The 210849-nt window shown below is 32.2% G+C and overlaps 2 protein-coding genes and 4 long non-coding RNA genes across 7 annotated transcripts; 1 reads left to right on the top strand and 5 right to left on the bottom strand.

Annotated features, from left to right (window-relative positions):
• Positions 1-28361: 28361 nt before the first annotated feature.
• Positions 28362-58470, bottom strand: LOC127719455 (uncharacterized). Its single transcript, XR_007990314.1, has 3 exons — positions 57835-58470; positions 45110-45487; positions 28362-33009 (listed from the first exon to the last, which is right to left on the bottom strand). It is a non-coding gene; the product is annotated as an uncharacterized LOC127719455 (long non-coding RNA).
• A 7626-nt stretch (positions 58471-66096) lies between these two features.
• On the top strand, positions 66097-108466 carry LOC127719453 (DIS3-like exonuclease 2). The gene is made up of 25 exons (XM_052225560.1): positions 66097-66214; positions 68343-68437; positions 70434-71184; positions 72155-72222; positions 72598-72666; positions 75700-75753; positions 78202-78303; positions 78809-79489; positions 80200-80347; positions 81492-81579; positions 82155-82254; positions 83300-83456; positions 86233-86345; positions 86948-87055; positions 88325-88393; positions 96031-96138; positions 97204-97340; positions 97630-97753; positions 99158-99217; positions 100134-100220; positions 101896-102043; positions 103307-103437; positions 103716-103820; positions 105494-105661; positions 107173-108466. The coding sequence occupies exons 2-25, from the start codon at positions 68408-68410 to the stop codon at positions 107197-107199; spliced, it is 3633 nt and encodes a 1210-aa protein (XP_052081520.1). The 5' UTR covers positions 66097-66214; positions 68343-68407; the 3' UTR covers positions 107200-108466.
• On the bottom strand, positions 76220-77294 carry LOC127719454 (uncharacterized). Its single transcript, XR_007990313.1, has 2 exons — positions 77033-77294; positions 76220-76706 (listed from the first exon to the last, which is right to left on the bottom strand). It is a non-coding gene; the product is annotated as an uncharacterized LOC127719454 (long non-coding RNA).
• A 22684-nt stretch (positions 108467-131150) lies between the features above and the next one.
• On the bottom strand, positions 131151-152241 carry LOC127719452 (uncharacterized). Of its 2 annotated transcripts, none has more exons than XM_052225558.1 (12): positions 152146-152241; positions 150132-150216; positions 147614-147785; positions 145277-145414; positions 144710-144856; positions 143404-143523; positions 143007-143082; positions 139521-139631; positions 137470-138670; positions 136533-137083; positions 135089-135303; positions 131151-131513 (listed from the first exon to the last, which is right to left on the bottom strand). In XM_052225558.1, the coding sequence occupies exons 2-12, from the start codon at positions 150199-150201 to the stop codon at positions 131426-131428; spliced, it is 2889 nt and encodes a 962-aa protein (XP_052081518.1). In that variant the 5' UTR covers positions 150202-150216; positions 152146-152241; the 3' UTR covers positions 131151-131425. The 2 variants fall into 2 exon arrangements, with proteins under 2 accessions (XP_052081518.1, XP_052081519.1); XM_052225559.1 differs by lacking the exon at positions 152146-152241 and adding an exon at positions 151979-152019.
• Positions 152242-162845: 10604 nt separating this feature from the next.
• Positions 162846-171925, bottom strand: LOC127719451 (uncharacterized). The gene is made up of 4 exons (XR_007990312.1): positions 171641-171925; positions 169314-169425; positions 167268-167369; positions 162846-163237 (listed from the first exon to the last, which is right to left on the bottom strand). It is a non-coding gene; the product is annotated as an uncharacterized LOC127719451 (long non-coding RNA).
• Positions 171926-183011: 11086 nt separating this feature from the next.
• On the bottom strand, positions 183012-185406 carry LOC127720942 (uncharacterized). The gene is made up of 3 exons (XR_007990995.1): positions 185330-185406; positions 184257-184446; positions 183012-183315 (listed from the first exon to the last, which is right to left on the bottom strand). It is a non-coding gene; the product is annotated as an uncharacterized LOC127720942 (long non-coding RNA).
• Positions 185407-210849: the final 25443 nt, after the last annotated feature.

The raw sequence follows: 210849 nt of genomic DNA, 5'->3' as shown, positions 1-210849 counted from the left end.
ACAACCAAAACTGCAACAAAAACAGTAAATATCAACATTTTAGGGCCATTTACTTCAAAATAGGTTATCAGATTTTCATAGATAACACTCTTGTCGTGTTGATGCCCGTATCTGAAGTCGCGTTTTAGATTTAAATCAACGTAATTTATTCATAACTTGTAAATTATTATGTAAAGGATTTCTTTATTATAAATTGATTTAAATACTTAATAAATTCGTTCACATATAAAAATATTTGCTTGGAAGTTTGAAACATTGGTTTTATCGGTACTACCACTAGATTTTGATTTTTTTTTAAATTGATACATCAATAGATATAATTGCTGTATATATACATTTATGAGTATTCATGATCGTACATCCCGTCGATACTGTTTACTTATATGTTTGCGTTTCGTTGACTTTTTATGACGTCTGTACACTAAATCTGTTGGATGTGTACTGATTGATACTTTAGTCTGCGAGAACATGATTTAATTATTAGTTGTTATTACCTTTAAAATGGCTTTCAGTACTTGCGAGTACTCTGACATCGGTGCTTTGTGTAATTGTTTTTTGTTAGTTGCTTTTTGTGCTTTGTGCCGTTTTATTGGATAGCCTTTTGCAACCGATTATTACAGTTTGTTCTTATGCTCTGCTGTTACACCAATGTCCTAGGTAAGGGAGAGAGTTTATTGCTCACAAACATTGTCCAAGTCATGAGCCTTTAATTCAGTGGTTATCGGTGGTTCATGTCTGTCAGAATTATTTTCGTATTGTTATAAATTAGGCTGTTAGTTTTCTCGTTTGAATTATTTCACATTGCATGTCGATGCCTTTTATCGCTGTCTATACGTGATGGGTTTTACTCATTATTGAAGGTTGTACGGTAACCTATAATTGCTAATATCCTTATTATTTGAACCTAAGTGGATAGTTGTCTAATTGGCAATCATATCACATCTCCTTTTTATATTGATAACTCAAAATGTATTGTTTATAATCTGATATTACGTGCTTCTGTTGCTTTGTAAACAACAGCGTGATAAATCTGCACTTAGCGCAGGCTCAGAGATCTACATATTAATGGCTATTACAATTTACCTCCCACGTAAATCCACATGTATCGTAACATATGTGCAAACACTCTGTCTTGCTGCCTTAACAGTGGAATTAAAAAAAAAACACTAAATAATCGTTATTCTTATCTTAATGCATAACAAAAAGAATGAATGCATTAAAGCTTGGAATAGTTTAAAATATTAAAACAAAATAACATTCAGAGATATTCCGTGAATGCTTTTGCCGCATGAACGTCATTTCAAAACATGACGTCATACGAATTAAAACTCTCAAGCTGAAGGTTATTCCGTATTACGTATATGCTCTCAATTCAGATAATATTGCATAGAAATGGAGTTTTGAGGTAGGTGTTATTTTATTTTATATTCTATTGCATTATTCGCACATTTATTATGGATTTCAGCATGCCAACATGGCCGCTCACTCCTTAGTTTCGACAAGTCAACTTGGGAGTTGACGGCAAATAGAAGACAACGAAAACATATATTGTTTTCCCTTATTATGAATACAAACAAAATGTTTTTTTCGGTTTCCTTCTGAATCAAATATGTGTTTATCAGAATCAAACAATTTATAAAAAAAAACACGGTTCCCCCACCTGAACGGACACAAAAAGTTTGGGGCTCTAGAGTAAACACATTTTTGCTTTTTGTTCAAAACACTAAACCGGCATTAAAAACAAATCTGTAGTTTTGTAATTTTATAGGAACTATAAACTAATGTCATACAAGTGGCAGGCTTATCATTTATAGTTTACCCTTTTGTTGTACAAAAATAAACAACAACTTTAATAGTTTTTCCTGTTTAAAATGTCAACTAGAATTTATACTACAAATGCAGTACGAAATAAATGTTGACGAAAAGAAACACATATGAGTAATAAAACTTTTAATCATCTTACAATTTGTTTTAAAATATTCTCTAACCGCTTTTACAGATCACCATAAGCAAGATTTGAGAGTAAAAAAGATTAGGATGATCACGCTGATAATTACCATACATATAAAAGTGACGCAATTTAAACTTTTGAGCTTTGCATTGTTATTCTTTATATCTAAATTACACCATATGTTTAATTACGTATCTCACTGCTTGGAACTTTTTAACATAAAAGAAAATTACAAAAAAAAATTAACATAACATCGTACGGCTTTCAACAACGAGAGAAACCCATACCGTATAGGAACCGTATAGGAACCAATAAAATACCCTTGCATGATAAAATGTGACGTAATTCAAAAGGGAAACCCAATTAACGGCTTGGTTTATGCTAAACACAATAAACAAGAAATTTGGTAAATTCTACGTCAGTTGGTTTCTGGTGGAGAGTTTTCTCATTGGCAATCATACCATATCTTCTTATTTTCATATGGCAGACTAAAGCCTCTGAAAACAACTTAATCACAGACTCCTATCTAAGATGATACCTTTTGTTCAAACTCTCTTTAGCAAAGTTGTCCTAGACGAATTTTTGCTTCGCTCCTTTTGGCCTTAATTCTCGAAAACAATTTATATTATTGTGCATTGTCTTTTATCGCTCGGTAAACTGTTGGACTTAAGGATATGGATACCAACTTACAACTTACAACTGTATTTGATCACACAGATATATTACATACGCGTAGCAAGAGGAATACAATAAAATACCCGATGGAGGTTATTAAAGATTTAGCTTATCTTTTATGATTTAAGTCAAAACACTATTCACATTTCAGCAAAATTTTAATCATTGTATTATAATTTCTCCCAAGCCTCTATATATATGATATAGTATTTCATTGGAAAATCAGAACTAATATTAATGTTCTACCATAGTTAACGTCTTTTTGATTTCCGTTTATCTTATGTCACATAACATAGAGCATCACTGTAATAAAATGACCTTCACAACCGAAGAAATTATTTGTTGCACTTTTAATCTGGTTTGCTGCAAATGTTGTAAATGGTGTGTCATATGACTGTTCTTTACTTATTAATGATGCTGATTCATGTGGGGTTTTTTGTTTATTTGTCTGGAATAATACAATTACAAGCATGTTATCTTTGGTGAGTTATACATGGAAAATCAAGTTAACTACAACGGCTTCCTCGACTACTTTTCTTATTTATTTTCACAGAGCTGCTCTATTTTACGTCATGTAGAACTGTTTTAATCCTAGAACGGATTCTGACAGTTCTACTCTAAACAAATTTGGACAGTTGGGTATAAAAAGATTTGAACAGTTTTACTATAAAAAGATTTGGACAGTTTTCATATAAAACGAATCGGACAATTTTACTATAACAATATTTGTACATTTTTACTATAATAAATTTGGACAGCTATATCTTAGAACAGTTGTTTAGACAATTCTTCCCTCAAATTACTAAGGTAAAACTTCAGCAGTTATATGACAACTATTCTGACAGTTCTGTAGAAAGGTTAAAGTCAACTGCATGTAAACGTCCTTTGGCTTCTTATGAAAGATGACAATCCAATCATCAATTGTTTTATCTACTGTTTCTATTATTTCTAGCGCAACTGGAAAACCCGCTGCATTTGTATGCTCCTGTCCTAAGTCAGGAGCCTGTTAGGTGGTTGTCGTTTGTTGATGTGGTTCATAAGTGTTTCTCGTTTTTTATATAGATTAGACCGTTGGTTTTCCTGTTTGAATTGTTTTACACTAGTCGTAGACCATACTTTGACCTATAATTAATCACGTTTTACACATTGTGACTTGGATGGAGAGTTGTTTCATTGGCACTCATACCCCATCTTCTTATTTCTAGATACAATGATTCAGACTATGTTCTAGTGACAGTTTCTCTAATTTCTAACTCAGTTGGATTGATACAATAATTAAGACTATGTTTTTTGACAGTTTTCCTAATTTATGCTCAGTTGGATCAATACAATGATTCAGATAGGTTCTATCAACAGTTTCTCTAATATATGATCAGTTGGACAGATACACTGATTCAGATCGGTTCTATCGACAGTTTCTCTTATTTCTAGCTCAGTTTGATAGATACAATGCAGAGACATTTAGTAATTTATTTTCCTTTAATGAAGGAACATCTGCCTAAATTGTAAACCTTGGCATTTGTCGATTTTTCACCTCTTTACATAAATATAAATCAAAAGTGTGATTTTTCACGATACAAACAACTTTATGGCGTGTGAAATAGTAAACAACAAGTTTAATATTCTAAAGGTTGTTCGTCTATAAGTTTAATCCCTCTAACGCTTACACCATATCTGTATTTGCTTATATCAAAGAAAAACAAAAGCATCTTGCCTAGTACTTTAATTTCACTTTCAAATATATTAGTGATGTTTTGTCAAACAATAACCCATGGATACCATTACGGGTCATCAACTACAATTTTCCTCACGTTACCACAAAAGAAAGGCGAAAGATACCAAAGGAACATTCAAACGCATAAGTCGAAATAAACTGACACCGCCATGGCTAAAAAAACAAAAAAGACCAACAGACAAACAACAGTACACAAAACACAACATAGAAAAATAAAGAAGGAGCAACAGGATCCCCACTAAAAACTTGGGGTGATCTAAGGTACTCCGGAAGATCCTGCTCCACTTGTGGCACCCGTCGTGTAAGTCATGTTATTACAAACCCGGTTATAATTCTAATTTGGTAGGTCACATTCTAGAAAAGGGGACGGGATTGTAGTTACGACAATTGGAATATATCCGCTATCATCAGTGAAACGGATATTCCATAACGGTCAACCAACTCGTGATGGCGTCCGTAAAATTTACGAAGGGATGATTTCAACTTCACACTTGGAGCTTTTGGTTTAATAGCTTCCTTGTGAGCACCATGTCCTCTCGTAAAATGACTTGACAGATTATGAAGTTCTGACATATCAAATAAGATTTAAACATATGAAGGTGAATGAACCAAGTCGTGATGGAGACCCCATATTTGTTAAATTTTAACAGTGGGTTTTAAAGTAAATGATCACCATCGCTAGTCAATGCCTTTCCCCCGGGTTGTTACAGTTATGCTTGGCGTTAAGCAGCATACATTTTTCCTTAAGTCCATCTTACTAGCAGATTTTTATTGGCAGTTTGTATGTCAATAGCGCCTTCAGTTAAAAGCATCAACTTTTCCAATTTTACTCCTTCGAAATACATAACAATACATGCAATATGAGGAGGAGGAGGATTACGACGCGGACGACGACGATGATGATGATAATGATAATAATTTGGTAAAGTCGTAGGATTAGATAATTCATTCTATGATGAGTTTATGTAACGATGGTTTGTTTAATTGGTGATGTTTTAGGTTTAAACAAAAGACCTTTATCAATCATTTATGGTAAAAGGTCTTATCAATGAATTTGACTTATTAAAGCTTATTAAAGAGTAATTAGATGGGTGTCATATGTGTATCAGGATCTGACGATCCTTCCAGAGCTTCTGTGACCATCCTCGGTTTTTCGGGTTTGTGACGAACAGTTTTTATTTTGTTATGTAGTGTTTTTAGACTTTTGTTTGTTTCATGTTGTTGATTGTTAATTTTTTTCAATGCTTGGTTGTCTTCCGTCGTGTGTGAATCTCCCGATGGTATATTCCTCTTCTTTCAAATAAACAATTTTGTTTTGTTTTATAATTGAACAGATTACATTAACAGTTTTGCTTCGAAAACCGGATTAAACAACCTGATTAAAGTATAATATGAAATTTGCGATCTCTCTTTACATCCTATAGATGACGAAGACTTCAAAATATTCGCATTGGTGAAAGGGAAGGAAAGTAATGAAATACAAGTGATTATATTGCCTCATACCTGAAAGCTTATTTTGTTTATAAAAATATAACTAGAATTTTTTATAATATTGTTATAAAAATTATAAATCTCTTAAAACCTTGAAATTCGCACTAATTAGTTCCATTCCGTAAATACAATTGCAGTTTCTTCACGTTATACGTATTGCGGACATTCGTTACTTTTATTCATGTCTATGATCTCAAGCATTTATATGAAAATGTATGCACACACTGATGACCTGCTATCATCTGCATTACTCTATCAGGTTTTGTATGATTAGTGGGTTTCGTAGTATTAGTTTATCTTGGTCATATTATAGTAGGTTTCGTAGAAGTAGTATATTTGGTTCCTTCTTCATGATGATGCTTTTTGCTACTAACTCTTAATCTTCCTCAAAAATAGTTTCTAATTCATGTGGAAACTGTTCTAAAAAATAGAAAAATAAATAAAATTAAAAAAAGCATAACGACTAACAGAATATATTTTGGCGCAGAAGTTTTTATATAAATATATGTATTTATGATATAATGTTCGTTTTTATATCGTTTAGGGTTGTGGTTTTCTAGTTCATAAGCCTTTTGTGATAAACTGCATAAAGAAAGTTCTAATATATTTCAATAATCTGTGTCGCCTCTTGATAGGTTCGGGGTATAGTGTTTATTTTGATCAAGGGAACGGTTAAATTATTTTTGTTGACTCTCTATTGACTTCTTCAAACAGATTTCTGATTCACACCAAATATTTTGTCCCACTTTGATCATTATTTTGGTGTTACTTTTTTTTTTATATTTCAAGAATATGAAACCGCGTTGGTTCTTCTAATTTATCTTATCAATCCAATTGTTTTTTTTATTGGTATAATATAAAATAATATGTTATGCATGTTGCATTTGTTATGATGAAGTTGAACTCAAATTTGTTCTCTAACTTCACGTTAAATTATGAACACAAAATACAATAAACAATTTTATTTGCCTCTATTATTCAAAACATTTATTGACCCATGCAAAATATTTTACGGCAAACATTATTAATATTTACCTCTTGTTATTTTTTTCTTCTTAATTTCACAGGTTTCGAGCATTTCAACGATAGATTCATGTCCATTTTCCTCTGCATACAAAACAGCTGTCCAACCATGTATATCATTCCGTTTTACGTCACATCCCAAGTCTATCAAAAATTGAACGAACTCTTTCCTTCGTATTTCTGTTGCAGGTAGATGACGACTTCGACATGTCTCGATCAAAGGTGTTGCTCCAACATAATTTATGCAGTTAATTTCTACCCCTGAGGACATAATTTTCTTTGCAGCTTTGAATTTATTTTGTTGTATAGCTTGAAATACGTTGACTATTTTGTCATATGATTGTTCACTACTAACTGATGATGCTGATCCCATGGTACAAAGTCTTGTTCTGCAGTTTAAATGACTGTTTAGAATATTAAGTTCAAATTTGACCTTCTGTATTTGACAGTTAAAGCTTACATTATTTCCTTCTTGACTTGCCAGCCCTTTTATACGATTTACTTCCCTCATACCAAAGTGTTAACATTATGAATCTTTGTTTAATCGATAAACTGAGAACCGAACGTCATCAAAGAAAAATTGCAAATGCCAAAACTTAGAAAATAAATAGCAAGAACAAATTCCTTGGATTTAGTTTGTGATTATTGGTTTATTCTTTGACATAACAAAAAAGAGGACTTCTTTATTAAATACGAATAAGTGTAAATACTGCTTATAAAAAGATCACACTTCCCTGGGGCTGAAAAAAAAACCTGAATTTAAAAAATCAATACTGTATCAAACAATTTCATTGTTTTTCGTATTTTGCCATGTCGTTGTCAGTTTGTTTTTGGCTTTTGAGTTTGAATATCCCTTTGGTATTTTTCTCCTCTCTGTAACAAAAACACATCATAACAGAGAGCAATTATTTTTAACGGTTTTAGGATAGGAATCTTTTGCCCAAATAATAATAATTTGCCTGTTAAATCCTTGAGTAGATTTGATATATGACATAGATAAAAAATAAAATGACATCTGTAATGCAACATGGTTTATTCGTAAACTAAGTTGACAGATTTTGTAGTTTTTGTCAAGTCGGGATTGAGACCCCACATTCGTGAAAATAAAAATAATTTCTGAATGTTTATTCCATTACAGGCCTGGTGTGTTGTCTACGTTATGGGTACCCCTATGTTTGAAATGTTTGTTACAATTGAGTATGTTAGAAAGATAGTATCAACATCAGATATGGTAACCCAATAGAATCAGATAATAAGTATGTTACTGATCAAAAATGGGTAATTGACGATAGGAAATTGAATTTATTGCACGTGCCATAGATCATATTCTCTAATGTTGAAATTTTACATTTTTTTTATAATTTTAATTTCAATTTCGGACTGTTGGGATTCGTGTTGATTAGTTTTGTAGACTGTTTGTCTTATCTTTGTTTTCCTTTTACACGCATAGTATTTACCATGGTATTGTCAGTTTTGCTGAACTTAAATTTTTTTTTATTTTTGGTATTTGTTTTCTTTTTCAATGAAAAAGAAATTTAAGAAATATCTCTTGATGACAAGTACTTATTTCATCATGTTGTACATTCGGGATTGGTGATTCCAGTTGGACAGTCAAAAGAAGGACACATTAACACACCTTTAATTATTTAAGTGTTATTTGCTTTACAATTTTATATCAATATAAAATTTCTATTAACAGGATGTGATATATATATGTAGCCGTTGACACTTGTCACTATTTTATGAATATATGTGATAATTAATTACATGAATATACATGTGTAATTGCAAACAGTTCTACTCCTATATTTTAATAGTGGGTGTTTAAGTAAGTGAAAATAACACTTTATCACTTTCGTGCGTCCGAAAGCAAGGTGCAAAGTAAAAAGACCTTTCGTTTTGTTTTTGGCTTCCACTCTTTTTTTTTAAATTCCATTTTGTTTTGCAACATATCAATGAGATATTTGGTATATTGTATGGATCAGTTATTGCACTTTTAAACTAACCCTGTTTAGCAAAAATGATCTCCCCTAAGATCGATTTTCTAGTTGTCGAGTCGAAACTCTTCCGTAACCAAAATAGATATCGACAACTAGGTTTTTGAAATGTTCTTTATATCCTAAGCGATCCAAACCAGCGACATTTTATTTTATTTTTCTTTCCTTATTTTACAAAGCAATATGTTCCTATACCCCATTAACAGAAAGGATCCTTTTAATACAAATCCTTGGGTCAGAACGTGGAAACGGAGTTCAATGTCAAAATCATGTTTTCATGGTAGTGAGTGGAAGTGGGATTCATATGAATTTGAAAATATAAAAAAAAATAGGTAGTCGTGTACATGTTATTCCATTTTTACCCCGAAAACAAGTCAGGTGGAGATTGTAGAGATATTGTAAAATCATGGCTACTGAAAGCAGACAGAAGATAAAACAAACATATTTGAATTTCGTCTTTCTTTGCTACCCCAAAACTATTTAGATGTATGATAAATACAAAAGACACTCATGTGCCTTTATCGCTCATCTGGTGAAAAAAATACCAGTTTGCTAAATAGGTCTTTTATAATAACATATTATAGTTACTCTTTGTGGTGCTGATCATTTCTTTAATTTCCATTTTCAACCTATCTTTTATAATTTTGTTATCTAACAACCAAAACTGCAACAAAAACAGTAAATATCAACATTTTAGGGCCATTTACTTCAAAATAGGTTATCAGATTTTCATAGATAACACTCTTGTCGTGTTGATGCCCGTATCTGAAGTCGCGTTTTAGATTTAAATCAACGTAATTTATTCATAACTTGTAAATTATTAAGAATAGGATTTCGTTATTTTAAATTGATTTAAATACTTACTAAATTCGTTCACATATAAAAATATTTGCTTGGAAGTTTGAAACATCGGTTTTATCGGTACTACCACTAGATTTTGATTCTTTTTTTAAATTGAAACATCAATAGATATAATTGCTGTATATGTACATTTATGAGTATTCATGATCGTACATCCCGTCGATACTGTTTACTTATATGTTTGCGTTTCGCTAACTTTTTATGACGTCTGTACACTAAATCTGTTGGATGTGTACTGATTGATACTTTAGTCTGGGAGAACATGATTTAATTATTAGTTGTTATTACCTTTAAAATAGCTTTCAGTACTTGCGAATATTCTGATATCGGTGCTTTGTGTAATTGTTTTTTGTTAGTTGCTTTTTGTGCTTTGTGCCGTTTTATTGGATAGCCTTTTGCAACCGATTGTTACAGTTTGTTTTTATGTTGTGCTGTTACACCAATGTCCTAGGTAAGGGAGAGAGTTTTTCAACCCGCCATAATCTCTATGTGCTTGTCCCAAGTCATGAGCCTGTAATTCAGTGGTTATCGTTGGTTCATGTCTGTCAGAATTGTTTTTCGTATTGTTATAAATTAGGCTGTTAGTTTTCTCGTTTGAATTATTTTACATTGCATGTCGAGGCCTTTTATCGCTGTCTATACGTGATGGGTTTTACTCATTATTGAAGGTTGTACGGTAACCTATAATTGCTAATATCCTTATTATTTGAACCTTAGTGGATAGTTGTCTAATTGGCAATCATATCACATCTCCTTTTTATATTGATAACTCAAAATGTATTGTTTATAATCTGATATTACGTGCTTCTTTTGCTTTGTAAACAACAGCGGGATAAATCTACACTTAGCGTAGGCTCAGAGATCTACATATTAATGGCTATTACAATTTACCTCCTACGTAAATCCACATGTATCGTAACATATGTGCAAACACTCTGTCTGGCTGCGTTAAAAATGGAATTAAAAAAAACACTAAAGAATCGTTATTCTTATCTTAATGCATAACAAAAAGAATGAATGCATTAGAGCTTGGAATAGTTTAAAATATTAAAACAAAATAACATTCAGAGATATTCCGTGAATGCTTTTGCCGCATGAACGTCATTTCAAAACATGACGTCATACGAATTAAAACTCTCAAGCTGAAGGTTATTCCGTATTACGTATATGCTCTCAATTCAGATAATATTGCATAGAAATGGAGTTTTGAGGTAGGTGTTATTTTATTTTATATTCTATTGCATTATTCGCACATTTATGGATTTCAGCATGCCAACATGGCCGCTCACTCCTTAGTTTCGACAAGTCAACTTGGGAGTTGACGGCAAATAGTAGACAACGAAAACAAAATGTTTGGGTTGAAAATTATAAGGATTTAAAAAAAAAGAATTTGAGAGATTATTTAAGTAATTACATCTTATATAAGAATGCCGGATTTTGATTGGTTGTTAGCCAGTGTATTTTTCGCATATTCTAACATTTTTTCCTAATTTCAAACGAATTTGCCTGTTTTTTCACCACTGCCGGTGAATTTGACTCAAAGTCCCCTCTCTGCCGTGGTATTTGCCATTTTGGATATTCCTTTTTTACCCTCGCGAGCCTGTTCAAGCCAAAATTATTCGGAACCTTTCTCACTTTATCCCGACAACATGGTTAAGCACTATTGATTGAGTTAAACCGAAAACTGTCAGAAATATACATATAGGAGAGGGGAAAAACATGTCTATACAAATGAACGATTTATTGATGGAATAACAATGACGACTACACATATAGATACCATGACGTTACAAAAAGACAGCACTAACGCATATAAGTACATGTATAATTCCCGCGGTACTACGATTTCCCTTCACATGTACAGACAGTTTCAATCAAAATCTATTCGGTGTAATTAAACAGATATATCATGTTATGGAGGGGTATTTGCGAAAAATACCAGTCTTGGGACCAAATTTCCCTCGCCTAGCGGCTTGGGAAATTTCATCGTCCCTTGACTGGTATTTTTCGCAAATACTCCTCCATAACATGATATATCTGTTGAAAATAATTCATGCAAGCTATAGATTTATTGGAATGTTTTAGCTTTATCCTACAGGAGTAAAATAGAATATCAACGCACACGGCACACTGATCTTCGCTTTAGTTTTTTAAATTCCCATATTTGTACTAATAGAATCGAAATAATTCATGCAAGCAATAGATTACTTTTATCATTTTCATATGGCCTGGACAGTTATATTCGTTAAGTTTATCCCTCGATAACTTTTGGGATAAAATTCGAATATAACGGGCTAGTCCATATGAAAACTTTCAATAAATCTACGGTTTGCATGAATTATTTCTTGAAATAAATGTCGCACCTACCGGTATCTAATAACTAAAATTTCCTGTCTGATTGAATTAAGATTACCAACATTTTTGTTTTATTCAATATACTGAACTGTCTAAACAATTAGTAGTCTTGATATTTCAATATTGTTTGAAGTACAAAATCGTTTGTTCGCATCAATTCACGCTTTTCATATTTGTCCTTCATTATGAAAATTATATGCTGATATGAAAAACCTGGTAACTAAGGATAGATTGATTACTAAAACTTACAGTTATTGTTTTACAATGATTTAAAATATTCTGTCGGCATTAAAAATGAGTATTTTTGATATCTCAGTATGGTTTTTATTACAAACATGTGAGCCAGCATTAAGAAACACCCATAATATTTGCATTTCATTATAAGAAACAAAAGATAAGACTGTATTAAAATTAAGGATGGCTTTTTTAATAAAAATGACAGCAATATTAGTATTCAATGACTAACAAATTGTGTTTTGAGTTTTATGAAGAGTGGCAACATAAGCAGGCATTAAATCTCAGAAGTCTTGTTGTCGCAGATGGTTTGTATAACAAAACTGTTTGCCCAATTCAATCAACACTGTCCATAACGTAGTTTATAAAGACAACTATGTGCCAAAAGCGTTAATCAGTTAATTGTAAAATATGAGATGGCTTCAGATTTTTTTCTTGGGACACACACGTATTTTTCTCGACTTCAAAAATAAAATATTCCGTTAAAAAACGTAAAGAAACAACACTTTGTTTTAATTATTTTTTTTTTTCCCTTATTATGAATACAAACAAAATTTTTTTTTCGGTTTCCTTCTGAAACAAATATGTGTTTATCAGAATCAAGAAATTTATTTTAAAAAAAACACGGTTCCCCCACCTGAACGGACACAAAAAGTTTGGGGCTCTACAGTAAAAACATTTTGGCTTTTTGTTCAAAATACTAAACCGGCATTAAAAACAAATCTGTAGTTTTGTAATTTTATAGGAACTATAAACTAATGTCATACAAGTGGCAGGCTTATCATTTATAGTTTACCCTTTTGTTGTACAAAAATAAACAACAACTTTAATAGTTTTTCCTGTTTAAAATGTCAACTAGAATTTATACTACAAATGCAGTACGAAATATATGTTGACGAAAAGAAACACATATGAGTAATAAAACTTTTAATCATCTTACAATTTGTTTTAAAATATTCTCTAACCGCTTTTACAGATCACCAAAAGCAAGATTTGAGAGTAAAAAAGATTAGGATGATCACGCTGATAATTACCATACATATAAAAATGACGCAATATAAACCTTTGAGCTTTGCATTGTTATTCTTTATATCTAAATTACACCATATGTTTAATTACGTATCTCACTGCTTGGAACTTTTTAACATAAAAGAAAATTACAAAAAAAAATTAACATAACATCGTACGGCTTTCAACAACGAGAGAAACCCATACCGTATAGGAACCGTATAGGAACCAATAAAATACCCTGATAAAATGTGACGTAATTCAAAAGCGAAATCCAATTAACGGCTTGGTTTATGCTAAACACAATAAACAAGAAATTTGGTAAATTCTACGTCAGTTGGTTTCTGGTGGAGAGTTGTCTCATTGGCAATCATACCATATCTTCTTATTTTCATATGGCAGACTGAAGCCTCTGAAAACAACTTAATCACAGACACCTACCTAAGATGATACCTTTTGTTCAAACTCTCTTTAGCAAAGTTGTCCTAGACGAATTTTTGCTTCGCTCCTTTTGGCTTTAATTCTCGAAAACAATTTATATTATTGTGCATTGTCTTTTATCGCTCGGTAAACTGTTGGACTTAAGGATATGGATACCAACTTACAACTTACAACTGTATTTGATCACACAGATATATTACATACGCGTAGCAAGAGGAATACAATAAAATACCCGATGGAGGTTATTAAAGATTTAGCTGATCTTTTATGATTTAAGTCAAAACACTATTCACATTTCAGCAAAATTTTAATCATTGTATTATAATTTCTCCCAGGCCTCTATATATATGATATAGTATTTCATTGGAAAATCAGAACTAATATTAATGTTCTACCATAGTTAACGTCTTTTTTGATTTCCGTTTATCTTATGTCACATAACATAGAGCATCACTGTAATAAAATGATCCTCACAACCGAAGAAATTATTTGTTGCACTTTTAATCTGGTTTGCTGCAAATGTTGTCAATGGTGTGTCATATGACCGTTCTTTACTTATTAATGGTGCTGATTCATGTGGGGTTTTTGTTTATTTGTCTGGAATAATACAATTACAAGCATGTTATCTTTGGTGAGTTATACATGGAAAATCAAGTTAACTACCACGGCTTCCTCGACTACTGTTCTTATTTATTTTCACAGAGCTGCTCTATTTTACGTCATGTAGAACTGTTTTAATCCTAGAACGGATTCTGACAGTTCTACTCTAAACAAATTTGGACAGTTGGGTATAAAAAGATTTGAACAGTTTTACTATAAAAAGATTTGGACAGTTTTCATATAAAACGAATCGGACAATTTTACTATAACAATATTTGTACATTTTTACTATAATAAATTTGGACAGCTATATCTTAGAACAGTTGTTTAGATAATTCTTCCCTCAAATTACTAAGGTAAAACTTCAGCAGTTATATGACAACTATTCTGACAGTTCTGTAGAAAGGTTAAAGTCAACTGCATGTAAACGTCCTTTGGCTTCTTATGAAAGATGACAATCCAATCATCAATTGTTTTATCTACTGTTTCTATTATTTCTAGCGCAACTGGAAAACCCGCTGCATTTGTATGCTCCTGTCCTAAGTCAGGAGCCTGTTAGGTGGTTGTCGTTTGTTGATATGGTTCATAAGTGTTTCTCGTTTTTTATATAGATTAGACCGATGGTTTTCCTGTTTGAATTGTTTTACACTAGTCGTAGACCATACTTTGACCTATAATTAATCACGTTTTACATATTGTGACTTAGATGGAGAGTTGTCTCATTGGCACTCATACCACATCTTTTTATTTCTAGATACAACGATTCAGACTATGTTCTATTGACAGTTTCTCTAATTTCTAACTCAGTTGGATTGATACAATAATTAAGACTGTTTTTTGACAGTTTTCCTAATTTATGCTCAGTTGGATAGATACAATGATTCAGATCGGTTCTTTCAACAGTTTCTCTAATATATGATCAGATGGACAGATACAATGATTCAGATCGGTTTTATCGACAGTTTCTCTTATTTCTAGCTCAGTTTGATAGATACAATGCAGACAAATTTAGTATTTTTTTTTTTCTTTAATGAAGGAACATCTGCCTAAATTGTAAACCTTGGCATTTGTCGATTTTTCACCTCTTTACATAAATATAAATCAAAAGTGTGATTTTTCACGATACAAACAACTTTATGGCGTGTGAAATAGTAAACAACAAGGTTAATATTCTAACGGTTGTTCGTCTATAAGTTTAATTCCTCTAACGCTTACACCATATCTGTATTTGCTTATATCAAAGAAAAACAAAAGCATCTTGCTTGGTTCTTTAATTTCACTTTCAAATATATTAGTGATGTTCTGTCAAACAATAACCCACATTACAATGAATATCTACATCTAATATATCCTAGTGAACTTGATATAAAGGATACTACCTAAAGAAAAACTGTATGCTTCCAATCTTGATCTTCTCACCGATATTGATAAATATGGACGACTTCAAACTAAAATCTATGACAAACGTTTTGATTTCAACATTCCAACTGTCAACTTACCATTTCTCAGCAGTAGCATACCCTCTGCTCTATCGTATGGTGTATATATATATATATATATATATATATCAGTTACTATGTTACCTTCGTGCATGTTCACACTATACGGACATCATTAAATGGCGTGTGCTCCTTACCAAAACTGTCCAGAGTTATGATGAAGAATGACTAAAATCGAAACAATATAGGTTTTATGGTCACCATTACGAATCGGTCTACCAATACGACGTACCGTGTCTCACTATCGACATGTTGTCAACGTCATAGACCTTGAGATACCAGTAAAGTCGTCTACTCTGCAATTTTTCCGATTGTATTTTGCCATTTGATAAGGGACTTTCCGTTTTGCATTTTCTTTGGAGTTCGGTATTGTTGTTATTTTATTTTGACTCCTGATTGTGGTATTTGATTGAGTTCGTATGGCGGGTGATGCATGCACATCAGCAGACGTTTATCCTGTGGACAGCTCTTTGGAGTTCATGCGATTTCTTCAGCTTTTGTTTGTAACCTTACTTGTTATCTTTTTTTTCGATGAACATGATGTAAACATCGGTAAAAGAGAGGCAAAAGATACCAAAGGCACATTCAAACTAATTAGTCGACACCGTGGCAAAAAAAAAACGAAAAAAACAAAAGACAAACAACAGTAAACAACACATAACATATTAAACCAAAGACTCAGGAACACGAACCCCAACAAACATTTGGAGTGATCCCAGGTGCTTGGAAGGGTAAGCAGACCCTTATGTGGCACCCGTCGAAGGGATGATTTCAATTTCACCACTTGGAACTCTTGGTTTAATAGCTTCCTTGTGAATCTCTGTAAAGGAAATCATTATACGAAATGCAAGCCCTCGAATTTCGTTTCAAATGGGAGATATATATTCCATTTGCAGGTGCTGCTGGAATTTTGCTACATAGAAATAAAAAGTAAACAATTGGGAAGAAGAAATCATCTCTGTTTTGTAAAGTGTTGTTCTCAACCGAGCTTCATTGTCAATTTCTAAATGTAAGTCAAGATATGAAGCAGCCTTAACTGTATCTATTGTATCCTTTATTTCAAGCTCGATGGGATATATGTGTTCAACATAGTCACCAAACTTTGAATCATTTAGTTAGTTGACATCATCTATATAAGTGAAAGAGAAGTTAAAGGATAATGCTAGATTCTTTTCATTCCTCATAAGAAGCCCCTGTATGAATTTAGTCTCATGTGAATAAACGAACAAGTCTACAAGAAGAGGAGCACAGTTGGTTCCAATAGGAGTGCCGATTTTTTTGTTAAAACACAACTCGTCCAAACGTATCGAAAAACTAATGCAGTCTTTTTCTATAATAAAAGTAATCATAACCTCAAAAACTACAATTTTGTTATAATAAAGACTGATTAAAATTATATAAAATTGTAACGGGTCAATGGTACCTATCACAAAATGTTTGATCAACAGTGGTAGAATTTTAAATATTACCTGAAACATGTGTTAGTTTCCATAGATCTGTAAACCAATAATTTTTTCATCGGAATATTTTTTGAGTTTCTTATTGGTAAGTTTGTTAAGTACATACTTTTAGAAAATATTTACTATAATATACCATTTTAGTATTATTAATTATCACTCTGACAAAAAAGGCTGTTAATTGTATTGTTTTTACATGGAAATAATATTTAATGTTTAAGGAAAATTTTAATCTATTTTATTGTAATTCACTACTTCATTCATGCATTCACAAAGGAAATCAAACACCTGTTCTTTTACTAGTTTTAAAATAAACTCTGTGAGAACACACTACATATGCATTCATAACATATCAAAAAAGTTACTTAGTGCACTTATTTTGACTGCTTTCAAGTTTACTGAGCAGACAAGCGAGTTAACTTCTTCTAGGGTAGACAATACCAGTCTTAAGTCTGCTCCAGTCTGTGGAAAGGTTTGCGTTTGATCAGTTATCAGAACAAGTGTATAGTTCCGTTAAATAGACAAAATTGTTTGAGCAACAAGGCAACGGAATTGTTTTCAATGCCGGTTTAGAATTTCGAATAAAAAGAAAATATGTTGTCACTTTAAGGCCCCGACCTAAATTACGTGAAAACAAAAATTAATTGTTTAAAGTCGACAAAAAAAATTGTGTTTCCAAAGAAAAAAAAACGATGTTTTCCTCAAAAAATAATGGTCGGTGCATTAAAATATCTTATCTAAACCCGACATATTGTTTATGTTATGTATACCAATATTTCTGTCATTTATATAACAATCATACTGAGTTAAAGAATTTACTGATTAATGATACCTGCATATACTTTTCAATATACAGAGCAAATATTGCCAGTGTCGAAATTGCGATCAAAACGTTTTCCATACAAACCATTATGGCATACCTATTATATCAAAATATCCATTTTTAATGCCAGTTCTGCATTTTGAATAAATAGCATCAATGTTTGCAATCTTAATTAAATCCGACAGGAGTTTTAAGTAATTATATATTATTATTGGCATTATGTCTATTGTTGTCATTCATATTGTGTTGGGATTCGTATGGCAGGTAAACATGCAAAACAGGAGAGGCTTACCCTGTCAATGCACCCGACCTTGCTCCTTTACTTTTGGAGTTCCCTCGATTTTCAAGTATTACCATGATTTGTTTCTACCTAATAGATTTAACAGATTTGAAGATCAGTAAACTACTGCGGCCTTATTCTTTCTTAAGTACACATTAGCTCTTTATTATCTTAATATATATATTGCAATGTTGCTCTATCAATGAATAATTTGCACACCAAAACAGAAGAAACCAGTTGTTTTTGCTAAGATGATGTATAATGTAAGTTGTTGAGTTTATCGATCAGAGCAACGAGAATATTAAATCGTGTATACAAAAGTTAATCTAAATCATGGAATAATATAAACAAAAACAATTTTACTACACCAGATGAGCATTTTGACATTTTTTGCCTCTTTGGTGATACACAAGGCAGTTATATTTGAAATTCCAAAATCTCTTACAAAAGTTGAAATGATGATAAACCTTTGGAAAGCCTAATTGGGGAAAAAAGTAAACGTTACCACGATTGCAAAATGAGACGGTTCTGTCGAATAAAAAATGATGTGCGTGAAAAGAGTTGTTGGGTATACGACATTCATATAGATGTAACGCATTGAATCTTTGAATGAAGTATTGTTTTAAAAGATACATTTGCTTCATTGAAAGACAAAGCACGTTATATCCTCATATAAGACTTATTACAGAGTTTGCCGTTGTATGAGCAACACGGTGGTGGTCACATGTGGAGCAGAATCTTTTACTCTTCCAGACCACCTGAGATCACCCCGGTTTTATGGGGTTCGTGTTGCACAAATATTTAATATTAATATAAAACGAGATATTTCACTATATATAAAGAACATAAAAGCGTGGAAATGGTAAACATAAATACATTAAAGCCTTTTGCATAAATATGTTGACATTACATTTGTACCACGAGAAATAGAACAATGACGTAGATGAGTCGCTGAAAATGCATAACAATAAGAGCTACAAATAATCTTACACAATATGGACAGGGAACATGCATCAATATAATACGCCGAATTATCGCAATATTGATAAACATTGAGACATTGCTTGAAAACACGATGGAGATTCGTGTCTTTGAACAATCTCATGAACACGTGGATCGTATCAATACATATCCGTATGCCTTCATTGACTAAACCATGAACATGACAAAATGATACTCCTTGATAAAATCAATCATTTAATAATTGTTTTGTTGTTTGATTATGAATTATGTTCTCACATGTCATGAATTGAACATGCACATTAACGGTTTGAAGCAAAATCTATTCAACATCTCGATGCGTTTTGCACAATGCAAAATTAAATCCCAAAAGAATGATGAATGTCTTGAAGCTCTTTATTCACTAAGCTGAAGATAAAAATAATATCAATGCAATTCTCATTTCTCAGTGTGGTTCGTGTTGCTCAATCTTTAGTTTATAGCGTTGTGCTTTGTTGCCTGTGTTTTATCGTTTTTCAGGTAGCCATTGTGTTGTGTGTTTATATTTGAGTAATGGTTTATAATTGCTATCTGTGTATGTCCTTTCATTATTTTTTTTTTGTTTTTTTTTTTTTTTTTGTTCTGCTTTTTGTTAAATTTCATCATCATTATCTGGTACAACCATTGATCCAATAAATAAACACCTTTATTTTAGAAAATTGGATACAACGGTCGCAAGATAAACCAAATTTGACCACTTTATCGGAATAGGTCCAAGCTGTTGTTGTCTCAGCAGGCAACGTCTCAAACGTTATGAAGTGTCATCATGTGTTCTAAATTCTGCCTGAAATGATGAATTGTTGGACAAATCGTCAATAAGAAAGCATCCAAGCGATAGAAAAGACATTTTGAAGTCCGCTTGCATATTTCAATATATACAATTTGTCAAACACTAAATCGCCCCAGATTCCTGAAAAATAGTGAATCAAACACAGACCTCCAAAAATATGCCATAAACACCAAATTGTCCAAGAAAAACGAAGCAAAAAGTAAGTGACAAACAACAACCAATAAATAAATTCCTGATTTAGAAAACACATGAACGAGTGTTATTAAATTTATCAATGAAAAGAAATTTGGATTGGTCTTTGCTGATTTAGGCCATAAACTGTAATTCATACCTATGTAAAAACAAGCGTCTGCAATCAAAGGGACACAATAGGTACCAAGAGGCATGTCTATAACCTGTCCATACATTGTATTTGCGAATATTTGTCAAAGAGAACATTTATAGTGTTAATCATCTCGGCACAGTTCCAGTAAGTATATCTAACATATTTTAATTGTAATATCTAGCTATGTCGTCTTTTAATTACCGAACGTGACTTATTCCCGATTGTGACTGTTTTGCTGAGTGTGAAACCGCATTGCTATAAGACGTGTCACGGTACCTTTCTATCCCAAATTCATGTATTTAATTTTGATGTTGTATGTGTTGTTCTCGTCGGATTTTGTCAAATGTCTTAACGTATTTTCTGTTATATTCGTGTGTTATGGTAAAGATAATTAATCACCCTCTTCATTTATTAGATTTTAGTTTGGTTCAACGAAATTTATACAATATATTTGGTTTACAGTTTGATTCAGAAGAAACACCGACATAGCCAGATAATACAATTAATTATCTAATTACTACCACAATTTGATATTAATAAGTTTTGTAATTTTCATTGTTATTAATAAATGTAATGGCAGTATTACAAATCTAATCTTGAATCAATCCTAATTCTATCTTATTTTTGGGAAATATTTTTACAAATTCAAATGTGATGTCACTGTGTGTGTTTTTTTAGTATTTCAAATGTGACGTCACTTTGTGCGTTGAGGCTTTGGCTAACTCGGCTGTGTATTTTTATATGTTGAATTAAGTTGCTTTATGTAATGTATCCGTTTTTATTCTGTAGTTAGTCCCCACTTCGGTTTTATCATGTATATCTATTATATAGTAATTTTATAAAATTTACTGTTTGCAAAATTATAAATTATTCTGAATAATAAGGATGTTCTTGTCCCAGGCAGAAACCCTGGCCGTGTTAGGGGCAACTTTTTGGAAGTTTTGGTCTTCGGTGCTCTTCAGCTTTGTACTTGATTTGGCTTTCAAACTTTTTTCATCTGAGCGTCACTGGTTGGTCTTGTGTGGACGAGACGCACGTCTGGCGTATTGAATTTTAAGCCTAGTACCTTCTGCTAGCTATTATTCGTGCGTTTCTTTGTCCTATATGTTCTCCCATTTATTTGTATTGTGGTCCTGTCATGTGATGTTATCGTTTTGGTGTTGTGTTTGACGTTGCCATAAAAGCGGGAGGTTTTGGATGCCACAACCCCACCATTTTTTTCTTAAAATGTCCTGTACCAAGTCAGGAAAATGGCCATTGTTATATTATAGTTCGTTTCTGTGTGTGTTACATTTTAATGTTGTGTTTTTGTTGTGTCGTTGTTCTCCTCTTATATTTGATGCGTTTCCCTCAGTTTTAGTTTGTAACCCGGAATTTGTTTTTATCTCTATCGATTTATGAGTTTCGAACAGCGGTATACTACTGTTGCCTTTATTTACCTTTGGCAAATCAGAAGAGAGCTTTATATGAGTTGCAGCAAATGAATCTGCAGTCAGATTTATCAAAGGACCATTTAATTTAATAAGAAAATACTAGTGTATAAGTTTGTACGGAACTGCAGTGGTGAGTGTGGAAAAGTCATAACTGTCAACTTGATTGAAAAGAACATCTAAAGCACGCAATGTATTAAAAAAAATCAAAAAGTGTTTAAACTCCAAATATAATTAATTCCACTATTTTCACACGCCTTATTACAAAAGTTAATAACAAGTTCTTTAGATATAGAATGGAAACTAGTATATGTTTACCATTGTTTTACCATCGGTTAACTACTGTTACCTCTTATAAATAATATTATTCCCTTCTCTGGTTTTATATTCAACGTAACAATATACTTTATCAGGTATATACATGTTAGACTAAAAATGTAAGACTCGATGATTACATAAGCCAGGAGATCTTATGACTACGAATATTGAAGTACGACTAGATCAGACAAATCAGACATTCACCGTCCATCTAAATCCTTTTTTAAATTAATGTCACTTAGCCAATGAAAACCCAGTTCTGAATAAAATGAAATCATGACACTTTTTAAGAATTGTGTATCAAAAAGAGGGGATTTGGAAAATAAGACAATGGATAGCAAACCAAAAAAAAAACGTGCAGAACAATAAACTGGTTTCTACAGTATAGTAAGCTCTAACTCTACCAACGTAGTAATCAATTGTAGCAGAACAGTCAACAAATATGTATGTAAAATTGAGAATGGAAATGGGAAATGTGTCAAAGAGACAACAACCCGACCATAGAACAGACAACAGCAGAAGGTCACCAACAGGTCTTCAATGTAGTGAGAAATTCCCGCACCCGGAGGCGTCCTTCAGCTGGCCCCTAAACAAATATATATACTAGTTCAGTGATAATGAACGCCATACTAAACTCCAAATTGTACACAAGAAACTAAAATTAAAAAATAATACAAGACTAACAAAGGCTAGAGGCTCCTGACTTGGGACAGGCGCAAAAATGCGGCGGGGTTAAACATGTGTCCACATAGGTAAAAATCAAATTAAGCTTGACGCTATTTTGTCCCCTATATTTAACATATATAAGAAACAATGCCACTAGATATCAGCAAATACAAAACAATAATTTCATGAATATAATTTTAAAAGAAAACAATAAGATGTCATATATGTATGAAAAAATAACACTTAATGACAAACAGCAGAAAATCCATCTTAATTTGAGATGAACACAGGTTCTCCGAAGAAGTAAGAGGTTCCTATCCCAATTTAATCCCTAATTGTGTGTTGCGTGTGGCACGTAAACATGCGGTGTTAAGTCACTGTACTCCATCTATACTGCCCCTTAATTCAATGAGATAAATCCGATCAACAAAATCACAATTTTTTTATAATTTAATATCAGGCTCGGATCTTTCTTTTTAAAACTAAAGGTGTTTTACGTCATATGAGTAAATGAACTATTCGGTGAATACGGATCCAAATTTATTAACTATCTTAGAAAATATTCGTCCGCCAGAGGTCAAAATAATTGTTGTTGTCTAAAAATATCAAGAATTGTGAGGAAGATAAGTCATGTTTTTTTTTATATTTTGTGTCATCCTAAAACAAGATGTTTGCTTCACAATAGTCATTATTCTTATAAAACAAACGTTAAAACATGGCATATGCGGAGCATGATCTGTCTACCCTTCGGATGCACTTCAGATCACACCCGGGTTTTGGTATTGTTCGTGTTGCTCAGTCTTAAGTTCTTGTATGTTGTGTTTTGTAGGCTGTTGTTTGTCTTTCAAGTCGTTACCTTTTGGGTTTTCTTTGATGGCATTGGCATTTCGTTTTAGACTTTGTGTGTAATTTTCCCATTTGTATCTTCTGTCTCATGTTCAGTTAATCCTTTCAAAGTGTCCTTAAGTTTAGAATTTGGAATGCAAATATTAAATGTTCCATTATATTGAACGAGAAGATAGATATTTACCTAAAGTATACGTAGTATTATAGATTGTTGCAATTCCATCGTATTCACACCGCCATTAATGTAGTGTCACTGTAACTATGGAACACGAGTTGATTAGTCCCTGAACAGAAGCAAGTACTTTTTGAAATATCTTCATTAAGTATATTGGCAGAATGAGGGATATAACGTTGTTTGTAATGACACATATCTGATATGGCTATCCACAAGAGTGACGGCATCTTCAGTTCTTCCTCTCAGTTGAAATTGCAAGTACATAAGACAGACCTTTGAGTGTAGATGCTATTCTCCTTGTTTTAATGCATGTGGAGTTTCAGGGAGTTTGCAAGTGAACCTACAATACCTAAATCCATAAACTTGTTGTTTATAGAGTATAATTTGTCTGCCGGTTCAACAAAATTGTAAAGGAATACACTCATCATATATACCAGGACTAATATTTTGTACGCCAGACGCGCGTTTTGTCTACAAACGACTCATCAGTGACACTTGAATCAAAAGTTCAAATGGCAAAACAAAGTATGAAGTTGAAAACCATTGAGGACCCAAAATTCTTAACGGTTTTCCAAAATATAGCTAAGGTTTTCAATTCCCGAGGTAGACAATCCTCACTATAACAAAAAAATTCCAAGCTTTTAAACAGTTAAGATAAGTGTTAGCAAAATTTAGGTCTATGAAGACAGATTTACTTGAGTGTATTTAGTATTGTTTAAAAAAGGTACATTTACTTCATTTGAAGACTTAGCATGTGACATTCCCGATTAAGATTCATCATCCTTGAGGAGCAAATGAGATCACCTCCAGTTTTTTGCGGGTTGTATATTGCACAATCTATAGTTTTATATGGTGTGTTTTGTATTGTATACCGTTGTTTGTCTTTTGGTATTTTTTTTTCGTTTTTTGACATTGCGTTATCATTTTGTCATCGACTTTTGAGTTTGAATATTCCTTTGGTATCTTCAGCTTCTCCTTATCTTGGCTGATTTTGTTTTTTTTTTTTTATTAAAATAAAGTGAGATACAATATGACAGTTTGGTCTGATGCACAGTTTTTTTTTTCACTTTTCAATGAAAAACTTGCATGTAGTTTTAGTCTTAATTGGGAACTCAATTAAACTTTAAAGCGTTGGGAATGGCAAATATAAATACACTAAATCTTTTTGAATAAGTATGTTGGCATTACAGTTGTACCATGAGAAATAGAACAATGACGTAGATAGGTCAATGAAAATACACTCAAATGAGAACTACTGGTTACATTTTACGTCAATGAAATAAGAATCTGGAGACAAAAATAAACAAAAATAGTCTAGATGGCAACAAATAGTTTAAAAAATGGACAAATGAAATGTATCTACATGTACAATACCTAAACATTAAATCGCCCAGGGTGACAAAAAGCTGCATGAATCAAACATAAACTACCAACGGATCTGTTATCAACGCCGAATACTCGTTATATATATAACATTAAGATACGCTTAAAACACAAAGGAGGTTCCTGACTTTGAACGATCACATGAACACGTGGATCGTATCAATACATATCAGTATGCTTCCAATGATTAAACAATGGACATGACAAAATGATACTTCTAGATAAAATGAATGATTTAATACTTTCTTTGTTGATTATGGATTATGTACTCAGATGTCATTGATTTGACAATGACGGTTTGAAGCAAGATCTATTCAACATCTCGATGCATTTTGCAAATGCAAAATTAAGTCCCAAATGGATATGATAAGGATATACTTTTCATCATAAGTGTCTGGTACAACCCCAACTTGACGTTTTGTTCTGATATACAGATATCTCTTTACCAGAAAATGGAACAAAACGGGCGCTAGATGAACCAAAATTCAGACACTTTATCAGAATAGGTCAAAGCTGTTTCGTCGTGCATTCAAAAATGCATTTAAACTCGTCGGCGTACAATGACCATACGGGTTTATAATCATTTCAAGAAACCCGAGAATGTTGATGCTTTACTCTCTCCCCACCACACATGTGAGGTGGTTCAAACAAAGCCTGCAAAAATATGGTTTTCATATTGAACAATCATAATTTGGAATATCCAACTCGGAATTCACAGCAAACTGGGAATCCAAATTATACCCCTACATCATTTTAGATTAAAGAAATCACTAATTCGTCGATCTAGCTCTCTATTGATGGTAACATGAAATGGGATAATCAACATCTTAGGTCTTTATACAGGATTCATAGATTTCATAAAGACATTATGAAAGAATGGCAGAAGATACCAAATGGATAATCAAACTCATAAGTCAAAGACAAACTGACAACGCTGTGGCATAAAACAAACAACAAGACGAAAAGACAAACAACATTCCACAAAAAAACACAAAATGGAAGACTAAAGACTGAGCCACACCAAAGTTGTAACCACCATTCTCATCACAGAAAAAAAATCGCCTTCAGATATATTAAGGTGAGGTATATTCAACCATTAGTTTCAATCAGATGTAGATTCTTAAAAAATTCAATCTCAATCACAATCCTTACAATTTTGATGTAATATCAATGTTTGGGGTTTTCTACGCTTTTCACTACAATTGCCCATGCTTAATTGAAACATCGATTACACGTCTCATTACGCAGAGCTCTTTTGTACAAAAATGGGAATCGTAGATACAAGTTTTCAGTTTTCGATCATGAATAATCTTACTTTGTAAAATATTGCACTGAATCCAAAAACAAATGAAACACGGATGATATCATCAAAATGCTGGACTTTTTTTATCGACAACATGTTTGTTGAGTATGGAGAATTGGTATTTTAACAACTATAGGTTTTCAAATTGGTAATAATTCTACACCCCTTCTGGTCGACTTGTTTTGTACTCATTTGAAGCCAAATTCATACAACACTTTCTGAAAGACAAAAAGAAAACACATCTTTAAAGTTCTTTTATTTTACTTTCCGATATATTGAGGATGTTCTGTCATTGAATAATCCGAATTTCAGCGAACTTTTGCATTTCATATATCCCAGGGAATTTGGGATTAAGGAAACTACTAATGAAAGTTATAAAGGTTGACTATTTCATCGAATGTTAACAAACACTCAATTGATACATTTCAACCGAATTGTGTATAATTACATTTTAGCAAACTTAACAGTGATATTTGGTGTAAACTGGTAAAATGAAGACAACTTAATTTGTTAAAATATCATGTAGCCATACTAAATGCCTAGCTTGTTTGAGTACTTATGTCACATACTTACATAATGTTATGAAGTGTCGTTATGTGTTCATACCACCAAATCACAGTACGTCACATCCGGTTTCATATATAAAAAGGTTGAAAACAAATATTCCCTTGAATTTGATAGTTGTAGGAAATCAATCTTCCAATCGTGAGTCATAAACATATATCTTGGGTGTTTCAAAGCACAACTCTTATTTTATTTGGTATTTCTATTAAATATTTTGGAAACCTCAGATGACCTGGTTACTAGAGCTTGTAAACAGGATAAAAAGGAGTGAAAAGTTGATTGGTTTACTCCCAGTGATAGTTATTATCTTAAATGTAACGAAATGTTATCCTTGTACTGGACAGGATAAAACTTTACTTATTCAAAGTATTTCTTTATTTGAAACAAAGATAAATTCTGCACATTTTTTTGGAAAATGCTACTTTAACAAAGACTAATAAGAGAAAAACAATGATAGTGTTACTGCTTCAGAATTCTGGACGATTTTCTCTTAAAATCTCCTTACCAAGACAGGAATATGGCCGTTGTTATTCAATAGTTCGTTTCTATGAATGTTGCATTGTTGTATGTTTTTGTTGCACTTCTGTTGTTGTGTTATTTCGTTGTTTTCCTCTTATAGTTGATGTGTTTCCCTCGGTTTTAGTTTGTAACCCGGATTTGTTTTCTCTCAATCGATTTATGACTTTTGAACAGCGGTATACTACTGTTGCCTTTATTTATGGATTTTTTAACAATATGTCAATAAGAAAGCATCCAAGCGATAGAAAAGACATCTTGAAGTTAGCTTGCAAAATATGTCAACAATAAAAGGTAATATATATAATATGTCAAATACTAAATCGCCCAGATTCTTTTGAAAAATAGTGGAAAATTAGAGAGACTGCAAACAAAATGCCATCAATACCAAATTGTCCAAAAATAACGAAGCAAAACACATGAAACATGAAAAGAACATGAAAAACGACAACAAACATATGCCTGACTTGGAACACACATGAACCATTGTTATCAAATTAGTCAATGAAACGAAATTTAGAGAATTTCTGAGTTTGCCCACAAACTGTTATTCATATAGTATATATACTAGTCTGCAATGGAAAGGGCACAGTTGGCACCAATAGGAATGTCTATGACCTGTCGATCACCTTTATTGCAGAAACATACATAAATGTTAACAAAGTTGCTGCAAACATAACAGGAGACACATACACTATCGATAGATGAATTTTGCACATTTAATGCGATTTCCTTGGGTTTTGTTTCTTTTTAAGATGAATTAACGAGGTTTATACATTGCTTAACTATTGTTGCATCTTATGATTCACATTTACCGAACATTTATTTTTTCACAAAGAAGCATACAATAAAAGAAGCAAACAATATTTACTACAAAAAATAAAGAAATGTATTTCCGTATGTACAATAAAAAACAAACCTCAAACTTATTATAACTCGTTGGAATCCGACTGAAATAGTGAAATCAATTTACCACATGGAAGAACCGACTATTACAATACGTTATATTGCTTGCAGAACGTTATGGATATTCACCAATATTGCACTAGGCGAAAACTGCACTAGTTGAATAGCACATGGAAATGGCCACTTTAATCGCAATTTCAATTTCGAAAATAAGTCATACAATAATAAAGTCAGTTCAGCTAGAAAGGTGAATTTCACTACCCAATACAAGAGTTATTACACAAATATAAATGAATTAAATTCTTCACAGAATATACAATGCATGAGAAATTTTGTTTGATAAAAATGTATCGGAAGAAAAAGAAAGATCACGATGAATTGCACCCGTTTGGCACAAAGACATTTTTTTCATTCCAATACTTCCAATGTACTTCAATTCGAATATTACCTCTTACATTGCTAAAACTGATTTCAGTAGTCTACTTAAAACAAACATAGATACAGAAGTGCGCATAATACGCCATTTCAAAACCTAAAAATTCATTACATAGATTTAAAGGGCATTAGCTGTCAAAATCATGGACACCGGTTTGACCCAAATTCTCATATTTTATTTATAACATACTAAAACGTATATCAAAATTACAAAATTAACAACACATGGGCTCGCTATAATATATTAGCATTTCGAACGTTTTTTAAACCCGATGCCCTCTTATTATCCATCAAGTTGTCCCTCGAAGACTGCCGACGGTCATATAACCCGGTATAAACATAAACATAAATAAAAATAGATAGCGAGCACGAACAATCAAATTTTCTAGGTCTATTTGATTTCATGTTAGGTTAAAAAATATATGTAAATCATCGTTTTACCTGCATAAGAATGAATTTTTATGGGCCGGATCAGTCAACGAAATGGTTATTTCTTGCGTGAAAATGTCAATATGACTTAAAATAGAATTCGACTTCGCTAACATAGATTCTAATAAAGTCATTTTCTCAATTGTGTTACTTTCCCTATACCTTAATGGAATTTTATTTAAGTAATAAATAAATTCAGTAATTATAAGACTTTAATAAAATTCTATCATTTTTTTTATTCACGTTCGGATCATTTTCAACGTCTTGTTACCTGTACATGTTATATGTAATTAGTTTCCCCCACAAAATTTGTGTCCTTGTATTTAATAGACCTTTTTCATATTACCGACTTTTGTCTCCGGAGTTTATATTTTTTCGACAGGTTACCTATTCTGTGGTAGGACATCCTGGTACTTGGTCAAGTAAGAGCAACGTAAAAAAGTAAAATCAAGCTTTTAATCGATACAATGTATGGGGAAAATTAACTGCTTTATATTTTCCTAACACGATAAAATCATCAGAAAACAGAAAACTTTCCCCTCAAATTGCACGGATTATGTGTTTGATTTTTCTTCTTTTGGTTGCTCTTACTTGACCGAGTACCAGGATGTCTAACCACAGAAAAGGTAACCTGTCGAAAAATTATATAATCCGGAGTCAAAAGTCGGTAATATGAAAATAGTCTATTTGAGGTTTATTTCTCATTTTGATTCGAGCCGCACACGGAGCAAAACCAAAGCTAAAGATATACATCCTCCCTCCAAAACTTACTACGAAAATTTTCTGCTGCTTATCATTTAGTTCCAAAACTAGCATCGTGGCATGTATTAGAGAGAGAACTTGAAAGTATGTTGTAAATGGACTGGCCAAGTTTGTTTTATGCTTTTATGGTATACCCGGCAGCTCTTGGTATGATTTTCTTTCTGCTTAATCACCTTTCAGTTAGTGTGACGTTATCAAGTTTTGATTTACAAGTTTTTTTTGTTTTTTCTTTTGTTGCAATTTAATGACAAAATTACAGCCCAAATAATATAACTTATCACTTAAGCCTTTAATTTATTGGTTCATTGTTAAATTTAGTACGTCAATGGGGGTTGAAACAGTAAGATATATACGTATGTATTTATGTAGTACAAAAACATGTGCCGGTTATAGTTCTACCAAATCATATGAATTGTAATACCACTGCAATATCATATGACTTGTCATAGCCCTACAGAATCATATGACGTGTAATAGTCCTATAAATTCAAATGAGGTAAAATAGCCCTACACAATCAAATGACGTGAAATAGCCTTACATATCAAATGACGTGAAATAGCCTTACATATCAAATGACGTGAAATAGCCCTACAAAATCATATGACATGTAATAGCCTTACATATCATATGACGTGAAATAGCCCTACAAAATCATATGATATGTAATAGCCTTACATATCATATGACGTGAAATAGCCCTACAAAATCATAGGACGTGTAATAACTCTACAAAATCACATGACATGTAATAAACTTACAAAATCATATACCGTGTAATACACTACAAAATCATATGACTTGTAATAGCCCTGTAAAATCATGACATGTAATAGCCTTACAAAACCATTAAAGGAGGTGAAATAGCGCTACAAAATCATATGATATAAAATAGCCCTACAAATTCAAATGACGTGAAATAGCCCTACAAAATCATAGGACGTGTAATAACTCTACAAAATCACATGACATGTAATAAACTTACAAAATCATATAACGTGTAATACACTACAAAATCATATGACATGTAATAACCCTACATAATCATATGACTTGTAATAGCCCTGTAAAATCATGACATGTAATAGCCTTACAAAACCATTAAAGGAGGTGAAATAGCGCTACAAAATCATATGATGAGTAATAGCTCTACAAAATCATATGATATGAAATAGCCCTACAAAATCATATGATATGAAATAGCCCTACAAAATCAAATGACGTGAAATAAGCCCTACATTATTAAATGACGTGAATTAGCGGTACAAAATCATATGATGAGTAATAGCTCTACAAAATCATATGATATGAAATAGCCCTACAAATTCAAATGACGTGAAATAGCCTTACAAAATTAAATGACGTGAATTAGCGGTACAAAATCATATGACGAATAATAGCCCTACAAAATCATATGATATGAAATAGTCCTACAAAATTAAATGACGTGAAATAGCCCTACAAAATCATAGGACATGTAATAGTGCTACAAAATCTTATGACGAGTAATAGCCCTACAAAGTCATATGATACGAAATAGCCCTACAAAATCAAATGGCGTGAAATAGCCCTACAAAATACTATGACGAGTAATAGTCCTACACAATCATATGACGTGTAATAGCCATACATATTCATATGACGTGCAATAGCTCTACACCTACATATGTTTAATAGCCCTACAAAAGATAATGACATGTAATAGCCTTACAAAATCTTATGATGTGTTCTAGCCCTACACAATCATATGATGTGTCCTAGCTCTACACAATCATATGACGAGTAATAGCCCTTCAAAATCATATGACATTGTAATAGCCCTACAAAATCATATGACGTGTACTAGCTCTACAAAATCATTTGACGTGTACTAGCCTTACAAATCATATGACGTGTCATAGCCTTACAAATTCATATGAAGTGTAATACCCCTATATATAAACGAAAAACAATTTTCTGTAAAGTCAAAAAGTGTTACATTATAAACAGAAAATAAGTTTGTCAAATCAAAGCTGATATATTATAAACAAAATTCAAGTTTGTCAAATCAATAACTGTTACATTATAAACAGAAAGTCAACAACTGTAACCTTATAAACAAAAATCAAGGTTGTTAAGACAATAGCTGTTATATCATAAACAGAAAGTCAAGAACTGTTATATCATAAAAAGAAAATAAGTGAAACTTTAGACGTATTTCATATCTAAATGTATAATATGTGTGTAACTTTACATATCTAAATGTATAATATGTGTGTAACTTTACATATATGTGTAACTTTACATTAAAATCTTCGTTTTTATGTGGAAGTCTAAAATATATTACTAAGCTGTACATATAAATATAAATATAACTTATTTAACAAACGTTAGGATTTACAAGGTTTTAGTCACCACAGTTTTACTTTCGAAACTAACAAAGATTCTATTTATATTTCCCACGCAGGGCTAAACATTGTTCATATTTCAACCCAAATTGTATTTACCCATTCTCCTGATACAAGCAAAGCGCCTTTGAGAATAGCACAAAAGTTACACTTACACTTGATTTATACATATATTGCTGATATTTTTCAACGAGGATTTCCGCTAGAAATATTTGGATTCTCGTAACAGTATCTTAGCAAACACGAAATCCTGTATCTAGGGTTAACAAGTCTTCTACATAATGGACACAATGATTCCGCTAAAAATCCTGTGAATGTTCCAACGTAGTTACGGTTTGTATCTGTAGCTGCAAAAACAAATATATATATAATTTTATTTCAACAAATGATAAGGCGAATGGTAATTTATTTTAAAGTAACAGCATCATTAAATATTATCTTTATAATTCAGTCCACCTACTTTCATTTCAAAGTTTTGAAAGAATGATGTAATGATTTAACGTCAGGATGGAAAGAAAGACACAACGGGAGTTGTGATTTTGGAGCTTGACGTACGCAAGTCGCCATCAATTTGAATTAACATTACTTCGCCTATTTCGCTGGTCATTCTGTGTCATTTGGTCTCTGAGGAGAGTTGTCTCATTGGCAATCATACCAAATCTTCTTATTTTTATATTAGAGCGTTTTTAGTTCATTCCGAATTTATTTTATTCCCATGGTTTGTCATGTATATACTTAACTAATTGTTTTATATATTTTTTTGTGGGAAAAGGGGGAGGGGGTAAATATAATTTCAGCTGGACCAAGTACAGATCTGTAATGAGTGTTTGCTATATTTGACGTCCCAAGTAACGAGTGTTTGCTATATTTGACGTCCAAAACAAATTAAAAGTTTTGTTGTTTTGCTTGACAGCGATGCAATAACGAAAGTATGTCCTTTCGCGTCGTCGTGAACTACGTCATACTTTGCATAATCTGTATCTTTTTGAAAACGAATTGACAGAAAATATCCAAACTTGCAAATAATCCTTGACAGGTCATAAAGCTTTGCTATTACTATGTATCAGTTTCAGTGTTAATCGGCAGCTCATCAAAAACAACCTGACATAATTCCCCAAAACTTGTTCAGGTTATATTACAGGGCACGAAATTGTACATTTTCTTCTGAATGATTTTGGCTGTTTCCAATACCAAAACATGAATATCGCCATTTCTGCTTTGAAAGACTCGCACTATAAGTTATATGGTTTGCTACTGATCCCCTACGGATCCATAGAGTGTTAGTAAAATTCATAGGGGGTTGAGGCCGAAGGCCGAATCCTCTGTGGATTTTACATACCCTCTATGGATCCGTAGGGGGTCAGCAGTGAACCGTATAACAAATTCATCGCACACGGGACTTTTACTGCCAAGTTTTGTTTATTGATAAATAAGGAAATACAATAACATAATAGATGACGTCACCAGTAATAGTAGACGTGACTTCATGAACCCTATATGAAATTTAGTGACCACCATACAGATCCATAGGGGGTCACCACGTGACTGTGTTAAACCAATCATAACGTCACTGTTTCCCTGAGGTGCGATAAATACAGTGTTGAGTTTACAAATTTTTAATTGTTATTGTCGAAGTTTAATTCCACTTTGTTTTATGATTTTATAAAAGTGGTTTTTCTTTGAGACAGTTTAATTTTGTAAACACAAGCAATTAAAATTGACATATTGTATAGACACTCGTCTTCCGTTTAGGACTGTATGTTGACCTCTAGATGTCTTCCCGTTATTTGTGTCGTTGGAATGCTGACTTATAGATTGAGCATGGCCCAATTGTATAACATGCATATATAAGTTTAACTTTTAATTTTCTAGTTTTAAAGAGCATGTATAACATAAAAATTAATTTGAATGCTGCCACTTCTGAGAATGCACATTTTGGCACATGATTTTAACCCACTTTTTTATGGTGTGGAACAAAAACAGGGATATGTTAACAAAGTCTATCAGGCCACTTTATCATTTATACTGTTTCATACAAATAAATTAGAAACAATTATCAATCATTGCTAGTAAAGTCTTTAATGAAACTTGAATAGCTGCAGAGTGTAAGTTTCCTATCCTTTACCTCTCCCTACTAAATATTTGTATCTTAATACAATTATTAACTACCATACAGATAATATTACCTTGATTGTTATTATTAAGATTTTGTTGTAACCACCATACAGGTAATCTTACCTTGATTGTTATTATTAAGATTTTGTTGTAACCACCATACAGATAATCTTACCTTGATTGTTATTATTAAGATTATGTTGTAACCACCATACAGGTAATCTTACCTTGATTGTTATTATTAAGATTTTGTTGTAACCACCATACAGATAATCTTACCTTGATTGTTATTATTAAGATTTTGTTGTAACCCCCCTACAGATAATCTTACCTTGATTGTTATTATTAAGATTTTGTTGTAACCCCCCTACAGATAATCTTACCTTGATTGTTATTATTAAGATTTTGTTGTAACCCCCCTACAGATAATCTTACCTTGATTGTTATTATTATGTTGTAACCACCATACAGGTAATCTTACCTTGATTGTTATTATTTTGTTGTAACCACCATACAGGTAATCTTACCTTGATTGTTATTATTAAGATTTTGTTGTAACCCCCCTACAGATAATCTTACCTTGATTTTTATTATTAAGATTTTGTTGTAACCCCCCTACAGATAATCTTACCTTGATTGTTATTATTATGTTGTAACCACCATACAGGTAATCTTACCTTGATTGTTATTATTATGTTGTAACCACCATACAGGTAATCTTACCTTGATTGTTATTATTATGTTGTAATCACCATACAGATAATCTTACCTTGATTGTTATTATTAAGATTTTGTTGTAACCACCATACAGGTAATCTTACCTTGATTGTTATTATTAAGATTTTGTTGTAACCACCATACAGATAATCTTACCTTGATTGTTATTATTAAGATTTTGTTTTAACTACCATACAGATAATCTTACCTTGATTGTTATTATTAAGATTTTGTTGTAACTACCATACAGATAATCTTACCTTGATTGTTATTATTAAGATTTGTTGTAACCACCCTACAGATAATCTTACCTTGATTGTTATTATTAAGATTATGTTGTAACCACCATACAGGTAATCTTACCTTGATTGTTATTATTTTGTTGTAACCACCATACAGATAATCTTACCTTGATTGTTATTATTAAGATTTGTTGTAACCACCCTACAGATAATCTTACCTTGATTGTTATTATTAAGATTATGTTGTAACCACCATACAGGTAATCTTACCTTGATTGTTATTATTAAGATTTTGTTGTAACCACCATACGGATAATCTTACCTTGATTGTTATTATTAAGATTTTGTTGTAACCACCATACAGGTAATCTTACCTTGATTGTTATTATTAAGATTTTGTTATAACCACCATACAGATAATCTTACCTTGATTGTTATTACTAAGATTTTGTTGTAACTACCATACAGATAATCTTACCTTGATTGTTATTATTAAGATTTTGTTGTAACCACCATACAGGTAATCTTACCTTGATTGTTATTATTAAGATTTTGTTGTAACCCCCCTACAGATAATATTACCTTGATTGTTATAATTAAGATTTTGTTGTAACCACCATACAGATAATCTTACCTTGATTGTTATTATTAAGATTTTGTTGTAACTACCATACAGATAACATTACCTTGATTGTTATTATTAAGATTTTGTTGTAACCACCCTACAGATAATCTTACCTTGATTGTTATTATTAAGATTTTGTTGTAACCACCATACAGGTAATCTTACCTTGATTGTTATTATTAAGATTTTGTTGTAACCACCATACAGATAATCTTACCTTGATTGTTATTATTAAGATTTTGTTGTAACCACCATACAGGTAATCTTACCTTGATTGTTATTATTATGTTGTAACCACCATACAGATAATCTTACCTTGATTGTTATTATTAAGATTATGTTGTAACCACCATACAGGTAATCTTACCTTGATTGTTATTACTAAGATTTTGTTGTAACCACCATACAGGTAATCTTACCTTGATTGTTATTATTAAGATTTTGTTGTAACTACCATACAGATAATCTTACCTTGATTGTTATTATTAAGATTTTGTTGTAACCACCATACAGGTAATCTTACCTTGATTGTTATTATTAAGATTTTGTTGTAACTACCATACAGATAATCTTACCTTGATTGTTATTATTAAGATTTTGTTGTAACCACCATACAGGTAATCTTACCTTGATTGTTATTATTATGTTGTAACCACCATACAGGTAATCTTACCTTGATTGTTATTATTTTGTTATAAACCCCATACAGGTAATCTTACCTTGATTGTTATTATTTTGTTGTAACCACCATACAGGTAATCTTACCTTGATTGTTATTATTATGTTGTAACCACCATACAGGTAATCTTACCTTGATTGTTATTATTATGTTGTAACCACCATACAGGTAATCTTACCTTGATTGTTATTATTAAGATTTTGTTGTAACCACCCTACAGATAATCTTACCTTGATTGTTATTATTAAGATTTTGTTGTAACCACCATACAGATAATCTTACCTTGATTGTTATTATTAAGATTTTGTTGTAACCCCCCTACAGATAATCTTACCTTGATTGTTATTATTAAGATTTTGTTGTAACCACCATACAGATAATCTTACCTGGATTGTTATTATTAAGATTTTGTTGTAACCCCCCTACAGATAATCTTACCTTGATTGTTATTATTAAGATTTTGTTGTAACTACCATACAGGTAATCTTACCTTGATTGTTATTATTATGTTGTAACCACCATACAGATAATCTTACCTTGATTGTTATTATTATGTTGTAACCACCATACAGGTAATCTTACCTTGATTGTTATTATTAAGATTTTGTTGTAACCACCATACAGATAATCTTACCTTGATTGTTATTATTAAGATTTTGTTGTAACTACCATACAGGTAATCTTACCTTGATTGTTATTATTATGTTGTAACCACCATACAGGTAATCTTACCTTGATTGTTATTATTATGTTGTAACCACCATACAGGTAATCTTACCTTGATTGTTATTATTAAGATTTTGTTGTAACCCCCCTACAGGTAATCTTACCTTGATTGTTATTATTATGTTGTAACCACCATACAGATAATCTTACCTTGATTGTTATTATTAAGATTATGTTGTAACCACCATACAGGTAATCTTACCTTGATTGTTATTATTAAGATTTTGTTGTAACCACCATACAGGTAATCTTACCTTGATTGTTATTATTAAGATTTTGTTGTAACCCCCCTACAGATAATCTTACCTTGATTGTTATTATTAAGATTTTGTTGTAACCACCATACAGATAATCTTACCTTGATTGTTATTATTAAGATTTTGTTGTAACCCCCCTACAGATAATCTTACCTTGATTGTTATTATTAAGATTTTGTTGTAACCACCATACAGGTAATCTTACCTTGATTGTTATTATTAAGATTTTGTTGTAACTACCATACAGATAATCTTACCTTGATTGTTATTATTAAGATTTTGTTGTAACCACCATACAGATAATCTTACCTTGATTGTTATTATTAAGATTTTGTTGTAACCCCCCTACAGATAATCTTACCTTGATTGTTATTATTAAGATTTTGTTGTAACCCCCCTACAGATAATCTTACCTTGATTGTTATTATTATGTTGTAACCACCATACAGATAATCTTACCTTGATTGTTATTATTAAGATTTTGTTGTAACCCCCCTACAGATAATCTTACCTTGATTGTTATTATTAAGATTATGTTGTAACCACCATACAGATAATCTTACCTTGATTGTTATTATTAAGATTTTGTTGTAACCACCATACAGGTAATCTTACCTTGATTGTTATTATTAAGATTTTGTTGTAACTACCATACAGATAATCTTACCTTGATTGTTATTATTGTGTTGTAACCCCCCCTACAGATAATCTTACCTTGATTGTTATTATTATGTTGTAACCACCATACAGATAATCTTACCTTGATTGTTATTATTAAGATTATGTTGTAACCCCCCTACAGATAATCTTACCTTGATTGTTATTATTAAGATTTTGTTGTAACCACCATACAGATAATATTACCTTGATTGTTATTATTAAGATTTTGTTGTAACCACCATACAGATAATCTTACCTTGATTGTTATTATTAAGATTTTGTTGTAACCACCATACAGGTAATCTTACCTTGATTGTTATTATTAAGATTTTGTTGTAACCCCCCTACAGATAATCTTACCTTGATTGTTATTATTAAGATTTTGTTGTAACCCCCCTACAGATTATCTTACCTTGATTGTTATTATTAAGATTTTGTTGTAACCCCCCTACAGGTAATCTTACCTTGATTGTTATTATTAAGATTTTGTTGTAACCACCATACAGATAATATTACCTTGATTGTTATTATTAAGATTTTGTTGTAACCACCATACAGGTAATCTTACCTTGATTGTTATTATTAAGATTTTGTTGTAACCACCATACAGATAATCTTACCTTGATTGTTATTATTTTGTTGTAACCACCATACAGGTAATCTTACCTTGATTGTTATTATTAAGATTTTTTTGTAACTACCATACAGATAATCTTACCTTGATTGTTATTATTTTGTTGTAACCACCCTACAGATAATCTTACCTTGATTGTTATTATTATGTTGTAACCCCCCTACAGGTAATCTTACCTTGATTGTTATTATTAAGATTTTGTTGTAACCACCCTACAGATAATCTTACCTTGATTGTTATTATTTTGTTGTAACCACCATACAGATAATCTTACCTTGATTGTTATTATTGTGTTGTAACCCCCCCTACAGGTAATCTTACCTTGATTGTTATTATTAAGATTTTGTTGTAACCCCCCTACAGATAATCTTACCTTGATTGTTATTATTAAGATTTTGTTGTAACCACCATACAGATAATCTTACCTTGATTGTTATTATTAAGATTTTGTTGTAACCCCCCTACAGATAATCTTACCTTGATTGTTATTATTAAGATTTTGTTGTAACCCCCCTACAGATAATCTTACCTTGATTGTTATTATTAAGATTTTGTTGTAACCCCCCTACAGATAATCTTACCTTGATTGTTATTATTAAGATTTTGTTGTAACCCCCCTACAGATAATCTTACCTTGATTGTTATTATTAAGATTTTGTTGTAACCACCATACAGATAATCTTACCTTGATTGTTATTATTTTGTTGTAACCACCCTACAGATAATCTTACCTTGATTGTTATTATTAAGATTTTGTTGTAACTACCATACAGATAATCTTACCTTGATTGTTATTATTAAGATTTTGTTGTAACCCCCCTACAGATAATCTTACCTTGATTGTTATTATTAAGATTTTGTTGTAACCACCATACAGGTAATCTTACCTTGATTGTTATTATTAAGATTTTGTTGTAACCACCATACAGATAATCTTACCTTGATTGTTATTATTAAGATTTTGTTGTAACCACCATACAGGTAATCTTACCTTGATTGTTATTATTAAGATTTTGTTGTAACCACCATACAGGTAATCTTACCTTGATTGTTATTATTAAGATTTTGTTGTAACCACCATACAGATAATCTTACCTTGATTGTTATTATTAAGATTTTGTTGTAACCACCATACAGGTAATCTTACCTTGATTGTTATTATTAAGATTTTGTTGTAACCACCATACAGGTAATCTTACCTTGATTGTTATTATTAAGATTTTGTTGTAACCACCATACAGATAATCTTACCTTGATTGTTATTATTGTGTTGTAACCCCCCCTACAGGTAATCTTACCTTGATTGTTATTATTAAGATTTTGTTGTAACCCCCCTACAGATAATCTTACCTTGATTGTTATTATTAAGATTTTGTTGTAACCACCATACAGATAATCTTACCTTGATTGTTATTATTAAGATTTTGTTGTAACCCCCCTACAGATAATCTTACCTTGATTGTTATTATTAAGATTTTGTTGTAACCCCCCTACAGATAATCTTACCTTGATTGTTATTATTAAGATTTTGTTGTAACCCCCCTACAGATAATCTTACCTTGATTGTTATTATTAAGATTTTGTTGTAACCACCATACAGATAATCTTACCTTGATTGTTATTATTAAGATTTTGTTGTAACCCCCCTACAGATAATCTTACCTTGATTGTTATTATTAAGATTTTGTTGTAACCCCCCTACAGATAATCTTACCTTGATTGTTATTATTAAGATTTTGTTGTAACCACCATACAGATAATCTTACCTTGATTGTTATTATTAAGATTTTGTTGTAACCCCCCTACAGGTAATCTTACCTTGATTGTTATTATTAAGATTTTGTTGTAACCACCATACAGGTAATCTTACCTTGATTGTTATTTTTAAGATTTTGTTGTAACCACCATACAGGTAATCTTACCTTGATTGTTATTATTAAGATTTTGTTGTAACCACCCTACAGATAATCTTACCTTGATTGTTATTATTAAGATTTTGTTGTAACCACCCTACAGATAATCTTACCTTGATTGTTATTATTAAGATTTTGTTGTAACCACCATACAGATAATCTTACCTTGATTGTTATTATTAAGATTTTGTTGTAACCCCCCTACAGATAATCTTACCTTGATTGTTATTATTAAGATTTTGTTGTAACCCCCCTACAGATAATCTTACCTTGATTGTTATTATTAAGATTTTGTTGTAACCACCATACAGATAATCTTACCTTGATTGTTATTATTAAGATTTTGTTGTAACCCCCCTACAGATAATCTTACCTTGATTGTTATTATTAAGATTTTGTTGTAACCACCCTACAGATAATCTTACCTTGATTGTTATTATTAAGATTATGTTGTAACCACCATACAGATAATCTTACCTTGATTGTTATTATTAAGATTTTGTTGTAACCCCCCTACAGATAATCTTACCTTGATTGTTATTATTAAGATTTTGTTGTAACCACCATACAGATAATATTACCTTGATTGTTATTATTAAGATTTTGTTGTAACCACCATACAGGTAATCTTACCTTGGTTGTTATTATTAAGATTTTGTTGTAACCACCCTACAGATAATCTTACCTTGATTGTTATTATTAAGATTTTGTTGTAACCACCATACAGATAATCTTACCTTGATTGTTATTATTAAGATTTTGTATTAACCACCATACAGATAATCTTACCTTGATTGTTATTATTAAGATTTTGTTGTAACCACCATACAGGTAATCTTACCTTGATTGTTATTATTGTGTTGTAACCACCATACAGATAATCTTACCTTGATTGTTATTATTAAGATTTTGTTGTAACCCCCCTACAGATAATCTTACCTTGATTGTTATTATTAAGATTTTGTTGTAACCCCCATACAGATAATCTTACCTTGATTGTTATTATTAAGATTTTGTTGTAACCCCCCTACAGATAATCTTACCTTGATTGTTATTATTAAGATTTTGTTGTAACCCCCCTACAGATAATCTTACCTTGATTGTTATTATTAAGATTTTGTTGTAACCACCCTACAGATAATATTACCTTGATTGTTATTATTAAGATTTTGTTGTAACCACCCTACAGATAATCTTACCTTGATTGTTATTATTAAGATTTTGTTGTAACCACCCTACAGATAATCTTACCTTGATTGTTATTATTAAGATTTTGTTGTAACCACCCTACAGATAATATTACCTTGATTGTTATTATTAAGATTTTGTTGTAACCACCCTACAGATAATCTTACCTTGATTGTTATTATTAAGATTTTGTTGTAACCACCCTACAGATAATCTTACCTTGATTGTTATTATTAAGATTTTGTTGTAACCCCCCTACAGATAATCTTACCTTGATTGTTATTATTAAGATTTTGTTGTAACCCCCCTACAGATAATCTTACCTTGATTGTTATTATTAAGATTTTGTTGTAACCCCCCTACAGATAATCTTACCTTGATTGTTATTATTAAGATTTTGTATTAACCACCATACAGATAATCTTACCTTGATTGTTATTATTATGTTGTAACCACCATACAGATAATCTTACCTTGATTGTTATTATTAAGATTTTGTTGTAACCCCCCTACAGATAATCTTACCTTGATTGTTATTATTAAGATTTTGTTGTAACTACCATACAGATAACATTACCTTGATTGTTATTATTAAGATTTTGTTGTAACCCCCCTACAGATAATCTTACCTTGATTGTTATTATTAAGATTTTGTTGTAACCACCATACAGATAATCTTACCTTGATTGTTATTATTAAGATTTTGTTGTAACCCCCCTACAGATAATCTTACCTTGATTGTTATTATTAAGATTTTGTTGTAACCCCCCTACAGATAATCTTACCTTGATTGTTATTATTAAGATTTTGTTGTAACCACCATACAGATAATCTTACCTTGATTGTTATTATTAAGATTTTGTTGTAACCACCATACAGGTAATCTTACCTTGATTGTTATTATTAAGATTGTGTTGTAACCACCATACAGATAATCTTACCTTGATTGTTATTATTAAGATTTTGTTGTAACCCCCCTACAGATAATCTTACCTTGATTGTTATTATTAAGATTTTGTTGTAACTACCATACAGATAACATTACCTTGATTGTTATTATTAAGATTTTGTTGTAACCCCCCTACAGATAATCTTACCTTGATTGTTATTATTAAGATTTTGTTGTAACCCCCCTACAGATAATCTTACCTTGATTGTTATTATTAAGATTTTGTTGTAACCCCCCTACAGATAATCTTACCTTGATTGTTATTATTAAGATTTTGTATTAACCACCATACAGATAATCTTACCTTGATTGTTATTATTATGTTGTAACCACCATACAGATAATCTTACCTTGATTGTTATTATTAAGATTTTGTTGTAACCCCCCTACAGATAATCTTACCTTGATTGTTATTATTAAGATTTTGTATTAACCACCATACAGATAATCTTACCTTGATTGTTATTATTAAGATTTTGTTGTAACCCCCCTACAGATAATCTTACCTTGATTGTTATTATTAAGATTTTGTTGTAACCACCATACAGATAATCTTACCTTGATTGTTATTATTAAGATTTTGTTGTAACCCCCCTACAGATAATCTTACCTTGATTGTTATTATTTTGTTGTAACCACCATACAGGTAATCTTACCTTGATTGTTATTATTAAGATTTTGTTGTAACCACCATACAGATAATCTTACCTTGATTGTTATTATTAAGATTTTGTTGTAACCCCCCTACAGATAATCTTACCTTGATTGTTATTATTAAGATTTTGTTGTAACCCCCCTACAGATAATCTTACCTTGATTGTTATTATTAAGATTTTGTATTAACCACCATACAGATAATCTTACCTTGATTGTTATTATTATGTTGTAACCACCATACAGATAATCTTACCTTGATTGTTATTATTAAGATTTTGTTGTAACCCCCCTACAGATAATCTTACCTTGATTGTTATTATTAAGATTTTGTATTAACCACCATACAGATAATCTTACCTTGATTGTTATTATTAAGATTTTGTTGTAACCCCCCTACAGATAATCTTACCTTGATTGTTATTATTAAGATTTTGTATTAACCACCATACAGATAATCTTACCTTGATTGTTATTATTAAGATTTTGTTGTAACCCCCCTACAGATAATCTTACCTTCATTGTTATTATTAAGATTTTGTTGTAACCACCATACAGGTAATCTTACCTTGATTGTTATTATTAAGATTTTGTATTAACCACCATACAGGTAATCTTACCTTGATTGTTATTTTTAAGATTTTGTTGTAACCACCATACAGGTAATCTTACCTTGATTGTTATTATTAAGATTTTGTTGTAACCACCCTACAGATAATCTTACCTTGATTGTTATTATTAAGATTTTGTTGTAACCACCATACAGATAATCTTACCTTGATTGTTATTATTAAGATTTTGTTGTAACTACCATACAGATAACATTACCTTGATTGTTATTATTAAGATTTTGTTGTAACCCCCCTACAGATAATCTTACCTTGATTGTTATTATTAAGATTTTGTTGTAACCACCATACAGATAATCTTACCTTGATTGTTATTATTAAGATTTTGTTGTAACCACCATACAGGTAATCTTACCTTGATTGTTATTATTAAGATTTTGTTGTAACCACCATACAGGTAATCTTACCTTGATTGTTATTATTAAGATTTTGTTGTAACTACCATACAGATAATCTTACCTTGATTGTTATTATTTTGCTGGTTGTTATTAGAACTGTTTTTGTTTATCCTGTTTGAGAATGATTTATTGCCTCTCCTTGTTGTGACGAGAATGCTGGCAGATTTTCCTGGGGATTTTATTATTTGTATTGGTCCTAATGCGGAATCCGGGATCTTCATTATTTTACCGGTTGAACTGCTAAAATCGAATAAGTCATCATCAGATCCACTACTAAGAATGGATAATGGTTGTTTACTTGCACTCTCTCCATGTGTTATTATTTTTAACACTGTCGGCCCTGGACCTCCATTTGGTGTCAATTTAATCATCTTGTTTCTCGATTCGTCCCCAGTTCTTCCTAGTGCACTCTTCCATAAGCTTGAAATATACTTTTCGGCTGTAAATAAACAGCAAACATCATTTAAGTATCCAGACCATAACGAAATATTTAAGTGAATATATTTCTTTTTTTTCTAAAAAATCAAATCAAATCAAAGTAATAAACATTATTTCTGATAGATGTTGATGTATTTTTTTTTTAAGTAGAAAAAAGTGATGTAAATACACTACAATTATTTAAATAAATCCTCCAAAGATATCTAGGCTAGATGATTGGATTTCCCGTAGACTTGCGATATTCATGGATATCAAATAGAACATCCAGGAAATTTTAAATAATCATGTGGTATTATCTGAAAAAAAGAATTCAAAAAATATCTAGAAGGAAAACAAACAACAGAAAACACCACTGCTAAAGAAAAATGAAAAAAAAAAAACAACTCCACAAACCAGCTCAAAAAAACTTGTATTTGCACATACCGACTCTAAATAAATCTTTATGTCTAGACTTATGTCTTATGTCTTAGCCATTATATTGCCAAACTAACTGCAAGTGGTGTTAAACATGAACAAACAAACAGAAGAAAAAAACATTGAATAATTAACACAACACTCCCATCCCAATAACAAAAACATGGATCTGACTCGGATGATCCGGAAAGGGTAGTTGTTCCTGCTTCTCTTTTGACACATGTCGTGTTACCATGCCAATAAGTCAGGTGTTAATGCTTCATACCATTAAGTATTGGCACGTGTCTCTTAACATGACAGCAATTAAGAAAACATCAATTACAACAATGAAAATAATTACTGTCATTACTCCTTAATTATAGGATGACTTCAATGTAAGAAAATTCTAGTAAATCATCTGTTGTGACGGCAAGAACATTTAATGGGCCATTGATATTAGATATTTTAAAAATGTTCGGAAATTTACTAGATTCTAGGTCACTAGGCTAAAGACAGTATATCATTAACATTTACATGATGGAAATCTTGTACTTGATAAATTCTTCAAAATGTGGACCTTTTTCAGATATGGGTGTGTACCGCATATAAATGAAGAACAGCACGTGTGGGAGCAATAAATCACGTGTGTGTGTGTGAAATAAATCACGTCACACGGTAGTCTAGAATAATTTGACCCTTCAAATAAGGAATTAGAAAATAAGCAGTTCTGAAATCGATGTCCTGTTTTTTTTTTCTGTTGTTATTCGGTGTTCATGTCATGCAGATCTCAGATTTCCTCTGTTAAATTAATTTACATTTTGTGTATTCTTGCTATACAGTGTGTGCATTTGCCCATTGTTGAGGTCTATTTGTTTTGTCTCTATACGCTATCTCAGTGTCTAATTTTCGATTACCTCTCGACAGTGTCGAAAGTTATTTAATTGTTCGTTCGCGACGTTTTCTGATATATCTGCCTACTAAATGGAGGAAATGAGTGTTTCTGCCTAAAACCTCTGAGAACATTAAAAGTAGAAGATTGTACTGTAAAAGCCTAATTGGTCATAACACCTGATTATTTAAATATATTTTAACAAACTGTGTGTGTGTGTGTGTGTGGTTGGCGTTTTAATCAACGTGAATGATGACCTTGCCCAGGTCCTATGTTTTGCCTTGAATCATATTTCATTGACACGTGGTTTCGCCCGGGTTAATCCTTCAAAAAAAAATCGCATCGTTCTGAAAGGAAATAACTCCATATGAATGTTAAGAGAAATTGTGTGCACCAAATAATTTGTCTATGAACTATTACACTTTCAGCCTATGTGTTTTATGAAGCACTGCATCGGTGAATTGAGTTTCTCGTCTAATTTTGAATATGAAATAAATGTACCATACTGTTTTAGTAAGCACGACATGCACATACTGCAAAACCCAAACTCTTAGGAAAGTAAAGAGAGTCAGCTTAACTTGATGACTTGAATTAATACTTTGAGGTTTTGTATACTAGAAAAATGAGAAACGTATATAAATAGAAACCTTCATGGCATTAGTCAGAAAAGCAAAATATTTTTTAACATGCACGGTTTAAATATTTCTACAAGAGTTGTTAATTCGACAGTATAATCACTGAAATATTTTATGATGTAGATTAAGATCATGGGTTAAATAATTTATCATTCCCTACACAAATCTGCTTTAGAAGAAAGAATCAAATCATGACACAGGGATGGATTTTTTTAATTAAAACATCTCGTGTGATTCCCAAATTCGTGCGCGGGATATCTTGGTGGAATAACTTACATGTATCATGTATGCGTGAAACCACAATTTTGGAAAGTAAAATCAATGAAAAAAAATGTGTGTGATCGAATATCATATATTATTGATAGTCAGTATTCAAAAAGACAAAAAAATTATGGTATTAAAAAACAAAATAATGTGAAATTGAAAAATAAGAATGGGTTAAAAAATTGTATGAAAATAGAAATGAACCAAATGGTAACAAGTTACGAACTTATAGATTGTATAAAAATGAATTAGTAACAAGTTCATATCTGAAAAATGTAAATGATAGACAACATAGATGTACTTTATCTAATTTTAGAAGTGGGTGTCTACCATTAGCAATAGAGACAGGTCGTTACACGAAGCCAAAAAAACTCTTCTTTATGACCGAAAATGTTAATATTGTGTAGAAGATGAAAAAAAAACTTTTTGTAATGCATTGTGAACTTTATTCAGATCTGCGATATAATTTACAGCCGATTTCATTGAGTGTGTAGGAAAAGGTAATATCCTTTAGTCTACTCATATAGGAGGGTGGTTTAACTAACCTAATACTGACTTCACGGTTGAGCTAGCAAGCAAGCTAACCAAAGATATTACCTTTTCCTACACACTGATTGAAATCGGCTGTAACGATTTTAATAATGATGACATAGTCAAATTCATTTTTCTGAAGTCACATGACCCTATACAATCTTTTTTAGCGAAATCTTTATATTCTATGTTTAATCGCAGACAAAAATGTGTACAGTATGTTCTTTTATTGTAAATGCTTTATTTATTCATTTTTAATGAATGTTAAAATATTAAAAGTATTTAATTGAAAGTGTCTCATAAGTCAGTTTTGGCTGGATACCGATATTTTAACACAGATTAAAATCTTTTTTGTATTTTTAAACTTGTGTTATGATGCATGATATTGTTTTATATTGGTATGTGACACTATAATAAAATATTCTGTCTGTGTGTCATAAAAGGACCGCGAAAGACCAACCAATTCTTCAAATGTCAACTTGATGATTTTTGAATTTTTATACTTAATTTATGAACTGGAAGACCGACAAAAATCCATCATTCAAATCGGTCAATCACGTGATAAAAGAGAACGAAACATGTCAATAATATAAACTACCAAGAAAAGTCCAGAAAAGTACAAGTCAAATCAAAATGTGCTCACGTTGACATAGCCATGGCAAAATACGGAAAACTAAGAAAAAACGAACAACCAGTCTACAAAAATCAACATGTTAGTAAACTAAAGACTGGGCAATACGAACCCTACCTAAAACTGGTGGCGTTGGAAGGGGATCAAGAAAAGTATGCTGATAACTTGGTGAAGGATTTTACGGTAGATTATCAGAATGGGAAAAAGTATGAACCGAGACGAAGTCGAAAGTGTTATGTTTTCTAATTATGGGTATCTACCCTTACTCCATCCACCAAAGGAAGTGTGTTTTATATTATACTGAATGATCAGATGGTGGTATATCACCACGTGGTATATTCTTCATGTAAATACAATATTATCCTTTGTTTTGGTAGGTAGGACTTACAAAGTTTACAGAAAAATACCACACTTGAATCGACCAATTTACCTTATTTTTCTAGAATTTGCATAAAGTATATTTCAAGTTTTACTTTACACTTTACACGAACTGACTTTCAACAAAAACGTGAATGTCTTTACTTATATGATGTAACAAGTGGCACCGGTAAGTAAGTATACTAGTTTCTTTGTTTTATTTATAAATATCAGTGATATTTTGACAAGAAACAATGCGTTGCTAAAATATTTACAAACCGCATTAACGAGGGCTAGACATACAAACCTGGCCATGACATAAAGATGTAATCTTTACAATTTACATAATAAATAAGGTATGCATACCACAAAATTGAAAGTAAGAACTTAAAAAAAAGACATCAACGGGACAATTTAAGGTCATTAGTCAAAGAAAAAACAACAACATCATTACTAAAAACGATAAACCACAAAAAGACACATAATCATCTACAAAACATTGCACAGAAAACTAAGAACTGACCAATATGGTTGACCTCAGGTGCTCCGGAAGGAAAAGCTGCGTTTGCTCCACGTGTGGCACCCGTCATTTTGCCCATGGCAATTACAAATTATGTGATAAGTCTCTTTCGGTGATGTTACAATCGAGGAAATATGTCAGGTGTGTTTCTTTGACAATTGAATCATTTGAATTTTTTGATGGGGATGATATTGCTTTGTGTTCAGCATTGTAGTTTTGTAGGTGTATCAATTATTTATCATTTAATGTTTTATTTATATCACCGTTTTTGTCACGTAGTTGTTATAGTGTATGAGTGCCATGAGGAATATATATCACAATGTTAGAAGTAATATATGTATTAATGCTCACTGGAATCACATGTCAACGTATATTTGTCCCGCCTACCAGACGTTCCCATGGAAACTTTGTTATAAACAATGCCATAATAGCTGTTCCTGTTATAACTAATATGCTATACCCTTTAATCTGTAAGGAACAAATTATGTAAAGTGGAAGTAATATTAGAGATTATTTCTTCCATTGGGAACTTATATTATGAATGAACTTTTCTATACCATGACATCACACATTATTTTAATAGTTTATTCTATTTATGGCGGAACAAAAAAATGAAATTCATTTCAGTCTTTATATAAAAAAAATAACAGGATGTGGTATGATTACAAACGAGACCAGTTTCAATCAGAGTCCAAATGACGTAGACGTTCGCAATTATTGGTCATCGTACTGCCCTCAACAATGAGCAAAACCAATAATATATTTATAGTTCATTCATCTATTCCATTTCAGTGCAAGATGAATATTTATAATTTATGTAACAATGATCTCAGATCATCCTTAAATGGTATTCTGTGATATAAAAATAACACATCCTTAAATAGTAGTCTGTGACATAAAAAGAACACATCCTGAAATGGTAGTCTGTGACATAAAAATCCAACTTCATGGGAAGTCAAAATGGTTAAGCTGGTTAATTTTAAGTGTTCTACTATAATTTTTTTTCAGTAAGTTTGTTTTGTAGGCATTAGTGTGTAATATTAAGTAAGTGCAAAGATACATTGATACATATAATAACGGGAGCCTTAATTATTATCTTTGATATTGTCGTAGAGTACGTCTGAACTTTATATTCCAAACCATTTAGTTTGTTAAATCCATTCACGGACCAAGTTTAAATGAATCAATTATAAAACTCAATACTAAAGTAATATCAAGTGATTGATTTAATTTATGAAAAATTAAAATTGATTACCGAAGATATCTTATCAATCAGAAAAAAAATCTTGTAATTAATTCCTTGCACCTTGTCATGTGGGTGTAACTATAAAAATTCGGTATGCATCTGAATATTATATTTAGAAATATAATGCATTGAATACGATCATATATATCATTTCTTATGTTTTTTATATGCCATATATAGAATGGCGATGGCAAGTGATCTGTAATTAAATAATGCCAGATGCTAACATACTGTATTGAAAATCTTTACCAATGGAGGTTACAAAATTAAGTAGCTGTAGGCAATGCAAAAAATTTAATAACTTCATACATGTAATTAATATTCACAAGCTTTGGATTAATTGCAATTTCTTGGGACATTACTTTGAATTACCTAAAATATTTATCTTGGATTATTTTCGAATATTTGTCAACGTAATCTCTTAACAAGATAATAGGATAATATGAAAAACAGTCGGTTGGTTTCTTTTTTTTTTTTTTTTTTTTTTTTTCACCAATTTTCATACCGATGCCTTTATATATTTTACTACATGGGATGGGTTTTGCTCATTTTTTGAAGGCCGTACAGCTGTGACTTGTGCTTTTCCACATCTTTATCTTTTGGTATTTATGGATACATGTACATGTAGTTGTCCCATTTGCAATCATATACATACCATATCTCCTATTTTGTATCTGCAATTGACACCGACTATTAATACGGGAAACGCGACGTGTCACTAGTAGAACGATTTAACCTGTCGGACCACTGTCTTTACTGTTTTGTATGGTTCAACTCTTATAACTTTTCTGTGTAGTTTTTTGTTGACCGTTGTTTCTCTTTTTATTTTTGTGATTGCATATGTTTTCCGTCTCTCACCTAAAAATGGTTTGACACTCTTGGTATTTTCTTTCAATTTTATGATTGACTTTTAATTTTTCCATAAGGTTATTCAAATCTGTTGACAAAGGATATGTTTTATAATAATTATTGATGTTAAGTATTCACATCTGGTATTTAAAGAGAGTGGCGCCGATTGCAAATTACGAAAAACATCATTTATAAAAATAAGAAGATGTGGTATGTTTGCCAATGAGACAACTCTCCACAAGAGACCAAATGACATTGAAATTAACAACTTTAGGTCACCGTACGGCCATCAACAATGAACAAAGCCCATACCGCATAGTCAGCAATAAAAGGCCCGAAATGACAAATGTAAAATAATTCAACAAGAACAATAACGGCCTGAACTGTGTACAAAATAATGAAAGAAAAACAAATACAATATATAGCAACAAACGAAAACCTACGAATAACAGGCTCCAGACTTGGGACAGGCACATACAGAAAGTGGCGGGGTTAAACTAGTTTGAAGGCGCCATTCCTCCCCCTAACCTGGGCCAATGGTGTAACAGTACAACATAAGAACAAACTATAAAAAAAGGGCTTAACCCATCGATACAAAACAGAACTACATCTAACAAAAACACAGACCCGACGTGGCAGGGTACTTATACATCCCAACAACAAAAAAGACACAGATCTGAGAGTATTCGCAGTTACTGACAGCTAGTTCAAAGACTATAACAACTAATTAACTAATAAAAAAAATGATGATTCTAAGACTATAATATTAATCAGTACACATCCAACACCCAATGGATTTAGTGTAAATTTTTGAACATAATTTACCATTGAATTAACTCTATATTTTTCATTCACTATTTATAACGTTCTTATACTTAACCTGGTTAAAAAATATCTTTTAAACTATTTGTTTTACATATAAAGATAAGTAGATGTGGTATGATTGCCAATGAGACAACCATCCACCAAAGTTCAAATGAGGTGGATGTAAGCAATTATAGGCAACCGTACGGCCTTCAACAATGAGAAAAACCCATACCGCATAGTCGGCTATAAAAGGCCCCGACATGAAAAATATGAAACAATATGAGAAAACTAACGGCCTGATTTATAAAGAAACAATTTACGAAAAACAAATATGACAGACGTCAACCAACGACAACCACTGAACCACAGGCTCCTGATTGCTTCTGAAATATATTTCATTTGAACCTCATATTCTAAAGCTTTCATTTACAAACTACAAAACAAATCATCATCGAAGGCAATTTGTCAACCTGTGGTGTGTATATTTCTGAAAAGTAACGTTGCTCTATTATTGACCTTTCGCAATACGTCCTTTCTTTTATTAGTCAAATTCTATAAAAGCAAATTCCAACAGAGGGAGGTTTTTATCCGCATCGAACTCAATATAGGTGTCAGATTACCAATACGCTCCCTCCAATTTAAAAAGTAGACCTACTCTGACAAAAAAATAGTGCTTTTGATGTCATCGTTTACTTAAACTCACCAACAAATTTGCAGAAATGAAACTTTTGGTGAAAGGGAAATATATTTAGACCATTTTGAGCAAACATTTACTTGTCTATGAGTTTGCATTAAAAATTGAGGATTAATGCACTCCATAGTATACTAATTTAAGATTTCCAGAAAACCAGGGGTTACTTTCAGTAGTACTTGGCTTCCGAAAGGCGGTTCTTTCTTAGAAGACTTCAAACAAGGATTGAAAATTGGAATGTAGAAAGGTGATACATGTACAATTCAGGATATAACTGGTTTCTATGAAGTTAAACTTCAGGTAAAATATTAAGAAAGCTGTGAAAATTGCAAAATTTGGTTGAATAGATAGGGATTTTGAATTAATGGTCTGACACCTTTAAAGCAAACAATCACAATATTTACGGTGCAGTATGATAGAAGAAATATAGAAATAGACTGATCAATTTGAATGACAGGATGGATGGTTACTTAACGTCTAGAGGCATATTAAATGTATATTCAGGACGAGAACATGCTAATGTGCTATAGGTATAAACCCTGCTTTGTGTTAGACCGATACGCTGAACTGGATTTTTAACGTGCTTGTTCAAAATCCACAGGATGACATGTCACCCTACCCGGACACATCATTCTGACTCTTAGGCGACCAGTCTTTAATCTTACTACAAAGTCAGTGGGGAAGCAGCAAAAACCAATTTTCAAGTCTTACGTTTGATTCGGCCGGCGTTCGATAAAAGACCTACCACACTCGTGGCGAACACGCTATCACGAGAATGAAAGGATATTGTGATATACGTCAATGAGACAGCAACCCGACGCTACAAACACCAATAATATAAAGTTGTCAACAGGCGTTTTCCATTTGCGCCAATCAGCATTCAAATTTGATTAAAAAAAATAATAATACATTTTGTAATTCATTTGCACCAATTTATTTTAAAATTTAATTTGCGCCAAAAAAAAAAATTCATTTGCGCCAATTACCATTTTTTTTTTAAATTTGCGCCGAAAGAATGTTTTCATTTGCGCCAAAGTAAACACAAGTCATACCCTGTCCTGATGAAAGGAATTTGGAATTGGGATTTTGACCATGATCAGTTTTTAAAACATCACACGTTAAAAAAACACTTTTTGTTTCGACAAAATAAGAGCACACATTGACTTATTATTTAGAAAGGCGCTTCGGACGCATTCAATTTATAATGTTATTTTTATTTACGTATTTACCAATCCGTTCGGACAGAGTACTTTCTCATCGGCGAAATGTTCATATTTGTATGATACACTTCACAGTAACCGTGTAATATGGTTGTGTAATATCCCCTATACCATGCACACGGAGGCTAGCATATCAAGAGATCTGATTTTGATGTATGATGTTGTTTCAATTCTATTTATAACACCCATTAAAATATAAATGTGAAGATGGTGCGAATCAAACTGTTCAGTGTAGGTCAAGTGATACGATGCTGGGGCCGGTAACAAGAAGCTCTCTTAGCACTAATTATCATCTAAAGACTGTCTTAGTGTGTGACAAGAAACAATCTTATACCAATCTTAGAATGATTGAGAGCCCTTAACACGTTCTAATTTCTTACGGGTTTAAGGGAATTATTTGCACCCCTTATCATAAACTTACATATTCGATTAACTCGAAAACATCTTGATATGTTTGTCCCTTATAAAGAGTTCTTTGCATTAACTTAAGCATTTGTGAGCGTAACACGATTCTTACTTAACGCGTTTTAATGTAAATGTGGTTCTACCCACCCCTAAACTTCTCTTTGAATGAAAATAGCCCTTTTTTTTTTACAAATGATGAACGACAGGCGAAGAAACTAAGATCGCTCTAGAAAACGTTTATTCCGTGACCGCCTAAATCCTCATGATTTTATGACAGATGAACAAATTATCAAGAACTGTCGGTTAGATATGATTTATGTGAAGAAATGCAAAAAAAATAAAATCAACGCATAGATCTAATTCACTGTCCGTGTCACTTCAATTCATGATAGCCCTACGCTACTACGCAAGTGGAAGTTATATGAACGTTATTGGAGATGTCGATGGTGTCAGTAAAATGGGAGTTTCGAATTGTGTCAATGCTGCGTCAAAGAATATCCACGCAGAGAATATTCCGAGGTACATTACATTTCCAGTATCTTTTCAGAACAAACAAGATATCATGTATTACGTTTATGATATAAAAGAGTTTCCATTCGTTCTGTTGACAGAACTTTGATTTGGATGAAGGCACCATCTGTGGAGGGACATGCATTTATATGTATATTTATATATCCATATGCTTCTCCTATCCAAATAAAGACGTTATAAAACTACGCGTATGTTACACATGCTGAGCCCTTTTCAATCTAAGTAGTACTGCAAATATTCATTGATGACAACAAACCATTGACTGAAACTTTTTTATTATATATGGATAGTCGACCTCTCGCACGATCGATCGGTAGAAACAGAGACATATAATACAACTGTATTATATGTCTCTGGTAGAAACAAGTGCCTGTTGTTATTTAATTGGTAATCATACCGGGCCACATCTTCTTATTTTTTATATAGTAATGATTGTTCTGATATCAAAACTTTAATGTTAGCAACCTCTTGCATGTATCAAACATGAAAATTGAATAAATATCAAAAAGAAATAAATCTAGCAAAATGAATGTAACAAGCAGATTGATTGAAATCAAATTTCCCACGATATAAACTTTATCAGGATCAATATATAATAGCCGACTATGTAAGCAAAAAATCCTGTTACTTCAAAACGCACGAGACATTTTTATTTGACAATATCTAAATCAAAGAAAAACAAAAACGTTGACGGACAGGACGGAAAGTAAGTCATTGTGCTAATAATAAGACCGCCTTAAGGTTCTTCTTAACGATGTAAAGAGAAAGAAAAGGGCGAGGAAAAAATGGTTCTGGTTACACTCTTAAAGTTTCTTATTGCCCTCTTTGTGCTATCGTAAACTTTGACTTACGAGAATTTTAAAAGAAGTTTCTTGTTACTGGCGTGGCCTATGGTGTTACAGAATTCAACAGGCGCCGCTGGTGTTCTTGTTGTTTATTTTTTGCACAAATGAAAATTTAAATTCTTTTTGTCAAAATTGCCGCAGTAAAAAAATAATCAGTAAACTTGTTTGTTCCCTCCCACGTTAGTAGTTATAGCAAATAACGCAAGAAGCAAACTAAACTTCATTTTACTATGGACACATTCAAATTTATATATTTTATGTCGTGTTGGGCAATCTATGGTTTTATGTGTTACATGTATGTTATATGTCTGATGGTTTTTTTTATTAGCTCGCTAGACATCATCATCCTTTCTCCGTTTAATCGCTTTTCAGTCTAGACGAGTTATGAATGAATTCAGAAGTGTTTATAAGTGACAATGTGAATTTAATTTTTTTGTTTAAAGTGAATTGTCAATTATCTAGACAATCGACAGAACACGTGGGGCACTGAAAAGATTATGAAAATAGATCCAGCGAAGCAAGTTCTTCAAATATTCAGCGATAATATCAAAACACATCTACATGTACATAAAAGAATAATATGGCAGAAATTAAAAAAGAAAAGAAAAAAGAAATGGGATAAATGTCAATGAGACAGAGTCAAACGACAAAATAAAAACCAACCAAAAACCTTTCGAGCAACGCACAATTTTCAACAATAAACTGTTATCTATTCAATAAGTCAAGCTTTAAAACCTTTTTATGTAAAGTCTACGTTAGTATGATATCTTTATATTCAAGTTCTCACTAAAATATCAAGGTGGTTAAATCAAGTGCAATAATATAGTGATATAAATTAAAAGCTTCTTAAAGCATATTAATGACAGTTGAAAAATAAAAAAATAAATCAGTTTCTTTTTGGGAAAATAACTACGTAGAGGTGTATATGCATTGTATGGAACTATTTAGCCAACTACTAGTATATAAAGACATCCACTGAAATCTGGGAGATTTATAATTATATAAGCAATTCACTTAATATAAACAATATTTAAGTGAAACTGAAAATAATTACTGTAATTTTACACACTCTTTTAAAGCAAATTTATTACCAAAAAAAGATTGTTAAAAGCGAAGCCGTATAAAAGTTTGATATTGTGCTGATCTATCATCTTGATAGACAAGTTAAAATGAAATTTTTTGGGGGGATTTTTTTGGGTTTTTTTTATTTGCGATTGCATTACGTTCCTCTTCGAGTAATTGATGCCTTGATCGAGTGGTCAATGTAATTTCATTCATATCATTGAATCCAATTGAAAAACAAATCATATAAATCTTTGTTTGCTACCAATCCTGTTGGGATTATTGATAGTATTGCCATCAATTTATAGGGTTTGGTTGTAATACAAAAAGTCTCATTGACCATAGTAAATCCTATTTCTATTTTTGGACAAGTTGTTTATATTGTTGAATGTGGTCACGCCCTATAAAACATTTAAAGCTGGACAGTAGTAAATAAACAATAAATCAATGAATATGTCTAGTAACCACTTACCATTATTGGGTTCTTCCTTCCGTCGTACTCCAGAACTGTGATATCTGGAACTTCCACTTGTGTACATTCGACCGTGGGTCAAGTAGCTCATGCATAACAAATAAGCAACAGTTAATTCAAACAAAAAATAAACTTGTATCATGTCCATGTTGAATGGAGAAGAATATTTTGATTTTTTTGTATTAGCTCAATAAGTAAATCCGACATGAAACTTCTACGACATGACACATTGTGTAAGGATAGAGTTAACAGAGTGTGACAGTTTTCAGATTTATGGGACAGTTTTGTAGCGATGATTGACCAGTTTTACACATTAATTATTCACGTACGACAAGAAACTCCATTAGTATAAATTGGTATTATTCCAATCCTTGCTCAAATAAGTATCTGCAAGTTCATCTGCAGGCTACAAGCATCTGTTCTCAATGTACGCACAAAGTAAAGTAGTTCAACAAATCATCCGCTGTTCATTTATAAAGTCTTTTCGTCCTTTGTTTTCTGGACAAGTACATAAACTTAGTACGACCCTTGGTTAGCTTAAATTACTATTCATAACATTGGACACTAAGTGTACTTTGCGTTGTTTCTGTCTAACGTAATCCAACAAGGAAATACTACTTTGCCCTGCTTCTTCCGTGAAATATCAAAGGTTAAATAAACTTAACATTGCTAACGACGTAATTGAATACAATGAACTAAAATGACGTTGGGTTTAAGGAAGTTTCCAAAAGATAAATATCCTGTAAATATGAAAATTATGTATAAAAACAGACACGAGATATATGTGTTAAAATTACAAATTAATATATAATAACTTTTTAGGCTATATGATTTAGATGAATGGTGATAACATGTTAATATGCCAGCGACAAGTGTGCAGCGTATCAATCTAATATTGCCCTAGGTCATCGTATAATATCAATCTAATATTGCCCTAGGTCGTCGAATAATAGTAACCTTTGTTTGGCTTAATGATGTATTACTACAAAAACAATAAGCAATACACATATTGTATTATTTATATGTTATTGATGGGTAGGTATAAAAAAAAGATGTAAAACAAAACCTTAAATATTTGTATCTTTAATATCATATTCTGTAAATGAATGAAAACATTGAACATTGTCATTACATATAACTTGATATTTGAATTATAACAGATGACATGTATTATTTATTATATTTTGGTATTATATAGGCTGTGATATTTCGAAACATTGTAAAAATAAGAAGATGTGGTATAATTGCGAATGGGACAACTCTCCACCAGAGACCAAATGACCAACTATAGGTCACATGACGGCCTACACAATGAGCAAAACCCATACCGCATAGTCCGCTATAAAAGGCCCGAAATGACAAATGTAAAATAATTCAAACGGGAAAATTAACGGCCTGATTATGTACAAAACAATGAACGAAAAACAAATAATGATATACAGCAAAAAACCGACAACCAAGTCAGGAATATTACAGTTGTTTTCCATTCGTTTGATGTGTTTAAGCTTTAAATTTGGTTTTGACATTTGATAAGGGATTTCCATTTTGAATTTTTTTTGGAGTTCGGTATTTTCCCTATTTTACTTTTTACATGTATTTGAACATTAACATGGCAACACAGCTGAGCAATATGGAGTAATAGTGTACAGAAAAGATACTGTACATTATATTGATGATTTGCATAGTCAATTTACAACACTGAGGAGTCTAATTCAAAAAAGGTGAAAAATGTAAAATTTAGATAAAGTCAGGTTAAAGATTCATGAAGAACTTGTCAGTGTGTATGTGCCAGCCTCCATATGACAAAAGAACGCTGTTCGTATGATACAACTCACGGGAAAAGACGATTTGACAAATCGGCCGCAACTTTCTTGAACAGCCTTCCCGCTGTGACCTGTTCAACAAAAAGACGCTTAGAACTTTTCACAAGAATGTGAAAACTTATCTTTTTAGTCTTACTAATTACAAAATGTATTATCTTAATTTTTATTTAATTCTTAATTTTCCCCAAAAAAGGAAGCTTTTAACATTGGTTCATCTAAGCATGTATATTTATCAGTTTAAATGTTGTTTCACCTATGTAATTCTGTGTAGCTTTAATTTTTTGTCTGTTTTTGTACCATATTTTATTGTGGAAGCGTATTGTAGAAAGTTGAAAAATTTTAATTTCAAATCGAAATGAAAGCATGAACGGCACTCACTTTATCTGAAACGGTAAAAAAAGTATTAATTTCATTATTTTTGTATTCTTTATTGCAGCATGTAATAAGTTTGTTAAAAGTTATCAAGTTAAACGGACAGAAAGATTATTAGTTGTGATACATTAAATAGAAGCAGGGATGACACAATATTTGATATTAATTATTAGGCAGTGGCTATTTTGCCGGAGCCTGCAAAATAGAAAATGTGTTATTTAGCCGACTCTATTGAAATTTTGATATCTACATTAAATTTGGCAATGCTTGCTCTATGTAAGAAAACGGTACAAAGCTACATCATGAAAAAACAGGCAAAAAGGTTGTGCTGAAAGATTTGCACAATATAAAAACAGAGTTTTAAAAGAAGAAAAATGAAGATGTTAAAACAGATCTGAAACATGTTCATGACATATTTTCAGCAAGTAGAGAGTCAATCGTTGAGTATGTTACTGAAGAAAATAGATTGCAGGCTGTATTCTTCCAGGACAGAAATACGAGAAATGCGTTTAATATTTACACAGAAGTTATACAGGTAGACTTTACATAAAAAAAAACAATTTGAGAATGCCAGTATATTTCATTGTCAATATTCATGGTAACGGATAAAGTGAAATACTTGCCAAGTTTCTTTTTACTCAGGAAGATGAAAATACACTTTCATCTGTGATAGAGTTGTTCAAATTCAGAAACGAAAAATTGGGAAAATGTAAGGATTATATTAACCGATATAAAGACACGTGTGAGAGAAATGTATAGAAAAGGCTATGCCTCAAGCCGATAGGTTGCAACTGTGTCTGTTTCACGACTTGTGAAACTTCAAATGAGAAATATATATTGAAAAACTTAGGATACCTATTGGTGAGAAAACTTTTGAAGTGCTTCAGAAGATAGCTTACTGCAAAACAGAAGATGAATATCAAATTTGTATAACAGGTTGTGTACAGAATCCCCAAATTAATTTATTTCTACTTCAATAAAAAAAAAAACTGGCACAACATTAGACATGAATGGGTAGATGGACCCCGATTGAACACACCGAAGTCAAAGAACTTGTTTTGTTAAAAATTTCAGTAAATTTTAACTAACTATTCAAAATTTGAAGGTACTTTTGTGGTACATTACATTTTGAATTGTGATACATTTTGGTTAAGTTTTACTGCCAATTTCCATCTTTGAGTGGTGTAAAAGTAGCAACTAGGCTTTTTATATTTTTTCAAGACTAGTTAAAGTGACTTTTACAAAATTAAGTAAAACACACATGTTAAAGTTTATAAATTGCAGTTACATTCCAGTTTTAATTACAATTCATTCTTACAAGATAATTCACCAGTTTTAACGTGAATTCTTTTTACAGTTTCAATATGTTTTTTGCTTGACAATTTTTTTTAAATGTTGTGTGTATTTTATGTATTGTGTATGTTTTATTTTATTGTATTAAACTGAAATACTAATATTTCAATTCTTTTATGTTGATAATGCACACCATTTAACAGTATCCAAAAGGCAAATTTAGGATTCATCATTTTTTTTTATAGAGTAGGCAAAATAGTAATTTAACTATTTTGCCGGTGCCGAAATAATAGCATATTTTCTATCTTGCCGGCGTTAGCAAAATAGCCACTTCCTAATTATTAACGATGTTTAGCTACTGACTCCTTTGCCAGTGGCGTAGCTAAGCCGTTTTTAAGTGTACGCCCGAACCTCGGCGAGGGGTTTGATGGTCCCTAGTGGGTACAGGGCAAGGAACCTTCCAGCAGATGTCCGACGGAAGCTAACGATTTATTGAGTGAGAGATACCATTTCTGTCATTAAAACTCATCAATAGCAACATACTTTAGAGTCAAATTTCTAGATTTTTTCATGTTTAATTTATTCATTGTGTTGATTTGGAATCTAATGGCCAGTAGTTGTTACTATGAAATATGTTTAAAAGGAGATGTGGGGTAAAACACAATCGGTAAAACAATCAATCGACCAAAGATCCAAACCTTTCGAAATATAAAAAAAGCAAGTCTACATTTTCAATGGTGTCGTTCTTTTGATTATTATGACTTAATCTAGTTTTCTCCCCTTTTAAGCGCATATGGACAAGTACATGCAATAATAAATTTCCAAATATGGTCAGGTGTGATATGAACATACTCAAAGGGTTCCGTGGAATCCTGTGTCTCGCCTGGGATTGCTACTGTCGGTTAAACTGTAAAAAGGTGAATCCATTTATCAGTCAGATACAGGATTTAAAAGAAATTAAACTTTTCTTTAAATGTTTTTTCTTGATCTTGGAAGAGAAGCTTCGGTCCAAGTTTCATAACAATCTATGAAAGTTTACAAATGTAGCAGGTGAAAAATATTTAATCCAAGACTGTCTGTTAATTGCCCCAAAACATTGGTAAAATAATGAAAAATGAAAAAAAAAAATATAATGTTAAGACTGAAATTTGCTGACTGTTATAAAAGTCTTGAAATCATTTAAAATAAAGGAATATTTATATATCTCTCCCATGCAAAGCTCTGGTTCTTTGTCCGGAATTGGCTATACTTTATGTACGTTTTATTTTGTTCAGCTCTTCCAATGATTTATTAGGTTTTGGGTTTTCAAATATTTCGGCCTCGAGCATCACTGATGAAACATTAATTGTCGAAATGCGCATCTGGTGCAAAAAAAAAATGGTACAGTTGGTGTTACCATTTTTACATAAAATTCGATGAAGTTTTGACAAAGTAATTGATGCGTAACAAACGGTATCTACTTGTTAACTAATAAAAACAATGTTCTTTTCAGTAAAATGCCGAAAAATAATATTAAAAGTAAATTTTCCTAATTATGCTCTGGATAGTTCTGGATACTCTTTTGATCATAAAAAAGTTTCTGCCTATATTCTGTAAAATTTCATAAAGGTTTGACAAATTTATTGATGTTTTAAAAAAAATTTAACCACAGGCTGAACATAAATATTGACGACGCCAACGCCGATTACGGAATCTAGGATCGCTATGTCTCGCAGGCTCGGCAAAACTGTTTATCGTATCTCAGCAGATAATGAATTGCTTTAAACTATAGGAAAGGTAGGATAATTCACAGTAGATTCAGATTTTGACAGAAAACGAACAAATAAATAATATGATACCATTTGATTAAAAAGTAAATTTCTTCCGACTGTTATCTTCAATTACAAGTCAGTGGAGAAAGAAAACTACAAGGCTCATGTGCTTTTAGCCAGATCTTTTAATTTATTTAAATTAAAATATTTTTTCTCCAAATTTCATGTGTTCGCCCTGGCGTTTTGACGTAAACGTAGCTACGCGCCTGTTTGCTTTAGATACGAGACTGGTTAGTTATTAGAAAGTCTTTATCATTTTCGAGCTAATACATGTTATCTGCAATAGGTCATCGTAACGCGTCCTAATTTTACAGCAACCTACCAAACTGTTAATATTATTATAATTCAACTTATCATTACTAACAACCTTAAGATTCATGACACTTTTAACGCAGGTATTCTTATTGGATCTCCAAATGTTTTATTGTATCTGGTAACGCATTGCCTTTCTTGATCAAAATAATTCGTTGCCTTATCAAAATCGAAATCAAATATTTTATAGGAGAAAAGCACATAATAATTATGACATGGCGTAATCCTGTGTACAACATAAAGGACATATACAACATAACAAATAATGTAAATAAAACATAATGCTAAATAAATGAAAATTAATGATATGCTACAACCACAAGTCTATTATTTTGTATAGTACTTCCATAACTTAGGTAGCCCAACTGACACTAAGTGTTTTATGAACTTCAAAAGCTTGACTCAAGCAATAACATATTTGTTTGGCATTATCCAAATTGTTTGGATTAAGTAAATATATTACTAGTTTGATATCATCATCTTTAATCAAATTCTTAAAATCACTAAACTTCTCTAGGAGGTTTTGTTATATAGGAGACAATATAAAAGTAAGTGCACTTCATCTTCTACTTTGTCTCAGCAAAATTTACATAATCGTTCAGTTGCTAAAGTTTTTGGTTTTCTGTACCTTCCCGTTTCAAAATCAAGTGAATGTGCACTAGTTCTACTTTTTGTGAGAAGTGATCTCAGATATTTTGGTATATCAAAACTCAGGTATGCTTTTAAGTCAAGTGTTGAGCAAATTTTGCTATTAAATCTAAATTTACCTGTGTTTCTTAGTGAATCCTCAAACGCAGTATATGATACTTGAAGTGAATTCAAATTAAGTAACTTTTTTAGTTTATGTAATGATTGCAGCCAGCAAGAGCACTTCTGCGAATACAAATCTTTATCTTCTATGAATGAAGATCTAAATAAATCAATTTTTTTTTGTCATTATCAACTTCAATGTCAGTTAATCTAGCATGATACTTAAACATTAATTTATATGATATAAAATATGATGGACAATAGACAATGCCTAGGTAATCATATTCTGTAGCAGATTCTAATGACCAAAAATAAAAACTATTTCTGTCTTTTAGAGGTCTATTTTTACTATTGGAGAAAATCATAATTTTAGTTTTCTTGGTGGTCACGCTAAGAACCCAATCACTATCAAAGGACTGTAAGGCATCCACACTGTGGTGTAAGCCTATAGGTGTATCTGAGATTAAGACCAAACCATCTACATAAAGAAGATGATTAAAATTTATTTGATTCAGATTAACTGGATCAGTTAAAGCGGGGCTAAAATAGGAATCTAGGCAATCAACAAAAATATCAAAAGGTTAGAACTAAGGCTATCCCACTGTTTGATCCTTAAATTAGCATGGAATGAACATTAATGAAACCATATGTTTTACAACAATATGATATATTACTATGGATATGTTTTATTAAGTCATAAAATTAACCGCCTGTTCCCTTTTTGAGCAATGTATGCAGTAATGCCTTCCTTACAACACTGTCGGATGCCTTGTTGAAGTCCACAAAGCAAATGTAAAGATTTTTCCAACATTTGTTGAAATATTTATTAATTAAAGTTTAAAGAACGAATATGTGGTCACTTGTTCTATATCCTTTCCTAAAACCACCCTGATTGACACTGAGTAAATCTTTTGACTCTATCTGTTTTGCAGTGTAGAAGTAACTAATTTACCTTAGCAACTTGAAACACATATACCTCTATATAGTTATTACAATCGTTAGGATCACCTGATTTAAAGATCGAAGAAATTGATGGACAATTTCATATTTTTGAAAATTTCCCACTTTGTAGTATTTTATTAGATAGTTTTACTATAACAAGAACCATAGAAGAGGCACAATATTTAAAAAAAAATCCTTCAGTGTCAAATCAGGACCACCAGACTTGCCAGATCTCAGTTAAGTGATACTTTTTTAACTTCATTACAAAGAAATCCAGAGAACAATGGTTGTTTTTCGTGTTTTCAAGTTCACTTGTAAAGTTAGGTTTTAAATCTGAGTTCAACAAAGATGTGTAGTGTTCCACCTATTCAGGACTTCTTTAATATAGGACTGGGTGCCTTTTGATTGTTATTTTTAAGACTGTTTATTGATTTCCAAAAGGACTTTAAGTCTTTGTAGTTTAGACTAATAAAAGTCATATAAAACTCTGCTTATTGCTTCTTTTTTATTATAATAATGTTTTACACATTTATACATTAATTATTGTTGTCTTTTTGTAATCATTTTTACCAAGAGACCTAACTTCTTTCCTCAGTAAAACAATCGTTAAAGTTCCTAATGTAAATAGTGTATATAATGTTGTGGTGTTCTGATGTTCATTTTCATTATTTTTTGGTGGTGGAACTGTTCGACATACCAAAGTATGGTTACCCTATAAAGGGTGTAAAGATCCAGAGAAGAAGAAGTTAACCTATGAGAAAGACATAAAAAGAGCTCAAAAACATCCAGATGGGGTACAACCAATACATAAACTCAGTGGGGATAACACTATCAAACATATAAACAAATTATTCAACAATTACTATCCACACAGATCTGCATCCACACTTGTTAGAATAAGATGAATATTTTGCGGAAATTATTCTTTTCTGTCCGCTATTGACTCCCAAGCGTATAATTGATTGAGATGTACTTTGGTCTTTCAAATGTTTTGTTCGTCAAAAGTTGCACAATTTTGTGCAAAAACTAAAAAATTGCAAAGTTGAACATGTGTGTCTGTGAATAGATACAGAGGAGGTAATTTTAACATTTTCTTTTACACATTTGAGGCAGGTATGTTTTGTGAAAGAGTACGAGGTCCATATAGGTACTTATTAATTAAAAACGTGTATACAATGTAGATAATTTTATCTGTTTATTTCAAGATTTATAATTTTAAATCTGATTAAAAAGGCCAGCATTGGCATCAACTATTTACATTCTTTACATGAACATCGTAAGATGATCCATCTACTCATTGATGATGACTACACACTCAAACCAAAACTTAGAAAACATGTACATAAAAGTTATTATTTTTAATCACCATCTGTATATATACAAGGCAGTGTCTGCGCAACCCCTCATGCTTGGACGAGTACTACTGTCAAATTAGCCTTCGTAGGCTAAGTGTACCCTCATCTGACTTTATATTAAAATGTCATAGGATCGGGAATGAAATGTGAAATATACATTGTACATGGAAATTAACGGTAATTTGTGGATTTTGTGAAATCAGTGAAGAGAATGACAACTGCTATTTTTAATTTGTTTTTATTAGTTTAAAATACATAATACACATTGCAAATTAGATGCACACTAAAGGAATAAAACTGTACAGTCCCTGTAAAAGAAAACAAGATAAAAATTAGAAATTTATATGACATGTAAATGCACATATACTGAATTTGAAAAAAAGTCATGTGAAAACTCGAGTGTGAAAATAATTTTTCGAGTAAAATGCAAAACAGAAATCAAAATTTTAAAATATCTGAAACAACTAAAAATAAAGCTTGAGTGTATACATAACATGCATGCATAAATTAGAGAGATCAAATTCCATATGTGTGAAAATACATATAGATGCAGATGATGATAATACATGTTAAACCAATTTCAAAAGATTCATGTAACTAATTAAGATTTGGAACAAATTTTAAATATACAATAGGATTGTTTTGGCACATATTTCAACCCTGCACATTTCAAATGCTGCCAGTCTAAACAGCAATAATTACACACCAAAGAGGTTATTTTTACATGTAAATTTGATCCATATCAATTCACACAATTCTTTTCATTCATTAATCAGAATTTGAAGTTGTTCCCACACCATACCATTGCTAACTTTACTTACTACCCTGTTCACCATACCATACATGTATTGATTGTCCCCAGCACAATGCGTTGCGGGGGATATAGAAATACTGGGGGTCTGTCCGTCCCGTCTTGTTAGCGCTCTCACTCGTACAATTCTTGCCAGATTTTTATGAAACTTATATCATAGGTTTATATCAGCAATGTTTTGGACAAGTTCGAAAATCAGTGCCGATCATTTATTTTTAAAAGAATTATGCCCCTTGGAAACATTAATTATATAGAAAATTGCAACGTTAGCGCTCTCATTTGTACAAGTCTTGCCAGACTTTTATGAAACTTATATCATACATTTTTGTAGGTTTATATCAGCAATGTCTTTGACGAGTTTGAAAATCAGTGCCGATCAATTATTTTTAAAGGAGTAAGGCCCCTTGGAAATATTGATTATGTAGAAAATTACATGTGTTGGTTTAATAGTCATCACCAATGACTAGATAGATCATCTTACGATGTACATATAAAGTTTTTAAATAATTGATGCTCTTCTGGTCTAATTTCTAGGGGTAGTATTGGATTTTGGACACCTATGTTGTCTTGTTTTCTGAATTTAACGGATTTGGAGAAAGGCTTTGGGTTGTGAACTGGTCTGAAAAATATCCTTATTAATCCATAAAAATTTTTTTTTATCCTGCAATTTAATTTTCATGCTCAATGTATCTAGCATCATATCTTATAGAAACAGTCATTACTTGCAAATAAGTTGTGAAGAGGGCTGAAAAATGAGCTGTGAGGGAGACTGGTTGATACTGTACATGTTAGCTCGTTCATAATACTGTACATGTTAGCTCATTCATAAAACTGTACATGTTAGCTCATTCATAATACTGTACATGTTAGCTCATTCATAATACTGTACATGTTAGCTCATTCATAAAACTGTACATGTTTACATGTAGTTCTGAGCAGGTTACCTTGATGTTAATTGTTATAATTGAAGAATTTCTTTAGCAGGTACACAGTCTTTAAATAAATAATATAAGAATAATTGTGTACTCTATTTTACCAGATAACTGATGCACATTGTATTAACAGTTAAAGATACATCATCCAATAAGCAGCCTGATATTTTAGATGTCTACTGATAACTCTGCACCTGGACAGGTACATGTGTTGGTTTTAGTAATTACCTTATATATGAATATGAATAAACATCAATTAGATACTGTGGATTCATTTATTTTCGTGGGTATCAATTTTCGTGGATAGAGAAAAAAAGACGTTTCGTGGTATACGTAAATTCGTGGATCGCTGATTACAACAACAAAAAAAACAACAAAAAAAATCAGATACGTAATTCGTGGATTTCATTTGGATTTAGAAAATCATATAACCTCCTTGGTTTGATCAATAATAAAACAAACAAATAAAAAGGAATTCATTGAAAAAGTTTTGAATTGTCAAAATCCTCGCTTGGTCATTCTAGGTTAAAGTGTTAATTGAAAACTTCTATTACAATAATGGACAGAGACAACTAATTATTTGTTTGTTTTACAATTTATAAATTCTTGTCGGAATTTTATAAGGCATTCAAAACTATATGATTGAAAGCTCATTTCCCTAATCACAATATAATAAACAGTCATATAAGTAAAAGGTGTGAAAATAAATGTTCCTGTCATAAACAATATTACCTAGGGGCAATATCCCCGTACTTAATTCTATTGACTTTTAATCACCAATAAACCAAACTATGACACGGTAATTAACAACTTGCAGTTATTTTCCATGAACAGATTTAATCAATTTTAAAAAGTAAATTATCACTGATATTCGATATATTTATTATTGATTTAGTCAAAATACTTGTATTTTTTTCATTAAAAATATGTGTTATGTTACAATGTATATCGCTAATCAACACTATACTAGAACTGCATAACATGACCCACGAAACCCATGAAAATTGGTAAACCACGAATAAAAATGAATCCACAGTATATAGCATTCAACATTTGACATAATGTCACAAAAAGACATCAAGAGTTCAACATATGGTTTGAAAAATTGAAATTATTATAGTTTTGTCTTGCCTTAAAGATGTGGCAAAGGCCGAAGCTTACTGTGGATTCATTTTTATTCGTGGTATACCAATTTTCGTGGGTTTCGTGGGTCACACCGAACCACGAATTTAAGAGTTCAACGAAGAATAATCCCGAGAAATCTGTATGGAGTCGGATGTTTATTTCCGGTTATGTTATGCAGTTCTAGTATAGTGTTGATTAGCGATAAACATTCTAACATAACACGTGTTTTTATTGAAAGAAGATACAAGTATTTTGATTAAATCAATAATAAACATATCGAATATCAGTGATAATTTACTTTTTAAAATTGATTAAAACTGTTCATGGAAAAAACTGCCAGTTGTTAATTACTGCGTCATAGTTTGGTTTACTGGTGATTAAAAATCAATAGGATTAAGTACGGGGATATATTGCCAATAGGTAATATTGTTTATGACAGGAACATTTATTTTCACACCTTTTACTTATATGACTGTTTATTATATCGTGATTAGAGAAATGAACTTTTAATCATAGAGTTTTGATTACCTTATAAAATTCCGACAAGAATTTATAAATTGTAAAACAAACAAATAATGAGTTGTCTCTGTCCATTATTGTAATAGAAGTTTTCAATGAACACTTTAACCTAGAATAACCAAGCGAGGATTTTGACAATTCAAAACTTTTTCAATGAATTCCTTCTTTTTTGTTTGTTTTATTATTGATCAAACCAAGGAGGTTATATGATCTCCTAAATCAAAAAGAGATCCACGAATTACGTATCTGATTTTTTTTTTTTTTTGTAATCAGCGATCCACGAATTTACGTATACCACGAAACGTCTTTTTTTCTCTATCCACGAAAATTGATACCCACGAAAATAAATGAATCCACAGTATGTGTGCAGTCTCAGGCCACAGCAACACTTTGTTATAAAGTTTTTGATTAGGTCAGTTTAAGGCAAACTACTAATGGTAAGTCATCAGTTTATTATTGTTAACTAGGGAAATTATATGAAGAAATATGCTTTCGTTTGCCTTTATCTTTAAATAAAATCAAAATTCTTAATAAAACACATATTTATTTTCCAGTCTACTGTTTCCCAAGTTGATTCAACAGATGGCAAAATAGAAACAAGTTCTACTGAAGAAACAGGTTCAGAAAAGCTATGCATGCCTACAGGAAACAGTGGACAAGTTGAATTAGATTGCTTGTCAAATAAAAAGAAGAAAAATAGGAAAAGAAAAAGCAAAGAAAGACCAATTGCTCCTGATGCCATTGATGTACTGCAGCCAGGTGTAATTATATCACCTGAGGGCATAGTGGCATCAGGATATGATCGTCAATTGGACATAGCTAGTGAAAAATTAGGAGCAAGACCAATGTTGGGAAGCAAGAAGGAGAAACATAAAGGTGGTCATGGCAAGACAAATCAGAATTCTCCAAGAGACGCACAAAGGTCAAAAGTTCAGACGAATCCTCAAAAGTTAGAAAATCCTAGTTCTCAAAAATCAAATGATAAGTTTGATTTCCATCAAGGTTATAGACCTAATTCTGCATCTAATACCCCTTATAGAAATGAAGGTAAGCCAGGAAGTAGACCAGGGTCTGGGAAATCAAGCAGACTAGAAGGTCAGTCAAGATCAGAAAATAGGCCAGGGTCAGGGTCACCATACAGACAGGAAATAAGAAATACAAACAACCAGTATAGAAACAATGGTAGAGATCATGGTCAACCTTCTCCGGGACAAGGACAGTCTAAAAGAGACAGAACTGGGAACAGACAAAATCAGCAGTACAGAAATACACCTTGTGGAAAGGGAAATAACTCCACATCTAAAGGTAAAGATAATTTAACAGACTGAAAATAACCCTACACATAAATAGGGTAGTAGATTCCCATATTAACAACCACTCTTGTTACTTAGAAATTTATACACCTTATACCCTCACTTGTAGAAATGGCTGTGGTCATGATGGTCAAGATCTTAACATATGCTTACTATAGCAGTTTCCTGTCATGTTAATATTGTGACTCAGTTTTATGGTGGTCAAGATCTTAACATATGCCGTCACCTGTCATGTTAATATTGTGACTCAGTTTTATGGTGGTCAAGATCTTAACATATGCATACTATAGCAGTCACCTGTCATGTTAATGTTGTGACTCAGTTTTATGGTGGTCAAGATCTTAACATATGCATACTATAGCCGTCACCTGTCATGTTAATATTGTGACTCAGTTATATCATTAGACATGATTAACATCATGAACATAAGTGAAGCAAAGATAAACAAATGTTATACACAAAAAGTACCTAATCGTACAGAAAATTTCAGGCATTTATCTCATCTTGTCTTTGTTAAGTTAATGTAAGCTGTAATAACACATAATTACTATGACAAAAATGTCACCTGCAATAGCCATGATAACACATGGACATATGGGTATGTACTCAATTATTTTTAATGGAAAATGATGAATTTCTGCCAAAATTTTGCCATTTCTCATATCTTGATTTAGCTATCTTATTGTTTCAGTGTGCATGGTGTGTGCACACCATTAAATTTTGACATTTAACATTTAACATTTTTTTCAGCAAAATGTATTGTTTCTGAGCAGTTAAAACTTTATCAGACATGTGTATTAACAGTTTGACCAAAAAAAAAGTACATTTCTTCCATAATAACAAATTTCCTGTTATAGCTTTACAGGGTTCTGCATACAATGGCATATGTGCATAGGACTGTTATATACATATTTGATATAAAGACTCAAAAAGACTTCTTGATGTGATTATTTCTTCTGCAGAAAATCAGAAATCTCAAAGACAGGGGGACCGGAATACACCAAGGAACTACCAGAATAAGACAAAACAGGTTAGACTAAACATAATTCAAATTTGTTAGATAAATTTTATGAAGTTAGAATTTAGTCTCTTATTGCTCTTCTATATCTTGACAGTTGCTGGAATTAAATATAAACATTAAATATACATGAAGTTCTAACCAGAGGTCTAAACATATGCCAGAAGTTGTTCACACAAAACATTTTACATGTTTTAGTTATAAACAATTATAATTTACGGAACCTTTACAAAAGTGTTGAAAAGTTCATATTATGGTTGAGGGGACAATAATGGTCCCAAGGCATGTTAATTTTGAAATTATCCTTCAATTAAAACAAACAGACAAGAAAGTCTTAATATTCATCTCATGTAAATGATTTTATATACACCATCTGCTTTTATTTAGCCTCCTTTTGAACCATACATGTCACCTGAAGATTTACAGAGAGGACTAAAGTTAGGACATATTATACAGGTATGTTTACCTTTACAATGAATACTAACCCTTTACCATTGACCCATAGATCCATTTAAAGATCATGCAATGTTATCTATATTACTAACTTTTGCCAATATACACATATCTTCAATATTATAGTAATTTGTGGTGTTTGCTTTCACCTACAAATACATATGTAAAACTGCATAAAAAATGGATTCTTTGATAAAATGTATATTTGTAGTGAATAATAACTGGAAAACGAAAAATAAAAAAATTAAATAAAAGAAATGACAGCCAGTTTTTATATGTCCGTTTGCGGGACGTATTATGGTATAGCGTCTGGGGTTTTATTCATTAAAAAAGGGGGGATTTTCCAGTTTTCGGACAATACCTCAAAAACAATTTCACCAATTTGCATGAAACTTTTTGTGAATTGTTCATATTTATTTACGTGAGCTCCCTTTTGTTTTTTATAAATTTCTGATTTATCGTTTCCGAGTTTTGGGGTTTTATTCATTAAAAAAGGGGGGATTTTCCAGTTTTCAGACAATAACTCAAAAACAATTTCACCAATTTGCGAAAAACTTTGGTGAATTGTTTATTTCTATCGACATGAGCTCCCTTTTAATTTTTATAAATTTAAGACTATACGTTTCCGATTTATGGGGTTTTATTCATTACAAAATGGGGATTTTCCATTTTTCGGACAATAACTCAAAAATGCTTTCAGCATTTTTTATGAAACTTTAGTAAATTGTTTATATCTATTTTTGTAAGCTCCCTTTTGATTTCTATAAATTTTCGATTTTAAGTTCCCAAGTTATAAGATTTTATTTGTTTATAGTCTGACAACAGATTTACTAAGTATTGCACAACAGCACAGTGTATTGCATAACAGCAAGAAATCTTTCATATAACCAATTTCAAGTTCTTTGACTACATTTATTCAGAAACCTATAATATATCAAATATTTAATTACAATCCAAATTCAGACCTGTATCAAGCTTGAATATTGTGTCCATTTTTGCCCGAACTGTTCAGGATTGGACCTCTGCGGGCGTATCCAGCTGCGCTCAGCGAAGCAGTTTATTGAGAACTGTATACCTATTTTATACAGAAATATGTATGCATTCAACTTCTGATTTTAATTGTTTTCTTAAAAAACAAAATTTCTATGTAGATTGACATTTTTTTGGTCATTAAAACAACAAATTTAAGGATTCCTACATTACAAAGATACAGAGACTTGCAAAAAGTATTCAATCACAAGGGCAGTGTTTTTACGTTTGAAAAGGAAAGTTTATGCTTGTGCTGTAAATAAATCAACCAATGAAATACAACAAAAACTTTTAAAATATGTAAAGTCGTTTAGAAAAAAAGTCGGTATAACTGTTATTTTTACGATATTTTCAAAGTCCAAAGCCTGTAATTTTGGCAAAAAACAGCAGAGCTGAAACAAATGTAAACTGGATCTGTAACTCATCGTAGAAGACTCACATACCAAAAATCAGCTCTATATGTTAAAACGTTTAGAAAAAATCTGTATAACTGTTCATTGCAGAATGAAGGAATGACAGACAAGGGTAAAACTATAAGGCCCTGACCACTTTCTGGCGGGACCATAAAAAAACTTACTTTCAATATTTTTTTATTCCCCTGCTATAGCGGAAGGGGCATTACGTTTTACCCTTGTCTGTATATGTCTGTCCGTACGCCCAAAAATTGGTTTCCGTTCTCTAACTTTAGTTTGCCTCAACCAAAGGTTATGAATCTTATACACAATGCTTATTACCTCAAAACACAGATCCATTTTAAATTTTGGTGGCTTCAATTTTACATTTCTAGAGTTATGCCCCTTTACAAATTGAAAAATTGCTGAATTTTTCGTTTCCGTTCTTTAACTTTAGTTTGTTTCAACCAAATATTATTTAACTGATACACAATGCTTATTACCACATTAGACAGATCAAGTTTGAATTTTGGTGGCGTTACTTTTACCGTTTTGGAGTTCTTCCCCTTTACAAATGGAAAAATTGCTGAATTTTTCTTTTCCATTCTCTAACTTTAGTTTGCCTCAACCAAATGTTATGTTACTTATACACAATGCTTATTACCCCAAAACACAGATCAAATTTGAATTTTGGGGGTGTTACTTTTACTGTTCTAGAGTTATGCCCCTTTGCAAATGGAAAAATTGCTGAATTTTTCGTTTCCGTTCTCTAACTTTAGTTTGTTTCAACCAAATATTATGAAACTTATACACAATGCTTATTACCACATGACACAGATCAGCTTAAGTTTGCCTCAACCAAATGTTATGAAACTTGTACACAATGCTTATTACCACAAAACTCAGATCAAGTACAAAGTTGGGTAGCGTCCCTTTATAACGTTATATGCAAGCAGGGGCATCATCTGTGTCCCATGGACACATTCCCCATTTATCTTTGTTAAATTTGTTTGTAATGTCACACAAAGAACTTCTATGACTTGTTTTTACAATGCGTTCTAGCTTACGGTAGTCCTATGGTTTGACAAATAATGGTTGGCCACTTCTTGGTTTATTTTCTATAGAACCTGTGTCTAAAAATTTACGAACAATGTTAATAACTGTTGACTTGGGAAAGTATGTCAACAATTTCACGACGAGATAACCCATTCTGGAACAATTCTATATTCTTGTTTTTGACGTCTGTTGACAGTTCCTGACCTTTTCTACCCATCTTATTATTTTATATGTTCCAACAATACTAAAATGGCAGACAATCACAAATTTCACATGATTGTATACCATGTTTTGCACAACGATTAAGATAAATATAATCATCAGTGATGTGAATGACATAGGCATGGCCATTTAAAACTGATCCAGCTGTTAGAATGTAAACATGACGCCATTGTTACCAAATACTTTTTGCACATCACTGTACAAGTAGTATACTCTGTAAAGGCAGATATTGATTTACTTTCCATAAACATGGTATATGGAAAAGTGCATATTTATGCAAATGAAATATATACAGATTTTTTAATGTTTTGGGTCTTTTTTCAATATTGTATTTCAGGGTCCAATCAGAATCAATCCCAAGAATTATGAAGATGCCTATATACCTCACCCAGTAAGTATGATTATAATAAGATAATTATAAACCAAATTGTGCTTTGTAATTCAATCTTGTATTGAGCAGGTCTAAACTGTTTATTCTTCCATTTAAATGAGTTGTCTCCCATTGTGTATACTTTTTTCTTCTTTTTGTGACTTCAATGGATTTTTATGCCCCCGCCATAGCAGAAGGGGCATTGAGTTTTATTTTTGACTTTGTTATTGCCATTAGAAAGTTCAATATTATTAGTAAATTATTTAATGAAATGTAGTTAGGGTTAACGATAATACAACTGAATTTTAAATATTACAGAGCATACTTGCCAACCTCTGACAATGAGAAATCATGTCATGACATGACATGACATGTCAAAAAGCGTGTGAAAACGCGCGACGAAGATGCAGACTTTTTTATATGAACAATGTTCATAATTTCACAATACATGATTATACAAATTTGTTTATATATAATAAAAACAATATTCTAGAGTAAACTTTTATTGTATTCAACAGTGGTCTGTTTTGCTGCTTTTAAAGCAACACTCTAGGCTTAGGCACATATTCAAAACAACTGCCAGTTTGATTACATTTACTTGATAACAAGGCACACAATATATCATTGTCGAGTTCTGATGAGACAGAATTCAGTGTAGATTTCTTTATAATTGAAAATGTTCTCTCACAGTCAGAATTGATATTTGGCTGTACTTAAATAGCTTGATCAAGCTTTGAAAGGGTGTCATAACGTTTTTTTGCCATCTAAAATGTCATCTGTTATCTTTGTCATTGCTCCCAACGAACTATATAATTATGTTGCTATTCAGCCTATTGTCTCTGAGACTGAGGCTATTGTCTGGTCAAAACTGGGTAGTTCATCAGAAGACAGCTGGTACTATGAGAACTGATCCAACAGTTCCGTGATATTTCCATCCCCTTTGGCCTGTGGGAATCTGTTGGCTAGATTTGAAACTGAAAAAGAAAAGTATTTTATTATTTGATTACCATTAAGCACGTTAAATGCTTAATCAAATCGCTACATTGTAGTTCTCTCACATGTATTGTTATGATTGCAACATAGGGTGCACAATGCGTTACCGTCTCTCGATAAATTAAACTTGAACTCCCAAATATAATTTGTAAATCTTGAAATTTATCTTTGTACGTACACATCGTTTTCGCTCAGCAATCGGCTCGGTACAGGTCCTGAAAGCGAACTATTTCTGTCGACATTTTCCCTAAGTGAATTTGAAAGAAAAAAGTCACAAAATCGAAAAATCTAATCACAAACTACTTACCTTAAGGGCTTTTGCTGTTCGTCCATATAGAAAAATAAACAATGGCGACGATATTACTTCGAAATTTTCGGTATTTTTTGTCTTATAATGAAAAAACCCGAGAATCGCGATATCACTAACGACCAAAAAATCTAAACAACGAAAAAGCGTGTAATTGCGTGTAAAGTGGCAAAACGCGTGTACACGCCATGTGACAAAATCCTCGCGTGTAAACCGTTGAAAAAGCGTGTATTACACGCGAATATCATGTCAGTTGGCAACTATGTTACAGAGTTTGTAGGAAAAAATATACATGAAAAATTGATACACTGCTATATGAAAATACCTACATGTACACGCCTGACAAATACCTACACTAATGAGAAAAACACTGCCAAATGAAAATATCTACATGTACACACCTGACAAATACCTACACTAACTAGAAAAACACTGCTAAATGAAAATACCTACATGTACACACCTGACAAATACCTACACTAATGAGAAAAACACTGCTACATGAAATTCACTACATGTACACACCTGACAAATACATACACTAATGAGAAAACTCAGCTAAGTGAAATTCACTACATGTACACACCTGACAAATACATGCACTAATGAGAAAACACTGCTAAATGAAATTCACTACGTGTGCACACCTGACAAATACATACACTAATGAGAAAACACTGCTAAATGAAAAAACCAGCACGTGCACACCTGACAAATACATACACTAAAGAGAAAAACACTGCTAAATGAAAAAACCAGCACGTGCACACCTGACAAATACCTACTCAAATGAGAAAATTACATTACATAATAAAAATAGGATAATAAAAATTATAGAGGATAAAATATGTAACGAATTAATATGAAAATAAGATATGGTATGATTGCCAATGAGACAACTATTCACCAGAGTTCAAATGATGAAGAAATAAGCAATTATATGCCACCATAAGGCCTTCAATAATGAGAAAAACCAATATCGTGTAGTCAACTTTTAAAGGACACGACATGTTCAAATGACAGAGATAAAAGCAATTCATAATTTATGTTGTAATTATATATAGACTTGTCAAAAGTTAGAAAAAATATGTCGTTGTGATAACATGGTGTGAATGATATTTGATTAACTCTGTTGTATTATGTCAACATTAGAGTTATTTTTTTCTCAGGATGGTGTATCAGACATATTTATTTGTGGTATGAAGGAGAGAAACCGAGCTTTGAATGGTGACATAGTAGCTGTTGTATTACATGACAGGGATAACTGGAAGGTTTGCTCATTTGTAGGATTTAGATAGATAATGCTAATTTTCATGCTGCAAATGATAGACCATTTACTTTTTTTTATGCCCCCGCCGTGTTATGAAAATGTTATGAAACTTATACACAATGCTTATTACCACAAAACACAGATCAAGTTTGAATTATGGTGGCGTCACTTTAACCGTTCTAGAGTTATGTCCCTTTATAAATGAAAAAATTGCTTATTTTCATGTTTAACATATTTTGTTTTTTAAAGGGTATTTTTTGCCATTATTATAAATTTGATTCTAAAAATACTTACAGTGATTATGTTTTTATCATTAGATTATTACAGTTATGTTTTGTAATTAATTTACATCAATTTTCCTAGTTCATTTCAGTTTTATTATTTTATATTATTCACTATATAAATTAATGTTTTTGACAGGAATATTTTCTTTGTTTTTATGAGTACTTCCAAAATTATTGAAAATTTTGGCTTATCAATTTGAAAATAACATATTTTGATTTCAGATACATGTTAAAAATCTTAAAGATCTTGAAGAAAAACATCAGGAAGTTGAATCCAGTAGCAAACCAAATGATGATAGTCAGTCAGAGGTCACCCCAAGGACAGAAGGTCAAGGTGAATCAGACAGTGAACCAGATGTTATTATAGAAAGTGAAGAAATAATAGATTTGACCACTAATAGCATAAGTGAGAGCCAATCAGCAGCAAATTTATCTATATCATCTGAACAGAATATTGACCAATCATGTGACAACAAATCAATAACTGCTGATGAGCTTCCTGTGTCATCATTAGCGACTAAAAGTGTCTCATCTGCATTCTGTACTGACAGTCAGGAAAATGCTTCTACTGAATTGAAAAATGTCCAAGATGTTACAAATCAGTTAGGAGACATTTCTATTGACGCTAAAGACATGAAAACAATTAACTCAGTTCCAAATACACCACAAAATGATAACAACATGAGTGGTACTCCTTTGACAGATACATCAACTGCTCCACACAGTAAGACAGAGGATAAGAAAGATAGACGTTCACAAAGGGGCCGAAATTCTTCTCAGAAAAATTATTCTACGTTACAGGAAGTAATGAAAGAAGGAAGTGACGTGGTTAAAAATCTCTTCACCACTGATGATACAGTCAAATCTAACTCGGCTAACCGAGTTTTACAGAGAACTGGAAAGGTAATTATTAAGTTGTATTATACAAAAATCATTTCTTTACTGTAAATTAAATATGTAGTCATAGTGTGAGCATGACTTTGTATGATACTGTGGATTCATTATTATTCAGAGGATACCAGTTTTCGTCGATTTTGTAGGTAAAGGTTACCCACAAATTTAAATGTTCAAAGAAGTATTTTTCTATTGGCTTGTATGCAGACTTTGGCAAAACCATGAAATTAAATATCCACGAAAATGTAAGTTTTCCTCAATCCCCATGAATATGATGAAAATAAATGAATCTTCAGTAGTTAGAGTTTTCAACAACCAACAAGATATAATGCCAGATTTATTGATGTCTGATAGTGGTTCCATGTAATGCTGAACTAGAATATAACCTGCAATTTAAAATATGTGAGTTTTAGTTATTGTAATGTAAACCTTGTCTTGTTTATTTTATCAATGAAAACACCATAACGTCCGAATGATCAGTCAAAATGAAAGTTGATACAATCAAGGTTGATATTTTATTACTCAATATGCAACATCACAATATTAATTTGTTTGATACATGTACCTTTAAAAAACCATAGTGATAATGATTAAAGTGTTCATTATGAGACAGCAACAAAACTACACAAAAAAATCAAACAGAAGTGCACAGGATGGTCAAAGTGTGTTAATTTAAAAAAATATTTAAATAATAAATTTTGCCATTGATGTTATAACAGGTTGTAGCTATCATTGAACCTAAGCATTCTAGAGCCTGTACTGGACATATTCATTTAATGGCTGACAGAAATCCTGATACAGCTTTGTTCAAACCTCTTGACTACAGGTTACCTAGAATTATGATCCCTATGAACAATTGTCCTAAAGGTAAGAAAAGTTTATATATGGTATAGTTATCATTAGAAAAACTACTAGATCGCAGGTTATTTAGAATTATGAAATCATTGGAAAATTAGCTGTAATCTTAGAATAAACTCCTCATAGATACCAGGATAATTTTTTTTTACGCTAAACACTCATTTTGTCTTTACAAGACTCATCAGTGACGCTTGATATTAAGAGTTAAAAAAGCCAAATAAAGTATGAAGTTGAAGAGTACTGAAGACCCAAACTTCTGAAAAGTTTTGCCAAATACAGTTAAGGTAATCTGAGAAATGACAATTTTGAAACTTCAATAAAAAAATTACAAAATCATGGATTTCTTTGTATTAACATTTCTGGGATTAATTTTCCTAACGAAAAGTTTAAATGAGCAATTGGAAATGTACAACAGCTGGTTATAAAAATATAATCTCCAATGGGTTGGATGGCTGATCTATACTACTCTCAGACAAACCACTGTAACAACATGATCAAAGACTTTTCTCCAATTATAAAATACTCTGCTATTGAAAGGGGTCAGGTCTGAGGATTTGGTCTTTCATTTTGCAGGATTAGGTATCAGGCCTTCATTTTTGCAGGAATTCATGATTTACACTAATCAGGACTCAGGATTTCATGATTAACTTTTCAGAATCGGGGAAAGATATTTAATTTTCCGGGATTCAGGATGACACCCCTTCCTATCGCCTGTCTATTGATGAAACTTCAAATTTTTTGTAACTTTTCCAAGTCAATCTAGAACATTTTACCTTACAGTTTGAAATCTATTGTCAAAAACTGATATTTAAATGATCAAACAAAAATCATTTGTCAACACAAATGGAGTTGCACTTCCTTTTTTTTTACATTGCAAAAATAAACAAAAAAATGCTATTTTCTTGGATGGACTAGTAAAGAGTTGTGACAATCTATTTGCAATTGTACATGTGCTATTGCTAGTGTCTTTAGTAAAGAAAGTATGAAAGAATATTACTATTTATTAGTTACTGAAAATTAATTTTGGCAACTGACAAAAATTTTCAAAGTCCATAATGAAATGACTGTCAATTTGGAAAAGACCTTTATTACTTTGTATAGTCAGGAGAGTTATGATGTTAGATATTGGTATAAATGTTTCTCTTTTACACAGATTTCACCTTTAGGCCAGAAGATCATGTCAACACTCTGTTTATATGTAGAATAACCGAATGGAAGGAAGACTCTATGTTTGCTCACGGGTAAGTTATAACTGAATTCATTCTTTATCATTTAAACTTTCCCTCTCGGTATTGTTTCACACTTGCTGATCACGAATGATGTGTTTGCATCATTTCAGCTCTTTGTTTGTTAAAATTCAACTTTGATGTCAAATTTTCGTGGCATTCTATGATTTTTTGAAGATACAGAAAAAGATGGATAGACAAGTTGCAATTAAATTCAACAAAGACTTCAAACCTGAAATCATCCTGAACATACATGAAATATTTGCCACTGGATGTTAAGCACCCAGCAATCAATCAAAACAAATAAAAACAGCAGTGAATTCCTTATAAGGTAAAATCTTTCAGATATACACTGACAAAATTCCTGACTTGGGACAGGCACATTAACCTATGGCAGGGTTAAACTAATTCTCCAGATACTCAACCCATTTTAACTTGATCATCATATATGAATTATGTTGAACAAGTTAAAAAGGGTTGAGTAAAAAAATAATACTGTTTTCTTGACATATACACATCTTTTGTTTGTTTCTATGATATAATTCAGAATTTTATTTACAGACTTTAGAATTTGATACATATGTTTACAGAGAATTAATGAGGAGTTTAGGAGAAGCAGGGGAAATAGAACCAGAAACAGAAGGAATCCTGATAGAAAATGATGTAGATTACTCAGAATTTACTGAGGAGGTGTGTTGAAATATGCCATTATACACAGGACTTAAACAAGACACAAAATGACCAATTAAGCCATTTTGAAAGGATTTTGGTATTCTATTGTAAAGTGGTTAACATTAGTTAAAAATATTTGTTACATGTAGTAGCATTCCAACTACTGTAAACCAACTTATTTTTACAGATTCCTTTTGGCATTTTGGTTTATCCTTGTCCGTCTGTAAGTCCCAAAATTGGTTTCCATCCTCTCACTTTAGTTTCCCTTGACCAAATGTTATGAAAGTTATACAAAAAACTTATTATCACAAAACACAGATCAAGTTGGAATTTAGGTGGCATCACTTTTATCGTTCCTGAGTTATGCCCCTTTATAAATGGAAAAATTGCTGAATTTTTTCGTTTCTGTTCTTTGACTTTAGTTTGCCTCAACCAAATGTTATGAATCTTATACACAATACTTATTACCATAAAACATTATCAAGTTCAAATTTGGGTGCTGTCACGTTTACAGTTCTCTAGTTATGGTCCTTTGTTATGTTTTATGCAAGCGGGGGCATCACCTGTGTCCCATGGACACATTCTCCATTTAACTGAGTTTATCCAATTCTAGTCGACTTTGCAGCGAATAATTTTTATGAATTTATAACTTGCTGGGTGTATTAAGATAAGGGAAGATTTATATTCATGATGTAGTCTAAAAAAAAATCTCTTGCGCAAATAAGTTGGTTTGCAGTGACAAGTTTAATAAAAAATTGAAATGCTGTAGGTATAAAAATAAAGAGATGTTGTATAATTGCCAATGAGACAATTATCCACCAGAGTTCAAAAGAAGTGGATGTAAGCAATTATAGCCAACTGTACGACCTTCAACAATGAGGTACAATGCAATTTGTAATATTGGACAAGCTACCTCACATCTGAGGTCTTTTATTTGGAAGGAGAAAAGAAAAGAAATCTGCTTAAAATGTTAAATCATTTTGTAAAAACTTATTGTACCATAGTACTGAACAATCTGGAATAAGCCCTGTTAATGTAACAATATCTATTCTTTTAATTGCAGATGTTGAGTACCTTGCCAGTACATTCATTACCATGGCAGATCCCTGATGCTGAGATCACTAAACGGAGAGATTTCCGTCAACAATGTGTGTTTACTATAGACCCTGCGACAGCAAGAGATCTAGATGATGCTCTGTCTTGTGAGAAACTGGATGATGGTAAATAGATTTAAAATGTTATGTCAGGATAGGAAGACAGTAGGAAATATGTGCTGCTAAAACAAGCAACCCTGTAAAATCGAAAGTTTAATTTCAGATGATTATGAAATAGAATTTTTTATACGACGGCAAAAAAATTTTTGTGGTCGTATATTGGTATGACGTTGGCGTCGTCGTCGTCCGGCGTCGTCGTCGTCGTCGTCTGGCGTCGTCCGAAGACACATTGGTTTTCGCACTCTAACTTTAGTTTAAGTGAATGAATCTTTATGAAATTTTACCACAAGGTTCAATACCACAAAAGGAAGGTTGGGATTGATTTTGGGGGTTATGGTAATAACAGTAAAGGAATTAAGGGCCAAAAAGGGGCCAAAAATAAGCATTTTTGTAACTTCCAGACATAACTTGTGTGTTAGTGTATGGATCTCTCTGACATTGTACCACAAGGTTCCATATCACTAAAGGAATGCTGGGATTGATTTTGGGGGTAATTGCCTCAAAATTTTAGGAATTAGGGGCCAAAAAAGGGGCAAAAAACAAGCATTTTTCTAGTTTCATGACAATAACTTGTGTGTAAGTGTATGGATCTTTCTGAAATTGTACTACAAGGTTCCATATCACAAAGGGAAAGCTGGGTTTGAGTTTGGGGGTAATTGCCCTAAACGTTTAGGAATTTGGGGCCAAAAAGGGGCCAAAAAACACATTTTTTTCTAGTTTCCAGACAATAACTTGTGTTCAAGTGTATGGATCAATCTGAAATTGTACTGCAAGGTACCATACCACAAAGGGAAGGCTGGGATTGAGTTTGGGGGTGATGAATCATAATGGGGGTTCAAAAAATTTTGGGGGGGGATTTATTTTTTTTTCCTTTTTTTTCTTTTTTTCCTTTTTTGTTTCTTTTAAAATTTTCCATTTTAAGTTGGTTATTTCTGATTTATATTTAAAATCAAATAATAATGATATGGTAGGAGATACACACCAAACAGGATGTGTAAATTATTATATAATAAGTATTGTGCAATAGCAAGAAATTTTCAATTGCACAGTATTGCACAATAGCAAGAAATCTTCAATTGCACAGTATTGCGCAATAGCAAGAAATCTTCAATTGCACAGTATTGCGCAATAGCAAGAAATATCCAATAGCACAATATTGCGCAATAGCAAGAAATTGTCAATTGTACAGTATTGCGCAATAGCAAGAAATATTTAATAGCACAGGATTGTGCAAAAGAAGATACTTCCTATAAATTGCTTATTTCTTGACCAATTTCAATGGGGTTTTATTCTTGATTTCATGGGGTTCTTTAATATGCTGAATCTAACCGTGTATTTAGTTTTTGGATTTTGGGCCCCGTTTTTAAATTGGTCCACATTGAGGTCCAAAGGGTCCAAAATTAAACTTTGTTTGATTTCATCAAAAATTGAATTATTGGGGTTCTTTGATATGCCGAATCTAACTGTGTATTTAGATTCTTAAATTTTGGTTCCGTTTTCAAATTGGTCTACATTAAGGTCCAAAGGGTCCAAAATTAAACTTAGTTTGATTTTAACAAAAATTGAATTCTTAGGGTTCTTTGATATGCTGAATCTAAACATGTATTTAGATTTTTGATTATGGGCCCAGTTTTCAAGTTGGTCCAAATCGGGGTCCAAAATTAAACTTTGTTTGATTTCAACAAAAATTGAATATATGGGGTTCTTTGATAAGCTGAATCTAACCATGTATTTAGATTTTTGATTTTTGGGCCCCGTTATCAACTTTGTCCACATTGAGGTCAAAAGGGTCCAAAATTAAACTTTGTTTGATTTCATCAAAAATTGAATTATTGGGGTTCTTTGATATGCCGAATCTAACCGTGTATTTAGATTCTTAATTTTTGGTTCTGTTTTCAAATTGGTCTACATTAAGGTCCAAAGGGTCCAAAATTAAACTTAGTTTGAGTTTAACAAAAATTGAATTCTTAGGGTTCTTTGATATGCTGAATCTAAACATGTATTTAGAAATTTTGATTATGGGCCCAGTTTTCAAGTTGGTCCAAATCGGGGTCCAAAATTAAACTTTGTTTGATTTCAACAAAAATTGAATATATGGGGTTCTTTGATATGCTGAATCTAACCATGTATTTAGATTTTTGATTTTTGGGCCCCGTTATCAACTTTGTCCACATTGAGGTCAAAAGGGTCCAAAATTAAACTTTGTTTGATTTCATCAAAAATTGAATTCTTGGGGTTCTTTGATATGCTGAATCTAACCATGTATTTAGATTTTGGATATTGGACCATAATAGGTGAATGTCCAATTTAAAATCTTTAAGTTCTTAGACCACATTCAATCTGTGTTAGAAACCTATGCTGTGTCAAATATTTAATCACAATCCAAATCCAAAGCTGTATCAAGCTTGAATGTTGTGTCCATACTTCCCCCAACTGTTCAGGGTTCGACCTCTGCGGTCGTATCAAGCTGCGCCCTGCGGAGCATTTTATTATGAAATAGAATATTTAAAAAATATTTTGCTTAACTGTGCAATTAATTTCAGGAATTCTAAGTTATAGAGTTAAATGGTAAAATTAATTGTCATATTTAAAATTGTTTGACTGGAGATATGCACAGATTCGAGATGGGTTCAGGGTTTAAAACCAGTAAATTGATATTTGAATACAGATATAGATTTTATCTCCAGTAAAGTGTTAACAATTATTTTATTAGTCTATCATTCAATACATTGACTGAATAAGATTTGTGCATCATAATATTTTTGGATTGTTTTTGTTTTAGGTACTTACAACGTAGGAGTACATATAGCTGATGTCAGTTATTTCCTGAAAGAAGATACATCATTAGATAAGAGAGCCAGATTCAGGGCTACAAGTGTTTATCTAGTTCAGAAGGTTAGGAAAACATAATATATCTTTATACCAAATGTTAAAAGTGATGATTATGGTTCATTATTATACATGGTAAAGGAAGGAATTAAATTATCATCTACAGTGCCAGTCCTAAAATAATTTAATCTATTTTAGTGAAATATTGGAACTGAGTACATACTACACAATCCAATTTCTTTATGTTTAATACAGTTTCATATATTTCTTGAATTTTTGTTTGAATCTAAAGTTACTATTTAAAATGTTAAAACATTTAGATACTGTTGTATACAGATGTGTACACCTATCTTGAGGACTGCTTAATTGTATGATTTTATACAGATGTGTACACCTATCTTGAGGATTACTTAATTGTATGATTTTATACAGATGTGTACACCTATCTTGAGGATTACTTAATTGTATGATTTTATACAGATGTGTACACCTATCTTGAGGATTACTTAATTGTATGATTTTATACAGATGTGTACACCTATCTTGAGGATTACTTAATTGTATGATTTTATACAGATGTGTACACCTATCTTGAGGATTACTTAATTGTATGATTTTATACAGATGTGTACACCTATCTTGAGGATTACTTAATTGTATGATTTTAGGTCATTCCTATGTTACCCAGAATTCTATGTGAAGAGTTGTGTAGTTTGAATCCAAACCAAGATAGACTGACATTCTCTGTTGTATGGAATATGTCAGAGAAAGGGGAGGTAATTAGATTGTTTTTGCTATTTCCTGAAATGCTTTTAATACTATAATCTTCTAAATCTATGAAAAAAAAATTACATGTGGAATATATGTCAGTGAGACATTTACTGAATAGATGTTGTCATATTAAACTTGAAAGTATTTGCTTGGTTCCTTGAAAAAACATCAAAATTTAAGTGAAAAACTAGGCATATATTTTATTTATTCAAAAACATTTTACAAGTAAATGCACCAACAAATGAATATTCTTCAATTTTGAATAAAGTTACTTTCACTTTGAAAAGTTTTGAAAATAAGTGTATTTTAACAGAAAATTTTTATGCCCTTGCCATAGCGGAGGAGGCATTAAGTTTTACCCTTGTCTGTCTGTATGTCCGTACTTCCCGAAATTGGTTTCCGTTCTCTAACTTAAGTTTGCCTCAACCAAATGTTATGAAACTTATACACAATGCTTATTACCACAAAACACAGATCAAGGTTGAATTTTGGTGGTGACACTTTTACCGTTCTAGAGTTATGCCCCTTTACAAATGGAAACATTGCTGAATTTTTTTTGTTTCCATTCTCTAACTTAAATTTGTCTCAACCAAATGTTATGAAACTAATCCACAATGCTTATTACCACAAAACTCGGATCTAATTTGAATTTGGGTAGCATCACTTTACCATTCTAGAGTTATGTCTCTTTATAATGTTATATGCAAGCAGGGGCATCACACATTCCCCATTTATTTGTGTTGTTTCTCACAATATAATTTCTTATACTGAATTAAATGAAATTTTATGTTTCTGAAAGATTTTGTGTAAACACCCCTTACAACCTCATGGTTTTAGGGTTCAAATTATACATGATCTTCCAATGGGTGCTTTTTCCCAGAAAAAATTGATATCACAAAACAAATATCTTCCAGTCCTAATGCCTCGTGACGTTTTTCCCCAAATGAGCCCAGGTCAACTGGGGCAGTTCATTCATAAAATAGAAATTTAAAATTTGATCTATTCACCCAGCATTTATCATTTGCCTGTAGCCTACAGACACAATAGAGCTAAAAGGATTAACACTCTGTTGGATGCTGCTCTTCAAACTTAAAAAACAAAATAGAATATTATTGAAATATTGACAGAGTCAATTAATGTGAATATTAAAGACAAAATATCCTTTAACCTGAAAATAAAAGAACTTAAGGATGCTGTTAATTTTTTTAGTAAAATATTGAATTGAAATTAACTTATTGGTAACCTACATAAATTAGAAATGCATTTTTTCGTAGATATATGGAGAATGGTTTGGCAGAACTGTGATCAGATCTTGTGTAAAACTTAGCTATCAACATGCTCAGGTATTAAACTATAAAAATATTGGCATGCTCAGGTAACAGAAACATGTAAAACCTAAACATCAATATGTTCAGGTATTATAAACATATTGTTATAATATGTTTATAATACATAACATTTATGTATACAAGTCACATTACCTGAAGATCTGTGAAAGCAGTGAAAGTTCTAGTAAAAGTGATGAATTGAAACCGTCATTATCTTATATTATTTTTCTTATATATATATATATATATATATATATATATATATATATATATATATATAAGTCTGAAAATTACACCCAACAGTGTTAGAATTAGACTTTTATGCTGACAAATTTTTGTCCCTCAACGGGATTCGAACTCACACCTTTGATACACTACAGCACCAATCGCTTAGCCTCATGTCCAGCGCTCTATATACATATATATATAGAAGTCTATAAAAAGGACCAACCAGCAAATTTACTATGTACCGGATCGTTGTGCAAATCTCTAGACTTTATATATATATATGTACAAGTCTAAATTGAAAACAATGTTCAAACCTATGATTGCATTGGATAAAAGTTGCAATTTTTATACGTGTGCATGCAAAACAAATTTCTTGGTAGAGGGGTCTAAAAACAGCACACACAACATTTTCTAAAAGACCAAAAAAGTGAAAAAGTATATTTTAACAAAACGCATTTGACTAGCAGGTCGAACAACGGATGTTCTTAAACCCTGCTGACTGCAATTGGCGATTGCCAAATAAATGGATCACCAGATGTAACAAAATGGATCTTAACTATTAATTTAATACCAAACAGAAAACAATAAACTTGCGGAAAGATGGTATACCTCAAACAAAAGGTGCAAAAATTAGTACACCATATCTGGATTTCGACAATTAATGTCTCTTCAGTGATGTTAGGAATCGAAACGGTATTTGGAAGACCATATAACTTACCTCAATTTAGGATAGACTCTTGAATTTATATATATATATATATATATATATATATATATATATATATATATTTTTGGTCTTTTGAAAAATGTTGTTTGTGCTGTATTTAGACCCCTCTAAAAAGGAATTTGTTTTGCATGCACACGTATAAAAATTGCGGTTTTTATCCAACGCAATCATAGGTTTGAACGTTGTTTTCAATCTAGACTTGTTTATATATATATATATAAGTGCCTAAGAATGTAACTTTAACACACTAATGAGTGTTATAATATTAGTTGTTATATTTTATATTATTCACACAATATTTCGCAATAAATTGAGACTCCCAAAGGAGAAAACAGAGAGAAAGGTTCTGGATGCATCAGCTACGTACTCTTGAACCTGATGGACTTAATGAGAGAGATGAAAAACAGTTCTACCCAAAACCAAAGGAATAAATCCTGAACTTCATTCTATTTAACTAAAACAACTACCGTAGAAAGGCTTGTATAGTTCGCAGTGGTACATAGTCCGCACCCCCTTCTCCCCACGAAATTTTAGGTAAAAAAACTTTTTGTAACTGTTAGAAAAGGTCTAATGAAACTCCGGTAATTTCAAATCCTGTGCGGTCGTTTGCGGTATTTTCTTGGAAAAACCTGTTTTCCATCATCAAACAGAAGCTGAAACTGCTTGTTAATGATTCTAGAACGCTTCATGATTGTTAAAATAAGTTTAATTTACTTAAAAAACAATTTAGAAACTTGTGTATGTTTAAACAGGAAGTTTAAAAAGCACGTGTAAAAGAAGAAATTAACCGGTGAGAGTCGAAATCCGTACATAACAGATATCACTATAATACGACTTTGAAAGTAAAACAGTTCCATCCTTTTGTAAAACAGTCTTTAATATATCTATCACATTAATGTTTGAAGGGTCTTAAGCTAATACAAACCATATTAGTCAGTATGAAACACCAAAACGGAACGAACAATAACCGATTTCGTTTTGTAGTTTACAAATTCTAAGCTGGTTTACGGTTGTCTTTTTCACTATGTTTGTATCGTTTCAATCGAGCAGATACCAGTTTATTTCAACCAATGCATTGAAAAGAAACTAGAAATTTGTAATGAAAGGTTTAGTTTTTATATTTATCAGTATTAATTTGATATTGAATAGAAATAACTTATTAATATGGATGAGTTAAAATAATTAGTTTGAAAAATGATAAGAGCGCCCTCTACAATAGAAATAACAAAGATGGCGGAACGTAAACAAACCACCTCGACCGCGAAATTGAAATTTTTCTCTTATTTCTTGCTTATTGTACTCTATAGTCCGCACCCCGTCTGGAAGGTCCAATTTTGGAGAATAAAACCGCGGACTATACAAGCCTTTCTACGGTATTTGTTTTGATTTAAGAATTGCTATGTACAATAAGCAGCAAAAATATTTTTCTAGACATTTAACATTGAGCTGCATAAATTTCTTTACAGCCTCTAACTTCTACCTGGTTGGCTGCACGCGCCTGATGAAGCTAATTTGTTTAGCGAAATATTGTGTGAATAATTATAGAATAACTAATCGAAGAATTCAAATAGAGAAAAATATTCAACGAGTGACCGAACAACACATTAATTCACGAATGCGCGTAGCGCATGAGTTAATTATCAGTGTTGTTCGGTCACGAGTTGAATATTTTTCGATATTTGAATTCTTTGATTAGTTATTCTTTTTATTACATTGGCAAATGGCTTTTTTTAATGAAATTAATGTAGAAAATGTAAGGAACTATATCTTTTTTCTACGCATTCACAATTTGTTTTGATCCGATGTTATCGACGTCTTGACAACGCCTATTGTTGTATGACGTCAGAGAGTGAAATAACCACGTTTATTTCACATGTGAAATTATCGGTTTTTATTTGACTGGGAAATCAATGTAATTCATTGCTACCAATGTAATAATATAAAATATAGCAACTAATTTTATAACACTCATTAGTGTGTTAAAGTTACATTCTTAGGCACTTATATAATTTAATGTAGTAACTGCATCAGTTTATTTACAAACTGATCCACGCCTAGATAGATTGAATGTTGATTGTTGCTATTTTTATACGACCGCAAAAAAATTTTGAGGTCGTATATTGGTATGACGTTGTCGTCGTCGTCGTCGTCCGGCGTCGTCGTCCGAATACACAATGGTTTTCGCACTCTAACTTTAGTTTAAGTGAATGGATCTCTATGAAATTTTACCATAAGGTTCAATACCACAATAGGAAGGTGGGGATTGATTTTGGGGGTTATGGTACCAACAGTTAAGGAATTAGGGGCCAAAAAGGGGCCGAAAATAAGCATTTTTGTAACTTCCAGACATAACTTGTGTGGTAGCATATGGATCTCTTTGACATTTTACCACAAGATTCCATATCACAAAGGGTCAATGCTGGGATTGATTTTGGGGTTAATTGCCTCAAAATTTTAGGAATAAGGGGCCAAAAGGGGGCAAAAAACAAGCATTTTTCTAGTTTCATGACAATAACTTGTGTGTAAGTGTATGGATCTTTCTGAAATTTTACTACAAGGTTCCATTTCACAAAGGGAAAGCTGGAGTTGAGTGTTGTGGTAATTGCCCAAAACTTTTAGTAATAAGGGGCCTAAAAAGGGGTTTAAAATAAGCATTTTTTAGTTTCTAGACAATAACTTGTGTTCAAGTGTATGGATCTCTCTAAAATTGTATTACAAGGTACCATACCACAAAGGCAAGGCTGTTATTGAGCTTGGTTTGGGGGGAAAGGGGGGTGGGGGTGATGAATCATAAGGGGGGCGGGGGTCAAAAAAGGGGTAATTTTTTTTTTTCCTTTTTTTTTTGTTTAAAATTTACATTTTAAGTTAGTTATTTTTTATCACGAAGAGAAAGTAGGAATTGAGTTTTGGGGTTAATTGCTCAAACATTTATGAATAAGGGGCCAAATATTGGTCGAAAATAAGGATTTTTTTTAGTGTGCTCTAATGTTTAAGGAATAAGGGGAAAAAAGGTTAAAAAACAAGGGTTTCCATTTTAATAGACAAATAATTGAGTAAAGAACATTATTTAAAAGCAGTGTAAGGTTGGTAATTCAAACTCATTTAAATATCTCATCTACACTGCTTTTAAATTATGTAAATTGGAAATTTGCCAATAACTTTATTGTTAATAAATGCATTGGAAATTTGCCAACAATTTTAGTGTAATAAACTTCATTGGAAATTTGCCAATATAAAATTTTGCTGATGAAGGTTTTTTGTTTACCTTTAGCCTTGACTATGAAGTCATTTTCTATTTTTATAGCCTTATGATGTAGTTGAATTATTTAATACTTTTATGATGTGTTTAAATGGGGTTTTATCATGTTTATGGTTGCAAATTTATTGTTTTAGTATAATAAACTCCATTTAAAATTTGCCAATAAAAAAAAATTTTGTTTATTTTTAGCTATGATTATGATGTCATTTTCTATTTTACTTTTATGGTTGCAAAGAAATTTTTATTTTTAGATATTACTGTTAAATGATGCTGATTAAGGTTTTTGCTATGTTTAGCCATGACTATGATGTCATTCTCTATTTTAATATCTGTTATGATGTATTTAAATGGGCTTTTATGGTTACAAAGGAATTTTATTTTTAGATATTACTATAAAATGTTGCTGATGCTGATTAAGGATTTTGTTTATTTTTAGCCATGACTATGATGTCATTTTCTATTTTAATACCTTTATGATGTAATTTCCATTTTTAGATATTACTGTTAAATGATGCTGATTAAGGGTTTTTTGCTATGTTTAGCCATGACTATGATGTCATTTTCTATTTTAATATCTTTATGATGTATTTAAATGGGCTTTTATGGTTACAAAGGAATTTCATTTTTATACGACCGCAAAAATTGAAAATTTTTTGGTCGTATATTGGTATGACGTTGGCGTCGTCGTCGTCGTCCGGCGTCGTCCGGCGTCGTCCGAAGACACATTAGTTTTCGCACTCTAACTTTAGTTTAAGTTAATGGATCTCCATGAAATTTTACCATAAGGTTCAATACCACGAAAGGAAGGTTGGGATTGATTTTGGGGGTTATGGTACCAACAGTTAAGGAATTAGGGGCCAAAAAGGGGCCAAAAATAAGCATTTTTGTAACTTCCAGACAATAACTTGTGTGTAAGTGTATGGATCTCTCTGACATTGTACCACAAGGTTCCATATCACAAAGGGAAGGCTGTAATTGATTTTGGGGGTAATTGCCTCAAAATTTTAAGATAAGGGGCCAAAAAAGGGGCAAAAAACAAGCATTTTTCTAGTTTCATGACAATAACTTGTGTGTAAGTGTTTGGATATTTCTTAAATTGTACTACAAGGTTCCATATCACAAAGGGAAAGCTGGAATTGAGTTTGGGGGTAATTGCCCGAAACGTTTAGGAATTGGGGGCCAAAAAGGGGCCAAAAATAAGCATTTTTCTAGTTTCCAGACAATAACTTGTGTTCAATTGTATGGATCTCTCTGAAATTGTATTGCAAGATACCATACCACAAAGGGAAGGCTGGGATTGAGTTTGGGGGTGATGAATCATAAGGGGGTTCAAAAAATTTGGGGGGGGGGTTTCTTTTTTTTTCTTTTTTTTCCTTTTTTTTTTCTTTTAAAATTTTCCATTTTAAGTTGGTTATTTCTGATTTATATTTAAAAGCAAATAATAATGATATGGTAGGAAATACACACCAAACAGGATGTGTAAATTATTATACAATAAGTATTGTGCAATAGCAAGAAATTTTCAATTGCACAGTATTGCACAATAGCAAGAAATCTTCAATTGCACAGTATTGCGCAATAGCAAGAAATCTTCAATTGCACAGTATTGCGCAATAGCAAGAAATATCCAATAGCACAATATTGCGCAATAGCAAGAAATTGTCAATTGTACAGTATTGCGCAATAGCAAGAAATATTCAATTGCACAGTATTGTGCAAAAGAATATACTTTGTATAAATTGCTTATTTCTTGATCAATTTCAATGGGGTTTAATTCTTGAATTCTTGGGGTTCTTTAATATGCTGAATCTAACCATGTATTAAGTTTTTGGATTTTGGGCCCTGTTTTTAAATTGGTCCACATTGAAGTCCAAAGGGTCCAAAATTTAACTTTGTTTGATTTCATCAAAAATTGAATTATTGGGGTTCTGTGGTATGCCGAATCTAACCGTGTATTTAGATTCTTAATTTTTGGTTCCGTTTTCAAATTGGTCTACATAAAGGTCCAAAGGGTCCAAAATTAAACTTAGTTTGATTTCAACAAAAATTGAATATATGGGGTTCTTTGATATGCTGAATCTAACCATGTATTTAGATTTTTGATTATGGGCCCAGTTTTCAAGTTGGTCCAAATCGGGGTCCAAAATTAAACTTTATTTGATTTCAACAAAAATTGAATATATGGGGTTCTTTGATATGCTGAATCTAACCATGTATTTAGATTTTTGATTATGGGCCCAGTTTTCAAGTTGGTCCAAATCGGGGTCCAAAATTTAACTTTGTTTGATTTCAACAAAAATTGAATATATGGGGTTCTTTCATATGCTGAATATAACCGTGTATTAAGTTTTTGGATTTTGGGCCCCGTTTTTAAATTGGTCCACATTGAGGTCCAAAGGGTCCAAAATTTAACTTTGTTTGATTTCATCAAAAATTGAATTATTGGGGTTCTTTGATATGCCGAATCTAACCGTGTATTTAGATTCTTAATTTTTGGTTCCGTTTTCAAATTGGTCTACATAAAGGTCCAAAGGGTCCAAAATTAAACTTAGTTTGATTTTAACAAAAATTGAATTTTTAGGGTTCTTTGATATGCTGAATCTAAACATGTGTTTAGATTTTTGATTATGGGCCCAGTTTTCAAGTTGGTCCAAATCGGGGTCCAAAATTAAACTTTATTTGATTTCAACAAAAATTGAATATATGGGGTTCTTTGATATGCTGAATCTAACCATGTATTTAGATTTTTGATTTTTGGGCCCCGTTATCAACTTTGTCCACATTGAGATCAAAAGGGTCCAAAATTAAACTTTGTTTGATTTCATCAAAAATTGAATTCTTGGGGTTCTTTGATATGCTGAATCTAACCATGTATTTAGATTTTGGATATTGGACCATAATAGGTGAATGTCCAATTTAAAATTTTAAGTTCTTAGACCACATTCATTCTGTGTCAGAAACCTATGCTGTGTCAAATATTTAATCACAATCCAAATTCAGAGCTGTATCAAGCTTGAATGTTGTGTCCATACTTGCCCCAACTGTTCAGGGTTCGACCTCTGCGGTCGTATCAAGCTGCGCCCTGCGGAGCATTTTATTAGACACTATATATATATATAGATTAACACCCAAAATATCTCATTTTATGAAAATTACATTGTTGATTTTGTATTTTTGAAGATCCTATATACTTTTCTAATGTAAATATGATATTGAAAGCAACACATCCTCTTTGTAAGAGTGAAACCAAACTACAAAAACATTACAAAAAAAAACACATCAATAAATTCAAAAGATAAATTCAGTCATTTTGAGTGAAATAGTTAGATCTATCAAAAAAAGATAATTTATTAAAAATTAAAATGAATATGAGTAACAAAAGGTCCTTAGATTTTCCATACATAATTAGTATTTCTTGTTTATGCTAAAACTTTTCAGGGGTTTATAGAGGAACCAGATAGAGTGTGGACAGAGGAAGAATTGCCACCTATATCTGATGGATATCCAATCAGTCAAATCAAAGACACTGTACATAGTTTACAAATGGTAATTATTTCAACTGCTCTAACTAAATATTATATCAGTCTTTCATAATGAATAATTTAAGAAAAAAACTGTGCTTGTAACATATGCAAAAAATAGTCCAATCTGTTCTGTTGCTCTGATGCATTCAAATAAAAATTCATACACATGAAATTTCTTAATCACACAATTTATTATTAAGCTGAATCTTTAAGGCCCAAAACATAAATTATTAGCTTTGAAGGCACTGCCAAGTGTTCATAATGCATGTCCAAAAATGACCAAAAAAATAGATTAAATTGATAAAATCTTGAAATTCTTTGTTACAGATTTTCATATTATTCATATATTACAAATATTGGTCATGGACTTAATTTTATGAATGATTTGATTCTTTTTTCTTTCAATGTCCAATGGGATTAAGCACAATATTGACATTTTTAGGATAAATTGAATAAGACGCCCCAAAAAAAATTATGACTATCAAATGATCAAGATAAAGATAAGAAGCCTTCCTGTATCATTGCAAGTTTTAAAATTTCCTTGAGCAGGAAATAAATATTTATGCATAATATGTTAATATATATGATTAAAGATTTATAAAAAAAAAATATAACAGAATTCACCGCATCAGTACAACCACATCAATCACCAACACCTGACCCCTAAAAACAGACATACATACAAACAAAGATAACAACAACATGTGGTCAAGATAATCTGACTTAGTACAGACACAAAATCTGGTGTAGTTAAACTAGTCAAGTGATCACAAAACCCTCCCTCTGCCAATCTAGAAACAAATGATTTAAAACTAAAACAAACAATGATAATCCGGCAGTTAGGTCTAAGATAAATTTTAATTACCAGATCTTTGGAAAATAAATTCTTAAAAGCACTTATATTATTAACTTTCATGTATACAGTAGCAGGATTTTTACAGCTATTGTTTGAGATTAAGGTAAGAATTGTAAGATGAGATTATTAAAGGTAAGAATTGTTAGAAAATTGTTCATTTCTTTGTTAAAATATTTTATAATAATTCAGACAGTTCAAATCTATCATATTTTCTACAATTGTTAAATTCAGATAGCTAAGAATTTACGGAAGGCCAGATTTGATGAAGGAGCCTTAAGATTGGACCAAGTGAAGTTACAGTTTACATTAGATAAAGATACAGGAATGCCTAATGGATACAGTGTGTATAAACAAAAAGATAGTAATAGGTAATTATATGGCACAATATATCTATGAATGGAAGTTATACATACTAGTAAATAAATTATAGATACAGAAAACATAAAGATTAATGTCCCAAATTAATTTTGTTTTGAGTGCATATTTAGTTTTAATTTTTCAGGAAATTCCGTTTCAGAATCAAAAAGATTGTTGGAATTTTATTGTTTGTACACTAAATTGAAAAAATCAATATGTCATTGGTTGGAAATTCATTGTTTAGGATGCTGTCAACCAATCACAATGGACAAATAGACTGATAAAGCTACTTTATTCCAGGTTGGTAGAGGAATTTATGTTGCTTGCTAATATGGCAGTTGCTCACAAGATAAAGAAAGATTTTCCGGATAAAGCATTCTTAAGACGACATCCCCCACCACAATCCAAAATGGTGGATGATTTGGTAAGAGAAGCTGTAAAAGTTTTACAAAAATTTATAATTTTGAGTATGAGAGATTTTTTTGTGATAAAATGTTGATAAAGCAATGACAAACTATATACATAGGTAGTGTGAAAGTATCTCAAACATGCTCTTTTGAACAGATGATTTAAAATTTGATATATGTTTTTATTTCCTTATTATACGACCGCAAAAAATTTTTTGTGGTTGTATATTGATATGACGTTGGCGACGTCGTCGTCGTCCGAAGACACATTGGTTTGCACTCTAACTTTAGTTTAAGTGAATGGATCTCTATGAAATTTTATCACAAGGTTCAATACCACAAAAGGAAGGTTGGGATTGATTTTGGGGGTTATGGTACCAACAGTTAAGGAATAAGGGGCTAAAAAAGGGCCAAAAACAAGCATTTTTGTAATTTCAAGACACAACTTGTGTGTTAGTGTATGGATCTCTCTGACATTGTACCACAAGGTTCCATATCACAAAGGGAATGCTGGGATTGATTTTGGGGGTAATTGCCTCAAAATTTTAGGAATAAGGGGCAAAAAATAAGCATTTTTCTAGTTTCATGACAATAACTTGTGTGTGAGTGTATGGATCTCTCTGAAATTGTACTACAAGGTTCCATATCACAAAGGGAAAGCTGGAATTGAGTTTGAGGGTAATTGCCCAAATCGTTTAGGAATAAGGGGCCAAAAAGGGGCAAAAAAACAAGCATTTTTCTAGTCTCAGGACAATAACTAGTGTGTAAGTGTATGGATCTTTATGACATTGTACAACAAGGTTCCATATCACAAAGGGAAAGCTGTGTTTGAGTTTGGGGGTAATTGCCCTAAACGTTTAGGAATTTGGGGCCAAAAAGGGGCAAAAAAACAAGCATTTTTCTAGTTTCCAGACAATAACTTGTTTTCAAGTGTAAGGATCTCTCTGAAATTGTACTGCAAGGCACCATACATTGTAACACAAATGGAAGGCTTGGATTGAGTTTGGGGGTGATGAATCATAAGGGGGTTCAAAAAATTTGAGGGGGGATTTTTTCCCCTTATTTTCTTTAAAATTTTCCATTTTAAATTGGTTATTTCTGATTTATATATAAAAGCAAATAATAATGATATGGTTTGAATATGTAAATTAAAATTTTTGAAGTTCTTAGACCACATTCATTCTGTGTCAGAAACCTATGCTGTGTCAAATATTTAATCACAATCCAAATTCAGTGCTGTATCCAGCTTTAATGTTGTGTCCATACTTGCCCCAACTGTTCAGGGTTCGACCTCTGCGGTCGTATCAAGCTGCGCCCAGCGGAGCATTTTATTATTAAATTGAATTGTGTATTATCATATTCATGTGTATTTTGAAAATTATCAAGTATTTTTAATATCTGTATTATGTATTATTTTTTAGGTTGAACTGTGCAATAATTTAGGATTCCCTATTGATCCTTCGTCAGCAGGTACACTACAGGTAATTGTTATATTTATATAGTGATACAGGTTATCAAAGGTAAAGTACTTTTATCAGTCAGATATCAAATGTGAGTTCATGTTTGTTTCTGATCTATAAATGTCAGAAGAGTTATTTCCCAATATGTTGGATCAAAGTATGACCAACAAGTCTATGGAATCATTCAATTGATGAATGTGTGTTTTCTTACACTATTAATAAGCTATCAGTGCATGGAAATTTGCTCATCCTTATAAATGACAGATTGCTAAAGTTTAAAATATATATGTATTTCTTGACAAAGAATGGACATGATCCTTACTGATAGAAACAACCCAGTCATTAAAATATAAAAAAAATTAGATAAAATTCAGCATAGACATCTGAAGCCAAAATAATCGTAAGCTTGGCTAAAAATGAGGAATACACTTGTGCTCCTAAAGGGTAGACTAGATCTTGCTTCAAAAGTGGCATTCAACATTTGAAAAACTACGATATGTTGAATTTAAAGATAATTTATGAATGAGAAAAGGAAAAAGAATCAGTTAATTATTTTTTTGTTGTGCTAGTCAGTGTTGAGTTTCTGTCTCATTGACACGTATCCAAATCTCCTTTTATTCATATATACTTATGTTATTATTTTAGATGTTGTGATTCAGCTATAACAGTTTTGATTGTGGTTTGATTTCTGAATGCAAAACAAACTTTAGAAACCTATCTGTTGAGGAAGACTGTGTGTTACCTCTAAATGTCTCTTTAGAAACCTATCTGTTGAGGAAGACTGTGTTACCTCTAAATGTCTCTTGGTTATTTGTGTTTTGGTTATATTGTCATCAATTTGTACATTGCAACTTTTTTATACGCCCGTTTACATGTATGTATCTTTAATACCAGGAAGAATAGTTATATGTTTTCACAGTATTTCTGATTTTTGTAGAGATCTTTGTGGAGATATGCTGATGATGATAACATGTCTGTTGCCAGGATGCAGGTGCTTGTCAGTATGTGTTCTAAACCAATGCAGGTAATTAAACCTAGTCCTAATCAGATTTTATTTGTATACTTTGTTTTGAAAATGAATAATGCAGGTTTTCATTCTAAAAATACATGTTACATATGCTGGTGGATGTAACGTAAAGCTACCATCAATGGAATAATCATACATGCCTTACATGTAAGTTGCAAAACAAGTACCAGTGATTTTAGTTCCACGTTTTTATTGGTATGACGTCGTCTTCTTCGTCCGAAAACACATTGGTTTTCGCACAATAACTTTAGTTTAAGTGAATGGATCTCTATGAAATTTTATCGTCAGGTTCAATACCACAAAAGGAAGGTTGGGATTGATTTTGGGGGTTATGGTTCCAACAGTTGAGGAATTAGGGGCCAAAAAGGGGCCAAAAATAAGCATTTTTGTAACTTCCAGACAATAACTTGTGTGTTAGTGTATGGATCTCTCTGACATTGTACCACAAGTATCCATATCACAAAGGGAATGCTAGGATTGATTTTGGGGGTAATTGCCTCAAAATTTTAGGAATTAGGAGCCAAAAAAGGGGCAAAAAATAAGCATTTTTCTAGTTTCATGACAATAACTTGTGTGTCAGTGTATGGATCTTTCTGAAATTGTACTACAAGGTTCCATATCACAAAGGGAAAGCTGGAAATGAGTTTGGGTGTAATTGCCCAAAACATTTAGGAAAAAGGGGCCAAAAATAAGCATTTTTTTAGTCCAGACAATAACTTGTGTTCAAGTGTATGGATCTGTCTGAAATTGTACTGCGAGGTAACAAACCACAAAGGGAAGGCATGGATTGATTTTGGGGGTAATTTGCCTCAAAATTTTAGGAGTTAGGGGCCAAAAAGGGGAAAAAAACAAGCATTTTTCTAGTTTCAGGACAATAACTTGTGTGTAAGTGTAAAGATCTTTATGAAATTGTACTACAAGGTTCCATATCACAAAGAGAAAGTTGGGTTTGAGTTTGGGGGTAATTGCCCTAAATGTTTAGGAATTTGGGGCCAAAAATGGGCCAAAAAACAAGCATTTTTCTAGTTTCCAGACAACTTGTGTTCAAGTGTATGGATCTCTCTGAAATTGTACTGCAAGGTACCATACCACAAAGGGAAGGCTGGGATTGAGTTTGGGGGTGATGAATCATAAGGGGGTTCTAAAAAATTGGGGGGGGGGGTCCTTTTTTTTTCTCCCTTTTTCCTTTTTTTTTTCTTTAAAATTTTCTGTTTTTAGTTGGTTATTTCTGATTTATATATAAAAGCAAATAATAATGATATGGTTTGAATAGGTAGATTAAAAATTTCTAAGTTCTTAGACCACAGTCATTCTGTGTCAGAAACCTATGCTGTGTCAAATATTTAATCACAATCCAAATTAAGAGCTGTATCAAGCTTGAATGTTGTGTCCATACTTACCCCAACTGTTCAGGGTTCGACCTCTGTGTTCATATCAAGCTGCGCCCAGCAGAGCATTTTATTGCAGATTAAAATGTGGAATCTTTTGTTTTCTTGTTGATCGCTACATTTTCAGAATGCAAAGTATTTGTGTACAGAGTGTATATAATGAAGAAATGTATTATCACTATGCCTTGATTTATTTCTCTGTTTTCAGAAAGTATTTCTGAACATGATGTACTGATTATGAAAAATAGTATCTTCATAATGCATTGATTCATTTCTTTTTTCAGAATGCTAAGTATTTCTGTACTGGATGTATTGATGATGAAGAACTTTATCGTCACTATGCACTGAATGTCCCCCTATATACACATTTCACTAGTCCAATTAGACGATATGCTGATGTAATGGTCCACAGGAATTTAGCTGCTGCTTTAGGTGAGTTATATAAGTTAGTAAGACATTCAAAAAAAACATCTGCTAAATTGTCCCATCTGTATTCTTTAATCCCATTTAAAAAAATTTTGGTAGATTGGTTTCCATCTGTCCTTAATCTTACAACTCAGGTTCAAAGATTGCTTTGGTGTCTGCTAGAAACTCTTGAAATAACATTTACTACTTTTATTCCTGAACCTCCCTTTGCTATGGAGAAGTTGGGTATGTGCACATACGAACAGGAAGTAAAATGGCCATTTCACTATGAACGAAAATTAGCTTACACATTGCTTTTTTAACCAATTGATACGAAACACAGTGAAAAAAGGAACTTCAGGCCTGAAAACATGTAAAATAAAAATAGCTTACACATTGCACAACAATAACCCTTTAGCACCTGCAGTGAAGCACAGATCGAAAGCCAAACTAAAGGCACTTATCTAAAGTCCAAAGACGTTAATAGTTATATTGAAGGCACTTTATATATTAATTTCAATAATTTATTTGTCAATTAAGGACAGGCAGAATAATGATATATAATTTAAAGTGAACTGTTATTCCTTATATATATATAATTACAGACAATGAACATCTTTAGATACTACATAATTCATATTTTGTTTTAAAATGATACGTTATTGCTGTGTACATTTTCTTTGAAATGTTAAGACAATTGATGGTGGTCACCAGCTTTGTTTTGCTGTCTTAATCATAAATGTAAGAGTGATGAATATAAAAAAAACAAGAACTACAATTTTGCAGAATCTAAAGTGAACACTAAAATCATAACGATAAATGTAAGAAGATTTGGTATGATTGGCCATGAGACAACTCTTCACTAGTTCTACACAAGTTTGAATGATTTGTCATTGTGACATGCCATACCAAAAGTCTACATTCAGCTGCTGTAACTTATTTTAGCAGATACTTATTTTTTGCGTTTCACTTAGTCAATTTTCTTCTTGCTAGTGAAAATTGCGAAAATAAATCACTAGCAAAAATAAGTTGGATTACATTATGAGTTAAGGTTCATTGATACATTTGTTATGAAGGCATATAAAGGATTCTATGGTAAAAATAAGGATAAAGAGATTAATAAACATCAAATTGCAGATCAGTCCTAATACAATCTCTCAACTTAAATTAATTGCTTATGGTATGCCTTTGGCTGAAATGGGATTCCCAAGATTGTATCAAAACTGATGCTGAAAAGGATGTGTAACTATCTATGTCAATTCACATTCTAGCTCATTATTTCCTTTTCAGGTTACTCTGATCTGAGTGAAAAGTCTATGGTTGCCATACAGAGCATTGCTGAGAACTGTAACGACAGAAAGACTAACAGTAAACGAGCATCAGAACTTAGTTCAGAACTGTTCTTTGCTGTCTTCGTCAAAGTGAGTAGACTACAAGAAAGTACTATTAAATCACAAGGAAACTTTGAATACCTTTACTTGGTATTTATTCTTAATCTATTTCTTAATATAAAAATAAGGAGATGTGGTATGATTATTAATGAGACAACTATCCACCAGAGTTCAAATAACAAAGATATAAGGAAACTGATATAATTTTTGGAAGCTAAAATTGGAAGAGGATTTAAGGGGGGGAGGGGGTCCCCATAGACACAAACTCTTGTTGTTAATATCTTCAATAAATATGTATTTTAATGCAGACTGCTGGTCCGTTTGAAGAAACAGGCATGGTGATGGGTGTATTAGACAAGGCCTTTGATGTCTTCATACTGAAGTTTGGTGTGACAAAGAGGGTGTACTGTGATGTTAGTATTTATTAATTATATTTTACTTATTACTTTATACAAAAGTGTCCAGTTGTGCATCATTTGCCAAATGTATGTTGAAAAATGTCTAACACTTATTCAGTATGTTCTATAAGATCCCAGAATATTTGGGATTCTAGATAGTTTTTAATTTGTCCATCTGTCCCTCAACAAGTTTGTCTCAGCACAAATTAGCCTATACTATAAGGTGAATCAGTATTTTAGTATCATAGGAATATATATCACATTTTTAAGAAAATTTTAAAAAATTTTAGGTGTAAAAACATGTCTTAATACCAAACAAATATCTAAATTTTAAGTATAAGGTGTTGATTTGATTTTTTTTTTTTGATTTTTGGTGTTTTAACGCCACTTTTAAGCACCGCTTTTGGGCTATTTCGTGGAGGCCAGTTTTTATTGGTGGAGGAAGCCGGAGCGCCCGGAGAAAACCTTGACCTTCGATAGGAAAACTGACAATCCTAGTCAATTAAGATTGGAGTCGAGTGCACCCGCACGAGCGGGGTTCGAACTCACAACCTCAGTGTTGACTGGCTAGTGATTACAGTAGTAACTACTTAGACCACTCGGCCACCGAGGCCCCTATAAGGTGTTGAAGGTGCAAACTTTCTTGTACTTGATTGATCTGAAGTTAGCTTTGGTGAGTTCTAAAATTCTCCTTCAATATTTATCGCATGCAAGTTTTCTACTGTTTCGATTGACTTGACTAAAGAATGTAATACAAGGGCAGATCATCATATTCGTTTAAGGAATGACTAATATTTTTTCTGTCTATGAAGAAATAACATAAAAAATGTGGTGCACACTGAATAACCCGCTTAGAGCGTTATTTAAAAGTATGCACCACATTTTTGAGGTTATTCTGAATAGACAGAAAGAATATTACAGTCATTCCTTATAATTTAATTCTAAATTCTATTTTTGAGAGTAAATCATGATAAGACATTGATGATGTCATGGTCACATGACAAAATTATGTCTATGAGCTGATAGACAAAAAACTTTCAGCCAATCAGAAGACGTGTTACATCCAAAATTAAATTATATTTATATAAATTCTATGAAATAATTATGTTATCATTTTCATTTCATTATGAATATGAAGGACAGCTGTACTGTTAAAACGAATAAATTTAAATCAATGCTGTGGGGCCTATTTCATAATGATTTTAGTTCACTATATAATTTAATCAACACTTTATAAATACGGTGTGTAGGAAACACTTTTCTGGATTTGCCTGCATTGAATTTGAAAGCCAGGGCTGTATAACATGTAAAAACCTTAGGAGCTATATGATCAAAAGGGCCCTAAAGAGAATGAACAAATTCATCTATTAAAGATAAACTTTTCCTGAGGGAGTTGGAACAATAGTTTCTTAATTTATCAACAGGGGATTATAAATCATGTCTGCACCATAGCACTGACTACTGAACTGATGATACTTTCTGGGACTTATATTACACCACCCAGTGCTAGTAAATGTAAATTACACTTAATAGATTTTATGCGTAATAAAGAGGGCATAAATCTGTTCTCATTGATGTTTTTCATGCACACATTGTCTGTTACCTTGCATGTCTGAGATTGAAATATTTAATGAATTAAAGTTTGGCAATGATTTATTTTAGATGTTATAATGCATATTGTTTTGTAGAAACTAGCTATTAAAGATAAATTGCATACAAAAGAACAGAAAAATCCAATATTAACGTTATACTGGGAACCAACAGAAGAAAATGGTACCGGAGCAGTACAGAAAATATCTATATTTACTATAGTTACCTGTGTATTAAAACCAGGGGAATTACCTCTACAGTGGATGGTAAGTTAAATCAACACATAAAATAAAAATTTCCCATATGTTACAACCAAGAGCATTTTATGTTTGCAATGTACAAGAAGATATATAAGAACCTGTTTATACAGTCTACAAGAGAGAGGTGAAAGATACCAAAGGGAGAGTCAAACTCATAAGTCAAAAATAAACTGACAATGCCATGGCAAAAAACGAAAAAATGACAAAAAGACAAACAACAATACACTAACACAAAACAGAAGACTTAAGACTGAGCAACACAAACCCCACCAAAAACCAGGGGATGATCTCAGGTGCACCAGAAAGGTAAGCTAATCCTGCTTCATATGTGACAACCGTCATTTTGCAATTTATCATTATATTACAACCAGGTAAATTACCTGTACAGTGTATGGTAAGATATATAGCATTCTATATGCACAGTCTACAGTTAACCTTTGTATTGCAACCAGCACATGTACAGTGCTTCAACAGTGTACAGTCAGATATAAATATCTACATGGGAGCTACCTTTACAATGAATTCTTAATGAAAATGAAAATAATACTTCATAATTTATAATTTCTTTGCGTCTGAAGCACTTTTCTGGATTAATCTTCATCAGGAATGTTCTTACCCAAAATGATTAAAAGCCAAGGATGTATAAATTACCTTATCAAGTGAAGAGCTATATGATCAAAAGGTGTTAAAAAGAATCACCAAATCTATCTTGGGTCAGCTTTGCCTTTAACCCTATACTAAAATCCAGATTTACTGTATATAACAACCAAAGAAGCTACCGTCAAAGTGCATGATGAGTTCTCATGGAAGTAAAGAGATATGGTGTAATAATTCATAAAATGAAATCTGTACACAAATGCACCTGACAAACTTAGAATAAAAGAACTGCTTTTATTGTTATTCTTCATCACAAAGTAACAGTGTGCCTTTAAACAGTGAAAGTATGCCAACATCTAAAAACATGTTCAGTCAGATATAAATCCACATATATAAATAGGTTCATGACAACACCCCTTAGACCCACTGAGTAAGGTTCACTCATATTTTACAATTCAATGTGCAGAAGAAACCCAATAATCTATACTTATTTCATTAGTTTCTTTGAAATGCTGTTATATACCAGTAAAAGAAATACCAATATTTCATACAGTGGATTCATTATTATTTGTTGGATCCCAATTTTCGTGGATTTTGTGGTTACCCTGGAACCACAAATTCCAATGTCCCAAAGAATTACAAGTTTTCTATAGGAAATAATGCAGACTTTGGAAAGACCACAACATCAATTATCCACGAAAATGCAAGTTTTCCTCAATCCACGTAAATTGGTACCCACGAAAATAAATGAATCCACAGTATGTGTAATAGATTCTGTTTTTTTCATACCTCTGATGTAATACAAACTAGAGTGTTGCCCAGACATTGTCAGTGAAGTTGCATCACAATTACTGCACATTCTTGTTAACTGTTATTTCATTAGCATAAAAGAATGCATTGTTTTTTTTTTGTATTTTCAGGCCATCATAAAACCACCTGCAGTCTGAAAGTATAAAACTGAAAGTTCAAAAATGGTATAACTGTTGAAGGAATAGCAGAGCATGAGAAAACTGGCAATGGAAGAAATGAAGATGTGTACTAAACATAGAAATATTACATATCCAAAAAAAGAATAGAAATATCATAAACAGTGCTTATTTTATGCTCTTAACTTCATGATAGATTTGAAAAAAATGCTGTTTTACTTTGAAATATCTTTATTTGTGCAAGTTTTCAAGTGACATGTGAAATAAAGTTGGAATAAAAAATGTAATGTAGATTTGGAAAAGATCTTTTCAATGATCAGTATTGAAACAAATACACTATTGACTTTTATAGCTCTGACCTGGTGCTAATTGCTGATTCGTAGTTTTTTTTTATCATTGACCTCAAACTAAAATTCATTTAAGGTATTTAAAACACTTAATTTTTCATAATTTCTTTTTCATTGTAAAGTTAAATGTATATAAATTAAAAATTGAGGAAAATTCTAGTTCATCTTACTCACTTTTTGCAATTTTTGTATAGCTTAGGAAAATCATCATTTGGTGAATTAAAACTTTTATACAGAAAACATAGGGAGGGATACAAGTTATTTTTGTTTATTTGACAAAATTACCTGTATTTTATAATGGTTGATTTTGATCATTATCTCCCCTTAAATTAAACAGTAATATATATAGCAAAGAATAAAATCATCTGGCAAAACTACAGATAATTTGATATTTCTATAAATCTATACATGTATTTCAAATTTTTGAAAAGGATTTGTGTAAGAATATGAAGTGTGATGTTTAAGAAATTATATTTTCAAGATAGTATCAACAAGTTCTAAATTGAACTTTATTGTAAGTGAATTAGAAAAAATGATAAATATATAATTTGAATATCCAAAGCTGAAATATACAATTTGTCAGCTCCCATTGATTCCCATAGGTATCTAGGTCACCATTGTTTATTAACCTAATTATATGGAATTAATTGTACTTTAAAAGTTTTGTGTCTCTTTTCCAAAAATTGTCTTACGATTGAAATTGATCGCAAGTTATATTGAAATGTTCAAGTTTTACAAGTATTTTTATTCAATTTATCTCAGACTTTTTTGTGAAAAGAGTGGCTAAATGAGAAGAATTGATAACATAACTGATAATTTTGTATTGATAGCATTGACAGGTTGAGCTATTGTTAAAGATTGGAATTTGTTTAGATTTTAATGTAACTAAATGAATTAATGTCAAATAGATGATGCAATTAAATTATTAAACCTATACCATATTTCTGTGTTGATATGTGGCCTATAAAAAAGACTGGTTTTGAAAGGTTGATTTTCCTACAAAGAAATACATTTAAAAAATTGGAAAGTGCACAACTAGATTTGATATAAAGACTCCACAAAATTAAAAACATACAAAAAAGTAAAATAACAAAATACTGAACTCTGAGGAAAATTTAAAACAGACAGTCCATAACTAAATAGCAAAATCAAAAGCTCAAACACATCAAAGGAATGGACAACAACTGTCATATTCCTGACTTGGTACAGGCATTTTCTTATTTAGAAAATAGTGGATTAAACCTCTCACTTGTATGACAGTCACATAAATTTTTTTGTTATATTGTGTGAACAAAACAAACAGACATAATAAGAAAAATGTCAAAAATAGTGTATAGTAGTCAACATTGTGTTATAATCTTAATCACTATAAAACATACAAATATATAAACAAAGAAAAACAAAAGGGCATATAGACAAAGCACACCAGCAAAAACGAAAGACAAAAACACAAAAATTTCCAATAGCACAATAACACAATGACTTGATGTATAAGTACGAAACCACATCAAATGGACATCAACAACAAGAGACTAAACAGTAAAAGTAATAATTTACACAGACAAATAAAAGAACTCTATAGCATGTCATTGCGATGATAGACAATGTCAGTACCTAGAATCGATACTTCAAGACCATCGTGTATTATTTGTGAAGTTGATACTGAATATTTATCAAGGAGGTTTTGGTATCTTTGGATGAACTTTTTTTCGAAAAAGGACGAGACATTCTTTGAAATAACCCAGGTTCATCAACTTTCTGCTCAGACTTGGGTGACATAAACCAACTTACATGGGTGAAGTATGTCGTATCTATTGGATGCTGTTTTGCCCCTTTAGTTCCAAAAATAGAAATGAATGGACATTCAATTGAAATGACCCAATAACACCCCTCAGATGTTTTCGTTAGATATCAGTTAACATATTTTTGAATTGTGCTTTACCAGCTGCTTGCATTAGTGCTTTGATATGTTACTTTTCAAACAAAAACTGCCAAAATCGCCTTATTTTCAGAGGTTGTCAATAATATTTAAATATGAGCTAATGCCTAACCCAAAAAGAAATTTTGCAACAAGATATCTTATAAAAATATGGATAGTGGGTAAAATATCTGAATATGAGAGGTAATGGCTGATATTATATTTTGCAAAATAAAATTGAGAATGGAAATGGGGAATGTGTCAAAGAGACAACCCGACCATAGAGCAGACAACAGCTGAAGGCCACCAATAGGTCTTCAATGCAGCGAGAAACTCCCGCACCCGGAGGCGTCCTTCAGCTGGCCCCTAAACAAATATGTATACTATTTCAGTGATAATGGACGTCATACTAAACTCCAAATTTTACAGGAAACTGAAATTAAAAATGATACAAGACTAACAAAGGCCAGAGACTCCTGACTTGGGACTGGCGCAAAAATGCGGCGGGGTTAAACATGTTTTTTTAAATCTCAACCCTCCCCCTATACCTCTAGCCAATGTAGAAAAAACAAACGCACAACAGTACGCACAGTAAAACTCAGTATAAGAAAAGTCCGATGTCAGAAAAGGAAACAAAAGAAAATAAACAAAATGACAATAATACATAAATAACAACACACTACTAGCAGTTAGTGACATGCCAGCTCCAGACTTCAATTATACTGATTGAAAGATTATGTCTTCATCATATGAATATCAGGCACAATCCCTCCTGTTAGGGGTTTAGTATCATACCATCATAAAATATATGAGAAGAACATAACCCGTGTCATGCCAACAACTGGTTTTAGAATAAATGTGTTATATGTGAGTTGGCTTTTTTCAGTAAAGTCTGTGAATTTTAACTTGTTTAGGGCATGCATCACAACTGACATTTCTGTACTAAGAAAATGTCCAGATAAAAGTTTCTTTTAATTTTCCATTTAAACTAACAAAGTTTTGAAAGGATAAAAGAATTTAAACTTTTTTTTTGGCAATTTCATGGACAAATATGGCTCTCATCATACCTCCTCCTTTGAAAAACTAGGTTTTTTTTCAAAGCTTCTCTTGACGTACCCTGTCACTGACTACCCAGATAATAATCAGCTGATTAAATTTATTGACATATACATTTTGTTAAGTTAACACTAGAATAACAATACTAGAAAATTATTCATTGATCATGATTCTTTTGATTTATTATCTTATATACATTGGTGTTTACTCTCTTAGTATATTCATTCACAAAAATTATGTAGACATCTATATTTTTTGTTTTCACTAGTCTTATTGCTATAGCATTCAATCTTACAAAGATGAACATATATATTTAGGGGCAAAGTTGCTACATAGCCTAGGACTTAAGATTTATGACTGATTTAACAGATCTGGTGGCGTGCGCTAACTTAATATTTGTGACAACTGAGATATATACACCATATACAGGAGCTGCTGGAATGTTGCTTCACATAAATGGAAAGCTTATCATTCACTAGATTGTGTTAGTTGATATGAATCAGACTAATCTTATTGTTTATTGCTTAACGTCCAGTGGCAAATATTTCAAGCATGTTCAGGACGACAAATTAATCTGTATCTGTGTTATACTTTATTTCAAGTTGGATGGGATGGAAGAGTTCAACAAAGTCACTCGTTCTTATGTTGTACTGTTACACCACTGTCCCAGGTTAGGGGGAGGGTTGGGATCCCGCTTACATGTTTAACCCCTCCACATTCTGTATGTATGTGCCTGTCCCAAGTCAGGAGCCTGTAATTCAGTGGTTGTCGTTTGTTTATGTGTTACATTTTTCTTTTTCGTTCATTTTTTGTACATAAATTAGGCCGTTAGTTTTCTCGTTTGAATTGTTTTACATTGTCATTTCGGGGCCTTTTATAGCTGACTGTGCGGTATGGGCTTTGCTCATTGTTGAAGGCCATACGGTGACCTATAGTTGTTAAGTTCTGTGTCATTTGGTCTTTTGTGGAGAGTTGTCTCATTGGCAATCATACCACATCTTCTTTTTTATATATACTAGTAGACACTCTACAGACAAAGTACATAAACAAAAATGAAAGACAAGAATACAAAATTGATAATATCACAATGTCGGGATGTATAAGTATCGAGTCACGAGAAACATGTTGTATATGTAAATGTATTATGCTAATTATATATTAAGTAGTTGTTATATGCAACTATACTTAGGGAGGATCGATAAATGTTTTAAAAAATCTTTATTACAATCATGTACACATGTATGATATTTCAATTTATATTCAGTATTTAAACAGACCTTTCTTTAGCCTTAAGAAAATCTATAAAGTATTAAAATCCGTTATCATACATGTTCTTTTAAAACATCAATCGGATCGATTAGTATAGATTTTCGGAAAACTTATTTTGACCGCAATCCGTGTCGGGAATTTCTATCTGTTAGGAATTTCCATTATATAACAAGCATAGTTTCAATGTATATGTGCTAGTTTTTATTTTCTAGTTAAGAAATGCAGTTGTAAGTATAATTATTAAAGTTTAGTTACGTCGAAAGTTCTTGGGACAATTTTGACACTCACTCATAAAAAATATCTTGTGGTTGTGCATTTACATTATCAACGTATTTAACACAATTCTTAATTACATAAATTACAGTTTAAACCGTAATATATATAAAGTCGTGTACAGTCAGCACAGCACATAAACCCCAGATGGGGTTTTGAAGAAATCGATTCGGGTTTTTTGAGTGCAGACCACGCTTTAAAAATAAGATCAAATACGTTCAACACATTTTTTACAGCACTGGGTCGTTACCACCGCTGGTTGACTATCAGCCCCCAGAGGATATTATCGGCTCAGCAGTCAGTAATTCGGTACTGACATGATTATAACAGACCTTTCTAACGTTATCGGTTTATTAATTGTGAAATGAGAAATATTAGTAAACTAAGGTTTCAACACCCTCATGTAAAGTTGATCTTTGATGGATTTCCTTTTTTAGGTACCATTTTGGTTATATAGCTCTTTGACTGGTTGGATCTTATAAATCCTTTGCTTTCACATATTTGTCTTCATATCAGAAAAGCTCTTCAGAGCGTGACATTTTTAAAGTGTTAGTTTCATATTTTTACAGGACTGGATCTGAGAAATAAAAAACTAACAAGCTCCCTTACTGAAAAATCAGCCTTCTGGCGAACTGTTGCGGCAGATTTGCGGCAAACACAGCGGTAAGGTTGTTGCAAATAGTTTGCGGCAACTTCACCGCGACTTTTTACCATGCAAATGAAATTTGCGGCAAGCCTTATATAGTTTGTAGCAAACTTCTGGCGACTATTTGTGGTGAACCTCTGGCGAACTTTAATAGCCTTATATAGTTTGTGGTGAACTTCTGGCAAATCAAATATGCTAAATAAATGATGCCTTGTGGCAACCTTTCTGTTAATTCTTTTTCAAAACTGTACGTCTCATTCAAAACATGCACATAGGGATCAAAATTTAAATTGTATTAATTATTATGACCATTAATTGTTATCTACTTGGTTATCAAAATTTTATTTTTAAAGAAATGTGAAAGAGAGAAATATAAATTGTGACCACAAAAACAACAGAAAAACTAAATACATATATTTATAGAGGTACATAAAATTGAGAAGCGAAATGGGGAATGTGTCAAAGAGAAACAACCCGACCAAAGAGTAAAAAACAACCGAAAGACACCAATGGGTGTATATAAATCTATTAATTTACTCACATGTCAGTGCAGAATTCAGAATGAGCTGATTAATTTCTTAACAGATTCATATGTATGAAAAAATCAAGAACAAATCTGTTTTTATAATGGTCAATTATAAAGAAACTTGGATTTAGGCATGACAACATTTATACTATATATATAAATATATACAAATTAAGCATAACATTATCTAAAATATTAATCAAATGTGGTTTAACAATAACGTATTACAATTTTTGAACATATGTATGGCATGGTATTGGTTGCAAAAATTTGATATTTTTCATTTAAATGCAATATTTCTTATTTAATTGGTATATTTCTTCATTTAAATGCAATATTTTTTTATTTCAATGGTATATTTTTTCATTTAAATGCAATATTTTTTATTCAGATGGTATAATTTTTCATTCAGATGGTATAATTTTTCATTCAAATGGTATAATTTTTCATTAAAATGGTATAATTTTCGTTCAAATGGAATATTTTTTATTCAATTGGTATAAAGTGTCATTTGAATGCAATATTTTTTATTCAATGGGTATAGTTTTTTATTTATATGCAATAATTGCATTATGGGAAATTCTTTGACGTCATAAGGTCAAATTTGCAACAACGTTTGTGATTGGTCGGTAATTGTTTGGATTTCTCCCCTTTCTTTCTAAACTTGAGTGACCAAGAATTAAAAAACGCGTCAGAATATCGCCCCTCTAACTAAATTTGGCGTTCGTGCGAGTTCGTGCACTGGCAGTTAATGCCAATAATGGCCAGGACGAGCAAAAAATGCGAGTGACAAGTAATAATAATTAATTTGACACACAACTTGTTCATGGATAGAAACAGATGCCTGCGTGCATGGCAAAAACACCTCCAATGAAAACCTTTTCTGAAGAAACTCTCCTACAGTCTACATATTGAAATAAACAAAAATACATAGCTAGCCCCCTCCCCCTTCTAAGTCCAGATACATGTAATCATGACGTTCTTTAGTGCTATATCATCTTTTGCTTTTCTTGATCCTCAGAGATGTTGCAGGAAGGCACACATGAAAAAAAGAATAAAACGCATCCAGGACGTTACAATTATTTGGACCAAGCCCCCTCTTTTTTACTACATGTAGAAAAAAAATCACCTAATTACGACAGCAGAACCAGAAACCCACAAGTAGAGAATAAGCTGTTATACTCCGGAACTAATTCTTTAATAAACTGACAATTCAGGATAAATTGGAACCAGTTACTAACCCATGTTACAACAATAGTCCTATGACATATGACTTCACTATATGAGGCGTGAACTTCATTTTTAATACTATCTATAATATGTGCTCTCATGTCTTATGCTGCAAATCATTTTACATTTAGGATTCGTTGCTGAGCTATTTTTTACTGTTCTCGTCTCCGAATCCCTTAAATAGATTTTTTTCCAAGCCCCACAGTAGTTCAATAATTATTATATGTCTTTGCATAAATAAGTATGCAGGGCATATTTCAAAACATATTTTATCTTCAGGACTTTTAAATGAATTACTTTTCAATACTGCATTGGGAAGGGGGGTATTCAAGTTTATTTTGTGACACATTATTATAATATAATTAGGTATCCAACAAATTATATGATTGTACGTTTAGCTATTATCTAGACCCGTACAAAATGTATATAATTAGACACTTTTAACAGGAGCGGATCCAAAACCTCGGTGTCTAGAGGGGGAACTCGAGTAGGTTCAAATTTAGATATTTGTATAGAGATGTATATATGCGAGTTTTGGCAGTAATGGTTATGGTGTGTGTGTGTGAGGGTAGGAGTTTCAGATCAAAGATCGTTTCTATAATTCTATATCTTTAAGTTTTTACCATTTCACTCTATTCTTTATCCTTTGATCTCTATTATATTTGTCCTAAACATGCGTGACATATTTGCCACTGGACATAAGGCAACCAAAAGTCAATTAACGTATTCTGTATATTTCATCATTTCATTATTATGTTATCTATAGGTTTGGTCCCGCCCCTTATCTAATGTTTTTGCACATTAGGGACGACATCAAAAGTTCAATGTAGGATAAAAAAAACTTAATTCATATAGTTTTTTTCACTGACCCCTACCCCCCCCCCCCCCCTAACTTAATTTGGGAAAAATTGATTGACCAATAAGGATATATATAAAATTGATGTTAATTAAACAAAACTTGCAGCAATTTTGACCCCCCCCCCCCCCCCCCCAAAAAAAAAAAAAAAAAACTATTTGAATTAAGTTTTTTATCCTTCATTGATTTTCTGATGTCGTCCCTTATCCTCTCTATGTAAACCCAATTCATGTCCTGATAAATGGTAACTCATGCATAGCATCATATGTGGTTATTAAAACAAGAAACATATTCATATTACAATAATTAATGTATGCTAGGACTTATAGATAGATGTCATTAGTCCCAGGTCATGTAATAAAGTAGGTCTTATAAAAATACAATAGCATTTTAATTTTGATGATTATATATATGTTTATATATTTAATAATGCCATTTTTTTTGGAAAAAAGGGTAGGGGCAAGGCGTTTTTAAAACATATCAATGGGGCGCGTTTTTTTTTTTTTTTTGTTCTTCGGAAGTAAGCCAGAAGAAGTCCATTTCTGTTTTTTTTTTTGCATTGGGAAGATCTTCTGGCTCTCTTCCACCTCTTTTTTTTTTTGATAGGTTGACGGCAGAGGCACATAACAAACATGGCGTCGTTTAGTCTACATGAAATTAATAAATTTATGAATGCAGATATATTAGAATGTGAGCTGTTTTATAAACGTTTTTATGGTATGACAGCCTTAGAAGGACATCCTTGTAGGACGATAAGCTGGATAAATATAAGAACTACAATAAGACAATAACAGTTAAGGACGATTATTTGATATTCTAGGGAAGGGATTTTGATTGATTGGTGTTTAACGCTACTTTCAACACTATTGGGCTATTCCGTGGTGGTCAGTTTAAATTTATAGATGAAGGATGGGGAAGGGAAGAGAGGGCATTATTATTCATTTCAATAAGAGAGGGACGAAAGATACCAGAGGGACAGTCATTCTCATAGATTGAAAACAAACTGACAACGCCATGGACAAAAATAAAAAGACAAACAGACAAATAACAGTACAGATGACACAACATAGAAAACTAAAGACTAAGCAACACGAACCCCACCAAAAACTGGGGGTGATCTCAGGTGCTCCGGAAGGGTAAGCAGATCCTGTCGCTAATCATGCCTATTTTTCAGCTCTTACCAGGCAACCATATTCATATATGAAATCCTTCTGTCCCCCACCCCAACAAATAAATAAATATCAAAGGGTTTTCCTCTTATTTTACACAAGTTTAAATTGATGGATTGTTTGTTGCTAATTTTAACGCCCAGTGAAAATTATTTCATGCTTGTTCAGGAAAACACGAGTTTAGAAGTCACGTATACAATATAAAAATGAAGAGATGGAATATGATTGCTAATAAGGCAACTATCCACCGGAGTTCAAATATGAAGTGGATGTAAGCAATTGTAGATAAGATAAGATAAGATAAGAAAAAAATATTTTAAGTCGGGTTACATGAAATACTACAAACATAAGCTCTGTAGAGCTTTTTGCCGTCATGTAGACAAATGCTTTTTGTAGACAATCGTAAGGCCTTCAACAATGACAACAACCTGATACTGTAAAGTCGTCTATAAAAGGCCCGACATGAAAAGTGTGAACAATTCAAACGAAAAAACTAACAGCCTAATTATGAGTCGAGACAGGAACCAACGACAACCACTAAACTACAGGCTCCATTCCTGGAACAGGCAAATAAAGAATATGGCAGGGTGGATATAAAAACGAAGATGTGGTATGATTGCAAATGAGACAACTCTCCACAAGAGATCAAATGACACAGAAATCAACAGCTATAAGTCACCGTACGGCCTTCGACAATAAGCAAAGCCTACCCCGCATAGTCAGCTATAAAAGGCCCCGAAATCAAAAATGTAAAACAATTCAATCGAGAAAACTAACGGCCGAATTAATGTACAAAAAATATGAACGAAACACAAATATGTATAACAAAGCAACAAACGGCAACCACTGCATTACAGGCTCCTGACTTGGGACAAGCACATACATATACAGAATGTGGCGTGGTTAAACATGTTAGCGGGATCCCAATCCTCCCCCTAATCTGGGACAGCGGTGTAACAGTACAACAACATGTTTGTGAGCAAACCATCCCAAAGCTGGGACAGTGGTGTAACAGTACAATAAAATAACAACCTACACAAATCAGCAAATTAACTCAAAAGATCGGTACTAGACACACAAGAAAACTAACATTAAGATAATAGACACAAAGCACCAACATAAGAGTATTTGCAATTACTGGAAGTTTGCTCAAACCTAATTACAACTGGTACTGAAATAAATCTTGTTCTCCCAGACTGAGTTATCAATCAGTACACAACGCGCGGCAAAGGACTTATTAATAAAAGAAAACAGTCTGAGAAACGTCTGGTTTACGTTGTATATAGATATAAGAAGATGTGGTATGAGTGCCAATGAGACAACTCTCCATCCAAGTCATAGTTTGTAAATGTAAACCATTAAAGGTCAACGTACGGTCTTCAAAACGGAGCCTTGGCTCAAACCGAACAGCAAGCTATAAAGGGTCCCCAAAAAATTAGTAGTGTAAAACCATGCAAACGGGAAAACCAACGGTGTCTAATCTATTTAAAAAAACCGATATACTTGCATATAAATCCATATACAATGAAACGGTTTTTGAAAAGTGGACCGAACGTTTTGACATCGAAATTTTACAATAGAAATACTAGTTATGACCACAAGATTTTAACAGCCAGTGCAGGACTCGCACGAACGTCAAATTTAGTTAGAGGGGCGATATTCTGACGCGTTTTTTAATTCTTGGTCACCCATGTTAAGAAAGAAAGGGGAGAAATCCAAACAATTTCCGTCCAATCACAAACGTTGTTGCAAATTTGACCTTATGACGTCAAAGAATTTCCCATAATGCAATTATTGCATATAAATAAAAAACTACTATACCAATTGAATAAAAAATATTGCATTCAAATGACATTTTATACCAATTGAATAAAAACTATTGCATTTGAATGAAAATTATACCATTTGAATGAAAAATTATACCATTTGAATGAAAAATTTTACCATTTAAATAAAAAATATTGCATTTAAATGAAAAAAATATATACCATTCAAATAAAAAAATATTGCATTTAAATGAAGAAATATACCAATTAAATAAGAAATATTGCATTTAAATGAAAATTATCAAATTTTTGCAACCAATACCATGCCATACATATGGTCATTTGTGTTTTTAATTTGATATCAGATTTAAGTATTATTTTTCTGTAAACATTCATGAAAATGTTCACATTTTAAAAAGGAAAAAATTAAAAAAAATGGTAATAACACATTTTTTTTTGTAAACACAGCCGTATAGATATATAATATTGTAGATCAGAAGACAATTCCTACAAAACATCATTATCCACAAAGTTTAAGTTTATAATTGTAATGATATTTGTCTAAGGCCAGTAAGGGAGCAAAAATTGTTTTTTCCAACAATATTGTTTCTTTCACATTAATTTTGTACCAATAATAACAAATTAACATGCAACAAAATGTCTGAAATGACTTACAGAGAGATGATGCATGGCCTTTTCCAGGAACTAATTGAATCATATATAACTGAGACATCTATTTTATATAGCATTTCTTTTACTTTTTAAATAAAAGTGTAATGCCTAATGACTAACAAAATGTTTCTTGTAATTCTTTATTTCACTACAAACTTCCCAGGAGAAGGTAAAAAGCTACAAAAAAAATAAACAATCATAAGTAATTGTTCCTAAGTTATTTCTTAACATGTATTGTAATTAAACATAATACAAGTAATGCAAAACAATGAATAAATCACTTATTATGCTTTAAATGTTCAAAACAAACAAGAAAAATATATTTCTCAAATTTATCAATTTGCTCCTAAATGCACCCTTGTGTCCAGGTGAGCAGAATTTGTAGTTGCAACATGTTCGGTTCACAACAAGGCCAAAGTAAAAGATAACATCAACAATAACAAAATTAATCACACTAATAATATGTCCTAAGCGGATTGTCCGTTGACATAGACTAAGTTTTACTATATCCTAGGCCTAGATAATAATAAATGTTCTATTTAAAGTCGCAAAATACTCCAAATGTGCACGGATGCACGAAAGTTACGAGAAGAAGTTTCTCGGTTCAATTAGCCATTTCTTTAGTACGAAAAGTTCCAATTACACAGTATCGAAAAATATACATGATATGTGCCTAATCCTAATATCTTAACTGATATGAAAAATATCTAACAATACACAAATGTACGAAAAAGTAGCAAATTATTTCAACACAAATACATATAAAAAAATGCAGACAACCAAGTGGCTTATGAATTGGCACAAAACCTTAATAATAAGAATCTATAACACAAAACTTATCTACATACAAATAAATGAGTATATCAGGCAGGTAATAAAACTTACTCTGTGGGGGACCACTAGATTTCCAAATAATTGAATTATTCCCAAAATTGCTTTGCGGCTCTTGCGGGCCATGTGCCATTTTCCTTTCTATCTACTCGGGTCTTATCGATTCATGTAATCTAGGGGAGTGAAACATACCGAAAATTAACCAAAAATAAAATGTGGGGAAAGGAAGATAACTCTACTAAATAAATGTGACAGAACATTCCCCGCCTGATTTTACATACAAGTAAAATCACTTCTTTCAAAAAATAAACCCTAAAAAATATGAAAAATTAATCAATAAAGGCATGTTTAAACAAACTTTAAGACAAATAAATCAAAGTACTCAAATTAACCCTTATAATACAATTGTCATATCTAATTGTAAAATTCAATCTGACATCAAATGTACAAGCTGTGTTATTGGACGGGTATAAGTTACTGGTTCCCCATTCTTTATCACACGCACTGATACTTTGCGCACTAATCCGTCTTTACTAGGAAATACTTCATCGATAATTCCGGTTGGCCACTGATTGCGTGGTAAACTAACGTCAATCATGAGCACAATGTCACCAATTTGTAAGTTGCGATTTTCAATTGGCCATTTTGATCGAGTTTGGAGGTTATGCAAGTATTGTAGGTTCCATTGCTTCCAAAATTGATTCGCTAAAACTTGTACATGTTTCCATTGCGATTTGTACATATCCTTCACAGAAAAATCGAAATTATACGGTTCTATATCACTATTAATTTTCTGTGTCAAAAGAGTGTTTGGTGACAAAATAGTAGGTGATTCAGGATCACTTGACACAGCAATTATTGGTCTACTATTGACGATACAACAAACTTCTGTCATTAATGTGCATAAAACTTCATGAGTAAGTTGCTTTCCTTGAATGTCCGTTAGCATTGAATCAAGAATTCTTCTTGCCAGTCCAATCATGCGTTCCCATGCACCATTCATGTGTGAGGCATGGGGTGGATTGAATGTCCACACAATTTGTTTTTTAGACAGATATCCCTGAACATTTTCATCATTAAATAGAAGTGAAAGTTCATTTACTGCTCCTACAAAGTTTGTACCTTGATCAGATCTAAATTCTCTTACGGGTCCTCTTATTGCTGTAAAACGACGCATGGCATTAATAAATGAGGATGACGTCATTTCCTCTATAACCTCAATGTGGATGGCACGAGTAACAAGGCATGAAAACATTATTGCCCATCGTTTAGCATTTGCGGCACCTCCACGTGTTCGTCTTGTGGCTACAGACCATGGTCCAAATGTATCAACACCTACGTATGAAAACGCAGGACTTGGTGTAAGACGATCTGATGGCAGGTCTGCCATTTTCTGGTGTTCTACCTTTCCTCGGAGTTTCCTACATTGTACGCACTTGTGCAAAATAGAGTTGATAAGGCGTTTTCCTCCGGTTATCCAGAAACCATTGGCGCGTACGGCACCTTCTGTGTAATGGCGTCCCTGATGGTGCACTGACTCATGAAAGTGTGTTATTAACAACGAAGCAATATGGCTTCGACCTGGTATGATGAGAGGCATCTTTTCTCCAGTTTCTAATTTTGCATGTTTCAGTCTTCCGCCTAATCGTAATAGTCCTTCTGAATCAAGTATGGGAGAAAGTGCAATAATATTGCTGTTTTTGGGTAATTGTTTACCACTCTTTAAACAATCTATTTCATTGGAATAATACTGTGACTGAGTCTCTCTCAAAACCAGTGCTTCAGCTTCTTTTCTGATATTTACACAAGTCTGTGTATCCTTAGTATCTACTTTACTCCTATTGTTAGACACAATCTTTCTTTTCAACAAAGATATAGCTCTTACTAAACTTGACCATTTTGAGAATCTCTCAAACCGACTAACTCCTAAGGTTTTAATAGGTGATATTGATGTTTTCATAGACTCTACTGCTATAGGACAAACTTCCTGGTCTTCATCAGGTGACACAATATCAAATGAAGTGCATTCGGATTTGTGAAAAGTATCTATAAATGATTTTGGTCCTAATAACCACTTTGAGTCTCCTACATTTTTTGCTTCTAACGGCCGTGTGCCATGATCAGCCGGAATTAACTCTGTTGGTACATAGCTCCATTGTGATTTGACAGAATCTTTCAAAATTTTGCTTACACGGTTGCTGACATACACATAAAACCTTCTTTTCTCATTGTGTATATACCCTAGTACTACCTGACTATCGGTATAAAAGTGTGTGGAACTTAATGGCAATTTCAGTTCATTCTGAATGAATGTAGCTAATTCAGTTGATAGAACAGCTCCACATAATTCCAGCCTCGGTATGGTATGTCCATGACACGGAGCCAGTTTGGACTTTCCTACTAAAAAACCTAGTTGCGAGTCTCCATTTTTGTCAAATGTACGGATATAGGCAACAGACGAAATCGCCTCCTTTGATGCGTCCGAGAAGATGTGTAATTCACATTTAGTATTGTCGGTCAATGATTGACTAGTGAATGACCTCCCTATCTCTAATGTTTCAAGATCTTGTAAGGACTGTTTCCATCTTTGCCAGTCAGAGAGTAAATTATCGGACAACGGATCATCCCAATCTAATGAACTGTTTTGTACTGCTTCTCTCATAATCAACCTTCCGCCAAGGATTACAGGAGCTATGAACCCTAACGGATCAAATATTCCGTTAATTACTGAAAGCAGCCCTCTTTTTGTAAAGGGTTTATCCTCTTTAGATAACTGATAGGTGAAAATGTCTTTTACAACATTCCAACATAAACCTAAACTTCTCTGTAGACATGCAGACTCTGAATTAAAGTCAATCTCGGTAATGCTTTCAGCTAAATCCTTTGTTTCAAAACTCTTTACTACCTCACTATTATTCGAAACTATCTTATGCAGTCTGATTTTACCACCTGTTATTAATCTTTCTTGAGTCCTTTTGATGAGACTTACAATTTCCTCAGGGCTGTCGCCTGACACCAAACCATCATCTACATAAAAATTGTTGTTCACATAATGACATACATCATCACATGTGCCTAAATCTGTGTGATCGCAAACAGCTTTGCGTAAACCATAATTAGCTACAGCTGGAGAAGGTGAATTCCCAAAAACGTGAACTTTCATCCGATATTCAGTCAGTGGTTCTGTTACAGTGTTGTCCTTAAACCATACGAATCTTAAGTAGTTCCTGTGTTCTTCATTGACCTCAAAATTGAAAAACATTTGTTCAACATCTGCAATTGCGGCAACTTTACCCTTCCTAAACTTCAATAGTACTCCAACTAAGTTGTTTGTTAAGTCCGGTCCCTTCATAAGAATATCATTTAAACAAATCCCATTGTATTTAGCCGATGAGTCAAATACTACTCGGATTTTTGATTGCTTCTTTGCGTGATAAACTCCAAAGATTGGGAGATACCAAACTTCCTCTCCCTCTCTAGCAGGAGTGGCTGCTTCTGCGTGATTATTTACAAATATCTTTTTCATAAATTCTACGAAATGCTGTTGTTTAGTGGGGTCTCGTTTGAAGCTTCTACTAAGATTATCTGCTCTTTGTCTTACCTGATGATAGTTGTTTTGAAGTTTTGGTCTATCTCTCCGAAACGGTAAAGGTGCCGATAAACGACCATTTTCTGATGTGTGAAATTCTTTATTCATAACGATCAGAAATTCTTTGTCCTCTTGAGATAATCCTAAAGTATCATCTTCTCTAGTTTGTTGGAATACAGTACTACCAATATCTGGTTCCTTGTCTTTCACTCTGAAACCATATTCACATGGTTTGAGATTTGTCTCTCTTCCGTTTGGAAGAATTGTTGTTTTGTTTACTGTGATTGTATCTGAAGTGTGTACTAATCCTAAGCATGTTTCGCCAATTATCGCCCATCCTAGACGGAGACGTTGTGCATACGGTTCATTGTCCTTGCCAATTCTTTGATCTAAAATGTGATGAGCGGCGGTCACATCCCGTCCTATGAGGAGCATTACTTCAGCATTCCTATCAAGTTCTGGAATGAACTGTTCTATATCCTGTAGATGTTTGTAGTGCCTAGCTATTGCAGGAGTAGCTATTTCTCGCTTTGAGATAGGAATTTCATTGCATTCAATCAGAGATGGACACTTCAGTTGTGTAGTGCCATCCAAAGATTCGAGTATGTACCCTGTAGTACGACGACCATGTTGAACAGTTTTTCCTGAGCAAGACGCTAGCATGTATTCGACTGGCTCTGTGGTTTCATTGAAATGATCTATAAATGTTGAACAGGCTAAGGACCTATTACTCTGATCATCGATGATCGCATAAGTAGTAACGCTTACTTCTGGTTTACCTTCTGGATAAACCTTGACTAATAGTGTCTTTGCACAAGACTTTCCTTGGAAAGAAGTAGGATCAGCAGAGTCATCACAAATTTCAGTACATTTTGTACTTATTTGATCTGGCGTTTGATTTTCAACTTGTCTTTCCCCGCCATTATTTTCACGGGTTTGACGTTCAAAATGAAATGCTGTACAGTGTGCCGTTTTTCCACACTTCTCACATTTTATGTTTGCTTTGCAATCTTTAGCTAAATGCTTTCCATTTAAGCATTTGAAACAAATTCCATTTTTCTTTACAATCTCTCTTCTTTCTTCCAACGGTTTCTCAACAAATACTTTACAGTCGGCAAGGTTGTGTTTGCCATTTTCGTGAATAAGACATTTTAAGTTCAGATTAGCCGAAGTGTTCTGTCTTTCAATTGATGTTTTCAAAACAGTTTGACCGGGAGTCCTTTTCCCAGCATATTTCCGTTCCACTTTTTTGTCTCGTCCACTATCTGATTGTTGGATTTGAAGGCTTGGATCATTCATTCGCACTGCCATGCTGTGTAAGAATTCTACAAACGTTGAAAAAGGCGGATACATCACAGAATGTTGTGTTTTGTACCTACTAGCACGATCCATCCATTTTGTTTGGATGAAGTTTGGCAACTTTCCTACGATTGCATTTACCCCATACGATGAATCATAGAATGATAGGACTGTCCTGTATATATCATTTTCTTTAATTGATTCTACCTCAGCCAATAAGTCATATAACTCATAAAGTTTGTCATATTCTGTATTGTTGATTTTTTTAAATTGATCAAGGCGATCCTTGATTGCTGCTGCTATACTTTCTGGCGCCCCATATCTTTCATCCAACCTTTGCCAAATCTTAACAACAGCTTGATTTTCATTGTGGGAGTTAGCAACTCTCAGACTTGCTGCATGTCGTTTTGACTGTGGGCCTAAGTACCTGTTTAAAAGATCTAACTGTTCTGAATCTGTTGCATCCAGTTCTCTAAGTATGTTAATAAAGCTATTTTTCCAACTGCAATATCGTTCAGGTTTGTCATCGAATGTCGATAATCTTGAAATCAAAAGATCTTTCTTCATAATATACCTAGTTAAGTCCATAACACCTGATGATGGATAAAACTTAGTTGGTTCCGTTGTATTTTGAGGTGCACAACCTTTAACATTTGATTGAATTTGTTTAGTGATTGGTTGAATTACAACATTGTCCTTAGGTACGAACTCCTTAACAGTTGGATTGAGACTGTGACCAACAACTTTATCTGTTTCGACTAGTTTCATTTTGTTTACATCGAGTATCTGATTGTTAACATAGTTTTGGACAATTTCTGATGGGCTTGATTGAGGTAGATCAAGACCTTGGTCCTTCAAATTGTTATCAATAGCATTTTCCTCCTCTAAAAGTTCCTTAACTGCTGTTAATTCTGCTTCGGCTTCTGCAATCTCTCTTTTATGTTTCAAAATGTTTAAGTTTGATTTAAGTTCCGATCTTTGTTTTTGGATTTCTAATTCTAACTCATTTTGTTTCCTTACTAATTCCTCTTCCTCTTCTATGAATTTAAGTTTTGCCTTGGCAGCTTCGGCTCTAGCTGCTTTGTCTAGAAGAATTGCCTTGCTTGAGTGACTTCCCTGACTAGAATGACTGTGAGTGCAATTTGAAGAACGACCTCCATCACTACCTTTAGCTTTATGACTAGAACGAGAATGTGACTTATGTCCTTGAATGTTATGACTAGAATTGCCTTGATCATGTAAAAAACTATGAAGACTAGAATGATGAACTGGACTCCCATTCCTAATTGTTAATTGAGGCTCATCCTCTTTGACTAGATGTGCAGTTGTGCTATTCTCTGTTTCAATCTTGGTACTATGACGTGTTTGCTCATCAATGTATTTAATTGCCTGATCTACTTCTTTAGCTATTGTTTGAAACACAGATTTTTGTACTAATAGTTCACTATTACTTTGTTCCGTATTTTGAGGTGCCAAGTATTCACAGAACTCCTTACAAAGTTTATAATAATTGTTAAGTACTTCCACAAGAGTTTCTTTAACCTGTCCTAGAACATGTATATCTCCTGTTTGTTCCTCCAGATAGGTTAATGATTCCTCGACTGCTTGTCTTTTTTCTAATAGTTTATTATGATAAACTTGAACCCTTTCTTTATAGTTTTCCATTGCCTTAACTGTAAGTGTTCTCAGTCGTTTTGTTTCTACATCATTTGGCGTGTCCATAATATGCTGGTCCAATCGTCAGACTTTTTACTGTAATGCCTAATGACTAACAAAATGTTTCTTGTAATTCTTTATTTCACTACAAACTTCCCAGGAGAAGGTAAAAAGCTACAAAAAAAATAAACAATCATAAGTAATTGTTCCTAAGTTATTTCTTAACATGTATTGTAATTAAACATAATACAAGTAATGCAAAACAATGAATAAATCACTTATTATGCTTTAAATGTTCAAAACAAACAAGAAAAATATATTTCTCAAATTTATCAATTTGCTCCTAAATGCACCCTTGTGTCCAGGTGAGCAGAATTTGTAGTTGCAACATGTTCGGTTCACAACAAGGCCAAAGTAAAAGATAACATCAACAATAACAAAATTAATCACACTAATAATATGTCCTAAGCGGATTGTCCGTTGACATAGACTAAGTTTTACTATATCCTAGGCCTAGATAATAATAAATGTTCTATTTAAAGTCGCAAAATACTCCAAATGTGCACGGATGCACGAAAGTTACGAGAAGAAGTTTCTCGGTTCAATTAGCCATTTCTTTAGTACGAAAAGTTCCAATTACACAGTATCGAAAAATATACATGATATGTGCCTAATCCTAATATCTTAACTGATATGAAAAATATCTAACAATACACAAATGTACGAAAAAGTAGCAAATTATTTCAACACAAATACATATAAAAAAATGCAGACAACCAAGTGGCTTATGAATTGGCACAAAACCTTAATAATAAGAATCTATAACACAAAACTTATCTACATACAAATAAATGAGTATATCAGGCAGGTAATAAAACTTACTCTGTGGGGGACCACTAGATTTCCAAATAATTGAATTATTCCCAAAATTGCTTTGCGGCTCTTGCGGGCCATGTGCCATTTTCCTTTCTATCTACTCGGGTCTTATCGATTCATGTAATCTAGGGGAGTGAAACATACCGAAAATTAACCAAAAATAAAATGTGGGGAAAGGAAGATAACTCTACTAAATAAATGTGACAGAACAAAAAGTATCAACATTATATGTTCCCTCCTATTTCAAATTTAAAGAAGCAGGAAGTCTGTTTTAAGTGCATGGAACATGCTCAGTATTAGAAATAAGCTACATATTATGGTAAATAAACTCATCATAGATACCAGGCTTAAATTTTGTATTTACGCCAGACGCGCGTTTCGTCTACAAAAGACTCATCAGTGGCGCTCGAATCCAAACAAGTTAAAAAGGCCAAATAAAGCACGAAGTTGAAGAGCATTGAGGACCAAAATTCCTAAAGGCATGCTATAAAGTTTACGGCGAAGTTCCAGCAAACTTGGCGTCTGCTGCAAAGTCTGTTTACAAAGTTCCTTCAATTTTAAGAAAGATAAGAGCTTGCGGCAAACTTGCGGCAAACTTGTTTGCCGAAAGGTCGCTGCACACTGGTGGACAACTTTCAGGTCTTCTGTCGAACTAAAAATTGCCTCAAGTTTGCTGCAACCTTACCGCAAGGTTGCAGCAAACTTTCTCTTTTCATAAGGGAGTTATTGTAATTTAGGTAACTGTTATTATTTTAATTTGATGAATAATTAAAATATATTACAGAGCCGCGATTATATTTTGGGATATCAATAATTGGTTGATTAACAATGATTAATTAACTGTTTATGTATTTTTCTGCAGATTCACCAGTGAATGATAATCATGTTTTCTGGTGTAAATATATCTGTTCATGGTAAAGCTAGGAACAGAATTAAATTCATATATTCCACTGCAAGTTATTTTACTGCTCCAAGATTAAGACAACGGAAAATCAACTTTACACATGTTCGAGGAAAAATCTCTGTCTTCACAAGAGGTTATTTTAAATCATTTTCGAAGTATAAGTTTCCTTCTGAACGACCAAAAATTTTAAGGAGATTAACCGAAACTGTAAGCAAGTATAACTTTACAGTCAGGGACAAGACATCTATACCTATTTGAATATTTCCAAGATAAACATTCCTTTGTTTAAGAAAATGCCGGAAAATTTTAAAAGTTTGTATGCGCATTTTATGAAAAAACCTGGCGAATCCGATGAATATAAATGCAATCATATGTTTCACGAAAATGAGGATAGGGAGAAATCATCAAAATCTTTTGATGATGTATCTGCTACGCCATGTACAGAGGACATTACAGGTAAGAAATCTTCCAAATCTTTTGATGATTCGTCTGCTAAGCCATATACAGAGGACATTACAGGAAAGACATCTGCTGAATCATTTGATGATAGTTCTGCCATGTATTTTGCAGAGGCCTTAGCAGGACAAATTGCATTTTCTGCCGTACTGGAGGGCTCCTCCTCATTGATTGCAACCCTATGTAAAGAGAATAAAAAGAAATCTGACATCCGAATGATATTGAGAAAAATTCTTCAACAAACTCCAAAGAGATTATCGATTGGCGTGAAAGATGGAATGATTTACGGAATATCAGCAGAAACAATGCGTGCTATATTCAATAAGATGTTGGAAAATGAGTCTTATGCAAATCTGATCGCCAATACTACTGCTTCTCTTACACTGGTTATTGTTAAATATCTGACCATTTGTAATGAATTTGAAAACGGAAATTTATCCAAAATAGAAATGAACAGACGCATCATAAAGCTACTGACACTCTCTGGATTAAAACTTTCTATCATAATGACTGTTAATCCCAGCATAGTTCCAATGATAGCAATCTGTTTGATATTGAAGGTCGGCGATCGTTTGTATGGCGATGAGGTTATGAATTGTATATTTAAACAGTATGAGCATTATATGAACAATTATGATAGAAAATCAGTGGATGAGTTTATAGCAGACCTCCGTAAAAAGATATAAATACACCAAATTTGTGTCAGTTTATTTATATCTTGACACAGGGGTTTATCTTATGCTTAGGCCTTTCGTTCATTGCTCTACTAAATAAACACTGCATATTTTCTTGCTTGACGTTTAACAAATATCACAATAATTTCGTTTCTTGATCAAACGTGACAAAAATACAACCGTGTTACTCAACATCTTTATCCTAGCATCCAGTTTTACGGTAAAAAGTAAAATAACAAAAATACCTAACTCCAAGGAAAATTCAAAACGGAATGTTCTTTATCAAATGGCAAAAATCACAAGATCAAACACATGACTTGATACAGTCATTATCGTATGTCGAAAGTGGTGGATAAAACCTGGTTTTATAACTAGCTAAAGCTCTCACTTGTATGACAGTCGCATAGACTGTTCCAATATATTGATAACAATGTGTGAGCAAACATAATAAGCACTTGTCTGTGATGAAGAACTTTGTTGATGTTGATACCATCAATTGCTTTATTGGAAGCGCTGAATAGGAAGGACATTCCTATTCGCATCATGTAATGGTTTCGAACTTACTTGTTTTAAAAGACAGAAAAGAGCTACATCACACATTATACTGAGTCCATATATTTGAGAAAATATATTAATGCATACCTTGTCACGTAAAGTGCTTAACATCTCAAACATTTAAAAACAATTAGCAGACAATGAAAATCGAAACTCATAACAGATATACCTGGCTTATGGTTTCGGTACACTAGACGTGCATCTTGTCTACAAAGTACGAACATTGCTTAAGTTAACAATTCACTGCCAGCCTACTGTATCATGATCTATGATTTATTACCCAAATGGGTTATAATAACACGTTTTTATACAAAATTGAGACTGCAGTATAGTCATCACGGGATTTAGACCAAAGAAAAACAACTGTCAGAAGTTGACAAATCTAAATGTTCAACGACTATGGTGGCCATAATTGTTTCACTACATACGGATTGATTCGAAGTTATGGTAATTTGATATTGATATGTAATTGCGAACTGTTACCATGTACAAACACGTCAAAAATAAGATACGGCGTAATATTTCAACTAAATTTGAACCATTGATTAGGTGTACATGTCGGTCTGGCATGGTCCATCTGACCTTGACCTCACTTTCATGGTTCATTTGTCAATGTTAAGTTTTCCTGTTTAATAGATTTAAGAAGATGTGGTATGAGTGCCAATGAGACAACTCTCCATCCAAGTCACAATTTGTAAAAGAAAAACCATTATAGGTCAAAGTACGGTCTACAACACGGAGCCTTGGCTCACACCGAAAAGTAAGCTATAAATTAAATTTAATTCATACGAAAAACCAACGGTCTAATCTATCAAATTCTATTCAGTTTTTTTTTCAGCAATAGGTTATTTATATTTGGTGTATGGAATGATTGTAAGGTGTACATGTATTTCCGGTTTGGTTTATCTGACCTTGACCTTATTTTCTTAGATCATGTTTAGATTATATGATACTTGTAGTAAAGGTATATAATTAGGACCATAAACATTAATTCAAAGGGCGAAGACATTTCAGCGTGTGCACTCTTGTGGTTATATCCTTTGGCCCAGTATTTATATATCCAGCCTTTGTGTTATTGTTTTGTATTCTTGTCTTTTATATTTGCTTATGTGCTTTGTCTACAGAGTGTCTATATGCCATTGTGGTTTTTTTCTTTGTTGACACAGTTGTTTGTTTTTATAGTGATCAACACAATGTTGACTGCTGCACTAAAATTGTCATAACCACCAACCCGTCCTTTTTTCCTCGAAAATGAAATTACCGGATTATGCTAATCACTACTATTTTACTTACATGAGCAACACGGCAGATGACACATGTAAAAAAAAAATGTTTGAAAAAAAACCCTAAAAAACAAACGCTAATAAAAATTAAAGAGTAAGGTAGAGGGTTGAATCTCTTCACAGATGACGATGGATATATTTGTATAATTAAATATAAAAAAAAATCCTAATACAAAAGCTGATAATTTGGAGCGGATATAAAATTCCTCCTAAAATATTCTCAACAATAACTTCCAAATGTCGTATGCATATAATTATTCAAGAAATAATACACAAATTATGAAAGAAATGCTGTTAAAGCTTTAAACTTCAAAGAAATAAAACATTAATTGTGATTATATCTGGTCTATTGAAATTTTATATTCATATCTGTTTCACTGTAAACAAATTACGTCGTTACGGCTCTATATCCTTCTCTGTTACACCTTTAAAGCCTAAATCATCAAGTACTCTATCAAAGTATGTATCATCAGGGAAACCAAACCTGAAAATCAAATAAAGGGACAACTAATTATATAATAGAGATGTTTCATTTATCAGGGTTATGTGCGTGTTAACAGTTAATATATGAGTAGTCTTCTGACAAGCAGTCATATATATACAAGGATGCAAAAAACAAAAATGAAACAACAAACTTTGCATAAACTCCAATTTAAACGTGTTTGAATGAAGTTAAAATAAATATTGATGGAATATCCCAAACACCCAACAAAAATCAATAACAAAACTATAGCATATCGTTGCAACACTCAAAAAATAAAAAAAATACTCTTAATATGAATAAGAAGGTGTGTTATGAGTGCCAATAAGACAACTCTCCATCCAAGTCACAATGTATTAATAGTTAATAATTATAGGTCAAAATACGGCCTTCTAAACGAAGTCTTTTGCTCACATCGAACAGCAGGGCCCAAAAAATTGATAGTGTGAATCAATTTAAACAGGAGATCCAACAGTCTTATCTATATCAAAGTGAAGCAAGAAATACCATAACAACGAACGACAACCACTAAACAACATGCTGATGTCTTACATGTAGGACAGGTGCATAAATATGCAGTGGTATTAAACGTTTAAACAGGTGACAGCATTCACCCTAACCTGAGAAAGTATCGTAACATCACAACATAAAACGCTACCAAAGAGGCGGTTGAAAATTTACTATATGACAATAGAAGTTCTCGCGTTTGTCATAGATGATTTTTTTTTATTTCAAAATAAAGTTCTAACGATAAATATCGGTTCATCTTGTCTCAATAATTAAAACAAGGTGAAAATACATTTGAATATGTATATAGTAAGACAGCAGCAATGCATAAAACAAAAGAAATCTTCACAAAAAAAAAAACTGATCGGATACATAATGATTGGGAAGCACGAACAATATACCAAACCTTGGTGAACTCAGGTTCTCCTTATTAGTAAAGAGTGCTTGCTCGTTTTCATTTTATAACATATTCCAAATGTATCATAATTTATAAGATGGAAGGATATATTGGTAAAAAGTGCCATTGTTATTTATAATTGAATAGTTTTACTGTTCTTTGGTTCAAGTTGAACTTCAAAACGAAAGTAATTGTTTTATTTCATGTTCCGAAAGAAAACAGTGTATTTAATGACAAATATTTACCAAAACTAAATGTACACCAAACATTTACCATAACATTACATGTAAAAGCGCGTGACGTTTGGAGCGGTGAATATTACTTCTCTCCAGGTGAATATTCTTTTTTATTCAAAATCAAATTCGTATAGAGATATCTACTAAAATAATACCAATATGGAATAATATTTTTATCCCGTTCTGTGTCGGAATTTTAAGTTTCATTTAAACTAGTCGGCATACTAAGCCAGTACGTAATTAGGAGACCTATTTACGAGGGGGTGGAAAGGGGGTACCTTTCTCCTTTCTCCCGCCCCTCTGCTTCCATCTCCCACCTTAACAACCGTCTTTTTTTAGATCAATCGATTTTAATACAAATTTGAATTAATATATGACCATATATAGGTGGCATAGGTCTTTATTAAAGCATATACTGATTTTACGAACAAGGCCTGCCTCCGACTCGTACGCTAATTAATACACAATGTTGGAATGTTGTCAATGGTGCAATGTGCATGCCCCAATGTCAAGAAACTCATTTTTGATATGTATGGTCATGTATGACGATCATGAAATTAGACATAGTTTTTTATTGTGTCATCTCTTTTTTTCCCTGTCCTCGAGAACACCTTACTTTGTATGGTCAAGTGGATAACGTATTAATTTTTTAAAAATCAATCGGGTCCAGGACCAATCCAGTATATCTTATCAAAATCCTTCGTAATTAAGTCCATTTTTTATGTACAATGTGTATCATAACTGTTTCTTGTTACGGAATATATTTTTTCAGCATTTATTTTTATATTTTGTTAAGAAATTTGCACTTGCATGTTTGCAGTATAATTGTTGTGTGTGTGTATTTTTAGAATAGAAATCCAGATTTAGTCTGTGTTTCAAATATTAAAGGAGGTGTTTCGGTTATAGTCATGAGACCTAGGCTTATCCTCATCAGGTATCCCTAGCCTATATTTTTCTTTCTTGTAATATTTAGAATGGTTCATATTTGTTTTCACTTATGGGGAACATCAACCCACCCTACATCCGTATATAAAGGATTCATTACTGCAGAAATTATTCGTTTTATAAGATCTTGCAATAACCTAAATGACTTCAATAAAGAAGTCCAACTGTTTAAGTCTAAACTTCTTAAAAGGACATTACGAAAATGAGATTGACAACATTATAACTAATACAACAATACGAGAAAGGAAACAAACTTTGAAATACAATTATAAAAATAAGAAAGCGCCTCCACCACTCGTTTTTGCAACAAGATTTAACCCAGCATTTACAGGAATCGGAAGAGCTTTAAGGAAACATTGGCACCTAATCGAACAAAACAGAAATACAAAACCACCGATTATTGCGTACAAAAGACATAAAAATCTAAAAGAATATTTAACGAATTCTAAAATGGAAAATGATATAGTCGTATAAAATCAAATAAAAGATAAAAATATCACACACAATAAAATTACAGAACAGCTAAAATAAAGAGAGAAATAAATAACGAAAAAACAGAAACAAACAAAAAAGAAAGAAACGAACTAGAACGTATGAACAGGTGTCGTATCCCCATAAGTGAAATCAAATTGGAACCATTCTAAATATTACAAGAAAGAAAAATATAGGCTAGGGATACCTGATGAGGATAAGCCTAGGTCTCATGACCATAACCGAAACACCTCCTTTAATATTTGAAACACAGACTAAATCTGAATTTCTATTCTAAAAATACACACACACAACAGTAATACTGCAAACATGCAAGTGCAAATTTCTTAACAAAATATGAAAATAAATGCTGAAAAAATATATTCCGTAACAAGGAACAGTTATGATACACATTGTACATAAAAAATGGACTTAATTACGAAGGATTTTGATAAGATATACTGGATTGGTCCTGGACCCGATTGATTTTAAAAAGGATGATTTCTAGAAATGATCGGAAATGGCAAAAAATGGTTTGGGAAATATAAATGTTGCCTTTTTTCAAAGATTTGTCCATTTATAAGAACATTTAGTATCCAGTTTTTTCGTTTTTTTACCTCTTTATTTTTTTTCAACATTAAAGTTCGTCTCCCTTTGATAGTTCTCCCTCCTTTCTCCCGCCCTTTCTCTCCTTTATCCCGCCCCTCTCTCCTTTCTCCCGCCCCCTTTCTCCCTGTCTCCCAATACCCTTTCCACCTACTCATTTACAATGCGTTTGAGTAACAGGGTCTCTGATAATAAATGAATCAGACCACTTTGAATATTCTAATAGACTAGATATTTTTCTTCATTCCCAGGTCGATCAATTTCTACAATCATGATAACTACAATCAAAGGTATAACAATACACTTTAATATTTATCCATGTTCACCACTTATAGTAATACCAAAGAAAACTCTTTACTAGTACTATTTTGAGAATAAAAAACCGTAGACTAAGAAGAAGTGAATGTTTAACTTACGTAGCATTGGGCTCTGGATTAGTTTTATGACTGATATCATTCCAAATTACAACTCCTGTTTTGCCTGTTGTTCTCGATGTTCCAATAGTAAATACCAATTGTCTATCAAATGCTATTTGTAATAGCTTTGCAACCAACTGGCCTTTTGTATTATTTGGAAGATATGCCCGTCTTGTTATTCCTTCAAAGCGTCTCCCAGGATTTGGATGCTCTGCCTGCAAAGGCAAAAAATAAACTTGAATATAAAAAATAAGTTAACCTGTTAAATCTGTTATTTTCTGCTGTGCATGCATTCTTCCTCCATGTAATCTAGACTTAGTTATATATAACGATATTCAAAAGGAGACACTTGGTAAATATAGATCCGACGGTTGTTATCGATAGATTAAAAACCACGTAAACTAGTCTTTCATGAGTTGAGATACAGACTGACTCATCAAATCGGTAAACCAATTAATTCGCAATGATGGTATTACACCTATATCAAACTTGAGTAGTGTAAATGTCAGTCGTTCTTTGTCATAAGTAACGCTGCTAAATCTGTTTATGTGCATGCTAAAGGGTCATAAGCTGCAAAAGTAATGTCAACAGAATTGATTTTACATCAAAAATTGTTTATAGCATACTATACAGCATTCATTAGTATTTTAAAAGTTACAAAATACCTTCAAGAACTGGCCATTGGTATGTGATCCCGGAAAATTGTAAGCAACAAACATAAATAACACGTAAAATGTTGAAAATTAAAATCAAAAGAGCGATGTTTGTTGGCTTATTTGTGACGGATAGGAACCTTGATTGACTGCTTAAAACTAATAATTTGTTCTAGGAAATATTGGATGCCGCGATAAACTAAGTTTAATATTTCAATTAACGTTTTGTTTATGCCCAGGTATAATGTGGAGATGTTAGCATATTACTGGGCCATTCGGATATGCCAAAGCTATACAAAAGGCTGAAATTATAGTTTATTTTAATTCATTTGATTGCTAAAATTGTCACGTTTGTAATTATATTTCTTTTGATGTCGCCTTTCTGGTGTCGGCGGTATCTTTGTAATGAAGTGTACAATGTGCTGCTACTTCTTGAAATGTGAGTTATTGAATGACAAGTCTTTCCTGACTACGTTATAACATTGCTAAAAGAGGGGCGAAAGATACCAGAGGGACAGTCAAACTCATAGATCGAAAACAAACTGACAACGTCATGGCCAAAAAAGAAAAAGACAAATAATAGTACACAAGACATAACATAAACTACTTAAGACTAAGCAACACGAACCCCGCCAAAAACTGTGGGTGATCTCAGGTGCTCCGCGGTGGGGGTAAGCAGATCCTCGTCCACATGTGGCACCCGTCGTGTTGCTCATTGTATTACAAACCCGGTAAATATTCTAATTCAGTAGGTCACATTCTTGAAAAGTGAAGGGGTTTCAGTTACTTACCCCTTGTATACCTGATGGTATAACATACACTATTTCAATAGTGTTTGTTCCTGGAAAACCACACAGTGAGGAACTTTTGATATTAGTTTCCATCCTTCCTGGGGGCTGTATCCCTGTGAGAATTCCCTGTATACCGCCACATTGTGGACATGTTGGTGCATGCTTAAAATGGTGGTCAATACAAACGGAACAGAACAAATGGCCGCATTGAAGTTTTTTGGGTTGCATCATCTTGTTCCAGCAAATACAACAGACTTCTGAGTTTTCACTCTCCATTCCAGTCCTGACACGTAACTGCGCTGCACGTACATTTGTGCTCTTGGAATATGGTTTAACATTTTGTCTTCCCGCTTCTTGTTTACTAACATAACGCTGTCCTGATTTTTTGAAAGCTTTTGCAAATTCTTGTTTGATAAAACTAACAAGAGTATGATTTTTATCTATGAAATATATTTCAATTAAACTTGACGTATTCTTTCTGATTCTGCTATACTCTTCTATTGCCTTGCAGTATTCTTTAGCACACATGTCTTTAGGAACTGCAGAAATGCCTGCAACAAAATGAGAAAGATAAACTAGCATGCATTTAAGATTTGAGAATCTGTAAAAACAAAGGCAAACCTAACACCTACGTTTCATCATATTTGTGAAAAGGCTACATATAACACATACAATGATGGGTGGAATTAAAGAAATCCCAAACAATAACAAAAATTATATGGTTTATTTCAAGTGTTGATTGTTTGTTGTTTAGTGTATATCATTACTCCATTTACTCCATGTTTTTGTGAATTGATAAAAGCATTACAATTTCAACCCTATGCCATTTTACCATGAACTTTAGTTATGCATGCATTTTTAAAAAGCTAAATTCAAGGACATGATTTTTTTTTTCTTTTACCACAACAGAAATGCTATTTTGTCGCAAAACACATACCTGTGCTGACAAACGGTAATGCGATTGATTTCATCCGCAACCTGTCAGCTTCAACAAGGCAACATACAATACATTGTTTTAAATCTAAAGCACATTTCTGCTTTTCATTTTCATTATAATCATGCCACCGAGGCTCAGCTGTGTGTATAACGTATTTGTAATAAAGGTTATTAGATGACGATGACACACATGTGCCGACTTGCAATGTGCCATAACGTCTAATATTGTTTTCACATTCTACAGTATACTGTTTTCTTGTAGCCTCATAAATAGGTGCAGAATTTCCATAACGAAAAGACATTTTTTCATTGTTGGCCTTAACTATGCATTCTACTTCAAGGTTCAAAATACTTCCAAGGTAAACTTTAACACTTATTCCTTCTGCAGTAGTAAAAACCCAATTTGCGGAGATTTCATCGTCGTAGCGGACATCATTCATTGAGAAACTTCTAGATGCAAAGTGATTTGGTGAAATGTAATCTATTTCTTTTGATTTAAACACGTCAATATTGTCTAAATCTGGTATGTCATTATCCTTTCTTTCTTTTGGAAATTGTTGGTTAATGTTCAGAATCATTTCTAAGCGTTGTTTGGCTCGCTGCAGAATTGACAATTCGTCTCCAAATAATTGAATGACGTTGTTATTTAGCTGACAATAAATAGAAGGAAATTCTTCAGCAATAACACCTTTAGTTACATCTTGTTGCAAGGGTTCGACATAATGTACAGTCACGTGTTCTAACAACAACAGTTGTTGCAGATGAGATATGATAATTTCTTCATACTTTTGTCTTTCAGCTGGCAATTTGAGTTTTAATTTTAAGTTAGTACCATCATACGAAGCATGTTGCAATACGTCATCTTTACAGAAAAACTGAAATTTGCCATAGTCATCTGAACTCATTTCAAAAGTAACCATTGTTTGATTACTTGCATCAGACGAATCGGAATCTGACTGCGTCTCATTGTTAGTGTGTTCCAGTGACCAGGACAGTGTATCCCCAGCAAATGTGATCATATCATTGAGAAAATGCTGGACACCATTCATCATTTCTTGAGAGGAACATACCAACACCAGCTTATCACTTTTCCTTTTTAATTTGACATCAGGATATTTTTGAAGAACAGAATTGGAAATGACTTTTTCACCAACATACTGTAAAATATCTCTATTTACTTCACTACTCATCATATGCGACGTCTGAAAATATTAAGCAGGCAATTACCACCAATGTATTACACGCTATTATATTGTAAAACTGTAAACATGTAGTCTTACTCCGCAATATAAAGGTACATATTACTTTTTTTTCTAATATCAGCGCCATTTTAAACATCGACTATTAAGTCTGTGGTGTTTTCTATTTTAAACAAGACTCGAATTTAAAGTAGAATTTATATAGGTCTTCACTTCTATTTTTGGATTTAAAAGTTTGGAGGTTATTTATGAAATATTAAAATTAGCATTTAATGTGTTTATTTCCACGCAGAAATGTGTTAGGAATGAGAGTCAACCGAGGCTCATAATTTAATGTCAATTTAAAAAATTATAAAAAAAAAACGAGAGAGGCCTCCATAACTTTAATCTAAAAAAAACTACAAAAAAAAAAAAAAAAAAAAAAAAAAAACAAGAAGTGAATCAGCTTTCTCTATTCCATTTAGTTATAAAAAAGAAATATTGTGCAATGAAATCAGGTGTAAATAGATATAAGAAGATGTGGTATGAGTGTCAATGAGACAACTATCCATCCAAATCACCATGTGTAAAAGTAAACCATTATAGGTCAAAGTAAGGTCTTCAACAGGGAGCATTGACTCACACCAATCAACCAGCTTTAAAGAATCCCAAAATATTTCAAATTGTCATACTGCGTTAATCCATTTATTATGGTAATCCTGACAAGAAACAAAAGCCCTTAAGTATTGCAACTGCTCGAGTGGTGTTTATATAAAAATGTTGATATTGCACCGGATTACATCAAAACCCGTTCTAGTGGCATTCATTCTTTTTTATGCATACTACTTATAGTTATTTATAATAATTAACTTACTTCTTGGAGATCATCTTGATCTGTTGGATATTCACTGTCTCTTTTGTGTCTTTCGAAAATTGAGTGAAAATCATTTAGATACTTGTCAATTTCCACATCTTTCTCACTCAACTGTGTACAGATGAAAAAAATATGACAGAAATAAAGACTTGATTTTCATATGATCAAGAGATAATCTTTCAATAAGTTTAACTGAGATCTGGACCTGGCATGTAACTGCCAGTAGTCCTTTGTTAACTTATGTTTCATGTACCTTTTTGCTTAGTATTTTTGTTACCTATTTTGACATCGGACTCGGAATATTTTTTAAACGGAGTTTTACTGTGTGTGTGTCGCTGTGTGTTTATTTAATCTACATTGGCCAAAAGTATAGGGGAGGGTTGAGATTTCCTTAAACATGTTTAGCCCCGCAGCATTTCTGCGCCTGTCCCAAGTCAGGAGCCTCTGGCCTTTGTCAGTCGAGTATGTTTTTTTTAAATTTTAGTTCATTTTTATGTTTTATAGTTTATTTTGACGTCCATTTTCACTAAACTAGTTCACATTTTTGTTAAGGGGTCAGTTGAAGTACGCATTCGGTTGCGGCATTTTATCGCTGTGTTGAAGACCCGTTGGTGGCCTTCGTTTTTTTTTACTCTTTGGTCTATTTTACGTACTTGTTAACCTTAGGATAAGCAAGGTAACAATACTCTAGAAGAATGTTTACTTCATTTTATCAGTATTTTTGGAGTTCATAATGTCCAATTGTGAACACTAAAAACCAGTAAAAGTCTAGATCTGAAATGGCCTATTTCTGTACTCGACTGTACTGATTTTTACTTGACCAGTCTGAATTGGTCTGAAATTTACTTGATAATACTCGGCTGTAGTCTGAACCATACTTAACAGTCTGAACTTGTACTCGACCTTTACTCGACCAGTACTTAACCATTTCATACGTGTCTGAACCACGCTCGACCTAGTTTGAACCATGCTCGACCTATTCTGAACCATGCTTGACCTAATCTGAACTTAACTTGACCTAGTCTGAACCATACTCGACCTAGTCTGAACCATACTCGACCAAGTCTTAACCAACCTAGACCCATTTTTGTATCTATCTATCTATTGTATTTCATCAATTTAGGAACTGTTTTTAACAACAGCTTTTTCTCCTGGCTAGACACTTATTTGAAATTAAGAATGTATCCAATATAGCATTGAAACCAGAATATCAAAATACACATAATATAATTTCAACACCATATTCATCAACACCTAGATATATATATCATCTTTAAAAAAGACAAAGCAAGCTGATCAATTAATCTCAAAACTGTATTTAGAAAAATATTTTGAATGTTATTCAATGTTTTTTGAATATTTCAGATATATTTTATGGTTTTGAACAATTCTCACCATTAACTTAAAATTGAGAATGGGAATGGAAATAGGGAATATGTTAAAAAGACAACAACCCGATCAAAGAGCAGACAACAGCCAAAGGCCAGCAATGGGTCTTCAACGCAGCGATAAAATCCTGCACCCGGAGGTGGTCATCAGCTGACCCCTAAATAAAATTGTGTACTAGTTCAGTGAAAACTATAGTATGTATCCATGAAACCTATGTAGTTTGTATTTCGGAATTTAGGAAAATTAAGTTTGAAAAAAACACATGCCAAACAAGAAGCACCTTAATTATGTTTTATTACCCTCAGTATAATTGGTGTGGTTTTTCAGATGAAATTTTTTAACAAAACTATAAAACTTTAATATCAATATAATTAAATTATTAAATACGATGATTTGATATAACTATCTCTATTTGATAAATATGGGAATAATGCAATGATGTAAAAATCTGTTTTTATATATATCTTAATTTTATTTTGGCTGTTGTCATGTCAGTTAAAAAGAAATTCATTTAAAGACATTAATTTAAAACTAAGTAGAGGTTTTTGGGTCATGTATGGTTCAGACAGGTCGCAAGTTGTTTAGCCCTTTGGTCGAGTATGGTTTAGACTGAACAAAATAGGTCGAGTACAGGTCGAGAATGGGTTAAGACTGTTTCAGACTGGACGAGTAATAGTTCTAGTTTGCTATTTTCAACGGCAAAGATAAGGGCCTAGTACAAATTAGTACAGTCAAGTATGGTTAAGACTAGGGTCGATTAATGTAGAGTAAAATTCAGACCAATTCAGAGTGGTCGAGTAAAAATCAGTACAGTCGAGTACAGATATAGGCCATTTCAGACTTTTAATGGTTTGTAGTGTAATTGTCAGGATTACTTGTTGTTAAAACGTCTGCACTTTCTTGTGATAATATTTATGTGATAGAAATTGTATGCGTTAGTATTATAGAGAGAAGGGTTTACGTGCTTATAATTATAATAAAAAATAAAAATGTATGTATATATACAAAAAAATGAGAGATTTAGCAGATCCACAGGTAAATTTCATCATATCCTTCAAATATAGGTGCGACATACTGTTTATTGATATTTATATATATATCTCTGATAAAACGTCAATTTATGTAAGCCGTCTCGGGGTCTCGTGGCAGTGTGATTGCATGCAATGAGGGTAATGTTTGGTAAATCACCGGTTGGATCAAACCAAAGACTTGAAAAGGGGTATTAATGTGCATCCGGCATGCCACTCAACATAAATTTAATAGACTCGGATACAGTTTTTTTGGACCCGTGTTTTTAGGACATGCATTTTTGTGCACGATTACTGTGCATTTGTGAACTAGCACTTCAATATACAGCTCAGTGTGTCAGTCTTGCACAAGGCAAGGTTCAAATTTAAATTAGCATTGGGCTCCTTTTGTCAATGAATGAATTTTGTGTGGTAGAAGACCTTTTTTCATATGATAGTTTTAGAAAGGACAGTACATTTTGGCTCATTCACTGACTAAGCCCTAGCTGGCACAAAAAGAAAGTAAATACAAACTGTTAAAACAGTCTACAAGGCGCATCATAGAAAGCTAAGGACTGAGCAAAAAAACATCCCAAACAAATTTCAGGGTGAGTTTCGATGGTCGAAATCTTTTAAGCAGATTACAGCTCCACATGTGGTACCAGTCGTGTTGCTCCTGTTGGAAAGATTCCGCACGTTGGCTGTTTTTACAAAGTGGAACAATTTTGTAAGAAGTGGAGTACATTTTCATGCAAACATAATGTCAACTGATACTTCAAAAACACATCTGATAAAGGCATTACAGATAATATAGTCACATTTTGATTTTTTTTTTGGATACTTTTATAATCCTCATAATATATAACAAACATTTATAGATACACAAAACATGCACTTATATTTTAAGAATAAGGAAGTTAAGCAACCAATAATCAAGCAATCTAAGAATAAAGATTTGGCTATATTTAATGTTGTTTTTGGTGTAATTAGCTATTAAACGTCTGTATTAGGTTTTGGATTTTCAAACTATTTTGGACTCCAGCTTTAATACGCAACTGGTTCAGTACATTTGTACCGTTAATTTTATTACCTTTTTCTTCCCTATTTCTAATTCCTCTGTCATTATGCTTATCACTTTTTGAAGTTGTCTGTTTTCTTCTATCTCTCTACATGACAAAAAAATATTATATATTCAAAAGTCATAACTTCTTCTTTCGTCTGATCCTTAAATTTACCGATTGCGCCATTTGACAGTTAAGCGAATACAAAAATGACATTCCTAGGAATGTCGAGAAAATCTATTACCATCCTGAAATTGTACTTAATACTTCAACAAGCAATTTGTGCAGTACTTACAATTCATTGTAGTGTAAAGTGGCTGTTTAAATACATGCACATGTCTGTGATAATGTGTGTGATGTTTTTTGGTTTTTTTTTTGGGAGGCGGTGGAAGGATGTAAAATATAAATAACTGAAAATTTACTTACCTTCTGTAAAAGTCTCTAACTGTTTTAACTTGGTTATTAGCTTCTACTGCTTCGGTTTTTGCTTTTCGTAATTCAAAATCATATTCACTCCTTTGTTCGTATAATTCTTTCGATAACTCCCTAAAAAGTAATACATACATATGTACAATATTTGTACATTGTTGGAAAATATGCAATTTTTATGGAGAAAAACGATTATTTACTCTGAAACAAATTTATTTCTTTATTTTTATATAAAATAGACATGAAAAACCCCTTTCTTGGAATGTGATGTTAACCTGTCCACTTATCTGAATGAGTGTAGCAAAATTTAGATTTTTTGTTTTTGTTTTTAATATTTGTTCATATTTGTCAAACCTTTAAATACAATTTGACTAATTTGAAAATAAAGAGATGCCAACGACACAATTATGTTTTTACCAACGGAAAAGATGAAAACAACAGGTCACTGTATGGATTCCATCCAAGAACAAAACTTATACCACCAACTTCCAAACAAGGACCGAAGCTCATAAACTAAAAATTGAACAATAACTTCGGGAAGTCCGGACAGCCGACAACCTTGCTTCGGAAGTTGCAATACCATATGGGAAGATGTGAACAATTTGGCTTAACAGAACGTGTACCTAATCTTGTTCTTTTTTAACTTTTCATTGTAGTAGTTAATATTGTAGAAAATGGTATCAATTATTTCTGAATGAAGATATACCTGTGGGCAAAGATGTTGATGGCTGAGTTTTACAAATAAATATTTATCTATACATATTAAACTTAAGATATGATTTTGTCAGTTGCTCAATCGATATTCTTTACTGTCATTGCTATCGTATTCATTGCGAATAAGTAAAAACATAGTGATGTGATCTGCTTAATAGAAACTTTTATTATAAGTGTCGACATTTCATAGCAGTTTACATAACAGATTATATTCTAATTTGTTTAATAATTGAATGCTTCTTTTTGTAAATTCATTGGGTGTTAAAGCGTTGACCGAAGTACATTTTATATGAAGCGCGGTAAACGCTTTTACAACCCTATGAAATTACTGAAGAAGCATTCAATACTTATAATAACATTTTTCGCTATGATCATGAAACCACGATTACTCTAAAATTTTCTTTTATTACCTGTGCACTTTATTTTGGAAACGTGTGTCATCATGCATGTTTCAATTCATGTAATTCATTTTGAAATGAAAAATAATGCGAGTTTGCTGTTAGCCAATCAAAATAATGTATAATAATGAAACATACATCTAATGTTATGTTATTATAACAAAATACCAATAATCTTTCTTCCAACTCACCTTTGTAACTCTTGATATTTGTCTGGTAAGTTCTGAAGTTTAGTTTTTGTTTCGTTTAGTTCTAACACTAATTTCTTTATTATTGCATCATATTCTTCTTCTTGTTCAATAACCTTCTTTGATAATAGACATTTTTCTTTGGTTTCCCTGATTAAATAATTATCTTGATCAAACAAATGCAAAAAGGTTCTATAATATTAGTTTGCAGAAACGATACATATGCATTCAGTATCTGCTTTTGTTTTAATCAAAGCGCACATATATATATATATATATAAGCCAAACTTCTAACATGATACAGTAACAACTAAAACCTATACATATATATGGTCTTAGTGAATCGAGACAGACATGAAGTAAATAGTTTTTTTGATAACTTTTAATAATAAGGAGATGTTTTTGATTACCAATGAGACAACTATCCACAAGATACCAAAAATACTGTCAATGTAAGTAACAGTCGGCAAACATACTGTTTTTGATTATGTGTAAACCCAATACCGTGTAGTAAGCCTTTAGTTTACCAAATACTATTAAATGGATCTTTTCCATTTTGAATATACTTACAAGTGATGCTTGTCTATCAGCTGCTGGTGGTTACTTTCCGTTTCCTCTAGTTTTGTTTGTAACGTTTTTATTCTCTCATTGGAATCTTCTAGGTGTTGTCCTAACCTGTCTGAAAGGTTTTCGTCATCTTCAGTTTCCCTGTTAAAACAAAGGTTTTGACCAAAGTTGTCATCAACCACTTGAAAGTATACATTTTGCATACAACGACAAGGCAAACTTGGAAACTCTACTAGTCCTAGTAGTTTTATTTTTTCATATGATGTCGTAAAATATAAAAAAAAAAAAATCATGCATATTATCATTACGTGTCACTAAAAATAAATGAAAAAATAAGAAAATAAGATAAAAGATAAAAGATAAAAGGGTGTTTTAATTCATACCAAAATGATCTCTCTTTAAAAAGTAAAATCACAAAAATACTGAACTCCGAGGAAATTTGAAAAAGGAAAGTTCCTAATAAATTGGCAAAATCAAAAGCTCAAACACATCAAACTAATGGATAACAACTGATATATTCCTGACTTAGTACAGACATTTATTTTATTTAACAAACAGTGTATTGACCCATACACAATTAAAATAATGGGCAAATGCCGATATTTCAGTATGTTATAATTGTGAATATAAAATCTTATTTCTTTAACCCATTTCTCTGACGTCAGTCTATTGTTCTTACTGTAGATTATTTTTTAAGAATCCACTGACCACAGTATTAACTTAATAGAACTTATATTATAACTTTAAACCTTTAACTTACGATCTTTTATCCTCTCAAAAACGAGTGGCATGTGTAGGATTCGAACCCGCGCGTATTTTCTTCATAATCAATAGAGTCTTCAGTCTATGCATGATACCACTAAACAACGATGGCTGACATCAATCATTATATGAATAGTACTCTTAAAGCGCTTACTTGTCAATACATGTCATTTAACTGTATTTCTGTCTCATTGATAATTCGCTTTTGTAATCTAATGAAATAGATATATCTTGGTGTGTTCATGTTTATTGAATTTGTTTTATTTTGGGTGTTATTTTTTTTTTAAGAAATGGGTTAAAACTACTTCTTTGACAGTAAAAACAGAAACAAAATCATCGCCATTGTATGAAAATGAAATATATAATACTTCTACATGTTCTAGGATTCAAACAATATTTTGGTCCAGAAAAAAATTACAATGAAAAAATTTCATTCCGGATACAAGGTTCGAACTTTGCACTGTTAATATCACCGTTATGACATTCGTTACCAACGGTAATATGTTTATACAAAAATAAAATCTGGTGTTAAAAAGGGGAGCTACCACCCCATTTAAGTTATCTTAAACTTATGTTAACTTGTCAAATGTCCAAATATAGATGCGAACCGTGTGGATATAATCATTTCCAGCTATTATAGAATAAAAAAGACAAAATACGAAACTATTTTTATGAAATATCGTTGATTCATTGTCAAAACGTAAAACAGACAGTCGTTTTACTAGAAATGGGTTAAGCTAGAGAATTGATAAGAAGTAGTGGATTCGGAAACGATAATCAACTTGCGACTAAAGTCGCTCGTTGATTATCGTTTACGAATCCACTACTTCTTATCAATTCTCTACTACATAATCCAGACATTTACGTATATACGAACTAGTCCGTTCAAAAATGCTTTTTTAAAATCTAACTCTTCATATTTACCAAATTGTCACCATAACTTGTAGGAAGTATGTCTCATATAGTAGTTTTAAAGCTTATTCTGTAGAATATTTTTAACACTTCAATAAAAAGTAAAATCACAAAAATACTGAACTCCGAGGAAAATTCAAAACGGAAAGTCCCTAATCAAATGGAAAAAATAAAAGCTCAAACAGTAATCTTTATCTTCTACCTCACCCGATTTACATATATTGCTAACTCGTTCATAATATAACGAGTTGAATCTACAATTTTCTTAAAAATATCATTGTGAGCATGCATACAGATAGTGGGAAATTTTCTTCTTCCCATTGACATATTTAATGATTGAAATTTGTAACTTGTCTGCTACACTGTACTTAAGTTTACTAGTAGTTCTTGCTTTTTCAAAGACAAATTTGAAATGACCTTCATGCTTAAAATTTTCTTATTAAGTCAGCCCTTATTTTCAATCCCTCAACAAAGTAATCGAAATTCATAAACTAATAGTTGGATAAAAGTCTATGTTTAAGATTTTTTCCTAAATATAACTTTTCCCGCTAGGTAACGAAATGATACAGATAATAAATTTTCTTTTTGTTATTTTCTCATTAATATGTCCAGTGTTGAAATGAACAGTTCTAAGAACTATAATGTTACAAAAAAAGAAAAACGCACCTTTCAAGTCTATCTTGTAAAGCTTCCAGTTTTTTCTCAGCAATGTCTGCCCGTCTTTCTGCTTCATATTTGGCCTGTCCCTCCTCTGCGTACGTTTCTTCAAGATTCTTTAGTTTCTTTACTAATTCGTTGTTGGTAGTTTCTAGTTGTTTTGTTTCGTTTTCAGATATGACTGTGAAAAATATAGGTGAATATTTCACAACATTTTTCAAGTTCTAAATGCTTTTCCCATTACATATCGTATTAGGTGACTTAATCGGATGTTTGGTTGTAATAACTACAATTCTTTTGGACTAATCTTTGTGTGATTGATAATTGATTTTTTAATGTTAAACGCCAGCTATATGGCTATTGACGATACCAGTATTTATTGGCAGATGAGTTTGGGTTTCTTAAAAGAAACACCGACTTTTAGAAGGAAAACTAGCAATCTTAGTCAGCTAATATTAGAGTTGAACACACCTGCCACGTCCGGTGTTACAGTTAAGAAACTCAGTACTGAAAGGATAGTGGCTCTGTCAACTGACTTCAACAAAGTTGTTCATAAAAAATGGGTACACCCCTTTAAAAGGAGGTAAACAATGTTATTATATGGTTAGCAGGAGGAAATTATGATACAAAAAAGTATTCCAAAATAAGTTGGCAAAGTCCACAGTGTCTGAAAAAAAGTAAAATCACAAAAATTCTGAACTTCGAGGTAAATTCAAATCGGGAAGTCCCTAATCAAATGCCAAAATCAAAAGCTCAAACACATGAAACGAATGGATAACAACTGTCATATTCTTGACTTGGTACATGCATATTCTTATATAGAAAATGGTGGATTAAACCTGGTTTTAAAGCTACTTTAACCTCTCACTTGTATGACAGTCGCATCAAATTCAATTATATTGACAACGATGTGTGAAATAAAAACAAACACAATAGGTAAACATGTCACAAATAGGGGTACAAAAGCAACACGAACCCCACCAAAAACTGGGGATGATCTCAGGTGTTCAGGAAGGGTAAGTAGATCGTGCTCCACATGTGGCACTCGTCGTGTTGCTAATGTTATTACAAAGCCTGAAAATAGTCTAATTCGGTAGATCACATTCGTGCAAAGGGAACGGGATTGTAGTTACGACATAAGGAACATATCCGATATCAAGGACAAAGGAAACTCTGAAACTTATTCTTATCAAAAATGAAATAAGGGGTGCCCAAGATGCTTGGAAAATTTCAATGTTAATAATAAGATATTTCGTAAGAGAAGTAGATAGACAAGGGTACCGTACTTGTCAACGTATATTTGTTCCGCCTAACAGAAGTTCCACTGGAAACTTTGTTATAAACAATGTCATAATATTTATTCCTGTTGGAACAAATATTCTATACCATTTATTCCGTTAGGAACATATACAGTAATATTTATTACTGTGGAAATAATATTCCAGAATATTTTTTCCTTTTGGAACTTATATTATGAAAGAACTTCTATTCCGTGACATACTGACGTTTGCAAATATGTAGGGGTCGCTGTCCAAGTTAACCCGAAATATCAATCAGAAGAAATGATACGAGATGGGATAAAGTATATCATGTGAGTAAGGTTCTGGGAACGTTCTGTGATATTCTGTACAGCAGATCAGTTACAGGTGTGAAAACGGGCGTGGGATAGAAAGATGAACTTTGAACGGATGAATCAACGAACAGACGGGCGGACTTTACTATCACTTTATACCACCAATTTTAGATAACAGGGTGTTTAATGAGAGATGTCAGAACTTGATAAACATACAAAATCAGGGTAAAAAACATTATATATATTGTGCTGTGTGCAGTGTTATCTTATTGTTCATGACGAAATGATTATTAATTCTCAAAACAATAATTTCATTTTTTCTGATTGAATGGTATGCTCAGTTTATTTTTTAGGGATGGTAATATTAGATATATTGAATATTCTCGTCCAAATAAGACAACCTCTTCCTAATTTAAGTTATAAAGGAGACCGACATCAACTGAACATAACCGGATTATACATTTTAGTACTGAAAAAAAATCAACGCTACATGTCTAAAAAATCCATAATCTAAAGCCTTTCTTTTTTTTGTAGACTGAAATTGGTTGCATAAAAACAAATGAAAATAACACGTTATAAATTGCATGCGTTCAAAGCGCTTTTCTAAAAATTCCTTCAACAGGAACGCCCAAAGCCGAATATTTGAAAGGAAATTGCGCATATATATGTCGAAACAGTTGGAGATTGAAGAGCTATATAACAAAAAAAAAAGAACCTATAGAAATAGCCGAATCCATATCCATAAGTTCAAATTTGTCTGAGGGAGTTGAAAACCTAGTTTGTTTTATAATTTCACAATTTATAAAGGAGCTAGGTACGAAATTAACACGAGTTGATTATATTGAAAAGGTATACTTTAAACGTGATGTTTTTGATCTATATTTTTTTCATATTTAAAACGATGATCAACACTTATTATAAATACAGTGTACATACTATGAAGTAAAAACCTACCAGATGGTGGTGTCCATATTTCATCCTGGTCATTGTCAGCACTATCATCCCCAGTCGATACGTCAGACATTTAGCACTGTACACCCTTCATTAATAAAATATGATCAATTTATTTATTCCTTTATTAAAATAAAGTGTTTCATTCTTTAAACTTGGCCCTTTTCTGCTTTAAATGTGTATATATTTTTTTTTAATTTAAATTACAAAATAAAATTATTTGTAAGAATTTTGTGAACTAGGGTTTGTGTAAAATACTGTTACTTAAAAGAAAGTGTATGTTTTAAGGTTTTGGCTTGAGTTGTCTATTTGTCATTAGCTCATCTGCTTTTCGTCACATGGATGTCATCGGCGTCCGTCATCGGTTAACTTAAACAAATTTTGTCTTCTCACCAACTGGGAAAAATGAACCAAATTTGGTCATAATAATTTTTGGGGTATCCAGTTTATCAAATATATTCGATGCATTTGCTGGCCAACAAATATGTTTAGGTAGAAGTCAGTGTTTAGTTTTGTCCTTTATATGGACTCCTCCTGTTTTCATTTGGCTTGGAGGTCGATATGTTTGGTGAAACTATAGTAGTTAAAAAAATGTACATGATAACAGAAATTAACAAGAAAAGATCTATAAATAAGTGAACATTTTAAATTGTTGGTAAACTACATACATAAGCTATTGCCCTTCAACGATGTTTTACCTTGGTTTTGCAAAACTATAGAAAATAACGAAAACCTGTATACAGTCAAAATATTGAGCACAGCCAGATCTACAAAAAAGTCTTTAATCCTAATAGGAATTATATAAAATTACCTTATTTGATAATGTTTACTCGTTTGTATGATGGGCACATATGAGCTAATCGAAAACTGTAAACAGCAAACATTGTCTACCTGACAAAATATACAAATCCGTCAACAAAGAAGACTTATCAGTTATTTTTTTCATAATTGCTGTAATCATTGCTCTTTAATGATAGTTACTATATTTTGTCTGTTCTGATCAAAAACTATTGAAGAAAAACTGTAAAGAATCAAAATGATCAGCACAACAAGGTCAACACAACTAGAGTTTAAGGGAGTCTGTGTTGCTCATCTGTCAAATAACCATGAGATTGATACAATGCAATGAGAATATTTCAAATAGTTTTCAGAAAAAAAAAACAAAAAATAAGGTAAATCTTCAAAGTTTAATAACCGCTATAAAAGGTCCTCTAAGGAGTAGCCTGACGATTTCAGACTTTTCGACTAATTTTTCGTACTTGTCCTGATGATTGGTTTTGGTTCATACAATTTCTCTCCATCAACTATAGTTTATGCATAAAAAAACAGAAAATTATTCATAATTGTCATTCCTGCAGGACTGTTAACCAAATAATGAGATAGCTGTCGATTTTAGCCATATCAACTTATTCGAAGATTATGTATTGCTGATCAAATAAGGGATTGACATTCTCCCTCTCATTAAGGACACTTAAGAATCTTACATTTGAAGCAGTTACTATGTGTCGTTCCTCTAAACGTAACTTTCATTGATAAAAGTGATATGTTTGTTTTCTTTATTGTGAAAGGGTCCGTTCTAAGGCATCTTAGTCGTCCTTTAATATTATTATAATTTGGACTACAAGCACTGTGAATAAAAATCTCTGTGGAGACTGGTATATAAGGAAACCAGCACATCCAACATTTACACCGTCAATTCTTTAGGTAACTATCTAAAGGATCTTTTGATCTTGTAAAATTAATGAAATATCTTAATACAGTTAAACAGAATCTACTTCTTAATATTGGTTTTCCCAAAAATGTAATAAAATCAAAGGAAAAAAGCAATATTTTTGATCGACGTAATTTACCTTGATCGCTGACATTTTTATCTTTAGATCTTAACAACGCACTTACGCATAACATTAAACGAAACGAAACGAAGGCAAAAAAAATATAATTTGGTAAGGGATTTTGGAAACTTATAAGCAAATTTTCACTGCAAAGTGTCGAGTTTAATTCAATTAAAACTACTTACCTCACAATCTTTTCCTTTAGAACAGAAAGTTGAATTCTCCGTGGCAAAAAAAACCAAGTATTTCTTTATACAATTTAAATCCACGATTTATTTAGGTCAAATTTATTCTTGTCCTTTTATAGTCGACGTACGATAGCTATAAATATAATCGATAACATATACTAAATCAAATCAAATCAAATCATTTTATTGGTGTAATATCCAAATATTGTGTTGTTACAAAGACAAACACAAGAAACATGAAAATATTCACAAACATACAATATTTAAATTTAAGATACTTGATGTATACGTACACATTCATTTGTAAGATTTTCAATTGTTTTTTTAATAAATCTTTTGAAAGTCAAATATTGATAATTATAGGGAGGAGGGGGAGAAGAGGGGGAAGAAACGAAAAGCACGAGAAGGAGGGAAAGAGGAAGGCAAATAATATGACGTGGTGAAAAAATATGAAATGGAGAATAAGTAATAGAAGAGTAACAAAAGTCTATAAGAAGAAAGAGGATGAACATGTTTAAGGAGGACGATAATAAGAAGCAAAGGTTGTGATGAGAAACAAAATGTATAGAGAGGAATATGTTTTGCATGTTTGAGCGTGAGGAGGTGCAGGAAAGTAAGACAAGGGAAGAGATGAACATTGAGGAGGACTGAGGTAAGGGCATAATTAGTACGAAAATTAAATTGCGACAATTTTAATGTAGACACAAAATTTGTATCACTATGCTAATCCAGTCATGGCAGCATCAAGTATTAGAATAAAGCAATTTACCTTGCAAAGTAATACAATGATATCATCAGAGGTCTTTCAGGAAGCCATCGGCAGTGTTAATGCAAATTCAACGTCCATACGGTTCCTTGGGGAAAACATTTCCTACAATCTGTAGTTTTTCATAAGGTAAATCTCTTGTGCAATGGCTAACACCAGACCATCAGCCCCTTTGTGACACATCACTAGTCTTATTGCTATTGTCTTCAATCTTACAGAGATGAATATATATATATTGGGGAAAAGTTGCTACATAGCCTAGAACTTAAGATTTATGACTGATTTAACGGATCTGGTGGCATGCACTAGCTTGATATTTGTGACAACTAAGATATATATGTCGTATGCAGGAGCTGCTTGAATATTGCTTCACATACTAGTACATGGAAAGCTGATTTTATCAGTCACTAGATTAGGTAAATTGATTTGAGGCAGACTAATCTGATTGATTGATTGTTGGTTGCTTAACGTCTAGTGGCAAATTTCTCAAGCATGTTAAAGACGACAGACTAACCTGTATCTGTGTTATACTATAATTCAAATTGAATAGGATGGATGCGTTCAATAAAGTCACCAAACTTTGTAATATTTTAGTGTTAATATGGGTGAAAAAAGATTTAGCATTTATGTTCATGAAACTATTTTGTTTTGTAATTCAAATTTGTATTAAAGACCTCAAAGCCTTTACTCAGTCGGAAGGAGAATCAATGTCGTTCTTTACCGTTTAGCCCATTGATATGCAAAATCCCTGACTGAATCCACAGGATTGTAATATTTATGTTTTCAAATTATATATTTAGGCTCGCGATATTGTGGTACTATGGTTAACACATTTTGCCGAGATACTTTACTAAGATACCTGACCAAAATCTCCCGGAATTAAGTTGCATTAGGCATGGAAGCCACATACTTTATGGAACATATGATATCTGTGCTTCCTTGATATTTAGAATTATTCATTTTTTAGCTGATGTTCTTTTTTATAAAACACTACGAGCAAAAGAATAACGGCATATTTTAATTGCTTGTGAATAAACTGGAATTATTATGCGATTGGCATACAAAGAAGAAAAATAACAAACAAAAAAACGAACTTCGAGAAAATTCGAAACGGAAAGTCCGTTAAAAGTGTCAGGTCTAGCTAACTTTACAACCAGGTTTTATCCAAAGTTTTCTACATAGGAAAATACCTGTACCATGTAAGGAGTATGACAGTCATCCATTCGTTTGATGAGTTTTGAGCTTTAAATTTTGCCATTTGATTATGGACTTTCCGTTGTGAATTTTCCTCGGAGTTCGGTATGTTTGTTATTTTACTATTTCCATTATTAGACTGTTTTGGAAGTAAACAAATGTACATCAGATGAAGAAAACTAGTCCTGAAAATAAAGATTTCTAAAGAATATCAGTTAAAGTGGTATGGGAGTCTAAATTGAAAATGATAGAATTTGTCAAAACATATATAGTATATATTGACATATGTTCAAAAATTTACTAAAAACGTTATGTCACCGTGCATTTTCTCAAGCTACAGGTTATGACAAAATGACACATTTTGTATGGATTATACAGGAAAAAACATCATTATGTGATTGGAAGCTAAACTAAATGATAGAATTGTAAAAAAAAATATGAGAGGTTAACTTTTAGAAAATTGTTTAAGAATATCAAAAGAATAGATAAGGGCACCGTGCGATTTTTTCCGACTAAAATACAAAATAGCAACATTCCATGTAGATTCCTTCAGAAAATGCACAATTTAGAGTTAGCTCCCCTTAAAATACCAATTTAAATTTATTATAAATCAAGCAAAAAATAATCTACACTTGTAAAAATATTAATATTTATAAGTTATAATCTTATAAATTTGTTCTTTTAAATGCAAATTCACATTAGTTATGTGCTTACCTGCATCAATTTTTGCTAACTTGATTGAAAATCTGGACCTTAAATTCTCTGTTTTTTACAATCCAAGATGGCGAAAGACACCCATACCACCTTAAACAAGGGAAATGCTTAAAACGGATCCATGCTCTAAAACAAACCTATTACAATATTCCATCTGATATGATTGGAGTCGTTTAATAGTCATTAATTCAACAGTTTATCTTATTCAATGTTAACAATAGATTACCATACCTTTAACTATTAATCTAAAATATACACGTTTTACATTTCTGAATAGAAACAATTAATGCTTTATGGACGATTTCAATAAAAGTAAAATAACAAAAAATACCGAACTCCAAGGGAAATTCAAAACGAAAAGTCATCAAACGAACCTGGTTTTATAACTAGCGTAATCTCTCACTTGTATAACAGTCGCATATAATTCCATTATATTAATAACAATGTGTGAGCAAAACAAACATCGGAATTCCAATGGGGACTAACTGTGCACCACTTATTGCGGACCTTTTTTTGTATTGCTATGAGTTACAATTTATGACAAAAATCAGCAAAGACCCATCGAAACAACATCTGATACACAAATTTAATAATACTTTTAGATATTTGGATGATATTTTGGCTCTCAATAATGACGACTTCAGTGTGTATACTAAAGAAATTTATCCTGTTGAACTTACTTTAAATAAAGCTAATACTAACAATGACCACTGCCCTTTCCTCGATCTTGATATCTATATCATTAACGGAAAGCTTAATACTAAAATATATGATAAAAGAGATGATTTTTCATTTCCTATCGTTAATTATCCATTTTTAGATGGTGACGTTCCCTTGTCACCATCTTACGGTGTTTATATATCTCAACTTGTACGATTCGCTCGTGTATGTAACAATGTTTTAGATTTTAACGAGAGAAATTTATGTATTACTGAAAAATTATTACACCAGGGTTTTCGATATCACAAACTTGTCAAAACATTTACTAAATTTTATCATCGGTATAAGGACATCATTCGTAAATATAGCTCAACATGCAGACTTCTTATACGTTCAGGTATTTCACATCCAATTTTTTATGGAAATATTCTTTATAAAGCACAAAAATGTCAGTATTCACCTCTGAAGCTAACAAAACCTTTAAATAGAATTATTAAGAAGGGATATAGTTACGATACTGTTGTCAGGTCATTAAAGATTGCATATTTTGGCGTTAATATTGATTCACTTATAGGGTCTTTGCATCGGCACTAAACACATTTATTTAAAAACCAGTTGTTGGCATGACACGGGTTATGTTCTTCTCATATATGTTATGATGGTATGATACTAAACCCCTAACGGGAAGGATTGTGCCTGATATTCATATGATGAAGACCTAATCTTTCAATCAGTTTAATTGAAGTCTGGAGCTGGCATGTCAGTTAACTGCTAGTAGTCTGTTGTTATTTATGTATTATTGTCATTTTGTTTATTTTCTTTGGTTACATCTTCTGACATCAGACTCGGACTTCTCTTGAACTGAATTTTAATGTGCGTATTGTTATGCGTTTACTTTTCTACATTGGCTAGAGGTATAGGGGGAGGGTTGAGATCTCATAAACATGTTTAACCCCGCCGCATTTTTGCGCCTGTCCCAAGTCAGGAGCCTCTAGCCTTTGTCAGTCTTGTATTATTTTTAATTTTAGTTTCTTGTGTACAATTTGGAGTTTAGTATGGCGTTCATTATCACTGAACTAGTATATATATTTGTTTAGGGGCCAGCTGAAGGACGCCTCCGGGTGCGGGAATTTCTCGCTGCATTGAAGACCTGTTGGTGACCTTCTGTTGTTGTCTGTTCTATGGTCGGGTTGTTGTCTCTTTGACACATTCCCCATTTCCATTCTCAATTTTATTATACATAATAGGTATGAATGTAAAACATTTTAATACAAGTTTATCACTTTAACATGTTTAAAGATAAATAATTATATCAACAAAGGAAAACAAAATAGCATAATATAGACACTCTATAGAAAAAGTACACAGAAATGAAGGCCAAGAATACAAAATTGACAATAGCACAATAACACAATGGCGGAAATGTATAAGTACCGAGCTACGAACAACATGTAGTATGTGTAAATGTATTATGTTAATTATATATCACGAAGATGTTATATGCAATTATAGAATTTACTAAGAAACGATCGATAAATGATTTGAAAAATCTGTATTACAATCATGTACACATGTATGATATTTCATTTGCTATTCAGTATTTAAACAGATATTTCTATAGCCTTAAGAAAACCTATAAAGTATTAATATCCGTTATCATACATGTTCTTTTAAAATATCAATCGGATCGATTAATTGGTGAATATTTTCTGAAAATTTCTTTTGACCTCAATCCATAATGTCGGGAATTTCTATCTATAAGGTTTAGGTACGTACTTGGGACACCAAAATAGAACCAGGTTTATCAATTGCCAATGATAGTTGTCATTGAATTGTAGTATCAACGTATATAACACAAACACAATACTTACATCAATTGCAATTTTTAAAACAGTAATATATATTAAGTCATGCACAGCCAGCACATCATATAAAGATCAGATGTTTTTTTTGTGCAGGAATCTTTTCGGATTTGTCGAGTGCAGACCACGTTTTTAATACAAAACCAAAGACGTTAATCTCATTTTTTACAGCACAGGGTCGATACCGCCACTGACTGATCATCAGCCCCAGAGGATATCATCATCTTATAAGTCATTACTTCGGTACTGACATTATTTATAACAGATTATCGGTTTATTAATTGGGAAATTATGAAGAAACAAAGGTTTCAACACCTTCATGTAAAGTTGATTTTTGATGGATTCGTTTTTTTATTTACCATTTTGTCATAAATAGATATAGGAAGATGTGGTATGAGTGCCAATGAGACAACTCTCCATCCAAGTCACAATTTATAAAAGTAAACCATTATAGGTCAAGGTACGGTCTTCAACACGGAGCCTTGGCTCACACCGAACAACAAGCTATAAAGGGCCCCAAAATATTACTAGTGTAAAACCATTAAAACGGGAACACCAACGGTCTAATCTATATAAAAAAAACGAGAAACGAGAAACACTTATGAACCACATAAACAAACGACAACTACTGAACATCAGATTCCTGACTGTTTCGGATCTTATAAATATCCTTTAAGAGATTAACCGAAACTGTAAGCAAGTATAACTTTACAGTCATAGACAGATTGAAAATATCTATACCAACTGCGAGTTATTTGAATATTTCAAGATAGACGTTCGTGCGTTACAGAACATTCAGGAACATTTTTAAAGTTTGCATGCGTATTTTATGAAAAGTCCTGGCAAATCCGATGAACAAGATTGCAATCATAAGTTTCATGAAAATGAGGAAAGGAAGAAATCATCAAAATCTTTTGATGATTCGTCTCCTACGCCATCGAAAAAGGACATTACATGTAAGAAATCTTTCAAACGTGACAAAAAAAATGTAATCTTTTAATTGAACCTCTTTGTCATTGCACACAGTATCACGGTCAAAAGTCAAATAAAAACATATACCGAACTTCATGAAAAAATTTAAAACGGAAAGTCCCTTATCAAATGGCAAAAACACAAACACATCAAATGAACGGAAAACAACTGTCATAATACATAGTTGGTACAGTAAATTTGCTATTTGGAAAGTGGTAGATTAAATCTGTTTTTATAACTGTTTAAACCTGTATAAACCTCTCACTTGTATGACAGTCTTAAAGACTTCCAATATAGTGACAACAATGTGTCAGCAAAAAAACAACAAAATAACAACAAAAAAACCCCACACAAAATAGGTAAACATGCCAACAATTTGTGTACAACAGTCAACATTGTCTTATAATCTTAATCACTATAAAAACAAATAAAAATATCAACGCAGAAGCACAAAATGTAATAAAGAAACTCTTTAGACAAAGCATATAATTAAAGATAAAAGATAAGCATACAAAAAAGACCATAGCACAATAACACATCAGCGCGGGATGTATAAATACCGAGTCATGTCAAAACGATATTACCAAAATGGACTAAACATTAAAAGTTAAAATATACAACGACGAATACAAATTACACTATAACACTTAATGATGATGACAACGTCAGTACCTATATTCTATACTTCAAGACCAATATGTATTATTTGTGAAGTTGTTACGGAATAATTATCTGCAAGGTCTTGGTATTTACCGATGAACTTTTCCGAAAATAGACGACATAGTGACGTTCTTTTGCAAAACCCTGTTTTATCCTTTTCTGCTCAGACACTGGTAGCGTTTTATAAAGTCTGATTATAAGACAGAGGAAGCCGTGTCTGTTTTTTTTTTTTTTTCTTTCTTTCAAATTCTAGCTCTCGAGGATATATCAAAGAAACCATTGAGCAAAGTTTGGATAGTTGATGGACATACCATCATCAATATATCTGAATGCAAAATAAAATGATCTGGCTTCTCTCATCTTTTTTGGTTTCTGACAAGTGTCTGAAAGAACTCCAACTCGTACGAAAATAAGGAGAGGCGCATATTCCGTTCCCATAGAAATGTCGACAATTTAATGACAAAGTCCACAAATATTAACAGGAAATTCCAGTTTTCTGATCACTTGTTCCTCGGTGTTGCATGTTTTACAATTTCTTCACTATTAACAAAAAGTTAACAGAGCAATACATTTATAGCGTATACTTTCATTTTTACATTAAAAAGCCTTGTTGATTATTTCTTTTAGACGATTTTTTAAATTCCACATGGAGAATGATGGTACAAAAGGGTTGAACAAATCAAAAGTTTTGAAGCAATTAATCCAAAAGAAAGATAGAGATATAAAGTTATCTAAAAGTTCTTCAAATCTTTAGAATCAACATATGGATAATACGACTAAGCGAGTAAACAGTATTTCTGGAGACCTTATTTCACTTCGGACATATTTTTAGTTAATCTAATTGACAATTTATTAGAACATGTAGATGAGCCGGCAATGTACTGTTGTTTGTACAGAATTATGCAAAGCTTATGTATCCAATTCAAACAAGGATTGTCCTCGGATTAACTGTTCAATTTTATGTTTATTGAAGCCATGAAGGATTTATCACATGATATATTTTTACATGAAATCATCTTAGTGCTCATGTATTTCTAATTCTTTTACAATATACTCGTAGTTGTACGATTTACATGCACAAACACTATTATTAAAGCTTTGTCTGCAGGAACAACAACATATTTATCGTGAAGAGATAAGTTTTTTTTGTCTCTGAACACAAATTTTGGTCGAACATTCACACAGTTTTTAAACTTTTGGATTCGACGTTTTATCAGATACCTGATTGCTTTAATTCATTCTGATGATGTGTCCAGTTCAACTCGTTTAGCTCATGCTCTGTCGTAGTCATCAATATAATTCATTATTATTGTTACGTTATAGTTCCAAATGTTGTGTTGATGTTCTCTTAGCTTAGTACATTGAGGCATTACCTTGTTCACATTCCCAAATATAGCATGGCAAGAGAGGCTGGATTTAATTGGATTGGGAATTGCCGCATGTCATAGGTTTCTTTTAAGTATTCTTCTTAATCACGGTCCTGCAATGCTTGCATATAGTTAAATACTTTTTGTGCAATGATGCCGGTATAACTGTAGGACACAATACGAACAGATTGATTTTGAAATTAAAGTGGAATATTAGATGTTACCTATCTGTGACGAAGCAGATTGCGGATGTTGATAGTTCGAGACCTTTATAAGAAAACTGAACTGGAAGGAAATTCATATTTTATCATGTTATGATTCCGATCTTACCGGTTTTAAAAAGACGATGAGCTACATCACAAATTTATACTGACATGTCTGTATGAGAGAGAAAGTGCATAATCTCTTAAACATTTAAAAAAATTAACAGACTTAGGATTTAAGAAGACATGAAAGTCTTCTTCCACCAAAACAGAACAACTACCATAGACAAATAAAGACTGAGTATCACTCGTACAAACCCAGTCAGGTGCATCGCAAGCGTACACAGATCCACTAGTGACACTCATAATTTTAAAATATTTATTTCCGTCCCCTCTATTTAGATCTTTTGTATATTTATCATGTTGTGTTAAGGTTTTAAACATTTTAAAGTCTTAATAAATTTTTCATTCATATAGTCCAGTCAAATTTATTTTATATTGTGAACGCTCTTGTTGCGGATATGCATTTTGTATATATTCAATTATTTAGCAATTCAAAAATGCACGACAAACTATCATGCTACTCCCACTAAATAAAAAAAAATCTGCAACCAAATTCCTTTTACCTTCTTTGAACAATTGAAAAGGACATACAATGATGATAAATTGGATCAATTATATAGCGGTTTCCGGCCATAAAATGTGTTGTTGTGCTATAAGCCGCAAATGTGATATATTCTTAAAACTAGAGGCTCTAAAGAGCCTGTGTCGCTCACCATGGTCTATGTGCATATTAAACAAAGGACATACATTATAGACAAGAATAGAATTCATGACAAAATTCTCTGTTTTGGTGATGATTACTTGTTTGTATATTTCACTTTACTGAACATTCTTTCTATTTTCAATTATCTCTATCTATAATGACTTTGGCCCAGGAGTTTCAGAGGAAAAAGGAAAAAAATATGAAAAATTGACTTTAAAGAGCAATAACGAACTCTTTATGTGATCAATTAACAATTTTGGATTTGTAGATCTTACTTTGCAGAACAATTTTGCTATTTACAGTTTATCTCTATCTATTATAATATTCAAGATAATAACCAAAAACTTCAAAATGTCCTTAAAATTACCAATTCATGGGCAGTAACCCAACAAGGGGTTGTCTGATGTGTCTGAAAATTTCAGGGCAGATAGATCTTGACCTGATGAACATTTATATTTCAGTCCGATTTGCTCTTAATGCTTTAGTTTCAGAGATATAAGCCAAAAACTGCATTTTACCCCCATGTTCTATGTTTAGCAAAGGTGGTCATCTTGGTTGATGGGCGGGGTCATCGGATACATTTTTCAAACTATATACCCTAAGGATGATTTAGGCCAAGTTTGGTTTAGTTTGGCTCAGTAGTTTCAGAGGAGAAGATTTTTGTAAAAGTTAACGGACGACGACAGAAGACGACGGATGACGGACACAAAGTGATGAGAAAAGCTAGAAATAAGAAAATGGTTTTCTGACACCAATTTGTTTTCTATTTGTCGTCATATTGAATGATATAAAGTGATTTTTTTTTTTTGGTTTCGTTGATGTGTTTTCCTCAGTTTTTGTTTGTAATCTTGATTTGTTTTCACTCAATCGATTTTTAACTTTTGAACAGCAATATACTACTGTTGCAAATATTTTCTGTAAAACAAAAACACATTTGTACGCTCAAAGGATGTGCAGTCTTTTAATTAACACGAACGGTATGTAGAATCTTTGCATTCTGGAGGTGACTCTCTAAATGGACACAAGAAAACCAAAATATCTGCAGTTGCATTCATACAGTGAAAACGAAGGTTCTGCAGTTACACAAGGTATGATAAAATTGAGAATGGAAATGGGGAATGTGTCAAAGAGACAACAACCCGACCATAGAACAGACAACAGCAGAAGGTCACCAACAGGTCTTCAATGCAGCGAGAAATTTCCGCACCCGGAGGCGTCCTTCAGCTGGCCCCTAAACAAATATATGTACTAGTTCAGTGATAATGAACGCCATACTAAACTCCAAATTGTACACAAGAAACTAAAATTAAAAATAATACAAGACTAACAAAGGCTAGAGGCTCCTGACTTGGGACAGGCGCAAAAATGCGGCGGGGTTAAACATGTTTATGAGATCTCAACCCTCCCCCTATACCTCTAGCCAATGTAGAAAAGTAAACGCATAACAATACGCACATTAAAATTCAGTTCAAGAGAAGTCCAATTCTGATGTCAGAAGATGTAACCAAAGAAAATAAACAAAATGACATGGTTATCATAGGATATCAAACTTTCATATAAGGTCATCTTTTAACACCCAAGTAGTTTTTCACCAAGCTAAAAAACTTGCATGAAAAGTCATCAGCATATTTCTCGCATTTGAAACCTAAACTATTTGTGTTTGTCTTCATACTCTTTTTTTTAATAGGTATTTGACATTTTAATGTTAGTGCTTTGCTGTCATTAATTGAGAACCAACATACACCGCTGACTCATTGGATGACCATCCGTCCCTTAATCGTCCATAATTGAAGTTTTGTTTTATAAATGAGTTTCATTTATCCTTTGTCTGGTTGTGGTTTCACTAACACTGCATTCACATATGTTTTGCGATTCGTATCATTTGGTCTTTGTTCTTCATTAGTAACAGCACTGTTTGCACCTTGCTAAAAAACAATCGAAGAAGTGACAATGAAAAAGCTGTTTCTTTTATAGATTGTAGTCGTAAAACTAATTTTCATATCATTTTAGCTATAATTAGTTTAAACATATTTATTTATAGTGGATTGGCAAATAAGTAATTGCAACTTATATTAATCCCTTGCTGCCTTGTAGCGGCACAGCCTGCTCTTTTTCGAAATCTACAAGGAAGACTTTTACGTGCAAAAGATATGGCTCTCTCTTAACAAGGGTCAGCCATTTATTGTCCCCTTTCGACGGAATATCATCGTTACTATAATTATCAGAGGATAAGTTGTCTGGTAAGGATTTCATAAAGATGTTTATTGAAACATACGGTTGTGCTTTATCAACCACAATGAGACAGGTGAATGTATTGGTCAATATGCCGGAGTTAGAAAGACCGGAAAATGTTTAAAATAAGAATTTATCTCTAGAGAATAGCATGTAAATAAAAGAAAATCATTTAACTAATTGCAGGCACAGGAAATACTTAGAAATAAAAAATACAAAAGAGAAGCAGATGATACTAAAAGGATAACTCATAAGTCGATGACAAGCGGAAAACACAATGTCAAAATTTAAAAAAAAATACACAATATAGGAAAAAAAAACCATCTGAATAAAAGAACCTGATTCGTGTTGGTACACCTATCCTGTTGAATAGCTATCCTTGAAGGATCTCCTTATAGACATGTTAGGTTATTAAACGTTCTATCAACAATATATATATATATACGCAACGTCTAAATGTAATTTTATTAAACTCAAGATAACACACACATATATACGAACGAAACACGTAAAATAAAATGTCAAACAAACAGTCTTTTTTTAAATAAGTTACCACAATACGCTGGCTTGGGATAATAAATAAAGCGTAAGTTGACAAAGGCAAAATGATCACTTGTTTCCTCAATCATAGCTTTCAGTTTTCAATTATGAACAGCTCATACCTGACCGAGTATGACTCCAATTTGAGATAAGACAGCGCTACTGCAGGAGCAGTTAAAACCTCAGACAACCAACCTCAATAATCTTGAATGTCCTAACATTGTTGAAACGCAGTTGTTTACGTTAGTAATAGTGTCATATAGAACCAAATTGGGACAGTGGTGATAACCATGTGCGTCTTGTTACTTTTGGAAAGCCCGGCCAGTTTGTCTATCTAGATTATAATCATAACTACGTTATGACAAAATCCGCTGTATTGGATAAAAATCGTAACAATGTTCTTCATCGGTTAAGTGTCTGGTTACTGTCTGATCTCTGTCGGATCACGTTTGGCGGGAGAGTTGGACGCTGTTAGTACATATTCGGTAGTTTTTACTATGTAAAAAACACAAATCAGATCAGAATCGGATAGCTAATGAGATTATCGGAACGCTTTCTGAACAATATCAGATTGTTGTCGTGATTACATAAATGTATAACAATTTTCCAGCCACAAATCATAGGATCTTCATCCAACTTTTACATGTTTTAACAAATTATAATCGTATATGGTCGTATCGAGAACGAAAGTAAAAAATTTCTTCTGTGTGGCAAAGGCATAACGTTTTATTGAACAGGACAGCTATAATAAAGTAGACATCACTGTAGCTCGCGTATTCTTCATTTTCAAATAATATCAACACCTAAATAATAGTCTTCTAGTGTGTTTTAGTGAGTTTGAGTGCCAGTTAACCTGGGGTAGATATACAAACTCATCGAATCTTTAAACAAACTTATTAGTAAAGGTTATCTTACCAATGTTTTATCGATTTTGTCATCAACAAATTAAAACATTACTAAATTGGTATTCTTTTCAAACGGGATGTATAAAGACACACACACGTTCATTTTTATCTATAAAGAAGTAAACTCCGAACTATCCTACTGCCTGTCGATACATTTATTTTTGGCATTGCACAAGTCATTTCTTCCTTGAATGTCCATGACGTTAAAATACTAAATCCTTTTTTTGTTATTTAATGTAAACTTGTATCTGGTCTATTTACCGCCTTTGATTGTTTGGAATTACTATAAATTTTCACTTCTTCGTACTATGAAATTTATTTCTTTTCTCCTTTTATACTGTATATACATCACACTTCCGGCACTTGTACACGAAGAACACGAAGTTTTATCGAGCACCAATTTTATAGTTTTATTGTTGATATTCACCCCACATGTACCAAATTTTAGAATAGTTTGATTGATATACAAGAAATTTCTTGGTATTCCTAAACGGAAATTATACAGACAGAAGAAGAAGTATACTTAACAACAAAATTATTTTCATTTACCTGTGTATAATATGACGTAATTTTTTTCAAGGTTGATGTTTTTCTGAAATTGTTTAGCATTTCACAGCGGTATAATTCTTTTACTTTAATTATTCATCCCTTATTTTTATTAACTTTATATGTACATTGTATCAAATGTATTCGTTCAGTGTATTTTCATTTGTGTTACTACGTTTTTTGATTGAGTTAAGCCATTCCAGTTGATATGTTATAGTGTGTCTTTCTATGTTGTGATGTTACACTATTGTTTCAGATAAGGGAGAAGGTTTGGTACCATTAAAATGTTTAATCCCGCTGCAATTGTTTGCACCTGTCCAAAGTCAGGAATCTGACGACAGTAGTTGTCGTTTGTTGATGTGGTTCATAAGTGTTTCTCGTTTCTGGTTTTTTTATATTGATAAGAACGTTGGTTTTCCCGTTTGAATGGTTTTACACTAGTAATATTTTGGGGCCCTTTATAGCTTGCTGTTCGGTGTGAGCCAAGGCTCCGTGTTGAAGACCGTATCTTGACCTATAATGGTTTACTTTTATTAATTGTGACTTGAATGAAGAGTTGTCTCATTGGCACTCATACCACATCTTCCTATATCTATGTTCATATATAAATCCGGCTAAAGTTAGTTCAAGGGTTAGCTTATGCAATTTTTGCTCGTTATTTTTAAGTTGTTTGGATGAGGTTTGGTTTATAAATTGACCTTTATATGAATACAAGAATAAATATGTTTGAACATCAATCGACAAAACAATTTCCTTCTGTAATGAACTAAATTTCTGCATAAGGCCAAGAGGGAAAAAAACTGAATATCTTACAGTGACATTAGAGGACTTTAATAGATATTTGTTTGCCTAGGCTGTTATATCAAGTTTATGCCGAGGGAGTAGGTGAATGCATGGGCAAGTAATGGCAAACAGTTATTAGCTCTTGAAGCATGTCCGTCTGTTAGAACAACGATCAATCAAACATAGATGTGTTCTAAATCGTTTAAATAGATATATAAGGGGATATTCATAAATAATTACATTACATGTAGAGTTTGCACGACCTGTCTAGTAAGCATCCGTACTTTTGCTTGGCTTATAACATTCAAATGCATTCCAACATTAGATTTTATTTTCCTACACAATGCAGCACGTATGACAGTACGTGCCTCCCATGTCAATGTCACAGCGATGCTTGGCAAAACAGACGAAAATTTTGTTTTGACACGAATTATCATTGCTATGGTCATAATTATAGATTAACTGTTTACAAAACTTTGGATTATTGAAATACTTAAGCTTTTCTCCTCAGGAATAGATTACCTTAGCTGTATTTGACAAAACGTTAGGGAGTTTTTGGTCCTCAATGCTCTTCAGCTTCGTACTTTAATTGGCCTTTTTAACTTTTTTTATATTCGGGCGTCCCTGACGAATCTTTTGTAGTTTAAACGCGCGTCTGGCGCAATTACAAAATATCATTCCTGGTATCTATGATGAGTTTATTTTGATATTACTCGTAATTTTACGCTTATTCATAACATTTTGTAGGGTTGGAAAACAGTTCACCGTGCACAAATTCTTCGGTCAACGCTTTTACAACACAACAAATTATAAAATGAAGCATTCAACTTTAATTTATGTTAGTAAGGGTAAAGTTATGTGTTTTAGAGTTCCTTTGAAGGAATAATTGAACATGATTCAAAGTTATATACGTTTGACACGAACGCTATGAGTATAAAAAAAATGTTACCTTTAAAATTGTTGTGTTAGTCTTCTTCACAGAATCATCAACGTTTTCTTTTGTTTTTGTTTCTTCTAATTCCCCTTTGTCATTCCCGAATTCATTCTTCCTCTTTTTTTGTCAATAAAAAATTACTACTATTAGGTGTGAATACGTTAATTGATAACTTAGTCGCAGATTACAGAAAGCATCACAGTAAAAACAAAAGAGGCCACATTAAATTTAAACAACGCACACAATACTACATAGAAATCGAACAATTGACAAACAAAACGAACAATCATCAACAATTCGTTGCGGTACTTTATTCAATAGCAAATAAGCAAAAATGGAATGAGTCGTATTTTGGTTATGTCCAAAGAGACAAAAGAAAGCAATGATTATGGCAACAAACAAATTTGGAACATTACAGATCATTCAAATGAAATTAAAAGAGAGGCAAAGGATACCAAAGGGACATCCAAACTCGTCAGTCAAAATAAACCTACAACGCCATGTCTAAAAAGAAACAGACAAACAGACAACCAACAAAACACAACACAGAAAACCGAAGACTTAGCAACACGAGGTTTACCAAAAACGAGATGTGGTCTCATGTGATCTGGAAGGGTAAGCATATCCTGCTATACATGGAGCACCCGTCATGTTGCTCATGTTATAACAAATCAGGTGACAAGTCGAATTCATTAGATCACATTAGGCGTAAATTGGAACATAGCCGTTGTTATCTGCAAAAAGGATATTCTCATTATGATCAACTCTTGATGGCGTCCGTAAAATTTACGAAGGGACGATTTCAACTTCGATTCTTTCACGATCTTATGTGATGACTCCAACTTTACAATTAAGAATCTTTGTTTCAAAAGCTACTATTCAGTCTTTGTTTTCTATGTAGTGTTTTGTGGATTTCTACAAAACCTAACTACAAATTAGATTCCCCAATTTCTTTGTTTTTGGTCTATTTTCGCTAGATTTTGTCCTTAATATAGGATTGCCTAAGCCGTAAATATGACAGAGTTTTTTATAATTTCAACTAACTTTTGATAAGAGTGTCACTTATTAACCGGGTATGTTTGATGATGTTTTAAATGTTATATCCCTCATGTTTTATAGTATTGATTGCTTGTTTTTTTCACTGTTTCACAGCTCGAATAGCAAATACAAATGAAAAGCAATCTCCTGATATATAAATGCCGGTAATCAGCTTTATCGCGGACCATATATTTTAGGGATATCGTATATGAATACAAATTTCTGGTTTCTTTAGTATTTCAATTACGAGCTTGAATATAGTATAAGTAAAATTGTAAATGTAAGTTTTAGCTGCATATAATTTTAAGCGAAAGAAAACAGTCAAAAGATCTGAACAAAACAATACAAATATAAGTCAAATCATTTCAGTTCGAGCATAGCGTCTATCTTGGATCTTTGAATATACATGTTTTGTATTTGTCTTTATTATTTTTTGTTTATTGAAGTACTGTTCAAAGTCGGCTGTTATTAACGAAAATTATTTTGGTTTGGTTTGTTGTAATACCGACTGTCTGTTTGATATCGAGCCAACAGTATTTCTTGTTTTCATACTATCATTGATTTAAAGTTCAATAGTAGATGTGAGTATTTACTCATGCATTTAAAAAAGCAATTTAGTACAAAACAGCATTCGTTAATGCATTGTATGGGTGTTACTAGATATGAATTCATCTTGTCGGTTGAGAAGGACCAAAAAGGAGCACAACTGGATGCGTCGACAAGGTAAGCGTCCCCGTTAAGAAGGTGATATATAAATTCTGCATTATTTTAGTAGAAGAAAAATACTGTAACCAAGATCATTCAGTTACAACACACAAGAACCCCGATTTGTTTAAAACATTGAATAAACCATACTCAATTGAGCTATTTGTGTTTTCAAATAAATGTATTAGGGAATATGAAATTTGTAGTCATGATGATAGTTATTACCATTAAGGAATAACAATTACTTAAATATTTGGATAGTTGCGTTTTCCTGGATGCAAAGTGTATTAAAACAGTTGTCATATAACATAGAATTACCTTTGATCCGTTTTGTATAGTACTCATTTTATGGTTATTTGTATCTCCTGATGTTTTTTCTTATTTCTTGTAAACCAATGCTCTCTGTGTAGTCTGTTGTATATTCTATCATCTGGAGGTTGCAAAAGTTTGATATTGTTTCAATATAGGATACATTTTTCCGTAGAATGTCTACGATAATTTTCTTAGTGAATTGCTCAAGTTTACGCATAAAAACACTCACGAAATTTGATTTACTCATTTAAGTTGATTTCCCTTAGGGTTATACGAGTTTGGCGATGCTATTATACAGATTTAAAAAAGGTTGAAACTCTTCCATTTGGTCTGTTTGTTGATATAGTCGATTGATTTTGTCAGGTTTTATGGAATTTCCCCTTTTTCAATTAACCACGGAGAATAGTATTTTTGTTAATACTTTTGAAAAATGTAGATATAACACATAACACAGGTGACCTCTTATGTACATAAAACATCGAAATTATAAAGGATTTGTGAGAATACGTTTAGAACAAAACCAATATGATTGTTTAAGAACCGTTCAGAGCGACGAGAAATATGGATATCATATATTTTATGTTTTAGATGTGTTCGGTTTTTTATTTACACTATTAATTGATTGCTCGCCTTGTTTTATTTCTCAATACTTTTAATCAATATCTCAGTTTGGTGGTGAAATCAATAAAGTTTCTATGTTCGTAGGTATTTGGTTTATTTTATAGAAGATTTAGCTGACAAATTCATGTTCTCCGATTTGATCTATTTCTTTTATTTATAACATAGTGTATTCAAATCACAAAAATTCTGAAAGAAACACTCACTTATACATGGACTCGCTATTATATATCAGCCTCTAGTAGTTTAGACCTGACGCCATCTGGTCATGGCCTTAATAGCTGACAACGCGGTAAAATCAACTAACAGACCTGATAGAAAACAACTGTCATATTTATCGGGATAACCTCCGAAGAATGCCGACCATCATATAACCCGATATAAACATAAATATAAATTTAAATAGATAGCAGGCACGTGCAATAGGATTTTTCTAGTCCTGGTTGCTTTCATGTTGCATGTTTTACCTGTAAAAAAAAATATGTTTTGGGGCCAGATCATTCAACGAAATGGTTATCCCTAGTGTCTCCCTTGATTCACTTTGCAATGTTGACAAACTATCAATTTTCAATGAATGAAGATGCTGACTACCACATGCTTAATACATCATAAAAGAGTCAACTTAAGGTGGTATAACAGATTTAAATGATTTGAATTATTTACTTTCAAGTAAAATATACATCAGTGATAGGATTTTTTAGCTTATTTTGACAAAAGCGAATCAAACTGACTGCTCATAGTGAAAAATTTCTTGTTTAAGCTTTGTAAATGTTTAAAACAACAAAAATCGTATTTTATTTTTTTGTCGAATTCGTAGCTAATGCCCCCCATAACTGCATTAAACAACAACTATAAAATACATCATTTTAGATGTTTCTTTCGAAATCATCTTGTGAAAGCATCTTGTGAATTTATTTCTTTTACTATTTATCCTTTATCAATAGCTGCAATTTTACATTACGTAGCGATTCTAGATGAACTTTACCAGTATAGATCATGGCAATAAAACTGAGAATGGAAGCGGGGAATGTGTCAAAGAGACAACAGCCCGACCAAAGAGCAGAAAACAGCCATAGGCAACCAATGGGTGTTCAGCACATCGAGAAAATCCTGCACCCGGATGCGGGCTTCAGCTTACCTCTAAACAAGTTGATGTGCGTGCTTCAAGTCGTCGTCAATATCTTTAGTAATGTTATATTCGGTCGATGATTTGCTGCCTCATTAAAACTTTAGTAAATATGTTATGAAGTAGAACCAGAATGATTAAGATGCAATTGTATGCTTCGTTTTTTTGTACAGCACTTGATTATTTAGTTGGAATCGAATTTGAAAGTTGATGTACAGTGATTTTGTAATGTTGTTTGGTCATCGCATTGTCTGGCTTTGTTCATGTGACGGGGGTTGAAGGTCGCCTTTGCATATTTATATAATTTTTTTATTCAATTTTGTCAATGGAACAATAATACTTTTTATTTATTGAAGTGAAATCAATGTTTTGTTGCATATAAGACCTATCACTAGAATAAGCTAGCCCAGCATTCTGTTTAAATGCTATTTGAAGCTGGATTTTTTTAGTATTCTGTTTTATAATTTTTATGAGCATTTCTATATATTTGTAGATATTGCATAATGAGGTACATACATTTAATTATATTTGCATAACTTGGGTTAAATTTTTAAAAAATCGTACTGTTACTGATGGAAAATGTACTTACATAGCAAGACTATTATTCCCAGAACGATTATGGCAGCTGCATAAATACATAAAAATGGTAAGATATGTATTCTATTTCGTGAAATATAATAATTATTGGTTAAAACGACTCTTTAGTTCATGACAGTGAAAACTACATGTGCATACGACCTTCAACAGTGACAATATAGAAACCATACGAAATGCCTCGAGAGGACGAATGTTGTCAGACAATTCTGAACAGAAAACCAAAGTCTTGCTTTCTGATTATGATACTTGCCTAAAACAACAAGGACGGATAGAAACAAACGACAAACACTTAAATTAGCGGTTCGATGATTTGGAAACGTCCATACATATTGTTGTCGGTAAACCAATGTTTACTCATACAAATCATATTTACACATGTGAACCAGGACTTGTTCATTGATAATCGTAACACATTTTTTTTATTTTTTTTATATTTTGAGCTATAATCCCTATCCCACGGTAAAACAAAACAGAACAAAATGGAACAAGAGGCACACCTGTGCCTGCAGTATTGCCCACCTTGTAATAAAAATCAACAATTTGCTAATTAGACGCTAATCATTGTTGGTATTTAACTGTTTAACATATGTGTAGCTCTTACGGTTTTAAATAAAATTCCAATTGCAATATCAATTGAAATCAATATTTCAGGACTAATAACTTCGAAAGGAGTTGTAAGATTTTAAGATTTTGCCATGTTCAATATTTTTGAAATTTACACTTTTGACCTAGCTGCTAAAGTTTAGGTAATGCCAAAAAAGGTGAGACATCGACATTTCAGGGTCAATAACTTCAAAACTTCAAAACAGGTTTCCATAAAATTTTCAGGGCTGACAGATAGTATTGTCTTGACAATTTCAACCCTATCAACTTTTATCTTATTGCTATAGTCTAAGAGATGTTGGCTAAAAACTATAGTATAATCCTTATGTTCTACATGTTCTATTTTAAGAAACGACATCCACTGTGATTGATTAATCTGTAAATAAAATGACAAACGTTTCAGTTAACATCCTTTAGATGAACCAAATATTGAACAGTCGAAGAAGAGAGGATTTTAAAGAAAAGATGGACGATGGATGATAGACGAACCGACGACGGAATATAGACAACAGACGACGGGCGAACAGACTATGGACGCGAAGTAACAACAAAAGCTCACCTGGACCTTCAGCTTTAGCACATTTACAAATCAAATGCTCTAAAATTCCGTTTAAACTAAAACTACAGATAAATATAGGCACTAGGAAATGGTCAACAGTTTCTGATCTATTTGATGCACCTATTGTGTTGTCTCTGTTGTTTAAATATATAAATCAATTGTATCTGGTTAATAATAAGTTATCTTCCAATATAATGCTTTCGAGTTATGTCCTTCACCGAAAAAGTTCGTCAATTATGCGGCCCTTTATGACGTCATTTACCAGATAGAGGGGACTGCCTGTATTCATGTACTAATAAAGTTCATTAAGCGTCTTGTGCAGGATAAACTAGAAATAATGTTTATTCCGTAGGTACTTAATCACAATTGAACTTTTTTTATTTTACAGACTTTTGAAATCGGAATTTATATTTTTAGGACAGGTTGCCTAACACATTATGGTTCTCGGTAAAGTAAGAGCAACTACAAAATGTAAAATCAAGCTTTTAATCGATATAATTTATGGGGGAAATTAACTGCTTTATAGTTCCTTAACACAATAAAATCATAGGAAAACAGAAAAAGTTCCCCATAAATTGCATGGATTATATGTTTGATTTTACTTTTTTTGGTTGCTCTTACTTGACCGCGCACTAGGATGTCCTGCCGCAGAAAAAATAAAATGTCGGAAAAATATATAATCCGGAGTCAAAAGTCGGTAAAATGAAAATAGTCTATTCCCTAATGACAAAAGTGCTGATTAGAATCAATTTATTTTGCCGAATAAATCGTGCAATATAGCATCATATTTTTTTAACCGCTCGCTCAACATGGACAGGAAGTGGCAATGACCCTTAACGCACGAATGATGTTCACTAGAACCAAATTTTTGACGGGAATGCAACGAACTCGAAAGTGGTCTTTTGTTTATTTACCTATCGGCATATGTGTTTTGTCTAACCTTTAGTCATCATAAAATTCAAAAATCATCATTAGTTTAAACTACTTTAGCATTACAGCATGAGCGAAAGAGATAGTTTTAAACAAATACTGTTTCACAGGACAATAAATAGAAAACAAAACGACAAAGACGTGGGTAAATGAATTCAAAAACATGATGAAACTATATTGGTTTTAACATGAACCCCTTTAATCCAAACAAAATTTGAACACATGTTTTCAGAACTATTAAGCCATTCCTGCGCCAAAAGAATCCTAAGTGGTGTTGATCACTAAACGAAAACATTTCGTTGATAAGTCGCAATCGTAGAAAAGAGTGGCATTTATTTGCCATTTGTGACATAGATTCTAATTGATCGTCAACCATGTTTTGTTGGCATCAATATAACATTCGAAGGGATAAAATCGGATCTTCATTCAATATGTTTGAATGTGGCTTACCAATGCGCAATATTCAAAGTATCAATATTAAATGTTCTGTTTTTTTCTTTTGCATGAACGTTGTTTGGACTGTGCTGTATAGTGTTTTGAATGGAGATTTAATACATTTAGTATATTAACTAAATGTTAGTGTTATGTACTATTATATTTTTTTATTTATAAATTTCTATGACCTGAGTGTTCTTGCGTTTATTTGTACCGTATTTCTGTCACGTAATGTTGTCATTTTTGTGGTATTTTTAACATTGTCATATGAGCGGGAGGTTTGGATATCCATAAAACCAGATTCTTCAACCCACCCTTTTTTTCTTAAAATGTCCGGTACCAAGTCAGGAATAAGACAGTTGTTATCAAATAGTCTGTTTTATGTATGTAAGCGTTTGTTTGTTTGTTGCAGTTCAGGGTTTCTGTTGTTCCGTTGTTTTCTTCTTATGTTTCCCTCGATTTTGGTTTGTGACCCGGGTTTGTTTTCGCTTAATAGATTTATGACTACTGAACAGTGGTATACTACTGTTACTTTTATCTGTCTTGAAATATATAATCACTTTTTAGTAGATTTTTATATGTAACGGTCGTTGTGCTTTAAACATCATGCAAGAGGTTTCAAAGATGTTTAATAATGATAAGCATTTTTTTACAGCGCTTAATCTAGTTCTGCAGTGTCATATTTTTGACAATAACACCTTTATTGTAATGCGCAGGTTAAAATAAATCTGAATATTTTATTAAAATGTAAGTGATTACACGATAAAAATATAAACAATATTTTTTCTGTCTCATAGAATATATAGAATTACATTCTCCTGATAAATTTGTTTACATTAAGCCGTAAGATAGTTGGTGAAAAGAGGACAATCAAATTATCACCACATCTTAGAGCTTTTTTCAAAAGTATAGACCTGATGATTATATCCATGTTTATTTTTCAGTTTGTTCTTTGGTTTTTTCGATACACCGCTGACAAAGCTTGTTAAGGAACAAGTACTAACAAGTGCTAGTACGCTAAACCGAATACCTGCCACCAGTAAACCCTCCTCCAGATTTTGTTATCATTGTTCAAGTCCCTTTGATAATTTGTGGTTTGATTCTTTTCAAGTTATGAATTTCAATTGTCTATTTGGTATCTTCCACTTCTTTTTCAAAAAAAAAAAAACAAACAGGTGATATATGGTTGCCAATGAGACAAATGACAATAAAAAAAGACATATGTTTAACGTACTACATTTAACAATTAGAAATACTAATACTGTAAAGTCAGCTATAACAGGCTCCGACATGAATAATTTGAAATAATTCAAACGAGAAAAACCAACGTCTAATTCATACAATGCAATTTCCTTAAAACAAGTATGACAGACATAATAAACGACAATCAATGAATAACTGGCTCCTGGCTAAGGAAAGCAAATAAATTAATGTGGCGGGGTAAAAACATTTTTGAGCGCTAAATCCAACCCCTAATTACCTTTGACACTGGTGTTGTATCAAACCAAAAGAGAAAACAAAAAGGTTGTTTTTTAACAGAAGAAAGTAATAAATTAATACATATTCCAACCCAACTTCACGTTTCAATGCCAAAGTAAAAGGCAACAAGGAACGTTTCTATTACAGTAATATATTCAAACGTCGGTATACGTCAATTAAGTAACAACCTAGGACATAAAAAAATCTACAACTAATACTAACGATCAAATATTTGTCTTCTTGTCGATAATCGACATGTACAATAGAGAATGGAAATGGGGAATGTGTGAAATGTGCATGTATTCAGAATGTAGTAATGCAACCTGTTCAACAAATACATTATTGAACATTCAAGAAATATTTAATAGTACAATAATAAAAGTAAAAAACATGTCAAAATTGATCTCTCACATGTGACGAGAAGCGTTGAAACAATAGCTCCTAATTTTGAAGTCTGCAACATTTCTTTCTCACTTTTCATTTTACAGAAAAATAGAGAGAGAGTTTGTTTAACCTGTTTTTGAGTACAAAAATATTCAAGTATTTTATAATAGGATAAAGGTTAGATTGAATATACGTCATGCCTCCAAAGGACGATAGTCAAAGATCCAAAATGTAAGTGCCACAACTTAAAAGAGACGGAGGAGATCTAAAAGCATATTGACTTGTCCATTTTATTGTACTAATGCAAGCTGTTGATTTGATATATCAAACTATAAATCTATCTTAAAAATTGATTGACAAAGCCAACAGATCATTTAATTTCAGGAGCACTAATAATATGGATATCTTTTTCAAATCCAGTAGTTATAATTATAAATCTATACTAAATATGTCGATGTTTGTTCAAATGACCTCAGAAGTAATGCTCTTTTAACAATTTGTAAAGCCAAATATTAGAGAAACAATAAAAAGAAGAATCAAATTTTTTTTAAAAGGTATTATCCTTATTCAAAACATTTCGAGAAGTTCGCCATCCCCATTGTCTGAAGTGTTAATATGTACAATATCCGGAGTATATTTACTACTTACTTGTAACTAGAACATTCAAATGAGTACAAGTTTAGAGGTAAATGTACGACTGTCAATTTCCTGTTTTGGTTAACTCAGCACCATTTCAGTTCATTGGTGGATGAAATATTATCTTATAAAGGAAATTCATATTCTGCTTGCAATTGAACGTAGGAAAAGTGAAAACAGGCGTAAGATACCAAATGAATATAAAACCTTTGCTGTTTTTGGTAAAACCTGTCGGAATGTTGGCCCTCAATACTCTTCAACTTCGTACTTTATTTGGTTTTCTGACTGTTTTGATTTGAGTGAGTATGCATCAGGAATAGCACTTTTTCTTGTTGCCGATGCATACATTTAAGACAACTAGAATGAACCGATATAAAACAAAAAAGGACAGCTATTCTTTAATACCATCTTATAACTATATAACTTACCTCGATTTGTGTGTAACGGTTCGTCTATACTTGTCACTGCACTATGAATGCAAAATATTAAAAAAATGTTTTATTACAGTGTTATTATGTAATAACTAATAACTATATAAAAACTAAATTGCACACATTTAATATTTCAACTACTTAATTGATCTTCGCCTTTATTAAAACTTTCAATAATTTTAAAAAATGAATAAATGTACATATTGCACATTGTGCAGCCCTTATGGAAAACTACATGAGTTACCGCTTTCTTGCAAACATACAATCAAATAGAATTGAGTAAAAGCCGTGACATGTATTTTCACAATTTCACAAAAATCTAATAATATAAGTGTTGTGGTGTATATCTAAATGCAGTTTTCGTCTTTGACATTTTCATAAAGTAATTGGAATTTACTGTTCTTTTTAAGATCCTTTAATGTTATCATCTTTTAGAATTGTTTTGGTTATACATCCTTGACTGTCAAATCTGTCGTTGTAATCAACTCTGGTGAAGTTTAATTCTTAAAAGAGTTTTGAACGTATATCATTTTTAAAAGTTATTTGTTGTCTGTAAATAAAAAAAAAGAAGATGTGATTTGATAGCAACTACAATCAACCACCGACAGAATGAAGTTAGTGTTAATACCTATAGATCACTGTACGACCTTCAAACACGAGTTAAAATAAAATAATAGATTAAATCCAAACATTTCAAAACGGTTGTGTCATCTCTTAGTACGTAAAGATGACCAGGATATTGTCGTACGAACCTTTTTCAACGAACGAACATTATAAGGGTGGTAATTGTATGTTTGCAATTTTACTTATGTTTTCTTTGACAGTCGATGTCGTTAAAACACTAAATTCCAGGGATGTGTTTTGGAGTAATTTTTTGTCTCCGATGCATGATTTTTTATTATTTATTGTTTTTTTTTGTTTTTTTGTTTTGTTTTTTTTGGGGCTTTTCACTAGTTTTCAGTAAACGCGAGTACTCCCAAATCGTACTTTCGTGATAATTTAACCTATTGACACAATTTGTATTGCATTTCTGTAATTTAAAATTTAATTATTTTGTGTTATATCTTGTCTCACTATTTGCAATATGTACCACCTTTGATAAGTATTTAGTATGACGATAAATTTTCACTTTTGTAGTTGTACTCTGAACAACAAATTTATTAATTTTGCAAAAAAATGTTTTCGTATTCTTACAACAAAAGTTTTATAATTCAATTTACCTGTGTACGTTACTTTATTTGCCGTCATTTTGTCCAAGGTTAGATTAGAGTTGTCTTTTTGACACTGTCCTTACTTCTTTTTTTAATAAATATCGAATTTATATTGTGTCATAGATAACACTTATTCGTTCAATGTATGTTTACTTGGTTTTTTTTTAAAATGTCTTTTTGATAAAGTTAAGCCATTTCAAGATATTTTATAGTGTGTCTTTTACTGATGTCGTGTTACACAACTGTCTCAGGTTAGGGTGACGGTTGGCGCCTGTTAAAACGTTTAAACCCGCTACATTTTTACGAGCCTGTCGTTTAGTGGTTGCCATGTTTCTTTGGTGTTTATCTTTTCTCGTTTTTGATAAAGGTAAGACCGTTGGTTTTCCTGTTTTACATTCGTCATTTTAAGGCCCTTTATAGCTTGTTGTTCGATGTGAGCCTATGCTCCGTGTTAAAGGGCTTGCTTCGACCTATACTTGTCTTCTTTTTATACATTGTGACTTTGATGGAGAGTTGTCTCATTGGCACTCAAACCACATCTTCTTATCTATATTAAAACTTATAGATGATATCATTTTACACTGTATTTGAATGCAATCATATAAAAAATAGAAATGATAAGATATACAGATTTTACAAAGGTTTTCATAATACAAACGAAAGACTTTTAAAAGTGTCCGAAAGTGTTACATATCTAATGATACAAAGTTGTTGTTTATTATTTTTGAAAGCATGATGAAATGTACTTCACACATAGGAGTATTCGGGTGCACTGACTACTTATGCAATGCTCACACAAAGATGAATTCAGGATTTTGATGATTTAAAACATTTTATAAGATTATTGTTGTCGAATCGTATGTTTGCTGTGTGTTTTAATTGAGTATTCAAGTTTCAGACAAATAAATCTATCAGTTTATAATAATAAAAAAAAACCTATAGTATTTTGAAAAAATTTTTTTTAATACCTTTAATTTAATTAGACAACAGGCATACTTAGTCCATTAATCATGTATACGAAGACATCAAAGATAACTTTAAAGCCTTATAACTATTTAGAACAAAAAACTATGTGAACATTATTGCTTGAAATATTCAATATTCTATGCTTATTCCACTTATCTATTACTACTGCGTATGTCTCTCGCAGTTTCGAGTGAATTAACAAACTCTGTTATCACCCCTTATTTGACTATATAAACTTAGTCATTGCAACTCCTTCGACTCTTTCAAATATAAACTTAGTCTTTGAAACTCCTCTAAGGAAGTTGGTAATTTGTTAGATCCTCATGTACATACGTGCTTGCAGGAAGTATGTTGCGGTTAATTTTTTTCCCCAAATATTCGAGTTTCTAGACTTTATAAATTTAAACCCTATCCAGTATGCACTTAATCATTGAATCTCTTCTGACATGGTTTAATTGATACATATGCAATTGTGTAGATTGTTAAGTACGGTTCAACGATATGAGTACTAGTATTTAAAGTTTCGTTGATTTCACAAAATACTCAGAAGGTAAATATTATGATTGATAAGAAATATTATTTAGATGTAGGTTAACCTTCGTTTATCTCAGAACTTTGAAAGATTGCAGTTCGATATTTCTGTCTTTCCCAATATAAATCCTTTTTGGCCTTATAGGCCATTATTTTACATTTCAATTGTTGAAACGATTTTGTTTAGTTGAACACTTATTGATATAGTGTACACAAATAGTTAACATGAAATCACTTGAAAATAAGTAATTTTGTAAATATCAAAAACTTCAGCTTTGTCCTAAAATTGTCGATTTCCACATGAGTACGGAACAAGCTATAGTATAGTAGAAAGATGTCGCAAAATTAAGCTGCTATTAGTTTGATTAAATCCGCATTTCAAAATGATATTATCTTTATAGTATTTGATATTATAAGAAACGTTATAAGGTGATAATCAGGCAGGTAAAACGTACTTTAGTTCCATTTGTGCGCGTAGGTAGGATGGTCTGGTCCATCTTCTTAGTGTTAAATCTCTTTGTACTAAGTAAGTTAGACCCTTCTTTAATGTGGTCTGTCGGATAACATGAACGTTTATACATGTGTCTGTTGTTATTCTCAGTCTGTAAACTTATTGATTTCGGTATAAATTTGCTATTACATTAAAATAAACTAAAACGGTGAACAGAAAATGTAATAAGCATCAAAGATCAAAAAATTAATTGCAACTCCAATTTAAATATCAAATGTATCAATATAATAAATTTCAATATCTTTGGTAGTTTAACTTTTAAACCACAATCAGTTCATAAAAAAAAACCCTTTTGAAATCCCATTTTTACAAGCACCCAGGCTTATCCGGCTGGGCTTGGAACATAAGCTAACTATCATCGCTGAAAACAAAACAGATTTGAAAATGATTATCAATCATATCAATATAGTATACTTCAATATATCTGCCATCCCCTTTTTTTACCCTCAAAATTTATTAAAATCCCTTTTTGACCCTCAAATTTGAGAGCTAAGTCTTGTATATTGAGTGCACCTTTGCTATTGGAAAACATTGAATTGTTAGTGAGACAGTCGGGTAATATCTTCTTTAAACTACATATAGACGATGCGAATTAATTTACTTTAATTCGACATGCGTTTTTATTATTAGAGTTATAAATTACTATGTTTAAACAGTATCTCCCGTTTCGTACGATTACGCTTCGACAATATCCAGGTCATCTCGATTAGGCCCTTCATCCTGTTTGGTATTAAGGTTCATCATAACCTTTTCGCAAATATGGCCGTATTTACACTACAAATTTCACTCTGAGTACAGACAAACCTGTGCATCTTGAAAAGTTTAAGAGTATGGCTGGACCTAGATAAATAAAATTTAAATGCATTTTAAGTTTTAGAATATTAAATACTTTACTAGATTTTGCTATTCATTTTTTTTCGTTCCTGCAGAAGGTGTCAAAATAAACTAAGTTGGGAAAAAGTTTGAGAAGCATCCTTGATATAATACATGTTGTGAGTTGTATTGATTTAAATGGACAATAGATGGACAAATGACATCTGCCAATTATAGGTAATTTACAGTGTAACTGAGTGGACCGTATCAAATGAAACTCGTGTGTTTGTTTATTTTTCTATCTTCTGCAGACTGGAAAAAAAATGCACATCAAAATCCAGGTAAGTTTTCAATTTTCTGAAACAAAGACTTTATATAACTTTTACATATCTAGGTCCTGCCATGCCTTAAAATGTTCCTAGATGCATCAATTTGTCTGTACTCATAGTAGATTTTGTGGTGTAAAAACGGCCATATTTTTTAATTCCTTCAGATGAACCTTAAAACCGAATTACTTCGTTATATGAGCAGATATATCTCAGAGTAAACTAGCTAATATAAGTTTAAACGTTTGAAAATGTTTCATACCTTGTTTTACTCGTTTCTTTACACACAGAACTAGTTGGCAATGAGAATATTGATCTACATTTATAATCTGCAGAAAAGTAAGTAAGAATGTGATAACCGTTAATATATGCGTATTCTGTTAAAAATTGGAGATATACAAGCCTGATATTCATAAAAAATTCTTTCAGTACAGGTGTTTTTAATAAAACAGTCGAAATCTTGTGCACTTGAAAAGGTGTCGACACTAACCCTTGTAAGTTTCTTATTTTATACATGCAACACATGTTATGCGATTACCTTATTGTTCATTTGATAGAAATGGTCAATAGCATAACAAAGTAATAGAGTTACAGAATATACAATTATCAGTTGGTTTTATATCCACATGTTTGAACTGATGTTTAAAATGCATCTAAAATTTTCAATTAAACTACCTATTCTAGATGTGACATAAATCAGATGTGGATACTAAAAAAATCCAAAGATCTTTTAGAGTACATCCAATCTAAGTCTCTATCATCTTGCAATAGTATTAGAACACTTGTATTCCTCATTCCAAACTAAAAGAGACATAGGTGTTCCTGCTTTGTTTCATAAAAAGATTGTCTATCGTAGATACAAGTATCTTGTCTTAAGGAGGAATAAATCCTACTCTGTAAAAAATTACTCTGATTCAAACAACAAATTTTCTGAAACTGACATTATTAGGATGCTTGGTTTCTTGATTGACAACATATTTGTTACTTTGGAGAACTTGTTTTTCAACTAATAATCGACATTCCAATGGGAACTAACTGAACCCTTCATTTTTTTATGAGGCTGACTTCATATAGGAACTTCATAGAACGAAAGAAAAGAAGTTAGCATTATCTCTTAACTTTATTTTCCGCTTTATAGATGATGTTCTGACACGACATAATTCAACATTTGGTAACTAAAGCATCTATTCCATCAAACTTGAGATAAAGGATATAACTAATACATTTTAGTCTGCCTCATCAGGAACGTTCAGTTCAAAGCCGAATATTTGAGAGTCAATACTGTATAAGAACCGTGGCTGTTTTAAAAGAGCTCTATGACCAAAAAGGACCAAAGAATAATAGCCGAATCCATCTAAGGTCAAATTAGCCTGAGGAAGTTTAAACCTAAATTTCTTAATAATTTATAAATCTATAAACGGAAAGAAAAATGTGTTCTAAATCATGTTAGTACAGATGAACTGACTACTCAGCTGATGATACTCTCAGAGACTGATAGTCAACCAGCAGCAAGTGTATACATATTTTTTAGAAATTAGAAAATTAGTATCTGATGATAATTTATAATTGATTGGACATCGCTTTTGGTAACACGTACAATCTTCCATAGATGGAACACAATAACATAGATGTTTTGGTTCTTGCAGAAAGGAATACCCACTGTAGTGATCACATCGACATTTGTTATCTTCAAGCAATGAGTCGTTGCTGTAAAGAATTTGTCCAATTCCTCTACATTGGGATTTTTTAAAAACACAAAGACTCAGCTCATGCGACCAAAATTTAAATGGCTAGAATCTCTTTGTTGAACAGTTTGTATTTCTTCGTAGAACACTGATTACATACTTTTGTCCTGTTAAATGAAAGATTTGTGTTGATCTAACATTATAAAAACTATTTAAGATAAAAGGATATAAGTATTTTAATCACATTCCTTATCTGGTTTCTCTGATTCACGTTAGTAATTGAGCAGTACTAGAGTGTTTGCAATTTTAATTGTCGAACGGCGTTGACATTGCAATTAAAGTAAATTGAATTATTCTATTTAAACTCTTAACAACAATCCGTTATCATAATTAATGGAAGGACAAAATGAGTTTTTCTGACTTTATCAAAGCAGAATTTAAGAAAGTTTTGTTAAAAATCATGTTAGTACCGAAGCAATAACTACTATGTTGATGATACCCTTTGAAATTGAGAATGGAACGGGTAATGTATCAAAGTTGTAATAGATAACCACAATGGGAATGACCCAGTTCTAGTAAATAGAAATAACACTAAATCATGCTTATGCGTCCGAAACACATTTCTGGATTTCAAAGCCAAACAAAAATGAATGCCAGATAGAGAAAAACCGAAGCCCGATAATTAAGATTTATACGTCCAAAGGGACCCACATTCTAGTGTAGAAGAAAGTAACTTTCCAAAATTGTCTTGTACTATGATGTCTTTATATATTTATGATGATTATAATTAAATGGAGATATGTAATCGATAGAACGGTTATGATAATGGTTTTAGTATGATCGGATATGTTTAAACCTTATATATAAGCTTGAATTTGAGAATTACATCGATCCTTAGTCCATAGATTACGGGAAACAAACACAGATGTGGGTGAAATTGTTCTAAATCGCATGCAACCCATGTATTCCGCATCTGCTTTTTGTGATTTTAATTTCTGATTACTTAATATTCTTAGAACAATGTGATATATGACAATTTATTCCCATCATTAGTTCTTTACCATTTAATATGGAAAACTAAACTATGACATATTACAAATGAACAAACTTGGTCTTACAAAAGTAGAAGGTATCTTGCAAGATTCATTAAAAATATTTTGTCGCTGGTCAAACAAGCACGAGTAGTAACTAGCTGGTGAATTTTTGCACACATATTTTACTCTCTGTAATCTATGGCCATTCGTTGGACATTGTAAATCAAATGCGTTTGATTTCCAAGTAACAAACAATAAAAACGCCTGAAAAAAAATAAATCAATAAGGTTAATAAATTTCTTAGAAGGTAAACAGAACACACCAAAAACCATTAGTCAAGCAACAAATATGATTACCACTAGCATGAACAAGGGAAAAAAAGAAACTTGGAAACATTGTCAAAGTGTGCTCGCTTTATGCATTTTGATCATGACACTAGCTTATGCGGTATTTTGTTATTTTGCATTTGAGAGAAATCGGTACATATTTGTAATAATTGTTTTTGCAATTGATATGCATGAAACAATTGACACATTTCCTATTCACTTGATTAAGAAAAATACTAATCTGAAACAAAGAATTACAAGTCATATCAACAAAAAAACAGACTTAACCAACATTTTACTCTTCTAATAACAAAAAGTGTAAAAAAGTTAACATAACAAAAATACCAAACTTCAAGGAAAATTCAAAACGGAAAATCTCTTATCAAAAGCTCAAACACATCAAATGTAAACAAATGTGGGAACAGCAATCAACAATGTGTTTTGATCTTAATCACTTTTAAAACAAACAACTATCTTACCAAGAAAAACAAAATGGCCATATAGATACTATACATACAAAGCTCATAAGCACACTTGTAAGATAAGCATACAAAAAATGACCATATCACAATTGAACAATGGCGGGATGTATAAATACTGAATTACGCCAAAAGTATATGACTAAAACTGGACTAAACAGAAAAGATATACAAAGACAAATACAAACAACACTATAACATGTATTATGGATGATAAACAACGTCAGTACCTAGAATCTATACTTCAAGACCAAACTTTTACATTGGGTAATTTATGATCCTGAGGCTTGATTTGATACAAACATGAAATATGGTTGGGCTGAAGCAATTACACGAACTTACAAATCTCCTCATTGATATTTCCATTGCAATGCAGTACTTGAAAAGCCGTTTGTTTATTTGTTTTAAGTTTCCTTTTGACAACCCTGTAAAACAAAAAAACAGAAAAAAAGCAATTATACACCTTATAGTTATTTATTCCAATTCAGATAAGTTCTGAAATACTTATCTTTTTTGATACGTCATACACCAGTCGAATATATCTAGGGCACCGTTTAAATAATGTATTGTGCATATTACTGTTCAAATAGACATGTTTAAAGCAGTTACACGTACTTAAAAATCTCCTCATTGATATTTCCATTGCAGTGCAGTACTTGAAAAGGCTGGACTAAACTGACATATCTTGTGACCCCTTTGATTTCTGTATATATTCAGTGTATTGCTTATTTTGAATGTGAGTATCAATTTAATAACAGTGTATAAAAGGATAACTTAAGCTTTGTACTTATATAAAATACGCTCATTCCGTAACGTTTGTTTATTTGTTTTGAGTTTTCTTTTGAAAACCCTGTAAAACAAAAAACAGAAAAAAGCAATTATACACCTTATAGTTATTTATTCCAATTCCGATAAGTTCTGAAATACTTATCTTTTTTAATACGTCATACACCAGTCGAATATATCTAGGGCACTGTTTAAATATTGTATTGTGCATATTACTGTTCAGATAGACATGTTTAAACAAACGTTAATATTTCCAACAAATCATTTCCATGAATTGAGTTCGAGTTTTGAAGAAAATGTTTCATTATATATTTGTATTTCAAAATGTCTTCTTTCTGACCAATTTCCCTTTTCGACTTATTACTGATGACCTGTGCTTTGCGACACTTGACACAGACAAAAAATTGTCTTAGTGACTGTTTTTGTTTTTTGGATTAGACTAAATGCGTGTACCAAGTCAGGAATATGGAAGTTGTTTTCCATTTCGTTGATATGTTTCAGCTTTTGATTTAGCAATTTGTTAAATGACTTTCCGTTTTGACTTTCCTTGGGGTTCGGTTTTTAGGTATTTTTCTTTTTGCCAGGTGCCATTAAGGACTAACCGTAAATAATATATAATTTTAAAGCTGCAAATACTAAGATTTGTTTTCTGCAAGTAAATAGAGTGAAATATAACACAATATCATGGGTTTTTTTGTATGCAAAATCGTTAATGAGCAAAATGGAATTGAAATTATGTTGATAAAATGTTTTAATGATTTATTTTATTGTCAATGTGTATGTTCACATCATGTTAGTAAAAATAAAAGAATCGTTTTACAGACTCAAATCTGAACGATGATTTCGTATGAACATCTCTTTTTTTAATATGCGGATGCTACAATTAACAGAAACAGTCGAATCAACTAATTGCAATTTAACAATTAGTATTTGTTGGCATCTATTCATATCCGTTTTAAATAATAGAAAAAAAAAACTTCCTATCTAAAAAGTACATATTAGTTTCCGTAATGAAGGCATGAGAATGATGGGAGATACATGTATTTGCGCATTAGTACTCTTTTTGATAACTTATCAAAATTGTTACGAAGGTGTTTTAACTACAGAAGGCAAATGCATTACAGAACAAAGGTAAATGTTAAATGATAAATGTAGTTTACGATTTTGAATGCATTGCTTTCTTTCTGATTTATCCATTGAATTTCTGTATGCCTCTGTAGGTACTGCTTTTTGAATTCAGTTTATTAAGTTTTTACCACAAGGTGCGATAATAATTACAAGAATTCTTTTCAGTATCATTTTGTATTGTCTGTTTTTTTTTTGTTTTTTTTTTTTTGGGAGGGGTCTGTCAAATCGGTTATGTCGGGTTATTATTTTCTTTTTATGAAAGCGTTTTACGATACTTTAATTTAAATATGCACTTAATATCCAAAATTTTACGGTAATATTGTAATAAAAGCGCGGAAATCACTATGTGATCTGTGTAAAATCATCGAACCTTTAAACAAACTTATTAGTAAAGGTTACCTTACCAATGTTGTAATTAGATCTTTGAATATAGTTTACATAGGCAAAAATATCGATTTTGTCATCAGCAAATTAAAACATAACTAAATGTGTATTCTTTTCAAAGGGGATGTATAAATACACATCCACGTTCATTTTTTCTATATAGAGGTTAACTCCTAACTATCCTACTGCCTGTCGATACTTTTATTTTTGGCATTGGACAAGTCATGTCTTCTTTGACTGTCCATAACGTTAAAATCCCTTGGATGTGTTTTAGTTGATTTAAGTCTCTGATGCATGATTTTTTATTCTTAATTGATTTTGGCTTTTGACTAGCTTTCAAATCTGGTATATATTAAAAATATAGGAATATGACAGTTGTTATCCATTCGTTTGATGTGTTTGAGCTTTTGATATTGCCATTTGATTAGGGACTTTCCTTTTTGAATTTTCCTCGAAGTTCAGTATTTGTGTGATTTTACTTTTTTTGCAGTAATTGCGAGTACTCTCAAATCGTACTTTCGTGTTAATTTGACCTGTTGATACAATTTGTAATGTTTTTTTGTTATTAAATGTTTACTTATTTAGTGTTATATTTCGTCTCTCTATTTTTAATATATACCAGCTTTGATAAGTGTTTGGTATGACTATAAATTTTCACTTCTGTTCTCGTACTATGAACAACAAAATTATTTATTTTGTAAATAATATTTCCGTTCTCCATTCATACTGTATACCTTACAACAAAATTATTTTCATTTACCTGTAAAATTGAGAATAGAAATGGGAGAGACAACAACCCGACCTAAGATCAGAACCTAACAGCCGAAGGCCACCAATGGGTCTTCAACACACCGAGAAAATCCTGCACCCGGAGGCGTGCTTCAGCTGGCCCCTAAACAAAAATGTGTATATGTTACATATTTGTTTTTCGTTCATTTTTTGTACATAAATTAGGCCGTTAGTTTTCTCGTTTGAATTGTTTTACATTGTCATTTCGGGCCTTTTATAGGTGACTGTGCGGTATGGGCTTTGCTCATTTGTGAAGGGCGTACGGTGACCTATAGTTTTTAATTTCTGTGTCATTTGGTCTCTTGTGGAGAGTTGTCTCATTGGCAATCATACCACATATTCTTTTTTATAGTTCAGTGATAATGGACGTCATACTGAACTCCGAAATATATTAATGAACAAAAATTAAAAATCATACAAAACTAACAATGGCCAAAAGCTCCTGGCTTGGGAAATGCGCAAAAATGCATGTTTTGTGAGATCTCAACCCTCTCCCTATACCTCTAGCCAATGTAGAAAAAACAAACACACAGCAACACGCACAGTAAAACTCAGTTTAAAGAAGTCCGAGTCCGATGTTAGAATAGGTAACAAAAGAAACTAAACTAAATGATAATGATACATAAATTAACAAAGGACTACTAGCAGTTACTGACATGCCAGCTCCAGACCTCAATTAAACTGATTGAAAGATTATGTCTTCATCAAATGAATATCAAGCACAATCCCTCCTGTTAGGGGTTTAGTATCATAAAATCATAAAATATATGAGAAGAACATAACCCGTATCATGCCAACAACTGGTTTTAGAATAGATGTGTTTATTTCCGATGCAAAGACCCTATAAGTGAATCAATATTAAAGCCAACATATGTCATCTTGAATGATCTGACAACAGTATCGTAACTATATCCATTCTAAATAAGTTTGTTTAAAGGTTTTGTTAGCTTTTGAGGTGAATGCCGACATTTTTGTGTTTTGTAAAGAATATTACCATAAAAGATTGGATGTGAAATACCTGAACGTATTAGATGTCTGCATGTTGATTTATATTTACGAATGATGTCCTTGTACCGATGATAAAATTTAGTAAATGTTTTGACTTGTTTGTGATATCATTTGTGTACATTATTTTATTTGGCTGCATTTTGTTCAAGGTTATGGTTGACTTTCCTAAATTATTTAACATCTAACCCCTTATTTTATTGATTTTACATTACATTGTGTCATAGATCAAATTTATTCCTTCAGTGTATGTTCACTTGTGTTAATATGTCTTTTGATTGAGTCAAGCCATTTCAATTGATATCTTATAGTGTGTCTTTCTATGTTGTGATGTTATACTATTGTTTCAGGTAAAGGTGAAGGTTGGTACCTATTAAAACGTTTAAACCCGCTGCATTTGTTTGCACCTGTCCTAAATCAGGAACCTCATGTTAAGTTGTTGTCGTTTGTTGTGGTTCGTAAGTATTTCTCGTTTCTCGTTTTTTATATAGATTAGACTGTTGGTTTTCCCGTTTGAATGGTTTTACACGAGTCATTTTTGGGGTCCTTTATAGCTTGCTGTTCGGTGTGAGCCAAGGCTCCATGTTGCAGACCGTACTTTGACCTAAATGGTTTACTTTTACAAATTGTGACTTTGATGGAGAGGTGTCTCATCGGCACTCATACCACATCTTCTTATATCTATCATCAAAGTTACAAGTATTGAAATTTTGTATTTGCACCAGACGCGTACATCGACAGAATGAAGAATAAATTATGAAATAGTGTTTGAACGGAGTGGGATCATATTTTGTGTATATTGAATACAAATTAATGCATTGGGCTTGACTTTATATTCATTTTACCACGGATTGACATTATATGATACTTATTATTGTGCTATGTCTTTCTGATGCCCAAGCTGATCTCAAAAACCTGACCATCACAATCATAGACCACAACGAGGGTTGGTCAAGGGCCGACAGACTCGCTCGGGAAAGGTTTTGGATAAGAAAGCTAAGGACAGTTTCCCCAGAGGGAATAAATGAAAAAACATAGAATGAGTCACTCATTTTCCTTCCATCACTTGTTTCCAGTAACTCAGGTTTCCGTATTGGACTCTTACAGTTTAAAGGAATTTTTTAATTATACCAGTTTAAATTACAGGGTTCTATTCATTTGGGAGATATCCTAAATTGAGGTAAATTATATGGCCTTCCAAATACCGTTTCGATTCCTAACATCACTGAAGAGACATTAATTGTCGAAATCAGGATATGGTGTACAAATTTTTGCACCTCATTTTTGCGGTATACCATCTGTTCCGCAAGTTAATTAATTGATTTCTGTTTGGTAATAATTTAATAATAAGATCTGTTTTGTTACATCTTGTGATCCGTTTTTTTTGGCAATCGCCAATGGCAGTCAGCAGGGTTTAAGAACATTAGTTGTTCGACCTGCTATTCAAATGCGTTTTGTTAAAATATACTTTTTCACTCATTTGGTCTTTTGGAAAATGTTGTTTGTGCTTTTTTTTAGACCTCTCTACCAAGAAATTTGTTTTGCATGCACACGTATAAAAATTGCGGTTTTTATCCAACGCAATCATAGGTTTGAACGTTGTTTTCAATTTAGACTTGTTTATATTTTTTCGTTTGGGCTTGTATTATATTTGACTTCGGGTTTATATGATCCGTTCATCCTATTTTGACTCTTTCAAAATTCAAGAGTCTATCCTAAATTGAGGTAAATTATATGGCCTTCCAAATACCGTTTCGATTCCTTACATCACTGAAGAGACATTAATTGTCGAAATCCGGATATGGTGTACAAATTTTTGCACCTCATGTTTGCGGTATACCATCTTTTCAGCAAGTTTATTGTTTTCTGTATGGTAATAATTTAATAATAAGATCTGTTTTGTTACATCTTGTGATCCGTTTTTTTGGCAATCGCCAATGGCAGTCAGCAGGGTTTAAGAACATTAGTTGTTCGACCTGCTAGTGAAATGCGTTTTGTTAAAATATACTTTTTCACTCATTTGGTCTTTTGGAAAATGTTGTTTGTGCTGTTTTTAGACCTCTCTACCAAGAAATTTGTTTTGCATGCACACGTATAAAAATTGCGGTTTTTATCCAACGCAATCATAGGTTTGAACGTTGTTTTCAATTTAGACTTGTTTATATTTTTTCGTTTGGGCTTGTATTATATTTGCCTTCGGGTTTATATGATCCGTTCATCCTATTTTGACTCTTTCAAAATTCAAGAGTCTATCCTAAATTGAGGTAAATTATATGGCCTTCCAAATACCGTTTCGATTCCTAACATCACTGAAGAGACATTAATTGTCGAAATCCGGATATGGTGTACAAATTTTTGCACCTCATGTTTGCGGTATACCATCTTTTCCGCAAGTTTATTGTTTTCTGTTTGGTAATAATTTAATAATAAGATCTGTTTTGTTACATCTTGTGATCCGTTTTTTTGGCAATCGCCAATGGTAGTCAGCAGGGTTTAAGAACATCAGTTGTTCGACCTGCTAGTCAAATGCGTTTTGTTAAAATATACCTTTTCACTCATTTGGTCTTTTGGAAAATGTTGTTTGTGCTGTTTTTAGACCTCTCTACCAAGAAATTTGTTTTGCATGCACACGTATAAAAATTGCGGTTTTTATCCAACGCAATCATAGGTTTGAACATTGTTTTCAATTTAGACTTGTTTATATTTTTTCGTTTGGGCTTGTATTATATTTTCCTTCGGGTTGATATGATCCGTTCATCCTATTTTGACTCTTTCAAAATTCAAGAGTCTATCCTAAATTGAGGTAAATTATATGGCCTTCCAAATACCGTTTCGATTCCTAACATCACTGAAGAGACATTAATTGTCGAAATCCGGATATGGTGTACAAATTTTTGCACCTCATGTTTGCGGTATACCATCTTTTCCGCAAGTTTATTGTTTTCTGTTTGGTAATAATTTAATAATAAGATCTGTTTTGTTACATCTTGTGATCCGTTTTTTTGGCAATCGCCAATGGCAGTCAGCAGGGTTTAAGAACATCAGTTGTTCGACCTGCTAGTGAAATGCGTTTTGTTAAAATATACTTTTTCACTCATTTGGTCTTTTGGAAAATGTTGTTTGTGCTGTTTTTAGACCTCTCTACCAAGAAATTTGTTTTGCATGCACACGTATAAAAATTGCGGTTTTTATCCAACGCAATCATAGGTTTGAACGTTGTTTTCAATTTAGACTTGTTTATATTTTTTCGTTTGGGCTTGTATTATATTTGCCTTCGGGTTTATATGATCCGTTCATCCTATTTTGACTCTTTCAAAATTCAAGAGTCTATCCTAAATTGAGGTAAATTATATGGCCTTCCAAATACCGTTTCGATTCCTTACATCACTGAAGAGACATTAATTGTCGAAATCCGGATATGGTGTACAAATTTTTGCACCTCATGTTTGCGGTATACCATCTTTTCCGCAAGTTTATTGTTTTCTGTTTGGTAATAATTTAATAATAAGATCTGTTTTGTTACATCTTGTGATCCGTTTTTTTGGCAATCGCCAATGGCAGTCAGCAGGGTTTAAGAACATCAGTTGTTCGACCTGCTAGTGAAATGCGTTTTGTTAAAATATACTTTTTCACTCATTTGGTCTTTTGGAAAATGTTGTTTGTGCTGTATTTAGACACCTCTTCCAAGAAATTTGTTTTGCATGCACACGTATAAAAATTGCGGTTTTTATCCAACGCAATCATAGGTTTGAACATTGTTTTCAATTTAGACTTGTTTATATTTTTTCGTTTGGGCTTGTATTATATTTTCCTTCGGGTTGATATGATCCGTTCATCCTATTTTGACTCTTTCAAAATTCAAGAGTCTATCCTAAATTGAGGTAAATTATATGGCCTTCCAAATACCGTTTCGATTCCTAACATCACTGAAGAGACATTAATTGTCGAAATCCGGATATGGTGTACAAATTTTTGCACCTCATGTTTGCGGTATACCATCTTTTCCGCAAGTTTATTGTTTTCTGTTTGGTAATAATATAATAATAAGATCTGTTTTGTTACATCTTGTGATCCGTTTTTTTGGCAATCGCCAATGGCAGTCAGCAGGGTTTAAGAACATCAGTTGTTCGACCTGCTAGTGAAATGCGTTTTGTTAAAATATACTTTTTCACTCATTTGGTCTTTTGGAAAATGTTGTTTGTGCTGTTTTTAGACCTCTCTACCAAGAAATTTGTTTTGCATGCACACGTATAAAAATTGCGGTTTTTATCCAACGCAATCATAGGTTTGAACGTTGTTTTCAATTTAGACTTGTTTATATTTTTTCGTTTGGGCTTGTATTATATTTGCCTTCGGGTTTATATGATCCGTTCATCCTATTTTGACTCTTTCAAAATTCAAGAGTCTATCCTAAATTGAGGTAAATTATATGGCCTTCCAAATACCGTTTCGATTCCTTACATCACTGAAGAGACATTAATTGTCGAAATCCGGATATGGTGTACAAATTTTTGCACCTCATGTTTGCGGTATACCATCTTTTCCGCAAGTTTATTGTTTTCTGTTTGGTAATAATTTAATAATAAGATCTGTTTTGTTACATCTTGTGATCCGTTTTTTTGGCAATCGCCAATGGCAGTCAGCAGGGTTTAAGAACATCAGTTGTTCGACCTGCTAGTGAAATGCGTTTTGTTAAAATATACTTTTTCACTCATTTGGTCTTTTGGAAAATGTTGTTTGTGCTGTATTTAGACACCTCTTCCAAGAAATTTGTTTTGCATGCACACGTATAAAAATTGCGGTTTTTATCCAACGCAATCATAGGTTTGAACGTTGTTTTCAATTTAGACTTGTATATGTATACAACATTTTCCAAAAGACCAAATGAGTGAACAAGCATATTTTAACAAAACGCATTTGACTAGCAGGTCGAACAACTGATGTTCTTAAACCCTGCTGACTGCCATTGGCGATTGCCAAATAAACGGATCACAAGATTTAACAAAATAGATCTTATTTCGACAATTAATGTCTCTTCAGTGATGTTAGGAATCGAAACGGTATTTGGAAGGCCATATAATTTACCTCAATTTAGGATAGACTCTTGAATTTTGATTGCGTTGGATAAAAACCGCAACACACACAACATAATTTAAAAACTTACTTTCCACTGCTTCATATTTTTCGGATAATCAGAGTTGCATGGAAGTTGCCATAATTGAACATAAATCCTGTAGTTGCATTTAACTTTTTTCTAGGACAAAAAAAAAACATTCAAATGGAAAAACATGCTCATATTGAAAATTGTATGTTCTCATGGGAAGAAAAATTGTTCCCATAGGAAGAAAAAGTTGTTTCCATAGGAAGAAAAAATGGTTCCAATAGAGAGAATAAATGTTCTCATGGAAAGAAAAATTGTTACCATGGAAAGTAAAATTGTTCCCATAGGAAAAGTAAAATCACATCGGAACTTTTTGTATTCTAGTTTTCCCATGGAACTTTAAAATCCCTTATATTAATTCTAATATTCCCATAGGAATTTTTAAATTTCCCATTGGAAATGTTCTTTTAATCAGCTGTAGTGATAACGCTGACATCGGTGACATGTTGGGACATATGGGAAAATTAATTTTTTTATAGATAGCTATCATTTGGCCAAAAATATTTTTGTCATCTTGGAAAATAAAAAAGTCGGATTTGCCAATTCTGAGATTGGCAAATTTGTCCCGCACAGTGTTTAATCAAAAACCACCAGGCGAAAATAGAAGGCAACAATGGCAAAAACATATTTTGACCAATCAACTTACGCCTTTTAAATAGTCTCTTATTATGTGTCCCCATTTGATCACATCCTGCATTGCTACTGTAAAATATGCATGTGTTCCCTGTCATTTTGAACATATCACAACCATTTATTATGTTACACATTATACTCCCATATGTTACTGTGGCACAGTTATCAGTTAGAATAGCTTCCTTGATGAACGGAATATCTTCTGGTTGTTGACATTTCGAGTAATACTGTTCAATGGCAATGTTTCCTACTACATTCATCAGTAAAAAGAAATAAAAAGTCTCTGCGTGTACTTTCATCATTACCACGATCTTTCTTATATATAAATAACATAATATTGAAATGTTGAAATAAAAATTTACACTGAATTGTGAACTCGTCGAAAATAAATTGACATTGCTATGGCTAAAAAAAGACCAACAGACAAACAACAGTACTCAAAACACAATATAGAAAACTAACGACTGAGCAACACAAACCCCTCCAAAAACTTGGTGTGATCTCAGGTGCTCCGGAAGTGTAGGCAGATCTTGATAATTATCTCCTGAATCAACAAGTTAGATATACACTAGTATCCCTCGGATTAGATGTTAACTATTTCACACTTATATATGTTGGAAGTGCTCAAAGAAGTATAAAACAACATGACTACAGTTCTACAATTTACCCATCTTATAACAAGAGATAACATAAAAATCAACTTTTTTTATCGTAACTGTATTTGTTGTTCTACATTTGTAACTGGAAATCGTTCTACAGAACACTCACCAGTCACACTCGAATAAAAAAAGTTGAAAAGCCAAATCCGTAACGAGTACTGGGAACGCAAAGTTCAGAAAGGTTTTGCCAACATAAATGCAGCTATCTATTATTATATAAAAAAAAAAATACATACCGTTTTCATGGAAATTCAAATAGTTACCAGACGGTCCTTGCTATCAAGACATGAAGCAGACCTAGCCTGAGTCACTATATATAGTTAACCTAGAATTGTTTATTAAAGAGCATCATGTAGTTAATCAGGCTTGAAATTAAAGGATAGTTATTGTTGCAATATTAACATGCCATTATCAGGTCTTATTATCACTTCTTGAATTCTAATTAACGTAAGCTAGTTACAACTATCTCATTAGAAAAAAAAATATCAGAGATAACACTTTTATAGCTTGGTATGCAACTTGCACGCTTCGTCTACATAAGATTCATCAGTGGCGTTAAATTCAAAACAGTTAAAAGGCCAAAGCAAATACGAAGTTGAATAGCATAAAAAACCTAAAATTCCGAAAAATGTGTTCCAGATACGGCCAAGGCAATATATGACTTGAGATAGAAAAACCTTAGTGTAATGAATTATTTAACATTTTATAAGCAGTAAATGTACAGAAAATGGACACATCAAGAATGTTGAAGGTCAACAAAAACGGGAATTATTTCAAACACCTACAAATTCGAAGTTTGACTCTTCCAGTAATTTTATCAAATTTTTTACATATGTAACTGTAGCAGAGTCATTGGTCAGAAATAAAGATTCCACCTGTTAAACAAAATCTCATCTGCTTGTCTATATTTGGGATAATAATGTTATGACGAACAAAATTATATTACAATCACCAGGAACAAGTCATCTAATTCCGCGCGTATTTCCATTATGCCCATTGATTGTATTTTTAATGGAAAATTAGATTCATAATCAACTTTGTGTGCACTGACTTGATTTGCTGCAAATATTTCTGAAACTTCCGATGATGAATTTAGAAATTATTTTGGATTGAAAAGGGATACGAAAGATACCAAAGGGACACTCAAACTCATAATACGAAAATATACTTACAACAACATGACAATAAAAAATAGTCCAAAAGACAAACAACAGTATACAAAACACAATGTTCCGATCCCCCTCAGTGAAAGCTGACATTGCTTGATTTCAATTATGTTGTTTAGGTCCTTCTTGGTCATACATTAAGGCAACAGAAGTTTATCGATGTTTTGATATCGATAATCGATAAGGAAGAGGCAAATCAATGTCACAAACAAACAAATAAGGAAATCGAATTAACTCAAAAAGGAGCGAGACCGGTTTTCGTTGAATGGGTCATAATGCAAAATCCTAGGTACTTTATTCATAGGATTTGTACCACGTGGCTTTGTCCCTTTACATAAGACTACTTCCCTTAGTTGAAGTTTCAAAATATAAATCATATTGAATATGTGGATAATCCACTTTTTTCCGTCTTGGATCTAAAACTAACGTGCCTTTGAAAAACTCCTTGGGCGGATATTTACAAATATATTGTGCAATTCAAATCGAAAATGCTTAAAATTTGACTATTTTCGAAATGGGATGGATGAAATCATCATGTTTTTTAAACAATTTGGTCGGAACTTAAGAAAGCAGGTTAGATAAATGTTATTTAACCTGAAAATTCAACCTGCAAGGTGTTTCCCTACATGCGAACAAATCATGAACAATCTCTTTTTGTATCCTTATTTCTCCTTAATTTTTGATTTTGGTTTTTTTTCGATTTTTCGTTATTTTATATAGCAATTATAATACGGTTACGCTTTCCATTTTCAAACTGAAAAGGCCGAAAATTTTCATAGTAGACATTGTTCATTTGTACACAAACAGAATGGCAAAAAAAATGTACAATTCACATATATGCGAACAAATTGTTGATTCGAATTAGGAATTGGCAAATTTGTATTTTCATTTTAAGGACCAGTATAATCCTATTGTAATGGCTGTCGTCATGATAAGGTAATATCGCCGCTATGCAAATTAGCAAAGTACCCCAATTTTTGTCATATGTTACCTATTGTTAATTTTCCCGTTTTTTTTTACGGTATGTATATTTCAAAACTTGTTCGCTATGCCCATGCTTGTATTCACGTTTTAAATTTTGATAAACATAATGTATGTATAACTGGTACGTTTTTTTAGTCAGGGATTTCGTTTACACAAATTAAATTAATCTTTTACTTAAATCTTCCATAGATACAAAAATTGGGTTAGGTAGTCTGGCTATACTTGTAGCATTCTTTAAAAAACAGGATAACACATCCTAAGTTTTACAGCGATATCAATTATAAAGCCCGTAAGTTTAGATAGATCCGTATACACTCATTGCTCCTTTGAATAAACTTATTCTTAAAGGTTATCAATTTAACACTGTAGTGAAATCTAGGACATAGTTTTTATCGATACCTACATTGATTTTGTTTTCGATAAATTAAAACGAAACTAAATATATATTTCTATATATGTACAGTTATGAGTACTCATCATACTACATCCTGTCGATACTGTTAACTTACATTTTGGCATAACACAAGATCATGCGTTTCTCAGACTGTTTATCATGCATGATTTATCAATTAGTTATAATTGGCTTGTAATTGTAGATTAGTTGTCATTTGGAACTGATTTTAACAGTTTGTTCTCATGTTGTGCTGTAACACCACTTTCCAGGTTAGGGGAGGGTTGAGCGCTCACAAACATGTTTAACCTGCCACATACTGTATGTGCCGGTCCCAAGTCAGGAGCTTGTAAATCATTTTTTGTCCTTGGTTCACATCAGTCATATTCCTTTGTCGTAAAATGTATTGTTTAAATTAGCTCATTGATTTTCTAACTTGTTTGTCACTCTTTCTGTTGATTGACAACGTTTGATTTTGTCAGTTTGAATGGACTACCCCTTTTTGAATCTACCTTGGATTCATAATTTTTGTTTTAATTGTTTCAAATTTTTCATGTCGGGACCTTTTATAGCTGACTCTACAGTATGGTTTTTTTTCTATGTTGAAGGCCATGCAGTGCCCTCTAATTTTTTTTTTTATCATCGTCATTTTAACTCTGTTGGATAGTTGTCTCATTGGAAAATATACTGCATATACTATTTTTATAAGCATCTTCTATTGTGCATGCATCCCGTCATGTGAAATATACTCAGTCAAAATGTCACAATTGAAAATAGTGCACAAGCGGTAAAATCAAAGATCGTACGACTATAGTGGTTTATACACCATTGGCTTTCTTTGCTTTTGATTTAAATCAGTCATGATAAAAGTAAAATCCGAATGGCAATGTGGGCTCACCAAATTTATGTTATCTTTATTTGTATTTGCTTGAACGTCTTTGTTTCATGACGGTCCTTTTTTGGATGAATATAAACTCTTCCTATTTGAGCTTCGTTTCATTTTTTACCATATATGAATATGCTAAATAATATTTTGCCAATGATGCTTTGGACATAGAATGATCATACTTGATGACTCGGGTTTTAATTTGGAGTCGGATCTGCCTACTCTTCCATAGCACCTGCGATCACCCCTCCTTTTTTTTTGTGGGTTTTGAGTTACTTAGTATTTAGGTTTCTATGTTGTGGTTTGTAGATGTCTTTTCGTCATTTTTCGATTTTTGCCATGGCGTTGTCAGTTTTCTTCGACTTGGTGAGTTTGAGGATAACTTTGGTATCTTCAGGCTATTTTTCAAACTCTGCGATATCAAATGAGCCCAATTGGCAGTTATGTTGAGTACTTAGTACTTGATTGCCTTTTGATATTTGCTATAAAATCTTTACTGGATAAAATACCATATAATTCATTTTCTTGGTTATTTGTGTTGCATCGTTCTTTAATGCTGTCCTTAAACGGTGAGTAAGATTATTTGGGACACTTTTTTTTTGCTATTTGTAGAAAAAAATAACTCACCTGGCACGTATAAAACAGGTTTGTTGCTGTATATCATATTTGTTTTTCGTTCATTGGTTTGTGATATGTTATTATTGTTAGAGGCCAATTAAGTTAATCCATATAATTAATACATGTTTATTGTAAGACTACATGATATAGAACTGCACATGTTATAAAACCCCAGTGTGTTATATATAGATAAAGTCAATGAACTTTAAGCACGTGTAACTGTTAATATTGTCAATCAAGATAAGATAGGCGGATTCTCTATAAATGTAAACAGATCGATGAGATGATATACTAGTAGCAATATCATTAGTTTGTACATAAATCAGGCTGTTAGTTTTCTCGTTTGAATTGTTTTACATTTGTCATTTCGGGGCCTTTTATAGCTGACTATGCGGTATGAGTTTTGTTAATTGTTGAAGGCAGTACTGTGACCAATAGTTGTTAACTTCCACGTCATTTGGTCTCTGGTAGAGAGTTGTTTAATTGGCAATCTTACCACATTTTTTTATTTTTGTATTCAAACTAGTATTGCTATAAGATGTATGGATCTCTGTATTTTTGCTGGACATCTATCTTTCATATAAATTTCAAGCTTTTCGCCAACAGGATATATTTCTGATTTATCAAGTGGAATTTTGATAGATGAAGTGGTTTTAGCATGTGCAGCTCTTTACTGTAAATCATGCTTATCCCGTTTTTTTTTGTTTGCTATTATAGAATCCTAATTTTGGCTTTTCAGCATATCTATTAAAGCGATGTTCTTTAGTCCATTTGACCCTAACAGAAACACTTTTTATATCATATGAAAGAGAGAAATGAAGCACAGCACTAAACCATGTTTAAGCTCTCAATGTTTTAATAAGTTTTGATTTTCAAATATTTTGGCATCGAGCATCACTGAAAAATCATTTATTGTCGAAATGCACATCTGGTGTCGAAAAATTGGTACCTTTAATATTATTATAAAACCATCATTAAAACTGATTACTTATCAGTTTTCCATATTATTTCATGCTGTCTAATTTTTGGCAATCAATAATGTTTAATGCGTATTATACGTGACAGTGGTGTGCCCGGAAGTTTGAAAAAGAGGGACTCGAAAAATAAGAGGACAGCAGAAAAAAATCAGAAAAATGCAATATAAACACAAATTTTCTATTAAAATCCTTATGTCCCTTCAGCCAATTTTACACATCTTATCCGCCATTGTATTATTTATAACAAACTTTAATGTTGATGCCATAGAATTTGACTGAGTAGTGGAATATATAATAAACAATACAATAACAAAAGTCTATTGGAAAAAACATTTTATGTGAAAATGTGAATATGATTTTCTTACGACACAGTGAAAAATAAGGTTGAGAAATGCATGTTTAAATGATTAAAAAGATTGTTCACATCAAGAAAATTTACTGTATGAAATCATCCACATCAATCCACTCACATCACTTAAATTTAATATATAGACTCAACATTTATATATGTATGAATTGAATACAGTGAACTTGCATGATGTGAACAGTCTTAACTTGAACGCAGACTTGTTTGATCTATCCAAACATTTGCATACCAATTTTAATGCAATTTACGAGATGAGACAAACAACAATATATACAAATGCCTTTCTAATGAAATGTGTTAATAAAGCGACTCGTTAAATGCAATTGTTTCGAAAAGTAATTTTTGAACCTTACTCTGTTTGGGCAGTATCTGTGTTAGAATCACATTCATGTTAATGAAGTCTAATAAGAGTGATTATGCATAACGTTTTATTTGGAAATGTTAACGCCATCCGATGGTGAGAAGGTAATAACTGCTCAGCTTAGTTGACAATTGGAAAGTTGAAATCATCACATTTTTCATAGATTCCATCTAGTTTGAAATTGTCCATCTGTGTCAATATCAAGGAAAAAATAAAAAAATGAAACTTGTTTTTTTCTACTTTCGATAGTAACCTTAATATGAAGTTCAGTGTGATATAGAAGAATCAAGCACTCACTGAAATATGGTTTGTTGAGTGATAGGACATCATAAAAATATTTGATACTGAAATAAAAGTACCCTCCAAGATAGTTTTCATTTTTTTCTTCTTTGAGAAGGTTTTGTTTGAATTTGTTTTGTATGAGTACAACAAAAACGAGTCAACCAGTAAAGGTGCACAATTAGTACCCATTGAAATACCGACATTCTGTAGAAATATAAATCCAACAAAGTCAACAAATATCTCGTCGATCAAAAAGTCTTGTATGTTGATGATATCCTTTTCGGTGTATTTGTTGTTGGTATCTATATGGTGTATCACAAAGTAATATTTTTTAAGAACTTAAACAAGAAATTTGCATCAACAATTCCCCTGTTGTAGAAAAGCTCTATTTAATAAACCGATGTTGTCGATCCCCCGATTGAACGTGAGGAATATAAGACACCGTTGGTTGAATATATCTCGTCAAAGGATTTCATAAGGCCATCTTTAACTCTAGAAAGAATGGTGGTAAGAACTTAGTTGTTTTGTCGAATATCTCGACGATCCGGTTACATATCGTTCGTTATTAGGATTTTTGGGAAATTTATGTATCCATCATAAAGAAGGGGTGTTTTTATCGCCCTTTTTTCTTAATATCAAAGAAAAAAAGAACAGATGTATGATTTTCTAATATCTCTCATTTCGTCAATGATGTAGGGATAAATATGTCATTGCCAGTTTTGCCGTGAATTCCAAGTATTTTAGTTAGACATTCCAAATGAATGGTTTTTGTATTTAAAAGCAATTTTGTAAAGCTTTGTGTGCAGGAAAAAATACCCATTTGTTGTGTAGAGGGAATAAAGCATGCACTTCTACGGGCTTCTGTAAGTTAAAAAACCTGTGTTCTCATTGTACTCAGTGTACTCAGTGTACTTATTGTACTCATTGTACGTCGTAGATTTTGAATGCCTTTATAAATGCATGACCGAACAAAACAAAACAAACAAACAAGAAACAAAGACTTTATTTGCCAATGACGGTGCCCAAAATGAGCAGAAAAATTACAAAATGATTTTCAAACATACTATAAAAGTAAAATAGAACTAGAAATAGGTTAAACAAAGTATAACAGGATTAGCCTTGATCTATTCAGATAAATAAAGTTTTGGTTCACCTGGCTCCCGCTAAAAGATATTTATTAACATGTATTTTAAGATATGTACTGTGAAAAATTATTAATAATTTATTTGAGAAACACATGTATTCTTTTAAACAAATATAATAAATGACAATGTTATGACAGAAAAAAAAAACAACAATGATATCAAGTTCTCTCCGTATCATCGTTTTATGTCAAACCCATCGAAAAAGCCTCTGAAAAAAAAGATTAAGATATCAAATAATAATCTTAATTACATTGTTTATTGTACTTTCTCGAATATTTATGTCTAGGATTTTGTTTTAAACAAATACACATGTTTTATAATAGGTATATGTAAGATATCTAATAAAATATAGTGCAATTCAAATGATGGTTGTATCTAATAGGAAACGTTTGTTTGGTGTAATATTTCGATTCTTATTCAAAAGTGAGGCGAAAGATGCTAAAAGGATATTTCAAACTTATAAGTAGAAAACAAACTGAAAATGCCATGGCAAAAAAAAAAACACAAAAAACGACCGATAGACAAACAACAGTACACAAAACTCTTCTTTTGAAAAGAATAAAGATTTATCGTTTTCTGACACTGATGACAGAGTGTGTCTTGATGAGTAACACAAAACATACATAACATTACATTACATGACATAACATAACATAACATAACACAGCATATCATAACATGACATAGCATGACATTTATACACAAAACATACAAAAAGTACACTGATTTGCCTTTACAGTATCTAAATGTACTAAAAATTGTCAAAATTCTCATGTGAATGAAATTCAGACAATATTGAAAAAAGGGAAGTGGTAGTATAAGTCAATATACAATTCATCTAATGGAAAATCGCATTAACATATACAGGAGCGAGACCTGGTGCGTCAATAGAGTAAGCTTCTCCTGCTATGCATACCTCGATCACCATGATAATTCAAACTCAGTCAAACAATCGATATTAACATGATTAAAGGATCTAAGGCGAAGAAAACATGTTGCTAGTGATAACATTTTACTGCACCAGATGTGTATTTCAACAATAAATTTCTCTTCAGAGATCCTCGAGGCCAAAATATTTGAAAATCCAAAACTTATTAAAAGTATGAAGAGCTGATAAAACTAAAAAGGACAAACATGTATAGTGAAAGGTTTGGTAGGCCCATAGCGAGGTCACAGCGCGTTTAAAATAGCAATACATAACACAACTATTAAATGATGATGAAATCCTCCGATATTGATCTACATCATGTGCTATTTGCAATATTTATTGTTTAAAATTAGAAGAATCAATTACCTGCTCGCATAAAACTGTAACGGAGTGTGTCTCACCCAAAGCATCAAGACCCTTATTGTCCTTCCATATCTGAACACATACACCATCAGTTGGTTCATCAGGAATCCAGAGGACGTTATCAATCTGTTGCCCAGAAACATTCCAAATGTAAACACCACCTTGTAGACGTCCACTAACATACACGTTACCTGTAAACACATTTTAACGAATCACATGAAAAACAATTCACTTCCAATAGTGCAGACTTCAAGTTTTGTAAAAACAAGGACAATATAGAGCTTGACATTCTGTACAAACATTTGCTCAATATTATAAACCTTTTTTGACTTTAAAATGTCTTAGGTTTTTGTGATTGTTTTTTTTTTTTTTTTTTTTTTTTAGTTAATTTCCAATTTCTACCTTAAGTCATACCGTACTGTTGAAACGTGAAAAATAAAAACAGTTTCTTCAAATCTGTAACCTTTTTTTTTTCATTTTCTTGAAACAAAGAAGATTTATATTTATGATGTTATGAATATCTTTACCGGAGTAAAATATAAATAACTCTTCAAGTCAATATACCATTACTCAGGGAACAGAGCCAAATAATCTTCGTACAAAGGAGCTGAATCAATTATAAAAAAAAAACTGCATACCAAATATCATAAACCTTCCTTCAATATTTTCTCTAGAATGACCAATAAACTTTAATGGGTGTTGACGCCGTTACCGCATCCGAAAACAATGTCAATGTCTATATAAAGACATTTATTTCTTCTTTTGTGTTAGTTTAGACTATTATCATATATAATATATATAACATTTCCAAACAAGTGCAGTTGATTTGCATATTGGTTGGCATGGCAACCAGCAGTCAAAATGGAAAACCACTCATTTTGGGGATTTTTTTTAATTTTCAGTTCAAATTCAAGACAATACAATTTGAAAAATGAGCAGGCAGTATCTATTATAATAGGGGTGTGTTTGTTTTTAAAACCTGCATATTTATATGAACTGTGGAAACCCTTGGGCAAATAGTTCTTAGTTTGTCTGTCCGTTCTCTTGCTTAATACCACTGGTTTCAGTTGATAATATAAATATCTCTTGCTTGATTGTAATAAAACTTGGCGACTCTGCCTTTTTTATGAAACCTAGACTCACTCAGACACCTGACTTACACTGATTTTTCAGTTTACAAGACAATCCCTCATCTGCAATAAATATCCCACCCCATGGATCTCCACCATTAGTATTCCAATTTTGATGAAACTTTGCAAGAAGGTATTTTTATTTTTTTTGGGGTGTTTTGTACATAAATCATGCTGTTTTGACATGTTTGAATTGCCTTACATTTGTCATTTGGTTTTATAGCTTGCTAAACGGTATGGAGTTGGCTCATCATTGAAGGCCATATGGGGACATATAGTTCTTAACTTCCATCTCTATTGGTCTCTGGTGGCAAGTTTTCTCAGTGGTAACCCGTATATTCCATCTTTTTATATATATTTGAAATTTTATACACAATGCTGACAAATATAACACATAGGACAACTTCTATGTTTGTTGTATAATGGTATTATTAGAGGATCCATTTATATCTAACTTTGACATAGACAAATTCTTCTTTCATTTCCTAGTAACTGTAAATGTATAAAAATAAATAAATGAGATAGTTGAACCTGATAAACCCGCTATTTAATTTACATCTGTCAATTTATCCGTTTAATGCTTTTGAAATTACATAGCATAAGAAATTTCAGGTTAAATAGTGTGTTATTAGATTTGTATTAAATACAAAATGTGTCTATAAGACACAGGATGTCCTGCCATTAAATGTAGGTCACAATAATCAAATTGTTGATGACCTGAGTGGTACCATAAGATAATACTGTAGTGGTGATACATCACAATAGGTTTCTGTGAAATAAACCAGCTCTAACTCAAAATATGGATGTTCACTTCCCATATGTTAAAATGTACAATAATGTACATTCATTTGTATGTAATAAAGAAATTATAAAAGTTTCGAATCAATGAAATAACACGAATAACCTTTTACATTTTGCCACTGTGATAATAATTATAAGAACTACTACATGTACCCCCCTTTTTTCAATTCCAACTAATTTATAAGCATAGCCTGATTTGAATTAATCTAACTTTTTAATTCTGTCCATGAAAAGTGTACTGTTCTAGCAAAACACATACTGATATAACTTTATTAATTAAGGCATTTGACATAAAATTTTGCAAAGAGAACAAAATTTAAAAACAACTGTTACAGTAAATTGTTTCAAATATAAAGTTTAATATGCACCTCACCTTATCCTATGTGCCAAGTTTTACATGAATAATTTACAGGGGTGGACCCAGAATTTTTTAAAAAGAGGGTGGACGGGTTACTCCCCAATATTTAAATATACAACATATATACAGCTGAGAAAAACTGTTAGTTTTTTGGGGGATTGGAAATCAAAGTTTTCCCCGTGAAACAGTGCACAACCAAAAAAATGTACATACAATGTTTAAAGAGTTCATATTTGTTTTGTATTATTTATCAATTTCTTTCAAAATTCCATCCAGATAACCTAGTAGAAGCATGCACAGTACAATTAGGAATTAGTGAGAAACACATTTGGGGGAAACAAGTATGTAACAACAGGAATCAGAGCAAAACGACTCATACTCAAACAAGCATTCTGTGAGTATTGCATGGCAATACAAAGTACCCTACCGGTTAAAAATTCATTGTATTGCCTATTGGAACAAAATTCTTATTTGATCTATAACTTGTCATGGAGTAAAACTGTATAACAAATATCAAGTCAATATATCCAAGCATGACGAAAACAAAGTGATGAAAACTGATTATTTAAGTGAATTTTCTAAGTCAAAGGACCGTAACTCTGCACAAAATCATCAGACCGGGACAAAATTCAAACTTGATATGTTACTTGTCATGATAAAATTATGTTCCAATTTTCAAATCAATATCTTCAAGCATGACGAAATAGAGTGCAGAAAACTGATTATTTGAGCGAAATTTTCGAAGTCAAAGGACCATAACTCTTGCATAAAAACACCAGACCGGAACATAATTCAAACTTGATCAGTAACTTGTCATGATAAAACAATACACCAAATATCAAATCAATATTTTCAAGCATGAAGAAAAAAGTGTGGAAAACTGATTTGCCGAACTGACGGATGGACAGACAGACGGACAGAGTGCAACCTTCGTCTGTATGGGACTAATAATCTAAACTAACAACAGAGTAAATGAAAATTCTGTTTGCAAAAAAAAGAAACTCCTGCCTTTTTTCCAAAAAATCAAATGGTCATTAGTATTGATTTACTTATGGTGTCTGTGATGTAGACAACATCCTGTATGTATGTGCCTGTCCCAAGTCAGGAGCCTGTAATTCAGTTGTTGTCGTTTGTTGATGTGTCACATATTTGTTTTTAATTCATTTTTGGTACATAAATTAGGCTGTTAGTTTTCTCGTTTGAATTGTTCAACATTGTCATTTCGAGGCCTTTTATAGCTGACTATGTGGTATGGGCTTTGCTCATTGTTGAAGGTCGTACGGTGACCTATAGTTGTTAATTTCTGTGTCATTTGGTCTCTAGTGAAGAGTTGTCTCATTGGCAATCATACAACATCTTCTTTTTTATATATAACACAACTGCCAAGCCACAAGTAAATGGTGATTTAGTCAACACACCAGGAGTCGATTAAAAAAAAACTTACAACTAACATTGATCGTACTATATGATTTATTTATAACTTACATTGTACTATCGATTTTAGTTGTAAGATATAGAATGTGTACAACATTTTAAATATCTAGGTGTGTATTTTAGTGCTTCAGGTACATTCTCCTATGCTCAGATTGAATTATACAAGAAAGCTTTAAAAGCATATTTTAAACTTTAAAAAGATTTATTATCTCTAAATCCTAGCTTAAAAACTAGTATACATGTTTTTGATCATACTATTAAGCCTATTCTTCTTAAATATGGAAGTGAAATTTGGAGCTCATTTAATCCCTTTATAGCAAAATTTAGATCTGGAAACCAGTTAACATTAGATAAAATTTATTCGAATTTAACTTGTGAAAAGCTACACATTAAATTTTGTAAATTTATTCTGGGTGTGCACAAAAAAATAACACAAATTTTGCTGCCTTATCTGAACTTGGTCGGTTTCCATTGTACTTTGACTTAGTCAAATCTATTTTGAATTATTGGCTTAGACTAGAAAATTTAGACTCATTTTCTTTATTACAAAATTCATACCAGCATTCAAAAACTTTATTTTCACAGCATAAATCGTCATGGTATGGCTCTCTCCAACAAATTTTAAAACCTCTTCCTGGGTTTGCAAACCTAAATGATTTGGAAAATATTTCAAAAAATACCATCAGGAAAAAGAGACATGCATGAAAATTTGGAAGGATCAACTGACCAAGAATTCAGAAGGGAAGCTCCGCACTTATGTAAAATTTAAGAATAATTATGGTTTCGAAAATATCTAAATATCATGTCCAATTTTTAACTTAGGAGGTCATTAACAAAATTTAGGGTGTCATCTCACCATTTGCAGATTGAAATAGGACGATACCAGGGTACTCCTCCATACCTTAGACTATGTCAGCAGTGTAACTCTGGTAATATTGAAGATGAAGTTCATTTTCTCTTTTACTGCACAAAATATAAGGAAGACAGACACCATTTATATCACATTATTTCGGAATCATGTCCCAATTTCATTAACTTAAATTCCCAAGATAAATTGCTATGGCTGCTGTCTTGTGAGAACTTAACTGTATCAAAAGAGTTGTGTATATTCCTGGTTAAACACTGCAAATAGCAGATTTATATGACATGTTTCGCATAATTAGCAATTGTTGTTATTAAAAAAAAAAGAAACAATTATTTGTTAATTGACCGGATTCATTTTCTCTATTTATTTTGTTCATCTGCTTCTGACACGGAGTAGGATTGCTGTTATTGCCTATCGCAATCAACAGTATATCCTAGAGCACCGTCCCTTGGTGTCTCCTGCAGATGAACAAATTTCCATCTTTATAGATGATAATTTAAGTTTGTTCAAACTTTATTATTAATATTTTTTTATTTTTACACTGCTGGACATAGAAATAATAATGGTAATAAGGAAGGAAGGAAAAAAATACTCAAGGTTACTTTTAATGTATTTTTGTTATTAATGCTAATTTCATTTGTCTATTATAATATCTGTCACGTCATATACTGTACAATGTCTCATGTTTGTTGCTTATATTATCATAATTGTTAATTGTAAATGCCCCCTGTGGGACCATGATTGGAAGAATAAAATATTTGATTTGATTTGATTTGTAAGTTTAATGTGAAAACGACTCCTGGACCCTAAGTGGTCTGTAAATAATGTGTCATAACATTTATCACAAGTACATTGTACAATGAGCATCACTCATTTTAGTGTGGGTATTGCTGTATGCTTGGTTATTCCACATTGGATAGAGGTATAGTTGAGGGTTAACATCTGACAAAACATGTTTAAGCTCGCTGAGATATTGTTTGCGCCTCACCCTGTCCCAAGTCAGGAAATTCTGTTTTTTTTTTTTTGTCTTGTGTCTTTTTTAGTCTTGTATGTATTTTATTTTTTGATTCATTTATATGTTTTGCCATTAAGTTTGACGTCCATTTTCCCTGGACAATACATTATTGTTTAGGGGCTAGCTGGATCCTCCCTCAGGGGGGCTGGATTTTCTTGCTGTGTTGAATACCCATCATAGATTCATACCCATGGTGGCTTTGGGTAATATTTGGTCGTCGGATTGTTGTCCTGACATATTTCCCCGTTTCCATTCTCAGTTTTATATAATTTATAATACACATTAATTTTTGTCCCTGTTTTTTGTTTCTTTTCCATTTCCGTTAAAAATAGCAATAATAAATTTTATAAATTCTCGAATTACAGTTTTCAATTACAACATTCTTTTGTTATATATTTAAATAAAAAAGATTATTTATAATAATCAAAATTAATAATAATTGACAATAACGACAATAGGTATGACTTGCGATATCGATGCGCAACTTCCTGCGCAGTTGGCGCGAAAACTTAAACCCGCGAGCCCCCTTAAATTGCAAAAAAATCCAAAATGTTGTGCGAAATGTGGCTTGTGCAATCTCGGGTGCAATCTATACCTAGGGGGTAGAAAAAACATTAGTGTTTTGATTATTTCAATATTTTACAAACAGTAAATTTACAGAAAAATGAACATATCAATGATATTTCATGTCAAATCAATGTCATGACACTTGAATGAAGTTGTTAATACGTTTACTTGTGATAACTGTTAGAGCATTGATCATTTCGTCTTTGCTGTAAAACTCAGCTGGGTTCCCTCCAATGGACAGGCATGCATTCTAAGTAAAAAAATAATCTTGTAAGTAATCAATTAATAAAATGCTGAAAGCATTACTTATATGGATGTAGATGAAGATTCCTCAATTAAATACGTAACATACAAATATATAGTATAAGAAAACAAATCAGTTGAACCCTTCGTCGTGATCAGAAAATTTACCTAATATTATACAATAATATATTCCATCGTTGTTTTGATTTAAAATATGCGTTTGTTATGTGGATACTAAGATATATTAGAGTATATACAATCTAAAACTCTTTCATCTTGCAATAATATTAAAACATGTGTCTTTTCTACTCTTTACACAAGTATTCCCCATTCGAAACTAAGAGATAAATTGAAAGAATAGGTCCTGTTTTGTTTCATAAAAAAAGAATGAGCAATGTAGACACAAGTATCTTGTTTTAGGGAAGGATACATCGTA

The sequence above is a fragment of the Mytilus californianus genome, unplaced genomic scaffold (assembly GCF_021869535.1).
Source record: "Mytilus californianus isolate M0D057914Y unplaced genomic scaffold, xbMytCali1.0.p SCAF_11, whole genome shotgun sequence".
Classification (NCBI taxonomy): Eukaryota; Metazoa; Mollusca; class Bivalvia; order Mytilida; family Mytilidae; genus Mytilus; species Mytilus californianus.
Note: the sequence above shows the minus strand (reverse complement) of the source record. Positions and strands in the feature narration are given on the sequence as shown.

Bases quoted from the DNA above. Each gene is read 5' to 3' on its own strand.
- LOC127719452 (XM_052225558.1), bottom strand. From the start codon at position 150,201: ATGTCTGACGTATCGACTGGGGATGATAGTGCTGACAATGACCAGGAT. The intron at 139,632-143,006 runs GTAATAAAATTA...ATCTGTACACAG, and splicing joins TAGAAATAGGGAAGAAAAAG to TTGAGTGAGAAAGATGTGGA. The intron at 138,671-139,520 runs GTAAGTTAATTA...TAATATTTTCAG, and splicing joins ATCAAGATGATCTCCAAGAA to ACGTCGCATATGATGAGTAG.
- LOC127719453 (XM_052225560.1), top strand. From the start codon at position 68,408: ATGTCTACTGATAACTCTGCACCTGGACAG. The intron at 81,580-82,154 runs GTAAGTTATAAC...ATATGTTTACAG, and splicing joins GACTCTATGTTTGCTCACGG to AGAATTAATGAGGAGTTTAG. The intron at 86,346-86,947 runs GTTAGGAAAACA...GTATGATTTTAG, and splicing joins GTGTTTATCTAGTTCAGAAG to GTCATTCCTATGTTACCCAG.